The sequence below is a fragment of the Erythrolamprus reginae genome, chromosome 1 (genome assembly GCF_031021105.1).
Source record: "Erythrolamprus reginae isolate rEryReg1 chromosome 1, rEryReg1.hap1, whole genome shotgun sequence".
Lineage (NCBI taxonomy): Eukaryota > Metazoa > Chordata > Lepidosauria > Squamata > Dipsadidae > Erythrolamprus > Erythrolamprus reginae.
The window spans coordinates 331,495,086-331,747,125 of NC_091950.1; the positions used below are offsets into that span (position 1 = coordinate 331,495,086).

At 39.3% G+C, this 252,040-nt stretch overlaps 2 protein-coding genes across 23 annotated transcripts; both read left to right on the plus strand.

Moving 5' to 3' along the window:
- The first annotated feature begins 46,679 nt into the window (after positions 1-46,679).
- Positions 46,680-157,739, plus strand: AFDN (afadin, adherens junction formation factor). Of its 20 annotated transcripts, none has more exons than XM_070733860.1 (34): positions 46,680-47,433; positions 64,795-64,990; positions 80,930-81,042; positions 84,481-84,641; positions 85,514-85,674; positions 86,032-86,189; positions 87,019-87,130; positions 87,544-87,711; positions 93,862-93,906; positions 103,276-103,370; positions 105,659-105,918; positions 107,523-107,592; positions 108,041-108,153; positions 110,812-110,867; positions 111,617-111,822; positions 117,211-117,231; positions 117,945-118,090; positions 118,793-118,887; positions 119,752-120,017; positions 122,051-122,194; positions 123,632-123,830; positions 124,487-124,590; positions 125,357-125,443; positions 132,398-132,463; positions 132,594-132,667; positions 135,368-135,486; positions 136,450-136,644; positions 137,120-137,211; positions 137,311-137,499; positions 138,764-139,786; positions 144,106-144,240; positions 146,690-147,203; positions 150,498-150,579; positions 155,569-157,739. In XM_070733860.1, exons 1-34 carry the CDS (start codon positions 47,293-47,295, stop codon positions 155,711-155,713), a joined length of 5,751 nt encoding a protein of 1,916 aa, XP_070589961.1. In that variant the 5' UTR covers positions 46,680-47,292; the 3' UTR covers positions 155,714-157,739. The 20 variants fall into 20 exon arrangements, with proteins under 20 accessions (XP_070589961.1, XP_070589966.1, XP_070589968.1 ...); XM_070733859.1 differs by having other exon boundaries at positions 46,755-47,433; positions 80,927-81,042; XM_070733873.1 differs by having other exon boundaries at positions 46,755-47,433; positions 80,927-81,042; positions 146,690-146,786.
- A 5,241-nt stretch (positions 157,740-162,980) lies between these two features.
- KIF25 (kinesin family member 25) lies at positions 162,981-221,591 on the plus strand. 3 transcript variants are annotated; one of them, XM_070740299.1, is made up of 15 exons: positions 162,981-163,120; positions 166,712-166,777; positions 169,071-169,187; positions 170,863-171,001; positions 173,380-173,483; positions 175,476-175,564; positions 177,719-177,761; positions 190,696-190,763; positions 194,317-194,391; positions 196,343-196,492; positions 199,619-199,795; positions 208,284-208,438; positions 210,209-210,385; positions 217,888-218,043; positions 220,730-221,591. In XM_070740299.1, exons 1-15 carry the CDS (start codon positions 163,028-163,030, stop codon positions 220,885-220,887), a joined length of 1,767 nt encoding a protein of 588 aa, XP_070596400.1. In that variant the 5' UTR covers positions 162,981-163,027; the 3' UTR covers positions 220,888-221,591. The 3 variants fall into 3 exon arrangements, with proteins under 3 accessions (XP_070596400.1, XP_070596408.1, XP_070596418.1); XM_070740307.1 differs by having other exon boundaries at positions 170,863-170,932; XM_070740317.1 differs by lacking the exon at positions 199,619-199,795.
- Positions 221,592-252,040: the final 30,449 nt, after the last annotated feature.

A 252,040-nucleotide genomic window follows, 5' to 3' on the forward strand; every position in this document is an offset into this window, starting at 1 on the left:
AAACCCACCCCTGATATAGGGCTGTTAAACGCACAGAGATTTCATCTTGGGAGACATATGGTAATCCTTTGCTCTACCTGCCCAGGAATATCTTCATGCATTGTAAGAGTTAAGCAACTCACGACATATTTATTTCCTACATCTGTAATTCGTCCTTTCCCAAAATTGCTTAAAGCCAGATTTTATCTCACAACAAATCTTAAATCTCTAATTTGTGAGTTTTACTCAGGAGTACCTTTACCAATGTTGTGTCTAGTGTGAAGAAATTGTTAGTACTTTTCAATCTAGTACAAGTAATATGATTTGTGGCTTTGCAAACAGAAATTTCAGTAATCATAGTGCATAACCTCTGATGTTAACATAAGAAAATTCTTGTGAGAATAAGCAACAGCTGAAATAGTCCAGTATCTTGTTTTAACAACTCACAGGACAAAAGATGAATGGTTTTTTTCCTGTTTTCTCAGAAACTTCTCAGGAACTTGCTATGTCTGTCTGTCTGTTTGTCTGTCTGTCTGTCTTTCTCTCTCTCTCTGCCTCTGTCATCTCTGTCGCTATCTCTATCACTCCGTCTCTAGACTCCAGATTTCAGCAACAGATTCTTGCTCTTCTGTTTCTTGCCATATTTTGGTAGATGTTCCATAAATTCATATATCTTTCAAACATGGTAATGATATACAGGATTTTAGCAGATTCCTTCCATTTTTGTTTGATCTTATTTGGATCCATTCCATTGACATCCTTTTGCATATACCATAATTTCAAGATTGGAAATTTCTTGTGAATCAGGATATCTTGTTTAAAACTTGTATTTACATATGTCTTCTTCTCTTCTTGGTAATTTCCACTGTTTGCTCTGACTTCCAGTTTAGTTTATTCTGTTTCTTGATTTTGGTAGTCTGTTTTTCCATTCATCCTTAGCAACCTATTTGATTTCATTCCAGAGTTATTGCTTCTCTATTAACCACCCTCCCTGAAAATAGTGGGGAAAAATTATATCAGGTAAGCTGGTTTGCTTTATTCAATTTTAGTGTGACTTGAAACTTGCACATGAGCTGTCCATGTGTTGTTCCAGAGTTGGCTTCTGGTTGTGTCTTTACCATTATAACTGAGTTCTTCCCTCTCTTTGTACCAATAATTCTATTCCTGGGGGCTCTATGTCATGATCTCTATGTATGTAGACATTGTTTTGGTTGTTTGAAGCAAAGAAAAGAACTACGGGATTGGTAGAAATGGATAACTTGTTCTCCTACTTCATTTCTGTTTTCTAGGACACAATCCAGTTATCTTTTCCTTCGTGCTATTTACAAGCTTGGCATTCCAGTCTCAAATTATACACAGCATATGTTGCTTCCATATTCTGTCAATTTCAAACTGAACTTGATTATAAAACCCACGAGCCTTCTTTTCTTGTGGTTGGAGCATACATTTGGTTGGAGCATACATTTGGATAACCATTATGTTAAAACATTGCCTGCAAAGTCTAATCAATATTATTGGGTAACTGACTACACTGAACTCAAGTACAGTCTCTGTTGCATCTTTTCTGACTGCGACTCTTCCTTCTTTGTTTTTTATGTCCCGAGTAGCAAACAGTATATCTTCTGATTGGCAGTGTTCAGTTCCAGTCAGTTTCAATTTGCTGACCGCTAAGGTGTGAATGTCATTTAATCTTTCCTCGTGAGAAAACATGACTTTTCTTGTGTTTTTACAACATTCCAATTCTCACTGTAATTCTGTCTTGGATTTTCTTTTCTTAAATGGCAACATTAACAACTAGAGGTCCCAAAAGCTTTAATGTCACAAATCCCTTTAATAATCTGAAAACCCTCAATTCTTCCTCAGCACTATGTTGAGTGCCATCTGATCTGATATGCTGGGAACTGTCCATCATTTATAATCCATCATTTAATGTTCTCCATGTGATTTTTCTGGAAAAATACTCTACTCCCACATAGCAGGAAATTGTGCCTTTGACATTGCCCCTAAATTGATAATCTACCTCTAGCATCTTCCTACATTGCTGCTATTCAGTATAGGCATCCGATTACTTAGGTTGGTCAACCTGGAAGCTGTTCCTACCCCAGATGACCCTGTTGGGTGTATATACTGATAACATAAGCTTTAGAATTTAACTTATCTCTCTTATAAACACCTCTGCTTCCATCATGATAAGTCAGCATATCAGGAAATGTAGCAGATGTATGTACCACTAGTATCCAATAAATGTACCACTAGTATCCAAATAGTAATATTGGCTCCTTGCTTATACCGTTTAACAAGATGATCAATGTGATGTATGCAAGTACTAAGTAATTTGACCTTTCATACTTTACAGCTGAGTCTTTCTTTTTTGCCATGTATTATAAATATATAATTATTGATTCCAAATAGGGGATACACACCCATTCATGTTAATAGAGAGTTCACCGTAGTTCAGGAGAGTTTAGTTACACAGAATAAATACCTAGATTATAGTTTTGATTTACAACTTCAGTTTTGCATTTGTTTGATTGGCACAAAAATGACTTTTAGTTGCTTTGAATGACTATTACTATTCAGTTCTCTACTACCATTAAAACATGGCACAAAATGACAAATCCTGTTTATTGCATAACAAAGGCCACATTAGCTGTCTGGCTTCATAGATTGTAGGCTTTGCTTGACAAGAACTACCTATACAACATAATAAAAAATTGGTACTTGCAGCATGTTTAATATTACCCTAACCTGTCTCCTTATTTATATAGAAGAATACAAAGGATTGGCTCAAAATAGCAGGAAGCCAACAAGGAAGTTGAAAACCTGAAAACATCAACAGATGGGAATGAGATCATAGTTTCTAGGAAGACTGAACTGAACATTTTAAAAAAATGTTCTGAAAGCAAAATGAAAGCATTTAAAATATCCCGAGCTGCTGGGAAGCTAAATAATGCAATGCAATAAAATAATGTTTGATCTATTTGCAAAAGATTCTGCATTTAATCCCCTAACTGTAAATACCCCTCTACACCAGAGGTCTTGAAACTTGGCACCTTTAAGACTTGTGGAATTCACCTCCCAGAATTCTCCAGCCAGCTATGCTGGAGTATTCTGGGAGTCGAAGTTCACAAGTCTTAAAGATGCTAAGTTTGCTCTTCACTGAGTAGAGGGGAAAGAGCAAACTTCACCTCTAGGATGAATTTTAAAAGTTCTCTGTAGACATTTAATCAGCTCTTTGCCAAGCAACTGACTGTCCTTTTCCTAGAATCTCCCTGGGTAGGTAGGAAGGTGGAGGATGAAAGAGAAGAATATGAAAAAAGGAGAGAAAGAGAAAGAGGGTAGCCAAGCCAATCTTGCCATTCTAACCTCCGTCATATCCATTGCTATTATGAAGCTACCAATAGACACTTCCAAAGAAAGATAATTTACGACAGAGAAAAGTTTTCAGACAGCTCTGAAATGATTAATTGTAAAATGGGGCAAACTTTGCCATTTGCAATTTGAGTAGCACAAATGTTTCAGAAATATGGTTTAGTTATTAGTCCAAAGTGTCTGAATGTTTCAGAAAAAAACAGCAACCTTGGAATCATCACAATCCCATATATTGTTTTTTTCTAACATCTGAAAAATGTAATGAAGCTGGACCATCTACTTTAAGCAGAAGCGCTATACAGCTTATAGTCCCTCCTAGAGTCCAAATTATAAAATCAATTAAAAAGAGTTGAAGAGCTATGGTAATATAAAAGAACGACAATAAAATAGAACAATAATTTTTCTTAAGTAGATTTGCACTTGACTGGCCCAAAGCTAGAATTCATTTTCTAGAGCTACTTTTTACACGAAAAATGAAAATTCTAAATGTTTCTATCCTGAGGAACAGCTGGGCCTTGATTGATTAATGAAGGGAAATGTCCAACCAGTTTAGCCCATAGATAGGAGAAAGATTAAATTGTATGATTGGACTTTGCAATAAAGGAAGGAAGGAAAGATCTTTGGGCAGTTCTGGAAGTTCTTCAGAAGGTCTGCTTAATTCTGCAAATGGATTGGGATTTCTAGAACCTGCTAACATTGGACTTCATATTTTGTATGGGTTCTTTTACATACATTTCAATATGGCTTGGGTCATTAACCACCAATGGAAGTATCCAGCAAACCCTGGTATACGAGCAGTAATATCAAACGAACTGCAAATATTGCAATGCATTAATTCCTTGTAAAACCCGTTAACTCCTTCTCAAGGCATAGTATTTTGTTCAGTGACTGAAAAAATAATGTTTCACAGATGACTAATATGTTGTGGTTCATGAAATAGCATAACAAGGAAAATTGTAGGGATATCAGTAGGTATGGGAGAACCAGCTATAAAGATATGAATTGCAAACATAGTACACCTTAAAACATTCAAAATAAGACAATATTGAGACAAAATAAGACATGAATATCCATCCATGTACTTCCACTGTATTAGGAATGTTACTCCAATACAAGGTAGCTAGAAGCCATATGAATAAACTTATTATCCTAATTCATTTTCATGGGAGTCGACATTTTTACATATATTCATAATTGGATAATTTTATTGAAAACATCACTGTCAAAAATTCTTATAATTTCTCCTAATGATTCAAGAGATTGGAAATAGTAAGCAACAAATAATAATCAAATTGTTAATATATGAGGGTGAGTCAAAAAGTAATGTCATTTTCTTTATTTCAGCTGACATTTTTGATTTAAAAAAATACTTGAGATTTTTTCCCAGTTATAAATGGTTATATCATTTACATTCTGAAATATTTTTTTTCTTACTTTTCAGGTTTGCAAGGAAAATTCAAAATGTCTGCCCCCGTAGAGTTGTGTCAAAAACAAAGAGCAGTGATTGAATTCCTTGTTGCTGAGGGGAAACCCTTATGAACATTCACAGACAATTACAAAATGTGTTTGAGGACAATATTTTAGATTATAGCAATGGATTTAAATTATAGCAATTGGTTTGAGAGGCAAACATTATTCCAGTGATAAGGAAGTGAAAACTGCAGTGAAGAAGTGGCTCAAAGAAGAGTCAACAAAGTTTTACGAGGCAGGGATGCATGCTCTAATTTGAAGGGGGAACATTGCTATTGAGAGAAACGGTGATTATGTTGAGAAATAGGGATGTGATCCACAGAGGACCAGCGTCATTTTGATGTATGCTACATGTTCCGGTGTTGGTAATTATACCTATCCTAAATAAAATGGCATTACTTTTTGACTCAACCTACAACTGTTTAGTGACCATTCGAAATTACAGCAGCACTGAAAAAAGGGAATTGTGACCAATTTTCAAACTTACAACTGTTGCTGCATCCCCATGGTCATGTGATCAAAATTCAGATGCTTCATGTTTATGATGGTTGCAATGTCCCAGGGTCATGTGATCATCTTTTGTGATCCTCTGACAAACAAACTCAAAAGGGAAGCCAGATTCATTGAACAACCTTTCTGCTAACTTAAGTGGCAAGAGAGGTCATAAAATGGGACAAAACTCACTTAATAACTGTCTGACTTAATTACAGAAATGTTGGGTCACTAGTGGTCATAAGTCAAGGACCAGCTGAATATCATTTCCCATGAGTCTCACAGTCCGAAAGTACAATGGTACCTCTACTTACGAACTTAATTCATTCCATGATCAGGTTCTTAAGTAGAAAAATTTGTAAGAAGAAACAATTTTTCCCATAGGAATCAATGTAAAAGCAAATAATGTGTGTGATTGGGGAAACCACAGGGAGGGTTTCTTCCCAGGAGATTCCTAGAGAGGCCCCTTGGAGGCTTCTCCCTGCCTTTTCCGGTTACAGTTTTGGAGGCTCGGGTTTGTAAGTGGAAAATGGTTCTTGAGAAGAGGCAAAAAAATCTTGAACACCTGGTTCTTATCTAGGAAAGTTCATAAGTAGAGGCGTTTGTAGGTAGAGGTGCCACTGTATTACTAGAAATATTTCTCAATATTGTTTGGGCAAGGAATTTAATGAAAGAAAAATCCCCCAAAGTAAACTTCAGTTAAAATTCAGAAATTTCCCAATGTTTGTAACAACATATGCATACACATATAGAAGATTGAAAACCACGTAGATACCTTTAATAAAGAATTCATTTTAAAGTTAAAGTTAAAACCAAAAATATCTCAAAATGTTCTCCCTATCCACACACACACATACCAACTATTGGAAAGAAGAGCAAATAATTAATATAGACTTTAGTCTGCAGGAAATACAGTAATCTGGAAGAGAATACTGAAGCTTTAATGGTTTCTAAAATAACGTGAGACTAAAAACAACCAATAAACTTTCCTGTGGATAGAAAAAAAAGGTGGAATAGCCTTTAATAAAAATATTATTAGGGAGTGTTGTGATTTGCCTCAGGGTACTGACATATTGGGAAATATGCACTGAACAAATAAAGTATGAATTCCAAATATTAACAGTCCTTTTGTTTACATAACTACTGCTAAAATAGTCTTGGAAAGTTATCTAGAAAGTCCAGAAAAACACCTGTATTGGCATTGTACTGAAATGCTTCACTCAGTCTTCAGTAGCTTGAAAAGAGTCTGATAAGAACAAAGGTTAGCAATGAGACACGGATTAGTACAAAAGTTTCTACAACCCTGCTAAGCAATGTAATGTAAATTTATTTATTTATTTTATTTATTAATTGGAGTTATATGTTGTGAAATCCCTAAATCTGCAAAAAAATCTCAGGGAGAATATGAACGATTTCTGACAAGCAAGTGAAATTAAGGCATTTTAATGTGAAATAGCAATAGCATTTAGACTTATACGTACAGTATACAGCTTCAAAGTGCTTTTATTTATTTATTTATTTAATTTGTATGCCGCCCCTCTCCGCAGACTCGGGGTGGCTCACAACAGCAACAGAAAAACAGTGTAAAATACAAATTCAATAATTAGAAGGCTAAAAACCCATAATTTAAAAAACATTCACACAACATACCATACATAAACAGTATAGGCCTGGGGAAGATATTTCAGTTCCCCCATGCCTGACGACAGAGGTGGGTCTTAAGGAGTTTGCGAAAGGCAAGGAGGGTGGGGGCTGTTCTAATCTCAGAGGGGAGCTGGTTCCAGAGGGTTGGGGCCGCCACAGAGAAGGCTCTTCCCCTGGGACCTGCCAAACGACATTGTTTGGTCAACGGGACCTGGAGAAGGCCAACTCTGTGGGACCTAATCGGTCACTGGGATTCGTGCAGCAGAAGGCGGTCCCGGAGATATTCTGGTCCGATGCCATGAAGGGCTTTATAGGTCAAGACCAACACTTTGAATTGTGACTGGAAATTGATCAGCAACCAATGCAGACTGCGGAGTGTTGCCGTAACATGGGCATTCTTTGGGAATAGCCTTCTCTAAGTGATTTACAGAATCAGCATATTACCTCCCAACAATCTAGGTCCTCATTTTACCCACCTCGGAAAGATAGAAGGCTGAGTCAACCCTGAGCCGGTGGTGAGATTTGAACTGCTGAACTACAGTTAGCAGTGCAGAAATGATCTGATCTCCTGGAATATGATTGTTTAATCTTGAAAGAATATTTCTCTCTGTGTTTGTGTATTATACACACCCACACCACAACACACACAAACATTGTTCTTGCGGCTCAGGTATGAAAAGGTTACTGACCTCTGAACTAGAATAAGGATATGCATACAAAATATAAATTACTGCTTGCTAGGGTAATTCTTATTCTCAATCTGCCAAGCACAGGTGTTATACACAATTTTCTTCTTCTTTAGAAATGGTTAAAAATATCAGGGCGGTCAATGCTAGAGTGTGATATTGTTTGTTAGATTTCTTTATGAAATAGAATTTTGACCCCTTTTCTGCATTTTGAAAGCCTGAAACCCCTGTGCATTGGCCACTAACAATGCCTGGATTTGCTGTCATTATCCTGAGATAGGGCTTCTATTGTGTCAGTGAAAGATGTGCCTGTGCATTGTGAGATAGTTAGCTTACCATTATGAGTCACAACCTGTTGTCAAAAAACTATTCACATTTGGCAGGCAGTTCCTGAATTCTGATTAGTAGCTCTGTATACAGAGAGATATAAAAAGAGAACAGGTTCAACTTGATTTTTGTACAACCCCCACTTCTCTAAAATACAATTTGATATTTCCCTCCAGGAATAGACTGTGCATTTGAATAAATGTATTGGTACTACAGGATCTTTTCCCATAGCTATTTAGTTAGTTTCACACCTTGAAAGAATTTAGATTGCAGATTTACTTTCATGTTACAGCATGCATCCCTAACATATCTCCACACTCCCTAATCTATCAGACTTTAGTACATGTGGATCACTATTGAATGTGCTTAAAACAGCCGCCATGGAAGTAATTTGAATGTTTTCTGTTTTGTGGACATAAGATATATATAGGAAATTGGAGCATGGAGACCTTGGGGCTCTCTGAATTTGGTGGTTTGCTTGCAGACTTTTTTTTACCCAACTAGGTAACATCTATAGCAGTGACGCCAAAAGGTTGCGCAAGCGCGTCCACATCCATAATGCAATGCCCTTCTCCCCATGCATATGCGCATAACCCTGCCCTCCACGCATGTGCACAGGCACATCCGGACCTCTCGTTGGCCCGTTTTTTGCTGTCCCCAGGCTTCAGAAAAGCCTCTGGAGCCTGCAGATGATGAAAAATAGGCCTAATGGGCCTAACAGAACTTTGTTTCCAAGCTTCCAGTAGGCCTGTTGGGTCCGTTTTTCGCCATCCACAGGTATTTTTCACCATCCATTGACATAGGTCAATGCCCTCAGATATGGCTCCACGTGCAATAGGTTCGCCATCACGGATCTATAGTGTTGCTTGCTTGCTTGCTTGCTTGCTTGCTTGCTTGCTTGCTTGCTTGCTTGCTTGCTTGCTTGCTTGCTTGCTTGCTTGCTTGCTTGCTTGCTTGCTTGCTTGCTTGCTTGCTTGCTTGCTTGCTTGCTTGCTTACTTATTTGTATGCCACCCAATCCTGCAGGAAAAAGTCCCACTCATTCTTATGGAGGGGATCTAAAAAGCCAGTGACCCCTTGAAACAAATCTGAAGCCCAGAAGCTAGGAGGCAAAATGGAGAAATGGTTCATCCAGAACCTCCAGAAAACCGCATTGAAGAAAAAAGTGGGACTGACTTTAGACCAGTTTTTAATATAATACAGTGGGCTCAGAAATAAATTCATCCAGCTCTTAAGCAGAGCCAAAGATGCATGTTAGGAACAACAGTTGTGTGTTCTGCTTGGCGCAGTGTCTTTATGTGTAGTACAGTGTTATTATAGAAATATTTAGTTTATTCCAAAAAATTCTCAGCATACAGATTTCCCTATGAAGATAAATAACCATTTTCACTCAACTTGGAGCATCTGCCTACGCATTCATACTTTTCATTTAAAGTTATAATTCTTTGCTCATTACCAACACCTGTGTCGGTAATCACAAACACAAGAAACACAAACTTTGCTCGAGGAGGACATCACTGGTTGAACAACTTTAGAATCTAGTTATGGATGCCATTAAGCATTTATGTTGTATCCCTGAACATAAGGTAGGACTAGAATTAAAGACCTGACCACAAAGCAGGTTGAACAGTCCAAGCACCATCCTAATATCTTTCTTTGATTTACTATACCATGTGCATAACTTTCTGGGGAAAGAATGTTTCTATGTACTTAAAAAAAACCAGAGCACTCATAATTGGCGAATGGTACTTCTATTCTATTTGCAGTTTATTTTCCAGTAATTTCTAGTGAATCACTTTCCAGTGAATGGCTATGCCAGACTAAGATCCAGGAGGTGAATAAGTGCAGCTCTTGTTCGGGAGTCCAGTGGTGAAATACATAAACAGAGTCCAGTGGTGAAATACATTTTTATTTTACTACCGGTTCTGTGAGTGTGGCTTGTTGGCATAGTGTGGCTTGGTGGGCATGGCTTGGTAGGCATGGCATGGGAAGGTTACTGCAAAATCTCCATTCCCACCCCACTCCAGGGGAAGGATACTCCAAATTTCCCATTTCCTCCCTACTCCTGGGGGAAGGATATAGCAAAATCTCCATTCCCACCCCACTCTGGAGCCAGCCAGAGGTAATATTTGCCGATTCTCCGAACTACTCAAAAATTTCTAGTTCTCCAGAACCTGTCAAAACCTGCTGGATTTTACCCCTGAAACAGACATCAGCTATGCAGAAAACTGCACGTTTAGATTGATTGCAGTATTAATCAACCTTGAACCTATTTTCATTCAGTTCCATTCATAATCAGGAAAGCAAAGCTACCACAGCAGCTGCCTTTGGTGAAAGTACTATCAGTCTCATTTATTTGTGAAAAGCTTTGCTAGGGAAATTCTATTATAAGTAAATGAAAGTTGCTCAGAGCTATTGGCACTTTTTGTTTCCTTGTGCTCATTTTTAAAAATCGTGACTATTTTTGCTTAGAGTTTTACATGCAGCCCAAACCTTTTTCATAATTTTAATGTCACATGTGTGACTCAGTAGTGGGTTCTAAAACCCGTTACTACCTGTTTGCACATGCACTCACCTGGCTGGGTGGAGCCTCTTGCTGCTGGCGCTACCTGTTCGCAGAACCGGACCAAACCGGGAGCAACCCACTTCTGGTGTGACTCCTGACATTGGTGAAATGAAAGAGTTCTCATTCCAGAGAACTATTTGGAAAATACTGATCCTGAGAGCTCTTCTCCATTCTAAAGGAAAACCTTTTGAAAATGACACTACATTATTATTATTATTATTATTATTATTATTATTATTATTATTGTTATTATTATTATTATTGTCATCTTGCTTTAAAAAGTCTCTTATGCCATGGTCTCTTCAAGTTACTAGAAAAACTCATCAAGTTACTTGGACAATAGAAGGAGAAGCATTAGGCATGTTTGCCCTCTTGAGGTGTGTGTGTGTGTGCGTGTGTGTGCATGTGTGTGTGTGTGTGTAGAATATTTTTGCTGATAATGAAAATGAAGGGAGACTAGTATAGATCTATTTCAAGCTGTTTTGCTCTCATCAGCTAGCCATACCCTTCCCAGGATTTGAACCTGAGCAGTCTGCCCGATAGAGAGGGAGGGAGGGAGGGAGACAGGAAGAGAAAGAGAGAGAGGCGGAATAAAATAATAATAATAAAAATCACCACTTGAACACCATCAGCATTGAAAATTATCCTCATCAATCAATAGAAAAAGGTAGCTTTATTTGGAATAGTTTTCAATCTGTGATGATACATTTAACATCAAGAAACAACAAGAGCTATGGTGGCACAGCGGTTAGAATTTAGTATTGATGGCTAACTCTGCTCACATTGTCAGGAGTTTGATTCTCACTGGCTCATGGTTAACTCAGCCTTCCATCCTTCCGAGATCGATAAACTCAGGATCCAATAGGCTGACTCCGTAAATTGTAAAACACTATGAAACAGTAAGTCCAAGGGCTATTACTATTGCTATCTTGCTATCCCAGGTCCTTGAAAAGGATTCAATAGGTAGACAAAGTTTCCAAATCCAGTCTAAATATCTGGCGGACTGTGTGAATGTCAAATCTGGTCTGAACATCTAGCTGACAATCCAGTGAACTACTACTAATTATTAATCTAATCTTGTTAAATAAAATAAATTAGAAAGAAAAAAAGTCTGGATTGTACAGACATGGCAATATCTAGAGACAGCAGAATAGGTATCTATTGCTCAATCCTGTCCTTATGAGGGGAAGCAGGATATATCTTATTTCTAAGATGTCTGACATCAAATTAAGGAATTATGAAACTTAAGAAAACAATTTCCAAGGATTCATAGTATTACATACATAGTATTGCTAAATGTTCAATGTTCAGAACAGTAGAAGGGGAAAAAAAGAACAGATCTTTAGAAAAGCTACTAAACGACATGAAAACCCTCTCACCCGCCAAATATAACTGGACCTTTCGGATTGCTTGTAAAGTTTGGAAACAATTATCATTGTTTTCTGATTAACAAAACTACAAGTAAAAATAACCAACCTCAAGATTTCAGACATTTACTGTATATGCATTTGTATTGGCTGTATTATTCTTTGAATGTGCTTCTGCACTTCTTCATACATTTACAGTATTTATCTTCATTAACATTTTTTATTTTATATTTTTTCTGAATTTATTGGTATATAAACTATAGCCAGTATTTTTAAATGTATAATAGTATATCCACAATGAATTAGACATTTAAAAAACTAGCTACGACTCAAATTCAATAGCTATTACTATTCTCATAAGCAGCTATGGGAGAATAGTTGGGAAAGAACCGCTATACTAATTTATGTATTAGAATTAAATTCAATTGCCTTCCATTCAGAGACTAATTTTTTAGAAGCCCTGTTAAGGACGTGACACACTGTAGTTGCATGTTCATTATGCATTTGTTTTTCTTTCAAAAAGGCACTACAGAGATAAACACTTGGGCAATCAGGAAACCTTGCAAACTAGTGAACATGAAATGCTAATGTTCAATAAATTAAAAATGAAGAGCTAACTCGCAATCAGGATATGGAGCATGTAAACTCCACTGTTTAAAAAGAATAAATAAATCACAAAGTGTCCAGCGATCCCTTGAATTGTGCTCATTTGGCACTTTAAGCTTTATATCTCATACTGGGTTTGGCCTATAAAATTCTACACCATAATAAAATTTGCCATTGGCTTCTTTTTCTGCTGAAGCACTAATGTTGCTTCTAATCTCAGCTGTATTTGAGTAAAATTATTGCCACCATTTTTTAGAGTTAATCATCTTCAATCGGACATGGTTAAACTTAATAAAATGTATTTATTGCACTGAGTTGAAACACACCTATTTTAAAATGAAATTATGAAATTGTGGCTACAAGGCTACATGCATTTCTTGAACCCCATTTTTGGCCCCTGAAATATTCACTCATGGTATGATTTTCTGCCATTTTGAGGTGGGAATGTATTAAAACAGTAATGTAGGTCTCAATATAAACATAACATGAGAAGAGAGGGAGGGAGAAGAAGGGGAAGGACCCCCCAAAGCCTTTAACATCCTCTCCCCTCCCAATGTGGAATACAACTTACAACTCCGTCATCTCCGTTCCAACTTAATTATAGTTCATGAAATCATATACCAAAATGTCCTACCTGTTAACGACTACTTCACCTTCAACTGCAACAACACACGAGCACGAAATCAATGTAAACTAAATTTCAACCGCTCCAAACTTGACTGCAAAAAATACGACTTCAGCAACAGAGTAATCAACGCCTAGAATGCACTGCCCGAGTCTGTGGTTTCTACTCCTAACCCCAAAACCCTTAGATTATCTACAATTGATCTCTCCTCCTTTCTAAGAGGTCTGTAAGGGGCATGCATAAGCGCACCATTGTGCCTACTGTCCCTGTCCTATTGTCTACTTTTTATCATTAGTTATCTAATGTTTTATATGTACAAATTATCACCCTATAATTGTTTGACAAATAAAAAAATAAATAAATAAATGGTCCTGATTCCCAACCACTCAATTTCACATGAAAATGTTAATAGCAATAGCATTTAGATTATATAGCACTTATATACCACTTCATGGTGCTTTACAGCCCTCTCTAAGCGGTTTACAGAGTCAGCATCTCGCCCCCAACAATCTGGCTCCTCATTTTACCCACCTTGGAAAGATGGAAGGCTGAGTCAACCTTGAGCCCGGTGAGATCTGAACTGGTGAACAAGAGCCAGCAATCAGCAGAAGCAGCTTGCAGTACTGGACTCTAACCACTGTGCCACCAAGGCTCATATACCACTTCACAGTGCTTTACAGCTCTATCTAAGCGGTTTACAGAGCCAGCATATTGCCCCCAATAATCTGGCTCCCCCTTTTACCCACCTTGAAAGGATGGAAGCAGGGGTGGGTTCCACTTACCTTCCCTACCGGTTCGCATTGCAATGGAAGTGTGTGTTTTGTTGTCACGCCATTGCACATTATTCTTATTCTTATTCTTATTCTTATTCTTATTCTTATTCTTATTCTTATTCTTATTCTTATTCTTATTCTTATTCTTATTCTTATTCTTATTCTTATTCTTATTCTTATTCTTATTCTTATTCTTATTCTTATTCTTATAACAGCACCGAGAGTTCTTTGCCAGCCTCTTTCCAGAAGCAGTGACCGGAGGACCGGTTTGGAGGTATGGACTGCTGGCCATTGCTGTCGGTTTGGTGAACAGGGGCAAATTTCTGCCACCGGTTCAGGCAAACTGGTCCAAACTGGCAGCAACCCACCACTGAATGGAAGGCTGAGTCAACCTTGAACCTGGTGAGATTCGATCTGCCAAACTGCAGACAGCTGGCAGTTAGCAGAAATAGCCTACAGTACTGCACTCAAACCACTGTGCCACTATGGCTCCTGTTAAGTACAAGTCTTACACTTTAATGTAATAAACCATACCAAGATTCTAGCCTTAGTGTTTAAAGAGGGATATACTTATGCAAGCACAAATATTGCTGCTAGAGGCCTTTATTCAGTGAGTAACCATAGGGTGATTGAATCCTAAAAGACCAAGGAGAGAGTAGGCTAAAGTAGAGGCTGAGTTCTAGTTCTACCTTAGGCCTGAAAGCTGGCTGGATAATCCTGGGGCCATAACTCTCTTTCAGCCCATCTCACCTCGCAGGTTTCTTGTTGTAAGGAAAATAGGAAGAGTTAGCCACGACTGATAGATCTCAAGTTTTATTTATTATTTTTATTTAAAACGTCACTACAGAGTACTGCTCACCAAGACAACTAGACACAAGAATAGTTTTTTCCCAAACGCCATCACTCTACTAAACAAATAATTCCCTCAACACTGTCAGACTTTACTAAATCTGCACTACTATTCTACTAGTTTTTCTCATCATTCCTATCATCCTTTTCCTCCCACTTAGAACTGTATGACTGTAACTTGTTGCTTGTATCCTAAGATTTTTATTAATATTGATTGTTTCTTCATTGCGCATCAGTACCAGTAGCAGTGGTAAGTTGGAACCCCTGCCTGCCTATACTTACACTCAGTGATGGGCTCCTACAGGTATGGCCAGGTACGCAGTACTGGTAGCAAACTTTTGGTCAGGTACACAGTACCGGTAGCAAAATTTTAATTTTTTTCTTTTTTTCTCTTCTGGGCTCTGGGTATGTTTTTCCTATCATAGTAAATGAGGTTGAATGTGTATAATTCTAGAAGAGCTGTGCGTGTGTGTGTGTGTGTGTGTACATACAATTTTTGTAGTAGATAATCAGGGGTGGGCGACTGCCTGGACGGAAGGGGGGGCGCAGTGGGGTAGTGAAAATTGAGCTCCACCCCAAAGCACTCAATTTGCACTGAAAGATGTTGAAACAAAATGCACAAGCCACGCCCACAGTGTGGTAGTAAAAATGTTGGTAGCCCATCAATGGTTACACTTCTCTTTCAGATGCAAATTTTGGGACAGGAGTTTCCATTTCCAGCAGTCTAGTTGTTGCTGGCTTCTCATGTTTGAATTTAGTTCTGGTATTCTTTCTGTTACTTAAGGGATCCATGAACAAGTGGCAGTAAATGTTCTGGATGAAACACGCCATGCAAATGATGCTTAAAGTGCTGTCGTGCTGACAGCAATGCCATTGTTAAAAGTTTCTGGGATTTGCAACAGAAACAAACTGTGGTGTAAGCAGGAGTCACTGCATTCCAATCTCCTACTATGAAGAATCACATCACATGAAAAATACACAGTTTTGGGGAATCAGTGTTGTAGCTCTCAGATATCCAAAGCTGTATATTGGCTGGTACACATGCAACTCATATAGAAGAGAAAAGAACCAGTAGTATATCTTAGAGCAGGGGCATCCAATCTTGGCAGCTTTAAGACCTGTAGATGTCAACTCCCAGAATTCAGATCAATTAAATTCAGTTCACGTTCCAGCTTGGCTGGCTGCGGAATTCTGGGAGTTGAAGTCCACAGGTCTTAAAGTTGCCATGGTTGGACGCCCCTGTCTTAGAGGTTTCGCAGACAGAGAACAAAATCTGGAGTGTAAAATCTCTTGATTCCTTCCAACACAGGAATATATTTTCCAATATTACAAGGTCAACAGTCTTGGCAGCACTTTTTTTTTTTTAAAGAAATAGATGTGAATCTGCAAGGCTCAGAAAAAATCAGATAGGGGGTTCCCAATGATCAACCTACATGATATTTTGCAAGGATCATCTTCTTTTTTTTCACTCTGAAGTTTATTGTTTTGACAGAAAGGAAGGTAGTCACAGAAGTGTCTAAGTCATATTATTTAGAGAAATGTTGTTTGGGCAGCTTGATGACCAGGACAGTGAGAACAAACGCCTTTTATTTGAATTTACTATACATGATTCCTAGAGATGAACATATCCAGGTTTACCATAAGGAGCTAAGAACATGTTAATGTTTGTCAGTTGGAAGGTGTAAATCCCACCATATTTTAACAATAGTAAAATCCTGAATAAACCTTCATATGAACAAACAAAAATATATTTCCTCTAGATAATGATCATCCAATATATAATGTATCATTCTTCACCTGCTTCCTTGACTAAGTAATGAGTTCTCAACTCTTGATGACTTTTTGCGGAAAAAATGTTGAGTCTATTTCTCATTTGTCCTTTGGAAAAAAGACAGTCTTTGTAATCCTGGTGAATGGCTTGTTCAAAGGAATGGGGAAGCTGAATGAAACCTGTTAAAATCGCCAAGCCCTCGGTGAGTTTTATTTCACTTTCTTGCATGCCTTTCTCCTCTTGCAGAAATGCCTGTAATCTATATCCTAAAATATACACATGCAAACTTCCTTCCTGCCCATGAGTGTCAGCGGGATGATACAAATTGGGGCGAGTGACAATGCATCCCTGATGATGTAATTGTACAAATGCCTGATTTTTCATCAGATGTTCTGATGCGTGTATGTCATTGCAGAGTTTGTGTGATGGATATCAAATTAGACATGCCATCATTTGGCACCATCCTGCTTATGGATGTTGCTGTTTCTGCCCTCATTTACTTGTCCTGTGGATTTCATTGACCCTCCCTAATTCCTCTCTATTGCGTGGCATAAAGACAACAGGAAACATTCCTGACTTATCCATGGGAAATTCCAAATAGAATAAGTCACAAACAACAGTGGGGCACCTTGTAGGTGTTACAAAAAAAAATGTTCACAGGTACAAGTTATATTCCTGCTCTAGATGGTCCAGTGGAAAACTCACCCTAAATTTGGATTTTTATTGTCAACTATAAATTTACCCAGTGACCTAAGCAAATCATTAGTTACTCTTACACATACCTTAGAAACTAAATCTGTTCCCAGCATGAATCAGAGGACAGCCTGTATCCAATACAGACTTTAGAAAAGTACTTCAGCAGAATATACTATATCACACAAACGCCTCTACTTATGAACTTTTCTAGATAAGAACCAGGTGTTCAAACTTTTAGTTGCCTTTTCTCAAGAAACATTTTCCACTTACAAACCAGAGCCTCCGAAACTGTAACCGGAAAAGGTAGGGTGAAGCCTCCGTGGGGCCTCTCTAGGAATCTCCTGGGAGGAAACAGGGCCGGAAAAGGTGAGGAGAAGCCTCTGTGGGGCCTCTCTAGGAATCACCTGGGAGGAAACAGTGCCAGAAAAAGTGGGGAGAAGCCTCTGTGGGGCCTCTATAGGAATCTCCTGGGAGGAAACAGGGCCTCCGCCATCCCTGTGGTTTCCCCAATCGCACGCATTATCTGCTTTTACATTGATTCCTATGGGGAAAATTGCTTCTTCTTACAAACTTTTCTACTTAAGAACCTGGTCATGAAATGAATTAAGTTTGTAAGTAGAGGTACCACTGTACATGCTCCGAGTCTACGGAGAGGGGTGGCATACAAATCCAATTAATAATAATAATAATAATAATAATAATAATAATTATTATTATTATTATTATTATTATTATTATTATTATTATTATTATTATTATTGAAGTACATGTCTTTTTTTGGAAATGTATATACTCCAAACCTATAAATTATAAAGCATTCCCTTGTTCCTCCCCCCAAAGCCTGTGTCTCATTTAAACAATGAGTTTACCAACATCCATTGACTTGTTTCAAATAACTATTGTGAAGATAAATAAGATAAGGGGACAAGGTCACTGTACTCTGAACTTTAAGGACAAAATGCTTTTTACAGCATACACACACACACACACACACACACACATTGAACTGTAAACTTTATTTCATAAGCAGGGCCAAACAATGAAACGAGTCTGCGTCTAAGGAACACTGCCTTTCCACTTTGAAAGCTTACCTTTTCTTTGGCACAGGAAATCACGGGAGCTCTTTGTAAGCACTGCTTGAAAAGTTTCTTAGGTGTGTCCACTTCTCAACCTCTCTACATGGCCTGAACTATTTTACATGAGTTACACAGGAGAGGGTTTTTTAACTTCATCAGTGCTCACTTCTATATGTTTGGGAGCTGGGTGGGGATGCAGTTTTCTGCCCCCCCCCAGGAGGTTGCCAAATGTTTTGAACTGGCTTCTAAGAGTTCTCCTAGGCTGCTTTCAGATAAAAGGGAGCATTTCACACAGCTAGGGAAGTCATGTCAACTTTCTCTCTGCTTGTACTTCCCTACATAACTCTTGTATGGCTTAGCAGGGAACATTAAAAATAACACAGCAAAATTCCAGATCATCTGAGTCTGTGGAGAGGGACGGCATACAAATCCAATAAATAATAATAATAATAATAATAATAATAATAATAATAATAATAATCTCTTGAAAGTACAGAAAAAGCCAATCAAACTTTTGGATAGGAAATTGCAGGATTTGCAATCTTAGGAGATCTGAAGGTTACCAGGTTTAATAGATTAACAAAGTTGGAAGGGACCTTGTAGGTCATCTAGTCCACCCAAGCAGGAGACCCTACACCATTTCTGATAGATGGCAATCCAGTCTCTTCTTATAGGCCTCCCACAACTTCTGAAGGTGAGCTTGGTTGATTGCTCCCACAATCAGAAAATTCCTTCTTATTTCTTGGTTGAATCTCTCCTTGATCAGTTTTCATCCATTATTCCTTGTCTGGCCTTTAGGTGCTTTGGAAAACAGGATGAACCCTTCCTCTCTGTGACAGCCCCTCAAATATTGGAACATTGCTATCATTCCTCCCCTGGTCCTTCATTTCACTAGCCATGCCCAGTTCTTGCAATAATTCTTCATATTTTTTAATCTCCTGTTCCCTAATCGTCCTGGTTGCTCTTCCCTGCACTCTTTCTAACGTCTCAACATCTTTTTTTATAGTGTGGTGACCAAAACTGGATGCAGTATTCTAGGTGTGGTCTTACTAAGGCTGGATTTACATGCTGTTTTTATTATTGTTGTTAGCCGCCCCGAGTCTACAGAGAGGGGTGGCATACAAATAAATAAATAGATAGATAGATAGATAGATAAACAAACAAACAAACAAACAAACAAACAAACTTTGGAAATACAGATCTTCAAGTATAACATAAATTCTAAGGGTTTGGGTTTTTTTTAACCTCAGCAGTTCATTGATGTGATGGTTCCTTCCTCATATTTTCTTCAGAATATCTATGTAAAGTAGATTAGATTGATAAAGATTGGCTCAAACTCACCCACAACTGAGGGTCAGTTTGAACCTAGATCTCCCCTGCCTTATCCAACACCTTGATCATTACACTCCGCTGCTGTCTGGACAGAATTCAGCACATGCCAGCTTTCCCACAGCAACACAATACATTTTATTTAATAGACACTGGTTTTAATACAATACAGCTGCATTGATCCTGGACTTAATGAAGCACAGTGGATCAACACCAGCAGATGACACCGCTCCACAAATCAACACAGACTGTGGAAACTTTACACTGGACCTCAAGCATCTTGCAGCGTGTACCTCTCCATTTCCCCCCCATACTCTGGGTCCTTGGTTTCCAAATGAGATGCAAAAGTTTCCATAGTCTGTGTTGATTTGGGGAGCCATGTCATCTGCTGGTGTTGGTCCACTGTGCTTCATTAAGTCCAGGGTCAACACAGCCATCTACCAAGAGATTTTGGAATACCCCATGCTTCCAACCGCATACAAGCTTTATGGGGATGTGACTTAAATTTTCCAGAAGGACTTGGCACCTGCCCACATTGCCAAAAGCACCAAAAACTGCTTCAATGACTGTGGGATTATAGTCCTTGATTGGCCAGCAAACTCACCTGACCTGAACTCCATAGAGAATCTATGGAACATTTCAAAGAGAAAGATGAGAGACGTGAGACAGAACAATGCAGAAGAGCTGAAGGCCGCTATTGAAGCATCCTGGTCTTCCATAACAGGTCAGCAGTGCCACGGGCTGATAGCTTCCATGCCACACCGTATTCAGGCAGTAATTGCTGCAAAAGGGGCCCAAAGTACTGAGTATATATGCATGCTTATAATTTTCAGAGGTCTGAAATTGTTCTATGTACAATCCATGTTTTATTGATTGCACGTAATATTCTAATTTTCTGAGATGGTGGATTTGCGGTTTCATGAGCTGTACCCCATAATCATCACAATTATAACAAATCACGGCTTGAACTATCTTGCCTTGCATGTTATGAGTCTCTCTCATATATTAAGTTTCACCTTTTAAGTTACATTAGTGGAATAAATGAATGTTTGCACGGTATTCTAATTTTTTGAGTTTTACCTGTAAATAAATAAATATACAGAATATTTGTTCAGTTGAACTTCACACAGAGCTCTTCAAGTGACAGACCTTTGGACTTAGTCAAGAGAGAAAGATGATAAAAAAACCCTTGATGAAAATGTTACACTTGGCTTTTCTGTAATGTGTCTTTCACAGTCATGGAGTCTGAAAGCTCTAGCCCTACTGAGATAAAAATGAGACGCTGACAGACTAAAAAATAGTCAGTCTTTCTCTCTGCTTAACACAGTTCTGACAAAAGAAGAAAACAGAAGTGAATAATTTGATATAAATTGACTTTGCAGCTTATGCTGTATTCTACCAGGCTCTCTGATAGGAGCCTCCCCAAAATTCAAGGATACAAAATACACACACACACATGTTTGAAAATTCAAAACAATGTTCTTTATCACAAAAGTCAAAATAAACTAAGCACTCTTTTTGTATTGCAAAGAGCACTCTTCCCAAAACAACTCGGTAGTCTGTACAATGTCCCTTAAGCAGTCATTAAGTACTTAGCCAGCAGCTGTGGAGAAACTTCACACCCCTTCTTCTTCCAACGAAGGTAGACATACACACATGCTGCTCTGCTTTGGTTTCAAAGGCATGAAAAAGCAACAAAGTCCAGCACACAAGATTCCTGACAAAACTGCAACAGATATTCTTCCACAATGGCCAAACCCACATGCTGCTATTTATAGCAGCAGCCCTAATTACTGGAGCCCCACCCAAACACAGGTGGCCTCCCTTATTTCCTATAATATGTTCTTACTTGGTCTCTTCTACGCATAATTCTGCGCTTGCGTGGGTCCAAAATGTCATCATCTGAAGCTATAGAAGATAAGGAAGATTGACTGCCTTGGCTGTGTGCCAAGCCCTCCTCTGCTGAGTCACTCCCACCTTCTTCTTCGTCCGAGGAAACTAAATACTGCACTGATTCTGTCGGCAATAACACAGGCCTGTGACATGTTGAATTTTCCCCTGCATCCACCTCCCCATTCCCTGGGGCAGGAGCTGGGCCAGAGCCAACCACAAAAATGCTGGATGCAATTTTGTAACGTTTGTAACTTCTTTGCATTTTTCTCCTGTTTGCTTTGATAGTTATTTTGTTGCTGCAGTTTATACATTTAAGAAATAAGTTTCGGTGTGAAAATTAGTGGTGCCATTTTCTTTTCCAGGACTTAGGCTTGACTGTTGCAGATAATTCAGGGCTGACAGAATGAATTCTCACTAAAGGCGGGTGTTCATTCCTGCTTTTTCCTAATGGCCAACATGCTTAACTGATGCTGAATGCTTTTATGACTTCCACAAACATTATCCTGAGACATCCATGTAAATAAATGGGTGATATTTAGCCAAAGGCACACCTTCTCATTTCAAGGTTTGAAAGAGATGCTGAGTTAGCTTCTCAACTTTTTATGTTTGGTGCAAGATGCTAGCTATGTATTTCTAGATTATTACATGATGAGAAAGCTCGATAAAAGAATAATGAGCTGTTCCATCTCCAGCCAAACAAGGATGCCAAACATTTTTTTCTCTTCTCGCTATGGTCTGTTCAACCAATGTTATTATTACTTCCTACTGTTTACTTCAGTGGTTTAAGAAAAGAACCTGTTTGCAGATTGTTTTTAAAAGACAAGAGTTTTTTAGTATTATAAATGTAGAATTAATAACAATTGAACGAGAGGAACATTTGCTATTTTCCATGATAAAGAGAATCGGTTCTCTGCTCTGTATATTGCATAAGATGGGTGATCAGCATGTGGAATTAGAATTACTGTATATTGCAATTCCCAGCAGACCTAAGCTACTTGGTCAATGGTAGTTGACAGGATGCAGTCCACCAACACAATTTTTGCCTATTTCTGCACATATAATAGTGGTGATTAATGCTAATGTTTGCATATCACTCTTCATTCTAAGATGGCCCAGAAGGAACTCATTAAAATAAATGAAACCATTTAGCAAAATTAAAATGCATTAATTAACATGGAAAGTAATTTTGAAGTTTGATCATATGAAAATTGTTGCTGGGTGAGTGCATACATTGGTGCTTCTCAAATAGTGAAGTGTGTCCCCCGAGGGCCATGGAGCAATGCCAGGGGGGCATGTGTGACCCCAGGGAACATGTGAGATCCCTCTCGATCGATTCCTCCAGATGGGGAGTGTTTTCCCAGTTGCATGCTGCTCCAAGCTTGGAAAAGAAGGTGGCCAGGCGAGGCAGGGTGGCTGCATGGGTTCCTGTTGTTCTCGGCTAGCGCTGCAGTAGCCATGAACAGTGTGAAAAACTTGCTGCTGGACAAGGAGGAGACATCCTCTGCAGCTGGGTGAAAGCTTCAAACGGCACCCTAAAGTAAGGTGATCAGATGTCCCGATCTTGGCGGGATAGTCCCAATTTTAAGCTATTTGTACCATGTCCCGCAACATTCTAAAAAAATCCCAATTTTTCAAAGAAATACCAGTTGGCAGCTTGAACACTGGCTGGAGATTACGTTCATTTCATTTCATTTCATTTCATTTATTGGATTTATACGCCGCCCCTCTCCGAAAACTCGGAGCCAGAAGGATGCTTTGATGCCGGGTGATCATGTGGCTTGAATGAATCATCCGGCAGGCAGCTTAGTTTCCGCACTGCCCAAAATCGGCCGATGCGGAACTGAGCTTCTTTGTGGCTTCCAAGTTTTTTCTCTGGCAGATTGTACTCAATGGTGCTGGGAAAAAACATGGAAGCCGCAAAAAAGGGCAAACCAAGCTGCAGCGCATGGAGCGAGGTTTCCTTCAGCTCAAGCAGCAAAGTGGGGAGGGGGGAAGAAAAAAATGAGGGTTGCAAATAGTTGCAGACTGCAACGAGGTCTGATCTAAACGCTGAGGTAAAAGTCTGTAAAAGTCCGAAACGTGGCCTCCAGGAAGGACGTCTTCGTGACGTCAAAGCTCCGCCCATGGAATTCCCTATTGGGATTCCCCACCTCCGTTTCAACCTCCAGATCAGCCGAAAACGCCACTGCCGATCGCAAAAAAGGCACTCCACCCAGCGCTGCCGCCTGGCTGTAACCTTCTGAAACAGCCGGGGGCTTCTCGGTGACCTCCAGAACCCAAACCCGAAATTTTGCCGAACCTCTGGGTTTGGCGTTCGGGAGAACGCCGAGAAGCCCCCCGGCTGTTTCAGAAGGTGACAGCTGGGTGGCGGCACTTCTTGGCGGCCTCACGAACGCGAAAAGTTCAGGTTCGGGTTCGGGAGAACACTGAGAAGTGCCCTGGCTATTTTAAAAGGTGACAGCCAGGCGGTGGCGCCCAGCAAAGCGCCATTTTGTGATTTTTTTCTCCCCTTGCACACATTAATCGCTTTTACATTGTTTCCTATGGGAAACATTGTTTCGTCTTACGAACTTTTCGCCTTACGAACCATCTTCCGGAACCAATTAAGTTCGTAAGACGAAGTATTACTGTATATGGTCATATTGTAGGTTTTAAATTGTTTTTAAATGGTCTCACTTTTTAGATGTCCGACTATCTTAACACTGTATGTCTTGTTCTTCTTTGTTGTGAACCGCCCAGAGTCCTTAGGGAGTTGGACAGATACAAATCTAATAAATAAATAAATAAATGGAAATGAATGAATGAATGAACGAACAAATGAACAAACAAACAAACAAACAAACAAATGCCCTGGGGTGGGGCCTTTTTGAAGCAGCAGCAGAGGGAAAAAACTTTAAAACAGGGGAAATTTTTTTTAAAAAAGATGGTGGTGCCCACAGACCGGCACCAACTGAACCAGATCCATGACGCTATTGTGACATCAACAGCGGGTTGCTACCAGATTGGTTCAGACCATTATGAGGGCATCCTCAATATCATTGAAGTATGCAGTATTTTAAATAATTGGGCTCCAAGCAATTTAAGGTTGGAATTTCACCACTGAAGCTTACAGACTTCAATTATTGGCACCCATATTCTCATTGAATGCAGTCTAAAGGATCCATCATAAATATTATTGGATTCTTAGTGTAGCCCAAGCAGAGAGCATCTATAGCTTTCTAGATAGTGTTCCTGATTCCCGTTATTTCTCATCTTTGGCTGGGTGGCTGTGGCTTCTGGAAGTAGAAGCTCAGACTTGGCTAGAGGACAATAAGTTTTCTGTTCCCAAAGTAACTAAGATCTAGGAAACAGTGGAATGAGAGGAAACCACAACTGCTTTAAAACCTGATTAGCTCAATTGGATTTAAATAGCACTAAGAATTTGCTGGCCTGAATCCTAAATATATGCAAATACAAATATTATTTTTATGGTTATATAATCTTCCTGCCATGGCAAGTTTCTGTTTACATAATGGCTGAGCAAAACATCAACTTTTTGTAATATAAGGGCATGGTGGATCAATGTACAATCAGCTGGTGGTTTTTTTCCCTCTTGGTCCCAACAGGAATAGAGAATGTATTATCTATTATCTATTTTTTAAAAATAATTTTTTAATATTTTTTTTTATTTTCTCTTTCTTTCCTGAGTTTATATACCAGCCATCTTCCTGGTTTATTTGCATGTTCAAAATATTCTTGCTTTGCTCTTTTTATTTGTTCTACCGTTGATTCTTGTTCTATCAACCTTATTTTATGCTTTAATACTTCTCACCGATTTTTAACTTTATCATCATATTCATTTTGTTGCATTTCTAATTCTAATTTTTTAAATTCATCCTCTAACCCTTGGTATTGTAATAAGCGTAATAAGACATAGAATAGATGAAAAGAAGGAAATAACATTAGAATTTTATAGGAAATTATGAAAAAGAAATAAAAGAAGATTTAATTTTTGATTATTTGAGCTCTATGGATTTACCTGTATTAACTGAAGATCAACAGCAAAAATTAAATAAACCCTTTACAGAAATAGAATTATAGCAATCCATTAAAAACCAGAAAAACAACAAAGGCAGTGGTCCAGATGCGATACCAATAGAATTTTATAAGTTACATATTGAAATACTCTCTTCAAATATGTTAGAGATATTCAACCAAGGAACAGAGAATGTAAACTGAGATATACATAGCACCCAGTACAGCCTGTTAGTAGCACAACCCAAACACTAAAGCAGTGATTCTCAACCTTGACAACTTTAAGATGAGTGGACTTCAACTCCCAGAATTCCCCAGTCCACACACATCTTAAAGTTGCTTTAAAGTCTATAAAGTCTGCATTCATCTCTGGCCTGTTAAAGGTTCTATGAAAATTCTATGAAATTAGAGGGAGATTATGATCCCGCTGTATAGAGCGCTGGTAAAACCATATTTGAATACTGTGTTCAGTTCTGGAGACCTCACCTACAAAAAGATATTGATAAAATTGAACGGGTCCAAAGACAGGCTACAAAAATGGTGGAAGGTCTCAAGCATAAAACTTATCAGGAAAGACTTAATGAACTCAATCTGCATAGTCTAGAGGACAGAAGGGAAAATGGGGACATGATTAAAACATTTAAATATGTTAAAGGATTAAATAAGGTTCACAAGGAAAGTGTTTTTAATAGGAAAGTGAACACAAGAGCAAGGGGACACAATCTGAGGTTGGGGGAAAGATCAGAAGCAACGTGGGAAAATATTATTTTACTGAAAGAGTAGTAGATGCTTGGAACAAACTTCCAGCAGATGTGGTTGGCAAATCCACAGTAACTGAATTTAAACATGCCTGGGATAAACATAGATCCATCCTAAGATAAAATACAGGAAATAGTATAAGGGCAGACTAGATGGACCGTGAGGTCTGTGCCGTCAATCTTCTATGTTTCTATTCTATTACACTTTATTTGGCAGTAATGAACCCAAGTCAATATAGATTAATGATGTATGTGGAATGTAAAACCAGAAATTTAAGGGCGTATATAAGAACAGTTTTGATTTCATAAGCTACCACATAATGCCCTGGTTTTTAAAATGTAGGTGTAATTGATGTAGGTATAGTAGTTATAGCCTGCAAATCCAGGCCACAATATCATAGGTACTGGGAGGAAGGTGAGAATAATATTTTATTCAGAGTAGCTCCATATGGATGTGTAGCAATCTCAGGAAGCACTAGAACATAACTATTGCTCGGTGTCGCACCTGACACATACATGCATAATTAATATAATAGCCAACCGGATTGGAGGGTTTTGTGCACTGCCTACATCCTGCAAACCAGACTTTGCTTGTTTGCGTGGCCCAGATTCTGGCATGCTGTGGCCCCATGATGATCCATGGATGAGGGGCTGGGGACTCCTGTATTAAGCTATAGCTTTCCAACAAGGATACATCAGCATCAGGGATGAAATGCTCCCAGTTTATTTGTGCCTGTTGTTCATCATAAAACCAGTCATGAAGGCAGTGTGAGGCTCCGCCCACCCACCCAGATGCCGCCATTTGGGTTCTTTTACCCTCTGCACATGTGCAAAGCTGTCTGTGCATGTGCAAAGGATAAAAGAACTCAAATGGCAGCATCTGGGTGGGTGGGCGGAGCCTCACCCTGCCTTCACAACTGGTTTTCCGATGACTGACAGGCACGAATAAACCTGAAGCATTTCACCCCCCTTATCAGCATTGAAGTATATAATTCTGCCCTTTATACTTTAGGAATTTGCTGTAATAAACGCTAGTGGGGTGGTTTTATGGGTATACTTCCCACAGATATATTCTGTATGCAATTGGTGCAGTGAAGGGCTACCACATTTTTTACTACCACACTGTGGGCGTGGCTTATGCAGGACGCCCTGCATTTTCTTTCAGCATCTTTCAGTACAAATTGGGTGCTCTGGGGTGGAGCTCCATTTTCGGTACCCCACTGGGTTCCCCCCCATCCGGGCAGTAACCCACGCCAGAATTGGTATCAGATGAATATGGAAGAGGAGGAAGGATGTGTTTCCATTTGAAAGGAGTACAGCAACAGCTGATCAAACAAAGAAAATAAAATCAAATCCGTCTGATTCTATGAATTCCGATGAATATTTCAAGTTGTGGTATTTCTCATCTACAGCAAAATGGATCTTTTACACACAGCTGAGAATTCTTTCTCGGGCTATGAATTTCTCAAATAAACTCAAGTGAAATAATTTTTCGGTCATTCCAGAACTCATTGCTGAAGAGAAAGATTGTGTTTATATTTTAACGATGCTCAATAAAACAAAAACAACAATTAAGAATAACAGAGAAGGCTTTCTTCCAGAAACAATAAATGCAATGTAGATAAACAGTAGACTTTAAAATCAGTGTTTGCACTAGGTTGGTTTAAAAGCAGAAGAGAGGTGGCAAGACTAAGGGTTACATTTGGGAGTATTTCATGAATACCTTATCTCTTGTCTATCAGTGATAAGTGAATAGTTTCATACCATTCCTGTCATATCATTGCGGTCATAGAAACAATGAGATGACAAGTTGATTTGCAAGTTCTAATGTGAATGAGCTTCTGGGTTAATTGTAGGAAACTGATAAACTTGGTCTTGTCCTCTGTGCCAAGATGTTGCAACAGTTTTATGAATAAAGCTCATTTGGCCCAAGCGAGCTGTTTGCAGAAATAAAAACCAGATACCAATATCAGGAGGCTAATTTGCTTTGGGGAAAGGGAGGAGGATTGGCGCCTGGACAAGTTCTTGCAGTTTTCTTGGCAAGATTTTCAGAAGTCCTTCCTAGGACTGAGATAGTGTTAGGCCCAAGGTCATCCCGATGGCTTCATGCCTAAAATGGGAATGGAACTCAAGTTTCCTGTTTTCTAGCCTGGTGCCTCAACCACTTCACCAAACAGGAGGTTATATATCAATGTAATCTCTCAAGAGAAATCAGATTGTAGATTAGATGGGAAAAAAACAGGAGTTTTTCAACAATACAGTAGTCCCAAGTGTTGGCGCTCTCACAACCTCCGCAGGCAAGCTGTTCCACTGGTTGATTGCTCTCTCCATCAGAAAGTTCCTTCTTATTTCCAGGTTGAATCTCTCTTTGATCAGCTTCCATCCATTATTCCTTGGCTAGACTTCTGGTGCTTTGTGGGAAAAATGACCTTCTTCTCTCTGTAGCAGCTCCTCAATTATTGGAACACTGCTATCATATCACCCCTGGTTCTTCCCTTCGCCAGACTGGCTGTGCTCAGTTCCTGCAACCTCTCTTGGTATGTTTTAGTTTCCAGTCCCCTTATCATCCTGGTTGCGCTCTTCTGCACTCTTTCTAGGGCTTCAATGTCCTTTTTGTAGTGTGGTGACCAAAACTGGATGCAGTACCCTGGGTGTGGTCTAACTAAGGCTTTATTGTCTTATTAGTACCTCCCTAGTCCTAAATTTTATCCCTCTGTTAATGTAATTGAGGATTGTATTGGCTTTTTTGGCTGCCGCTGCACACTGCTGGCTCATATTTAATTGGCTGTCCACTGTTCAATCCCTGTTCAATGGCCATTCAATTCACCCTTTCATTTTAAATGGTTTTAAAGGTCGTTTTCTTTTTCAAGAAGCTTATATCTGATAAGGTTTTGTTGGAAGTATTGCTGGAAAATATTTTTAGTTCTATGAATTACATATGGAAATATGCATATTTTAAGCTGTATAGGTTTTAAAGTATAATTATCACTGTATTCCAGAAACATTTTAATTTTAAGAAGGCATTTAAAGCCCCATAGGGCAATTTTATACTAAATAAAGATGCTTTACCTTTAAAGCTGCAGAAGCAGCCAGAACAAAACCCAATATAATATTGCCGAAAGATGGCCATTTTTTATGGTATCATGTTATTAGAATGAACTTGGAAAAAATATATCATAATCTGAAGAAGTAATCAAATGGCATCAAGAAAAATGCAGTTTGGAAATGTTTCATACTATACTAACAATTTTATAAGATATAGGAAAGTTAGATCATACTGTATGTTAGCTGCCCCGAGTCTTCGGAGAGGGGCGGCATATAAATGTAATAAATAATAATAATAATAATAATTATTATTATTATTATTATTATTAAATTATTATTGAACAATATGTTGTTGTTTTAGTGACTGTGTTCACCTGATACTTTAAAACAACCCAGTTCAAAGTATAAATAATCTCATATTTATTCATTTCAGACTGCGAATGTAAGGACAATTTGGGAGAAACATTTACTGAAATCAGGTTGCTTCTCTGTTTGCTTAAGACATTTTTCTTTATGAGGGCTGTGCCTTTGCAAGAGTGTGAATATATGCACCTATATACTCACAGAACCCATAATTTTGTTGCATTACTGTCAGGAGTGGCCACACAGGTTAAACAGCTTCTATTTAACCAATACAGAATCCTACAAAACTTGTTTAAGCAGAAAAGATTAAATAGGTAGGCATTAAGGGAAGATCTCTCCTTCACTCACATATTTTGAAGGAATTGTAGTAATAAAGAGTCTAATCTAAGTCCCTTCGTCATATGGAAAAATTACACCAACGAATGTGTATTAAAAAAAAATTACTCCTTTGCTATATTTTAAAATGTGGCTATTTATGAATATTAATAAAACTCAAATTTCTTGAGTCTATGTTTATTAATTGAAAACAAAATATGTATGAAAATTAAATCAAAGGTGATATCAATGCATTTTAGTTCATCCCTGGGAAAATTAAAATTAAAAAGCTGATATTGACAATATTATCATCTGAGACGATCATACTCAGCAGATTCTAATTTTCAAAACTGCTTACAAAATTGTATTGATGTTTCATGAGTAAACCAAAGTATTACATCACCTGGCTTTGCTGGGCTCCTTTTTCAGCATATTGTTATTGTTATTGTTATTATTTAGACATGTATACCGCCCTTTGCCGAAGACTCGGGGCAGCTTACAGAATACAATAATATAGGTAATACATTACCTATATTATAGTAAAGGCAAGAGAGGCTCGGCAACTGGAACAACAAATTTCATTTTATATTTATTTTATGATTTGTTAAAATTATTTACCACCCACATGGGTATACTCTAGGTGGCTTAACAATAAGAAAAATGAAGAAAAATGAAATGAATTTAAATATAGGGAATAAAATAATAGAACAATAATGTAAACAATGATGAAGGAACACAATGAGAAAAATACATCAATAGGATAACCAAAAAGGTGGATGAATGGAGAACAGAAAGCAAAAGGTGGGAGGAGGCAGAATGTGCAATTCATACTGGAATTGTTTTCTACAGCTGAGGAGGCAACCATGGTAAAAGGAACAAGAGTGGAACTTATCAAATGGAAAAGGAACATATCGTATCTGGATTGTTATGAGACAAAATAAAGTAGTGCATGAAGCCAAAAAAGCAAAACAAAACACCCAAGCTGAGGACATATGAGGGCAGTTCTGGCCTCAACTCAAGGGAAAAGATACCACTAAATAGTTGGGCATGGCAAGTTGGCTGTAGTGAATTGGCTGCGACTTGTTGCCTTAAAATGACTTGTCATGAGAAATGGATTATGTCAATGGAACAGTTTCTTTATCATATACAGGTAGTCCTGTATATGACTTAAGGCCATAAACTGACCTCAGAATTATGTTTGTAAGTATTGTCAGTCATTAGGCGGCTCATTACATGACTGCAGTCAGCTTTGCAACCTTTTTTGCAGCAGTTGTTAAGCAAATGCCATGTTTATTACAGACGTTAAAAAAAACCCATTGCACACAATGGCTTTCTTTTTTTGGTGGAAGCTGAAAGTAAAAACATAGTAAATCACAGTCACAAAACTGGCAAAGAACCATAAATGTGGGAGAGTTACCAAGCTCCCAAAATGTCATCATGTGACTGGGACAGGGGGGCAACCATCGGAACTTCAAAACCAGGTTGGAAGAAGTTCTACGGAGCTACATTGTAATTCAAGTTCTGTCTGTTTTGATGTAAAACAAAGATGGTTTTTGATGCATTACCAAAGATGGGTTCTAACTTACCTCACTGCCAGTTTGCTTCATCCTGCACTGTGTGGCCGTGTACACCTCGCACACGCAAACATGCGCAGTTCTAAAAAAATATTCCCTTCAAAAAAACCAAAACCAAGATGGCGACGCATGCACAGTGCTGGAAACTTGGTTTCTGCACATGTGCAGAAGAAAAAAGAAGAAAAAAAATCCCCCCCATTTTAAAAAAAAGATAGTGGCGCCCACGGACCAGCAGAGACCAAACCAGTTCTGTGACATCATCGTGATGTCACCAGTGGTTTGCTACCAGTTTGGATGAACACCTGAACCAGGAGGAACCCATCTCTATGCATTACACAGAGGAAAACAAAATCTTACTCTCAATAACATTATTAAGTTGTTCTTCTCATTGCAAACCACAAATGAGTAAAGTTTCTAAATAACTTAATTAAATATAAAAATTATTTCATGAACACTGCTGGAAGCGTGTAAGCTTTTGTAGGGGTGGGGTAGATGGTCCAGTTAAAGAGGAAAGGACTTAATAAATAAATAGTTTGTCTGGAGCCAAACAGAACGGAGAAGGCAAGGCATGATTTTAGTAAAGGCTTCTCCTGCGTAGCTTTTACATAAGTGACGCAATGCTATTTGGATTTATAGAAGGTCATAATAAACTCTCTCCACAAATTACACCACCATTTTAAGAATGAAACGTTTAAACCACCCCTTTGACTTGTGTCTACACAAATAACAGAGTTTTACATTTGGTACCTTCTGAAGAGTGCATATAATCAAAACAATAGGCAGGTTTTCACTGGATGTATAAACAGCTGCTTCGAGGCAAACCTTGAATATTACAGAAAGCCTGCAAGATAATGGTTGGTTATGTAAACCCAGCAAGACTATGCAAATCAGGCAATGAAAAACTAAGAGAGAGCAGAGCCAATTTATCATGTCCTGCCACCATCACTTGCCCATCTAAAGTCTATTTAATCTTTGTAACCTTTCCTTCCACACTTCAGATTTCGTTTCACTCATATTTTCTAAGTAATACTAATGCTGATGTTTTAATCAGCATATACAGTAGGTACATGATATCAGAGAAGATTGGGGGCATTGATAAACAGTGGAAAAATAGAGAAAGAAATGGACTACATAGTAGGAAATGAATGGAGCTCTTAAGCATTCAACAGTAAGGAAAATATAATTTATCAAACAAATGTATTCATCAACTGACATACATTCCCAAAGAACCCAAAAAAGCTTTTTATTTTCACTCGGTGCCTCGAATTGAAAAGTATCAAGGAAGGTGTTAAGAAACTCATAAGCCACAATAATTGATCTAATGTATTATAGGTTAGTGCAAGGTTAATTACAAGATGCATCCATTACAGCAATTATGAAAACTTTGGTCAAAATATCCATTTGGGTGGTGGTGGTTCTGAACCCTGGGGAGTGGAAAAAAGGGTGTGCCATCGTGTGCTGGGAGGGGGGGCCGTCACAATGCATATGGGGGGGACACATGGAATTATGGGTGTGGGCATGCATGCATGTGACCGCCCTCCCCTTTTGGCACATGAACCGAAAAAGTTTTGCCATCATTGCCATAGCCTATATGAGTCCAATGACTTGATCTGATCATGAAAAGAAAATGTAATGATCACTTATGGTAATAATTAATACAATCTTCTATATTCATATTTTAGATGAATAAGGCCATCCAGATCAACAATACGTCTGGGCAACAAACAAATAAAAACAAATACATAAAAGAAATAACAAGGGAAAGAAAAATATACACCAGAGGTGAACTCCAGGTGGTTCTGACAGGTTTTGGAGAACCGGTAGGGGAAATTTTGAGTAGTTCAGAGAACCGGCAGATACCACCTCTGAGAGTGGGGTGGAAATGGAAATTTTGCATTATCCTTCTCATGCGATGCCCACCAAGCCACACCATGCCCACCAAGCCACGCCCACAGAACTGCTAGTAAAAAAATTTGGATTTCACCACTGATATTCATCACTGAAAATGGGCCGTACACTTCATTCCGTTTTTTCTCATAGCTGGGGGGGAAGGGGGGCAGGAAATCAAGGTTTGTTTAAAGCAGTAGACCCCAACTTTTGCCGCTTGGCAGCACAGCTTGGGTGGGGGGAAGGGGAACTGGGCCACACGAGCGGTGAACTATGTAGGTGAGCTGTGGGATAGTTCACATGTGCACACTAGTCGACTTGCGCAAGGGGGGGTGATCCCTGATTTAAAGTATGCAGTGTTAGGGCTATTTAGACTTCAGAGGAGATTGTATCAATTTTAATTCCTGTTTTATTGTAACAGCTATTTAATTTAATTTAAATTAAATTTATTAGATTTGTATGCCGCCCCTCTCCGCGGACTTGGGGTGGTTCACAGCAACAACTTATTTAACTTATTAAATATTTGTAGCAAGCCCCAGTACTAATCAAGGGCCAATGAAGTAAAACAAAATCATTCAAAATGATTGTAACTTGTATGTATGTTGCTTGTATCCTAAGATTTTTATTAATATTGATTGTTTCTTCATTGCATATTTGACCCCTAGGACAATTATTAAGTGTTATACCATATGATTCTTGACTAATGTATATATTTCTTTTATGTACACTGAGAGCATATGCACCGAGACAAATTCCTTGTGTGTCCAATCACACTTGGCCAATAAAGAATTCTATTCTATTCTATTCTAAAACATATATAAATCATACAAACCACCAGTAAAACCTGGTACATCGAAAACAATCATTTGACTTAAGTGCCAAACTACTATTTGATGAACTGTGTTGCTTTAGCTTATTTTTAAAGTATTTGTAGAGGAGGGGTGCACATTCATATCATCAAAATGAACTCAAATATTTGTTCAGAAATCTCTTAACACCTCCAACCTTGAATTTTGGAAAACTGCTCCTACCCTTAAGACTGACTTGAGTAGTGTTTCTTACTTGTTGCTGGGACTTTGGGGCTTTATCTTTGGCTTGGCTTTCAACAAAGATAAGGGTATAGTTGAATACAACTAGATTACAGCTTAACAAGTGACCTTGTGGCCTAATAGGCATGCTGTTGTGAACTCATAAAAATTGGCTCATTCAGTGACTCATGAGTAAGCATGTTGTACAATCAAAGCTCATATTTCTAAAAGCTATTGGCTGCTCCAGAAATGGGACAGTGTTACCTAGACTTGGGGTAAGTCCCCACAAAGGCTTTCTAATGTCTTCCTAGCATCACCTAGCATGAAATTATCATGGACAGCACAGGACGTCCTTGTTTAGTAACTGGCTTGTTTAACAACCATTTACTATTATGATGGTGATGGAAAAAATAACTTTGTGACCAAACGTCCATGACTGTTACAGGTCTGAAAGTGATGGAAAGCTGAAGTAAGGTCATAAAACACAGTAGCCAGTGCAATTAGTGACCGTTTCACTTAATGACCAACTTGCTGATGTCAGTTGCATTAAATAAGGACTATCTGAGCACAGAATTATGCTAACTTTGTTTATCTTCATTAATAGGACAGCCGTTATATCAATCAAATGATTTCCTTTTTAAAAGACTTTACCCTACAATACCAGTTTAAGTACCGTAAAAATGCCTTATTTTTGGTATACGCTGGGAATTTCAATCACAATATTTGCAGATATGGAAGACTACCTGTTTTGTGGTTTCACCTAGGTATGTCAATAGAGCCAATAGTGGTGAGCAAAAATGGAAAAATGTTTTTGGGTCCTGTGGTTATAGTTTATTTTTGGAACAAAAATCGCCAAAATCTCGTGTGTGTGCACGTCCCTTCACAAGATTTTGCTTCTACCCATGTACATAAAGCAAAAATACAAAAATATTGAAGAAAAAAGATGACAGGGCCCATAGGACTGGCACCAATAGCGGCTGCGCACAAATTATAGTTATTACTTATCTCCTTGCATCTACATTCAGCAACTGATTAGCACAAGAAAATAAAATTCTGCTCTGCCTCTTGCTTCCTTGCAGCTAAAGCTGCACTTTAGTTTCACTTTCATTTTAGCATTTGGTTTGCCTTGCAGCCTCAGTCAGCTGAGAGTAGGGGAAGCTGATATTGAGTTGCTTGGCTTAACAGGCTCTGTTCTGTTTGCTGCAAGGAGGTAAATTGATGGGAGGCAGGGACCAAAGACTGGGGGTAGCTGGGTGGGTGGGGCTACATTGCATGTATAAGACGCATGCAAGTTTTTACCCCATTTTGGGGGTGGTGGTAAAAAGGTGCATCTTATGCCCAGAAAAATATGGTATTATGGTATGTTGATAGAACAGAACTACTTCAAATTATATTGCCTTCTATGACCCTTCAATGAAGATCTGAAAACCTAGTTTTTAAGACTGATAGAGTTCTTAATTGAGAATATTTCCCAGCCCTGGTTTTTGAGCTTTACTCCATGTGCTTAATACCCGATTTCTAGGAATTGTTTGGCTATGATTGCACAAAACCAAGTGAAAAGTACTGTCTTCTTGTTGCTTCACATTCTATATATGTAATACCTTACACTGGCGTGAAAATCAGAGAGAAGTCTCAAGCCTGCTGAGACATGGTTTAGTTTAATTAAGCCCCAAATTATTTTCTTAATACAGTCCCACACATCTTTTCAAGAAAGGAAAGACTGTGAGAACACAAGCTGTGCATGGGCTATATTTCCTTGAGCAATACAGGGGATGTTGGGGGGAAAAGTTGCCCCCTCTGCATGGATGATGAGAATGATGATGATGATGATAATGATAATAATAATAATAATAACAGCAACAAGTTTATTGTCATTATATGTGTATATACAGTATACACATAGAACGAAAGTCACATGATGCTAGAGCAGTGGTTCTCAACCTTTCTAATGCCATGACCCCTTAATTTATTTATTTTTATTTATTTATTAGATTTGTATGCCGCCCCTCTCCGAAGGAACACAGTTCCTCGTGTTGTGATGACCCACAACCATAGGTCTAGTGCCAATTCTCCCAACAGAGCTTTAAGCTGATTGGCAGGAAGGTCAGAGCGACACCTCCACTATAAACGCCTGATTGGTCAGATTGTAAAAATATGTTTCAAGGCACCATAATAGAAGCTTTATTTCCTAATACCGTGAGAAATTTGTCTTTTTCCATGGTCTTAGGTGACCCCTGTGAACTGGTCGTTCGACCCCCAGGTTGAGAAACACTGCGCTAACACTCATAACAATCAAAAATAATAATTAAAAAATGCCTCACCCACCACAAATTCCCCACCCTGAACCACCCGACATCTACCCAACAGACCAAATAATACTGTACAACAGCTCACTGATGGTGACCCTTTAGTTCATTGTTAAGTGAGAGTATAGCTGTGGGATAAAAACTATAGTTGCCTCCTTGCCTTTTGTAAGCTCCTTAAAACCCACCTCTGCCGTCAGGCATGGGGGAACTGAGATATTCTTTCCCCCTAGGCTTCTACAATTTATGCATGGTATGTTTGTTTGTATGTATTATTGGTTTTATAACAAGAGTTTTTAGCTGTTTTTAGTATTGGATTGTCACATGTTGTTTTTACCACTGTTGTTAGCCGCCCCAAGTTCACGGAGAGGGGCGGCATACAAATCCAATAAACAAACAAACAAATAAATAAATAGTTGGCCTTGAAGACAATTCAGAAAAGTGGAGCTCACATAACATGACTGCTGTGTGAACTGCATTGACTTTCAGTTTCTTTCCAAATATGATTCAAGGTTCTGTTTATTACTTAAAAGCTTGAATGGCGTTGGGCAAACTGCCTCTCCATGGCGGTATCTGCCTGTTCCACTGTGTCAGATAGGATACGTCCTCTCCAGGTTCTTCCTCTTAAAAACTATCATTTAGTGACAGCTAGGCACCACAGCTTCTCTGCACTTTAAACAAAATCTAGTAGGCCCATATATTCCAGGCTTTCTGAAAATTCTTGATGATCTGGCTTTTCCCACAAGTTTTGGGTAGTGTGAAACTGAAGCCAAGCAAAGTTGTTGAGAGATATATGGGGATGTGTTGTATTTGGGGGCACTGGAAGATTCTATGTTGATTTTTCTTTTCTTTTTTCCTGTTTTATTATGAGCTGCTTATGATTATGTTGCACAAGATATCCAGAGTTATAAGTCTTAGGAAGGAAGGAAGGATATTGTTTTTGGGCCATGTAAATTACCACGTGGAATGAAATAATATCTTATTTTTGGTTAAGACAGACTTGGATTACCAGGTCATTTATTTTAGAAGACTGCTGTATCTCATCTTCCAAAATTACCACACCCTTTAATAACAATACATATTCCAAGCAAGTGTAGACTTTATTTAGCCAGAGAAAAGAACCCTGGGAATCTTTTCCTCCAAGAATGAAAAGATGTATTATGAGTCTGCCTCAGATATTTGTAAAGAGCACAAACGAATATATTTTATCAAATATTTAAATATGTCCCTACAATGGATTGTTAACAGTGAGAAGGTGATTTATAACCAGTGATGGGCTCCTACGGGTATGATCAGGTACACAGTACCGGTAGCAAATTTTTATTTTTATTTTTTTCCCTTCTAGGCTCTGGGTATGTTTTTCCTATCACAGTAAATGAGGTTGAATGTGCATAATTTTAGAAGAGCTGTGTGTGTGTGTGTGTATGTGCGTGTATACATATAGAGTTTATATAGTAGCAAGTTGGCCACCTTTAAGCCAGTTACATGACTTTTAAGCCACCCCCAGTCACATGATCATCAAGCCACTCCCACCCGGTCACATGGCTGGCAAAGCCACACCCCAAAAATAAGCCACATCCATAGTGTGGTAGTAAAACAAATTGTAGCCCTTCACTGTTTATAACGTACAAAAATGTGCTTCACCTAAGTGGATGTTAGAAAAATTCCACAATTTGGTACTTTCTTTAGATGTTGCATTAGAATTCCCATAATCTCCAATACATTACTAGTGATTCCAAGTGGATAAATGCTATACCTGTCCATTAATCCATTACAAGGTGAGTCACCAACTTTAGGCAGCTAATTTTTTGAAACTATAGAAAAGTAGCAATGTGTTAGTAATTTTATGAAATATTTATGATCTTCAGATATACAGTAATGGAAAAGAATGATATAATCTGAAAAAAGGCCACAAAATGTTTACTGTTAAGGAGAGATGGCTGAGGCATTTGTCTGCCTCAAACTCCAAATAATTTATCTTTTACTGTTTATAATTTGACTGTTTAGATTTCTTTAAATGAGAGACTAACATTTTTAAGTACTCACCTTCTTGATTGTGGTGCTTTGTTTTTGCAGACAAATCCCTTAGCCATCGCTTGCCCTCATGTATATATCAGATAGGAATGAGCTTTTAGATAGTCAGTTTGGAATCTGTAGGAACAGTGCTTACACATTTGTGAGGGTGGCTTTTTTTAAAGTTAATACTCACTCTCTATTCATGGCTTATTTTTAGAGTTTACTGATTTATCTGGTATCTCTTAGTCATAGTGTGCAATCTGAAAAGCATGAAAATATATATTTAACTTCTCACCACAAGTTGTTTAGAGCAATGATATTAATGCTACAGCTTGAGTACAATGAAGTTGTTATTTTGCTCAATAGATGTGAGCCTGGTTGCAAATTTGGTGGCGTTGATTTACAAACTCTGGGTAACATTTTGCAAATGAACATAGATTTTTCTTTTTTCAAAAATAAGGAAAATTAGTAAAATCTTGTGTATATTCAGAAGTAAATCTCACTGTTTTCACTTACATCTACAATAAGCAAGTATAAGCTTTTGGTAATTATGTAGGAAATAATTTAATTGTATTCAATTATTCTGCCCCAATAACATTTCTGAATCAATATAATCAAAATTTGGAGTCCTACTTAAATTAAATAAATATGCTTAAATTCCTTTCTTTTGAATGATTTATTTGCTTTCTGCTCAGCCTACTAATGCCTAATTTTTGAACCTAGATAGGTTGCTCAGCTTCCTTTACAAAGGAACTTACATTTATACCTATTGTAGCCTGTTCACATATTTAAATAGGAATGCAAATATTTAAACCAGCATTCTACTATTTCCATTGGCTTAAAGATTAGATCAGGCTTTGTGTAGTGCACTAAGTGCTGTACTCTGGTCATAGGGAAAATCAAGGCTTAAATAAAAAGGTATTAGTACTTGGGATGGGGTGGAAATTAATATGTACTGTCAGCAGCTACTAGGCATGAGGAGGATGAACATTAGAATAGAACAGAATAGAATGGAATGGAATGGAATAGAATTCTTTATTGGCCAAGTATGATTGGACACACAAGGAATTTGTCTTTGGTGCATATGCTCTCAGGTTACATAAAAAGACAAGTTGCATTCATCAAGAATCACAAGGTACAAAACCTAATGATGGTCATAGATTATAAATAAGAAATCAGGAAACAATATTAATATAAACCGTAAGGATACAAGCAAAAGTTACAGGCATACAGTCATCCCAATGACCGGTTATGTCCCACAGAGTTGGCCTTCTCGGGGTCCCGTCAATTAGAAATAAGAACATAAGAATGGTAAGTAAAGCCAGCAATATCAACAAATTGACATCCTATCACTATCCATATGATATACTAGGTGAAAGAACCACAGACCTAACTACACCAGCACTAAGCAAATGAATTAATTTGTAAACTATTTTAGGCATACTGCTAAATTTATTCCAGAAAAACTCGTTTCACAAGTAGTATGAGTTTCTGTTCTTTTCTGTTTTGTTTTGTAAAAGGTATTAAAGGCCTATAATTCAGTGATCCAGACACCTAAATTTTGATGTCAGCTAAAATTTTATTTATCAGTGTTCCTTATCAGCAACATTTGGTCTGATTGCACAATGCTGGATAATTTTCAGACCAAATAGCAAATACTTATGATGAACAATGTAAGTACTGGGTAAGCTGAATGTACATCAAAAAATATTTTGACAATGCCTAAGACTGAGAAAAATTTGCATCATGACATAAATGGCACAGAAAACATTAATAAGTACTACAGTTTAAAAACATCTACTTTTTGGACCAATTAGTGGTCCAGAAAGTAAGTTATTTTACCCACTATCAATCCATCACATTTTTCTCAACAAGGAGAAAATGGCACCTATTTCCTTTAAAAAAAATAATACATATTGTGTGTGTTCTAGAAATCCATTACATCTGGCTAAAGATAACAGTATTTTAAATATGATTCTACCTGGCTTTTGCAAAATAGTTTTTAAAATTAAAAACACACTGGAATAATTAAATTTAAAAAAAATACACGTAAATAATAAAAATGGCAGCTCCTTACAAGTGTGAAAATGCTACCAGTTTGGGGCGGTTTGCTTGAACCAGTAGTAAAAATGCTACTTGTTCGCACAACCAGTAGTAAAAAATACTAAAAAATTTTTTAAAAAAGAAAGAAATTTGGACGATAATGCATTGCACAGCTGTTCTTCAGACCTCCCCTCCCACCCAAGAAGCCTGCCTGGCCAAATACGGGGGCGTGCAAGCCAAAAACAGGGGATGGGTTGGAAAGAAAGAAAGAAAGAAAGAAAGAAAGAAAGAAAGAAAGAAAGAAAGCCTGCCTGGCCAAATACGGGGGCGTGCAAGCCAAAAACAGGGGATGGGTTGGAAAGAAAGAAAGAAAGAGAGAGAGAGAGAAAGAGAGAGACGGAAAAAGGAAAGGAAAGGAAGGACTATAAACCTGGCACTAGATGCAGCTTCAGAGGATAATACAGGGATGGAAGGGATCTGGAGGTCATCTAGTCCAGTGATTTTCAACCTTTTTTGAGCCTCGGCACATTTTTTTACATTTACAAAACCATGGGGCACATTGAGGGGGCGGGGCGGCTAAAAACAGTTTGGACAAAAAAATTCTCTCTCTTCCTCCCTTTCGCTCTATTTCTCTCTCCCTCTTTCTCTCCCTCTTTTTTCTCTCTCTCTCCATCCCTCTTTCTTTCTCTCTTCCTTCTTTCCTTTTTTGCTCTTTCTCTCTCCCTCGCTACTTCCCTCTATGTCTTTCTCTCTCTCTCTCTCTTTCTTTCTTTCTTTCTCTCTTGCTTTCTTTCTGTCTTGTTCTCTTTCTCTCTCTCTTGCTTTCTTTCTTTCTCTCTCTCTTGCTTTCTTTCTCTCTTGTTCTCTTTCTCTCTCTTTCTTTCTCTCTTGTTCTCTTTCTCTCTCTCTTTCTTTCTCTCTCTCTCTTGCTCTCAATGCTTTCTTTCTCTCTTGTTCTTTCTCTCTCTTTCTTTCTTTCTCTCTTGCTTTCTTTCTCGTTCTCTTTCTCTCTCTTGCTTTCTTTCTTTCTCTCTCTCTTGCTTGCTTTCTCTCTTGTTTTCTTTCTCTCTCTCTTGCTCTTTCTTTCTCTTTCTTTCTCTTGTTCTCTTTCTCTCTCGCTTGCTTGCTTTCTCTCTCTTGCTCTCTCTTTCTTTCTTTCTGTCTTGTTCTCTTTCTCCCTCTTGCTTTCTTTCTCTCTTGTTCTCTTTCTCTCTTTCTTTCTTTCTCTCTCTCTTGCTTTCTTTCTCGTTCTCTTTCTCTCTCTCTTGCTTTCTTTCTCTCTCTCTCTTGCTTGCTTTCTCTCTTGTTTTCTTTCTCTCTCTCTTGCTCTTTCTTTCTCTTTCTTTCTCTTGTTCTCTTTCTCTCTCTCTCGCTTGCTTTCTTTCTTTCTCTCTCCCTTGCTTGCTTTCTCTCTTGTTTTCTTTCTCTCTCTCTTTCTCTTTCTTTCTCTTGTTTTCTTTCTCTCTCTGAGCTTCGCGGCACACCTGACCATGTCTCACGGCACACTAGTGTGCCATGGCACACTGGTTGAAAAACACTGATCTAGTCTGACCCTGCTCCAGCAGCACATTGTTAAAGTGAGTTTCTGCCTTCTGATCCTCCAGTCACATGACTACAGTCATGGCCATCCAGTGACATGACCCCACCAAGCCACGCCCACAGAACCTGTAGGAAAAAAAATTAGATTTCACCAATTGGCTTATATTTGTTTTGGTTTTAATAATTACAGATACATCCATTATTTGAATTTAGCTTTCTAACAGAGAATTGTTAATGCCTTTTCTGAATCTTTCAACTATCATTCAAAGAAAACTCAACCACTTCTGTAAGATAGAGGGTTTCCCCCTTGTAATTCTTTCTAATAGAATCTTCCATATCATACCATTTTGTCTGAAAAAGCTGCTGACTTCCCCCTTCCTCACAGTCCCTGCCTACCAAAAAAACTTTAAAGGCAATGGTGGATTTAAGGGTGTGTGATTGATCAAAACTGGGATACTCTAATTTGCAAAGGCAATTTTCAGATAGAAACATCAATTGATACACCTTAGAGAGGCTGTCAAACATGGCCCGCATGTGTCACACACTGGCCAAGCCCACACCCTATTTTGCAAAGGGGAAAAAAGTCACGATACATCACATAACGCTGCCATGATGACACGGGTTTGACACCCCTGGCTTGACGCTTTTCAGTATGTTGAAGCATATTGATTTTAACAATAAAAATCATTACTTCATCATTTTGGGAGGAGGCAATCTAGACGCATTTTATGAAATTCTATCTTTGTTGTAGAAACCTTTCCTCAACCCTGAAACTTGTGCATGAAACAAATACAGGTATTTTTAAGATAGCATAGCTGTTAGATTGTTATCAAAAGGCAAAATTACTATAGGAGTCTATTAGATACTGGTAATGCCTATCAATATAATTTCCCATTACGTTCAATTCCTGTCAATGTATAAGCAGATGACTAGGGTTAAAAGATAAAGCACAACTATGCTCTTCCTTTGACAATGTCCTATTATCTGAACATTCATTTTAAGAAAAATAAGCGAGACAAGATGATTAACATCCCAGTTTCTAAGAGTGATATACTTGCAGAACTGTTACTAAAGGTTTAAATTATAATTATAATTTACCTTTGTTGGAAAAGGATTTCTGACCAATCTCATCCCAAATCAAATACAATTTTAACTACTCAGTAGTATTCAGCAAACGTTTACTTTTTCTGTACACAACAATTTAAAAGAGGAAATTAATTAGATTACAGGGAACTCTTATGGGATTTGAGTAAATCAATGTAGACTTTTTACTCTCAAGCAATAGTGAAGAGTTACTTTCCAGCAATAAGGATGTTTTTTCTGCTGCATTTAAAATGGAAAGTTCTTGCTTTTTTCTCATTGTCCTGATCTTAATCATCAGCAAAATTGTCATTTCTAGGCTTAGTTTTTCCTTATTTTCCAAGGATCTGAGAGAAAATATCATAACAAGGGTTAAGATAAGGGGCACACCACTAGCATTTAGCTGGAACTGGTAGCTTATGCTGATAACAATGTATGTATCTAGCTATTATATGAATGTGATGCACTTGAGCTCTTTCATCCTGGCTGCTGATGTGAAAATACATGGTAAATACCTTGTTATGGCCTCTTCAAAGGCGCATGACTGCATGCCAAGTTCTTAAGCATAGGCCTCAGGAAAAACTCTCCCCTGCCCTGGACTCATGTGGAGGGTTACAGTGGAACCAATTTATTCAGCTTTGAGTCAAAGGGAGTTTGATTTACCTGACATATGATTTAAAATACAGCAAAAACACTTAAATGTATCAAGCAGCAATGCAGTCAAAACAATACTGAATATTAACTGCTTTGATATCTCTACAATAAAATCCCAACATTTTCAAATATATTTGGCTGAAAAAGAAGGCACGCAATTCATTGGAGTTATCTTTGCCACTGTTATTATTTTAACCATGTAGTCAGGTGCGACTCTTAGTGACGTTATAGACAAGTGCTTGCCATGCTACCCTGTCAAGCATAGCTTCTTTCCATTGTTGGATGTTCATCTTTGTATCAAATCTTTGCCATTACTTTGCCCAATTTAAAAGAAAAAATTGCCTAGTTTTACACTCAAGTACAGGAGGGAATATATTAAGTCTTTTTAAAATGATGACTTAGCATTTATTTTATGGGAAAGAAATGGGTCAGTATCAGAAGCGCAACCTTATCAAAAGGACAATTATCAAGAAATTGGAATTAAACTCTGTGCATCCATAAATGAATTGTTTGCAATTTATTGAGTATGTAAAAAGCTCTCAGGATATAATTCTTTCCAAAATCAATGCAGGGGTCTCCACATCCTGGAACACATAACTTTAAAGTTTATAATTGCAACATAAATTTACAGGATAAAATGTAGAACACTGAAAAAAAAACATATAATTTCTCCAAGTCACAATAACATAGAACTAAATTCATTATCAATTGATGAACAATTGGCGCACAGATGGAACTCTTTGGAAACACAAGTATTCCTGGAATTTGGCCAGATTTTTTGCTTAGAGAAATCCATTCTTAACTTTTCTGTTTTTGTATAACCATTTTATTAATTTGATAACAATCAAATAATCAAATTAATGAGTTGGCATTTGTTTAACTTGACGTAATATCAATAGACTTTAATTACTCAGTACTTAAAAGATACAAACCCAGAACAATGACAGAAGTGACTAGAACCCAGAATTCCATACTTCTAAGAAAGGACCATAGTTAACTTAAGCATACCCAATTACTCTGTTAAGCCATTTAATCATTTGGACTTTCAATCTGCCCTCTCTAAACAAATGTAAATAATTAAATTGGCTACAAATGACTATAGGTTTCTCTACTGTCTCTCATTTACTGTTCAAGGTGATGACTCATTCTACAAACATGCCTAGAGGAAGGGCATGTATATCATCTTGCTTACATACATGCTCATCCATTAGGTAGCTAATGGATGAGCATGTGCACTTCAAACAAGTCAGTCCCTCAGCTGCTTTTTATATTATATTGCTTGTGCATCTGTGAACATAAAACTTTATTCAGTAGGTTTTTTTGGCCCAAGGCACCTGCTGCCTATCCAAATTTCCCACAGTAAGACTAAAATAAGCTTTCTGAAATTAATCAATATGAGGTATATAATCAGTTTATTATATATACATATACATACATACATACATACATACATACATACATACATACATACATACATATTCCAAATTTCCTATATATAAACACACAAACACACATATATATGGAAATTTGGAATATTTTCCACTTTGTAGACCACACTTATTTACTCATATAATAATGTTAAGATTGTTGAGCGCAATATGCTGACACTACAAACTTAGATAGGGTTATAAAACACTGTGAAGTGGTATATAAATCTGAGCGCTATGGCTATTTTACACTTTATAATAATCTCATTCCAACTACACTCCATAATCATCTCATTCCAAAATCGCATATTTTTCCCCACGTAGGATTTTCCTGCATTTTCTCTGAAATTCTTTCTGCTATTTTTAGGGAGAACAAGCTGGATGAAGAGAAAAAATTAACATCAATGACCGCCAGAACTTCCCCGACCTGTCTTTTGAGTTCAACGGAATTTTTTTTTAAAAAAAACTGGGACATTAAAACGCACGGATTCAGCAACAGACCTCAATTAAATTCAACCGGATTAACCGGGCAGGTGTAATAGTGAGAGGATCATTGCTTAAGAAACTTCATTCCACGCTCTATTGCAAATCAAACTTTTCTTGTGAGGGAGGGAAAAAAATGGAAATAGGCTATGGAGATTTGCGCGACTCTTGAGTAAAATTTAGTTTAAACTCAAGTCCAGCGTCGTCCGGTTCTCCACATTGTGGCTGTTTTTAATCCCTCAGCGGACTCGCGGCAGGTTGTTCTGCAAGCAGCCCTTCCGGGGTCTTTATTCGAACTTGAGCGACCGAAAACAAAAATAAACCTTAAAAGCGCTTCTTATTTATCCGCAACCTCGTCCTCCATGCAAGAAGACCCAGCCCCCTTTTCAGTCCGCCGCCACCCTTCATTGTTCCTCGCACAGCCTGGCCCGGCTAACCGAGCGACCCTCCCTCGTCCACGGCGCGGATTCAAACTCAATGCCCTCAAAGTGCTTAATTCCTCCTCTTCTTACAATTAGAGACACACGCACCACACACACAAAACACACAAAAAAAACCCCAGACGCGGTGGGAGGGAGGGAGGTGGGAGCGATTAGGACTTCAGCTGCTTTTCTCAGCGCGCCCTCGCCCGCTCTTGACCTGACATCGGCGCGCGGATGCTTTCCCCGGAGGTGCGCGCGCAAAGGACCAGGAGGGGGAGGGGGAGGGAGGGAGGAGGCGGAGAGGAGGTGAGCGGCGTCCGTGACGCGCTCGCGATAGAACGGCGGAGCGGCCGCGCGCACGGAACGGTGTCTGCGAGCGTCTCTCTCTCTCTCTCTCTCTCTGTGAGAAAAGGCGGGGAGGAAGGAAAGGAGACAGCCGGGGCGGGGAGTTGAGGCGGCGGCGTTGTTCCGTGAGGCGAAGGAGAGACGCTGCCGAACAGGAAGCCCTACCGACCGAAAACCTCCGGAGCGTCTCGGTTGTTCCTACGCCTTGAAAGCGAAGGGGGCAAAGTCTGGTGAAAAGGCGAGGAGGATTTGCTCGGCGAGGGGCGGGCACCAGAAAGGACCGGTTGCCCTGCTCGCCTTTCTTTTCACTCCCCCCTCACCACCACCCGCTTTTCTTTTTTCTGGGAGGGGGAGCGGTTTAAAAAAACAACAACAACCACCCGCAACATATTCCCCGGGAACTCCGTTGTCCGGGCCGTCACGGGCCCTCCCGTCGTGTCGGTGGCTGTGAGAGACCCGGAGGACGGCCGAGGAGGATGTCGGGCGGCGGTGGTGGCGTTGGCGGCGGCGGTGGAGGAGGAGGTAGTCGCGAGGAGGAACGGCGCAAGCTGGCCGATATCATCAACCACTGGAACGCGAACCGGCTGGACCTGTTTGAGATCAGTCCCCCCACTGAGGTGAGAGAGAGAGAAGACGGAGAAATACGAGAAAGGTTGTCCCCCCCCCCTCACGGCCTCCCTCCACCCCCGCCGCCGCTCTTTTCTGCCTGAGGGAGGTGGGGAGGTAAACCGTTGTTGTCGCTGGCCGCTTTCCCCCGCCAACCCCCGCCTCCACCTCAATCACCACACATGCCCCAACTAACTCTCCCCCCCCCCCAATCTTCCCGTCCTGCGGACGCCTCCATCCTCGCCGAGGGGAAACTCCGCCCCTTCCCGAGGTGAGAGACCCGGCGGCTTCCCGGGAAAAAGGAGGTCCCCTTTCCCTTCGCGTATATTGTGCCGGCGGCGTTGGGGGTGCCGGAGGGGTGTGTATGTGTGTGCGGAGAATCTGAAATTGGCGTTACCTTTTTTTTTATTATTAAAAAGTGACCGGCCCTGTTATGAGAGGGGGGGGGCTCGGTCGTTCTCGGCAGGGAATAATCCACTTGTACCTCCCCCCCCCCACGTCTTTAATGCTTGCAAAATGCTCGTCATTTCCACCCGGCGAGGAAGGGTTGTAAAGAGAAGGACGCCGTGCCCTGCCTTTGCCACTTCCCCCAAAGACCCCCGTGGTCGTGATTCTCCACAGGCACCCCTCCCACACGCATTTCCCAGGGTTTTTTTTGTCCCCCCCCCCTTCCTTCGCTTTGGAGGAACTGCCGTTCCTGTTTACAGGCCTTGTCCAGCCACTGCAATCCCCGGATCAACCTTGTGTTTCCTTTCAGTGATTCCCCAACTAGCATTTCCTGGACTCCCTTTCCCTTGCAACCCCCCCCCCCCAATACAGGTAGGGCTGGACTTATAATCACACTTGAGCCCAAAAATCACAATTGAGCCCAAAATTTCTGTTACTAAGTGAGACCTGTGTTGAATGACTTTTGCCCCATTTTACCACTTTTCTTGCCACAGTCGTTAAGTGAATTGCTGCAGTTGTTAAGTTAGTAAGGTGGTTGTTAGTTAAGTGAATATGGCTTCTCCGTTGATTTTGAAAAAGGGGATCACATGACCCCAGAATGCTGCAGTCGTCATAAATATGAGTCAGTTGCCAAATGTCTGAATTTTAATTGTGTGACCAAGGGGATGCTGCAGTGGTAAAAATGATCACATAAGTCACTTTTTTCAGTGCCATTGTAACTTTGAAATAATAATAGTTGCCCTGAGTCCCACGGGATTGGGTGGCATATAAATCAATTAAATTAAATTGATTACAACAACAAAGTCTGAAGGAACCTTGGAGGTCATCTAGTCCATTGTTTCCCAACCTTGGCAACTGGAAGATATTTGGACTTCAACTCCCAGAATTCTGGGAGTTGAAGTCCAAATGCTGGCTGAGGAATTCTGGGAGTTGAAGTCCAGATATCTTCCAGTTGCCAAGGTTGGGAAACACTGATCTAGACTAGCCCCCTGCTTAGGCAATAGACCCTACACTACTTCAGACAACGGTTATCCAACATCTTAAAAACTTCCAGTGTTGGAGCATTCACAACTTCTGGAGGCAAGCTGTTCCACTGATCAATTGTTCTCACTGTCAGGAGTTTTCTTCTTAGTTCTAAGTTGCTTCTCTCCTTGATTACTTTCCACCCATTGCGCCCATGTCACTAAACATACTGTTGTAATTTGAGGACTATTACCTGGCTGAGCTCCAATAAACATAGTTTCTAGGGATTGTGTTCTAATTTCCTGATCTAAGAAAGTGCACATAATAGGGTTATTACTCCTTTTTAGAAATCTCAGGTTAGAATCAGTAGAAAGTATAGCAGGATCTTTTAGACACTTACAAACAGTTTCATGCAATACATTTATTTTGCACTACATAATTTTGACAACCAATTGATTTCTACATATACTGATTATTTGTGTGTAGAGATAATCACTGAAAATATTTAATTTGTTCAAAGTATTATAGACTAATTTGTTTAAATGTACTGTATTTTTAAAGTTAATTTTAAGATTTTTTTTTTCAAAATACTGAAAAAATGTTTTATTGGAAAGCTCTGGGTAAATTTTTATTAAAATTTCAGTTTAAATAGAAAAACTAAAAATAATTTTAAAGCCACACCTAATTGCTGATGCTGTTATATTTTTGTGAGCGTGTACAAGGCTGATCTGAAAGATGATGTAGTCAAGAATTTTGAAAGCTGTTTTTTCCTTGGGCAAAACAGGGCTATGATGCCTACTTATTGAGTAGAGATTTGTCACATGCCTGTTCCCAAGATAACAAATGAAATTTGCATTGACCGTGGTTGGTCTTCAGTTGTTAATGGAAGCCTTCTGATAAATTATATTTAATATTTTAGATTTATTTTTTAATAAATAAGTCAGCTCAGAAAAGGAAATGTTCTTGTGTATACATTTATGTGATCTGTTTAGTTAGTATTTAAATTATATTTATCTCTCTGAAGATTTTTAAGTAAGCATATAGACAACTGAATCTGGTTGTTTTGGAGGAAAACACTTGCTAGTTTATTTTAAATACAGATCAGTTATATGTGCATTGTTTATTTTTTCCTCACTATTTGATAGATTTGCAAAACTTTTAGATTAGCATTTCAAATATTATTGTGATAATGCCAGCTTAAAATGTATTTTTCAAGGTAACACATTTGGCACAGGTTCATAAATTGTCACTGAGGAATGGCAAGGATGCAATCTTTGAAGAACTTATGTTCTTATTAAAAGTAACATTTTATGATGCACTTCAGTAAACAAAATAATTCTTTAGGTTTCTTGATTGTCTTTTACCTGAAACTCCAATATTTGTGCAATTTGATTTTGTATTGCTTTTGTAGAGCAGAACAATGTTTTTAATTCTTCTGTATAAGTCACCTTGTACATTTGTATTGCCAAATGCTTACCTAATGCAGCGGATATGTTAGATTAATATGTGTGATTACGTTTGTACACTGGCCACCATTCTTTTGACTGTAGTAGTTTTTGCATGCTTGTATTTTTAAAAGGATACACTTGGTAACATAACCATTTCAACATTTTATCTAATGGAATTTCTTTAAAGCCATGCTGAACTTGCTTTTTTTAACATGAAAGTGGAGAAACACCTGTACTGTCATGGTAACTAAGTTATTTCCTGTTCTCTGTCTTGCACAGACTTCATGATTTCATTTCTGTTTGTATCTCATTTAATTCATGCATGCATAAATTACGTTCCTAGACAATAATTTTTATTTAATTATTATAAATGCATGTAAGTAATATGCACTTATTGACAATAATATCTTGAACAATATACACACGTAATTGATAACAGCAGTACTGAACACACAAAAAAGCAACACCTATATATTCCAAGTACTGTACGTCTTAGTAACTTTTCTGAATATTAACAGCAAGAATGGGGATCTTATTTTTGAGGTAACTACAAGTCCTTGACCAACTACAATTACGCCAAAATTTCTCTTACTAAGACAATTGTTAAGTGAATTTTACCCTATTTTGTGACCTTTATTGCTGCAGTTTTTAACTGAATCACTTCAGTTATTAAGTGAATCTGGCTCCCTCATTGACTTTGCTTGTCAGGATGACTCAAAATGTGATCACCTGACCCTAGGATGCTGCAACTATCATAAATATGAGTCAGTTGCCAAGCGTCTGAATTTTGATCACCTGACCATTAGGGTGTTGCAATGGTTGTGTGAAAAATGGGCATAAGTCACTTTTTTCATTGCTACTGTAACCTTAAATGGTCACTAAATGAATGGTTGTAATTCAAAGACTACCTGTAGTCCCACAGGAGAGAAGCCCTGGCAAAGAAGGTATGCTTCTGAATCTCTTGCAATATGCCACACCTAATGAGGATTCTAAAGCATAGACTCTCTATGCCTTTACCTCTCTCCTCCCCCAGCATTTCTGTCCTATCTATTACAATTCACTTGATCTTCATCCACCAGCATTTTTATTTATTACAGACAGTGAATATATGTTGTAAAAAGCATAGTACAGTGTAGGCAATGTGTGGCATTCTGAATGTTGCTGCTCTTCTAGCATTTTAGTTACACTTATTGGATTGGTCACCATTGTAGGTCAACAATATGTGAGAGACTATTGACTGTTACCTATCCAGTGTTGTGCTATTAGTGATATAGCACAGTGCTTTCTTAAGGAACAAAATATATAAGCTACTTTCCAAAGGGCTTCACAAATTAAATAAAGTACTGTATTGAATTATTCATTTTACAAAAATCGAGCTTTTATATTTCACATGGAGATTTTCAGGTATTCCAAGTTTTGTTTTTTGTATAGATGTTTTTCTTGGTGATTGTTATTATGTTCTAGAAAGCATATTATATGCACAGGTACAGTATATGTGGTACCTAGCACAGGTACAAGTATATGCACAGGTACAGTATATGTGTACCTTGCTCAACAGTTGCAACTGTGGTAGTAACTAGTAGTAACAGTAGTAAATAGTAACTGTGAGAGGGATCTTGGAGTCCTAGTGGAAAACCATTTAAATATCAGCCAGCACTGTGTAGCAGTTGCCAAAAAAGTCAACACAGTTCTAGGCTGCATTAACAGGGATAGAATCAAGATCACGTGAAGTGTTAATACTACTATATAATGCCTTGGTAAGACCACACTTGGAATACTGCATTCAGTTTTGGTCACTACAATATTAAAAGGATGTTGAGACTCTAGAAAGAGTGCAGAGAAGAGCAGCTAAGATGATTAGGGGACTGGAGGCTAAAACATGAAGAACAGTTGCAGGAACTGGGTATGTCTAGTTTAATGAAAAGAAGGACTACGGGAGACATGATAGCAGTATTCCAATAAATATCTCAGGGGTTTCCACAAAGAAGAGGGAGCCAAGCTATTCTCCAAAGAACCTAAGAGTAGCACAAGAAGCAATGGGTGGAAGCTGAACAAGAAGAGAAGCAACTAAGGAGAAAATTCCTGACAGAACAATTGATCAGTGGAACGGCTTGCCTCCAGAAGTTGTGAATGTTCCACAACTGGAAGTTTTTAAGAAGGTGTTGGATAACCATTTGTCTGAAGTAGTGTAAGGTCTCCTGCCCAAGCATGGGATTAGACTAGAAGACCTCCAAAGTCCCTTCCAACACTGTTGTTATTATTATACACTGCTCAAAAAATAAAGGGAACACTCAAATAATGAAATATTCTCATTGAATACTTTGTTCTGTACAAAGTCGAACATGCTGACAACAAAATGAAATTGATTGTCAATCAGTGTTGCCTCCTAAGTGGACAGTTTGATTTCACAGAAGTTTGATTTATTTGGAGTTATATTCTGTTGTTTAGTGTTCCCTTTATTTTTTTGGAGCAGTATATATTCAACTTATCTAAGTTGAAATTAAACACTTTTACAAAGTATTTCTTAGGATGCTCATTGATAAATTGAATTAATTTATATTTTTGTAGGAAAGATAACTAACTCAGAACAAAAAAAATCTAATGGGTTTTTTAAAAAAAGAAGAAAGTATAACTTCCCATATGTTGTACAATTTTTATCTCATATTAGACATGCTGGATAAAGGTAGTAGTGTTGAATAATATTTGAATTGCTTTATATTTTTTATTGCTGAAACAGCATATGTATGTATGTATGTATGTATGTATGTATGTATGTATGTATGTGTGTATGTATGTGTGTATGTACATATGTATGTACAGTGGTACCTCTACTTAAGAACTTAATTCATTCCATGGCCAGGTCCTTAAGTAGAAAAGTTTGTAAGTAGAAGCAATTTTTCCCATAGGAATCAATGTAAAATCAAATAATGCATGCAAACCCATTAGGAAAGAAATAAAAGCTCAGAATTTGGGTGGGAGGAGAAAGAGGAAGAAGAGGAGGAGGACAGTCGCTGCCGAAGGAAGAAGGTGAGGTGAATAAAACAAATCCAAAACTTTAAGGCTTAAAAAAAGAAAAGAGGGACTCTGCGGCGACAAGGAGGAGCATGCGCCTCCCATACATCCAGCGTGAGGCTGCCACCCATACACTGTGCCAGAGAGAGAAACCCAGGCGGCTGAGAGGGGGAAACCTCCCGCTCCTTTGACCGAAAGGTTGCTGCTGCTACCTGGTTCCTCTTTCTTCCCATGCTGAAGGACTCCCCTCTCCTCTTGCTCACTCGCTTTGGAGCCGGCACCTTTCCTTCACTATGGCGACTCCTCAGTTTGGCTGAAGCTGAGTTGATACGGCTGGGGCGAAGCACCCTCTTTTGCCTTTCCACGCCCAGACACACCAGGAGGCAACCTTGCGCCGGGTGTCTGGGAGGCAGTGTGAGGGTGTCACCACAACAAAGTGGTTTATTCCCTTTCCAAGCGCCCAGAGAAAGGAAAACCCTCTGTTCGCTCTGGGCTGCCGGAGGTTTATTATTTCCTCTCTAAGCGCCCAGAGAAATGAAAATGCTTCACGCCACAACCAGCCAAGGAGTCATGAGAAGAGGTGGAGTGTTGCCTGAAGAGAAGCCATGCTCCTCAAGCAAACACTAACTGCAGCAAAGGCACACGCGGAGGGCGGGCAAGTGGCAGCTGCTTGCTTAAGGAGGATCTTTGGATGCAGCTTTCTCTCTGCCCTACAGATCTGCCCTTGCTGCCCCCCCCCCCAAGCTCTTCAGCTTAGCAGGGAGGACGTGAGCTCTAGCCCAAAGCAGCAGGAAGTAAAGGCTGCCTTACGCACACATGTGTGGAGGCAGCTGCAGGGCCACTTTTCTCCTGTCCTAAAAATCTGGTTATCGCTTTGCGGTGCCCCCTACAACCCGCATGAGAGAAGGAGGGGGAGAAGTATCGCCGGAGCGAGGGCAGCCTTCGCTTCCTGCTGTTTCGGGCTGGAGCTCATGTCCACCCCACTCGGCTGAAGAGCTGTTGGGGGGAGGGACAGGACAGGACACAGCAAGGCAATGGCCAGATCCTTAGGGTAGGAGAGAAGCCACATCCAAAGACCCTCAAGCGAGCATCTGTCTGCTCTCCGAGTGCATCTTTACTGCCCTTTGGTGCTCACTTGAGGGCCTCCCTGCACAGCCAGGGAGTTGTAGGAGGGGAGGAGGGTCACCCGAAGAGAAGCCTTGGCTGGGGGTGGTATCTACCTCAACCAGTGCCAGAGAATCTGCCCCTGCTGCTTCTCCATTCACGCTGTTGCCCTTACCTTTTCAGGCCAGGTGAGGGAGGGGAGGGCGAGGCCAGTCAGTAATGGGACAGGGAGCCACAGCAGGGGCCCCAAAGAGCTGCATGCAGCTCTGGAGCTGCGGGTTGCTGACCCCTGCCCTCACCCTAACCAGAGGAAAAGGTGGGAATCGCTGCACATGTGGTTAAATATTTTTGAGGAAGGCTTATTTTTCGCGAAGGGTTTATTTTGGGGGGATGTTTTATTTTCAGGGAAACGTGATAGATAACACATATAAGTATAAACATTATGAATATATGAAATGGATACAAATAAAGGGGAATATTAGGACAGGGTTGGTAGACACTCTGGTGTGCTTATGCACACCCCTTAAAGATCTCTTAGGAATGGGGTGAGGTCGACAGTCTAAAGTTAACATTTTAGGGGTTTGGAGAAGAAACCACAGTCAGGTAGTGCATTCCAGGCATTGACAACTCTGTTTGTATACTCTTTCCCAATATTTTCATTTTTATAAGCAAATGGTTTTTTATTTGTTGGCATATGATGATTATAATTACATTTGTATATGCCTTCTCATTCCTTCCATTGTAAAGGTCTTTTTTAAACAAAATTTTAACCAAAAGAAAAAGAAAGACACAATTAAATATTTAACTTTCATGCCATAATAATAATTCTTAGCATAAACTTGCCATATGTTCTTCAGTAAAAAATCTTGAGTCTCAAAAGAATAGAAGCCTAATGATATTCCATTTTAGCATATTTTAATTGTACTTTTCTTGTGCATATATGAGGTTCTAGTTAGAATAGAATAGAATTTTTATTGGCCAAGTGTGATTGGACACACAAGGAATTTGTCTTGGTGCATATTTATTTTATTTATTTTATTTATTACTTAGATTTGTATGCCGCCCCTCTCCGAAGACTCGGGGCGGCTCACAACATGTAAAAACAAATCATAAGCAATCAGACAAATTTAAAATATTTAAATATTTAAAAAAAACCCCATATGCTAACAGTCACACACACAGACATACCATGCATAAATTAAACGTGCCCAGGGGGAGATGTTTCAGTTCCCCCATGCCTGACGGCAAAGGTGGGTTTTAAGGAGTTTACGGAAGGCAGGAAGAGTAGGGGCAGTTCTAATCTCTGGGGGGAGTTGGTTCCAGAGGGCCGGGGCCGCCACAGAGAAGGCTCTTCCCCTGGGGCCCGCCAACTGACATTGTTTAGTTGACGGGACCCGGAGAAGGCCCACTCTGTGGGACCTAATCGGTCGCTGGGATTCGTGCGGCAGGAGGCGGTCTCGGAGATATTCTGGTCCGATGCCATGAAGGGCTTTAAAGGTCATAACCAACACTTTGAATTGTGACCGGAAATTGATCAGCAACCAATGCAACGTACATAAAATAAAATATACATTTGTCAAGAATCATGTGATACAACACTTAATGATTGTCATAGGGGTCAAATAAGCAATGAAGAAGCAATATTAATAAAAATCTTAGGATATACGCAACAAGTTACAGTCATACAGTCAACATGGGAGGAAATGGGTGATAGGAATGATGAGAAAAACTAGTAGAATAGAAGTGCAGATTTAGTAGAAAGTCTGACAGTTTTGAGGGAATTATTTGTTTAGTAGAGTGATGGCGTTCGGGAAAAAACTGTTCTTGTGTCTAGTTCCACTTAATATTGAAGCTCACGGTCTGTAAATATAGTTGAAGCCTATTTCCTTTTACTGTTTGTCCTATCAATTGTGCACTTTGGGGAACTGTCCTTGAATATAGCTTATCTGTCTGGAACCCACACCGCATTTCAGACATAAACACTCTAGAAAAAGTCCAGAGATACTTTACCAGAAGAGTCCTTTACTCCTCCACTCACAACAGAATACCCTACGCAACTAGACTTACAATCCTAGGTTTAGAAAGCTTAGAACTATGTCACCTTAAACACGACCTAAGAATAGCCCATAAAACCATCTGCTACAATGTCCTTCCTGTCAACGACAACAACACATGAGCACACTACAGATACAAACTTAGTTAACCATTCCAAACTCGACTGCAGGAAATACAACTTTAGTAACCGAGTAGTTAATACATGGAACTCACTACCTGACCTTGTAGTATTATCACCTAACCCCCAAAACTTTATCCTTAGAATTTCCACTGTTGATCTCACCCGATTCCTAAGAGGTCAGTAAAGGGCGTGCATTAGTGCAACAGCGTGCCTTCTGTCCCCTGTCCTAATGTTACTCTTACTAGTATCATGTATATAAACATTGTTATATCTTTGTATACTACCAATATGTACTTGACAAAATAAATAAATAAATAAAATAAAATAAACTACAGTACTTTTCAATCACTATTTCCTTCTCATGCGCCATCTACTGCTGCTGCATGCAGAAAGGTAGAACACTGACATGTAAGTGTCCCTCCCCCTAGCTAATTGTTGATATTTGAAAGAAAGTGTGACTTGGGCAGCAAGCATGTTTTGATCCATGAATGTTGAGAAACTGCAAAGAATCATGGTAGACCTTTGCTATTTACTCTGACAATAATTGTTCTAAATAAACATGTAGACGAGGCTAGCAGAAGGAGTTGGAATTTGGGATATTTTTATGCCATCAGTAGAATTTCATACATACTTCATTTTCAGTCAGCCTGTCCTCTCTGTCTGTCCTGTCTGTCTGTTTTTTGGTATCCTGCCCTTTAAAATTATTTTTACAAATACAGTGGAACCCCGACATAAGAGCTGCTCTACTTAAGAGCAACTCGAGATAAGAGCTGGGAGGGGAGAGATATTTTTGTTCTACTTACAAGCCCAAATTCGAGATACAAGCGCCAAGGAGCTGTCTCCTGAAGCCAAACGCTAACTTCCGCGTTCGGCTTCAGGAGACAGCTGCGAAGCGGCGCGCGTGTTTTAAAAGGTTGCAGCCGGCCTGGGGGGCTCGGGGGGGGGTGCTTGCAGCTTTCTTTCTTGCTCTTTTTCTTTCTCTCTTTTACCTTCCCTTCCTCTATTTCTTCTTTTCTTTCTCCTTCCCACCTTCTTCCCTCCCTCCCTCCTTTCACTCATTCCTCTCTTACTCTCCCCTTTCATAAGTTTCCTTGCTTCCTTCCCCTGTTCCTGTCCCTTCCCCCTTTCTTTCTTTCTTTCTTTCTTTCTTTCTTTCTTTCTTTCTTTCTTTCTTGCTCTTTTTCTTTCTCTTTTACCTTCCCTTCCTCTATTTCTTCTTTTCTTTCTCCTTCCCACCTTCTTCCCTCCCTCCCTCCCTTCACTCATTCCTCTCTTACTCTCCCCTTTCATAAGTTTCCTTGCTTCCTTCCTCTGTTCCTGTCCCTTCCCTCTTTCTTTCCTTCCTTCCTTCCTTCCCACCCTCCGTCCATTCATTCACCCATTCCTCTCTTGATCGCTTAAAGCCGGTCCCTGGTGCAAAAAGGGTTGGGGACCTCTGTCCTACAGGATTGGGTGGCAGAGAAGTTGAACATATGTAAATTTAAAAGTTTAAGAAAGTTTACAAGTTAAGTGAAAGAAACTTCATTATTCATTTATATGTACATGTACATTTCTTCATTAAAAACATGTCTTTCTGCATAATTTAGACTAACTTTGTGAGTTTTTTGAGGGCTGGAACCAATTAAAATTATTTACATTAATTCCTATGGGGAAAAGTCGTTCGAGATAAGAGCTGCTCGACTTAAGAGCCCAGGTCCGGAACGAATTAAACTCGTATCTCGAGGTACCACTGTAACTCAATATGGTGAACATATCCAACATACTGCACAAGAACCCTGTGAGGTGAGCTGGGCTGAGAGAGAGAGAGAGAGTGGCTGACTCAAGATCACCCAGTTGGTTTTCAAGACTGCAGTGGCATTTGAACTCCTACTTTCCTGCTTTCTAGCCTAGTGCCTAATCATTAGATCAAACTGACTAACTCAAAGTCACCCAGTTGGCCTTCATGGACAGTCTTAACTTCCCCAAACAGACTAAGGTTAGGAGATCAAAATGGAATGGAGTTCTCTTTCAGAACATTTTCAGCAAGAGAAGGATTGCTATCTTAACTGCAACCCTGTTAAACACGCTAGCTATTCAAATTAAGCAGCATTTCAGCATTAGATAACCCTTATAACTGACCTAACATTTTCTGTGATTTAGGTAGTCAAGGACAGAAACTCCATATCCATTTATGTACTGCATTCTCACCACTGTGTGGTGGCACAGTGGTTAGAATGTAGTATTGCAGGCAAACACTGCCCAGTGAAGGAGTGGGATCGTGACAGACTTCCATTCTTCCAAGGACATTAAATGAGGGCCCAGATTTTGCTGATGTTTTAAATCACTCAGAGAATACTGTAAAGGAGATATATAATGTGTGTATGTATGTATGTATGTATGTATGTATGTATGTATGTATGTATGTATGCATGCATGCATGTATGTAGATCTTGGCATATTCAGGCCTTTTCCTGTGTAAGGTTGATAGATTCCTGGCAACGTTTCGATGAGGTCCTACTTGTCATCTTCAGGCTGTTGTCTTCAGCTTTGTGCTCGGGTGAACAAAGCATGGTCTGATCTGCTGTCCGTCTATAAATACTGCTGGGTGGGTGTGGAGTGCTGGCCCAGCTGCTGCAAGCAGGTTGGTTGGCTGTATTGAAACATCCTGATTAGTTGGTGGGGTAACACCTTGAGTAATTGATGTAGTTGATGTTTGCAGGTTAGGGGTGATATCCTGAGTAATTGTGGCAGTTGATGCCTACAAACTAGTCAGCTGTTTTGTAATGTATGTCTGTGATATAATATCCCAGGTTTTGGTTTGGCTCCGAGTTTGTGGTCTGGATATGTTTTTATGACATGTGTCAGTTTGTGTGTTGGAGGGGAGGTGCAGCAGTTGGAGGTGCTGCTGTGGTTTGGCTTCAGGGTGGTGGTTGTATTTTGTCTGTGGGGCGGGTATGAGTTTGGGTCTGGTGAGGGTGATTGGTGGTGGCTTCCTGTGTTGTTCTGGGTCTGGTGTCAGTTTTCCTGGCTGGGATTCGTTTGTTGATTAGGGCTAGTTTCCAGATGTCTGGTAGGCGGGAGGTATCACATTTATTTATGCTGTGGGGGGTGTTTCTCTATTTCATTGGCTTCCATGATTATTCTTTTGTTTGGAGTGTTCAGTTTTGGAAATTAATTTAGTTGTTTCAAAATCAATTTCATTGTTGTTTTGAGGTGTTTGGAAAAAGGAGGTAGTTTTTTCTTCTTTTCTGGAAAACTTCCTCCTAATGCTAATGCTATTGCTAAATAGTATTACTACTGTAACAGGCACTGAGCAGTAGCATGAGAGATATATTGGCAGCTAGATTATATATTGGAAAAAAGTACTTTCAACATGCCATTGTGAGTTGGATCAAAAGCCAACATCCTTTTCAGTTTTCATCAGGCAACAACAAAACTGACCATGATGAAAAGTACCATAAAAAAGGGCAACATGATTGACTGAAAATAGGAAGAACTATAATTGTGTTTCTTACCCCCACTGTTATTTAGTAAAGCTCTTTGTATTTTAAACTATTTCCTTGTCTCCTGGCAAACTCAGACTATATCCAAGTAAAGCTTTCGGTGAGAAATGTATTTGGTTGATGTTGTTTTAGCACTGAGATATGTTTCCTTATTAAGGACAGGAAGACTGTAGACTGATGCACATAATTGTAGAGATAAAGATTCCTTAAAGACTCTCAATAGACCAATATATCCACTGTTACATAACTTTTTGTTAACCTTTCTACTATTTAAAATTATATGATTATGCAGGAATAAGTTGTAATTTTCTTGTATTAATACATTGTCAATCAAGGACATGTTGGCAGCATTTGTAATAACTGTAGGCACACTTCTGATGCTGTCACTTTCTTACTGATATTACTTGCAATTTATATAAAACATATTTGAAGTATATTTGTGGACTTATGCAGGCTGATAGTCTAGAGCTTTAATTGATAGTTTATGACACATTATATACAAGAGTTGATTGAAAGAAGTGATATGTAAAATAGCTGAGGGAGAGCAGAAATAACAGATATGTGGCATTGTTTTGTTCTGAAATTTCAGTATGTCCAAATCATTTGCTAAGAAATCTCCTTAAGATATTTATGGTAGTTTTCAAAAAGAATAAAACAAGGGAATTCTGAAGATGGTAAATATATTAACAGGGCTTCTGAAATATTATTTCGGGATATTATTTAATTGAACACAGTAATATTCTTTGCCATGTCAAGTTTTAGTTGAAATTGCAATTTTCAAAAAGACAAACGTCAGTTAATTGCATAAGGAAATTTACTATACATATTAAATGTGAATAAGCAAAATGAACAATGTGGTAACCTTTTCGACTTGAAATACATAAATATCATTTGTTCAATATGTGCATTAACTTCTCTTATAGTGTATCTGCTAGAATCTTCCGAGGAGTGGATTTGTAGAATTAAAACAGCTTTTTTTTTTAAAGCAGGGAAGCTATTTCCATATTTATACTATAAAATTACAGCTTTAGTAAACTGTTATTCAGAAAACTCTGTAAAATTACTTTTGAAGGTAAATAAACCAAACTTGCAATTTTATTATTTTAAAATAATAGGGAAACTTTGTATTTCTCTAAAATGGTAGGTTATATATTAATTTTACTGGTGCCACTGATAGTGGTGACATTAATTTATTGGCATAGTTAACTTCATCTTGTCTTTGAATTTTTTTTAAAGTTTGTACGTGTATCTGAAAATCTAGTTTTACTTTTGCTGCATTTCAGTATTTTTATTCTTCATGGAGTTTTGAGTGCTAAGGAATCTATGCTAAGTACATTCACCCAGATACTAATCCTAGCTAAACAAAACAAGCTCTCTCTCTTCCATCCCCATAATTACCTGTGAATTAGGCAGAGAGGGGGTTGTTTTATATTGGCGGAGGAGAAACTGATATAAAAACACATAATAGAAGGAAGTGAAAATGGCTGCAGACCATTGAAAATTAACTGTCAGTTGAGGAGAGTTGATGGCTTGTGGATTTTAAGCATCTCCTAATACCTAAATAGAAGTTGTCACTTTTTCTTTTATTGTTTCCCCTTTTTCTTCCCTTCCCAGTGTAGCTGACCCATCCATTTGCTTCATCTCTTTCAGTTTTTTTCTGCTTCTGCTAGAAAAGAAATAAGAAATATGTTTTTGTGTACTGGATATCTTTGAAGTGATTTTTGATAAATACCCTGTTTCCCCGATAGTAAGACACCCCCGATTGTAAGACGTATCGGGGGTTTCAGGGGGGTCGGCTAATATAAGCCGTACCCCGAAAGTAAGACATATGTCTTACTTTCGGGGAAACATGGGGGGAGGAGGAGCCCGATGACATCGCTTCCAAGCTCCCCGCGCGCCCTTCGCCTTGCCGCGGCGCCACCGCCTCTTCCCCGGCTTGGTAAAGCGAAGGACGGCGCTGGTCCGAAGCGAGCCGAGCGGGCGGCGGCTTGCAGCGAAGGCGCTCGTCCCAGCAACCGAGTCCTGCCGAGGCTCGGCTGCAAGCGGCCAGCGAGGCCGACCAGCTCCGAGGCGAGCGGCCGGAGCTGCGCCCTCCTTCGCCCGCCTCCTTTCCGGCAGGCAGGTGGGGCTGCCCAACTGCGCAGAGCGGCTCCTCCCCTCCAGACACACGCTTCCCCGACACGCATCTGTGACGCCGCTTGGAGCCCTGAGGTTGAACTTGGAAAAGGGCTCACGAGGCTCATGTCCCGCGGCTGCCCTTCTGGACTCTGGGGAGATGCCTTCGGGAACGCGACCCTTTCAATTTTTTTCCAATGTAAGACATACCCCGAAAGTAAGACGTAGTGGGGCTTTTGGGGGTAAAAAGAAAGTAAGACACTGTCTTACTTTCGGGGAAACACGGTAGTTGCATACATAAAGTACATAGAAATGGGCCATGTGGCTGTCTTTTGGGGGTGGGTTGAGTGGAAATCTTGCTTGTTTTGGGAGCAGGCTGGAGTGGGCAGTTCTGGGTGAGCGAGATGAGAGGAGAATGCAAATTGAATGTGCTTAGTAATAGATTATTAAGGAATGAGTTTGGATGATCAGTTAATGGATTTTTAAAAAACATATACTTGCTGTCTAGTCATTCTTTAGAGATTGCTTAATTCAAGAATCTCTATTATTGAATCTAAATATTCGAGAGGTACACATTTGTATCTTTGAAAGCTGTTGCTTGCTTTTCAGCAAGAAGTTTGGGCTGTCATTACTGAGGGTCCCCCCCCCCTTTATGGGCACATGCTCTTTAATAAATTGGATTGTACTGATCCATTTTACGTTTGAGCAGATTATTAACCCCAAACATTAGGATAAAAAGTACCAATGTAATGTACCTTCATGAGCATCTCAATATGATAGTGCTACTGGAAAGTATCAAATTGCTGCTGCATTTTTTCTAAGTTCTCTGTTTCCAAGCTACAGTGTTGCTTGTTGAGGGCTTGTTTGGATTAACCGTAACCTTTCGGCTTGTTGTCAGTCTAATTGTTGTAGTGTTTTTATTATAAAAGGACTGCTAACACTTCTGCTTTTTCCATGTAGAACATCTTCAAAGCTCTAGTAGCATTTCATTTGGTGAAGAAATTTTTTTAAAACTTCTATTTGTTGTTTCATTGTTTAGTAAAGCTATTCATAATGTTCCTAAAATATTGAATGTAGTGCAACTGCAGTTTATATTACACTTGTTGAAGGCTTGTTATGTTGCATTTGTTGCTGTAGCTTGTCAAATTTCTGCTGGGAGAAGTAGAGAATGAAATTATTTATGTGGCCATCAAATTGCAGTCAATAGATGTATTATTTTACATTGTTAGCCTAAATATTGCATTGAGTTAAAATTTTCTGATATAATAGGTTGGATATATATTATGAAGTTATTTTAAGGCTATTAAAGTGTTCCTGGTTCCAATCCTAAGGTTCTACATAATTGTTTTAAAAGCTGACTGCTCCTCATAGTAAAAACCACTTTGGTTATATTAACATGGAAAAGCCAAGAAATTATTAGATGAATACTGTTTACATAGTTGAATATTTGGTTAAGATTATTGATTAAAATAGTTTAATCTAGTAAGGGCTTGAGATTTGTTCATGGTTGTAATGCTTCTTAACTGCTTAGGCAAAATTAAATTATCAAGAATCTCTTAGTTACTAAGACATTATCACAACAAAAAGTACTTGGTCCACATACAGTATATGAATTATGTTTTGTTAGAATTTAAAGTGGCAATCAGTTTGACTGCCTAAATAAAGCAATTATAAAAACTGAAAACAATTTTATAAGGTTGTTAAAATAGTAAAGCTGTGATTTTCCTAGAATTAATACATTCTATGTATTAATTTTGAGAAAACTGAATTATATATGCTCAATTTTACAGAATAACACAGAGAATAGAACCTCTGGCACATTGAGCCTTAAGCAAAGCTTCAACTTTTCAAATTTTCCATAACCTCAACAGGAATTACGGTGTCATTCACAGACCAATTTTTCTTCATGAGAGTTAGAAACAAGGCAGGACTACTTTGTCATGTTCCTTACTTTTCCATATCTAAATAAGTTCATCAGGTTTCCACTAGCACCCATTTTGTTAAGTGGTTGTTGTGGCTCATGGGAATCATCTTTTATTATGATTAGTTAACTTGACTAAATGCACCAATTTTCTGTGATCAGTGCTAATTAAAACATCTCACTAGAAATGAAATGCAAAGAAATTTCTTGAAAAATATACAAGGCTAAAAACATTAACAACTTATTGTTCCTGTTTTTTTGATGTTAAGAGATTTCAAATTTAACTTTTCAATTTTTATTTTGAGCAAGGGTTTGGTTTTTTTATTATAATACCACTATAATTGGAAAGCATTAGGAAACATGGTAAAATGTGTGTAATTTAAGCATAGTCTGCCAAAGTAGTAATTTTTGCTAGTATTATATAATTTACATGTGTATTGGTTCTTCGAAGATCTAAATATACTTTCCATGAAAAGCACTGAAATTTAAAACATAATAATCCCCAAGAAATTTTAGTTTATCATCTGCCTATTATACTGATCTACCCCATTTCATGTGAAAATTTTCCAATGTAATATTCTTGTACATATTGTACAAGTAGAATATTAATATGTTTTTCTACTTATTGTAATGCAGTTAAACAATCATATTTAAGCTTATTTTAATCAAAATGAATGAAATTGACTTTGTTTATTTCATTGCAGGATCTGGAATTCCATGGAGTTATGAGGTTTTATTTTCAAGACAAAGCAGCTGGAAATTTTGCAACAAAGTGTATCCGTGTGTCTAGCACTGCCACAACTCAGGATGTGATAGAAACACTTGCAGAAAAATTCCGCCCAGATATGCGAATGTTATCATCCCCCAAATATTCACTTTATGAGGTGCACGTCAGTGGAGGTTAGTGTATTCTATTCAGGCTCTTTAAAAAGAAATAATAGCAGGAGTGAAAAAAAATAGGCTCCTTGTTTCACTCAATTTCAGCAGTTAATATTTGAGAAAAAGAAATTGCTAGTTGGCAATGACTTACTAAAACTTAAGAATGTCAAAATATCTTACCAGTAAAAATGTGTACAACCAGAACATTCAAATACCTTAATAAATTTGAGGGCTCAAAAAAAATCTCAGCATATTTCATTAATGTAAATGTTATATTAAGTTTTGAAGGATTGGAAGCTTGTTCAGAGTTGGGTCACATTGGGGATTTTTTTTTAAAAAAAAAATTGGTATCTTTATTCCTCTGAGATCAGGAATATTGGTGCAGTTTAATTAGCTTAAATAAGATATAACTTGAGATAACGGTATACCCTATTTTTCGGACTATAAGACGCACTGTTTTGTAAGAGGCACCAAGATTTCAAAGAGATAAGTAAGAAAAAAAGTTTTTGTCCTCCCTGGGATGCCCTGCAAGTCTCCCAAACCCTCTGTGTGCCCCATGTTTTGCAAAAAAGACCCTTTTTATGCAAAAATGGGTATTTTTGCCAGCCCCCAGGAGCATTCTGCAGACCTCCCAAAACCTCTGTGCATAGATTTTCGCAAAAACAGACCATTTTCTCCACCCGTTTTTGGAAAAAAGGGGTGGGCAAAGGATTTGGGTGGTCTGCAGAGAGCTCCTGAGGGCTGGGGGAATGCAAAAATACCCAATTTTTCACCCATTTTTTTTTTTTTTTTTGCAAAAATTGGGTGCACAAAGGGTTTGGGAGACCTGCAGAGAGAGCTCCTGGGGGCTGGGGGAAGGCAAAAATACCAGTTTTTGTAAAAAATGACCCATTTTCCACCTTTTTTTGGGGGGGGGGCAAAAATTAGGGTGTTTTTGCCTTCCCTCAGCCCCCAAAAGCACACTGCAGGCCTCCTAAATCCCCTGCGTGGCCCATTTTTCACAAAAATGGAAGCCGGGGTGAGGCTTTGGAAGGCAAAAAATTGTTCTATTCGGTGTATAAGGCATACTGACATTTCCACCCTATTTTTAAGGGGCTGGGGAAGGTGCATATTATACTCTGAAAAATGTGGTAGTTCTTGTAATCTATCTGATTTAATTTCATTATCTGTCTGGTTTAATTTCATTATCTAATTTTGCGGAGGATAATGATTAAATGAATGCTTCCAAGATTTCAGTTGGAAACTTTAGACTGCAATTTATGGGCACTAGGTTAAATTTGGTTGTGGAGATCTGCATAATATAGACTTTTATATAAATTTTATATGAGAGCTAGAATAATGAATATAATAGCAAGAATAATTATTTCGTTAAGAGAAAAATGGTTTTTCTATGCATTTGGTGAGAAAGATGTTTTGGCAAAATAATATATATATTTATGAATTGGCCCTTCCCCATATGTGAGACCCTGCTTATTAAGTTGGGTTCTAGGAATCAGTTGGGACTGTTGCTATTGTACCAAACTGTCTGCTTCTTAGGAATCTCCCTACCTGAGCTTCTTGACTCCATTTCTGGATTGACAAATTTATGCTTTTGTAGGATTTTAATATGCCTTCACTGGAATGGATTCTTATTTTATTTTATGTTATTTTGAGAGAGAGAGATGGCTTGTTTCTTTATCTCATAATGAGACCATGGTTTGCTTCTCTTTAAGAAGCAATTTCTGGAACCCACTTTATTGGATATTTTTCATCCAATATGTCATTCCCTTTTTTGGGAAAATGGTATAGAAGCTTGTCATACAACAGCTTCAGAGAGCTTTGGAGAAAATAGATTATATGGACCATTTTAATTAGGATTCAGACCCAACTATGGGATGGAAACAGCATTGGTTGCCCATCTGGATGAACTTTGGTGTGAGTGAATGGAGGAAAGTGCACCCATCTTTGCTTTATTTGACTTCTCATTTTTCAATACCAAAATCATGGCAGTCTTTTTGATCAGCTCAGAGGATTAACAGTGTGCAGCATGGTGTTATGCTGGTTTGCCTCCATTCTTCAGGGCCAATTTTAATTGGTGTTGATAGTGGAGGACAAGTCTTGCTCTCAGCTTCTACTATGTGAGATGCCATAGGGCTTGATGTTTTCTCTTCTCCTTTATAACATGAGGCTGCTGGAGAAGCTCATCTGCCACCATGGGATGAGGCATCGTCAGTATGCTGTGGATACCAAGTTATATATTTTAACACTGGCAGTGTAAGCAATGTTATGAATGTCTCATCCTGGTTCCTGGAGGCTTTGTTTGAATCTAGATGGGGAATAACCAACTCTGGCAATACCAAATGGTTTTGGTTTTTGGCTCCAGAATTTTGCCATCTGAGTGGGATCCCATACTGAATGGGATTTCAGTATGCAATGACATCCAATGTGCACTCAGAGTCCTTGTAAATGCATGACTCCTGCTCAAGGAGTAGGTTACAATTGAGTAGAAAACTCTTTGCACAGCTTTGTCTTGTGTGCCAGTTGTGCAAGTGGGAGGGGAAGAAACTCTTATGGGTTGCCTGAGGCAAAGCACCTGCCTTTCCTCCTTCCTTCCCTCCCCCCTTTCTCCCTTGACAGGAGTCTTTGAGCTGCACTAAAGAAATCTTTCCAAACTCCACCTGAAATGAGTCTTCATGAGACTCATTGCATTGCCAAAGCCTCTTGGAATGAAAGGGGAGAAAGATTCCTTGCGTTCAGCATGCAGCCATAAGGTTCCTTCTCCTGGTGCTATGTCTTAAGTGCACACTTCTCCCCCTCCACCCTGCTGAGAGAGAGAGAGGGATGCATTTGGAAGAGACAGGGAAGTGCATGCCCGGCTGCTTCTGCCACTGAGCCCAGCTAGAAGTATGGCTGTCAGCTCGACTTCCTCAGGCAGCCTGCAAGAATTTATCTCCCCTCCTCCCCTGCTTTGCTCGAGAACCGGAGGCAGGGAGGGTCAGTAGACACAACACTGAGGAACACGATGGAGCTACAAGTCCCAGGTAAGATGCACGTCTCGCATCCCACCCCACCTGACCTGTCACCTCTCAATTACACCCCACTGAGAGACGCGCATCCTACCTGATACTTGTAGCTCCATCGTGTTTCTTGGTGTTGTGTCCAGAGAAGCCCATTGTAAAAGAAAACTTCTCTGGACAGTACGCCAAGGGATTTGGCGGAGATACAAGTGTCAAGTAGGATGTGTGTCTTGCGGTTCAACACATCCCACTTGCCAGAAATGAGTGTCTGTTAGACTCATCACGCCACCGCTGCTGCTTTGTGGAGCAGGATTCTGCAAGGCTTGTTGTGCTGTTGTATGCATGAACGGCAGGAAGATGCCAGCTGTGCCGGTATGAGGAAGCTCCTGGCAGTCTTGCAATTTGTGCATGCAATGGCACAAGAAACCTTGCAGAGTCCTGCTCCACAGCGGCAGGCCCAGCCATTGGCGGTGCCAAGAACCAGGAGGGGAGGCGGTGGCGATGGGACATCCGGTCCCATGCTCGCAGCCTACTGCACCCCAAAAATAATGAGCCCCCCTACGATAATAAGGCCAAGGCCATATTTTGGGGTTCAGAAAATATAAGGCCTTGTGTTATTTTCGGGGAAACACGTTATGTAGGCTTCAATATTATCATATGAAAAGAGAAACTTTCTACAGACCTTTCAGAAAGATGCAATAACATTTGGTACTGAAAGTAGTTAACCTTAAACCAGACTCTTTTTCATTTTTTTTCCTTTCCCCCTTTTCTTCAGGTGTAACAACATGCAGATTATAAATACATTGATAGCATGCAGACAGTAATTTCTAAAATGTTTAACTCACAATGCTTTTCTCTTTCAGAATGTTTACATTTATTTTACATAAAATAACTTTTTAACAGATTAATGGAGAAATTCAGTATACCCAGAAATGTATTCTATCTATCTATCTATCTATCTATCTATCTATCTATCTATCTATCTATCTATCTATCTATCTATCTATCTAATCTACATACATACATACATACATACATACATACATACATACATACATACACACACTCAAAAGTAACTCAACTGAAATAAATTACATTGTGTAATTATGTAGCATGATGATGTCACTTCAAAAAATCAAATTGAAGCACATAATGAGCACTGTGCCACATTTGATACTGAATTTATACTCCAAGGCCATCAATATAGTTAACATTTGGAGGAAAGACAAGGATGTTGTGTTTTGAATTTTGGGGTGTGTGGAGGGGAGGACATCCCAGTGAAAATGATTATGGGCTTCTTCAGCATAGATTATATTTCTCTGATTTTTTAAAAAAACCAATTTTAACCATTTTAGTCTTCATATTTTTTATTTAGCCATGTTTTCCATATTCTTTCCACATCTTTTTGCTTTATCTCACCATATTTATTAATTCATTTTTAAACCTGTTTTATTGCCGCGGTTTTCATTTCTCCCTCCTAATGTTAGAACTACATATCAAGAAACTTATGAAGATAAATGACTACAAAGAATTACTTTACTTTCTTCATTGTATTGTGGAGACTGATCAGCAGACAAGGGTTCCCCATCACCAGCGCTACCAGTGCGCTCCTGGTGACCGGCGTAGGCACATGTGCGTTTGGTGGGCGGTTGATACATCAGTGTGAGATTTGGCTTCGGTGCATGCACAGGAAGCCAAATCTCATGCGAGGACACTCACGTGCATGAGATTTCAGCGATTTTCTGTGATTTCTTTGCTTCCATGCATGTGCTGAAGCAATAACTGCCAAAAATCAGCAAAATCTTACATGTGCGAGCGTCCTCATGTGAGATTTGGCTTCCTGCACATGAACAGAAGCCAAATCTCGCATGGCTGTGCGTGCACACACATCAGAGATGCGTTGTTCAGCTCCATTTTCCCTACCAGAACGCCCTCCTCCCAGGATCCCAGTACTGCTGATCAGCTAATTAATAAGTAAAAAAGAGCATTAGGTGAAACTTAGGTTTGATGTTTCTGAAGCTATGTTGAGTGCAACTAATAGGACAGTCTGGGGAATCCTCTCTAAAAGCAGTTCCAGTGTGCATAAACTTTTTCCCCTTTACCTGCTTTAGTCAGCACAGAAACTCAGAGGCTACACCTATAATTAGGAATGCAGGTGTTACTTTTCTATGTCATCAACTAATGCACAGAATATAACTAGTTTCCAAAACAAGTTAATATGTCAAAGATTCAAATATCTAATGATGGACTAAATGCAATATTAAGTTGGGAATTTTCTTTTGCTGTTCTGCTGCATGCTCTCTGGAAGATTAACATTTGGGGAACAGGCCACATCTTCTGCTAGACTTTTAAAAAAGACCAGAAGTTAGTAGCCTCCTCTCTAACAGTTGTTGAAAGACAAATATTGTAAAACTTATTTCTTCTATAATAAAACAGTCAAATTGCACTCCTGTTATCATGTTGCTTTTTGTTATTTTATTATAGAGATGCTCTTGCTGTAACAGAAGGTTTGTTCTTGATATAGGGAAGCTTTTTATTAATCTTACATTTTTTCCATGGTTTTCTTACTACTATCTGATCTCATGCATATTTTTTGTAGTATAATAAAATGATACAATTCCAAATGATTTTTAAAATATCTATAAAATGAGTTTCTAACTTAATTCCTTATTGACATATATTTGGCAGTATTTCTGAAGTCAAATATGGTATTTTTACAGAGGCAAAAAGCCAAGTTTCACTATTTTCTCTCTCTTGGTTTAATAGAAAAAGTTCAGGTTGGTGTGTACTTAGGTAACAACCATCAAGAAGAAATACTTGTTTTACTTGTCAATTATTTAGCAGAGTGATCTTTTATGCTTTAAAGAGATTACAGTGATTTATAGTGATACCCTATATTTGACACTGGTTGACTAATTTTGTGTCATTGTCAACTTTTACTGACCATATAGATTTTCTTCATGATAATCTGTTCCTAACCTCATCTACAGTACCCATTGCTACTGTACCTGAGTCTATCCACCTTGTTCTCGGTTGTTCTTTTCCTTTTCAGCATTAGCACCTTTGGTAGGGATCTATGTCTTTGCAAAGTGAGATAATCTGGGTCTGGTCATTTGTACTTTAAGTAAAACTTCTGGATGGACTAGTTTGAAGATTTGTAATATTTTCAGGAATCTTCTCCACCAGTAAAATTCAAAAGAATCAATATTCTATCTTGTTTTTTCAAAGTCCAATTTCACTGCCATAGAGTATCACAGAGAAAAGTGCTTGCAGATTCTGATCATTGTAGGTATAGATACATCACGACATGAATATCTTTTCATGACTGTTTTGCTAAATGCTAATCTAATCGAGTCTGTGGAGAGGGGCGGCATACAAATTTGATTAAATAAATAAATAAATAAATACATAAATAAATAAATAAATAAATAAATAAACAAACACTGCATGTTTTTTACTGTTGATCCTAAAAGGCAGAAGCTATCTATCATTTCAGTATCTCCCTTATCATTTCTAAGGCTAATTGTTGTACTTGATGTTATACAGTACATTGGTTGTTTTAATACTTGATTTTAGTCCATTTCGGGGGGGGGGGGGGTTGTCGTGAAATACAGTCACATGCTCGTGGGATGCTACAAATGGTCATAAATATGGCTGTGGTGCCAAACATTCATAATTCAGTTATGTGACCAGTGGGAGAAGCAACTGTTAGAACATTATATTCAATTTATAAGTCCCCTTTTTCAGGTGAGTCATTACTTTGAACAATCACTAGGTCATTTTTATTTGTTTTGTTTTGAATGTAACTGATCATAGACCAAATATTCACTGAATTGATTGATTGATAACTTAGTAGTAAGTTGAATACCTCTAGTGTCATAAGCATAACACAGGTTATTGATTTTTTTTGGTCCAAATTTTTAAAAAGATAAAACACTTACATTCTTCCAGTGGTGAAATCTAAAAAATTTCCCTGCCGGTTCTGTGAGCTTGGCTTATTTTGGGGCATGGCTTAGAGGTCAGGTGGGTGTGGCTTCAGGTGGCCATGGCTTGGTGGTCAGGTGACTCATTGGGCATGCTTGGTGGTCAAGTGGTAACATGGGTGTTGTCAATTTGTAAAATATGGTGAAACTTGCCTAACAACCAAAATTTTGGACTCAATTGAGGTCATAAGTTTCCTCTCCTCCCCCTCTTTCCCTTCCTTCCTTTTTTTTCTCTTCCTCTTTTTTTCTCCTTCCCCTGCCTCTCTTTCTCACACATACACACACGTGGTCTGGCACAAAGATGGAGCCCTTCCTGGGCAGTTCTCCACAGATGTGCCCAGTGGTGGCAGTGGGGTGGGCAGAGCTTGCCTGGGCTCTCCGCCATCCCAGAAATGCACCCCGCTGGGGAGTTCCTATAATGGGCTGGTATGTGCAGCAGCCTGGGGACACCATTCCATTTATGGTCCTAGGCTTCTAGCAAGAAGGACTGATTCCCCAACCAAGCCTCAAAACAATAATGCGGAGAGAGGTGTGGCTTCGGAAGGCTGCTGCAAGCGGTACCTCAGGTGCTTTCTCAACAAGACGCTGTCGCCACGCCACTCATAGGCAGTTGGCACAGCAGAGCTCTCCACCCACTCGGCCAGCTGTCAGTCATTCTCCCCTCCCAGCCACTCACCCACCCACTCATCTACCTTGCAGCAGGGCAGATGGGCAGGCCTGAACTCCCACGTGTTTGTGGAAGAGAAGAATGAGGGAAAAAGGAAAAGAAAGGAGATGGGAGAGAGACAGAGGAATGATGTAGCTATTTAGCTGCATTACATGATCCATTTGAGCAAGCTGGATGCAAAAGTAAAAATATATAAAAGCCTGAACTGAACAATTAGACGTGGCACTCAGAAAGGAAAAGAAAGCGACCACCAAATGGCCCCTTTACCCATCTGGAATCAGAGTTGAACACTGGAATGGATCAACAAGGAAAAAAGCGAGGTTGGAAATTGTGAGGTTTTTAGACACACACAGACACACACACACACACACACACACACACACTTCCACTCCACAATAGGTGCAAAATCTAAGCACAGAATCCAGATGTCCCCATGCCTCATCTCTGAAATCTACTTTAAGGAGTTGAAAGTTGATAGGAAAGAAGGTCCTTTAGGGGCAGGGGGTGCTTCCAATGCAACCCCCCACCTCCACTCTCAGGCATCGTCTGGCAGATGAGAGAACTGAACACAAAGAGATTCCCTGCAGCCATCCATGCGTGGCTCGCTTGACCAAGTGAGAATGGGACACACAAGCGTGCATGCCCCACACTCAAACAAAGCCCCTTCCATCTCCTCCAAGGCCGCCTGTTTCCAAAGTCTCCCCCTTACCTCGCCAGGAGAGAAAGTGCTTGGCAGTGATCCCTCTCCCTAAAGTGTCCGCAGCTTTTTGACCTGAAAAGAGGGCAAAGAATGTGGTGACTGGCTAGCCTGTCAGCCACCCCTCTTAGACCCAGAGCAGCAGCTGCGCTTCAACCAAGGGCCGGCCGCCCACCCACTGGCTGGGCTGGGTTGGACACTGACCTTGGAAGGCAAGCAGACATGGTGGACTGCTGTGAAGGCTGCTAGCTCCCTTCCTTGCAGCTGGCCTGCCTTGACATGCTTTTCTGTCTTCCACGTGGCCTTCTACACCTGGAAGTCTGTGTAGAAGGCAGGAAAGCATGTTTGGGCTGTGGGAAATAGAGTAGGCTGCTATCTCCCTTCCCTGCTGCCCTGACATATTTCCATATGGCCCGTGGGGAATGGAGTAGGGAAGGCAGGCTGGTACAATGGTGGGGGGGGGGCAAAGCGTCAGTTAGATAGACTAGGCGTTGATTGCTTACCTGAACGCCTCTTCTCGTACGGTGAGCGGGTACAGCAGTCACATGGGGTTGCTCATGTCCAATCCGGTGGAACTGAGCCTAGTATTAAAAAAGCTTGCCGGATCCGCCCCTTCCCCAGAATTCGCGAATCCATAGACTAGGCTCAGTTGTGAAGCTCTGTAGTGTTCAACTCTTATTGTTAGAGGAAAAAGGATTATAGAAAGGTGAAGAAGACACATACAAGGGCGGGAAGTGACTGCTGTACCCGCTCACCGTACGAGAAGAGGCGTTCAGGTAAGCAATCAACGCCTATTCTCCGTACTGAAGGAGCGGGTCCAGCAGTCACATGGGACATACCCAATAGATGGTCCCTAGGGTGGGATTAGATTGCTATCGTGTGAGATAACGGATTGGAGTACCCTTCTGCCGAAGGCAGCGTCCGCTGAAGCGTAAGAATCAATCTTGTAGTGCCTGATGAAGGAATTTGGCGAGGCCCAAGTGGCTGCTTTGCAGACCTCCTCCAACGGGGCTTGAGTCGCCCAAGCGGCCGAGGTGGCTGCGCTCCTGGTGGAATGCGCTGTGATGTTCCTTGGAACTGAGAGGGAGGCCGACTCATAGGCCTTAGATATAGTCCCTCTGATCCAACGGCCTATTACTGTTGAAGACACTTTGGCCCCCATGACTCTGGGATGATAGGCTATGAAAAGTGCTTCTGACCTCCGAAAGGGTCCTGTGCGTTGGATATAGATTCTCAGCGCTCTGATGAGATCCAGGGTGTGCCATCTAATTGCCAAGGGATGGTCTCGTTGGAGGCAGAAAGAAGGTAGGACAATATCCTGAGATCTGTGGAACATGGAACTGACCTTGGGTAAGAAGGTGGGGTCCAGTCGCAAGACTACCTTGTCCTGATGGAATTGACAAAGGTCCTGCCTGATTGAGAGGGCAGCCAGCTCCGAAATGCGTCGGGCAGAGGTAATAGCCACCAGGAATGCTACCTTAAAGGATAGGTACCTGAGGGACGCCGATTTTAGGGGTTCGTATGGTGCCTGCGTGAGGGAATGGAGAACCCGTGGCAAATCCCAGGATGGATACCTGTGGACCTTGGAAGGTCTGAGGTTGGCTATGCCCTTGAGGAATTCCTGAACTTCAGGGAAGGATCGGAGAGGCTGTCTGCGGGGACCCCCTAGGACAGATGAAATGGCTGCCAGATGACGCCGGAGGGTGCTGGTGGAAAGTCCTTTATGGAAGCCTTGCATAAGGAAGGAAATAATTCTGTGTATGGGGATGCACAGAGGGGAGAGACCTTCCTGTAGACACCACTGGTGAAACTTGGACCACGTGTGGTCGTAGATTCGATTGGTCGAACCCCTTCTGGCCTTTAAAATGACCTCCACTGACTCGGGGTCATGACCACGCAGTTCTAAGTCTCTCCTGATAACAGCCAGGCGGTGAGGTGGAACCACTCCGGGTCTGGATGGAATGAGGCCCCCTGCCGCAGCATATCCCCCGAAACGGGGAGTCGCCAAGGGTCCTGGACGGACAGCTGTTGGAGATCCGCGAACCAGGGCCGGCGGGGCCAATGAGGGGCGATTAAGATTACTCGGGCCCTCTCGGTGAGAACCTTGTGAATCACGTCCGGGAGAATTGGAATTGGAGGAAATGCGTAGAGTAGGCCTGGAGGCCATGGACTCCGGAGGGCATTGATTGCTTCCGCTCCCGGGGATGGAAATCTGGAAAAGAAGCGAGGGAGTTGGGCGTTCGCATTGGTCGCGAAGAGATCCAGGACTGGTAGGCCGAATCTGAGGCTGATTTGATGGAACAGGTCCTGATGGAGGTTCCACTCTCCTGGGTCTATCGTTGCTCGAGATAGCCAGTCCGCCTGGACGTTGAGGCTCCCCGAGATGTGGTCGGCTAGGAGCGACCGAAGATGTTTTTCCGCCCAAAGGCCTAACTTGAGGGCCTCCCTCATGAGAGCTTTGGATCTCGTGCCCCCCTGTCTGCAGATATGGCTTTTTGTGGCAATGTTGTCGGTGAGAACGAGAACGTGCCGGTTGGGAATGCGAGGAGAGAAATGCTTCAGAGCCAGGGAAACGGCTCTTAACTCTAGCCAATTGATTGGCCTGGAAGCTTCCTCCGGGGACCACGTGCCCTGGGCTATCATCCCCTGGGCGTGGGCGCCCCATCCCGATAGACTGGCATCTGTGGTGATGACAAATTGATCCGGGCATCTGAACGGGGATCCTTTGTCCATGGCCGGAGACTTCCACCACTTGAAGGATCTGCGAACACTTGGTGGGATGACAATGCGCCGATTTGAGTTGCTGTGCCCCGATCTCTGAAAGGGTAATAGGAGCCACTGGAGTTCCCTAGCATGAAGGCGAGCCCAGGGAATGATGCCTATGCATGACACCATCTTCCCCAAAAGGGAAGACAGAGTTACTATGGATACTGAAGAATTAGATAAAATGTTAGAAATTAACTCCCCTATACTGAGTTTTCTCTCGGGAGAGAGAAAAACCTGGGAAGATTCTGAATTGATAATGGAACCCAGGTGAGAAATGGATGTGGAAGGTTGGAGGTGACTTTTTTCAAAGTTGATGGAAAAACCATGGTCCTGAAGGACTGACATGGTGACAGAAAGGTCTGTTTTCACTTTCTCTAGGGAGTTCCCATGAATCAAAATATCATCAAGATAACATAAAATGTGAATGGGAGACGCCCGGATATAGGCCGCCAGGGACCCCAAGAGTTTTGTAAAGACCCGAGGGGCCGAGGAAAGGCCAAATGGCATCGCCCTATACTGGAAATGCCTGCCTTGAAAGGAAAAACGTAAAAACTTCCTGTGGCATTTGGCTATAGGAATGTGAAGGTAGGCCTCAGTGAGGTCTAAGGAGACCATGAAATCTCCGGAGTGAATGGCGGCCAAAATAGAAGATAAGGAGTGCATTTTAAACTTCCTATATTTGATGAATAGGTTTAGTTTCTTTAAATCCAAAATAGCTCTCCAACCTCCGGAGGATTTTGGAACCATAAATAAAATGGAGTAAAAACCTAGGCCCTTCTGACCGGAAGGAACCGGTTGAATGGCTCTTATGGACAATAGATGAGAAATGGCCTCCTCCATACGGTTACAATCTGAGGATGACCTGGGAGAAGGGCAGGAAATAAAACGTTTGGGGGGAGGAGAAATAAATTCTAAAAGAAGGCCAGTTTGAACAGTGTCAATGACCCAGGGGTCCTTGGAGGTGAGACGCCAATTTGAGGCGAAATGAGCTAGGCGACCCCCTATGGGAATAGAGGAAGGATTACCATCTAGGTTTTTTTGAGGCCCTGTTAGAAGAAGCTCCCCTTTGGAAGCGAAAACCTCTACCCCTGGAGTTCCTACTTTGGGAACGAAAGCGGGGGGAATACTGACCTGGAGATCTCTGATAGGAAGCCGCTTGATCTTGCTGGCGCCCCGGGCGACGAAAGGACTGCGTTTTGGTAGCCTTTTTTGTGGTTGGACCCAAAACTTTCTTCTTATCCGTGGTTTCCGTGAGGAGTGGATCCAGAAGATCACCGAAAAGAAGGTCGCGCTTTAAGGGTCCCTGGGATAACTGCCACTTCTGGCGTACTCCCGCTTGCCAAGGGCGAATCCATAGGAGTCTCCTTGCCGTTGTAGAAGCTGCAATAGACTTAGCAGAAAATCTGGTAGATTGCAAGGTGGCATCAGCCACGTACTGGGCAGCTGCAAAAACTTTGTTGAAGTCTTGTTGACCTCTCAAGTCATCGGGAGGAATATGCTGTTGAAGTTGGCGAAGCCACAGCAGCATGGCTCTGGAGAAAAAGGAGGCTGCTGCAGAACTTTTAATGGCCCAGGAATCTGCCGTGAATCCTCTTTTGAGCATTTGTTCAATGCGCTTGTCCTCTGGGCGGAGGACTTCCTCCGCCTCTCCCGGCACAGCCGCTGCCGAATGAAGGATCTTGACAGGTTCATCCGGTTTGGGAAAGGATAGAAGCTCTTCATAGGAAGAGGAAAGTTTGTACAACTTCCTGTCTTTAGTGGAGGGATTAAGACTAGAGGCTGGGAAATCCCACTGTTTGAGTAAGGCATCTTTAAACAATTTAGGCATAGGAATTACCTCGTTATCCTCCTGTTCCTCAGTGAAATAAGGTAAATTCTCCTCCGGGGGATCAGTGGAAGTGGAGGCTTGTTTCTCCTGGGCCGCTAATCCCGTAGAAATCCTAGCTTTGAGGAGGAGAGATTTGAATAATTGAGAAGGGAAAATGGTAATTGGAGAAGGAACCTTTATTTGGGATTCCTCATCATCTGATAGCCCTTGGAAAGGGTCCTCATCATCCTCCATATCCTCATATTCGTCCTGAGAGGAATCTGAATCATCCTGAATAGGAGCCCTAACCGCTGGGGAAGAACCCAAGGGGCGGGAGGGACGAGAAGGAGGAGGAGGTAAGGGAAGCTCATTGATGGAAGAGAGTTTGGCATCAATGGCCTTAGACAACACAGCAAAAATAGATTGGAACTCAGGAGGTAAATTAGAAATATCAGCAGGAATGGCAGAAGAATCCCTAAAGGCCTGGGAGGATCCTGGCTGGGGGGAATCTTCAATAATATCTGGTTCCTCTGGCCCTATGCCCCATAGGTTAGGTTGGGGTCTGTCTAGGTTAGGCTCATCCAGAGATAACACAGGGACCCCAGAAGGAGGTAGACTAGAAGCCTCTGGGGGGTCTTGACTACTGAGTACTTGGGCCTGCACTTTTAAACGTTTTGCTGATTTGTCATGGATTCTTTGTAGGGCTAGGTCCCTTCTCTTCTCGGCCCTGGTGACCTTAGTCGAGGGGCGGGCCCCAGGAGAAGAGGAGGAAGAGGCCTGGGGGATACTAGTAATCTCATCGCCTGTAGGCCTGGCCTCTCTGGGACCTTTAGTTGTGCCTCTCTTGGGAAAGGAAGCCATAGTCTGATAATTAACAGAAGACAAGGCTGAGCCAATAACTGAATAGAAAAGGAGAAGAATTTTAAGGACTTCCCAAGAGGAATGGATCCTGCTTCGAGGCCTCGAAGCTGCTGAGACGTGAGGACAATCTGGGCAAACCCAGAGTTCGTGCCCCCAAATCCAGCGGGGCCAGCCTCCCTAAACTTTTCAATTAAGTAAACCAAGGCACTCTGGTTGGAGGCTTAGCCGGTGGAGAATTTAGCCTGGGACCCCCAAGGCCCGCTCCGGGATCCACGCGGTGGACTGAGGCCTACGCGGCTGGCAGGAGGCCAACACGAGAGGCCTAGATTTAAAAAGGGCGCGAAGGCCTTCGCGCCGAAAAATCGCTCCGAATATGCCTTAAAGGGGAAGCGATCGACTAAGTCCAGGAGACTAGAAAGCCGTCTCACTCCGCAGGAGGTATTTTTTTAAGCCCTTTAATATATATGCAATAAAGAATCAATAAGGCAATCAATTAATACTTGCACTAGAACCTCCAGGCCAAAGGATTAAAAGAATCCACAAGCGGCCGCGGGGATCGTACACGGCAAAACCGCCGGGGGAAAACGAAACCGCAACTTCTCCAAGGGAAAAAAACCGAGCCGCAAACGGCTGGCGCTATTAGTGCAAGTAAAACAAATAAGGATAAACAGTCTTACTATTTTTGAAGGAAAAGATCGAAGGGAAGGTGTTAGAATGTTGAACGAATGTTGAACGAGCTATCACAATACAACCGCAGGATATGCGAACTGAGCGAATTCTGGGGAAGGGGCGGATCCGGCAAGCTTTTTTAATACTAGGCTCAGTTCCACCGGATTGGACATGAGCAACCCCATGTGACTGCTGGACCCGCTCCTTCAGTACGGAGAACATGACTTTGCAGGCTTACTTGGCAGGCAGATCTGGGTGCAGTTCTTTAGGGCAGGCAAGCTGCAGAATAGAGACTGAGCAGGGCAGGGTGAGCGACTGGAGGACCGGTTTGGGGGAAAGGCCAGCCAACCATCAGTATCCATTCAGTGAACCATCGGCGGCTACCACTGGCATGCCGGAACCAGCCGGAACCAGTAGCATTTCACACCTCCCTTTTTCCAATCAAGCTTTATTTAATATATATTCATGATATGGGTTGAATAAATAAGAGGAGAATATAAGCCTTGTTTTTTTACTTTGCCATTCATAGACTGTCCATACTGTAACCTCCTGACTCATACATATACTGTATATATTTTTCCTGAGGACAGTGAGATATTATGTGATCTCTGACACTATTAAATACTGATAATGAAGCTGATGATTTAATTCATGATTGGTTTAGGAAGATCTTTCAAATATTAATCAATAAATGTTTTACTGCAGTAGTTACTTGAGTAATAATTAGTAAATTGAAGTTTACATAGTTGTATCAGCTAGGTTTAGAACAAGCCCATTTTATAGCCCATTTTATAGCTTAAAAACCTTTTAGAAACTTCAATTTGTATTCTTAATTTTAAATCTTGTCCTTATTAAATCTGATCTGTTTATATTTCATTACTTACTTTTTAATAGATGAATGACTAAAAACAAAATGATCCACTTAATAGTATTAACATGTTGTCAAAGAGAGAGATTTTTCTTAAGGTTATACTAAAAAAAAGCTAGTAAGTTAAAAAGGAGTGATGCCTCCCCCCCAATTTATTGAAGAAACTTTAAATTGTATATGTAGAGGCTGATATATTTCATTACATGTTTGGTTTTTGGACAACTACAATTTTACTTTTGAAGCCCATGGACAGACTTTTAATGTTCAAAGCAACATTTTTTTAAATGAGAAATTTATATTGTACTAAGAGTACACTCCTGGAATTGTAATCCAAAAATTGTGCTGCATGGAAGTTTTGGAAATTGTAGTCCTAAAACACCTGATAAATGTGTTAGGTGAGAAATGGTTGGTTCAAATTTCAATTACTGGCAGTTTATTCATTTTGATAAACTGAAAAACTTGATAGTCTTCCATTATGATATAAGAGCAATCTATTAACTAAATGTGTTTGCTTTGTCATTTCTTGGCTGCTATGTTATTATTATTTATTATTTATTAAATTTGTATGCCGCCCCTCTCCATAGACTTAATTGTCAACGTTCTGCAGTGTTTGATCTTGGTCTTTTTTTCTCTTATTTTGAAGAAGAAAGAAGATTGGATATAGATGAGAAGCCTCTAGTTGTACAATTAAATTGGAACAAAGATGATCGTGAAGGAAGATTTGTGCTTAAGAATGAAAATGATGCACTCCATTCAAAGGTAGAAAGAAGCAATATTTTCCATATACATATATGTTTGAGCTATATATCTGAGTTTTCTGAGTTTATAAAAATACAGGTAGTTTTATGCATATTGGCACAGTTGTACTAGGCAGAATGTGTGATTTCCATTTCATTTAGTTTACATTAGCTTAACTTTTCAAATTAGGCAGTTAATGCTGATTCAAATACTGGTAATTTTTTTTTAAATGAAAATGTTAAATAGTTCTGTGGATAGGTGAAAGTGGTCAATGATTACAAATCTTACATTTATGTGTGTGACAAAATACTAAATGTCCATGTAAGTCCAATTCATTTCTTGCTTAAAAATCAACATCCTTCGAATGCTGCTTTCAGCGCTTCAGAGGATCATTATATTTCAGCCAGTGGTGGGATTCAAATTATTTCACTAGCGGTTCTCTGGGAGTGGTTTGGTGGGGGGTCATGAGACTGAGGGGCAGCACCTTGCTGTGAGTGACACCTAATTGGCCACATCCATTCAGTCACATTAGTACCCTCCCAAGACATGCCCACAACCCAGTAGGAAAACATTTTGAATTAATACCATATTTTTCCTTAACATCACCCATTACCCTGAGCCTCTGCCCGCTCACCACCCGCTCTCCCTTAAATGTGATGCATTGCCATGATTCATGGCATTCATGGTGCATTCCCTGACCTGGTTGAAGTGGATAGTAAGTGGGTGGCCAGAGCCGAGAAATGACACATTCTCCAGCTGAGGCGGGTTGCTGCTCTGGGTCCTTGGAATAGTACATCCCTGAGCCCTGCCCCCCCCCCCCCGAGCCAAGGTAAAGGGGCAAGCGGCCAGCACACATTGCTTATCTTTGGTTAGCTGAGCAGGCAAGGTGACTCTCAAAGTGATAAGATAGTCCGTGTGACGAAGCAATGGCAACATATATATAGCGAGTATTGAGCGGCTGGGTGGCGCAAGCAAGCGGTAACTGGGTTGGCTGGGTGACTGAGCGGCAACTGGGCCATGGCCAGGCAGAGGCTGCTACTCGATGACTCGCACCAAATTTTTTCTGCCAGTTAGCCAGAACAGGTGCAAAACGGCTAAATACCACTTCTGATTTCAGCTCAAGAAAGGAATTCTAGGACTAGTGATAATGCTTAAAACTCAGTTAAGGAAATAATTTTCATCGTTGCAATGCTAGCCATTGAAGGTTGACCATAATAGGAAGCCACATTTATAAATGCTAAAACTGTTTTTATTATAAGGCTATAGTAACATCTTGAAAACATGGATATGCTTCCTTGATCCATCCTTTTATCTTAATGAGAACTATAGAGGATTTAGAGTTCTTTTATCTGACATTTTAGTTGTGTTTCTTCCTTCTATTCCTCAATCTTATATCTTCTGTCCATTACATAGGTAGATGTATGTATATTACTTTGTATTATTTGCAATAAGAAATAAATTATAACCAAAAACAGCTAATGGATTCATGTAATAAAAATTAAAAATAGTTTTAATACATTATAAACAAAATACATTTATTTATTAGTAAACTTTTAAATTTTCAGATATGTTTGGCTGGATTATGATTATCATGGAGTAATTATATCTATTGTGATATGTCTTATTTTTATATACCTAACTAGTCTAATGTTTATCAATTTGGCACATTCACATTACTATAGGAACAGTTATTTTTCTGTTTGTTGAATATGGGGAAACTACATTTTTAATGGACAATAAGCTAACTAATTCCTATATTCTGCTAATTACCTTGATAAACAATGTACTTCTGAATTATATCTTATGAATTGGAATTTTGTAATAAAATTCTATTTTAAAAATCCAGTTTCTTCCCCTACAGGTATCAGCTAGTTAAAATGTATGTGTCATAAAACAACTTCTTTGGCTATAACATACTCAGTTTGGATCTGTGAATGTTGTCATCTACATTTTGCATGTAATACTGAACTATGTTTTACTAATAGGCTGGCAAATCAGAATAAACTGAACCAAAATAAAGGTAGTTTTCAACTTACAACAGTTGTTTAGTTACCGCTCAAAGTGAAAGTGGCACTGAAAAAAAGTGAGTTGTGACCATTTTTCATATTTATGTCCATTGCAGCATCCCCATGGTCAGTGAACAAAATTCAGATGCTTGGCAACTGGTTCATATTTATGATGGTTGCAATGTCCTGGGGTCATGTGATCCTCTTTTGTGACCTTCTGACCTGCAAAGTCAATGGAGAAGCTAGATTCACTTAACAACTGTGTTACTAGCTTAATAAATGCAGTCACTCACTTAACAACTCTGGCAAAAAAACCCTTCATAAAATGGAGAAAAAAATTACTAAACAAATGTCTTGCTTAGCAACAGACATTTTGGGCTCAATTGTGGTTGTAAGTTGAGGACTTCCTTTATTAGGCTTATGTACATTCTCTGAGGGGCACAATAGCTCAATGGTTAAAGATACTAAGTTTGTTAGTTGGAAAACTGACAATCCAGGTTTGAGACGTGATCATGACAGGGTGAGCTCCCATTCTTGCCCCACCTCCTGCCAACCTAGCAGTTTGAAAGCATGCAAATGCAAGTAGATAAATAGTTGCCACTTTGGTGGGAAGGTGACAGTGTTCTGTGTGCTTCAGGCTAGCTCCCTTGGCTTAAAAACAGAGATAAGCATTCCCCTCTAGAGTTGGACATTACAAGACAATGGAAACCTTTACTTTATACCCCGTTGATAATTTAACTTTGACAGAAACTCCACTCAGATCAAGAATTCTGGTTTGAAATCAATTCTAGGTGAAGAATAATGAAATTGGTTTGTTAAAATCATCAGAACTTCTTTTAAATGAGAATTTAAAGAGGACACTGAAGTGAATTCCGTCAAAGTAAAAATAGCCACTCTCTAGACCAGACCTGGGCCAGATGCAGCCCGAGGGCCAGATGTGGCCCGCCTGCTGTCTGTGACCGGCCTGCGGAGGTCGGTCCAACTTTTCTAGATAAGAACCAGGTTTTCAAGATATAATATATAATTAGATACATAATACATAATATAATTATAATTTATAATAATAATATAATTAACTCATTTCTACCCAATAATATACAGTATTGGGTAGAACTGAGTTAATTATATTAGTCCGGCCCTCTAAAACCATCCCAATTTCTCATGCGACCCTATTGCAAAATTAATTGCCCACCCCTGCTCTAGACAGTGTAAAAGTTGTCATTTTGAAGACACACTGAACTGTATCCACATAGGAATAAACTTTGGTTCAGCATTGTAAATGAATTGTGATCATTCTGTGTTAATCGTCTTGGTCAAATATTGAGATAATTTTGCTTATTTTTTGCCAAATGCATAAATTACAATTATCACCATTGATACTTAAAATTGAATGGTGTTGCTTTAGAAAATAATGTAAATGTATCAAATTACTAATAAAATTGACATGTTTCAGAAGGCTCAGAGCAATGGCCCTGAAAAACAAGAAAAAGAAGGAGTGATCCAAAACTTTAAGCGGACCTTGTCAAAGAAAGAAAAAAAAGAAAAAAAGAGGCGAGAAAAAGAAGCACAGCAACAAACTTTAGACAATCATGGGCCATTTCATGGAGATGATATGTGAGTCTCGAATCATAAAATTACAGGGATTGTTAAAATATGTTTTTAAAAATTGCTTTACTTATTGGTTCTTACTACGTAACTTATCAATAAAAGGTTTTTTATGTGCAGAACAACACTTCCATTCATAAATACACTTGCCAAGCATTAGAATTTTGATCACATGATCATGGGGATGCTACAACAGTTGTAAAGTGTAAAGAAGAACTGTCATAAGTTATTTTTGTCACTTCAAATGATGTTGTAACTTCAAATGATCACTAAACAAATGATTGTAAGTTGAGGACTACCCTTACTTCTAATTCTTTTAATATGTAACCAGAAACTAAGAATTATAAGTGCATATACAAAATATGCAAAACAACAACATCACATGCTTCCTCATCCCTCAATATTCTTTGAATTACTTTAAGCAGAATTTTTGGGGGAAATGGAAAGCAAACAGGTTTCCTCTGAACTCATAATGACCTATTTTATATTGCTAGGATCCTATAATTATTTGTCACCAAAAATTATAATGTTGTAGAAACTGGTTGATGAGATGATAAGATGGTTTGGGGTGCAGATAACTGATTTTGTCCATTAATAACTACAATAAATCACTGTTTATCTGGCCAGTGGATAAGTACTTTAAGTAAGAGGTACATACACAGCCCTTGAGCTGTTGGCTTCACATTAATGTTTATATTAATGTGAATATTACATGTATGTATGTATGTATGTATGTATGTATGTGTATGTATGTATGTATGTATGTAATATAACACACACAGACATTTCAGTATACAAAGTGTATGTTTTATATTACTTTTTAAAGGAAAACTAATATGTACTTGCATGTTTTGAATAATTCTTGAATTTTTTTTTGCCAGTGAAAATTCTCGTCTTGCAGCAGAAGTCTACAAAGATATGCCTGAGACCAGTTTCACTCGAACAATATCCAATCCAGAAGTTGTAATGAAACGGCGGAGACAACAGAAGCTAGAAAAAAGAATGCAAGAATTTCGGAGTTCTGATGGCAGGCCAGATTCAGGTGGAAGTTTAGATTAAGAACAAGTAATTTATTTGATGTTTGAAGGTTGTATATCTAGAAAGAGTGTACAAAACCAGACATTTTCCTTGACAAATGAAGCTTTTTTTCAATCAGAGAACAACAGTGTGCAATATTGCTAAAAAGCTATCTTTTGAAAATACTAAGTTTGCCCTTGGAAAATGAGAGGTTTATAATTATGTTTGTTATAATTATTAATGAAAGCATGGTGTTTTGTAAAATAGTCATTGTATTTTGAGAAAGATCTTTCATTTTGAAATTATTATTGGGAATTCCATGAAATTTATGAAATAAATTGTATATTGGTACATATAACTTTAATTAATAATTTATTTTTAGGTGGAACACTAAGAATTTATGCAGATAGTTTGAAACCAAATATACCATACAAGACAATCCTACTGTCTACTACAGATACTGCAGATTTTGCAGTTATTGAGGCCCTGGAGAAGTACAGCCTAGAAAAGGAAAATCCCAAGGATTATTGTATTGCTCGTGTGAGTAAATTAATGAAAGAAAATAGTGTCAAACTGATTAACTTTCTCTGAACATTTGCAGTCTTTCAATGCTATCTCATTTGAGTTTTATATCTGCTATTTTACATTATTACTGACAAGAGAACACTTTTATTTCTTAGCCAATGCACAGTGTTAACACAGTAAATGTTTTATCTCTCTGATTTGATTTGGCTATTAGTAGTCAAGTAGTAATTTAAAATAAGAGTTACTCTGGACTAGTTAAATTACTTAAATTATTTGTTTTTCTTTGCTTTAATTTATCTGACTCCCAGAGCAAGTTTAATAAAGCAATACAATGGAATAAACATAAAAATAAATAAGACATTAAGGATTTGTACAAACACATTTATACTTAACAAAAAAGTAATTCCTTTGCTTTCTCCATCTTTGTGCCTCTTTCACCCTCTCACAATGTTATATCTTTCTCAGATGATCCTAAATCAATGAATTTTGCTTTAAGCATCAGATATATAGGTAGGAAGAAGCATCTTATCATTCTGTTTTATTTAGTAAAAAGATGCATAGTGCCCTGACCTTGGATTATTAGAAAGAGCTAATTTTCAACTGTCTACTGATTGGGGAGGCAAAGCTAAAACAATCAAAGACACAATGTTCATACTTCAGCCATATTATATCTGTTCTCCCTATTCTACTTTGTAATACTGAAACTGGAAAATAAGAGTTATGCTTAAAATGTTGTCCTTGAGTAGCAAATTAAACTGAAGAATAAGGTTGAAGATTGAAGCATGATAGTATTATAAATAATATGGAAATTTTCTATGTTACTTATACTCTGTTTTTTCTTTAGGTCATGCTTCCTCCTGGTGCTCAACATTCTGATGATAGTGGTGCTAAAGAATCTATCCTTGATGATGACGAGTGTCCACTTCAAATATTCAGGGAATGGCCAAGTGATAAAGGTAACTTTAGTTTTTTAAAGTAAATAAGGTAACTTAGTGACACAGTAACATTAGTGAGTTGTAAACAAATTTGTGCCCAGATTTTTGAATAAATAACAAAAGACTTTCTTGAAGCACCTGAATCTGAATTGAAATGTTTGAACAGTCAAACAATCCCTAAGTGGCTTAAAAATGAGAAGGACTGTATAATGAAGTTTGTGTAGGTCCATTATGTACCACTTAATAAAAATTGGTAGTACATCTGAATGGAATTGGATTTTGTAATGAAACTGCATGTGATAGAGAATTAATTTTAATTTTGTAACTTTGTAATGAGATAATATGACTGCCGTTGGCCATTTAGTGTAATTAATGTATGCTTCAGGTTTTTTTAGATCACATTCAAATTATCTGTTTGTGATTCTGTATTTTAGGAATATTAGTCTTTCAGTTAAAAAGACGGCCACCTGATTATGTCCCAAAGAAGCTGAAGAAGCAAATTGATGTAAAACTATTAAAAGGAAAGGAAAGAATGGATAGGTCTGGTTATGGCTCTTCTCTTCCACCTGAGAAACTACCTTACCTGGTTGAACTAAGTCCAGGTAAGAATTATGTTATTAAAATGTTATTTGTGTTTTGAGTGATAGACTTTCAGAATTACTCTTGACAATTTCTGGCAGTTCCAGTCTGGGGTGTATATATGTGATTTGCATACCCTTATAGAAATGAAAAAGGATATTATTTGTGTTTTGGGGGGTTAGCCATAGAAAGCCATTGGAGCTTTTTTGTATAATGTTAAATATTTTAGATAAACTATATCTACACAGAACCAGAATAAAAATTGTTATACATATTCAGTCTATAATCTTTGTGTTTCTGAAGTATAGCAATAGTAAAATAATGTCATTAATTTTAGTGGCCAGTCCACTGCTCTTACTGGAGATCATCCCATGATCCAGCATGTCCATGCCTTGGTAGGAAGCATCTTTAGTGCCTACAAAATGAGCTTGCGGTCCAAAAATGATTTGAAGGACAGAAGGCATGCTTTGGAGAGCTATATGTATGCATTTATTTTACAGTTTTATGCTCTAGCTCAGTGTTTCCCAACCTTGTCCACTTGAAGGTATCTGGACTTCAACTCCCAGAATTCCCCAGCCAGCATTCGCATGGAGTCCAGATACCTTCAAGTGGCCAAGGTTGGGAAACACTGCTCTAGCTGTCTAGTCAAATATTTTGTGCCTAATCTAAATACTTTCAAAGATTATCATCAGATTGAAAAATAGCTATTTCTAAGATTGGTTGTACAAGAATTCTCCTTTGTAAAAGTAACCAGTTTTATACCCCTCCCCCCCATTATTTTATGTTTATGTTTCACATGGATCATTGTGGAATAGAACATTGCTTTCAGATGCAGTCACCCATCTTTATATTTTAGTCATTGTTTCATAAGGTGCTACTTGAAATATTATTTCCTTTGCAACATTAGAGCCGCATGTCACTTCTATACTTCTAAATTCCTGCTTTTATAGTGTGCTAATTAATAATCAATTGTACTCGCTTATTTGTGCATGATCACTATAAGAACATGACTTCTAAATAAAGTGGAGCAAGTACAGTGTCTTGATTTATTGAAATACTTGTTTTGATGAAAGATGATTTTAAAGAACAATTCTCCTTTGAGTGTCCAGGCATATTTGACATGGTTACAGCAGAAATGTGGCAGAACCTATTAAAAATAAGGATATTAATTTTAAGAGGATAAGGGCAGGGGCTAAAAAGGGAAAGCGCCTGAGAGATTCTATATGAATGATGTGGTCTTTGGAACCCTAAATTTTAATAACAAAAGTACAGAATGATTGTTTTATAAAGTATTAAATTTATAATGGTGCATAGTTTTAAAGATTATTGATGCTATAGCAATGACATTTAAACTTATGTACTGCTTCATGGTGCTTTACAGCCCTTTCTAAGTGGTTTACAGAGTCAGCGTATTGCCCCCAAAAATCTCATTTTATCCATCTCGGAAGAATGGAAGGCTGAGTCAACCTTAAGCCTGGTGAGATTGGACTTGCCAAATTCAGGCAGCTGGCAGTCAGCAGAAGTAATCTGCAGTACTGCATTCAGGGGTCCCCAACCCCTGATCCACAGACCAGTCTACTGCCTATTGGGAACCAGGCTGCACAAGCAAAGGGCAATGGCAAGCTTCATTTGCACATGTGTAAGAGCTATAGGTTGCGTGTGCAAAACCATCCCATCCCTTCCCTCAGCTACCACTGCCAGTCCATGTGGCAAGAAAGATTGGGGATTGCTGTGCATATGGGAATGATCAGTATTATTTTAAAAACTTTGTGACATCATGAATGGTAATGGGATTGGATGTTTTTCATCAGTAAATTCACCTGGGGCTAGCTACAAATTTGCCAGTCACAAATTGTCAGCTTACATCAAGAGACTTTTATCACTAGGTGACATTTAAAATGCTCAGTATGTTATACAATTCCCACTAAACAGCTGGCAGTGATAACTATGGTCAGTTATAAACCATCCTTTTACCAGAAGACAATGTGATGATGCTACTCCTGATCACTACTCTACTTTTCAATCAGGCTCTCTAGTTTTACTTTCTTCTTTTTTCTCTCCCGACTTATTGTACTTCCAAATAATTTGGGTATGGTATATGTTATATGAAAAAATTCATTTGAAATAAAGATTATTCAGGAGGCTTTAATAATTTATTTCTGCAGTATGCTCCTTTTTAAATTAAAATAATGTAATCAAACCAAATAAAATATATTGTTTCTCTGTATGTCAGGGAAGGTGTCTACAGTACCTACAGACCATACTGTAGTTTTCATCGTTTTAATCTGATTAAAATCATGAATTTTGGTAGACAAATGAGACCAAAAGTGAAGGAAAACTTATTGAAAGTAAAAAAGCAGCATTGTGCAATGTTAACATGTGTCTAGGTTTTTCAGTTCAAGAGTAAAAAAATCTGAATCCTTTTCTATCCATTTTTATATACAGTGATACCTCGTCTTACAAACGCCTCGTCATACAAACTTTTTGAGATACAAACCCAGGGTTTAAGATTTTTTTGCCTCTTCTTACAAACTATTTTCACCTTACAAACCCACTGCCGCTGATGGGATGCCCCATCTCCGGACTTCCATTGCCAGTGAAGCGCCCGTTTTTGCGCTCCTGGGGTTCCCCTGAGGCTCCTGTCCATGGAAAACACAGAGGTCCGGAGGTGAGATTTCGAGGACTTCGGTGTTTTTGTGATGCTGCGGTTTCACTGATGCTCCCTTCACTGGGAAACCCCACCTCCGGACTTCCATTGCCAGCGAAGCGCTTGTTTTTGCAATGCTGGGATTCCCCTGCAGCATTGCAAAAACACAGAAGTCCGGAGGTGGGGTTTCCCATGGAGGGGAGCCTCAGGGGAATCCCAGCAGTGCAAAAACGGGCGCTTCGGCTGGCAAAAGGGGTGAATTTTTGGCTTGCACGCATTAATCACTTTTCCATTGATTCCTATGGGAATCATTGTTTCGTCTTACAAACTTTTCACCTTAAGAACCTCATCCTGGAACCAATTAAGTTTGTAAGACAAGGTATCACTGTACATACTGTAGAGATGTGCATGCATATATTAACATGTACATGTATTATATACACAGTATGATCTATATCATCCAACTTTTCTTGACCTCCACATTTTAGTAAGAGTATATTGATACCAGGATTTTAATAGAATCCTTTTTTCTACAATATGCTTAAAATTTACCTCATGTATGAAATGTATAGCACAGATTCCCAAGCTCCAGTCTGTGTACTGACACTAGTCTGAGGCATTCCAGAAACGGGGCTGAACAAATAAGCAAAGTCCCATCTGTGGGATGTGGGCAGCACATGTAACCACACCCCCTCTGGGTTGGGGGCGGCTGCTGTATAACATCTTCTTTGATTAAGAAAGTGACCTTTTAAAGTTTCTGATTAGGAAATGTAGACAAATGGCAAAAATAAAACTAATTATTTGAATTTTTAGGTTTCCTTGACAATTTCCTTAAATCTGCAGTTAACTGTATTTGCTAAGTTGCGTAAACCATATAATTGGAACTTTGTTTTTTCCAGAACTGAATTTATAACTGCATTAGTTTCTGGTTTGTTCCAAAATACTATCTAAAGTGTTTGACTGTCCTTTCAGTCCCTATATATCTTGGGGACCAAATACTTGAAGTCTCTCGCAATATCCTTGTAATATGAAATTGAGAGTGACAAAGCGATGTACTGTTTTGATGATGCCATCCTGCAAGTTAGAATATTTTCCTCACATGTAGTTGTAAAACACATGTACAATGATACCTCATCTTACGAACTTAATTGGTTCCAGGAGGAAGTTCATAAGGTGAAAAGTTCATAAGACGAAACAATGTTTCCCATAGGAAACAATGTAAAATTGATTAATGCGTGCAAGAAAAAAAAATCGCAAAAACGGCACTCCGCTGGGCGGCGCCGCCTGGCTGTCACCTTTTGAAACAGCTGGGCGCTTCTCGGCGTTCTCCGGACCTTTTGAAACAGCCAAGGGGCTTCTCGGTGTTCCCCAGAACGCCAAACCTGGAAATTCGGCAAATGTTCGGGTTCGGTGTTTGGGTTCGGGAGGCCGCCGAGAAGCACCGCCGCCTGGTTGTCACCTTGCCAGAAGAGCTGCAGATCTGTCGGCCAGTCGGGAGGCTCAAACAAAGGTGGGTAATCCCAATAGGGAATTCTATGGGCAGAGCTTTGACGTCACAAAGATGTCCTTCCTGGAGTCCACATTTCGGCCGGCCAGGAAGGACCTCTCTGGGTTCGGCGTTCGCGGTGGTGGGTTCGTAAGGCGAAAAAAGTTCATAAGAAAAGGCACAAAAATCAAAAGTTCGTAAGACGAGGGGTTCGTATCACGAGGTACTACTGTAGTTGTTTTACATTCCTCAAGATCTGTCTGTCTGTCTGTCTGTCTGTCTGTCTGTCTGTCTGTCTGTCTGTCTGTCTGTCTGTCTATCTATCTATCTATCTATCTATCTATCTATCTATCTATCTATCTATCTATCTATCTGATATTTTTTTATCCCACCATTCTCCTTAGACTCAGAGCGGCTTACAATATGTTAGCAATAGCACTTTTTTTAAACAGAACCAGCATACTGCCCCCACAATCCGGGTCCTCATTACTATTACGTTTGTAGGTTCTGAATTTTTTTGAAATTTTTTAATTGAAAAGAGAAAGAAAAATAGTTTTAGTCTTTTAGTAGGAGCAATTATGTATTTATTTTGATAGCTTTCATTATGGATTGGATTATACTATAGATTAAAAATGTTTACTTAGTAAACATTTTTTAAAATAGATTATGTTCTGTGACTAAATTAATAGTAGTTTTTAGTAGAAATTTGTCCAAACAGTATACTAATTGTAAGATTTTTAGAATAGAAAAATATAGCGTTAGATGCCAGTTTTAATTCTACTGCAATTTTTCTGTCACTTAAGAGCTATGTAGGGCATAATTTATTGATTATTGATTGACAATTTATGTAGGTTAATTTATTGAAAAGGAATTTTATCCAAGCAGATACATCTTTTTATAGAAAATGTTAAATTAAAAATAACACTTTGTTTAAAAATTTGTCTATTTCATTTTTAATGGTTCATTGCACAATCAACCAGATATTCAGATTGAATTTGGCATTTTTATTCTATTGAGCATTATTGATTTTATTATTTTAATGGAATTATTAATAGAATTAATTAATAAATCTATAATTGTATTAAATTGAACTTAGTTTGAGTTGCCCTCTATAATTGAGAGCTGGGGAATTGAGGATTATGTCAATTATGCCAGCAAAGCTACTTTTAAATTTTCAATATTTGTAATCCATGGAATTATTGTTGAACTGGAAGAAAGGAAATGGGATATGAATTTTATGTTGCAATTAGTACTCTAGCTGTTAGTTGCCATGTTCCATGTCCTATTTATTTATTTATTGCATTTATATGTTACCTTTCTCCTGGAAGCTTAAAATATAATGGATGCAGATATTTCTTCATTTCATTCTCATAGAAATAAATGATTTAGGCTGTCATGTGAAATTAACTAGGCTAAAATTGCTCAGTGAGTTCCATAGTTTATATCTTTGTCTGTATACTACTTAAAGCAAAATAAATGTATACTTCTGTCAAATATGATAGAATATGTGCAGGTTTTCTCTGCCTAAGACACAATTTTCAATATAAAGTACATCACATATGATAACATTCTGATATTTTATTATATCTGGAAAAAATAAATCTTTGGTGAATATATAGTTTCAGGACTCTAACGCTCTATTATATTATCCTGGTATAGTTGTAAAAAATAAATGAAAGACAGAATAGTGAGTATAATAAAACAACTATAACAAATTATTTTCTTGTCTGTATACAATCAATTTATGACCTTTTTACTTCATTTGGTGATTTTTTTCTGTGCTTTCTTCTAGCAGCTTGTTGCCAACTACTTAATCATATTAATCCTTCCACAACACCAATATCTATATATTCTGGGCAGTTTTTAAAGTTGAAAGTATTAAACGCACTGCATCCTTTTAAATTGAGTAAGTGTTGGTGGCCTACGGTTTCACTCTTTCCTATCTTTTCTTTTCGCTGCCCTCCTCCGCATGTTCTGCATGGTATCTGTCCTGCTGATGCTGCCTTCACCTGGGTCCTGTGCATGTGTTTCTAATCCCAGGGAGAAGGAATCACTTTGCCTACTACAACTATCCCAATTATGAAGGTAATTCTATAATTTAATACTGCTGTTTCTCACTAATCACTAAAATTTTGTTCGCAAAAAAAGCTTCTGTCCATTTTGATAACAGATCTTTCGTTTTCCTTCTTTTATTGATAATAAAATAAAATTGTTCTCTTTCTCATACACACCAAACACGGTCAGGAAATATGACTTTTGAAAGTATGGTTTTCCTATTTGTCATTGATAATTTTAATGTATTGGGGACTTGGGTTACTAACTTTAAAAAAAACCCCAATAAATATGTCCGCAATCAGTGATTTCAGTCTTTTGTATCATAAATTTCACTAATAATGAATTCTTTACAAATACAGTGATACCTTGTCTTACGAACTTAATTGGTTCCGGGATGAGGTTCATAAGGTGAAATGTCCGTAAGACGAAACATTGTTTCCCATAGGAATCAATGTAAAAGCAAATAATGCATGCAAACCCATTAGGAAAATCCAAACTTTAAGGCTTAAAGAAAAAGTGGCAGGCGGACAAAGTGAAGGCTAATGGAGTGGAGACAGACAGCGAGGAGAAGTGAGGAATGGAGATCCTAATGAAGGCTAATGCCGCCCCAAATTCTCCCAAAACTTGCCACTCCAAAAGCTTCCTATCTTGCCCTAAATTCCCCCCAAAATTGCCCCTCCAGCCACTTCCTATGCCACCCAAATCAAGATCCTAACGAAGGCAAATGGAGTAAAGAAAGGCAGCAAGGAGAAATGAGCCATTTTGAAAGGAGAGATGAGTTTGGAAGATTTTGGAAGTGACTTGGGGTGGCTTAGAAAGCTTTTGGAGGGGTGATTTTTGGGGGAATTTAGCGCAAGATAGGAAGTTTTTGAAGTGGTGATTTTGGGGGAAATTTAGGGCAAGATAGGAAGCTTTTGAAGTGGCAATTTTGGGGGGAATTTAGGGGAAGATAGGAAGCTTTTGGAATGGCGAGTTTTGGGGGAATCCAGGGCAAGATAGGAAGCTTTGGGAGGGGTGATTTTAGCAGCGAGATGGGGAGAAGGAAGCGGTAGGCTGGGGGATTTTGGCAGCAGGATGGGGCGGCTGCGGGGAACAGAGAAAGCAGAGGGCTAATGGGGAAATGGGGCAGCTCCAGCGTTCCCCGCCTCAGGTGCAAGCGAAAGGGGGCGGGGAATTCCGGCGGGGAATTCCCATGCAAGCAAATGGGAAATCCCGGCAATGACAGTCACAAGGCAGGGGAATCCCTTCGGCAGTCAGAGAGCGCAGGCGCAGTAAGAGAGCCCACAGACCCGGGCTCAGGTTTGTAAGACGGAAAGGGTTATTAAGACGAGGCAAAGAAATCTTAAACCCCGGGTTTGTATCTTGAAAGGTTCGTATGACGAGGGGTTCGTAAGACGAGGTATCACTGTATAGGGGGGAAAACACATTTTGGGGAGGTTTCTGTTTGTGTATATATGTCTTTGTGCATGTGTATACATAAACAAAACATGCGCTTACATACATACTTCCCCCCCCAAACCCCTTTTTTAAAATATATTTTTATCACTAATAACTAAAATAAAACTGAGAGCTGATTGGGTCTGAAGAAGGAACTGCTACTGCGGGAGCAGACTATCTGAGTTCAACCCAAAAATATGTCTAAATAATGAGAGCTGACTCAGTGCAAAATAGATTTTTATTTTTCGTTCCTAATCCCAAACTGTAAGTCTGTTCTCAGACTTGTAACAAACTGCTGAGCTGTTCAGTTTTATATGTGTATAACATGCATTCCAAGAATGGAACATTCCAGAGAACAACTGAAGAATAGCAGTTTTCCGGAAGTTAGATTCCTAAAGCCCGGAGGGAAACTGGAATGTTTTTGTGTTTTCTAGCCTTGCACTCTGTTTCATTTGCATTAGCATTTTTAACAGAGTATTTGCCTTTTTAGTCTTCTCTTTGTCCCCTATGGCTCTTTGCTGATTTATAGAGGCAGTTTGCATCCCAGGTAAACTTTGTCTGCGTACTACCTTGGCATACAATGCCCTTCCTATACTATGGATCTAATTATCAATCTGCTTATTTACTTGGAGCTCAAAGTGATATTTAGTAGTACCATAAGATTTAGTCTTTGGCTTTGGTAGCATAACATTGATGAGAGAACCTGTCAGAACAGTACTACATTTGGCTGCTTTGTGATTATATTCCAGCTTCTGGGAGAATTTGCTGTCATGATGATTAACTGAGAAGGACCAGCTTATATTGGAACTACAAAAGATAGATTGGCTTTATCATTGACCATTGTTAATCAAAAGTATTTAGTTTGGGCCCAATGAATCTACAGTAGTCCCTCACCTATCGCGGGAGTTACGTTCCAGACCTTGCCGCGACAGGTGAAATCCGCGATGGGGAATTTATCCTCCTTCCCACCAGCTCCGGATGCCTGGAGGCGAGCAACGGCCGGCTAACCTTCCCCCCCCCACTACTACTTACTCTGTTCTTTGCAGCAGTTCGGCCAAATGTTGTGTTTTTTGCCTTGCCCCGGCTGTAAAGTCCCTGGTGAGCTGCCCCGGCTGTTTCTTTTTTTCTCTCTCTCTCTTCCGCCCTCGAGCACTTCCTCTTCCGCCCTCGAGCCCAGTCTGGAAATCCCCGCCGCGTCGCGTTCCTTTCTTTTTTTTCCTTTCGGCACTGGTGAGGGGGATTGAACGAGGGGACGGGCCTCCGCCGGAGCTCAGTCCCCGCCCCGCTCATCATTTGGGAGTCCCGCTGGGGGATTCTAGCGCTGGCGAGGGGGATTGAACGAGGGGACGGGCCTCCGCCGGAGCTCAGTCCCTGCCCCGCTCATCATTTGGGAGTCCCGCTGGGGGATTCTAGCGCTTGTTTGTATGGCAAAATCATTCAAATGAAGCTGACTTCAAAACCCGCGATGAAGTGAAGCCGCGGCAGGTGAAGCGCGATAGAGCGAGGGACTACTGTATATATTATTATTTTCTACTATAATTACTATTATGGCTTTATTTTGAGTAAAGAATCAAAAACCCTACCTGAAACTACTGATGGGACAAAATTTCAAAAACTTTAGAATGCTATAGTCATAAAAGATAATATGAGTGACAAAAATGTATTTTATTTATGCTTTTTATGCTAGGCCTACAACACTGTTGTCAAATTCACCGCATTACATTGGCTGTCACATGATGTATCAGGATGTTTTTCCCTTTGCAGAGCTGAAGTGGGTATGGCCTGTGCGTGACAGATTCAGTCAGTGGGCTGCCAGTTTGACGTCCCTGGGCTATAAGATTAAATGGGGTTGTAGTTCAAGTTGATTTATCTACAGTATTCCCTAATTTGCAATAAATCTAGGCTGGTAGTATAATTTGTCTTGATTGTTTATGGGAACAACATTGTCTATAATCATTTGTCTGCTTTTTTAAAAAATGAATAATTCCAAAATAGCACTAACTTAGAAATGCTGGGGAGTTATTGCTTATTCATAAAGATACAGAAGTGATAATTTGTGAAACCAGAATTTAGGTGGCTTAGTACAGGGGTCACCAACATTTCAGACCTCAGGAAACTCTAAACTCATAATTTTAAATCCTGCAGACCACTAATATGACCTGCCAAATGACCATCTGGGTGGGTGTGGCTAGGTAGTCATGTGACTGGGTAGGCATGGCCAAATCCTCGCCTCCCCGCCTGGCTCCTTAGAGCCCCAAAGGGAAGCAGTTGTTGGAGCTAAGCTGACACTACAAGAAGGAATTGGCAAAATAGCTCAGTTCCCATTGGATTTGACCGGGAAGGAGGCTCAGCAGAAGCACCTTACCGAGGACTATGAACATAGGCTTTCCAAGCAGAGGAGACCTGCAGGAGTGCAAGGCCAAGTACCTGTGCCTGAGGCATAGTGGACTAAGGCATAGTGCACCAGATCTGAGTTTGCATGCCCACTGATATGGCTCCGTGTGCCACAAGTTCTCATCATGGCTCTAGTCTAGAATGTAATTACTATTGAGAGGATTTTAGTATCACCAATCAAGATATTGTTCAGGACTGGCTCAGAAAGTTGGAAGTGGGAACACAGCAATGTAGTGATTTGCTTCCTTCTCTCAGGAAGGTCCAGCTGTGGCCCATGCCTTCTGATTGCCTTAAATCGATTCTCTTCCTGCTCACTTTTAATAGCTACATGAGGTTGAACTTGGGTTAGATATCATCAATACGTTGATATTACACAGTTCATTTCAGTCCCTAGTTTTCCATCTAGATTCCATTTGTAGATGTGAGGGGATGAGGGTGAGAGGAATGTAAGTCTCAGTTCTAGTAAGTGGACTACAAGTTACAAGTTTTGAAGCTGCTTGAAGACTTTTGTTTTTTGTTCTGAGGTCCCACTGTGTCAGATAGTAAAAAACTCTGTTTGCTGTTTAGGTTCCTCTTACATTCATGACTTCTCTTTCAAGGGCAAGTGGCTTTTGCAGGAATGTATGCATAAATTATGCCCATTCCTAGTTCAAGAGCCCATACTTTTGTCAGCCATGCTTTGGTCAATTCCCATATAGATTATTGCAATTTGCTTTATATGGGACTGACTTTGAAAACTATTTGGAAATCATAGCAGGGGTCCAAATCCTTTGTTTGTCATTGTAATGTTGGTTTCTGACAGCTATTCAAGATTCTAGTTATCACCTTTAAAGCCTCCAGTGCATCAGTGCCTGGTTATTTGTAGCTTTGCTTATCTCTAATTCTCGCTGTCTACCTAGAAAGATCACTTTAACTGATATACCGTGGGACCCATTGCTTAAGGGATCTGGAAATATGCCTTCTTTTGTTACCATGCCTGCCCTTTGAAACAATATAGGTATTCTCTCTGGGATTTGGATGGTTTCAATCTTGCTTGCTTTCCCAAAGACAATAGAACTCTCCCCCCCCCAGTCAGGTCTTGTGAGCCCATCTTGAGAGATTATTTTTGATTGTTTAAAACAATTTATTTTTATTGTATTATCCTTTATTTTTGCAGCTTTTTTGCTAGTTTTCTTTTTTAATGGCATACACAGCCTTTTGTTGCATGTTGAATGAATGCCTATATAAAAAAACATTGTCAAATAAATTAAGCTAATATTTTTTTATTAATTTCAGTTTCTGTCTACCCTATTGCTCTTTCTCTCTATTAAAGAGAAAGGCCCGCCCTTTTGTATCATGTTCTCTTTTTTCCATCAGCACTCAGAAGAGAGACTGGCTTAATAAAGCAGCCATCGGATCTGTTGAGTAGCAAAATTCTTTCAACTCTACCTTTAATTAGTATGTTAGAGAAGGAACAAATACAGGATCAATTAGAATTGTCACCTTACCTTTGATAAGGCATTTGTCTTTATTTCTGTTTAATATTTAGTACAAGAAACAGTTCAGGAAAAAATGGTGTAACGTGCAAGAATGGATCCCCTAATCCATTGACAATGGGGATTGCTTTCAGCTATTGGAGATTATTGGAAATGACAGTAGAAAGTAATGATAGGCACATGATCATGGGGAGTGAATAGAGAGTCTAAAAATAAGGGATATGTCTTACACCTAATTCCACCATCTGTCTCTCTTCCTATAGGATTAAAAATAACCTCTACAGATTGGTGTGGAAAGATATAGATCTTCCTTCTTGTTTCAAATTTTCACTTTGATGGTTCTGCTTGGGGGAATGAATCAGCAGGTAGCTTATTTATAGTTCAGCCTGGCCCTTGCTGTTACCACAGATAGTTGGGGTGTGTTATGGCAATTTTGAATTTGATAGTAATCCCCAAATCTAAATTTTCAGAACTACCCTCCTAAGAACATTTAAGATTCTGCAGGACTGGAAGTTGACTAAGCAATTTACCAAAAGGTAGTATCTTCTAAGATACGCTCCTGGTATTCCCATTGTAGAGAAAAAGATCAACAAATTAGTTAAAGCAGCAATACAGTATATCTGTAGGTTTTGCATAATGCTCTTGTAGGGCTATATATACAATATATATATATATATATATATATATATATATATATATATATATATATGTATATGTCACATGTTTAAGCTGAATTTGAAAATTAAGGGAGACTAGGATAGATCTATTTCGGCCTTATTTTGGCCTCATCAGCTAGCCATACCCACTGGGACTTGAACCTGCAACCTTTGCCTTGTAAGGCAGAGAATTATCCTCTAGGCTACAGTATCCAATCCCTTCAGCTCTGTACCAGGGAAGGGTTACATTTTGTGTCGAATCACCCTGGTATATTGAAGGAACATCACAGCTCCTGTTTTGCCTCTCGGCCCAACCCAGATATATATATATTTGTTTAGTTACAAACAATTTTAAGAGAAAGTACTCTATTTTTTGCTCCAAAAGACACTCCTGACAATAAGATGCACCTAGGTTTAGAGGAGGAAAACAAGCAAAAAAAAGTCTGCCTCTGCCTCCTAGCATCCATTCATCTGGTTAGTGTCCTTATAGCAAGCAGCCTGCCTCCGCTGGGGAGCTTTCTCCTCTGAACAGCGGTTGAATCGGCTTCCGAGAATACAGCCAATCAGCTGTTCCATGTGCTACTGTTCGCCGCTGCTGCCTGTTGCCCATATTCATTCCATAATATGCTCAATAATAGGCTCAAGGTTGACTCAGCCTTCCATCCTTCCGAGGTGGGTAAAATGAGGACCCGGATTGTGGGGTCAATATGCTGGCTCTGTTAAAAAGTGCTATTGCTAACATGTTGTAAGCCACCCTGAGTCCAAGGATAAGGGTGGCATAAAAAATAAAACAAATAAATAAAATAAATAAGACAAACAGGCATTTCCACCCACTTTTGGGAGGGAAGAAAGTGTGTCTTATGGAGTGAAAAATATGTTGAACGAATGCTTCAGTTTTATAACCACAATTTCACAACACATTGTACCATAATGGTTTTTTTTCTTCATAAATTCTTTGGGTATCTCAAGATGGAGATTCTGTTAATTCCTAACGGTTCTTAAGGAGACAGTTCAACCAAATAAAATAATGCTTAACATTTCTCTTGTACTTGGAGCATTTCATAAGGGTCTGTTTGCATATCAGCATTATTCCGTATGTAGTGAGAGGGAACTTGGAGGCTAAAAGAAATATAGAATGCTTATCTAAACTCCCCATGTTAATTTATTCTAGAAATGGGGTTTCAAATAAAGGTTTAAAGGCTTATTAAACTTCCATCTCTTGGGTAACGTACTACATTAACTCTTGCTATCTTAAGGTTACTATTAAAAAGTCAAACTGTAGCAATTGAGCAACATTATCTGGAAGAACGTTCAACATAGTTTAGGGGAAACACACTATTTTGCAGTCCCCTTCCTAGATCAATTAATGTCATACATTTCTAATTATTTAGCTAATCTTAAATATAAATTACAGCTTGGGAGATAATTTATATTAGAATACCTGTAACCATTTAAAAACAGATTTTAATAACAGTTCTGTCTCTGCTGTATATCTGCCATCCATCCACCCATTACATTGGTTTTAGATTTTTCTTGACATTAAATATATTCTCATGGTCCAATTTAACTGTATTTGTTATGTTAGCAATGATCAGAAACACAAAACATACAAACCTTCTCCTTCACTCCTGTGCTTGCACTTTCCCTGATCTCCCCAGTGCTTTCCTTTCCTCCTCCTCTCTTTGGTGACTTTGACTTCTTCCCTTACCAACACTTTTGCTTTGCACATCAGTGTTTCAATCATAATACAGAACAAAACAGCCCTGTTTCATTCCATATTCAGACCAACATTTCAGTTGAGTCATGAATTAATTTCTGCATGCAACAATCTGTGCATAAAGTGGCTTGTACACTCTTCGCAATAGTGTATTAATAGCTCCTCCTGCAAATCAATGGAATCAATAATAATAATAATAATAATAATAACAACAACAACACCAACAACACAGACAAACAGGCATAGAGAGGCATAAACCTGGTTAGAGGCACTTCTGCTTAGCATTCAGTTACTTTTAACAGAATTGGACATAATTGGTTAGTTCATCTAGGCATTCAGAATATGCCCTACTTTTTTTTTTTCAATGCAAATTAGAATTCTTCTTAGGATTATTACTTTGATTTGTTGTTAGACTGAGATAACAATTTAAGATTGAATAGAAGTTATAATACTGGAGAAAGTATTACAGTGAGTGATTCAAAAAAATTTACTACTTGTTCTGTGGGCGTGACGTGGCTTGCTGGGCATGGCAGAAGAAGGATAGTGTAAAATCCCCATTCCCACTTCACTCCAGGGAAAGGATACTGTAAAATCTCCATTCTCTCCCTACTTCAGAGGAAGATTACTACAAAATCCCCATTTCCTCTTGATCAGCTGGGACTCAAGAGGCAGAGAATAGATGGGGGCGGGGCCAGTCAGTGGTAATATTTACTGGTTATCCAAACTATTCAAATTTCCACTACGGGTTCTCCAGAACTGGTCAGAACCTGCTGAATCCCACCTCTCATTATAGTTTTGTTTTGTAAAATCATTTTATCAAAATTATTGACATGAATATTGCCATTCCTATGCCATGCAAATGTTCAAATTCAAATAATTTGTGAAATACAATAATTGAACATCCAGAATAAATATTTGGGATTTTGAGAGATATTTTGCATATTTGGAATCACAATGCTTCTGTTCTTGAGTGGGGGATTGGACTAGATGACCTATAAAGTCCCTTCCAATTCAGTCAAACAGTAGACTTTATTAATATGAGGCATCTTTACACAGTTCAGGATAAATAAATGTAACCAGTTCTCATCTTATAAATAATAATTTGAGAATTCATATGCAATATTGTTACATTAAAAACTAAAAACGTACTTTAGCAAACTTTTCCTTCAGAGGAAGAAAATGAGAGCTATCAGAAGGAAGGGATGATCCTCTAGAGCAGCCTTTTGGTGGCAGAAAGAATAATTGATTTTTAAACATAGTTAAAATTAGTTTTGAGGTGACATTTGACACAATATGGAGAGTCTTGACTTATACCCAGAATTAAGATCATATATTGTACTGGTCATTAAGTATATCAACATGTGACTGCACTTAATTTTACAATGGTTTTTTTGAGGTAATTGTTAAGCGAATCCATGGGCATTTTTTGCCTGAAGAAGTAGACACCGATTTCCAACAACAAATGTTATAAATTGTGTTATAAATTGTCTGGGTCATTGCAAATGACTAATTTCTGATGTCCAAAATGCAATCATGTGATTCAGCGGGTGAGGGAGGAAAGAGCATCAGAACTTTGAAGCCGGTTCATAAGCAATCCTGGAAGAGACTATGCTAACAGCTAAGCTATGGGTCATTGAGTCAAGGACTACTGTACATGATTATATCTTTAAAAATCAGTGTCTCTTTCTTAGTTTCATGATAAAATTATCTGTTGCTACAGATGGTTCTGACTCCAGAGATAAACCAAAGCTCTATCGATTGCAACTAAGTGTGACAGAAGTTGGCACAGAAAAATTTGATGACAACTCCATTCAGGTGAGCAATACTATTTTGGGACAAATAATTCCAAAAGAATTGTGTTCAAGTTTCAGAGTATTAAAGAATTATGTTTCTAAGCCACGTTTAGCATATTTGAACAAAAATGTAATTGGTTGCAAAATGCAGTTTTGGAGGCTGAAATATCTTTGTGACATGTGTAATGCAAAATTTCCAAGTGAGACAGGGCATTCAACGTGAACAATACAATGCACAAACATTGGAACATTTGAAGAAGATGGAAGAGTGATGCTGGAGAAAGGCACTGACATGCTAATTCTTAAATTAATGACACAAACTTGAGCAGTATTTTAAAATGGTTCTCTGAAGTCATGGTCAAATCTTTCTCATAGCCACACACTATACTGATTTGTAGTTTTAGTAAAAGTAGGTACCTGAAAAAAAGGTCAAATTTTAATAGTCAGTAGGTGGGAAAAGAGAAGACTATCTTGGAGACTGTTCAAGGGTAATACAGGTGTGTACTCTGTCTTTTTGATGGCTTTATGTTTTAAGTTTCCTTGTGTGAGAAGTTCTGATCACTCACTGGCTCAACCTTCCAAGGTTGGTAAAATGAAGACTCAGTTTATTAGAGCAATATGCAGATTCTGTAAACTGCTTATTGAAGGCTATAAAGCACTGTGAAGCAGTATATAAATCTGAATTCTATTACTATTTCTAAAAAGTCCACCAAATAATGGTCTGCAAAAAATGCGGATTTGCAAATTACCATTTACATCTTTTGATCCATGTTCTTGGTATTCTGATCTGATGATGGCATTTGTGATATATTTTAAATTATATTCAGAAGTGTTGTATTCCTAATGTGGCAAATGAATTTTGAGAGGGTAAAGGTCCTCACAAACCTAAAGCACTGTCTTGTATTAGTTAAACATGGCTTAGATTATATTTGAATAAATGCATAATATAATTTTCTGTTTCATCAATGATTTTTAAAATACTATAATTTTGTTCTGTGTCCATAGATTTTTGTCAATTGTAGCTTCTGTCTTGATTAAAATATTTTATTATAATTACTTCGGAAAATAATTCACAACCACCAAAATAATAAAGGATACATTTAGTCAGGAATTATTGAGTGAGAAAATAGTCAGTTCAACACATCTTAGTATAAATAAATAAAAGCATAAAATTGGTTGGAAACATACTATGTGTTGTGGTTGGCTCATGACCAGCTCCTTTGGTCTTGGACTTTGATGAGGGTGAACCGGGGTCTGTCTGGGGGTCATAGGCCAGTGTATCTTTCAGAGGAGATGGACAGTGAAAGCGAGGGAGAGTTGGGGCCTGGGGATACTCAGGAGGCTGCAAACCCCCCAGATGTGATGCTGTCAGAGGAGGAAGGGGATGTGATGGATCCTATTTTAGATGCCAGAGTCAGAAGAATATGAGGGAGATAGGAGTATTTCCGGCAGTGGAGAGCACGTCATCACAGGTAGTATAAAAGGGGAGGAAAAATGGAAGTTCATTTGCAGAATTGCAACGTTCCTTTCTGAATAGAGAGAGAGAGCTAATAGCTAAAATGTGTTTCTGTCTGCAATCTTGTAAAATCTAATCTTGGGAAATATTGTGAGTATCTGTTCACTGTCAAAAATTAATTGGCTTTAGTTTATGACTTTCTGTTGGACATTTATTATCATTTGAACTGATAACGCAGAGGTCTTGGCAGGCAAAGTGCCATTCCTTTGAGTTCTTTACTGTTTCCAGCACACTGCTTTGTAAATAGACTTTTGTATACACTGTATATCAATTTAGAGTTCTAGTTTTCATTGGGGCTTAATTGCTGCTAATTGATAGAGCCGGTCAGAACACTATGGAACTGGTCTCGTTTCAACTTGCAATCATTTAGTAACAAATGTTTTCAGTTTGCTTCAACAAGATAAAATATAGTAAAAATAAATAATTATTTGATTTTTTTTTGAAAAAAAATGAATTTTATTTCTAAATTTTAGTAGTTAAAATGTGCAAATTGTGGTATATTGAAATAGGCTACATATTAATAAAACATAACTTTCTACAATAAGATCATTATTATTTGAAAGGAATTGATTACTAATTAATTAATTGTTGATCTCATTACAGCCTAACAACCCTGTTCTGTTTATATAATATTTGATTGATGATTGATTAGGTGCCATCAATTTACAACAATTTGTGATTTTAAAAGAGAAAATGGATGTCTCTTTGAGTTAGGTAGATAATTGCAGATTTATATTTATTGTTAAATCCTATTTTCTTTTCTTTTCTTTTTATTTGATTATTTCTATCTTCAGTTATTTGGTCCAGGAATTCAGTCCCATCACTGTGACCTTACTAATATGGATGGAGTTGTTACAGTGACTCCAAGAAGCATTGATGCTGAAACATATGTAGAAGGTCAACGGATCTCTGAGACCACTATGCTGCAAAGTGGTATGAAAGTTCAGTTTGGGACCTCTCATGTATTTAAATTTGTGGACCCCATTCAAGATCATATTCCTAAAGGACGTCTAGATGCAGGTCACATGGTCAAAAGTTCACGTCTCAAATCTGGGTAAATTCACAGTTTTTAAGAAGTAATCCCAAATTTACAAAATTATTTAAGATGGTGAAGGTATATCAATGTTTTATGTAATATGGCTACTAATAGTAATGTTAATCTGCTCACCAGTATTGTTCTCCATCGTATGAACACTTTTACATGTCTTCATCACACATCTTCATAATTAGAATAAATGTTTGGATTTTAATAATACTGTACATTAGCATAAATCAATTTATACATTTATATTTTACCCTTCGTATGGACCATTTAGGCAACTAAAAACAATATAAGGTGATACTATTAAAAGTTACAAAGAAAAATTATAGAAGAGGGCAACTGTGGAATGGAATTTATTTTGATAACAGCAACTAATACCATCATAAAGATGGTCTTAAGTAACTGATGGCAAAAGGTCATCTCAGTGGTAGGAAGTCTCTATTTTCCAAGGTAGGGAGCTGTACATTATAAGTGTACTCCCAAAAAAGGCTTTTTTCCATCAACAAAAGACCTATCCTGTTTATCTTTTGAGACTGATTGGCACTTTGCCTATGTCTGGTATGTCTGAAGTTCATCCTTATTTGAGAAGAATATTTTTTGCTGTAAAATCTAGTCATTCAATTAGAACTGTACTCCTTCTGTTTAGATTCTAATGCAGATCATATTCTAGGACATTAAAAGCTGTTTTACTCCTGAACCTGGACCTAAAGTCTACTGGGTTTGCTAATTCATTTTTAGAAGAAATACTAACATAAACAAAAAGTATCAGTACCCTATAATGTGATGAAATAAGCAAATATATATTTAATGTATTTAAATACTTTAACTGGAATTCTTGCAGGATCTTTTTACATTATAAAAATGTGCAGTATTAAAATTCTGTTTATATCAATGGAAGAAAAGAATCATCTATTATAATTGCTAATTAAGTATTTTAAATCTTTAAAAATCTAAATATAGCATTTCTGTCTTGAAATCAATAAATAATTGTTAGAAAATTCACTGGAAGTATGACTATTATTTTTATTTGATGTATTTGAAAAAAAATCTGAAATAAATTCAAAGGTAAAGTATTTCATGATATTTTACATTATCTAAAATCAGATTTCAGAATGAGAGATGTCACAATATTGTACTTAAAACATTTTATATAGCATTTCGACACTGTATCCAAGATTGACAGAATAATTGATAAATAAAATGTTCAGGCTTGGAAAAAAATAAAAGGGTGCCTATATTTAAATAGGTAGGAAGTACTTAACATATTTACTTTGAATCATATCATTGAGCATGTTGTAGAGGATTGCACTTCAAATGTGAATCTGTTATTTTGAGCTAGAGTCACCTCTGTTTGATCCAAATATACTTTCAAAATGCCCAGGACATTTCACAACCCTGAAATGTAAAATTACATGCTCAAAATAATTTGAACCGAAATGTGCACACTTTCTTAACACTTTCAGATACTGTACTTTATACTTTTATGTGAATCAAGTAAAACAGTGAATTTGCTAACAATGATAATTATTGAACAATTATGTAAGAATTGCTTTTATTATATATGTTTACTGAATGTTCCTAATCATCTAGTTCTTGAATGTATATTGCCTTTTCAGAGGTGTACAAGAAACAACTTTTGATTTGGAAGGAGACATCCAAAGTGTAACAGGATTATCTACAAGCAAGGTAACAGATTATTAGTCTGAATTGAATGAGTACTATCAGACTTAACAGTTTGTACTTTAAATATATTTAAGAACATAGGAACATTTCAGTATAGCCATTCAGTTTTCTGTTTAGGGCTTTGGATGATTTGACGACTTATTTTTAAAGTTCAGGCTTTTCACATTGATTTATCAAATAATATTTTCAAGGAATTTATGCAAAATATTGAGAAGAGATTTGTAGCAACTGTACTATTGGAATGCTTATATGGGAATGGATGGGCACCTTCAGAGGAAACATTTCCTTATTTGGTTTTAGAAAGACATTAATAGATTTTCAGAAAACATGTTCATTATTACTAGATTTAATAAGATAAGTCATTAAGAAACTTTTGAGGATTCACACATGTTATATGAAAGTAAATTTAAATCCATTAAAACAACTTTTGGATATGTGTTGTATGGAGCAGAGCATCAATAGATTGGACTGTGACAGAATGTCAACTTCTAGTACAGCTGAACGAAGCATGGTGAAACCAATGATCAGAATAGAACAGCAAGATTATCACAAGCAGGATGGCAGGTACCAAAAATACTTTTTAAAATTTTGTGATTAAAATTGATAGAATGTTATTTTTTAATTGAAAAAAAAAACAGTAGGCAGGTTTGAGAAGGAATTTGTATGTATTTTTATAGAGAAAACTAATGATTTGAAAGGTCTTTCCAAATAATAGGTTATATCTTTTATTAAGATACTAGTGTTGCTATTTTTCTATTTTATAGCCATTGCAAACCATAGTGTGAGACAGGTTCAGTAGAGTACTTTTTCTTTTTGCTTGTTACAATTTGTTCGTGCTTATCTAACATCCTGTCTATAGAGTTTCTGGACAGTTCCTAATTTTTCTTGCATTTGAGGTGATATGGCGAAAGAGGAGCCAATGGCTTGTATTCAGTTCTTAGTAGTTTGTCTTGGAGTAGTCAAGGTTTTACTTCTTTGGATCCCAACTAATTTGAAATCACAAAGTGGTTTTCAAAAGGCAACTGGATTTCCTTGCTTATTTCTTTTAAAATGTTTGACTTCTCATCCAAGAAGCTGCTTCTTCTATTATGGCTTTCCAAACTAAAGAAGCTTCTTGGATGAGAAATGTTTTTAGGAGAAAAAAAAGAAAATCCAGTTGTCTTTTGAAAAGCATCTTTGAGACAACCATGACTTAGGTCAGAGGTCACCGACCAGTGGTCCTTGAGAAAATTTTGGTGGTCCTCAGCGGACCCAGGTGGAGTAGCTGCTCTGTGATGACCAATTGGCCAATCTTGTGACTAAAACTCTGGAATATGGGACTGGCCAGGCTGCTTGTGGTGAGGCTAGAAATCTTTGCTGTAGATGCAGGTATGTGCAACTTGCAACTTTGCAGGTGTAACATGCAAGGGGTAGTGGAGCCCTCACTGGCTGGAACCAGATAATGGTGCTGTTGTGGCAAGTGGTGGCGCAGATAGGGCGAAGCAACAGGTATTGGCAACTAATGGCTCTTTCATCCCTCTGCTGTGGCTCCCTGTCAACTGAATCCACCAGTGGCTGGCCCCTACCCCTCACTCTCCCAGCAACTCCTCTCGTGGCCTGAGAATGTAAGGGCGGGGGATAGAGACTCGCTCCATATTCCAGAGCGGGAATGAAATGCTTCATCTCTTGCTGGGTCTCACGGGTGTTTCTTCTGGTCTTTGTCACTTGGGAAGATGCATGACTTCCTCTCCGCCCCTAGAACCTGCCCTGGCCCAGCCGTTTCTCTCCGCTGCTGTTGTTGATGCCTCCATGATCGGCCCACTGTGCAGCAATTAAATTTAGCTCACTTTACAATGGGGGAGACAGTGTGCCATCCTCCTCCTGGACCCCATTACAACATGAAACATCCGCCGTAGCCAGGTGGAGCAAGTCCAGCACCAACAAAGGCCGAAGAAACACCCGCAAGACCCAAAGAGCTCCGGAGAATCAGAATGAGGGAGAGAAATTAAAAAGAGACAGTGACAGAGACAGCATATGAGAGAGAGAGAAGGAGAGAGAGAGATGATAGACAGATAGACAGACATAGGAAACACCAGGAGCCACAAAACCTGGGTAGTCATGGTTGGGTGCATGTGTCATGTAACTGGGTGAGTGATGTTGAGTTGGCCACTTCCACCCAATATTTGTGGCTCCAAGTGTTTTGTTTTCTGTGGGGAACTGGTTTAATGTTTAAGGTTGCAGAAACAGGCAGTCATGCTAAGTGCCTGAAGGATCCTATCCCATTACTGGGAGTCCAGGTGCTTCAGCAAGCGGCATACTTAGGGGTCCGTGGGATTTAAAATTATGAATTTAATGGTCCCTGAGGTCCAAGAGCTTGGTGACCCTCCACCCCACCTAGATGATTGATTATCTCCATAAACAACTAATTTGGAACATTCCAGATATATTTGTTTTGCCACATGCTTGAAGCAACCTTTGAGGGGGGTGGGGGAGCCTCTTTTTAAGCCAGGCTAAATCTAGTATTCTGTGAGAAATTAACTAAAGTTGGCAAACACTGTTCTGCATTTAATATTTCTGTTAGTACTGTAATCTATTCACCTACAGATTGTATTTTTGAAATCAGTCAAGGCAATAAATTTAAAAATAGACAATCATATAATGCCAGTACTTTCAATGGTTCATAACGTATTGTTCAGTCAAATTAACAGTGCTGGCTTAACTTCCAAACCTTCATATTTTGAAATTCTTTCTCTTGTTTTCTACCCATACTATCTGAACGTTTTCTTCTGGGTACTGTGGCATAATGAAATCTATCAGATGACTATTCTTGAATGAGCTATCTCATCAACAACTCTCCTTTATGTAACACTTTTATAATATAGTTTATAAATTAACCTCTCATTCACTTTTATTTTCCCTGGTTATAAGTTTAACATGATCTAATTACAGTAGAAGACTGACTGTCTTGAACAATACATTGTGTGCTGCAAATGCATTAATAATGCAGACCTTCAAGTAAGCTTGCTGTCTTTTCAGCAAATGTAACTTCAGTGAATCTAATAGTAAGAGCAGGGAAACTAACAAGATATATTTTCCACACACCAGTGTTTTTTTAATTTCATATCTTCAAAAAATGTATGCAACCATAAAACAAAAACCTTTGGAAGAATCTTTATCTCTTGAAAATGAAATTAATTTGTTCTCTTTGAACTCGATTTCTGAAGATCTGCTTTTTGCTTCTAGACTTCAGGATGGTCCGGAATTGATACTACCTGCAAGCGTTGAATTCAGAGAAAATTGTAAGTAGGCATTTATGTTTCAAAAAATAAGAGTAACAACTTTTATTACAAAATGTGTTATTTTGATAATATTGAAAATAGAAATTGAATCTCTACAATAATGGATATAAATATAATCATTGTTTAAATTCATGTCTGTAAGAAAATTTGATGTGAGATATAAAATCCAGTTTAAAAGTAGTAGTTTTGTCCTGAATTTTGTCAGAGACCTCAGTTATTCAAATCTGCTTAAGTTAACAAAAATGAGCTTTCTAATTTAAGTTAGGTCTACTGTGTTAAATATTTTAGAAAGCAACAGCCCAAGAAAGATGAAATGGATGTATCTGCACCATTCTGCCAATGTTGCTGACAGTGATCATTGACATCAAATACTTGAAGCAAAATGCATGTGTTGTCTCTCATTAAGACAAGAATAATTCAAAATCTATGTATAAAATTAATCAGAAATGTTACTAAATTACTTGCCATGTTTCAGGTTAATGATGACAAAATTCATTTAAATTATTGGTATAGACATTATGTGGAGTTGATGAAGGTTTATTAAACTCCTTTTTGCATTTTGCTTTACTTGCCTGTTATTGCTCTCTACTAGTTCATTTTCAATTATTTAATCTTGCAAAAAGATTTTAGTTTAATGTTTGAATCATGAAAGTGATCCCAATAATTTAATTTGGGTTAAGTGGTGTTTTACCTTTTAGATTTTTCAGTTAAGAGTTAGCTTATCCCTTTTTTTTGCTTTTGTTCTTCAGCTGAGGATGCTTTTCTGTCTGCCATCATCAATTACACCAATAGCTCAACAGTTCATTTTAAGTTATCACCTACTTATGTTCTGTACATGACATGTCGGTATGTATTATCAAGCCAGTACAGACCTGACATCAGTCCTGCTGAACGAACTCACAAAGTCATTGCCATAGTCAACAAGATGGTGAAAATGATGGAAGGAGTTATACAAGTGAGTTTCAGTCTAAGAACCTACTAAATTTTTTACATCCACAAAAAAGACTGCTTTTTCAGGATTTTTACCAAGTTGCATTTATATTAGAGATCATAAGCACAGTTCGTTTTGGATCTCATAATGCCATTTGTAATTGTGTATGAAATAACTCTTGTTGCGACCAAACTGCAGTCATACATTTGTAATGATCGTACAAAAATCCTGAAAATGTTATTTAAAACAGTTACTTTTTATATGGAATGGTGAACAAGACGTACAAACGGTCTGTTATAGCATTAATATTCATATGTTTTAGATATTTAAAATCTATTTCAAATTATCTTCAAATCTTGTTTGAATTATCAGTATTGGTTTATTTTTATGAAATATGATGGCAGTCATGTTACAATCCTGTCATGTTGTATTCTGTCTTTTTAATGGAAGTTGCTGTGAATAAAACTCTGTTCGCAAATGTTTCTGCTGATAGCTGTGGGTGGATAATTCCCCCAAAACGTTGGCTGGTGAGCCATTCCTCTAGTGCAGTGGTTCCCACGCCCCACAGGGGGGTGGGGGGATTTGATTTTTACTGGAGGCAATTGGAAACTTGTTTAAACCAAGTTAATGGCCTTTTAGGCTTTCTTTGCATGTGTAGAGTTCACTTTTTGAATAGTAAGAATTATATATCATGCGGGGAAGTATCAGGATTTTAGAGATACTTGGATGGGGCATGGCCAAAAAAAGGTTGGGAACCACTGCTCTGGTGGTAAGAAGATGAAAAGATGTGGGTGGGGAGGAGATGAATTGTGAACGGTGTCATTCAGCAAGATTTCAATCATGGGAAGATGACTTCTGTTTATGGAACGAACACTCTGGATCCAAACTATTATCCATGTATGAAGGGACAATAAACTATTATTGATAATAATTATAATTAAATATGACAAGCTTTTAACTATAAAGTAGTACTATAACCTGAGTACTATAAAGTAGTACTATAATTTGTCCAAATAATTCCATTTATATGAACAACATATTCCTAGTTATGCAGCCAATTGATTAAGTGTTTCAATTTTCATTTTCTTTTAAATTGTCCTGTTTCTGTCTTCACATGTCTCCTGTTACTTTAATGACGACGTACATTTGAAGTATGATTCTGCAAGGACTAATGTGCAAAAACTGTTTAATAGAAGCCAGTAGAACATTCTCACAGCGGGCTGTCATCTTATGTAGCAGGCTTAGTTGCACTGCCTCATACTCTTTAAGACAAGCATGTGTGTATATGTGTGACTTTGAGTCAGTCTTGACTTCTTGTGATTGTCTGAACTGGTTCCTGTTCCTCCTTTATTCTTAGTTTTAAAACATAGGTAACATCATTTTTGCATAATAATGATCTATAATTATTATTTCAATAATTTTATTAATAATTATATGTATAAAAGTAATATAAGAAACTAATATAGAAACTCCCTCTTTTATCCCCAGTAAGTGTATTCAAATTAATAACATATCATTATTTAATGACATACAACCAAGCACATTACTATTTTCTCCTGAAAAATTTAGATTGCATGAATACCACAGGAAAACAAGTTTGTTAGCTCGGGGGCTATAACACTAAAGATCTTTTATTTAAAAAACCCTGCAGTGGTCAAAACTGGGGGGGGGGGGGGGAATCATGAAAATTACAAATATTTTTTAAACAAAAATATATTAAAACAGAAGAGTTTTACTCAGAAGCAGTAATCTGCCCAAAAGATCTGAATGATTTCCCTCCTGCCAATGGGTTTTAAACTACTTTATACTGTACTTGTATACTGTACTGATGCTGTACACAGCCCAGAGTCCAAAAGGAGTTGGGCGGCCTATAAATTAGACAAATAAACAAATAAATAAAGCAGAACCACTTGCAAAAGTAAGCTATAAATGGGGCCTATTTAGTTTGGTCACTTAATTAGCATCATTAACCAAAAGACTAATCTTTTATTTTATGATTGGCTTGGTATGTAATTTTGTTCTTTAAAATATATCTGAAATATATAAAATATATCTTAAAATATATATGTTCTTTATATCTACAATGATGGATTATGGGGGACCCATTACAATATGAGTGCAACAATCCTGCAAATTTCCTCTCATTTGTTGCTGAGAAAAAATATTGTTCCTTTCTTGCTTGCCATTCTCTTCTTTTTTCTTGCCTGATTGAGACTTTTTTGTCTAGGAGGAAAATGTTTGTTGTCTAAGTTCTTACCAGCAGACAGTGTTGTAGAGTGGATCAATCAATCCCCTCCTTAGTCACCTCTTTCCTTTTCTTATGCAATTTCAGTTTCATTCTCCCCCCCCCCCCCCCCAGTGATTTGTATTGCTTAATAGGCTATTCTTTTGAACAGCAACAATGTGTGTGTAGCCTTGGCTGACTAGACCCCTCTTGGCCAGAAAGCCTGTCAGCTGAGGCTGCTAAGCTACTGTCCCTCCTCTTCCTGCAGCACTTCCCATGGCTTACCCTGAATATTTGTGCTGTCTTAAGTGTTCTGCCTGCGTGTTTCAACCGCCCATAATTACAGGGTAATTAGTCCAGGAAGACACACACCACACGATAAAAGGAAAACCCAAAAGTTTTTATAAACAGAAAAACAGAAACAACTCCCTTTTTAAATGTCAAAGGGATTTTCTGGTATACACAAGGCACAGGTTAAATGCAATCCAATTGCTCACCCAATTCTAAAGTCCAGAGAGTGCACACACAATCTTGAACAGCACAAAAACCATGATCTTGACGAAACAATGAATCAGATAAACTGCCGTGAGGCTAAAACACCAGGTTGCACTTTTATCTGTAGCACTAATTACAGCAGCCCCACCCAACCACAGGTGGCCTCATTTTCTCTTGTAATAATCCTTCAGTTGTTGTCTCCTATGCATCACTCTATGCACACGTGGATGTGTCATTAATTCTTGTTCAGAATCCAAGGATGATACAGATGATTGATCTCCTGGGCTGTCTGCCAAACTCCCCTCTTCCCTGTCACTCACACTTCCTTGGTCAGAAGAGGCTTCGTCGGCAGATTCCATCGGGAGCAAAACAGGCCTGTGGCATGTGGATGTTTCCCCCACATCCACCTGCACATTCCTTGGGGCAGGAGCTGGGCCAAAGCTAACCACAACACTTAAGTTTCTGATCTTGCTGTGAAGCATTGATTCAGTGGCTTGGAAGTGTTATTTGGAGGCATAGAAAATGACTTTCATTGAGAAAAAATAACTAAGACAATAGAGAAATAATACAAGAGTGACTTAGGAACTCCTGGATTCAAAGGCTAGAGAAACAAAAGGTTTAAAGTTTTGAACAAATGCATTACAGTGTTCCCTTGATTTTCACGGGGGATGCGTTCCGAGACCGCCTGCTAAAGTCAAATTTCCGCGAAGTAGAGATGGGGAAGTAAATACACCATTTTTGGCTATGAATAGTATCACAAGCCTTCCCTTAACACTTTAAATCCCTAAATTACCATTTCCAATTCCCTTAACAACCATTTACTCACCATTATTACTAGTACTCACCATTGAATAAGACACTTAGTGATCCTGATATTTATAAACATAATTATATATTAACAATAATTATTTTTTAAATTATTTATTTCCAAAAATTATTAACATAACTAAGGATCTTCTTCAATCACCACTTCATCGGGCACTTCTGCAATGGACGCTGAAGGCGATGGCGTGACAGACCTCTTGGTTTTTGTGATGAACATAGTTATGGTTAGTTGTTGGCACAGTTTCTTTTTCTGGGCTAACATGGCTCTGTACGGTGCAACGATGTTGTCAAGGGAGGCCTTAAATTGTATAGAGCGAGTCATGTTGGAGATGTGCAGCGCTTCTGTGCACTTCTGCAAGCTGTTCAAGCGTTAGGCCAACCTCTTCTTCTTCCTCAGTTCATTCAGCTTCCTCTTCTTCCTCTTCTTCACTCGCTGACCTGGTCAGTTCCTCCAGATCTTTGTCTGTCAGTGGTAGGCCATGCTCATCAAGCAAACCATTGACTTCATCAGGCATCATGTCACTGAAGCCTTCTCCACCCAGTAACTGTGCCAGCTTCACAGATTTCTGGACCGTAGTATGTTTAATTTCTTTGGGAGTGAATCCCTTGTAATTGTGCCCCACTTCTGGCCACAATTTCTTCCAGCAGGCATTCATTGTCTGTGTCTTCATATCCGTTAAGGCAGTGTTTCCCAACTTTGGCAACTTGAAGATATTTGGAATTCTGGGAGTTGAAGTCCAAATATCTTCAAGTTGCCAAGGTTGGGAAACATTGCGTTAAGGCATTCTGAATGTTCTTTAAGAAACAATTCAGTGCAATGCAATGCAATGGTGTCCAATGCAATGCTCTTCTTACAGTAGTCTTGTACCCACACGGACAAAGCAGCTTCCATTTTCATAAGCTGTTTATTTCTAGGCATCATCATCCTTTTTGCTTCCTTGTTGAATGTGATCACAGCTGTTTGTCTTATTTTCTTTTCATCCTTTCGAATGTATCTCACACTCGATTCATTTATTCCATAATGCCGCCCAACTTCTACATATGAGTGACCCCCTTTTAGCTTATCTAACAGTTCAATCTTCTGTTTAATCGTCAGCATCTTCCCACTCGTTTTACTGTCGCTGCCTCCACTCCGCGTAGAACGTTTAGGAGGCATCTTGGGCATGTCTTCTAATACGTTTTAATAGTTGTAAAAGTACTAATGCCTGCTGGGATAACACCGCTGATTGGCTGAGATTTCGGGCCATCAGCAATGACGGGCGAAATTTTTGCGATAACAACGCTGAGATTTCGGCCAATCATCAATGGCAGACGAAAGTTTGGCGATGACGTATGACGTCATCTGGTGGGGAAAACCATGGTATAGAAAAAAACCCGCGAAGTATTTTTTAATTAATATTTTTTTTAAAACCGTGGTATAGGTTATTCGCGAAGTTTGGACCCGTGAAAATCGAGGGAACACTTTATTTTCTTTTGCAGAGGTTTTCTTTTCTTTTCTCTAACAATATTGTTACTAACTGTTATGGCTAGTATGGTGAAGAATTGCCAAGATAGAAGACTTTACTGGCTTCCATGGACAGATTTAATCATTATTCCATACAGGATTGTACCATTGGTATTAATGCATATATATAGATTGGCTGGAGGAAAAACTTGGACTTCCTCTAAAAATGTTTCCCGTTTGTATGTGTATATACAGTATATATATATCTTTTAATTTTTCAGTTATATCATGTTCCTCCAGTGAAATGTTTTAATGTGACTCAGCATAAGTCTTGTGCTTTCATATTTTAGTGTTTCATTTCTAAAATTGTCATGATTGTTCACAAGTTTTTTTCTTCTGTTTGATTTCCTTCGTTTTTCTCCAGGAGGTAGACCAGGGTGATCAGGTAGGATATATTGCTGGGAACTGATCCTAGCTATGTTGGCTTAGCTCAGTTTCTCATGCTGCTTCCATGTAAAATACAATATGCCTACAGCTGGATTGAACATAACACTCATTCAGCAACTGGAACATGCAGTACTAAAATCCTTTTTTGACTGCGCAGCCTATCAGCATTTCATAATTTCTGCTTAACGCACTTCAGTACAGAGATGCAATGACAAAAGTTCTTTTCCTTCCTTTTTTTTGTTTATTTTGTCTGTGGTTCTGTTCTTTGGATCTCATCTGAGGTTGCCTGGCCTAGCATTTGTGGTCGGGAAAGGGTGAGATAGATCAGTACTTGATACTGCTTGGTGTCAAATCCAGTGACTAGGCAGTATTTGGGTGACTGTGTATTAATGAATGTGTGCTCACACACATACAGATTACCAGATAATGCATACATCTAAGCTTTCAACATTTCATGACAACATGCCAAGTCCATTTCATTAACAGCGTTTGGAAAACTTAATATTTTATCATTCAATTTGCAATTTAAAGCAGTTGTAACACGCACTTTATATTATTTGCAGATTCATATAAATTCTTTGCAAGTATCTGGTAACTGAGATATGTTTGGTTATTAGTACTGGTCTATCTAACAGAGCCTTTGACAGAATGAAAGCTGAAATGCCGGATGAATTTATGTTGATGTTTACAACCCTTTTTCAATATTTGCAGAAACAGAAGAATATTGCTGGGGCACTTGCTTTTTGGATGGCAAATGCATCTGAGTTGCTAAACTTTATTAAGCAGGATCGAGACTTAAGTCGAATCACATTAGATGCACAAGATGTTTTGGCACACCTAGTTCAGATGGCATTTAAGTAAGGAAAACTAATTTATCCTTGGGGATCCATTTTAGTTTTTCTTAATAAGTAGTGTTTATTCCGATTGAATTCTAAATCTGTTTAGAAACAAAGTAATGTGTGTTTCTAAAAGTGTAAATGTTCTGATGTATATTCTTTTTATTTTAAAAAATATTGTTTAATATATATGTGTGTGTGTGTGTGTGTGTGTCATAGTTACTATATTCTGAAAAACTAAATTGTTCTATGGTTATAAAAGAAACATTCAGTTTGGAATTCTAAGGAGTATTCAGGAATATTGGATTAGCATTGTATTTTAAAACTGTTGGTTCCCCCCAACAATTATATATTATATTATTGGGGGGGGGGGGGGTTGTAAGCTACACACACAATCGATATAGGTGTATGTACCATGTTTCACCAAAAATTAAACCCTGTCTTATTTTTTTTTTGAACCCTGAAATAAGCTTGGCCTTGTTACCATGCACTCAAAAACCCAATTGGGCTTATTATCAAGGGATGTCTTATTTTGGGGAAAACAGAATATATGTAGGCTACTAGTATGCTTGTTTAAAAATAAACACCATAGAAAAATGGGATTTGTTTTTAAGTTGTTACCTATAGGGAATCTGGGAGATTTAGCTTTTCTGTGTTTGTAATGAAATTATTTTTCATAGCACTACAAACTTGAAGTTATTTGCCTATTGTTTTACTTTTCAGATACTTGGTCCACTGTCTTCAGTCAGAGCTTAATAACTATATGCCTGCATTCCTTGATGATCCAGAAGAGAACAATCCTCAAAGACCTAAAATAGGTTAATAATATTTTGTTATATTAATTATAATGTATGTTATCTTAACAAGACTGTGATAACATAATGAGCATATGTAGGAAACCCTGCTAAGTATATTCATGCACAGTAAGAAATATTTTATTTACCTATACATAAAAACATTTATTTATTTAGGGAACCTGGTCACCTACTGAAAACCATGACATCCATTGCATTATTATTTGTGTGATATTAGAATGTACTTGTTAATGTAAGTACATACACAATTAACTGTGGAGATGTAAATGAATATAATTATGCTCTAATAGGGTCTTAGAGTAAAGATATATGTGACTTCATTGTGGAGAAAAGTTACTTTACATAAACCTCAGCAGTTTATATTATTTTACTGAAACTAATAGTGGAATACTAAAATACTATTGAGTAGGATTTAGATGGTAGCATTACTAAAATAATATGTAAAGTTTAGAAAAATCTCAGCTAAAGTTTGATGGGATGGAATGCCCAAGTGTACAGTTTTGGAATACCCAACAATAAAACTATATTGGGAAGTAATAACTATAAATTCCCCAGTGAATTCCTTAATTATCTTGTTTGTGGCTTAGATTATGAAACATTTACCCTTTAATTTATTATAAATTGTAACTGCAAATAAGAATAAGACTGCTGGTTCCATGTTTCCATACTATTTATGTTACAACTAAGGTAACAAATTTGATCAATATGTTTGTGTTAATTATATATTACATTAATATTAAAAGTTTATAATATGTGATATATTATAAAGTAATGTAAGGTGTTCAGTATTCTCTTTCTGTAAATGATATGCATAGTTCCATTTAAAAATTATTGCTGAGTAAATGTTGTGCAACTTTTTTCTTATAGATGATGTCTTGCATACATTAACTGGAGCCATGTCTCTGTTGCGTCGATGCAGAGTGAATGCAGCACTGACAATACAACTCTTCTCCCAGCTATTTCATTTTATCAACATGTGGCTTTTTAACAGATTGGTTACTGATCCTGATTCAGGACTATGTTCACATTATTGGGGAGCTATTATTCGTCAACAGTTGGGTCATATAGAAGCCTGGGCAGAAAAACAGGGTTTGGAGCTGGCTGCTGATTGTCATCTCAGTCGGATAGTACAAGTAGGTATTTCAGTGTATTAGAAAAAAATTCACAGTCTTTTGAGGTACATACATTGAGTTGTATAAAACAGTATTTAATAATTTTTAATAAACAGCTTTAGAAATTCCCATATTTTTTAATCAGTTCTGTTGAGCCTGGAAAGCCTCCTGCACCAAACTTTGCCAGTGTGAATGGCCTGCCACCGCAGCTCCTCCTCTTGCCAGTCTCGTGCTCCGGGCAGGGAAAGTTCAGCCTGCTGTTTCTGCCAGACCCACCCCCTTGCGTTTGGCGGTGGCTGTTCTCACACTGCTGTTTCCATGGCGGCTGCAAGAACAGCAGGCTGGGTTTTCCCTCTCTCCCTGCCAAAGGTTTGGGGCCACAGCAGAAGCCTGCTTGGGCAAGTAGATAGAGAAGCCCCGGCCTGACAGTCCTTGCAGCTTCCTCCTCGCCCCTGGCTGTGGCGTTTCCCTGACTGTGGCAGGAGCGGTTGGCAGGGCAGAGAGGGTGGCGAGTTGGCGGGGGGCTTGTGGGGCAGGTGGGGAAATGCCTGTCTCGCCTCCCACTCCACCACCGCAGGATCTGGAGGAACCAGATTCTCATTCTGGCTCTTCCAAGGTTCAAAAGCTCTCTCCCCTGGAGGAAGCCACCTTCCCAATCCTGTCCCTCAGAAGCCCTCTGATTTCATTTTGCTTCCTTCCTTTCCATTCCCCTCACTTTGTGTATGTTGTCTGTTTCCACAAGGATCCAGGTGCTTTGCTGCAGTCATGTGAGGGTGGAGGGTAGCCTGGGGCAGGGTGCAGTGGGGCTCTGGGCTGACACAGAGGTAGAAGCCATTATAACCTAGACAGGAAAATTTCTTCTGTTTCTTGACAGTCAGAACTCGCATTCCTTGTCATTGCTAAACTGAATGTTTTGACATTCGCTTCATATTTCTGTAAAGAATGTGGGAACTTTTGATAAAGGAAACTAAAGAGATCTTGCTATTTAGCAAAGGGAAATCATGCAGCACAATTTTCAATGTAAAAGCATCTGAATACAATATTAATGCACAGTCACTTAAAAAACCCTTTCCTGTTGAGTCCGTCTTCTGGCAACCAGAAAAACATATGGTAATCTCAAGTTCTATTTATTGTTCCATATATCTTTAATAAATGGTAAGCTGGGATGCTGTACAACCAAATGCCAGCCTCAAACATACTTAATTTTTTTAAAAAATGTCTCTTGATCACTCATGGCCCTCAGAAATGATTAGATCTATCGCTTTTGGGTGTTTTATTTTATTGGGTAATTATTTAAATAATTATTTATTTATTATTTATGATTGATTGATTGGATTTCTATTCTGCTCCTCTCCGAGGACTTGGGGCGGCTCACAACATATAAAATATACAATACACAATCCAATTAACTCATTAAAATCTAGAAAAACCCCAGAAACCATAAAAAACTATCATTACATTACAATTTGATGTATATGTTGTTTATTATATTCATATATACATTCATATTTTGTGAACCACTTTCATATAGCTAGCCTTTGGATGAAAAGAGAATATTTTAAAATAATAAATGTGAACTATGTCCAAAGTTGGAGTTACTTGGTTTATAAGAATTTCCTTAAAACAGTTTTCAGTATAAATCTGTCTGAAAACCTTCCATAGAAATGTGATGATACATTATTTTAATTTAGCTTTCAATCAATATATACTGTATGTTTTGCAGTTCATTCCTAAACAAACCCAAAGGGTGGAGAACAAATAAAACTTCAGCATTTTTGTTGATTAAGCTTATAATGTGTAATGTTAAACCAATCCATGACAAGACAAAATCAAGCTATATTTTAAGTTTGTCCAATGATTATGGTATGTTGACTGATTGAAGAAAAAAAATGAGGAGACAAAGCATAATCCAAATGGAAAATTGCACTGTTTCAATATTTTCTTGATGAACTTAAGTACTGAACTAAATCAGAAGCATTTATCTATGTTATACTGTTCACTGCTATGTATGTTAGTATCAAAGTGGATTTACTTATAATCATCTTTTTTCCCAGGCAACTACATTACTAACTATGGATAAGTATTCTCCTGAAGACATTCCTAATATTAATAGTACCTGTTTTAAACTCAATTCTTTACAACTGCATGCATTGCTACAAAACTATCACTGTGCCCCAGATGAGCCATTTATCCCACCAGTAAGTTAATCTTATTTTTAAATTTGGGGTGGGTAGTGATTGAAGGGCATTCAATATAGGTTTATGTAATACAGGGGAGATTATATGGCAGTGAATGAAAACTTTTACTTAAGGAAGCTAATACCAATGTTGAAAATACAGTTTTCAATTAGTGGGGGAGTGGGAGATTTATTGTGTGCATGGTACCTTTTTTTTTCTACAAAGAATATATAGGTAGGTCTCACCTACTGCAATTGGGGTTGACAATTTTGTCACTAAGTGGTGTGGATGTTAAATGAAATATCATGAGATGTTACTGACTTAAGACATCAATGCCAGCTGCTGTCATTAAGCCAGTCACCAGGGGTCATTAAGTGCACTGTCATCTGCTCACAAGTTGTGACTTTCTGCCTGCTTCCCCATTGACTTTGCTTGTTGGGAGCAGGCTGTGAAGGTCATAAATGGTAATCATGTGATTGAAGGGTGCTGCAAAAATTGAAAATGTGGATTGTTTGCCAGTTGTCCAAATAGAAATTGTGTGACCTCAGGGATGGTGCATTGGCCACAACATTTAAAGGCAAGTCATAAGTCTACCTTTTTATTGGCACTGAACAGGTGGTCAGTAAGTGAAGAGTACCCGTAAAATAAATCTAAATGCTTGTCTCTGAATTATGTATTCACCATGATACGTGTAACAAGGTCAGAAACCTTTTAATTATCTACAGAGTTAGAACTATTTGGGAAGATGTTCCAGAGCAACTGTTACACCCAACCTGAATTTATATTCTGTGCTAAGTAAAAACTTCTCCATAGTCATGTTATTTATTATTCTAGTTCTGCTGGCTTTTGTAGTTTAGATGGCTATTCTCTGTTCAGATCTTATGATTCTCATATTTAGGAATTTATCTTTTACATAATGAGTCAATGCATATTTTTTGGCTTGTATTTCCTAACAATGATATCCTCACTTAACAGCCATCTGTTCAGCTGTTGTTTAAAGTTGCAATGGCATCAAACAAATTAAAAATTATGAACAGTCCTCAAAGTTAAAGCCATTGCCACACCCCCTGTGGTCAAAGGATTATTGCCAGGAGATGTATGGGTTCCTCACCAGGCAACAGTGCAGTTCTGGCATAACAATTACAGCCAAGACTACTGGAATTGCCATCACTAAGTTATAGAGTTACCTGATATTTTGCCTGACAACTGCTTCAATAACAATAAAAATTCTGATCCCAAGGGTGGAACGGTGATAGTAGTCTAAATGTTTTCTTCCTGATATTTAATATTCTTGAAATATGTCTTACCAAATGAAGTATTCTTCTTAACCAAACAATGAATATCTGCATTGGTCTCTGAATCAATTAATAACATGACTAACTCCAGACAGCAAAAATGTAGAATTCCCTTGCCTTGATTTCCATGTGTAATGCTGCATATTTTTCCTCTTTCCATTAGGAATTAATAGAAAATGTGGTAGCTGTTGCAGAAAATACTGCTGATGAACTAGCTCGTAGTGATGGTAGAGAAGTACAGTTAGAAGAAGACCCTGATCTTCAGCTTCCTTTTCTTCTCCCAGAAGATGGTTACTCTTGTGATGTTGTCCGAAACATTCCAAATGGATTACAGGAATTTTTAGATCCACTCTGCCAAAGAGGTTAGCTTTTTTATTTTTTAGCTAGCATTTATGTAGAAATTACATGTCAGCCCTCCCAGACAGGAAACATGACTAGATGAGAGGTAAATCTACTTTATTTAAAGGCTACACTAACAGAACCTTGCAAGTCTGAAGGTACAAACTTTCCACCATCACTTTTAACAGTCTGGTCAATTAGGGCAGGTTCTTCCTAAGTTTCTCTCCCTGACCATTAAGCAATTGCAGGTTCCTTCCCTTCTTGTCTGAATGTTTCCTAGGCAGCATCTCTTTATCTCGTCCCCATCAGTCCCCATCTCGTCACACATTGCATTATCCAATCTGTTTTAGCGCAATGATTGTTTTATATCATCTTGAGGCCCATCTTTATACAGCTTTAGTTTCTTGTGCAATTTAATGGCCATAATAAAATAATTTGTACTTTTCGTTTCTGTTTTGTCCAGTATTCTTATTACTCTGTTCTACACCACCCAGAATCTATGGTTTGATGTAGGTTATAATAACTGCAATTGAATAAATGTATTTACCAAATTGATGCCCAATATTTTTTTAGTAATGAAATCCTTTATGGAGTAAGTTTTTGGAGATCTCTCTAGTGTTGTAATTAACTTATTTGCTCATAAAGAAAAGTCTTGTTATCCATTAACATTTTCATTTAGCTTTTTGCAGGTTAATACCTCATCCACGCTCACCAGGAACTTGGACAATATATTTTGAAGGTGCAGATTATGAGAGCCATCTGTTACAAGACAATGCAGATTTGGCAAGTATTCATATTACAGAAAAGATAACAGAAATAAATACATTAAACTATGCAATGAAATACAGTGGTACCTCTACTTACGAACTTAATTCATTCCGTGACCAGCTTCTTAAGTAGAAAAGTTTGTTAGAAGAAGCAATTTTTCCCACAGGAATCAATGTAAAAGCAAATAATGTGTGCGATTGGGAAACCACAGGGAGGGTGGAGGCCCTGTTTCCTCCCAGGAGATTCCTAGAGAGGCCCCATGGAAGTTTCTTCCTGCCTTTTCCGTCCCTGTTTCCTCCCAGGAGATTCCTAGAGAGGCCCCACAGAGGCTTTTCCCTGCCTTTTCCAGCCCTGTTTCCTCCCAGGAGATTCCTAGAGTGGGCCCCCCCAGAGGCTTCTCCCTGCCTTTTCCGGTTACATTTTCGGACGCTCGGTTTTGTAAGTGGAAAATGGTTCTTGAGAAGAGGCAAAAAAATCTTGAACACCCAGTTCTTATCTAGAAAAGTTTGTAAGTAGAGACATTTTTAGGTAGAGTTACCACTGTATAAGATTTTGTACTAATGTGAAAATATTTTAAAAATAGAATGTAGGATTCCCCAACTTTTTCTTACAGTGGAAATAAAAGCATTCCTCTAATAATGCTTTTTTTAATTACACCTTAGCATTGGAATAATTAAGATAGCAGGATACGGTCAATGTTTAAAATAAAGTCAACATTATTTCTCAGGAAGTGCTCTAGCCAGTACGTACTCAATATTTTCTCTATATTTTGTTTCATCAGGCTCAGCCACTGAGGAAAGAACCTGAAATAATTACTGTAACACTAAAGAAACAAAATGGAATGGGACTAAGCATAGTTGCTGCTAAGGTACTAAAAGATTTATTGATATGAAACTTGTTATTTGAAGTGATAACAATAGATTGTGTGTAGTTTAATATGAATAAATATTGGGAGCCCTCATAGAGTAACAAAGTTTTAAAAACTTGTTTGATTAGGATTTTTCTTTTTTAAGTTTTCACTACGACCACATTTTTGGGGCAGCTGTTCTTTCTCTACAGATGAGACACAAGAGAGTATCTCTACTTTATCTTAATAGGGAGGCTAGCTGGTATGGGAGCAGGTTGTGATGTCCATCATGATATTTCTTGCTTTTCAAAATTAAAAGTCAATGCAATCTTACAAGATTTTTCTGTTAGACATACCTGAAATCTCTTAGTGTGAGCAAAACAGGGCATTTCCCATGTGACAAAATATTAAATGCTATATATTGTAGGCATATTTTCCCCCACATGAGAATAACCTTTCTTAATCCTGAGACACTTGCAGACCAACTTGTTGTTTACCTCACAGATGACTAAAGGGAGAATCCCAGAAGCTGAAAAGTTAGAGTTAAAAGTTCATGACAGTTAGAACAATTAATCAATGGAACAGCTTGCCTCCAGAAGTTGTGATGCTCCAACACTGGATGTTTTTAAGATATTGGACAACCATTTGTCTGAAATAGTGTAGGGTTTCCTGCCTAAGCAGGGGGTTGGACTGGAAGACCTCCAAGGTTCCTCCCAATTCTGTTGTTGTTGTTGTTGTTGTTGTTATTGTTATTATTATCAGTTAAAGATGCAAAATGGCGGTTCAGGTGAATGGGCACATACTTGGGCTTCCCAAGATTCCATGTCTGTAAACTCAACATAACAGGATTGTTTGGACACTTGGTTAATATCAACATTTTTTTCTTAGAAACAAATATCTATTTTGTCTTTTTTCTTTCCCACTGCCCCAGCTTTTGAATTAGAGACAGTTTTTGTTGATGTTGCAGCTAGAAGTTGAAATCCTGATCAATTTAGCTAAAACATGAATGGATGGTTATAGATTAAAAACTCTCCCCCACCTCAAATAAATAAAATCAGGAAGACTACAATAACTAACTAGTTACATATTGTTGTCAAGAAAACCACATAAATGTGTTCATTAAATTATCAGGTTGTATTCAATTTTCTAGAGGCTTTACTTTTAATGTATCTCATTAGCTATACAGTACATCTATATTGTCCAAGCAAGAAAGACTTGTTTGTTGATTTCCAAGTTTGTAGCAGCAATCTGAGTGTAATCTAAAGTAAATTCTTGACTCAACAGTTTACCCAGCAGATGGTGCACTGCTCCAGTATTGAAAAATACTAAATTCATGTAACTAAAAATAAAGCTCCCCCCATGCTCTGTGTTGTTTGAAACATTTTTTAAGATTATTCTGTAAATGTATTTTTATTTATGGGATCATATCCTAAGTTGTACAGTATGTATACAATGTTTAGCTCCCAGAGAAAAGATGGGATATAAATATAATAAGGAATGAAGTAAATAGCAAATGAACAAATGAAATTTCTTCCTATTGATTTTTAAGGAAGAATTCACATGGATGTTAGTCTGATATACATTTATCTTAAACAGTATGTAAATAATTTCTAAATGTTATTGCACCACTGAAATGAATTTGCTATTTTTGTCTCAAAAGCTATTGATTCATTGAGCATTTTGCATTAAGATTCAAACAGAACACATTGTAAGGTTATATCTGACTTCTTCTAGGAGAGTTTGGTTTTGAAGAATACCTAGTGTAATTTATTAACACGTAAACAATTTCACCTGCCTTTTTGAAGCAAGGGAAAAATTAGCTTGTAGAATGAGACAATGGAATAATTTATATGTTTGATATATTATTCTGTTCTAGGCTGTCTAAAATTTCTATTAATCTAATCACATTGATTTATTTCTGTTTATTTATGAAGAAGCAGGTTTAGGGAAAGAATCAATGGGGAGCTAGGACTGTTTTTTTCCTGAAGCCAAAATTAATCTAGTAGAGAATTAAGACTTCTTTAAAATAACCTTATTAGACAAGTACATTTTTCTTTTATAATTTTAATAGGATTAATGTATAATCATCTTAAGTATTTTAATCTGCCTCTTAAATGTTTTGTAATAAAGAGTTGATAAATATCAAATTTTCTGCTAAATAGATGGTACTTTTAGGTGCTATTATCTAAAATTAAAGAAGAAGAAAATTGCAAATGGATGTCATTGGTCTTAATATATTCTGTAATGGCATTTTAGCAATTGAGAAATATCTGGCAATTTGAAATTGTTGACTTTGTGCTTTCTCATTGACTAACCGAATACAAATTGTTACCGACTAACCAAATGCAAATTGCTGGCTGCTCTTTAAAACAAATCTCTAAGCTAACCAAATTTGTAATCAATTCAATCATTACATTACTTTCATGTTTGGAATAGTGAGGTTTCACTGACTTCACTGCTAGACTGTACTTCTAATTCATAATATTCCTGAAATAATAACTACAATACCCAATCACTTTTTAGTTAATAGGGGACTAATTAAAGCTGTCATTAATGCTGAATGACAAGGATGTGGTATTGGATCAAATGTCTATAAGGCCAGCTATATTTGTTAGCATATTGTTTACAACATTGGCATTCTATATGAACGTAGCTATTCTTAACTGAAGGGCAATAGTTTCCAGTCTGTTCTGAGTGATTTCCTACTATTGCTGTGATTATTTCCAGCAGCAAACTGGTTGCTTATACTTAGATGGTTGCTTACCCATAATAGTACCAAGAAGCACACTTTGGGTGGCAGAAATTGGCTTATTTGGGGTTCAGGGATAATAATGCTCTGAGAATGGGGGCAAAATTTAGTAGTATTATGTCTAAAATATGTTTTGATGTTAAATGCTGCTTAACTTCCAACCACACTATGGTTACATTTTATGAAATCCAGATGAGTTGGAAGCAGTGTGTGCTTGCAGTTTACTTTAGAAATATATCACTTGGGGGAGGAGGGAGGGAGGGAGGGGAGGAGCTAGCATTTGATTTCTTCAAATCTGAGAGCCAGCACATTACTTCCTGTTTAATTTGGATTTTCTATATCTTGTACAATAGAGTGATTGATATTTTTTTCCTAGGCAGTATCTTTTTAATAAAGCTTTTAAATGAAAATCAGAGTAGCAAAGCTGTGCATGAGTTGGACTGTTATATCGATCGTAGCTAGTGTTGATAGATATTATGCAGCATCAGTTCCTGGCCAAATTATTCTGCTGGGTGTTTTGGAAAATCTAGCAGACTGAAAGTTGTGGTTAAAGTCTAAGAAACAAGTGAGGAGTTATATTTTCTTGAGCTACAATGTGGTTTTCAGTTGTTGGAAGAACAGAATCCTTGGTAAGTCTCTACAGGAAAGTTTCCCTATAAACTATAGTTTTAATATTCTTCCTAATCTTCCATTTAATCCAAAATTGTTTGGCAAATAAATTTGGAGCACTGCTTTTATAACATTACCATCTATTTGCAGCTATGACATTAAAAAAGCAAATGAATTGTACATAAAGCTTGTTCCTATTATCTGATATTAAACGAAAAGTACAGTGACTGGCTTTAATTTCTATTTTAAATATCAGTTTAAAATGATTGAAATTGTAAAGAAAAGCAGGGGAGAAATTCAATGAGAAACTTGAAAATTATTTTATATCAAATAATCTTAAAAAGCCAAACAAAAAGGCTTAACTTTATCTGTGCTCTCTCTGTGTGTGTGTGGGTGCATGCAAGCTCAGATATGTATTTGTATGTATAGAAAAGTATAACTAGGAAACAGCATAAGCATAACACCATGCTTATTTGTAGGCATGTGTATGCATACCCTCAATAATTGTGTTAAATATTCACATCTGAATATTAATTGGAATATTTTTGTTACAATTTATAAAAAAGATACAGTTGCATTTGACTTCTAAACCTTCCCTCTTTTTAAAGTGTTTGATTATATTTGATTTTTTAAAATCCTTAGATTTGTCTTATTTTTCCTTTCAATTTGTCTTACTTAAAATTTTCAATTAATATTATGTTTTGTCTAGTAGCCTCTCTCAAATAATATATAGAAGCTGGAAATCCAGTATTAAATCACTTAGTTTTTTTTTAATCTCAGATATAAATGATCATTGCACTCACAGTTGGAGAAAGCAGATAAATTCATTAAATAGAAATAAGGTTTCCTCAAAATTTGCAAAACAACCACTCAAAGGAGGAGGCAGGCCATTTTCATTGGAATTGTGTTTTCTATATTCACTTGCATCGTCTAAAAATTACTACTATTGTACAGATCTTAGTAAGAAATAGGAAATTAATAAAATGACATCTAATAGAATAATCTTATCATTCATTAGGAGATATTATGAATCTATATTTTATTATGTTTTGGGATATATCAGGACTTTATAAAAGTACTGGAGTTATCTTTTTCTAGTTTAGTTAAAAACCCTTTGAACCAATTTCTTTGTCATTTGAATTGCTGATATTCATGACAGTATTTTTTTCATTGCAACATTAAAACATTAAGCTAGCTATTAGCTTACAAGCTACTTTGGAATCCATCTCAAATGTTACACATGAGATTTCTACTTATGAATATTAACCTTGTTCTATTCTGACCACTGCACTACAACTGAGTTAATCAAAGTTTACTCTGCAATATTTCCATTGAAAGCGATAAGATTACATGCTAAGTTTGTTGTACTTCGAATTTGATGACAAAAATCATTTTGTAGCATGCAGAGGTACTTGCCTTATCAGCAACTCTTCAAAGTACTGTGAGCTTTACCAGGATTGTTGTGATGCACCACTCTTCCAATACAAAATGCTATCTATTTCTAATAAAGTACTGCAAAGATATTATTCACTGATCTTCAAAGATTTCAATGCTGGAGGGAACTCTTTCCTCCTTATATGCTTACTAAATACAGAGTTTTGTGTAATTTTGCAGAATCATCTTTTTATTGTATTCACTTGAAATGTCAAAATGTTTAAGAAAAGCAGAATCATATTCTTATTGAACGTTATTCAAATGTGAATCTACAAATCATGATGGGAGTTGATATATTCCAGTGGTAACAGCTATTAGGAAGCCTTTAATGGATAGATTTAATCTAGTGGTTGTGAGTAATTTCTCTGTGAAAATGGTCAATCCATTCATCACCAGAGTTAGTTCAGGTGATTTACCTTCTCCCTTTCTTCTCTACCTTTGCACATGTGCCTTTTGCTAACCTATATTCTTGGTAGAAAAAGACAATCATCACAGACAACATATACCATTTTTAGACTAAATGCATTTTTTACTTTGGAACGTTGTTGGAAACATATACAGTGATCCCCCGCGTTTCGCGATCCCGATCATTGCGAAAGGCTATATGGCGATTTTTCAACCCGGAAGTAAAAACACCATCTGCGCATGCGCGCCCTTTTTTCTATGGCCACGCATGCGTAGATGGCGCCGGGCAGATCAGCTGCTGGGCGGCTTCCCTGGGTCTTCCCCCTCTTGCTGGCGGGAGGGCGAGCGGCGGGCATCAGCGAGGAGTTTGCATGGGCGGCAGGGAAACCCCAGCGCCGCTTCCCAGCTGAGTCCTGAAGCCAAACGCGGAAGTTCGCTTCAGGACTCAGCTGGGAAGCGGCGCGAGCGAACGGCGTGGGCGGGCGAAGGGCGGGCGGGCAGGCAGGCGGCGGACAAGCGGCGGGCGGACAAGTGGTGGGCGCGGCAGCAGCGAGGAGTTTGCGTGGGCGGCGGGGAAACCCCAGCGCCGCTTCCCAGCTGAGTCCTGACGCCAAACGCGGAAGTTCGCTTCAGGACTCAGCTGGGAAGCGGCGCGAGCGAACGGCGTGGGCGGGCGAAGGGCGGGCACGCGGGCAGGCAGGCAGGTGGCGGACAAGCGGCGGGCGGACAAGCGGCGGGCGCGGCAGCAGCGAGGAGTTTGCGTGGGCGGCGGGGAAACCCCAATCTTCGGCTCCTCGCTGCTGCGGCGGAAGTAAAAACACCATCTGCGCATGCACAGATGGTGTTTTTACTTCCGCACCGCTACTTTGCGAAAAACCGATCATTGCGAGGGGTCCTGGAACGGAACCCTCGCAATAATCGGGGGACCACTGTACATAGTTTGTCAAAAAGCTCCTTAGACTGTCCAGGAAATAAGTGTTTACATCGGTCTCTACTGGAGCAAGGAGCAACTCTGTTGCAAATGTTACTATTTGCACCCCAGCTTCTGTATAGGAAATTTCTCATACTTGATATTCATAACCAAAAGAATTAAAAAAAATACAGTACAGTTAGTTGCCAAAGGTCTGAATTAAATGAGATACAGTAGTCCTGTTGGTTACTTGATCATGGGCATGTCTTGGACATTGTTGGCTCTCTCAGTTAAGAAATAGAGATGAACACTGCCTCCTAGAGTTGGAGCTGACTGGACAGGAGAAACCTTTATCTTTGTTTTAGGAATAATTTACCTCCAACTTTATAAACTGATTTCAAGATATGCATTTCTTCCATTCCAGTCTGAAATACAAAAAGCAATAGTGGCTACCCTTGTTAGAATTCTTAAAAGTCTATAAAATGCCCTTACACATGGTAGCTAAGATAGCTTTATTGCTGACACTGAGGTGATACATAAGATGATGATAAATTCCATAGTGTATAAAATATTGTTGGAAGGAATATAACTCTCCAGAGGTTGCTAACTTGAATTTCCACAATCACTTTTGTTAAGTAATGCTACTTATTTTACTTTGTTGCTAAAATGTGTTATCTTCTGTAGTAAATACATTTATAGTTAAATATATTTCCTAAGGTTGCTACAACTCTTTAAAAATATATATTGTGACCAATTGTATGAATATTTCTGAATAAGGAAATCTAAATCAGTTAGACCACTCTTTTATAAAATGTCCTCATAATTATAGCATTAGCATTTTTAAAAAAAATGTTTTATATCTTTTTAGGGTGCTGGTCAAGATAAACTGGGCATCTATGTCAAATCTGTGGTAAAAGGTGGTGCTGCAGATGTGGTTAGTATTATTTGTAATTATTGTAAAAAAATATTTAGGGTTTTAATTTAAAATATTTCTAAACTGTATGAAATCTGTTTGCATGTTATGTGAAATAATATAACTCTTACTTTGTCAAATATGTAACCAGGATGGTCGATTGGCTGCAGGGGATCAGTTGCTTAGTGTGGATGGGCGCAGTTTGGTTGGACTTTCTCAAGAAAGGTATATCATATTCTCTGGAAACTGTAAATATAGCAGATATTATGTAAAACAGGTGTGAATTTGTTTGTTTTTTATATTTTTTCTTATTACCTATTTTATGTTTCTCAATCATAGTTCATTCAATTTTCATGGAAATCATGTCAAAGAAACAGTGGAGGATAACATTTATGGTATTGAGTTATCGGAACCCCGAACCCGGAAGTTCGGCAAAAGTTCGGCGTTCGGGGGTGTGCTGGGAAGCCCCCCAGGCCGGCTGCGACCTTTTAAAATAGCCGCGCGGCTTCCCAGCTGTCTCCCGAAGCCGAACGCCAAACCCTAACTTCCGCGTTCGGCGTCAGCTGGGAAGCCGCGCGGCTGTTTTAAAAGGTGACAGCTGGGCTGGGGGGCTTCCCAGCAACCTCCCGAACCGAACCCGGGGTTCAGAAAAATTTTGCCTCTTCTTACGAACTTTTTTCGAGTTTCGAACCGGCATTCGGGACGGTGCTGGGAAGCCCCGTCGCCCGGCTGTCACCTTTTAAAACAGCCGCGCGGCTTCCCAGCAGTCTCCGAACGCCGATTCGTAACTCGAAAAAAGTTCGTAAGAAGAGGCAAAATTTTTCTGAACCCCGGGTTCGTATCACGAGTTGTTCGTAAGACGAGGGGTTCGTATCTTGAGGTACCACTGTATAATGCTTTTTACTTAAGCCCAAAGTTCTATTTTGGTCTTATCCATCCATAGAGCATACTTCCAATAGCTTGTTTTGGCTTTCATAAATTCTAGGCAAGTAGCAGTGGGTTGTTGTTGGTTTTTTGAGAATATTAATACCCTTGCAACACTGTCATACACATCATTGTTGTCCAGTGTTCTCCTGATGGTGATTCCTGGGACTTTAGTAAGAACACAAGGTCATAAGTCATATTTATGAAGAAATAATAGAATACAATTCTTTATTGGCCAAGTTAGTCAATATTCAAGATCTTTTCTTGAATGAGATCTTTTCTCATTCACTTTGGTATATATATATTTTTTTTCTTCTAGAATAGAATAGATAGAATTCTTTATTGGCCGAGTGTGATTGGACACACAAGGAATTTGTCTTGATGCATATGCTCTCAGTGTACATAAAAGAAAAAGATACATTTGTCAAGAATCATGTGGTACAACACTTAATGATTGTCATATGGGTCAAATAAGCAATGAAGAAATAATCAATATTAATAAAAATCTTAGGATACAAGCAACAAGTTACAGTCATACAGTCCTAAGTGGGAGGAAAAGATTGATAGGAATGATGAGAAAAAACTAGTAGAAATAGAAGTGCAGACTTAGTGAAAAGTTGACAGTGCTGAGGGAGTTATTTGTTTAGCAGAGTGATGGCGTTCGGGGAAAAACTGTTCTTGTGTCTAGTTGTCTTGGTGTGCAGTGCTCTGTAGCGACGTTTTGAGGGTAGGAATTGAAACAATTTGTGTCCAGGATGTGATGGGTCAGTAAGCAGCAAAAGGCTTCACAAAGTTTTAAGCACCATTGCAGCTTGCAGTATTTCTGGAAGTTATAAAATGTTTGACGCATAGCCATAACTACTTTTCATAATCTATCCATCTCTGAGTATCTGAGTATCATCTGCTGATGATGTAATTGAGTAATATACTTGAGCATTGTATTGCAGATTGTAGTACCACTATTAGAATTTTAAGCAGAATTAAACAACTGGTGACTTACTGGAACATTGTTTCATTTTCTTACCTAACAAAGAGAACAAAATGACATGTTGGCAAAAATACAGTGGAAATGGGATCAACTTCTGACTTCCTGTCAACTTCCCCATTGATATTCCTTATGGGAAGCTAGCAATGAGCACCAGAAATTTCCCTTCCCCTCTGAAGCAGCATTTAGCCCAGTTCAAGGTTATAAAACAGACACAAACATTTTAGTAGTATATAAATAAGTTCTCTTTCTTGGGTTCTCAAAAGATAGGCCATAATCCACTTGTTTTTACTGTAATATTCCTTATAGAATCCAAAGAGCCAACTAGAACTCACTCATAGTGCCAAAAACAGCTCTTGTTCCTAATATGCAAATATCATTGTTAATAAATGAAACTTAGACACATAATTATGGGAAATAAACAAAAAAATAACATTTGATTTCAGGTGGTTTGTACCCAAATCAAATATTAGAATATTTTATTTAGACATGGAATAGAACAGGGCTTTTCTGATTCAATTGTAGACCAAACTGCAGTTATTTCAGGCAGAATTGTTGGAGCCAAAGGGAAGAGAACAGAAAAATGTCAAAGGCATCAGTAACTATAGCTGAAGGCAGACCGGAAAGAGAGGGAAGATCAAGAGATGCACAGGCTAATGAAATATTCTAAGCAACAAAAGGGAGAGAAAGTATGCTTTTCTAAAATTATTCCAGGATCCTTGGAAGTTTTACTTTGGCCAAAACCCAAAGCAACAAGAACATTCTGATTTCCCCCCCCCTCCTAAACTTAGCCAGGTAGAAATTATTTGCTAAAATGACAAAATTATTTGCTAGGATTTAATGTTTTTTCTGTTTATTTTCTATTTTGTAAACAGTTCTATTGGATTCCCATAAATAGTTTATTTATATTCATTGTATATATTTTTCTAATGACTAAATGCATTGAATTTAGTCTATAATAGTTTCTTACTACAGGTGCTTGCAAATTCACTATTATATTTCCAAATCTTATTCAGAGCCGCAGAACTGATGACAAGAACAGGAACAGTAGTCACACTAGAAGTGGCAAAACAAGGAGCAATTTACCATGGTTTAGCAACATTGTTAAATCAACCATCTCCAATGATGCAAAGAGGTAAACAACTAAAATATATTTGTCCACATATAAAATCTACATTTAAATTTGTATAAAAATAAGGCATATTCAAGTACCTAGTATGTGATCTGATATGCTCATTGCTCTCTCCCTCAAGAAGGCTTAAAGGCCCAGTTAAATTCTGCTCTAACCAATAACATGGAATTGGCTTCCCACTTCCTTTTTCTAAGATGTTTTTTCAACATTTCAGATTAGTATACTCCTGTAGAATTTTCCAGTGGTCTCCATTTGGTACAAACAAGTTTTAATCCTGGAAGGCTTTTTCAGGATTAACCTGCTACTACCTTTTGAGCATCCATAGCAAATATTACTTTGCAAGCACCTTATTTTTTACTCTTAAAATCTTATTGAATTCAATGAGATGCTTAGTCTTAGTTGCCCTTTTAACTGAGTGGGATTTATATCTTCAGAATAATATCAACACTCCTTTCTCAACTTGTTGTTCTAAAAGGGAATTATAATGACTACGAAAAAGCAGAGATTTGTGTTGTAAAGCAATTTGAATGTTAAGAGGTTTTATATAAAGTTTTTTCTAATGATATTTGGCATGTGTAAAATTAGTCTGAAGATAGTTTTGTCTAATCTGCTTCTGTTGGGGGTTTTTTTTGTTCTTGAAACTCTCAAGTAATGATGTTTTCCAACTATAGAACATGGTTATAATTTTAGTAGAGAAACTAGGAATATAACCTGGAGCATTATGTAGGTAGTGTAGAATGAAGAAAGTCAAGAGCATTCCATTTGAATTCTAAAGGACCAGGAAATGCAAGCAAATGAGCAGGGGTTTTTGTTTTTTGTTTTTTGCTTTTTGAAATTGCACATACCAAGAAGATTAAGGGACAATTTAAAAATGGAATATCTTCTGTCTTCATTGTAGACCAGAATAATTATGTCTGTCTGTCTGTCTTTCTATCAATCTCTCTCAATCTCTCTCTCATTGTTCAGTTTCAGATCGTCGTGGCTCAGGTAAACCCCGACCAAAGAGTGAAGGTTTTGAGCTATATAACAATTCTGCTCAGAATGGATCACCTGAAAACCCTCAGATGCCTTGGACAGAATATAATGAACCAAAGAAATTACCAGGGGATGATAGACTGTTGAAGAATCGAACTGATCACCGATCTAGTCCCAATGTAGCAAGTAAGCAAGCACCAGCTTACAACTGTGTCTGTGAATTAACACCTGAAATGAGTCAAACATTGGAGTTTATATAACTAATTATATGAATTAAATTATTAAAAATGAAAATTATATTATTATTAATTGTTTAAATAATCTATATGGCTGCACCACTCAAAAACTGACTGGATGGTGCAATGGTATTCCCAGTATGCTGAATTTAGATGAATAATTATATTCATTCCCCCTCCCCCAACATACACACAAACACAGAAGAACTCAAAGCACAAGGGGAAAAATATCCAAATTTCATTGCCCCTTGTGAAGACTGACAGGATGGGGGCCAGCACATCTTATGGGGAGACTGTTTCAAAGGGTTGGCATCACAGTGGAGAACATTGCTAAAGAACAGCTAATAAGTCCTGTAGGCCTTGTTTTCCTTCTTTGAATGTTGATTTTGCATTTGTTAACATTTAAATCCCCTTGCTCTCAATAGATCAGCCTCCAAGTCCTGGGACCAAAAAGGCTTATACTGGAGGAACTACAAATAAGATAACTTCAGTGTCTACTGGAAATCTTTGCACAGAGGTTAGAAGTAGTAAAAAAAACTTTGCCTGTGAAGATTTATAAAAATGCTTGATACTATTTTTGACATTTGTAAATGATGTTTCCATATTTACTACACAGGAACAGGTACTACCAGCTAGACCTGAAGCATATCCCATTCCAACACAAACCTACACCAGAGAGTATTTCACATTCCCAGCCTCCAGATCTCAGGATCGAATGGGACCCGTTCAGAATCAATGGGCAGGTTATGAAGAAAAGCCCCAAATTCCCACTGAAAATAATCACTACATCAATAATGCAAATCAGGTTAGAAATAATTTGCTTCACCATATTAGTAGTTTGGAAATTGTAGATAGCATAAGAATTATAATAACTAGGGCTGGTCCAGTATTAAGTTGCTGTAAAAATACCTTCATATTTTATTATATTTTGCTATCCCTAAAATCTAGTATTTGGCTAGTTTCTAGACTAGAATCCTGCACTAATTTATATTGTGTTTGAAATCTGCTGCTTGCTTGTGTTTGAAAAGCTGTCAATTTATATTTTTAAAAATTATATTTTAAAAAATTACATTTAGAGCTTTTGAGGAAAAAACTGCTGTATAGGAAGAGTATATTAATTTTTACAAAGTATAGAATGCTTGGTTTATATATTTTTTTCTTTTAAATGTCCAAGACATTACTATGTCAATGAATTTTAATATGTGCATTGTATTCAGTGCTTTTGGACTAATAAGGGCATAAAAATGCATTCATTGAAAACAAAGCATTTTTAGGCCGTAATTAAGATCTTTGAAAGAGAAGTACAGAAATGTTGCTTTTATTCATAGCTGCCAGTTCTTCTATCTGGTCTGTTTTTATTTAAAATAAATTGTAGAAGTACACAGCAAAGTTCGTGAAGCTTATAAACAGATTAGAAGTTTTCAGGTATGTTCTATATTATTACATTTCTATACAGCAGTTGTATTTTGTATTTATACTACAGAATCTTCGCAGTTAGCAGCACAGTATCTTTTGACATTGGAGCATTTAATAAGGAATTTATACTTCATTTAAGTAATTTTCAGCATTGCAGAAGGTTTTAAAAAAACAAATAGGGGATTACCAATAAGGCAGGATGAACAAATAGTTCCTTTTCCTTTGCAATATTGGTGGGTGTCTATGTGTGTATGTAATTTTAATAAAAGTTGCCAAAGTAGTGGGAGAAATGAAAGGTTAGTTATTCATGTAAGCTTTTAGACATAAATATTTCTGGGAGCACAAGCTGTAAAAGTGATAATAGTTTGGTATTTTTCTGAAAAGAAGTATACAGCATGGATTCTGATGATGTTGAATATATGCCAAGATAGTTTCAAAATCGGGCCGTGTTAGAGTTTAACTTGATTGGAATGAAAAGCTAAATGGAGGGCTTCAAACTTGTCATTTATTACCACTTGTTAAAATGCTGGTTTTAGGAACAAGTGAGTAAGCATTTCATAATCATTGTACAAAGGTAATAAGCTGCCATTTAGTTCTTGCTGTATGGCCTATTAATATGTGCAAACTAATATTATATTATTATTTTTTTGAAGCGTGTAACACGTTCTCAAGAGGAACTACGTGATGATAACATTTATCAGACAGAAAGGAATCAATTAGAAGTTGCCATGCAAAAAGATATGGAATATATTGATAGAAAATCAGATAGCGATCCATGGATGAATTCTTCTGTGGATTCTAGCACATCAAGCCAGGAGCATCTAAACAATTCCTCTAAATGTATGTCCTCTGGATCTTCTTTAACCAAAAGTGGGCCTGGTCGTTGGAAAACACCTATAATTACTCAACCAATGTTGCTGGCAGTTTCTCAGTCCACAAGGACAGACCTACCTCCCCCTCCCCCTCCCCCACCAATGCACTATGCAGCTGACTTTGACGGACTGCAGATGGATTTACCTCTCCCGCCCCCACCTCCACCTGCAAATCAGCTGGGGTCACAGTCTTCTCAGGTTGCTGCTGCTGCAGAGCGCAAAAAGAGAGAGGAACATCAGAGATGGTATGAAAAGGAGAAAGCACGCTTGGAGGAAGAACGAGATAGAAAACGTCGAGAGCAGGAAAGAAAACTGGGGCAAATGCGTACTCAACCACTAATGCCAGCTCAACCATTGCTTCCACCTCTTCAGCAGGTGAAACCGGAGAAGCCTTCAACACTTCAGAGGTCTCATGAGACGGTCATTAGAGAATTGCAGCCCCAACAACAACCCCGAACCATTGAACGAAGAGATCTCCAATATATCACCATAAGCAAAGAAGAGCTATCCTCTAGTGATAGTTTGTCTCCTGATCCCTGGAAGAGAGATGCTAAGGAGAAACTGGAGAAGCAGCAGCAGATGCATATTGTGGATATGCTAAGCAAAGAGATTCAGGAACTTCAAAATAAGCCAGATCGGACAGGTGAAGAAAACGACCGACTGCGCAAGCTTATGCTGGAATGGCAGTTTCAGAAACGACTTCAAGAGTCAAAGCAAAAAGATGAGGATGAAGATGAGGAAGAAGATGATGATATTGATACTATGCTGATTATGCAACGACTAGAAGCCGAGAGAAGAGCAAGGGTAAAATGAGAGAAATCCATTTAAAAATTCATTTCATGGGTTCAAATTCCTTCATATTGCTAGCATAAATATAAATTAGTTATCACTATAGGATAAAGGAGGACTGGACTCTCATAATGTCCCTGTCTTTTATTGCATATAATGAAGTTGACTACTCTTGATTTGTCAAATAAGTGGTGTTGCAAGCTATTGCCTAGACATTGCTAGGGGGAGGTAACCTTCTTTTGAGTTCCCTTTTTTTCAAAAACAAAATCCCTATTCTTATTTTTTTTATAATTTTAATTTGTATGATACATATGTAATATTCCAGAACATTAGTGTAGCTTTTTTAATCTTTCACCACTAAAAGCTGTTTTAAATTTAGGTTTCATCTGTTAGTCCATAGCATAACAGGATTTGGAATTTTCATTCCAAGAATAATTTTGTCTTTATCAGGAAAAAGAATACAACTTCAAAAACAATCCCATACTCTTCAAAAATGTAGAATCTGTATTAGGAGCTATATAAATAACATTGATAAATGAGAAAATTATAACAGCAACTTGTTTTCAGCAACTTGGGAGTTATTTTTTACAGCAATTGCTTTCTAAGTTATGCTTCTTTTTCTGCTTTTAAAAGCTTTACTTTCCATTGCTGCTTTTAACACATTTCTTGCTAAATTCATAGCTTTGTTTTTATTTTTTCTTCTCTATACTGAAAATTAGGTCGATAAAATGAATGTAACAACTATCCATAAAATTGTTGCTAGTTTTAATGTTGCCATTCAGTTTTTTAACCTAACTGTGGATAAAAATCTACATATTTTATAATTATAAAACATTTCATCTTCATTATTGAGCAGCTTGACATTATTATTATCAAATTTGCACTGTTAAATTATTTTTCTAAATAGTTGCAAAATATATCTTGTATTTGTTTTTCTGAGTTTTAGAACTCCCATTAGACCTGCTCCTTGTTAATTGTAAATTTAAAATAATACAACCAGTTGGCAATTTTTCCACAATACTCTATTCTGTAACAGTGTGTACAGAAAATATTTTTCAATCTCCTTTTCTGATTTATTTTAAGAGATTTGCTAACAAAATATTAGATTGTCACACTGATTTTTATTTTTATTCAGCTGTAGTAACAAATCAAAAGAAAATGATTTTGGCATAGTGCAATCTAAATTTATCCTTATTTTCACTGTGCATCTTTCTTTTTTCCTTCTCTTATTACCTGCAGCAGACTGCTTTGCCAGCAATCTCTGTTCTAGATTTGGTATGTTCTTATTTCTTTCTCTTCGATGCCTTTCCTTAATACTTTTTTCTTTTTCTTTTTAATTAATTATAATCCAATGTGCATTGGATATTTGCTTATATTTAGAGTGCTTCAGGGCAAGGACTAATACATTAAAAGCAAGAGACACTCATGGAATGCTTGAGGAATGCTCCTAATTTTTTTTTCTCCTGCTTTTCTTTTAAAGTTGTATTCTGTTTGCATATTTTACTTGTGAACTACTACAGTTAAATGAACCATACATTAATAATTTAACATATATCCATAGTTTGAAACTATTTTGTACAGGTGAGTTTCCATTGTTCATTTCCCCATGCTTTAAAAAAAAGAGTTCTTCCTTAAATCATATATTTCAATGTATATTAACATTTATTGCCTTCTTATTCAAGCTTTTAATAATTTGGCATTTACAGTTACCTTGTTTCCCTGAAAACAAGACTGGGCCTTATATTTTCTTGAACCCTGAAATATGACCTTGGCCTTGTTATCCTGGGGGGAGGGGGTATTTGGGAGTACAGTAGGCAGCGAGTGTGGGACTGGATGTCCCATCACCATCATCTTCCCTCCCTGTTCTTGGTGTCGTCCGAGTGGCTGACCCATCACTTTGTGTAGCAGGACTCTGCAAAGCTTGTTGTGCCGTTGCATGCATGACCTGCCGGACTGCCACGAGCTTCATCACACAGCACATCTGGGGTCCCACTGCTGTTTGTGCCTGCAATGGCACAAGCCTTGCAGAGTCCTGCTCCACAAGGCAGTGGCGGTTGCATGACGAGGCTCACAGAGACTCATTTCTGGCAGGTGGGATGTTTTGGACCACAATTCCTGACACCTGTAGCTCCATCATGTTCCTCAGTGTTGTGTCCAGAGAAGCCCATTGTAAAAGAAAACTTCTGTCTAGTTCAAACTTCTTTTGGCTGCACACTGAATGCAAGAAATCTTTCTCCCTTTTGCTCCAAGAGTCTGCGCAGGCATGATGAGTCTCATAAAGACTCATTTCTGGTAGAGTTGGAAGAGAGAAAGATTTCTTGCATGCAGCTTGCAACCAAAAGGTTCCTGCCTCAGGCAGCCTGTGAGAATTTCTTTCCCCTCCTGCTTTGCTCGAGAGCCAGAGGCTGGGGAGAGTCAGTGGACACAACACTGAGGAATGGGTGGCTGTTCCTGCATGGGATTCCCACACACTGCCCTCGCCTGCATCCCCATCTGAAGGACCCAGGGAGGGCAGATGGAGAATGAGCTGCCCTAGCTGGTGAGCAAAGGAGGTGGTGATGGGAGGCAGAGCCAAAGGGGCGGCAACAGGGATGGGCTTGTTGCGCCCTTTTCCTGCTCAAGCCCTGTAATTGTGGGCTCACTGTACCCAACTGGCCTCACCGCCTCCTCATAAGTAGCACATTTCAAAACGCTGTTAGGGGCAACCCAGAGAAGCTGAGCCAGTCCCACAGGATGTGTGCGCACCCACCTCTCGCTTGTTCTCGCTCTCCTGGCCAAGAGCCGCAATTTCTGCAACAGGTACTTGTTTCACTGGGAGGGAGAGAGAAAGCAAGCGAGAAGCGGGTATGTGTACACCCCATAGGACTGGCTTGGTGCCTCTGGGGTGCCTCTGGCACCATTTGGAAACACCCTTCTGTGGTGAGGCAGGGATCAATGCTTGCCTCCTCTTCCTCACAGGCAGGAGAGCATTTCAAATTGCCATAGGCAGGTAGTTTTAATGATTTGGTTTTTGGAATAGAACTTTAGGGTTAAACTTTGAACTTAGATGATTTAAAATATTTTTTTTAAAAAAATTATTTCAGACTCATTATTGTTACCCATTTTGATGGAAGAGTAGAAAATGTTACACAAAAAGCATTACAATATATATGAATAGTTTTATAATTTCATGATATCTTTTAACTATTTTGTTAACTATGAAATCAGAATAAGATGCATTGTACTGATCGGTTTTATTAAATATATTAAAAATCCAGTTGGATCATGACACAAGAAACCTATCAAATGGAATTATAATTAAGGATTTTACCTCCTTCCCTTTAATAAAAAAGTGCTAATTTAGATTCTTCCTCCCCTTAAAAATAACACCACTTGGTGCAATGCTTGGAATTACAATATAATTTTAGCTGTTTTAAAAAGTGTGGGACAGAGTCCAGTAGTTCTCCTTTATTCTTTTGTAACACTTCTTCTCACAGGTGTTTAAAGGAGATGATAGTCATTTTTCTGAGGAATACTTTTCTGAAACTGTTTAAGATGTTTGATAATTTAAGATTATTTGAACTAGAGATCCTCCTTTAATGTGATTAAATATTTGCACTTTGATTAAATATTTGCACTTTGAAGCATGGATTTTCATTACTTTTCCTATTTTACAGAGATTCCAAATGCTCCTTTGCAGTAAAAAAACCCCCATTAATATATGAAAAAAAGAAATCATAGGCAGCTTAAATAGCTGATATGTTGGCTTTGCTGTCAAGATCAGAGGAATGTTATCTTATGGGAAAAGAATAGAAGCTTATAATTGACCATAGTTTGTGCATCTTCCCAATGGTAAAACAATGGTACAATGGTAAATGGTACAATGGTAAAACATGGCGTGTGAACTATAAAAACTGTCTCAGAACAGAAATGCCTACAAAATCTATAGCATGGGTTTCCAACTTTTTAGCTTGCCATCATTAAATGGAGAGAAACTGCCTTGGCTGCATATAAAATATACAAAATAGTTAATGTATGTAAATCACATAACGTTAACATTTATGAGGCCACATTACTAGCTGTTCAAGCCGCATGCAGCCCATGGGCAACAGATTGGACACTCCTGATGAATAGCATTTCTCCGGTGGAAAATACATTTCCTTTTTGAATTTCCTTTGTAAGTTATTTTTTTCTAAATTCCAAAAAAAAAAAAAAATTCCCAAGAGAAAATAATTATTAATTAGCTTTTTTTTAAAAAAATATTATTTTGAACATTAATGGGTATTTTTCTTCACGAAATATTATTTCTGTCTTTGAAAGTATCTGAGGTAAAACACAAAATAAATCTTCATTAGTTACAGGATGAGGAGCGTAGACGGCAGCAGCAACTAGAGGAAATGCGCAAACGGGAAGCAGAAGATAGGGCCAGGCAAGAAGAAGAGCGTCGTCGCCAAGAGGAGGAGCGGACAAAGCGAGAGGCTGAGCAAAAGGTTTCACTCAGTCTTCTATAATTTTGTATAACTTCACTTAAATTGGTTTGACTCGTTCATACTACTAAGTCTTCAACACAGATAGAATTGTCTGCAGAAGGTTTTATGGCTCTTAACATGTACTGTATTGAATTCTGTATACTACTTTAAAAAAAAAGCCAAGCCGACCCTGTTTCTAGATTTGCAATTTAAGGAAAAGAAAAATATATTTCATTATTCTTCAAGAGTCTTTAACAAGTAGGCAATATATAAACTAGTAAATGAAGTCCAAATAAAATGAAAGATATACGAAGCTGGGAAAGTACAAGAAAAATGTAAAGATCTCAGATATTAAGCATAATGAAAGAAATTCAAAATGAAATCCCCTCCAGGAAGTAAGTCTAAAAGGATAAGGTTATTTTTAAACCAGTAAGAATAAAGTTATAATTTTGAAATCCTATTTTTAAAAAGGTAGAAAAACTCAGATTTAGAACTATGAATAATTTAATTCAGAAGAAATGATATACAATTAAATAATGTAAACCCAGTTAAATGGTTTTAAGTGGGATTCATTAATCACACGGGGGAATGGATAGACAGTGAGATGCTTTGGTTGCTAGGAAAAATTTTAAACATGAAGGAATCCCAAGAAAATTATTAGCGTATAATATTAATTATAGTTCATCTTCCTACCGCCACCATTGTTAATTTTCCATATCCCTTCTACTTCAAAAATATATGATGTTTATGTTTATGTAGATTTGTATGCCACCCCTCTCCGCAGACTCGGGGCGGCTCACAACAAAGTGAAAAAAATTTACAACAAATCTAAATTTCTACTAAAAACATTTAAAAAACCCCATTTTCTAAACATACATACATACACACATACCATTCATAAATTGTATATGCCCGGGGGAGATGTCTCAGTTCCCCCATGCCTGAAGACACAGGTGGGTCTTAAGGAGCTTACGAAAGGCAAGGAGAGTAGGGGCAGTTCTAATCTCCGGGGGGAGTTGGTTCCAGAGGGCCGGGGCCGCCACAGAGAAGGCTCTTCCCCTGGGGCCCGCCAACCGACATTGTTTAGTTGACGGGACCCGGAGAAGGCCCACTCTGTGGGACCTAATCGGTCGCTGGGATTCGTGCGGCAGGAGGCGGTCTCGGAGATATTCTGGTCCAGTGCCATGAAGGGCTTTAAAGGTCATAACCAACACTTTGAATTGTGACCGGAAGTTGATTGGCAACCAATGCAGACTGCGGAGTGATGGTGAAACATGGACATACCTAGGTAGGCCCATGACTGCTCTCGCAGCTGCATTCTGCACGATCTGAAGTTTCCGAACACTTTTCAAAGGTAGCCCCATGTAGAGAGCATTACAGTAGTCGAACCTCGAGGTGATGAGGGCATGAGTGACTGTGAGCAGTGAGTCCCGGTCCAGATAGGGTCATGATACTGTATGATACCATTCTAATGATTGAAATCTCATCCATTTGTTCCAAATGATAAATATTTGAAAAAAATTGAAAGCTTCATATTAATGAATGAAATTATGGTTAGGCAATATACTGAACTTCACTATCCTTCAGACTCCCTACCAGTATTCTTTTAATTTAAAGAAAAATGAGGAAGTGACATTGTTTGAAAATAAATAATGGAATTGCTTTTGTTTGGTATGGAAGTAGACTACTGGCTATCAAGAAACGCAAAGGTAAGCAAGGCTGGGAAATATACACCCGCCCACCCACCCACGTCCAAGGTAGTGATGGAGAACAACTTCGTCATTCTGGTAAATGGACATCCTATGTCTAGTTTTTTACAGGGTGGTCGCTATCTTAAATATGCTTTATGGCTTAAAAAAATGCCTAGCCCTCTTTTAAGGGGGAAAAATGGATATAAGTCAAGCCATGGTTAGGAACCAGTCTATAGGAGTGCTCCTTCAGTGGGGTCTGTTTTTGTGCATAAGCTCCTATGTCCCTTTTAAGGAAAGCAAAACAACAAGAACAACAAAAAACCTGTCATTATCTCTGCTCTTCATATTTGGTAAAGTTACATGGAAAGCTGACCTAAGCCTGACTTTCACTGTAAATATATACTTTACCACTGATTCTATAATTTCCTTGATGCTGTCTTTCAACCCTGAACCCTCAATGCAACCTGAGACAGAAATATTCTCTTCTAAAGATGGCTCTTCTGACATCAAAACCAGGATGGGTTTGGCTTGATTCCTTCTATACTGTCCCACTCCTGCTCTCCTGTCTACTTCATAGGATATCCTGCCTCTCGAGGCAATTGGAGGGAATAGATTCCACCCAAAGTCCAGAAGTAAACTAGTGTTTTAGAGCAGGTAGTGTGACTTTCTTCCTTGATAAAAGAAAAAGTTACCCAAATCTTTTCTAGCATGAGAATTTCCACTTGTGCATTTGGTATTTGACAATTGGTGACATCCTTTTATTCCCTTTGGCTCAACAGAGGCGGCAGGAAGAAGAATATTATAATCGCTTGGAAGCAGAGAGGCGCCGCCAGCATGATGAAGCAGAACGGCGATTGCTGGAGCCCGATGAGCCTGGTCTGTACAGACCTCCGCTTCCACGGGAATATGAATTTCCCTCCCCACCCCTTTCATCTAATGCTCCTCCTCCCCCACCTCAACGAAACACTTCTTACCTCAAAACTCAGGTCCTCTCTCCCGACACGATTTATACTGCCAAGTTTGTTGCATACAATGATGATGAGGAGGAGGACTCCTGTCTAGCAACAGGTCAGGATAAGTACACCAGTACAAGAAAGTCTTGCGGTGACCTTCCTCCTGTCCCCCCTAAGCCACAGCAGCCCTCCCGCCAGCCACGCCCAGTCTCAGATGGCCTATGTCTGTCCAACTCATGCCAGCCCTCTGCTGTCAATGCCAACAGTACTGCTAACAAAATGAGCCAACCCCCTCCCCCACCATACAAGCCAAGTTTCATCAATCCCAGCAACACAAAAGGTAGACGAAATATTTTAATTTACAATCTCTCTGAAAACTCTACAAATTTCCCACTTAAATACTCTTCTGAACAAAATCAACTCTCATGATTCTTTCTTACTTGATCACAATCTTGGGCGTGGTGATCCAACTCTCAATCTGATATGTTGCTATAAATTTTATATTAAACCTGTGGTCTTTCCAGTTCTTTATTAAATTCTATAATTCTTAGTTTCATATACTGAAAGCAAATTATTCTCAAAATTCCACTAAAAGTACTGTTGGGTTTGGCTTTTGATCTACACCTCTTTCATTCACCATTTTTATTACTATTATTCATTGGTCCATGGTGCTTTCACTTTTGAGGTACATGTTTCTTGCAAAAAGGATATTTATTTACTGTGGGAAGCAGCGGGCTTTCTGCTTATTACTTGCTATGTAAACAGTGTGCAAAAGGCTTTGAAAGGGTATAAACCAACAATTACATTTGAAGTGATTTGCTACCTGGGTGCATGTTTTAGAAAAAGCAAACAAAGCAGATAGATATAGTATACTTTTTAATGATGTTTCTTTCTACTACACATTGCTCAATACTGAAGTAACTTTCTCTCCATTATTCATGTTGTTGTTTTTATCCTATTTACATTCCTCACTTTTTTCTTCCCCCTTCATTATAAAATATGTAATATTAGTGTCAAAGAATTACAAAGCTTTAGGTCATAGCTGGTTTATGCTTTGACAAGATACAAGTAAAACTCCTGTTTTTAGAAGAAGGTAGAACATTAGTGTGTTTTGGGAAACTTGCAAACTATTTTTCAGCTACTTGTCTTATTTTCCTGTATAGAAGAAGACAAAAGAAAAAAAAAACTAATAATAATAAAAAATTCTCAAAATGGACCTAAACTGGTAGTTTGTTCCTAGCTTAAAGGAAGTTCCACAGACAGTTGTAGGATTTCCCTATTTGATCAGTTCCTTCTAGAGATAGTCAAGGAATCTTGGAAAAAGCCTGTAATCTAAATGGGTCATTGCAGACTATTGCTCTTTCTATAATAAAACAAAGCAGATAATGATGCAGTTGTTTATAGTTAAGATGAGAAACTTCAGAATTAACATTCACTTCCTAAATATAAATGTTTCCCCAGGCAGCCAATAGATAAATTTTGCCAATCCTTATTTCATATTTTGGAAATGCTATATAATAAATATGTTTGTAAAACAGTGTAATATGATATGACTGTTAAATAAATCCACAGCTGAATGAATGCACTCAGAAGTGCTTATTAGTTGCTCCACTTCAGCGTGGAAGTATTTGAACGGTGGATTCTATCTTGGGTCCCATCATGATCAACACTTTCAATAGTGGCTTGGATGAGGATGTTGAGGGGACTCTTAAGAAAATATGATGATGACACAAAGCAATGAGAAGCATTTACTATTTAAAAATTCCCTACCAATATACCTGGCATTAAAAATGCCAGGTATATTTGTACAAACAGTCAGTTAGTGTAACAGGCTATTGCATGAAGACCTTCGCCAGAGGTCTTCAACTAGAAAGTAAATGGCTATCTGTCACATCTTGCACCTGGCAGAGGGTTGTACTAGATTATCCCCAAAGCCCCTTCCAAGTATAATTCTGTGCTTCTGTACCTAATAATTCTTATTAAGATATATAAACAAGCTATGGTTGTTACTCAATCATGCCATATAATTTGATGTTTCATCTGACCTCAATATGCAGCCCATAACATCCCGTTATAACTTTTTTTTAAAAAAATTAAGTTTATAAACAGGTCATATATTCCATTTGAACTTTCAATCTTCTATGAAGGATATCTGCCTAAAGTAAAAAGCTCTTTGCACATAATGCAAAATCACTATGCAGCTTCTCTCTCCATCTCATTAACACTCATATTGCTGTCCTTAAATGTATGGCAAACTCTGCTTCTGCAAAAGTAAACTTTCCCAGCTCCTTCCATTAGATTGTTGGGATCACTTTAGAAGATTGGCATTCCTCATTCTAGGAATAAAATGTGAACAACTATAACGAATACTAATGTGGACGAGTTTTTATATTTAAATAAATGTATCTTTTTTAATATTGAAAAGTTAAAAATTGGACATAAAGCAAAATTAATTTCTAACCAACTTATTATTAATATTCCAAGTAAATTCCTAGTGTTTCCCTAGAAGTTTAACTCATTAAATTCAGTTTCACACTTAATTGATTAAGTTCATAATCTCACTAAATTCAGTTGGGATTTCTTAGAGGTACCCATGCATTAAGTTCTCTTTAATTGTTGGGCACCAGTCTGATATTAAATAGAGCTTTATACTGCTAAAATATAAATATAAAATATTTAAGTTAAATAACTGAATAAAGACTACTAATGGAAGGAGTATATATCTGCTTTTGTGAATAAGGCTTACAAGAAAAACACATGCAGTGTTTAAAAACTAAAAATATTACCATACTTGAAAACTCAAATGTTTTGTGGCCAGAAGAGATGGTTTTACTTAACCAGTACAAATAGCAGAAGTGAGAATCTATGAAATGGGGGGGATGAGTTGATATTTCAAATGCAAATGATGTGTTTAATCTTGTGGCCTTTGGGGAAGATTCATTGGTAGTGTAAAGGGATTGCTGTTTTTGCTGTTGTATTTGTTCATACGAGAGCAAAGTATAAAGGTGCAGTGCTGCAAATGTATACAAAATAGACATTTTAAAAATAGCATTTATAAATGGGCATTGTAGAGTTAGATTCATCATGGACTCTGCAGTTAAAAGAATATATTGGAAAGTTGTCATAAGACTATATTCTCAAATTCTGCACATTCTTAATATTTTATAATCTATTCTTTGGGAAATGTAAAGGCAATAGTGCCTGATGCTACTGGATATGTTTTCATCTAGTCATAAACAGACTAAAAGCTAAAGCTTATTTTGCAATTATTCATGCAAACTACATGAAGGCTAAAGCTTATTGTGCTAAAGGCTAAAACTTATTTTGCAATTATTCATGCAAACTACTTAAATTTCATTTAAATCACTGGAATTTTGGTAGTCTGTATATGCAAGATTTGGCAAGTTTGGATATTTACTTCATATATATTTGATTTCATTTATATTGTCCATGATGAAAAGTTGTCATTTGATAGAAATATTTGCATTATATTCAGTTTTCAATAATTTTTCCCTTTCTTATAAGGGAGTTGATAGTGTTAAGAGACCAGACCTGAAAGTACAGTGTCAGATCCATTTAAAGCACTGCACCTTTTGAGAAAAAAAATAGTTATTTTATTTTCTTTTACACAAAGGTTCAAACTACACTGGATCTACTGGAGCACTTGCAGGTTCACAGGAACCTTATTCAGACTCAAGAGAGAAGAAATTGAAAAGGTAAAATGTAAATAAGTTTGCTTTTGAATACAGCTTTATTGGTATGGGATATTAGCATATACTCATGGTTGATGTTTATGTAATTAAAGATTTTTAACAAGCTAAAATATTTTCAAACATATCAATGCATCCAGTAAGAATATTTAGAAAAGATTGAAAGGTTTTATAGTAATGATAGTAGTCATAAGTGTCAGTATGGTGTACTGGGTAAAGTGTTAAGAGTGGGACACCAACTTTTAATTCATCTTTAACTTTAGAAGCTTTCTGGATTATTATTATTATTATTACAGTAGTCCCTCGATTATCGCGAGGGTTCCGTTCCAGGACCCCTTGCGATAATCGAAATTTCGCGATATAGCGGTGCGGAAGTAAAAACACCATCTGCGCATGCGTGCCACTTTTCCATGGTGTTTTTACTTCCGCACCGCCAGCCCGCTGCCCGCCACTTGTCCGCTGCCCGCCCGCTCACCTCGCCAGCAAGAGGGGAAGACCCATGAAAGGTTCCTTGGGCCGCCTAGCAGCTGATCTGCTCGGCAGCGCAGCAGCAGCCTGCGCTGCCGAGCAGATCAGCTGCTAGGCGGCCCAAGGAACCTTCCATGGGTCTTCCCCCTCTTGCTTGTGAGGGCGCTTCAACGTTTCCGGACGGCAAGCTCGGACTCTTTCTTTTTCCCTCAGAGGACGCTTATGACAGGCGGCTGAGGCTTCGAGTGTGTCCCCTTCCACCGCCCGGAGGAAAGCGGGGGGAAGGGAGGAGAGAGAAGGAAGCCAGGCACGAAGAGTGTCCATGAGGGGGAAGAGACCCCCGCGCCGGGCAGGCCCACCGAAGCGGGAAGAGGGGGCGTGCGCCCGGGCCTGGCTAGAGCGCTTGATCTGCGGGCGCCTTAAAAGGGGGTGTGGACTCCTGGGAGGCCTTGGCGGTGGAAGGGGACACACTCGAAGCCTCAGCCGCCTGTCATAAGCGTCCTCTGAGGGAAAAAGAAAGAGTCCGAGCTTGCCGTCCGGAAACGTTGAAGCGCCCTCACAAGCAAGAGGGGGAAGACCCATGGAAGGTTGGAACTGCAGAGCCGAAGGGCGGCCTTTTTGTCTGGGAGGGAAGATGACGCGCGGGCGGCACAGGGACGGGGGGGGGGGGGGAGGCAAAGCTCTGCAGCTCCAGCCACTTTCAGCCGAGCCTCCCCGGCCACGCAGCCAGGGAAGCCGAGCCGGGCGTGGCGGCGGCGGCGCTGCCGGGCGCACGCCCCCTCTTCCCGCTTCGGTGGGCCTGCCCGGCGCGGGGGTCTCTTCCCCCTCATGGACACTCTTCGTGCCTGGCTTCCTTCTCTCTCCTCCCTTCCCCCCGCTTTCCTCCGGGCGTGTTGGAGAAGAGGGTCTTCTTCCGCTCTTATTGTCTTGGGTGGGCGGGAGGCAGGAGCTGCAGAAAGGGAAACTTTTTGTTTTCCTTCGCTCCGCCACCCAAGAGAGCGGAGAGGCAGCGGGGGCGCAAGGAAGAAGAAGCGGTGGTGGCGGCGGCTTCCTTCGGGGGCAACGCCAGCAAGAGGGTCTTCCCCCTCTTGCTGGCGTGCGTGGGCGGTGGGGAAGACCCATGGGAGATTCCTTGGGCCGCCTAGCAGCTGAGGGTCTTCCCCACCGCCCACGCACGCCAGCAAGAGGGCGAAGACCCTCTTGCTGGCGTTGCCCCCGAAGGAAGCCGCCGCCGCCACGCCCGGCTCGGCTTCCCTGGCTCCTTGGCCGGGTGGGCTCGGCCGAAAGGGGCTGGAACTGCAGAGCCGAAGGGTGGCCTTTTTGTCTGGGAGGGAAGATGACGCGCGGGCGGCACAGGGGGGGGGGGGGAGGCAAAGCTCTGCGGCTCCAGCCACTTTCAGCCAAGCCTCCCCGGCCACGCAGCCAGGGAAGCCGAGCCGGGCGTGGCGGCGGCGGCGCTGCTGCTCCGGTCGCCCGATCGTGTCCTGCCTCCTGCGCCGATGTTCCACGCCCGGCTCGGCTTCCCTGGCTCCGTGGCCGGGGAGGCTTGGCTGAAAGTGGCTGGAGCTCCACGCCACTACCTGCCGCTTCCAGCAATTCCAGAGCTCGGCCGTAAAGCCCGGCCGCTTGGCCGTATTGCCCATTGCGGAACTGTTCGTTGCCCGCTTGCTTAAGGCCGGCGATCAGCGACGCAGGAGCCATGAACTCGGGGCGAGGGAGGTCTGAAAATAAAAAGCCGGCACCGGCTGGCGGCGTAGAAACCAGGAGAGACGCTTTACTTCCTCCGTGCTCGATTTAATTAGGGGCGGTGCAAGAGGCCTACTACGCCACGCCTCCTTCCTTTAGGAGACGGCCGGGCTCCGGAGATCCGGCGCTGCAATCCGTGCGTGGTTGGTTAGGAAGTCGGTTATGAGAGGAGGGAGAAGCCCTCCCCCCCTCTAGAAATGATGCTTCCCGGGCGCTGTACTCACCGGGAGGTGAACCCAATGGAGTATGGGGCGTGCATAAGGGCACCAGCGTGCCTTCCGTCCCCTTCTCCTAATGTTTCTTTTTTTACTAGTATGACAGGCGGATGAGGCTTCGAGTGTGTCCCCTTCCACCGCCAAGGCCTCCCAGGAGTCCACACCCCCTTTTAAGGCGCCCGCAGATCAAGCGCTCTAGCCAGGCCCGGGCGCACGCCCCCTCTTCCCGCTTCGGTGGGCCTGCCCGGCGCGGGGGTCTCTTCCCCCTCATGGACACTCTTCGTGCCTGGCTTCCTTCTCTCTCCTCCCTTCCCCCCGCTTTCCTCCGGGCGTGTTGGAGAAGAGGGTCTTCTTCCGCTCTTATTGTCTTGGGTGGGCGGGAGGCAGGAGCTGCAGAAAGGGAAACTTTTTGTTTTCCTTCGCTCCGCCACCCAAGAGAGCGGAGAGGCAGCGGGGGGCGCAAGGAAGAAGAAGCGGTGGTGGCGGCGGCTTCCTTCGGGGGCAACGCCAGCAAGAGGGTCTTCCCCCTCTTGCTGGCGTGCGTGGGCGGTGGGGAAGACCCATGGGAGATTCCTTGGGCCGCCTAGCAGCTGAGGGTCTTCCCCACCGCCCACGCACGCCAGCAAGAGGGCGAAGACCCTCTTGCTGGCGTTGCCCCCGAAGGAAGCCGCCGCCGCCACGCCCGGCTCGGCTTCCCTGGCTCCTTGGCCGGGTGGGCTCGGCCGAAAGGGGCTGGAACTGCAGAGCCGAAGGGTGGCCTTTTTGTCTGGGAGGGAAGATGACGCGCGGGCGGCACAGGGGGGGGGGGGGAGGCAAAGCTCTGCGGCTCCAGCCACTTTCAGCCAAGCCTCCCCGGCCACGCAGCCAGGGAAGCCGAGCCGGGCGTGGCGGCGGCGGCGCTGCTGCTCCGGTCGCCCGATCGTGTCCTGCCTCCTGCGCCGATGTTCCACGCCCGGCTCGGCTTCCCTGGCTGCTTGGCGGGGGGGGGGGGAGGCTTGGCCGAAAGGGGCTGTACCCGCAGAGCTTTGCCTCCCACCCCTCGCCCCTGTGCTGCCGGCGCGTCATCTTCCCTCCCAGACTCCCCCGGCAAAGTGACGTGGAGGAATGGAAAGCTGAAACCGGGCGGTTTGAGTTTCCCATTCCTTCAAGTCACTTCGCCGCTGCTCTCCTGGCTAAACTGTGTGGCAGGAGACAGGCTTTGAGTTTTTGGCTGGGGGGGAGAAGTAGAACCTTCCTAACTCCCCCCCCCCACCACCAGCCAGAAGGAGCGGCGAAGTGACGTGGAGGAATGGAAAGCTGAAACTGGGCGGTTTGAGTTTCCCATTCCTCCAAGTCACTTTGCCGCTCCTCTCCTGGCTAAACCGGCGGCAGGAGACAGGGTTGGGGGGGGGGTTACTGGGAAGCCCCCCAGGCCGACTGCCACCTTTTCAAACAGCCGCGCCCTTCCCAGCTGAGTCCTGAAGCCAAGCGCCAAAGGCGAACTTCTGCGCTTGGCTTCAGGACTCAGCTGGGAAGCGGCACGGGTGTTTTAAAAGGTCTCCCCCGGCATGGGGGGCTTCCTAGCACCCCCCCAAACCCGGGTTGGGGGTTCGGGGGGTGCTAGGAAGCCCCCCATGCCGGCGGGAAGACCCAGGGAAGGTTCCTTTGGCCGCCTAGCAGCTGATCTGCCCGGCGGTAATGCAAACTCCACCATCTACGCATGCGTGCAGATGGTGGTGTTACTTCCGGGTAGAAAACTCGCGATATAGCGTTTCGCGAAGCTCGAGATCGCGAAACTCGAGGGATCACTGTATTATTATTATTATTATTATTATTATTATTATTATTACTACTACTACTACTACTACTACTACTACGAGTCTTTGAAGAGGGGCGGCATACAAATCTAATAAATTATTATTATTATTATTATTATTATTATTAATTATTATTATTACTACTACTACTACTACTAGTAGTAGTAGTAGTAGTAGTATTTATTAGATTTGTGTGCCGCCCCTCTCCGAAGAGTCGGAGCAGCTCACAACAGCAAAGCACAGTAAAAATCCAATGATTAAAACTGTTAAAACCCTTAATATAAAACAGTCATACTGGATCACTTTATGTAAGTCATTCTCTCAGTCCAGCCTAAATCATAAAAGAAAAATGCTGAGAGGAAAAATTGGTATTGTACTGTGCTTGCAGACCACATCAAACAAGAAGCTAAATGTTATATTAAAGTCAGTACAGTATATGTAATCTTGACATGATGTAGTTTATATGTAGAAATCCAAAAGCAGGGCATTAGAGTCATCTCTATTGTGAACCCACCCTATATAAAATATTTTAGATTTCTTAATAGCTACACTAATGTTTAACAAATGCTCTAATAGTATGAACTATTTAATGATGAAAATGGTTATTTAATTATGTGTCCATCTTTAAACCTTATTTACTAATTAATCAATCCGATTTTAAATAAAAAAGATGTGAATGTTGTAGATCAAGGCTAATTAAAAAACAGAATAGGTGCACTTAAAATATAACATATTTTTATAACATTGAATGTTGTTTATATTTCCTTCAGTCAAGATACAGATGTACCTGGTGCACCAGAGAACTTGACTTTCCGGGAGCGACAAAGACTCTTTTCCCAGGGTCAAGATGTGTCTAACAAAGTAAAGGCATCTAGGAAATTAACAGAATTGGAAAATGAATTAAATACCAAGTAGGATAACTGTCATCTTATCAAATAACCAGAAAATCTCTATGGAACTAGAGTTGGGCAGTTCAAGGAGGAGAAGAATCTCATACCAAATGAGATATTTTTCCCCATCTGGACTATTTCTTTCTAAACTATATGTTGCAAGAAAATCAATTATTTGCCAAGTGCTTGTGGTTTATACAATTGAGGCACTGTAAAATATATTTTAATTAAATAAATCAAATGTCATGTCCTTTTCCACATCATTGTCCTTTAGCTGCTTTTGGAACCGTCTGGAATTGTTGCTTCCTAGTCTTTTACAAAACACGTAAACATCTGTTAAGCAGAAAGAGTGGCTGTAGCTTGAACTGCCTAACTACCACTGCTTGTTGCACTGTAGGTTTGATACAAGTGTAAGGTAATATAAACTTTTAAGAGATCTTGGGAGCTAGTCTTTCAGATTAGTATTAGAACACTAGTATTAGGATTCCTATTTCTATAGATAAATCCTTGCTATAAACACACTTGATTACTAGAAGCAAAAGGGCTCCATTATCATGTCCATACTAAGTCACATAGAGTATTCTATGTACATTTAGATTTTGGACATTAAATACTTGACTTATTTTGATGGCAGTCTAGCGATGTAACAAGATACACATCCTATTTTTCCCACTGTCTTATCTCTTCTTACACTGAAGTATTAATCACTTCTAAAACTTGAGTTTTGAAACATTGATAAGAATTTTAAAAATAAGTAATATTGGACACTGGGTATGGTGATGTGTGCGTGTGTGCGTATGTATTGTTATAAAGCTATTCTGAAATTTCACACTTTAGCAATATGGAATAAACTTCAAACAGTAGCTCCATTGTAGCCAAGATAAAACCAAAGTTAAATATTCACAAATGGACTAAAGACATCAGCTATCAGAAGCAGGCAATTAAGCACTACATGCAGGGGAAATGTGATTACTTGTGGCTTGAAAAAGAAAGAAAAATTGCTTTTCAGTAAGAATTTCCTTTGAGGGAACCTGGCAATATTCTGATGGCATGTCATCAGACATTCGTATAGAAAAGTGCTGGTCAAGGTACCTATAGTTTGCTATTATTCTTTTTCTTTATATTGTAGAAGATGTTGGCAGTTCAAGCTATTTTACACACTATGGTGCAGGATTATTTAATTTTTAAATGGTTGAAATGTTTCACCCACTGATCTTTCAGCTATATGTATAGCTGATGTTAAGAATAAAGACCTCATCTTAGTTTGTTTTCTCATTGTGTGATGCTTAAAACTATATTGTGATTCTAAACAAATTTTCTATTTGATAAAGTCCTTAATTGAGTTTTAGATGATTTTTCTGTATAATATGTTCTCTTATAAATATATATTTAGGGAATTATGCACACTTCCAAATGCAGAGGGTAGACTTTACTGCCTTAGAAATCACTTTTAATAAGAGTTGTATGATAAAAAATAAATGCAAGTTAATGATAAAATTGGAGTGTAAATATTTTTTTTACATAGTTCAGGTTTCTTATTTGAAAGTGTTCTTTTAATGTTCACCTGTTAAATATGAAGTAGATTAAATTGGTTGAAAGTGATAATGAAGGATTGCATGCTTATTATGTCTGTTATTCAGGGAAAAAAGGAGGTGTCCCCCAATTTATCTTGAGAACACTAGATATTCTGTGGCTGGAATACTGTTGCTGCTAGAATTTAAGGAAAGAAATATTACTGTGGAGTGGATTTGAGCACTATTGGGCAGGGTTGGGCAGCTATGACAACTTTATGACCTGTAAATTTCAACTCCCAGAATTCCTGAGCCAGGAATTCTGGGAGTCAAAGCCCATAGGTTGTAAAGTTGCCATAGTTGTCCATCGCTGCTTATTGGGCATTCAAGCCACGTGAATATGAATAAAATTGTTTTTCATAACTATTGGTGCATTATGGAGAAAACAACATAAGAACTGCTGTGCTTTCCCATTTCTACTGTATTTCACTTGCAACCTATTTTTAATAAACTTTGTATTGTATTTAACTTTGCACTGTATAATGTCTGATCAGGAGTATTTGTTCATATTATTCAGACATATTTTCTGTTGCAATATTAACACTTGCTAGGAATTATAATCTGGGAGAATTAAACCCCAATGTTTAATTCAAGCTATTGATGATTCTATGGATAATTAAAATGACATTTTTTTTGTAGCGAAAGATTTTATGAAATATTTGATTTTCAGTTCACACAGTCTTTATTACAACTTCAGAGTTTCCTTATCTATATCTTCTTCTATCTAGACAAAAATATGGCCAAATATAAAAAAAGTAAATCACAATAAAGCCTTGTTAAATTACAACTAACAATTAATTTTAAAACCTGTTCAAAAGCACATAAAAATGCAAATAGAAAAATAGGGACCACCTTTGGTAGGAAAGTAACAGCATTCTGTATGCCTTCGGCGTTTAATCATGCCAGCCACTTGACCACGGAAATGTCTTCGGACAGCGCTGGCTCTTCAGCTTTGAAATGAAATTACCACTACTCCCTAGAGTCAGGAACGACTAGCACGCATGTGCGAGAGGAACCTTTACCTTTTTAAGGAAATTCAAAGTACGTACTTCACATGTAGTATTGTATATAATGTATTGAACTTGAATAACTAATAATGTTTCAATAGTTTCAAATGTAGCTGTTTCATAACATTTCATAGCTACTGGCAATAAATTAAAATTAAGGACAAAAACACTAATACCTATTACAATCATTACTGATTACAATCAGTAATCTAATGTATGACCACATATTTTAAACCATGCTTAATTTCTGGGAAGGTGGGAAAAAGCTGCTTTATTCCCAGAATTTGTCTCAAATTCGTGTGTCTCATCTGCAGGATGGCTCTCCTTATAGTAATTAATATCTGACACATAATTTACTACTCTTATCAAATTGAAAGTTATCAGCTCTGGCATTCATGCACAGTGCATTTCTTCAGCATAGGAAAATAATCTATCGCTGCTTCTTAAATGGGATTTTCAGTTTTCATGCATCTGACTCTAATCAATTGTGGTAGGACAGAAAAGTAAGATAAAATTATGTAAAAAAAAGAACAGTTGGAAGCAGAAAAGAAATGGAGTTGTTTCTAATATACTTTATTTAGTACACTTAGTTTATTGCGATTAATGAATATCAACTTTTCTTAATTTCTTAAATTAGTAAACCCTGCTATTATAGAGTACATAACTTCCTACATACTGTAAAATGTTCATAATTTTATTCCTATTTTAAAAAGTTCAGAACTTTGTTTAACCATTGTTTCTATCTTAAAATGTAATGTTTGTTTTAGAGTTACATTTCTGATAGAGATTACTACTTACTTCTTTACCACAACGAGTAGTTTATATACACAATAACCTTACTAAAGTCGTTACAAACAGCAGGTGCCAAAGAATGTATTCTCATAAAATTTCCCAACTTGATGAATTTGTTTGGCCAATCTGTGTTTAGTCATGGAGAAAAATCTGCTTCTACTGTAAACGTAAAGTTGCCTGACGTTTTAGTGATTTGCTTATGGGAAATAACAAATTACATACAGTATTTTGTATTGCTATAAAGTCCTTTCTGATATTACAGAAATTATGCAGAGGTATTTCCCAAGTCAGCCCAAGTCAGTGATCATGGGGGGGGGGGGGGGTGTTTGTAACAAAATGCTTGAAATAATCAGCTTCTTCAGGCATGTGAAAGTCTTTTAAGAGCAGCTCTGGCCTTCAAACAAATTGGCAGGTAATTTTTATGTATCAAAGCATACAATTATCAAATATATAGGACTACAGTGTCCGTGCATGTGGGTGTGTGTATGAGTATGCATGGCATTATTAGATGATAAATATGGAGGTGTTTCTGGCCTCATCTGTTTATCCTCAAAGTGCAGCTCTTAATGCAAAAACATTTGTGCATCCCACCTGTAGAGTTTGTTTGTTTATTCATGTCAGAAGCATCACAATTAAAATAAGACATACTATATGACAGTGATGGTGAACCTATGGAGCCATATCTCAGGGCACGCGAGGCATTGTCTTATGTCAGCTCAAGCATTTATATGTGGGTTAGCCATTTGATTTTCTGCTGTTTTTGCTCTCCCCGGGCTTCAGGAAAGCTGCCTGAAACCTGGGGATGGCAAAAAATGGGCCAACCGGAAGTCTGAACTTCCTGTTGAGCCATTTTTCATTCTCTCCCAAGTTTCAGAAGGCTTTTTGAACCCTGGGGATGGTGAAAAATGGTCCAGCGGGCCTACCAGAAGTCTGGATGTTTCAGTGAGACCTGAGTGCATGTACGGGGCAGTGCGGTGGTTGTGTGCATGCATGGGGAGGGAGGTAGTGCATTATGGGTGTGGGCACACGCACTCATGCCATTGCTCACATGCACACCCTTTTTGGACCCGAGCCAAAAACAGTTCGCCATCACTGCTATATGACATAGAATTTAAAATAACTTCCACCTGTAGTGTATTAATACATTTAATTGCAATTTAATGGCTGTTTTCCACTTGCTGTAGAAAATTGTGGAATTTAACAGCATTTATGGACACAAATTCATGTTTTAAGCATGGTTTTTCAAATCTAACCAAATGACTTATCAAGAGCCTGTCACCGTAATTGTGAGTTCTGTGTTAATAAGTGCAGCACAATCTCTTTACCAGTGACAACAGCAGATCCATGACCTACAGCCCTAACCATTATACCCTTAGTTTACACAGAAGGAGACCGTGTTTCATGGTAGGAAATTTCCAAACTTTTTCAGCTAGTGGGCATACTTAGAATTTTAAGACGGTTTAACGATATTGGGAAACAGGGCACATATAAATGATCACTTCTGTACAGATAATTTCAATGAGTTAGCATCTCTAAATATTACAAATTTCAATGATATCAAGATTGTATTCTTGCCTTGTACCATATGGTTGAGTTTGACAAAATACCTACTTATGCTGCAAATCAGAAATACAGCAGTGGCTGTTGAATGTGTTCATTGTGTTGCAAGACAAAATAACCACCACTATGGATATGTGTATGATTTCTTGTGAACCTACCTCAATCTTGTGGCTTCCAGAATCTTGAGAGGGGTCACTATGAAAATTTGGGGGAAATGCCAAGATGGAGAAATGAGATGGCTCCAATCAAAACAAGACCTATTGTGTATTTAGAAATAGACCTTAAACATCATTTGACATTTTAGAATAGAATTCTTTATTGTCCAAGTGTGACTGGACACACATGGAATTTTTCATTGGTACATATGCTCTCAGTATACATAAAATATACATTTGTCAAGAATCATGAGGTAACAACAATTGTCATAGGGTACGTATAAGCAATTGGGAAACTAAATCGTAAGGATACAAGCAACAAGTTTCAGTCACAAGTGGGAGGAGTTTGGTTATAGGAACGATGAGAAGACATAGTAATGCAGCCTTAGTGAATAGTTTGACAGTGGTGAGGGAATTATTTGTTTAGCAGAGTGATGGCGTTCAGGAAAAAAACTTCTTGTGTCTAGTCTTAGGGTGCAGTGCTCTAGTCTAAAGCATCATTTTGAGGGTAGGAGTTGAAACAATTCCTACTCATTTATAATTTTGCTCTGCTGTGCCAACTTGAAGGGGGGGTTAAGCTCAAAACTAAGCATTTTTTTTTTTACCTTATTCTCCAAAGCCCTAGTGCTGGAGACATAATACTTAGACATATAGTTTAAGCCGCCCTGAGTCTTTGGAAAGGGGCGGCATATAAACATAATAAATAATAATATATACTGTTTCACAGTGCTATACATCCCTCTCTAACAGTTTACAGAGTCAGCATATTACCCCCAACAATCTGGGTCCTCATTTTACCCACCTTGGAAGGATGGAAAGCTGAGTCAACCTTGAGCTTGGTGAGATTTGAACTGGTGAACTACAGCCAGCAGAAGCAGCTTGCAGCTTGCAATACTGCACTCTAATCACTGCATCACCACCATGGCTCAGGATGGACACAGTTGATTCTTAGATTAAAAACAATTGTGTCCCTCGTGGGCGGGGAGGGGGGAAAGTCTTTGTAGAGGGGCTGCATACAGATGGATGGATAGACAGACAACACAACAACTTCAACCACAACAACACAAGAGCACACAACAGATTTAAACTTAATATTAACTGCTCCAAACTTGACTGTAAAAAATATGACTTCAATAACTGAGTTGTCGAAGCGTGGAACTCATTACCGGACTCCATAGTGTCATCTATTTATTTATTTATTTGTTTATTGGATTTGTATGCCATCCCCAAACCCCCAACACTTTACCCTTAGATTATCTATGGTTGACCTATCCAGATTCCTAAGAGGTCAGTAAGGGGCGAGTACAAGTGCCCTAGAGTGCCTTCCGTCCCCTGTCCTATTGCTCTCCTATATCTCCTATACCTTTCTTCTATTCCTATATCTCTTCTTCTATTCTTTCATTGATATGTTTTATTCCTATATCTTCTATTCTTTCTTATATATATTTTACTATTATATCCTCTATAACCTTCATTATGTATTTTACCATGTGTATACCCACTAAAACCCTCATTGTGTATTGGTCAAAATAAATCAAATAAATATGGATGGATAGACAGACAGATATGGATGGATGGTTAGACAGACAGATATGGATGGATGGATAGATGGATGGACGGACAGACAGACAGATAGATTAGATAGACAGACAAACAAACAATCAAGCAAGCTTAGAGCTGCAGATTTCTTCCATCGAATAAAAACAAGTGTTGCTGACAGCGTGGGAATGCTGGTTTTGTGTCTCTCTCCCAACCCCCCTTTAGCTCTGCATGCAACATCAGTGAGACTCCTCTGTTTCCGATAGCCGGAGAAACAAAACCGGCAAAAAAAGACCCGGGACTATTGGGATACACCCGTCCTTATTGTTTCTCGTCTCTGACCTATTTTCTCCCATTATTCGGCAACTTCTCTTTTAAGCACGGGGAAAACACCTCCTATTTTCCACTTGAAAGCGAATACTGCATCGTTTGGTCAGGGCATTTGGAGGGGCTTCTTCAAAGCCGGTGATGATGCCCCGCCGATTCTTCCTAGCAATAAAAAAGCCACCCGATCGTCGGCGCTCCCAAAAAGACGCGCCGCCGGCCTTTGCAAAAGCGACCGCTTCCCGGCGCTCTCATGTGCGGAAAGCCCGGCGGGTAGCTATAGCAACCCTCAAGAAGCTTAATCTTGGCTTGGGATTGGATGGTTCAAACGGCTTGCCTGGAAAGCGGAAGGAGGAAGAGGGAAGGGCTCCCTCGGCTTTGACTAGCTGGGATGCTCCATCTCCAGACGAGGAAACCCGGCAGCGCAATTAGCCCCACTTTTCTGTCGCAGCAAATAATTCGGCAGCTGGAACGGAAGCTGCGAGTAAGTGTTGAGATGGGGTAAATCGATGTCACCAATGAACAGTTTTTCCCCGAACGCCATCAATCTACTAAACAAATAATTCTTTCAACATTGTCAACCTTTTACTAAGTCTGCACTATTTCTATTAGTTTTTTCTCATCATTCCTATCATCCTTTTCCTCCCACTTAGGACTGTATGACTGTAACTTGTTGCTTGTATCCTAAGTTTTTTATTAATATTGATTGCTTCTTCATTGCTTATTTGACTCCTATGACAATCATTAAGTGTTGTACCTCATGATTCTTGACTACTGTATCTTTTTCTTTTACATACACTGAGAGCACATGCACCAAGACAAAATCCTTGTGTATCCAATCATACTTGGCCAATAAAGTATTCTATTCTATTCTATTCTATGCAGCAAATCGACCCATTTAGGTAGTTGCTAACAATCTACGATTATCTAGGTCCTCAGCAGTCAGGATTCAGGCCCGGCTACAGCACGGAAACTGCTTTGGTTGCGCTGATGGATGATCTCTGGCGGGCCCGGGACAGGGGTTTATCCTCTGTCCTGGTGCTTCTTGACCTCTCAGCGGCTTTCGATACCATCGACCATGGAATCTTTCTGCGCCGGCTGGAGGGGTTGGGAGTGGGAGGCACTGTCCTTCAGTGGTTCTCTTCCTACCTCTCTGGTCAGTCGCAGTCGGTGTTAGTGGGGGGTCAGAGGTCGACCTCTAGGTTACTCCCTTGTGGGGTGCCTCAGGGGTCGGTCCTCTCCCCCCTACTATTTAATATCTACATGAAACCGCTGGGTGAGATCATCCAAGGGCATGGGGTGAGATATCATCAGTATGCAGATGATACCCAGCTTTACATCTCCACCCCTTGTCCAGTCGGCGAAGCAATGGAAGTGATGTGCCGGTGCCTGGAGGCTGTTGGGGTCTGGATGGGTGTCAACAGACTCCAGCTCAACCCGGATAAGACGGAGTGGCTGTGGGTTTTGCCTCCCAAGGACAATTCCATCTGTCCGTCCATCACCCTGGGGGGGGAGTCACTAACCCCCTCAGAGAGGGTTTGCAACTTGGGCGTCCTCCTCGATCCACAGCTCACATTAGAGAAACATCTTTCAGCTGTGGCGAGGGGGGCGTTTGCCCAGGTTCGCCTGGTGCACCAGTTGCGGCCCTATTTGGACTGGGAGTCACTGCTCACAGTCACTCATGCCCTCATCACCTCGAGGCTCGACTACTGTAATGCTCTCTACATGGGGCTACCTTTGAAAAGTGTTCGGAAACTTCAGATCGTGCAGAATGCAGCTGCAAGAGCTATCATGGGCTTTCCTAAATTTGCCCATGTCACACCAACACTCCGCAGTCTGCATTGGTTGCCGATCAGTTTCCGGTCACAATTCAAAGTGTTGGTTATGACCTATAAAGCCCTTCATGGCACTGGACCAGAATATCTCCGGGACCGCCTTCTGCCGCACGAATCCCAGTGACCAGTTAGGTCCCACAGAGTTGGCCTTCTCCGGGTCCCATCAACTAAACAATGTTGTTTGGCATTGGGGAAGAGCCTTCTCTGTGGCGGCCCCGACCCTTTGGAACCAACTCCCCCCAGATATCAGAGTTGCCCCCACCCTCCTAGCCTTTCGTAAGCTCCTTAAAACCCACCTCTGTCGTCAGGCATGGGGGAATTGACATGTTCCCTCCTCCTAGGCTTATAAAATTTATGCATGGTACGCTAGTGTGTATGATTGGTTTTAATTTGTGGTGTTTTTTAAATTAATTTAAATATTGGATTTGTCTTACATTGTATTGCTATTGCTGTGAGCCGCCCCGAGTCTGTGGAGAGGGGTGGCATACAAATCTGATTAAACTTAAACTTAAACTTAAACTACACCAAGAGTAGGCAAAGTTGGCTCTTCTATGACATGTGACTTCAACTCCCAGAATTCCTGAGCTACCATGATTGGCTCAGGAATTCTGGGAGTTGAAGTCCACAAGTCATAGAAGAGCCAACTTTGCCTACCCTTGATCTACACCAATTTGATGGTGACATCATCCATCCATCAATGGTTAGCTACCCAAGCGGATCCTCTAAAACAGGAGTAGGCAAAGTTGGCTCTTCTATGACTGGTGGACTTCAACTCCCAGAATTCCTGAGCCAATTGTGTTAGCTCAGGAATTCTGGGAGTTGAAGTCCACATGTCAGGAGAGCCTGCTTACACCTGCTCTAAAGAGTCTCAGCCTTGAGAGGAGGAAGTGTGACCTAAAGTGTCTTTAGATATTTATTTGTGACCAGGAGTTAAAGCTAGGAAAGCTGTGATCTTCGGATGACCTCACCTCAGTTTCCAGACTCCCTCCCTTCAGTTGCATTACTTTACATTGAATTATTAACATCTCTTCACACAATATTTCTTCTTTTAATTTTTTAATTTTTATTTATTAAATAACAATTTGTATTTATTAATTACCTGTTTTTAGCTTTGTTGCACACTGCCGGAAATCATCTAGCATGAGATGGCAGTTACATAAATTTGAAACATAAATGAAACCATATCATTCATGGATAAATACTAATGGAGACTGTAGACTCAAAACACTTAAAATGCATTGAAATCAAAAATAGATGGTGGATGATGCTACTAGTCTACTGAGTGGCAAACACCAGATCTCCATTTGAGAACTTCAGATTTACAAACTGTGATATTTTTATTTATTTATTTATTCATTTGTCCAATGCACAATACATATGGAAGAGAATAGACATGAAGTAATATATATAAAGATAATATATTAAAATAGAGGAGAAGATATATGAAAGGAAGAAAATATACATGATATATGAGGTAAAGGAAAGACAATTGGACAGGGGATGAAAGGCACACTAGTGCACTTATGTACGCCCCTTACTGACCTCTTAGGAACCTGGAGAGGTCAATCGTGGATAGTCTAAGGGAGAAATGTTGGGGATTAGGGGTTGACACTATTGAGTCTGGTAATGAGTTCCACGCTTCAACAACTCGATTGTTAAAGTCATATTTTTTACAGTCAAGTTTGGAGCGGTTAATATTAAGTTTGAATCTGTTGCGTGCTCTTGTGTTGTTACGGTTGAAGCTGAAGTAGTCATTGAAGTATGCCCAATGAAGGGCTACCAAATTTTTTATTACCACACTATGGGCATGGCTTATGTAGGATGCCCTGCATTTTCTTTCAACTTCTTTCAGTGCAAATTGAGTGCTCTGGGGTGCAGCTCCATTTTAGCTACCTTATTGTGTGTCCTCCCCCAACTGGGCAGTAGCCCACCCCTGGATATGCCTAAGGGACTCTAAAGGCAGGTGGGTGGGACAAGTCATTTGAAATTTTGAATAAGTATTTCAAAGATCCAGTGAGAGATGAGCACAATAATAGAATATATGTAAACATATCACCATCCCTAGAAAACCTAGGCTTTAAGGTTTCTGCAATGATGGGACCCGGGTTCTTGATGGCGTGATTGGTGAGATTTAAAATACGAAAGACTGATACAATGGTTGAAGAAGGATTAATATAAGCTACTTTGGCCTGTTGCCTCACTCATGCTTGTTTAAGTTCATATGAACTGTGTTTTGTCAGACAAAAGAAGAAAGAATAATTGTGCTGGAAACAGAAAATGCTCTTCTGCACCTTAAGCTTGCAAAGGTAACAACATTTTCATCTCTTCAACCTATTATTCTGTACATATCTTTTCTAGACTTTCCAATTTAAACCCTGAGCTGAAGTCCAAAATAGCCTGTCCATTTTTTAGGTTACTTTTCTTCATTCAGAGTGGCGATAGTTATTTTAATTTTTTTTAAAAAAAAATCAAATCTACAAAATCCCTGCTTTTGGTTATGGACTTACCTGAAAACTATCAAAACTGATTGTGGTTTGTGTGGTGATCTAACAGCGGACACCTTGGTCAGCAAAGCAGTGAATAAAGAGAGATTAGCATCCATTTTGTGTTGGCAGTTTGAACACATACGTTTATCTGTGCAGGTGCTTACTGTGAGTTTCAGTAATCCTCTGAAAATGCAGTTAAGCTTAAGCAGATTTGGAAAACATCTGTCAATCTCCCCTTCCTGACTGAAGCACTAATAATTGTATTTAATGACTAATCCAGTTCTTGGGTTTTTTAAAAACAAAATAGCTAAAATAGGTATGGATGTAGATAAAAGTAAACTTACTGAAAATAAACAAGACCAAAGAGTCTTCCCAATATTTAAAGTTATTTTTTTCATGCATGGTTACTAGTTAGTTTACCCCCATTGTCTGATTTGAAAATTCTCAAATCTATTCTAATCCTATCCATTCTATACTATTTGGGTTGTTTTGCATGCTAGACAACCACTTCATTATTCTCATTAATTAAATATTTATATCAAATAAATTTGGGGAAAGTTTGGCCATGAGAAAGCAGAGAAATTTAGTTCGGTGCTATTGAAGTTGAGTCAGATATATGGTCTGAGTCTGAATTAGGCCAAAGGTTCCATCTGATTCATCATCCTGTTTCCATATAAATCCATCAGGATTTAGCTCTTCTGTTATTTGTTCCTAAACAATCTGTTCAGAATTTTACTACCTCTGTGACTGGTATACATGCAATATGCATATGATCTGGCAGAGATCTTATAGGACAATAGATTGCTAGAAACATTTAATTACCAATACTTCATTTATTTGATTCCTATAGCTCTTATAGGACAAGAGGATCAGGCTGAGAATCTCCTATTTTCATGCATAATTGCTATCCACAAAGAATTGGCTTGAAATGTGTTTATATAGCATCCTTTACCCCAGTGATTTTCAACCTTTTTTGAGCCGCGGCACATTTTTTACATTTACGAAACCCTGGGGCACATGGAGCGGTGTGTGTGTGTGTGTGTAAAAATGTTTGGACAAAAAAATTCTCTCTCTCTTCCTCCCTTTTGCTCTATTTCTCTCTCCCACTTTCTCTCCCTTCCTCTTTCTTTCTCTCTCTCTCCATCCCTCTTTCTTTCTCTTCCTTCCTCTCTTTTTTGTTCTCTTTCTCTCTCCCTCCCTACATCCCTCTATGTCTTTCTCTCTCTCTCCTTCCCTCCCTCTCTTTCTCTCTCTCTCTCTTGCTTTCTTTCTCCCTCTCTTTCTCTCTCTCTCTTGCTTTCTTTCTCTCTTGTTCTCTTTCTCTCTCGCTCGCTCTTTCTCTCTCTTGCTTTCTTTCTCTCTCTCTTGATTTCTTTCTCTCTTGCTTTCTCTTTCTCTTGCTTTCTTTCTCTCTGAGCTTCGCGGCACACCTGACCATGTCTCGCGGCACACTGGTTGAAAAACACTGCTTTACCCAACCTCCTTTTTTTCTTTTTAAGTATGACCTTAAAGAGTCAATTGCTTTTTTGTCCTCTGTGCAAACCATAATGGGTGAATGGGCCCAATCAAGTGTGGCAGTACATTCCAAGACAATGTGGTTATAGTAAAAATACTCATACAAGGATGAGAATTAATTGAAAATGAAATGTTCTTGATTGGAAAGAAAGAATGACTAGCCATTGGTTACTCCAATTTAATTGGTTCCATTCATGGTTACTCCCTGGCTCTACCTAGGCTGTTATTCCAGTCTGATACTTCTATTTTTTAACGGTTTAAGATTTACAGAATACATAATAACGGAGTTGGAAGAGACCTTGGAGATTTAGTCCTCTGGGGGTTGTGAATTCTGGGAGTTGAAGTTACACAAACCTTAAAACTGCCAAGATCGGACACCTCTGCTATAGAGGCATAGAAGACATTGTGGATTCTAGAGAAAATGCTTTCAATCTTCAATCAAGTTCAGTATGATACAATACATTGTCAGAAAGCTTAACAGTTAATTTTATAGTGAGGATGATTATTACCGCTTTTTATACTGTTGGATTTTCGTAAATTTCTAATTCTGAAATTTCTAATCTTCAGAATGACAAGTGTTTGTTTTTCTTAAATGCAGAATCAAGGAATCATTAGGAACAGCTCAGCAGAACATAATTTTGCTTATTATAATAATATGAAGAAATTTCATGGTACTACAAAATCCATTGTAGTCCAGCTTCACAGAGCCATACAGGTAAAGAGGTTTATTAGAACTGGAAAGGTCCAGCATGTTTCAAATTGTCAGGCATTTCAGATAGTCTGGACAAGAGCCCAAAACCATGGGTACTAACATTACCTTTATCAACACTGTAATAGATTTTTGCATGTCAAAAAGCAGATATCTCCCCATCTTTGCCTTCACTTTCTAACAAAGTAAAAAAAAGTTCCCTTCTTTGCCTGTCCTCAGTCCTTATACAGACTGAAATATCTCTTATCTATTTTTATTATTATTTATTATTATATATTTACATATATTATTATCTTATTTATTATTATATATTTACTATTATTTTATTATTTGATTGCTTATTTGTAGCCGAGCTATCATTAAGTGTTGTACATTGATGAAAGTATCTTGTCTTTTATGTATACTGAGAGTATATGCACCAAAGCAAATTTCTTATGTGTCCAATCACAATTGGCCAATAAAAAATTCTATTCTATTTAATTCTATTATCTGACCAGTGCACTGGCTGTGCCTCTTTTACCTTCTTCCTCTCAAGGTTATGCTCGCAAACCATTACATAAACTGTGTACATATATTTATTTATTTATTTATTTATTTATTTATTTATTTATTTATTTATTTATTTATATTTTATTTTATTTTATTTTATTTTATTTTATTTTATTTTATTTTATTTTATTTTATTTTATTTTATTTTATTTTATTTTATTTTATTTTATTTTATTTTATTTTATTTTATTTTATTTATTATTAGAGTTGAAAGGGACCTTGCAGGTCATCAAGTCCAATCCCCTGCTCAAGCAAGAAACCCTACACCACCCCAGCCAGATGGCAGTCCAATTTCCTTTTAAAATTATATGTCAGAGCTGTGGTGGTGCAATGGTTAGAATGAGATACTGCAGGCTACTTCTGCTGACTACCAGCCGTCTGCAGTTTGGCAGTTCGATTTTCACTGGTTCAAAGTTGACTCATCCTTCCGTCCTTCTGAAATTGGTAAAATGAGGACCCAGATTGTTGGGGGCAATAGGCTTACTCTCTGTAGTGGCTTAGAGAGGGCTATAAAGCACTGTGAAGCAGTATACAAGGGGTGGACAAAAGAATGGAAACACCTTGAAAAACCATCAAAATATCTTCTAATATGGGTTGGTCCACCACAACAATTTGCTTTATTATTTATTTATTTATCCGATGGTCTCTCTCAGACAACTTTGACTTTCGACCAGACCTGTGCTTGGCTGAGGACGTTTTCCCTTCTCTTTCAAAAGCAGTCATTACTTTTGAGACATGACCTCTTGAAACACCAAACATTCAGGTACTTTCTGTTACACTAGTGCTTGCCATTCGAGCACCAACAATTTGGCCTCTTTGAAAGTCTGAAAGGTCTGCCATTTCTAGAAGGTTATAACCAATTTCCTTAAATTTCTGTAAAAAAAAAAAAGGTAGTTTAAAAAGCATATCAAATAACAGAATTAAAAAAAATATAAAAGTATGTCAAGTTTTGATTGATTTGAACATGTTCAAACATTATGATGCCAAAAAGTCAAGTGTTTCCATTTTTTGGTCCATATTCTGTATAAGTCTAAGTGTTATTGCTATTGCTAAGGGGAAGGGAGGAAAGAATAAATAGACCTTGAACTTCTATGACCTCATATAACACCAGCTCTTTATATTTGTGATCCAGAGACTAAAACAAGACATGCAGAATCTCCGTTTGTCTGCCCTTCAATTTGCAAGGGAGATCCACCATCAGGGTGAGAGCTTTCTCCATCAGGTTCTGCTCACTGTCCAAAAGCTACATTTACAGAAGGAGACTGTGGAAAGTAAGAGACATAAGAGTCATATAAAGTTGATCAAGCAGACATTTAAAGAACTCAGACACTGACTGGTTACAACAAGCTTTTTAAACTGTTGGTTGGGAATTATGGAAGCTGTTTCAATCAATGTGGAAGGTATTTGGTTTAGGAGGTTGTACTCAGGGGTGGACTATTGCCCAGATGGGGGTGAATGCAGTGGGATGTTGCAGTATAGCATAAATGTTAGAAATAGGATTGTATCAAAAATCTGGACCTCTAGCATAAAAAAAATACTCTGCTTGACCCTGATTCTATAAAACCAGGACAGGAGGGCACTAATCTGCCTAATCTGCATTCCTGGCAATCACTACAGGGAAACAAAAGGGGCTCAAATAAAACATCTCACAATAAACAAAGTTTTCACCACTCAGGACAGGACGTTATAGGATCAAAGGGGGGAATTTACATTGGCTAAGGCATACATCAGCAGGGTGACAGGGTGATTAAGGAAGATTAGCAAGATAAGGAAGAAGACTTCAGAGAAATTAGGTGTGAATAAACATCTGCTCTTAGGAAGTTTCTAGGAAATTGTTTTTTGATATCTATGGGATAGGAAGAATTTAAAAGATACGTTTGAAGTTGTGTAAAGGAGCTCCACCCCAGAGCACCCAGCCTACACTGAAAGATGTTGAAAGGAAATGCAGGCTGTCCTGCATAAGCCACGGCCACAGTGTTGTAGTAAAAATTTTGGTAGACCTTCACTGGTCTTATCTGAATGTTTCCTAGGTAGTATCTCTTCCCATTCTTCCTCAAGATCATCCACACTCATTCCATTAAAGCCACAGTGTGGTAGTAAAAATTTTGGTAGCCCTTCACGGGTTGTACCATAGAAGCTCTATTGATGCTGGGACCTTACCTAATACAGAATTTGTGGAGCAGATCCTCATTTCTCATCAGAAGAGCAAAGAAAAATGAGAAGCAGATAGTTTCCCTTTTATTTGGGTTTCTCCTGGCGTGCTTTGTCAATGATAAAGCTAAAGAGCTAATGCAAAAATAAATGACGAGGGAAAGAAATTCCACAGGGCACAAGGATGGCGGTGGACGATTCTACAATTTGACCTGCCTTACAAGAACATTAAGGTTGCGACCTCAGATAAGGATCCATTTTACTTTCCATTCTATTCCTATCAATAGGGACCAGTTTTTCTGGAAGTTCTGGAAGTCCAACATACATGGTGTACCAATGTGATGTGCTTGTTCCATGTAAATTTACTCTGTCATGAATCCACATTGGAGCCTAGCATTATAGTTTAAACCAAATCACTATGGCCTGCTCAAGAAATCTTGATTCAAAATTCTAATTTAGTGTCATGTGTAAACTCAGCCAGAGGTATAATTAAGTCTTTTACATGTTTTATGAAATTTATTTATTTATATTTATTTCTTCAATTTCTATGCCACCCAACTCCATATGGACTCTAGGTGGCTCACAGCAAAAATATAAAACATCAATAATAGCACAAAACCCTCTAAAAACAAACAGTTAAACCCCTGCATACCATTAATGGCTGGATCTCGCTGGTTACTACCATAAGATCAACGGCCCCAAGCCTCTTGGAAAAGCCAGGTCTTTACTGCTTTCCAAAAGGCCAAGAGGGTAGCTGGTTCCAGAGAACCGGGGCAACCACAGAGAAGGCCTTCCCTTACAGACCCGCCAGCCAATATTGTTTAACTGATGAACCCAGAGAAGACCAACTGAATCCCATGGGATTGGGCAGAATATAAATCAATGCTGCCCACTGGGAGCTATGTGGTAGAAGGTGGTCTCAAAGATAGTATGGCCCTAAGCCATGTAGGGCTTTAAAGGTAATGACCAACAACTTGAATTGCGTCTGGCGATCAATCGGAAACCAGTGCAGTTTGCAGAGGATTGGTGTAATGTAATGTATATAGAGCCGAGGTGGCGCAGTAGGTAGAGTGCGGTACTGCAAGCCACTAAAGCTGACTGCTAGATCTGCAGGTCAGCAGTTCAAATCTCATCACCAGCTCAAGATTGACTCAGCCTTGCATTCTTCCGAGGTGGGTAAAATGAGGACCCGGATAGTGGGGGCAATATGCTGACTCAGCTAAAAAGTGCTATTGCTAACATGTTATAAGCCCCCCTTAGTCTAAGGAAAATGGCGGCATTAAAAAAAATGGAATAAATAAATAAATAAGTGTACCTAGGTGCACCCACAACAACTCGCGCAGCTGCATTCTGGACTATATATTGTTTGTCTTTGTTTATCGCTTGTAGAACTTTGCATATAATCATTCCAGCTCTCCCCCCCCCCCCCCCACTTTATCTATTTCACTAAGGAAGACATGTAAATACCTGTAGTTCATTTGTGAAAACTTCTTTCCAGCATTTCAGATTAAAACCCTGGAACTTGAACAATCCTTGCATGAGATTAATGAGAGATATATGAAAGAAAAACAAAGAAGAAAATTATTGCATAATAGCCTACTTGTAAGTACAGTATCTTGGTAATTAAGTTAACAATGTCTGAACAGACCTGTATAATTATTTTGGAATTCACTTTTACTTTATTAATAGTTACTTCCCATTGCCCATTAATCTTCATAAGCATCTGGAGTGGAAGGAGGCAAATTACAAAATACACCTTCCAAGGCAGATTTTCCCTCTTTCGTATGTATGTATGTGTGTATGTATGTATGTATGTATGTATGTATGTATGTATGTATGTGTAGGTAGGTATACCTACCTACCTACCTATAAACCCACCCACCCACCCACCTATCTAATCTATCTATCTAATCTATCTATCTATCTATCTATCTATCTATCTATCTATCTATCTATCTATCTATCTATCTATCTAATCTATCTATCTAATCTATCTATCTATCTATCTATCTATCTATCTATCTATCTATCTATCTATCTATCTATCTATCTAATTTATAAGCTTCCCCTCTCCTGATGGACTCAGGGATGAGTACAACAGTAAAATGAATACAAAAATTAAAAACACACACCAAGTACATACAGTAAAAACAGATACAAAATTTAAAACCCAGTATAAAGCAAGCATCACTCATTCATCCTGCTGGCCGGAGCAGAATGCTATGGCTCAATGGCCCCAGGCCTGCCAGCACAAGCGTGTTTTCAAAGCCTTTCGGAAGGCCAAGAGGATGGGGGCAGTGCAAATCTTTTGGGGAGTTCGTTACAGAGGACCGGAGCTGCAACAGAGAAGATCCTACCAGTCAGCATTGCTTGGCCAACAGGGCCCGGAGAAGGCCAACTCTGGCAACCTCCTGACAAGCAAAGTCAATGGGAAAGCCAGATTCATTTAACAACCGTATTACTAACTTAAACAACTGCAGTGATTCACTTAACTCTGGAAAGAAAAGTCGTAAAGTGGGGCAAAACTCACTTAACAAATATTTCATTTAGCAACTGAAATTTTGGGCTCAGTTGGGTTCAGTTGCTTCTTCAATAGTAAATTGAGGACTACCTGTATTAGCATCCTATACAATCTGTAAACAAACTAACTCTGTATCTTAGGAGAGCCTATAAATGAGTTTGGGCTTTCTCAAGATCTTTGTTTATTTAAATAATCCAAAGGCTAGGATTTGGATTAAAACAAAAGAACAAAATTGAGATTCTCGAGAGAGTAAATTTTGTGGTTTGTAATGATTTGTTTATTTGTGTAAAAGCACTTGTGAACTTCATACTATCTATCTATCTATCTATCTATCTATCTATCTATCTATCTATCTATCTATCTATCTATCTATCTATCTATCTATCTCAGTGTTTCCCAACCTTGGCAACTTGAAGATATTTGGACTTCAACTCCCAGAATTCCCAAGCCAGCGAATGCTGGCTGGGGAATTCTGGGAGTTGAAGTCCAGATATCTTCAAGTTGCCAAGGTTGGGGAACACTGATCTATCTATCTATCTGATTGATTGATTGATTGACTGGCTGATTGATTGATTGATATGCTGCCCCTCACCGAAGACTTGGGTCAGCTTACAACATATAATAATTAAACTAGATAACTAACCTAAAATCCCCAATATTTTAAAAATCAATCGTACACATTCAGATCTCAGCCATACACAACATTCATCAGCCAGGTTGAAGTGAAGGCATATTTTGCTTTCTGCAAACCATAATCTGTAAAAGCTACTCACTTTATAAGGACATCATTTAACTGGAAAACATTTTCTTCTGCTCCACGATTGCAATTCTCTTATTTTCTGTTTGTAGTAACAGACTGGATCGAGGATCCTCATAAGCAGTCTGCTCTTCTACTCACATTCCTGAGGTTTACTGCCAAAATAAATGTGTTTAGTGTCAGATCATGAGTTCTTATACATTCTGTCATTTTAGATATCATCTATGCAGCAATGTGTTTCTGGAAGACATGTGGGATTTGCAAGCTATCAATCAACAATAATAGTATTTATTAGATTTCTGTGTTGTAACCCTAGGAGTTAAGAGGCAATATCAGAGTGCATTGCAGAATCCGTCCATTCCTACAATTTGATGCAGCTCCTGAAGAATCAGCCATGGAAGACAGGTAATTAAATAAATTAGTCAACTGTGGAAAAGATAGCTTTCCTGACAAAGAAATGTAAAAAGGTCTTTATCCTTCATTGAAACTTTTATTAAGCTAGACACTAATACTATAAAGCTACAATTTGAGATTTACCTTCAGGCATTTAAGATCTGCAATAAACCATGTAGACCATAAATCTAAGCAACCAAAGCAGGTAGGGTACACAAGCATGAAAATATTATTTCGTTTCCAAGGTTTTGCATCTTGTAGAAGACTTTTTAATTTCCAGTTAACATCAAGTCTCTTTTCAGTTGAGCTGAGCTCCTGGTGTTTGTATGAACATGTCACCTTTCAAGGTGGAGCATACCTGCCTTCTAGTTTTACAGGAGTCTAGACATAAATTTCTTGTTTTCTTTTAATAAGCTTTTCAGGGTTCCTTAATGAATTCTGTCTTGCCTGTTTACCTGCAAATGCACAGATAGGCAGCAAGTTGAGTGCAAACAGAGGAGGGGAGATCAGCCAAACTGGTAAACTGTCTTGCTCTCTAGTAGAAATATATGATCCTCTATCGTTTTGATATTCCTCTCTTTTATTTTATATTGCAAAATGGTCTGGATGTTTTTCCTGTGTTTTGGCCATCATAAAGAATTTATTCATTTCTATATGAATATCTATCTCTGTGAAATTTTCTTGGCAACAACTCTGAAATACTTTGCCACTGCCTTTCCCCAGGATGCTTGTCAACTTCCAAGTCTAGCCTATAGTCCTGAGATTTTCTGGGAATTTCCCTTCCAAGTTTTTCCCAGGGCTGATCTATTTACTTTTTTGGGGTGAGCCAGGGATGTCCAGCTTTTCCTAGCTGCTTGCTTGCCTTTCTTTCTTTCTTTCTTTCTTTCTTTCTTTCTTTCTTTCTTTCTTTCTTTCTTTCTTTCTTTCTTCCTTCCTTCCTTTCTCTCTCTCTTTCTTTCTTTCTTTCTCTCTTTCCTTCCTTCCTTCCTTTCATCATCACAGTTACCTTCTCTTATTTCCTCTGTTTTTCCTCTGTTTGTCCTGTTTTGGTTTTAATTCTGTCCACATTCAACAGCTGAAAGTGGAAGTAGTAAGCCTGACAAAAGTCATTACTGCTTCCCACTCATTCTAGGGAATTAGTCCGGAGGCGGGGCATCCCAGCAGTGCAAGGCAAAAGGGGTGACTGTTGGGATGGGGTTGCACACATTATTTGCTTTTACATTGATTCCTATGGGGAAAATTGCTTCGTTTTATGAACTTTTCATCTTACGAACCTGGTCACAGAACGAATTAAGTTCGTAAGACAAGGTATCACTGTACTTGGCTTTGACATTATCTGAAGGCAGAGGAACAACCATAGCAGAAGAGCAGCAAGTACTCCGCAAAGCCAGAGGTGCAAATGCTGCAACAATGGTGCCCACATATGTCTGCCCAACATGTAGCAGAACATTTTGTGCCCGTATAGGCCTTATCAGCCAGCTGCGGACACTTCGTGGACATCCCACAGCCTGCTAGATGTCAAGGTCCTCTTTGAATACGATGGACGAACATCATAGGTAGTCTTTGATTTACAACCACAACTGGAAACAGAGCTTACATTGCTAAGTAATGCAGTCATTAAGTGAGTTGTGCCCAATTTTTTGCTCTTTTTGCTGCAGTATGCTATGTGACCATAGCATGCTGCAAATGGTATAAAGATGTGCCAGTTGCCAAAGTGCCCAAAATGCAATAATGTAACTGTGTGTATGTATGTGTGTGTGTTTGCAGTTGTCGTAACATCAAAAGTAGGTCATAAAAAAGTCTAAAGATATCTGTCGTAACTTCAAACAGTCATTAAATGACCAGTGTAAATCAAAGACTACTATACATAGGTTGGATCTCCTCATTTTAAAGTTATAAATAGTAGGAGGGACTAGAATAGAATTCCGTATTGGATGGTGCACGCACACATGTTGCTTGTGCTGTGTGTATGCACACATGTTTGCCGACCGTTCGCATGGAACTATCCTCTCTTCCCCTTTACTCTCTGGTCTGCAAACCTGGAAACTCTGGTATAAATATTGTGGAACATGACTTCCTTGTGACGCTCCTATGATTTGCTCTTCATCTTCACTATTTTCAGTGTTAGTTTTCTAATTTAAAAATAAATACATTTTCTTTTAAAAGGCAGAGAAGCGTTTCCGAAAATGTGATCTGTGTGGCAGATGAGGTGAGTATTCTCAACTTTTCTTACATTCTCAATCCTCCACAGCTAAGCAAAAAAAATGTTTAAAGGTCAGATGTATTAATTGGGCCACTCGATCATTTCTCTGAATCCTATCACTAACAGATAATCTCATGATCAAGACATCTCTTTAGCCTTCCCATTAAATAACTCCCCTATGCCTCTCTGATGCTGTGCCATGGCAAATTTACTATCACAAAAATGAAACATGGCTGCCTACCAAGCCTTGCTTTCAAGAGCATCAAAGCAATCTGGTTTAAATCCCAGAGGCATTACATCCCAGATGGGAGCCGAACTGCAAATCCATATGGCCTTCCAATATTAATTAATCCTGTTACCAAGAAAATAGCATTCGAAAGGCTCGATGGGGTTTGCTAAGAGGGCAGTTTTAATTTTGGTTTTACTGGAGCTTTCAGACAGATGCTCCAGCATATCTATTTCATGTTGAGCATAGCCAGCTTTTCCTTGTCGAAGAGTATTGAAAAGCATGCAGGAAGATGTTCTTTATAAATAGAAGATTTATGCACATCTATTGAGACTGACCATTAGGGCAGTGATCGCAATTTGCTCCGAGTCTGTTGGCATGTCTTGGTTTAGCTAAGCTATGAGACCTTCGACATACACTGACCAGAGAATTTTAACAGAGCATTGATGTGGGATAAAGCCAAGACACAGACTTAGTTAAATGAGTATTATTTACATATAAACAAAATATAAACAATCCAGAATAAGAACAAAGCAAATACAGGATAATAAGCACTGAGCAATTACAAGATTAGAAGCACAAAGCAAAATACAATATAGATAAGCACGAAGCTTATACAAGAAGATAGGCACGAAGCATAAACACAACTCCCCCTCTCTCAGGCAAAGTGAAAAGGAAATGACTGAGCAGAATAATAAGCTTTTATAGCTTCAATGAGGAAGTGACGAAACAGCCTTGAATATTAACTCTTCAAGTAGAAGTTAACTCTTTGAGTGCACATTAACCCTTTAAGTACAAGTTTGGTACAAGTGTACAATATGCAGTTTACAATGGCAATCCCTAACAACCATGTACCCTGTACTAACAGAGTCCTCGGAGAGGGGCGGCATACAAATCTAATATATTATTATTATTATTATTATTATTATTATTATTATTATTATTTCTCATGGAATTACTTTAGCCTAATAAGTTTCTTCTTCTTCTTCTTCTTCTTCTTCTTCTTCTTCTTCTTCTTCTTCTTCTTCTTCTTCTTCTTCTTCTTCCTCTCCTTCTCCTACTCCTACTCCTACTCCTACTCCTTCAAGAGGATATGCTGGGGACTGAACCAGGACCTTTCATTAAACAAAGCATGCAGTCTGATAGTGCATTAACATCTCCCATGTGTATTCTCAAACATATCCAGGGGAACCATCTTGGGATATGCTTGGCCCTATTTGTTTTGGCCTACTAGACCAAAAAACTAAAAGGGAAGAATGGCTTGTGTTTACCCCTCTGTCTAATTCTAGGATGTACAAAAGAGGAATTTGCACATCTTTCCCTCAAAAGAAGTGATATAGGTACATTCAGAAACAATCTCTACATATTGTCGGAAGGGGGACAGGAATGCACGTCTCACTGATGCTTTCCCTCAGATCCCTTGAAATAAGTATTTTGTTTAAAATATGATAACAGTGCCCTTCATTTAAAAAAAAAGTATCCAAAAGCATGCCTCCATTTAAAATAACCCAAAGTACAGAAATATGATTCAGTAACACAAGCCAGTTGTTTTATCGCAGGCTTTGAAGTGATTTGTTCTTATCATTGCATAGAAATGGTCCAAGTGTCTTTGGAAGATGGTACATAATCAATCTATCCACATGTGGACAATTTTAGAATGTTGTTATCCAATGGGTGGAAATGTATTGAAAAGATTAGAATTTGTCAAAATATGGAGAATGTGAAAAGAAAAAGAAAATAAAGTTGGAAAGAAGATATAAAAAGGGGAAAGATATTAGAAATCTAGGCCACTTGGGAATGGCAGAATAAAAACAAAAAAAAACACTAATTAAGATATAAATTGAGGAAAGACCTAAAATTAAGAGGTAGAAGAGAATGAAGAAATTTGGAAGATAAGCAATGGTGAATAATTTGAAAGAAATGGTCAGAATTTCTTTGGAAGATGCTACATAATCAACCTATCCACATTATATGAATATGTGGACAATTTTAGGTCCTATAGTGATCTATGGATTTCCCCAGTAGAATGCAAATAATCAAGTTGACTACAGATCGGCCTTTAAAAACCATTGTGCTGATTGAAAAACTGACTGACTTGAATTTTCCCTCTTTCATCTGTGACTGGATTAAAGGCTTTATTTCTAAAGGACCGGTCACAAACAATGAATGCTGAGACTTTCATATCCTCCTTCCCCCTCCCAGCTAGTCCAAAATGCAGCTGCACGAACTGTCCTTTTTATTTTTTAATCTAAGTGTTAGTCTATTCATTTCTGTGCAGTCTAAAATTTTCTTTATTATCTGTCCTCCTTCAGGTATATTATCTGCTTTCCAGTTTTGTGCAAATACTATTCTCATTGCTGTAACTATATGCACTATCAAATAGGTATCTTCTTTACTATGTTTGTCTGGTAAGAAACCCAATAGGAAAGTTTCGGGTCTTAATTCTATCATATATTATTTCTACATTTTTTCTAACCACATTTGTATTTTAGTCCAAACATTTCTTGCCTCTGTGCATGTCCACCACATATTATAATAAGATCCTGAAATTTGATTCTTTCCAACATTTCCAACGTTTTACTGACTTATCTTTAAACATTTTTGCTATTTTCTCTGGTGACATGTGCCATCTATAAAACATTTTATACAAATTTTCTCTATATGCTGTTGCCATTGTTAATTTATAATTTCTTTCCATAGCTGTTGCCATTTTTCTAATTCAATTGTATTACCAAAATTTCTTGCCCAAGCTATCATTCTTTCTTTTACCATTACTTCTTCTAAGTTTACCTGTAAGAAATAATCATAGTTTTTAAATCATTTTTGCATCTGTTGTTATAAGTATCTCATCCGGTTCCAACTTTCCAAAATTAACACCATATTCTTTAGTATCTTTTTTGTATCTAGATTGTATTTGCAAATGTGTATAGTAATCTAACTCAATTCCTTGCTTTCCTAAATCTTTTTTATTGGGTTATGGGTTTTTTTCTATCACTGTGAGTTACTGATATAGATTTATGTTGGGGTGTGTGTGTGTGTGTGCACTAAGGGAGGTTCATCCAATCTTATTGTACACATATTGTGCATTGACAATAAAGGATGAATTGAATTGAATTGAATTGATGTTCTCATGTTGGTTAATAAGACTTGCAACAACATTTTGTCCTATATTCTTTCCTCATACTGTCCAATCAAAACCATTAGCATGTGTATTCCTTTTCCTCTTCCTCTTCCCCCTTCCCCTTCCTCATCTTCCTCCTCTTCTTCCTTCTCCTCCTCCTCCTCCTCCTCCTCCTCCTCCTCCTCCTTCCTAGTTGTTTCTCTCTTCTGTGTTTCTAATTGACTTCCATTCAGAATTCAGAGCATGCTCAGCCCTCCATAGGCTCAGAAGATCAGTTGCTATCTCAAGTTTGTTACTGTTAATAATATTATTATTGCTTTTACAATTGTGCACCCTTGAGGCTCCTTCAGTGGGCTGATATTATTTTATTATTGGTCATCCAAATTTGGCTTCAGGCTTATTTGCATCTGCTGCTAATTTGGCCCAAGAGTAGACAAAAATTGTCTGTGGGCCTTTCTCCTTATTTTGATTATTCTGCATGAATAGAAAATTATGTGGTTTGATTTAGGTTGCTCATAGAGCTCAGCTCCTAAATGCATTTAGATTAGAGTCTTCAGAGAGGGTTGGCATACAAATTTAATATGCTGTTGTTGTTATTGTTGTTGTTGTTGTGTGTCTCACCAACCTTTCTTTAAAATTGTGAGTTTCTCCAAGAAGGGTCAGAAACTACTAAAATGCTAAATCAAATCTGATATTTTGATATTGTTTTACGTCTGAATTAGCAGAGTATAAATCATTTGACTCTTGATTGGGGGAAAAAACACTAATTCCAAAAAGTATTGTCGGGTTTCATCTTAAAAAACAAGAACTTCCATCAAACCCTCCTTCTGCCAACTGATATTGTCTCCGCTCAAATATCACAAAACTATATACAGTAATCCCTCGCTACTTCACAGTTCATCTTTCACGGATTCGCTATTTCACGGGTTTTCAAAGGGGGCTTAAATCCATTAAATCCATTAAATATTTTAAATCCATTAAAAATTCATAAAATTCTTCTACAGTACTACTGTACTCTATTAAAGAAACTGGTAGGATATCACATGTAGTTCTAGCTGAGAAACATTATAGAATGACTGTTTAATGCAAAGGGTGGGTTTTAAAAGTGCAAATACTCATTAAATACATAAAACAAATCTTTCCTCTACTTCACGGAAATTCATTTTTCATGGGTGGTCTTGGAACGCATCCCCCACGAAAAACGAGGGATCACTGTACATTGCTCAAAAAAATAAAGGGAACACTTAAACAACACAATATAACTACAAATAAATCAAACTTCTGTGAAATCAAACTGTCCACTTCAGAAGCAGCACTGATTGACAATCAATTTCACATGCTGCTGTGCACATTCAACTTTGAACAGAACAAAGTATTCAATGAGAATATTTCATTCATTCAGATCTAGGATGTGTTATTTGAGTGTTCTCTTTATTTTTTTGAGCAGTATAGTTTTATTGAGGATTAATTTGCTGTTGAAAACAGGCAGGGTTTATTTTAGTAAATTGGCCAGCTCTTCTGCTTTCAGTTGCTCCAAAATTGCAAGCAGGGACTGATTTGAAATAATACAGTTGGCCAAAATTACTTTGAATCTGGGGAGGCCCAAAGATTTTTGAAAGCCTGTGATAAATAAAATTAAAAGTCATTTCCACTTTGTTTATTTGCTAGAAGACCAAGCGATTTCCTCTCTTCGAGGGTCTTGTGTATTTTGGCTCGATAAGCAAGGCTTTGGTTCCAGAGGTTTAAAATATGGTTTACGTTTTTATTGAAAAGTAAAGCATAAGGGCTTCACTGGAGCTCATTCATCCTTGTAAAGCCTTAGAAATCTTATTTTCCTGAGGATGATTTTGGCTACTGCACTTAAAAGGAATGAGAGCGCTATTGCTGTGGCAATGTCTTACCTTACTAATTCAAAATGAAATATTGATTTAATCAATTTAAAAGAGCAGAGGCTTGGCTTTGCGTTCCATTCCTTTCTCTTGTTTTCGTTTGCTTTGCAATGCGGCTTCCTGCTTTGTTAGCAAAAGCTAAAGTAAGTAATTTAATCAACAGTCTTCCCCCAGGTTTGAAAGCATGTGGTGTTGCCGTCTAATTCACTGTAACAAAACTTGAGCTCAGTTCAAAGAGAAACTGTTGGCAATATACCTGCTTGATCCAGAATATGGAATTATTTTGGGTGTGCTTTCTGAAGATACAGTACAGGCAGTCCTCAGCTTATGATCACAATTGAGCCCAAAAGTTCTGCTGTGAAGCAAGACAGCTAAGTGAAATGTGCCCAGTTTTACAATTCTTTTTTCCACCGTTGTTAAACAAATATTGTGGTTATTAAATGAATCTGACTTCCTCCATTGGCTCCACTTGTTGGAAGCCATCTGGGAAGATTACAAATGGAGATCATGTGACCCCAGGACAGTGCAACTGTTATGTTAGAGTGGTTAGAGTGCAGTATTGCAGGCTAACTCTGCCAATTGTCAGCAGTTTGATCCTCACTAGCTCAAGATCAACTCAGCCTTCCATCCTTCTGAGGTCGGTAAAATGAGGGTCCAGATTGTTGGCAGCAATATGCTGACTCTGTAAACCAGGCCTGTCAATCTGGCGGCCTGTGAGCCAGATGTGTCACGCACAGGCTATTAGTACCATGTACATAACTGGTTGGGTTTGGCAATATATAAACAAGCTAACAATGAATGCTTGTATCTATTGAAGCATTATAGCTTTAAGAGTTAGTAGTGGAGATTGCCATAAGAGTGAGCCAGAAGCGTGATTCTCTCTCTTTCTCTCTCTGTTATTTTTTCTGTTTGGTATTGCTGATTGCTATAGTAGGAACTGTGTGTTCAATGCTGGTTTATGTATTTGTAAGCTGTGCAAGTAAGGTTTGTAGTATTGTTAATGTATTGAGAGTGATTGACTGATTCGACTATGTATGACTAGACTGTTTAAATTGACTAAGACCTTTGCTAAAGTAAATACTATTTTATACACTTTAATGTATCTGGTTTGTATGACTGAACCATTACTCATATCTTCTATCTACTGGATATCTGCTAGATTTCCACGTTTCCTTTGCGGCCCTATTTGGACCGGGACTCACTGCTCACAGTCACTCATGCCCTCATCACCTCGAGGTTCGACTACTGTAACGCTCTCTACATGGGGCTACCTTTGAAAAGTGTTCGGAAACTTCAGATTGTGCAGAATGCAACTGCGAGAGCAGTCATGGGCTTCCCCAGCTATGCCCATGTTACACCAACACTCCGCAGTCTGCATTGGTTGCAGATCAGTTTCCGGTCACAATTCAAAGTGTTGGTTATGACCTATAAAGCCCTTCATGGCATTGGACCAGAATATCTCCGAGACCGCCTTCTGCTGCACGAATCCCAGCGACCAATTAGGTCCCACAGAGTGGGCCTTCTCCGGGTCCCGTCAACTAAACAATGTCGATTGGCGGGCCCCAGGGGAAGAGCCTTCTCTGTGGCAGCCCCGACTCTCTGGAATCAGCTCCCCCCAGAGATTAGAACTGCCCCCACCCTCCTTGCCTTTCGTAAACCTCTCAAAACCCACCTTTGTCGTCAGGCATGGGGGAACTGAGATATTTCCCCCGGGCCTATATAATTTATGTATGGTATGTTTGTATGTATGTCTTTTTAATAATGGGGTTTTTTAAATATTTTAAATTGTAAATTATTAGATTTGTCATGAACTGTTTTATTGTGTTGTGAGCCGCCCCGAGTCTACGGAGAGGGGCGGCATACAAATCTAATAAATAAATAAATAAATAAATAAATAAATAAAATGTGCAACCTTGATAACTCAGGGATTACTCTGCATACTCCTTAACACAGGCCACACCCATCCCAGCTTTGCAAAGGCAAAAAAGTTACGATATGTCACAATACGTGACGTGAACAAGTTTGACGCCTGTGCTATAAATCGCTTAGAGAGGTCTGTAAAGCACTGTGAAGCAGTAAAAAAAAAATCTAAGTGCTATTGCTATTGCTATCAAAACATACCAGTTGTACGGTATTCATATATTGATCATGTGGCCATGGGGATGCTTCAATGGTCATAAGTGTGAAAAATGGTCATAAGCAGTAATGGGCAGCCAAAAATTTTACTGCCACACTGCGAGTGTGGCTTATTTTGGGGTGTGGCTTGATGGTCATGTTGACTGGGTAGGAGTGGCTTGCTGGCCACGTGACCAGGTGGGAGTGGCTTGAACAATCATCATAGTTCAAGTGAACTGTTAAGTCCTCGACTTACAACCTCACCAGTGTCTCTCTCTGGGATGACAATTTGCTTCACGTTTCCCGCGCTCTCCTTCCTGGGTCGCCCCCTGCCTCAGGCTGGGTAGCTAGGCGAACAGGTGCCAATCAGCTGTTGAGAAAAGAGGGGGGAGGAAATGGGCCCCCTGCAACTCCTGCCGGTGCTGGTCTCCCTCCCACTTTCTGAGGAGGAGGAGGAGGTTGGGAGGGGGGATGGTCAGCTGGAGCTGGGCACACATCTTCATTTATGTTGTGAGCTGCCCTGAGTCCTCAGAGAAGGGCGGCATACAAATCCAATAAATGAATAAATAAATAAAATTTCTGCTAGTGGAACTGTGTTCCACCCCATCCTGCCTGCTGCCCTCCCCTGGACCTTATTTAACCCTTTAACCTATTTAAATATTTAAACAGTGACAATAAGTCACTGTTTTTTTCAGCCCTGTAAGTTTGAACGGCCACTAAGTGAATGGTGGTAAGCCAAGGAATACCTTTATCCTGCTCCATAGTAACATAGAAGTCTGACGGCAGAAAAAGACCTCATGGTCCATCTAGTCTGCCCTTATACTATTTTCTGTATTTTATCTTAGGATGGATCTATGTTTATCCCAGGCATGTTTAAATTCAGTTACTGTGGATTTATCTACCACGTCTGCTGGAAGTTTTGTTCCAAGGATCCACTACTCTTTCAGTAAAATAATATTTTCTCATGTTGCTTTTGATCTTTCCCCCAACTAACTTCAGATTGTGTCCCCTTGTTCTTGTGTTCACTTTCCTATTAAAAACACTTCCCTCCTGAACCTTATTTAACCCTTTGACATATTTAAATGTTTCGATCATGTCCCCCCTTTTCCTTCTGTCCTCCAGACTATACAGATGGAGTTCATGAAGTCTTTCCTGATACGTTTTATGCTTAAGACCTTCCTCCATTCTTGTGGCCCGTCTTTGGACCCGTTCAATTTTGTCAATATCTTTTTGTAGGTGAGGTCTCCTTCCTCTGGAATATCCTCACTCCCAGGTCTCTTTGGTCCTGATCTTGCTGTACAATCAGGAAAGTGTTAAAAATGACTTTCTGAGCAGCCCCTGAAGCAAGGCAGCTTGGTGGCTGGCATTTTAATTTTCTGCTGTTGCTATATTGGGTTCTTTAGTTTTTGTTTTGGTGAAATTTTTCTTCCATTGTGTACAACTTTGAGTCATTTTTCAATGTGGCTGCATAAATTGACTCTGTAAATCCCTCGATTCGGAATGAGGTTTATTTCATGGTAAGTATGTTTACAATCGAAACCTGCAGCAAATCTTTATATGGAGAAATTGATGCCTACTCCTTGGATCAGTGTTTCTTAAAGGGCAATTCTGAAAAAACCCTCAGGACTTCCCCAAGACCCTTTCAGGAATCCCTGAAATCAAAATTATTTACCGCCCTGTTTTGAAAAATAATACAACATTAAAATACCATCAAACAATTGTGAACAAACAGTAGCAAATGTTTGTTTATTTATTTATTTATGTTGTCCAATACAAATGAAAGTTAAAGAGAAGAAAAGATATGAGAATAGAATACGTCAATGAAGAATAGAGGAAAAGATATATGAATGGAAGAAAAGATATACAAAATATAGGCGGGGCAATTGGACAGGAGACGGAAGGCACACTAGTGCACTTATGCACGCCCCTTACTGACCTCTAAGGAACCTGGTGTGGTCAATCATGGATAGTCTAAGGGAAAAATGTTGGGGGTTGACACCACGGAGTCCGGTAATGAGTTCCACGCTTCGACAACTCTATTGCTAAAGTCATATTTTTTACAGTCAAGTTTGGAGCGGTTGATATTAAGTTTGAACCTGTTACGTGCTCTTGTGTTATTGCGGTTGAAGCTGAAGTAGTCGTTGACAGGCAGGATGTTGCAGCATATGATCTTGTGAGCAATACTTAGATCATGTTTTTAAGGCATCGTAGTTCTAGGCTTTCTAGACCCAGGATTGTAAGTCTAGTTTTGTAGGGTATTCTGTTTCAAGTGGAGGAGTGAAGGGCTCTTCTGGTGAAGTATCGTTGGACATTTTTGAGGGTGTTGATGTCAGAGATGTGATATGGGTTCCAGACAGATGAGCTGTATTCGAGGATGGGTCAGTTTTAATTTTTAATGCAATAAATACCAACCCATACAATGCAATAAAAGCTCTTTTGGGGGTCCTCAAAAATGAGAAAGGGCCCTGAGAGAAAAGTAAAGTAAAGGGGTGCTTGGAGGAAAAAAAAGTTTTAAAAAATCAGATGGATTTACAGACTGTTTCTGTTTTTGAGGGAAAGGTGTGCAAATTCCTCTTTTTTTTCTAGGCAGCAGAGCTTCTATCCACTTTATGCTCCACATGAAATATTCTCTAAATGTTTTCCACGGAGTTTGAGAAAAACGCTTTGAAGCAGTTTATATATCCAACCCTCTTGTCTTTTTGCAAAGTCTTAAAAGACATATTTCTGTCACTGGGTTTGGGATCCATATATGTGGTAGATCCCAGTGGTGGGATTTAATTTTTTTTTACTACTGGTTCTGTGGACATGGTTTGGGAGTGGTGTGGCTTGGTAGATAGAAACATAGAAACATAGAAGTCTGACGGCAGAAAAAGACCTCATGGTCCATCTAGTCTGCCCTTATACTATTTTCTGTATTTTATCTTAGGATGGATATATGTTTATCCCAGGCATGTTTAAATTCAGTTACTGTGGATTTATCTACTACGTCTGCTGGAAGTTTGTTCCAAGGATCTACTACTCTTTCAGTAAAATAATATTTTCTCATGTTGCTTTTGATCTTACCCCCAACTAACTTCAGATTGTGTCCCCTTGTTCTTGTGTTCACTTTCCTATTAAAAACACTTCCCTCCTGGACCTTATTTAACCCTTTAATATATTTAAATGTTTCGATCATGTCCCCCTTTTCCTTCTGTCCTCCAAACTATACAGATGGAGTTCATTAAGTCTTTCCTGATACGTTTTATGCTTAAGACCTTCCACTATTCTTGTAGCCCGTCTTTGGACCCGTTCAATTTTGTCAATATCTTTTTGTAGGTGAGGTCTCCAGAACTGAACACAGTATTCCAAATGTGGTCTCACCAGCATTCTATATAGCGGGATCATAATCTCCCTCTTCCTGCTTGTTATACCTCTAGCTATGCAGCCAAGCATCCTACTTGCTTTCCCTACTGCCTGACTGCACTGTTCACCCATTTTGAGACTGTCAGAAATCACTACCCCTAAATCCTTTTCTTTTGAAGTATTTGCTAACACAGAACTGCCAATACAATACTCAGATTGAGGATTCCTTTCCCCCAAGTGCATTATTTTACATTTGGAAACATTAAACTGCAGTTTCCATTGCTTTGACCATTTATCTAGTAAAGCTAAATCATTTACCATATTACAGACGCCTCCAGGAATATCAACCCTATTGCAAACTTTAGAGTCATCGGCAAATAGGCAAACCTTCCCTACCAAACCTTCCCCTATGTCACTCACAAACATATTAAAAAGAATAGGACCCAGAACAGACCCTTGTGGCACACCGCTTGTAACCTGACTCTGCTCAGAATACTCGCCATTAACAATAACTTTCTGATGTGGCTTGATGGCAGGGGAAAGATACTGTAAAATCTCCATTCCCACCGCACTCTAGGAAAAGGTTAATGCAAAATCCCCATTTCCTCCCAATCAGCTGGGATTTAGGAGGCAGAAAATAAATGGGGGCAGGGCATTTACCTATTCTCAGAACTACTCAAACTTTCCTCTACCGGTTCTCAAAACTACTCAAAATGTCTGCTAGCAATTCTCCAGAACTCATCAGAACCTGCTGAAACCCACCTCTGAACATATTGGGAAGCCAAGTTCACGTATTCTGTCTTTATCTATTATGGGCGCTTGGTGGACGTTGCAGGGGAAGGATATTGTAAAATCTCCAATCCCACTGCACTGACTTCTTGGGTGGTATTTACTGGTTCTCTGAGCTATTCAAAATTCCTGCTACCGGTTCTCCAGAACTGGTCAGAACCTGCTAAAACCCACCTCTGGAAGAACCCATGCAATGGCTTATTAATTGCTATTGATGGATTTTGTAACCCCAGCTTCTGATTCTAATGGTATGATTTTAAAAAAAATATTGTTTCTTGTTTTTGCATACTTTTCACTTGTAAGTTGACCGAGTCATGAAATTGAGATGGATGGCCATATGGATTGTATTAATAAATACATATTTGTATTAATTGTATTAATAATAAATATTTTTATTATTTATTATTATCTTGCCCTTCAAAACCTAAATCTTTTCCATCCTCTGTGTCAGGTCGAAGCCATCGTTTGATTTGGAGACTTTGGCCTGACACATATTAGAATGTAGAATGTATTAGTGCTATGGGAATTTGGGAGGGGTGGTTGCATGAGGGATGTAGAGTTGTACCCATAACAAATTCCTTCTAGATTCTCAAGGTCATCCTTTGTTCAGCACCTGCCTGGAAGTTGATGAGAGGACCGGACACATTGGCAGAATCAGACTGAACCATGTGATGAACTTGTGGGTGTGGAAACAAAGGAATGAACTTTAAACTGAATTGTTTAAACTTCAGATTCGGGTTTCTCTCTGCCAACATGGCTCTGCTAATAAATTGGAACTTTGAGGAAGGATATGCGTCAGACTCTGATTTAGTTTCGGATGCTATTTGGAACCCTGACACTAACCCGAATCTGAGGTCCTGTGGGTTTCTCGACCCAACACTCTGGTCTGGCTCATTCAGAAATCTGGCAAAAGTTTTTTTTTTCAGGTTGTTAACTATTTATTAATATTTTTTGTTGTTCTTGAAAAAAATCTTCAACACGATAGTTTTGGAGACCTAACTAAATGCACTTCTCTGCTGCGGTCTCTTCAAAAATGAGATACATTCCTGGTCTTCAAAGAGCTGAGAGCCGAATAAAGAGGCTGGAGATAGCATGGAGCTTATCTTGCCAGGCCTGAGTCCTAGCCTTAGACACATTTTATGGTCTTCCTTCTAACTTAAATGTGCAAAAATGTACAGAAGTACAGAGAAGGATGGAGGTCACCCTCACACAACTGTGTGTGTGGGCAGCTCAAACTGCAGCAACCAGTACCCACCTCCTCATCTCTCCCTGCTGCGACCCTACCAATCTATGATTCGGAGACAGGAAATGGCTATGTGGCTTCCACCATTTGGAAGTTCTTAAAATTCTGACTTTGTGGCAAACCGTTAAACATAATTCTCTCCCCCCTCCCCCCCAATTTAGATCTTAATGATACACATTCTAATTGTTTCCACCCTTCCTTCCTTTTTTGGCTAGGAAACCATCTTAGTGAAGTGCAGCCGTCCTGGTCATGCTTTGATAAACAAGACATACCAGTTTGAAAGGTGGGTGGTCTCAAGAGCGGATTTTGGTGTGTGCTGTTTCTTTTAAAGAAAATAGGATTTGCAGTGAGAACTGATAACAGTCTGTTAGCATCCCAAGATTCCTTTAGGGACTTTCCCTTTAATCATCCAGGCTTAAAATTTGGAACAAATAAGAATTCCAAGCTCCCTCTAAATGGAAAAAAAAAACAGATGGCTTTATTCCCATTTCTTTGAATGCTGTAGAATAAGGGTCCCCAAACCTGGCAACTTTAAGACTTGTGGACTTCAACTCCCAGAATTCTCCAGCCAGCTTTGCTAGCTGGAGAATTCTGAGAGTTGAAGTCCATAAGTCCTAAAGTTGCCAAGTTTGGAGAGCCTTGCTGTAGAATGTCAGATTAATCTTTTTTTTAAAAAAAAATACATTGTTGTGTTACCTCTAAATTAAGCTTCTGATCGAATAACAACCCCATTCACAAACAATCTGCAACAGGTGAACTGTACACCAGGGAAGTCAAACTCAATTTCATTCAGGGTTGTATTTGACCTCAGAGGACGGGGCAGGGGGATGTGACCAGTTCAATGTCCAGATTACCTATGGGACCTTCTCCTGCCTCATTATATCCCAGCGATCGGTCAGGTCCCACAGAGTCGGCCTTCTCCAGGTCCCATCAGCCAGGCAATGTTGTCTGGCGGGGCCTAGGGGAAGAGACTTCTCTGGGGCGGCCCCGGCCCTTTGGAACCAACTCCGTCTGGAGATTCATACTGCCCCCACCCTCCTGGCCTTTTGCAAGGCTTTGAAAATGTACGTCTGCCGGCAGGCCTGAGGCCTTTGAACATCTAGCCTGGGTTTTAGTATGACTGTGATGTGAGTGAGTAGGGCTGTTTGGTTTTAAATTTGGGGTTTTAGATTGTTTTAAATATTGGACTTTTGAACTGTTTTTTCTATTTTTTTATGTGTTGTGTACCACTCAGAGTCCTTGGAGAAGGGCAGCATATACGTCCAATAAACAAACAAGCAAATAAATAAATAAATAAATAAATGTCACTCACGTCGAGGGTGCCTGTGGGGCCTGAGCATTCTGCCACTGAAAACAGACTCCCAAACTCCGTTTTTTCTGGCAGAGGCACCATGGCCTCGTCTTTTGCGGTGTCCCCCAGGCCAGATCTAAGTACCCCCATGGGCTCCCAGATCTTGCCCCCAGGCCTTGAGTCTGATACTCCTGTTCTACATAGTGGAGTGTCCACATGATGGATGTTACAACAAATACAACTATATAGGTAGCAGTATTCACCTGAAGAGATTCCTAAAGCCACACAGAAAGCAAAAAGGTCCAGATAGTCTTCTGCGTACAACAGTTCATTTAGTGACACTTTATAGTTGCAGCAGCATTAAAAATATTGACTTATATCCATTTTTCAGACATGTCCATTGCAACCGTACCTCTACAGTCCAAGGGTGGGTTCCAACTAACCTCGTGGCCGGTTCACTTCCTCCCGCGACACATGGGCACGCATATGCACAGTTCAAAAAACCCTGATTTTTTTAAAATAAAAAACTTCCCAAAACAAAATGGTGATACACATGCAGTGCCAGAAACTCATGTTTTTTAAAAAAAGATCATTTTTAAAAAAAATAATAAAAAATTTAAAAAATGGCAGTACCTACAGATCGGCACTGACTGATCTAGTTTGGTGATAACATTCTGACTGATTCAGGTCGCTACTGATTTGGGCGAACCAGTCCGAACCGGGAGGAACCCACCCCTGCAAGTCACATGATCAAAATTCAGATGCTTGTGTCTAGGGTCATGTGATCTCCTTTTGAGATCTTCTGATAAGTGAAGTCAATGGGGAAGCCAGATTCACTTGACAGTCTAATTGCTACCTTATCAACTGCAGTGATTCACTTAATTGCTGTGGCAAGAAAGGTCCTAAAATGGGGCAAAACTCATTTAACAAATGTCTCACTTAAGAACAGAAATTTTGGACTCAATTAGAGGTGTAAGTTGAGAACTATCTTTACTACATTTGGGGGGGGAATGTAATCAAGGAAAAAAATAAAAATTCTTATTTGGTGTTTGTGTGTGACCATCAATATATGATGCAAACTTTGGGGTAATATAAATTACTTTCCTTCTCCTAAAAGAATAGGTTTTCAATCTGATTAAAGTTCATTCATCCAATACATTCTTTAGAGGTTAAAATGACCTTCTTGCTCAAAACATTTTAGCAGCTTCAGCTGATACACCACCTTTAGGCCTATTTGACGGTGAAAGCTTGGTCAGACATACTGTATCTAGCCCTGGTAACTATCCTTACAATGTGTGATGTTATAGTTGATATAAAATCATGCCAGTATATCTCATTATTGGACTAGGGGCTTTGATTACACAGGTCTACAAAAAATATTTTTTGTAATCATCACAGTTGACCTTGTATTTTTCTGGGGGTTTTTTGTTCTGATTTCAAAAATGTATATAGTTTTTCTGTAGCAGGATAGTTTTCACCGAGCAGCATCATTATTATAAGGAATAGTAAATATATTGGCAACATTAAGAAAACAGTAATACAGGTCTACAAAAAATATTTTTGTAATCATTACCTTGTAGTTTTCTAAATAATTTTTTTGTACTGATTTCAAAAATGTATATAGTTTTTCTGTAGCAGGTATAGTTTCCATGGAGCAGCATCATTATTATAAGGTATAGAAAATATACTGATGACATTAAGAAAACAGTAATTACCGCAACCATTGAAAATGTAGAAATAACATAATAACAAAAATGCTTTATGTGATAGAGCCGAACTAAGCATATTTTTGGAATCAGAACATCAAACTCCATAAAACGTACATATTAACTTTGCTGATGATATTTTTTGTGTGTTGACCAATGTTGTATTATCCCCACTGCCCATTACATTGGCTTCTTATATGTGTTCTTGGGCCCTGTCAAAAATACTTGTTTTAATTCGCGATGCCAAATTACTTGACAGACCATCTCTATGTCTATTTTTTAATCTTTTTATGAGCATGGTCACAATGTTCCCACCTAAGGCCATATTTATCTCTTCAGTTACACACTGTTCGTATTCGCTCTTTTTTTCTCCCCCACCTCTCTTTTTACAGTTAGAGCTAACTTGACCTTTTTAATTCATTATTATTTTTTCTTTTTTTATACTTTGATCCTTTTTAGTCTTGAAGGAAATCTCCATGGAACTTAAAGGCTCCAGTTTCCTCCTTTTCTTTTGGCATTTCTATGAACACAAAACATAGACTGTCTCTCTGGAAATAGGTTGTAGTTGTCAAGGGCCTATGGACTTGGCTCTCCTCGGAACATTTTAAATGACTACCATCTGATTGTTGCAATATAATTGGGGCTCTACTGTTCTTCTATTTTAATTTCCTGATGTCTAACATAGCTTCGGAGTGGCCGTAATTCTTCCTTACTCAGGGGCTTCTAAGGAAAATTGGCATTGTTAAACTAATCTAAAGATTGCATTGAGTAATTTTATTCTTGTTCTTATTCCTTACTGAGATCATGGGTTGAATGAACCTTGTTTTATTTTTTTTCAGGGTTTATAGCACATCTGATTCACAAGTGACGGTATTTGCAGATATTTCCCCTTTGCTAAATTCTTTGCTGGATGGGTAAGTAAAACTGAAAGCCAAAAAAAAACCCAAGTTCAGAACTGCTTCAAGGAAAGAAAGACATGATAACATGCCTGCCACGGAAGTATGGCAACAATCTTTTATCCCAGATGGTAGAACAGCTAATTAAGAATGCTGTAAATTAAATACCTCGGGAAGGATTGGTTCCAGTGAAATTCTAGTGAATCTCTAGTGTGGCTCAAAATGGTAAGGTTGTTGAGTTGTTATTGTGGATTTTTTACCTTTTAAGTGACTCTAGGTCACAGAGGAAGAATTCCTTCCCCAAAGGTTGTTTGTCTGCACAAATAAACACATTCTCTACTAATTGCAATTACTGTAATATACTGATTGAAGAAACTTAGTCCTAAATTGTAAAATACCTACTGTACTTTGAAACATCTCCCCCCCACACACACACATTGATTACCATTTGAAATCTGTTGGCATTGGATTGGGATTGCTCATTCCATATTTTTGATTAAAGATTGTATTCTACTCTGAGTACCTCATAAATAAGTACAGAAAAAAAGTTACTGGTCCAAATAGAACAATTAGACATCTTCTAATTGAATACGTAAGGACTTTTCTTGCATCTCATACCCTGAGATCACAGAAGATCCTATGCTATAACCTATCCCATTTTCTAATTCTGATGCCTTTTTATATAAACAGCCATATTTTTCATTTTCATTTTTCTCTGCACTATATCCTGTTTTACCTATTGATTCATCGTAAAATTCTCGAGGGTTTACTCTAAGGAGAGATCTGGTGGGAAAGCCAGAGCAACATGTTAGAGTATTCACTGCTCCAACAGAGCATGAATTAATATGATTTATAAGTATGAAACTCTTACTGGTAGGTATCTGGCTTCATTATATAGCCTGTCTATCTGGGACACTATTTGGGGAATATTGGGTTCCTAGAAATAGTGGCTCTGTCTTAGCTGAAGCTTGCAGGTAAAGTCCATGGTATTAAAGTAAGAAATTAAAGCAGGCTACTTCAGCTAACTGCTAGCTGTAGTTCAGCAGTTCAAATCTCACCACTGGCTCAAGTTGAGGTGGGTAAAATGAGGACACAGATTGTTGGGGGCAATAGGCTGATTCTGTAAACCGCTTAGAGAAGGCTGTAAAATCACTATGAAGCGGTATATACGTTTAAATGCTATTGCTATTGCTAAATGTACATTCAGTTTTGAGTTTTTAAAAAAGTTTCTAAGGCAGGCATCACAGTCAGATTTGAGTACATGCTCTCTGCTGCACAATGTATTAGGAAACAGGATCTTGTGAATGAATCATGCTGGCATTACTATAGTTCTTTCTTATTAAGTCTGTGAAATAATGTTCTCAGTGACACGGAGCCTTTTTTGAGAGAGGGAGTGGGCTCCTGGCACCTCAATCCTATTTTATTAAAAAAAATGTCCACCATAAGACATAAACGATGTGGCCATTTGTCACCAAAATGAACAGGGCTTAGACTTTTAGGCTTTGGAGGAAGAAATTAATGGATGGAAAGAATGCGTCCATTGTGCTCCTTATTTTAGTGCACACACCCAAAAACTTGTTTGTTGACAATTGGAAGAATTGCGGTCAGCTTGCCAATGGAATCCAGTCTCTTGCCTCTGTTCCAGCTGTTGGATCCAGGACATAAGCTCCAAGGAAGAAATGGAAAAACATTATATCCTAAAAGCAGTGATTTGATTTTGCCCTTCTATCTTTTTTACTCTATAACATTCCTTGTGTCCTGCTAGGAAGGAAGACACCTCTTTCCTCATTCATAGAAATTTTCAACTGGGAATAGGTAAAAGAGACAGGCAGGCAGGGTATTCTTACATTGATTTTTCCAGTACTAGAACGAAGGACCCAGTCTGTGCAAAATAGTAAGCTTATTTCCAAGATTTACTTTTCACCACTTAATTTTCTCTTTAAGAATCACTTCTCTCTCTACTTTTCAGGTTCAATGTATGTATTATGGCTTATGGGCAGACTGGCAGTGGTAAAACATACACAATGTTGGGCCCACAGCTTGAAAACAATTTCCCTTTCTCAGTGGAAGATGAGACAGAATTGGGAATCATTCCTAGAGCCAGCAAAGAAGTATTCAGGTATTGACTACCATATATTGAACATTCGTGGTTATGCATGTATATGTTTTAGGGGGTTTTGTTTCAGGAAAAAAAAAATCTGCTTATTCCCATAAGAGTCTCAAAGTTGTAGTTCCAATCAGGGAGACAAGAAAGTGAGGGGGGAAAAACCCCAACAATGCATTCCTTAAAAAGCTTAACAAAATCCATGTCTCAAAAGGATACTGTAATAGATTTTTTACAATTGGTCTAAGAGTGGAAAGTTACAGAACATAAAGGCTTTTCTGAAGAAGTTGCTGTGATGTAATCATCATTCCAATGACAGATGGACATCATTAATACATTTACTGTACTGGATCTTATTTTTCCTCAATCAATCATGAAAAGAGAAAATTATCTGAGTGGAACTTGAATAGTTCATGTGGCAATTATTTAAATAATTGTGAACACCCATTCAGAAAATACAAAAGTGGACATTTAACACTTACCAGTACACTTGGATAAAATAATTCAGCTGACAGCAAATGGATGCAGTTTCAGTGCAGAATTATTTACACTTTTCATTCATAGTGTTTCTGTGCAAGTCTGTCTCTGTGGCAGTGATTGATGGCTTTTCTCTATTATTCTTTGTGATTTTCAATCAGGGCTTTGTATATTTACTATACAAATTGGCTTCCTCTTTTTACAATCATCAGATTGTTCTTTGAAATTTGGGGGTAGCCTTTTAATAAAGGATAATGGCAGATGTTCACAAGCAGCTGGGTGCCCCATCCACTTCTGAATCAGGCACTGTATGTTCTACAAAATACCCTCGAGCATTTGAATTATTGAGAGATCAAATGAAAACTTCTATCTGTCAAGGAAACTAGTGAACTTGCTTAAAATATGAGGAACTGGATGTAGAAATATGTCAGTGGAAGAAACTTTGCTGGCTATGTTTACTGCAAGTTGTCCTATTGAAGACAGAGCAATCAATAATTTAAACATCAGTCTTCAAACTCTGCAATTCTTTATGCAAGCTGTTATAGCGTATGACTTGAGAGTTTGTACATAAACTCTGAGATATTATATGCCAGAGGTTGAATATAATTGCTAGATATATGCTGTTATGTTTCAATTCTATTTTCCTACAAAGAGACCTTCTACTAGTCCTGGGCAGAAAAATGATTTGCTCAAGTAGCCTTCTAGACAAGGAAGACCTTGTTTTGATTTCATATGAAATAATAATTCTACACAAGACTTTGAATTACTGTATTTTTTGGACTATAAAACACACTTCTCTCCCCCCCCCCCCCAAAAAAAAAAGTTGGTGGAAATGTCTGTGCATCTTATAGACCAGTGGTTCTCAACCTGGGGGTCGGGACCCCTTTGGGGGTCGAATGACTGTTTCACAGGGGTCACCTAAGACCATGGGAAAAGACAAATTTCTCATGGTGTTAGGAACTAAAGCTATATTCTGGCACCTTGAAACATATTTTTACAATCCGACCAATCAGGCGTTTGCAGTGAGAATGTCCCTGTGACCTTCCTGCCAATCAGCTTAAAGCTCTGTTGGGAGAATTGGCGCTGGACTTGTGATTGGGGGTCGCGGCACAACATGAGGAACTGTATTAAGGGGTTGCGGCATTAGAAAGGTTGAGAACCACTGTTATAGACTGAATACAGGCCTGTTTTTGGTGTCCCAAACCCTCCGTGCCTTCTGTTTTTGCCCTCAGCAACACTGCAGGCCAAAAATGGGCACATTTTTGGCCTGCAAAGTGCTTCTGGGGACCAGAGAGGGCAAAAACAGAATGCATGGAGGCCCAAACATTTTTTTTCTTGTTTTACTCCTCTAAATCTAGGTGCGTCTTATAGTCTGAAAAATATGCTATCACTGCATCTTCTCGGGTCAAAAATAGAATGTCTAGGTAAAATACCTATGAAATACCTCTATCTATAGTACCCTGTGATCTTCCAACAACTTAATATAGAAGATTGGTAATGTATTTGTTAATAAATACATTAATAATTATTATTACCAGAAATTTTGCAATATTTTGTTAATGTAACCCAGTGCTTTTGAAATAGTGGGGTGGGCTGCCTTGGAGGAGGGCATGGATTGATGCCGGGGGGGGGGATATGTTTTTTTTTGCCACAGAGAGTAGGACGTGCATCCTACCTGATACTTGTAGCGGTAGCTCCATTGCGTTCCTTGCCGTTATGTCCAGGGCAGCCTGTTCTAAAAGAAAACATGTCACAAGTTCAATCAAATTTCTCAAACTTGTGAGACGTTTTCTTTTAGAACGGGCTACCTGTCTGGACACAACCGTGAGGAATGCTATGGAGGTACTGGTACAAATATCAAGTAGGACGTGTGTCTCGCAGTAAGGCACAATTTGGGGACGGCAGGTTGGGCGGGCCAAACCACGATACTATTTACAGTCAAGGAGGAGACTTGGGGGAGGGCGCAAAATGTGTATTTCTTCCTTGGAGGGGGGGGGGTAACAGAAAATAATTGAGAAACACTGATATAACCTTACAATAAAATAAAATGTGTTTATCTAGTCATATCTCCAGTCTACCTGGGAGGACTAATATGTGCAATAATAATAGTGCAATAATATTAATATTGGAGATCTGAAGGCACAGACCTCCTACCTCCACTTTTAACTGCTTGATCCATTAGGGTTTTTCCCAAGTTTCTATCTCTGACCGTTAAGTATTGCCCGGATGGGAGGGGCATAGTGGGGTAGCAAAAATGGAGCTCCACCCCAGAGCACCCAATTTGCACTGAACGATGTTGAAAGAAAATGCAGGGTGCCCTGCATAAGCTACGGCCACAGTGTGGTAGTAAAAATTTTGGTAGACCTTCACTGGTCTTATTCCTAGGTAGTATCTCTTCCCCTTCTTCCTCAAGATCACCCACACTCATTCCATTAAAGCCATAGAGCTCTATAGCATATTACAGAATAAGCAGTGAATAAATAGTTTGACTCACGTTTTAGAAAAGCTCAGGTATCTAAGAAAAAAAAACACACGAATACCAAAGATTATAGACTTTTAGTATCTATTCAAGTCATAATAATCTGCTGGATCACCAATATATCTTATTTAGGATAGTTGTTTTTTAATTTCAGTCTTTTAAATCCTTCCCCCCCCCCCTTTCAGTCTTCTTTCAGAAAAGTCACCAGGAAGCCATTGGGTTGAGGTTTCTGTTGTAGAAGTGTATAATAATGAAGTATTTGATCTCCTGGCCAAAGATAACTCTGGAAGGCTGAATAGTATCAAAAGGGGTATAATGACAAATAAAGAAGGAAAGAATGATATTCCACTTCTTACCAATGAGTGAGTACTTCAGGGAGTGTCTTTGAATAATAACTTGTTGTACAACATGTGTCATTGAGCATTTGTCAAAAAAATTGAGCTTTAACATCTCTCATAGTGTCTTTCATTCCATATCTGTTTGTGGCCTATTAGCATTGTAACAGTGTGTTATTTTTTTAACCTCTTGATTGCATGGAAACATTTATTCCATTTTCTCTCTGAAAGTTTATGTAATTTAAGAATATCCAAATGGGGAAGGATTATAGGGCACATGCAAATCCCACTCCGATATTTGTATGCGTACAGGTCCTCCTACATTTAGCGCAAAGATACAAGAAAGAGTAATAAGTAAATATGACCCATGTGTTTGGAAATCTTTATAGTATTAAGTCTAAGTGCTATTGCTATCAGATTAGGGCCCATATAATTGAGATGCATTTGACTACAATATTAAAAGCAGTAGAATACTATAGTGTGAAATAATAAAGTGCAAAATTGTAGTCCAAGAAAATTGCTGACAGGGAGAACTTTTCTGTTCTCAAAATGGTTGCTTCAGCTTCGTTAAATTCCAATTTAGTGGAAAACAAATTGGTAAAATTGTTATCTGTTATCCTTTCTTTTTCCTCAATAATAATAATAATAATAATAATAATAATAATAATTTATTAGATTTGTATGCCGCCCCTCTCCGAAGAGGTATTTATAATTGTTGAATATGTATTAAGTTAATGTAAATGTTTGAATCAGAAATGTGAATTGTGATTGGTTTAGAAATTGACCGGGAAATTCAAGAAAGTGACAGTTGTGTTTAAGCGGGAAAGTGAGAGTATAAAAGAGGCAAGCTGACAATGTTTCAGTCAGTCGCACCAAGAGCTGAACTCACAAGTTCAATTGTATCTCTGCTACCGCGAATAAAGCACTTTTAAAGAAGAGTCTCAGTATTCTTCAATAATCAGTCTCAGTTTACCTTTGGCTTTTCTTCTGGGCAGGTAGGCACCGTTTCAAACAAAGGTCTGAGTCTCCTCACACCTTGTCCAAAGCTTAACAGTAATATGTATGTAAAGCTGACAGACACATACATTTATTGTGGAAACTCTCTCCTTAACTTCACACAGGTTGTAGGCAAATACCTCTGTGGATTTCAAATTATCCCTAAAGTTTTTCAGGCTTCAGCTGATGGTGAGGTACATTGTACAATTCACTTGTCGCAAAGGTGCTTTCTCAAGAAGGCAACTGGACTTTCTGCTTTAAAAAAAAACAAATGTGTTTCGCTTCTCATCTAAGAAGCTTCTTCAGCTGAAGAAGCTGATTATTTTATTTATTTATTTTATTTTAATTTTTTTCGAATTTATAAGCCACCCCTCTCCTGACGGACTCAGATCGGCGCACAACAATAAGATAAATACAAAAATTAAAAACCCTAGAATAGCATACAACAATCAAATGATACAGAGTTAAAACCCAATGTTAAACAAAACATACAACCATCAATCATTCATAATACTGGCTGAAGCAGAATGTTATCAGTCAATGGCCCCCGGCATGCCGGCACAGGCATGTTTTTAAAGCCTTTTGGAAGGCCAGGAGGGTGGGAGTTCTGCGAATCTCTGGGGTGGGAGTTGGTTCCAGAGGACTGGAGCCACAACAGAGAAGGCCCTTCCCCGTAGTCCCGCCAGCCAGCACTGCTTGGCTGATGGGACCCAGAGAAGGCCCACTCTGTGCAATCTAATTCGTCACGGGGATGTGTGAGGTAGAAGACGGTCCTGTAAATAATCTGGTCCTAAGCCATGTAGGACTTTACAGGTGATAACCAACACCTTACATTGCGTTCAGAGACCAATTGGAAGCCAGTGCAGTGATGGACTTCTTGGATGAGAAGCAAAACATCTTCAAAGAAAAACAAGACTGTCCAGTTACCTTCTTGAAAAAGCACCTTTGGGACAACCATGACCTGGATGACTGGGAATCTACATAGACTGATCACTTAGCAACTGTTTGAAGTTATGACGGGTTCCCCCCCACCCCCAAAATATATATGACCAGTTTCAAACTTCCAACATCAGGGGGTAGGGAGAAGTCATGTGATCACATTTTGAGTCGCCAGCAAGTGACCCACATTTTACAGTACAGGAGAACTACATATTATTTATTGCTTGCTTGCTTGCTTGCTTGCTTGCTTGCTTGCTTGCTTGCTTGCTTGCTTGCTTGCTTGCTTGCTTGCTTGCTTGCTTGCTTGCTTGCTTGCTTGCTTGCTTGCTTGCTTGCTTGCTTGCTTGCTTGCTTGCTTGCTTGCTTGATTGATTGATTGATTGATTGATTGATTGATTGATTGATTTTGTCCATTACACAATGAAGATTATAGAGGATATACTCGTAGTAAAATATATCTAAGAAAGAATAAAATATATAAGAATAAAATATATCAATGAAAGAATAGAAGAAAAGATATAGGAATAGAAGAAAGATATAGGAGAGCAATAGGACAGGGGATGGGAAGCACGCTAGTGCACTTATGCACCCCTCTTACTCACCTCTTAGGAATCTGGAGAGGTCAACCGTGCATAGTCTAAGGGTAAAGTGTCGGGGGTTTGGGGATGACACTACGGAGTCCAGTAAGTCTACGGAGAGGGGCGCCATACAAGTCTAATAAATAATAATAATAATAATAATGATGATGATGATGATGATGATGATGATGATGATGATGAGTTCCACTCGGTTATTGAAGTTGTATTTTTTACAGTCAAGTTTGGTTGATATTAAGTTTAAATCTGTTGTGTGCTCTTGTGTTGTTGTGGTTGAAGCTGAAGTAGTCGCCGACAGGCAAGACATTGCAGTATATAATCTTGTGGGCAATACTTAGATCATGTTTATGGCGTTTTAGTTCTAAGCGTTCTAGACCCAGGATTGTAGGGTATTCTGTTTAAGAAGAATTTTTGCTTATTAAATTCCAAACTAAACTCTGTTTCTGACCTCAGTGGAATTGAGATTTTTTTTTTCACTGCTCCTTCAGCTTGCAAAGTTGCTTTGCACAGTGCAAGCATTTCGTGTACCATTTGGCAGAGGAAGGGAGAGAGGGAAATGGACCTCAGACACAACAGTCCTTTTATTTCCTTTATAAACTATAATATACTGCACCCACAAAGGAGATAATTTAAGGCAGTATTTTTGTCTGTGGGTTTTACTAACATAAGCAAACCACTGGAGCTTTGTTTATGTGTTTCTCTGTCATTGCCAAAAAAGCCTTGATTTAAAAATATGCACAAACGCACTGGGGGCAGGGGAGTCTGAGCAGACATAATTCTCTCCATCTGGTTTTATAATCTGCAAACCCTGATCACAGAACAGGGTGAAAAAAACCCTGATTTTTTTTTTCACAATCATGGTTGGAACATTTCCTTAAGGCTGATATTTTAGGGGCAGTAAATGTTCTTTTTATATTTAATGGCCAGTGGGAAGGGAGCTGGATTCTGTGTCATTAAAAAACATTTTTAATTTCTTTAAAATAATAAGTGCATGATTAATTTGAAATGGGAATAATATTTCGAGACTTCAAAGATTTTTTTTTTAAAAAAATCAACATCTAAGCTCTTAAATTTTAATAAGAATTTAAATAAAACCAGATAACTGTTGGAATTTTGTCATCTTCTAAGTAATTTTTTTTAAAGTGTAGTTTCTCTTTGTTCACAGTTCTGTCAGTTTTGGCCCATTTCTCTAGTTTTACGGGAATGGGTGGGAAGGGTTTTAAAGAACAAAGCGAGTACCGCGTCAACCAGCATTTCTCAACCTTAGCAACTTTAAGATGTGTTTACTTGAATTCCCAGAATTTCCCCACCATTGCAAAGAACTAGGGATAACGTTCCATCTCTTAAAATCCTCCACTATCTTTACCTCAATTTTGGTGGACAAAGTTTACAATTTTGGAAAGTGGCCATCAATACATCAGGCCCAATATAAACATCAAGTTGTTAAAGTTTCTGATTTCTGCTCATAAACTAGGGGGTCCCGAACATTTGGGCTACATGCACACACACACATTACTTGCGCTAGCATCGCTGTGAGTGTCACACGGGTGCTTATGCCTCCATTTGCATTGCATGTGCTTGCCCGCATCCACACAAGCGTGTATCCACCTCCAGGCTGCCAACCCAGAAAGGTTGGGGAGCTCTGTTCTAAACCATTTCATTATTCTATGCTGGTTGTTTAGAGCCATGGTGGTGCAGTGGTTAGAATGCCGCATTGCAGGCTAATTCTGCCGACTGCCAGCAGTTCAGCAGTTTGATTCTCACCAGCTCAAGGTTGACTCAATCTTCCGTCCTTCTGAGGTTGGTAAAATGAGGAGCCAAATTGCGGGCAATAGGATGGCAATAGGCTGACTCTGTGAACAACTTAGAGAGGGCTGTAAAGTACGATGAAACGGTATATGAGTCTAAATGCTATTTCTAGTGCTATTAGCTCAAAGTGAATGCAGTGGTACCTCTACGAGTCTGCAGAGAGGGGCGGCATACAAATCTAAATAAACACAAACAAACATAAACAAACATACTTAAGAACTTAATTTGTTCTGTGACCAGGTTCTTAAGTAGAAAATTTTGTAAGCAGAAGCAATTTTCCCCATAGGAATCAATGTAAAAGCAAATAATGCATGCAAACCCATTAGGAAAGAAATAAAAGCTCGGAGTTTGGGTGGGAGGAGGAGGAGGAAGAAGAGGAGGAAGATAGTCACTTCCGAAGGAAGAAGGTGAGGTGAGGGGAATAAAAAAAATCCAAAACTTTAAGACTTAAAAAAAGAAGAGAGTCTCTGAGGCGGCGAGGAGGAACATACAGCCGGTGCGAGGCTACCTCCCATATGCCAGTGAGAGAAACCCAGGAGGAATGGCAGGAAACTGGCCGGGCCTTCATGCTGCTCTCAAATTTCCTGGGAAATTTTTCCAGGCTAGGGTTCTTAAGTAGAAAATGGTTCTTAAGAAAAGGCAAAAAAATCTTGAACACTGGTTTTTATCTAGAAAAGTTCTTTAGTAGAGCCGTTGTTAGGTAGAGGTACCACTGTATCTGTTTTCTCTGATAGTTTGCATTGACTAAGCCCATCTGCACAATGAATTAATTAAAAGTGTGAGGAGAATCTGCAGAGTTAAATAGGTTCCGTTCTTCTGCATAACTATAAGAAAGATGACAAAAGGAATGGATCACAGAGAGATTGAATTAAAGCAGTCCTTTACATTACTCATCCTCTTTCTCAACAGTACAGCTGGCTTCCCTCCTTGCCTAGGCAACTGATGGCTAGTATTTAAAAGACCAGATAATTTATAATTTGTGTTGGTGCTACAAAGTTCAAATGAAAGAGAACTGGTTGCAAAAGCTAGAATTTATGTCTTGTAAGAAAGAGATCTCATCTGCAGTTGTTCCAACTTGTAGCAGATTCTTTTAAGCATAACTTTGGGGGAAATCCATTAAGAAAAATGTAGTTTTTTTCAAAACATTTTTTCAGCTGAAACACATATGGTACGTGTTAAATTCCACATACTTAAGGGAAACAATGTACCAATAAATGCATAAATTTATACAGAAAAAATTAACTGTGAAAACCAACTGTAAAAAAAGTAAAACATTCTTGGTTCTTGACTGCCTTGACTCTCTGGAGTCTAAAATATGCTATTGGGAGGTTAAATAATAATAATAATAATAAATAATAATAATTATTATTATTATTATTATTATTATTATTATTATTATTTATTGGACTTGTATGCCGCTGTTCTCCGAAGACTCGGGGCAGCTCACAGGGTACAATATAAAACAATGTGTATACAAATTTAATTAGTTAAAACTATAGGCTAAGATCCCACTATATTAAAAACAATCATAATATTTCATCTGTATTGAATTTTTGTAGATAATTACAAAGCATGGGCAACCCTCAGTGCTCCCCCCCAAGCATCATTCAAAGCAATATAAACAACTGTTAATTTTACTTCATTGGGTTAATCAAGAGAGCAAAACTGGGTTGTTTTCTCCTTGGAAGGGATGTTTACAGGAACTACATTTTCCTTCACTTCAGCCACCATGTCAGTAGCATTTTGACCTGCATAGGAGGCAATGATACCATCCATAACAAATAATCTTCCAACCTCAATTTGTTTATGGTCAGGCGAGGGTTCCAACTTACCGCTGCTACCAGTGGCTGATGTGCATGCAGCTCTAGGTTACTGGCATACGGGTGCATGGATCGGAGCGAGATTTGGCTTCTGTACACACGCAGAAAGCAAATCCAGATTCCTAAGAGGCCAGTAAGGGGCGTGCATAAGTGCCCCAGCATGCCTTCCGTCCCCTGTCCCATTGTCTCTCCTATATTTCTTTATATTCTCTCTTCTATCCTATATCTTTTCTTCTATTCTTTCATGGATATATTTTATTCCTGTATCTTTTCTTCTATTCTTTCATTGATATATTTTATTCCTGTATCTTTTCTTCTATTCTTTCATTGATATATTTTATTCCTGTTATCTTTCTTCTATTCTTTCATTGATATATTTTATTCCTATATCTTTCTTCTATTCTTTCATTGATATATTTTATTCCTGTATCTTTTCTTCTATTCTTTCATTGATATATTTTATTCCTGTTATCTTTCTTCTATTCTTTCATTGATATATTTTATTCCTGTATCTTTTCTTCTGTTCTTTCATTGATATACAGTACTTTATTCCTATCTTTTCTTCTATTCTTTCACTGATATATTTTATTCCTGTATCTTTCTTCTATTCTTTCATTGCTATATGTTATTCCTATATCTTTTCTTCTATTCTTTCATTGCTATATTTTATTCCTATATCTATTCTTCTATTCTTTCATTGATATATTTTATTCCTGTACCTTTCTTCTATTCTTTCATTGATATATTTTATTCCTATATCTTTTCTTCTATTCTTTCATTGATATATTTTATGATGAGTACATCCTCTGTAACCTTCATTATGTTTTGGACAAAATAAATAAAATAAAAATAAACAAGATGTGCAAACGTGTGAGATTTCATGATTTTTTTTGCTTCTGCACCTGCGCGGAAGCAAAAAAACCACAGAAAATCACTGAAATCTCATGCGCGCCTCTTCTTATGAGACTTTGCTTCCTGCACATGTGCAGAAGCCAAATCTCACTCCAATGAGATGCATGCATGCGCTGGCCGGTCACCCAGAGCTGCATGTGCACCTCTGCTGGTGTGGCGTGCTCCCCATTCCGCTAGGAACCTGATACTAGTTTTTATCAAGGAAGGAAGAATCCTGACTTTCTGAAACAGTCTTTCCACTGTTAAACATCTATTCTATTCTGTTAAGAAACATGTTTTTATGCTTAGCCAAAATCTGCTTCCTTTGCAAAATCCACACAGTAGTCCTACTTTAACTTTGGGATACATTCCAAAAGATACGTCTACTGTTTGTGACCTCTAACAAACAACAGGGAGCGGTTAATACATAGGAATGGAGAAGAGAGACATTCTGAACAGATGATTCCTAACCAAATCTCTTCAATTTGAAATGGTTCCTGACATGGGTATCTATGAATGAACTGATAATTTCTTTTAAAAACACAGTTACAATTAAGCAATCTATTCACTGTACTAATTTCTGTGAGCATTGGCTCATGTCATCCTTTAATTACTGAATTTTCTTGCAATTTTATTTATTTATTGTTTATTTATTTATTTATTGGATTTATATGCTGCCCCCTCCGAGGAATTTTATGCTGTTTCGATTAAAAAAGATGTTGGATGCTGGCAGGAATTTATGTTTTCTTTTCTTTGTGCCAAATAATAGCAAGTAAGATTCCATTTTCCCCAATCCATGATCTAGAGCAAGATGCGTAGTCCTTTACTGTACCAGTAGCAACCCATTACTGCAGCCAAAAATGGATCTTGGGAGGCTGTTTTCACCAGCAGAGTGCTCAGGCCCCCAAAGGTGCCCTCAACGCAAGTGATGTTGAGCTGGCCATGCCCACCCTGCCATGCCTACCCCAGCCCCCTTAGGCCAAACACAACCCTGATGCGGCCCTCAATGAAATTGAGTTTGACACTCCTGATCTAGAATCAGATGTGAACAAGATGCTTTAGACCAGTTTGGACTATGATAGGTTCTTTCCTCAGCAATTGGCTAACTCTGGGTCAAGCAGAATTTTGTCTTCATAGCCTTTGTTTCATTTCTTGAAAAATACATTGATTTCCCCAAGACTGCAGTGTTCTAGCTTTGTTAAGCATTCTGAAACTGAAAGGACTACAGAAGCTTTTCTGATCCAAGTAACAGTAAATGGCTTGTTAGACAACCGTATAATATAATCAACAATGATTTGTTTGTTTGTTTAATTTGACTTATATACCACCCATTGTGAATGCATTATTCTATTTGCAAGCTCTATCATTTCGCTATTCCCATTGAATATTTTCCTGTGAAATAACTTTAGATGCTCTGAATTTTATAAAAAATATCATTTTATATACATACATATATTTTCTAAGACGTGTTGAAGACGTTGTGGGATTCTTGGAGCTTGTTAACCAAGGTCTACAGCTGAGGGCCAAACACTCAACCCTTGTACATACGGATTCATCTCGTTCTCACCTTGTGATAACGTTGACAATAACCATCAAGTCTACTTCAGAGGATGATTTTGGTAAGAAACTTGTTTATGGTATACATCTAATATATATAAGAAATGGAACCATAATAAGATTTCAAAAGTTCATGTGATTGCAGGAAGTCCTTGTTCATTAAGTGGGATTGAAAACTCTCAAAGGTGCTTTTTCAAGAGGTGACTGGCCTTTCTGATTTTTCTTTGAAGACGTTTCGCTTCTAATCCAAGAAACTTCTTCAGCTCTGAAGAAACAGCTTTGTGAAAGACATGATATGGATGATTAAGAATCTCCATAGACCAGTGTTTCCCAACCTTGTCAACTTGAAGAAATTTGGACTTCAATGCCCAGAATTCCCCAGGCCAAATTTCTTCAAGTTGCCAAGGTCGGGAAACACTGCCATAGACAATTGGAAACTCTGTTGCTAAGCAGAAATCGTTAAGCATGATGTCATGTGACTGCACCACTTAGCGACAGCAGATCCAGACATATCGGTTGCTGTCATTCAACAAAGACTAAACAGGTTGTTAAGGGAGGGTATCATGCAACTACCACTTTAATTTTCCTGCTGGCTTCACCATTGACTCAGGCAAATTGCAATCACAATGTTGGACTGTGGACGTTGACTTGTAATTGCAAAGCAGTCACCAAATGCCTGAATTATGATCATGTGACTGTGGGGTCTTTGCAACAGTTGCAACTATGAGGACTGGTCATAAGTACCACTTATTCAGCAGCACCATGACTTTGAATGGTTGCTGAACAAGCTTAAATGAACACTTCCTTCACTCTGCCCCTTTTCTGCATATTGTATTGTGACATCCCTACAAAGGGGAAGGGCCTTGCCCTATGATGGTATAATGCCACTAAAAGCATTTGATCCTGTAGATACCTCTGAGATTTCTTAAACACTGAAACCGTAGGGGCAATATATAATTCCTAAGGAGCATTTTCCATACTTCAACAACGGTGTAACAAAAAGGTCTTTAAATTCTGTTAGTGGAGATATCTTCAAGAGGACTTCTGCTACTAACAACTGGACAGATCCATAATGAGACAGCAGATTCCTTAAATAGTCAGACTCTAAGCCATTTAGGGTTTTCAAGTTCAATTGTGCCCAGTAAAACGATTGGCAAGCATCCATACCTTTTGGGCAGGCATCATATTATCCCTATGTCTAGTTTTTCGTTATTATTATTATTTTTCTCCTGAGTTTTTATTTTTTATTGTATTTTTATTACCATACAGACATTTTAGGTATTTATTATCTCATTTCTCATTTCATTCTTTTACAAGATCTTTATAAATATATTCTATATTTATCTTATTTATTAGTTCAAGGTTGCTTTTTTTACCATCCTCCCTTTCTATCTTATACAGCCCTTCCTGCTTTCTTCTTTCTTCCCTTCCCCATTCTCTTTCTTAACCTACTTCTCCTCTCTTCGTTTCCTCTTCCCTACTTCCCCTCCTGCCATCTCTCCTTACTCTCTTCTCTCCTCTTCTCTTCTTTCCTCCTCCTCTCTCTTTCTTCTAACTCCTCTCTTCCCTTTCTCTTTGCTGTACTTTCTCCATTTTTCTGGGATGGTATTTGTTTATTTAATTTTGTGTGCTGTCCGCTCCCTGAATTCTTTAACACAATCTTACATTTTTTCATATTTTATTCCATATAAATTCTTTTAATCTTTTATTCGTTATTAGACTAGCTGTAACATTTTTAGCCTTGGGTCAGCATGTCCTTTGAAATTATCCAAATCTATTGTATGCTTAATTTTGCAGGTTCAAAATAAATTGTTTTTGTTGTTGTTATTCAGCTCCTCCCTGGACAAGTGACCATTCTAGTCCAAAACTGGATAAAGAACATTTCTTCACCTCGGCTCGCTCTTCTAGACCTTGCTCACCAGCACAGCTCTCCATGGAATCTGTAAAGAGACGGAAGCCAATGAGAACAAAACTTCAACTGGTTGATTTAGCTGGTAGTGAAAGTGTTGGTATGTTAGACTTTGGAGCAAATCATTCCTATGTGGATAATGGTCACAATTCAAAGTGTTGGTTATGACCTATAAAGCCCTTCATGGCATCGGACCAGAATATCTCCAGGACCGCCTTCTGCCGCACGAATCCCAGCAAACGGTTAGGTCCCACAGAGTTGGCCTTCTCCGGGTCCCATCGACTAAACAATGTCGTTTGGCGGGACCCAGGAGAAGAGCCTTCTCTGTGGCGGCCCCGACCCTCTGGAACCAGCTCCCCCTGGAGATCAGAACTGCCTCCACCCTCCTTGCCTTTCGTAAAGTTCTTAAGACTCAGGCATGGGGGAACTGAGACATCTCCCCCGGGCCTATGTAGTTTATACATGGTATGTTTGTGTGTATGCTTGCTTTTAATAATGGGGTTTTTAGTGTTTTTTAAATTATTAGATTTGTTCTTACATTGTCTTTGTTATTGTTGTGAGCCGCCCCGAGTCTACGGAGAGGGGCGGCATACAAATCTAATTAATAATAATAATAATAATAATAATAATAATAATAATAATAATAATAATAATGTTTGCGACGATATCGGACTAGTTTGCATTTAGCTTCCGAAGATACAAGCCACATGTAGAGACCCCAAAGTTGGTATCAGAAATCCATCAAATGAGATTTTTGATGTCAAGCTGGTGAAGAGGGACAGGCAATTCTTGAGCAGTCTACCCTCAAACCACATTTCTTTTTATATCAGTAGGTAGGAAAAAGGCTCCCCTCCCTCCATTTGTTCTGAAGTTAGACTTAACATTAAATTGCTTTGTTAAATTTCCCGGAAGTTTGACATTTTTCTTCTGTAAGAAGAAACCCACTGAAAATGTCACCACCTTTATTTAATAGTTTGAAGCCAATTTTAGCACCATGCTCATGAGGAAGCCAGGAGGCAGATAAAGGGCTATTGCAGGCTACCACTGTACAATATCTTCACTTTGCTTGCTTAATATTTATGGAATACTTATTCTCCTGAAAAAAGCTGGACTTCCAAACTATCCTTCAATTTCTTTTCTTTCTTTCTTTTTTTTTGGGGGGGGGGCGGAGACAAAGCTTCAAAGTGAATGTACTGATTTTTCTTGCTGTTGTTGCCTTATTAAAAATTAAGTTATGCTGGTGGTATGCAAAAGTTAGAGCCCTGCTAACAATTTGCCTGACCTATCTTCCCTGTCCTCTACGAGCATCCGTGTACAGTGGTCCCCCGATTATCGCGAGGGTTCCGTTCCAGGACCCCTCGCAATGATCGGTTTTTCACGAAGTAGCGCTGCGGAAGTAAAAACACCATCTGCGCATGCGCAGATGGTGTTTTTACTTCCGCCGCAGCAGCGAGGAGCCAAAGATTGGGGTTTCCCCGCCGCCCACGCAAACTCCTCGCTGCTGCCGCGCCCGCCGCTTGTTTTAAAACGTCGCCGCCGGCATGGGGGACTTCCTAGCAGCACCCCAAACCCGGGTTGGGGGTCCGGGGGGTGCTTGCAAGCCCCCCATGCCGGCGGCGACGTTTTAAAACAGCCGCGCGGCTTCCCAACTGAGTCCCAAAACCAAACGCGGAAGTTCGCCTTTGGCATTTGGCTTCGGGACTCAGTTGGGAAGCCGCGCGGCTGTTTTAAAACGTCGCCGCCGGCATGGGGGGCTTGCCAGCACCCCCCGGACCCCCAACCCGGGTTTGGGGGGCTGCTAGGAAGCCCCCCATGCTGGCGGCGACGTTTTAAAACAGCCGCGCGGCTTCCCAACTGAGTCCCGAAGCCAAACGCGGAAGTTCGCCTTTCACGTTTGGCTTCGGGACTCAGTTGGGAAGCCGCGCGGCTGTTTTAAAACGTCGCCGCCGGCATGGGGGGCTTGCCAGCACCCCCCGGACCCCCAACCCGGGTTTGGGAAGCTGCTAGGAAGCCCCCCATGCCGGCGGCGATGTTTTAAAACAGCCGCGCGGCTTCCCAACTGAGTCCCGAAGTCAAACGTCAAAGGCGAACTTCCGCGTTTGGCTTCGGGACTCAGTTGGGAAGCCGCGCGGCTGTTTTAAAACGTCGCCGCCATCATGGGGGGCTTCCTAGCAGCCCCCCAAACCCGGGTTGGGGGTCCGGGGGGTGCTGGCAAGCCCCCCATGCCGGCGGCGACGTTTTAAAACAGCCGTGCGGCTTCCCAACTGAGTCCCGAAGCCAAACATCAAAGGCGAACTTCCGCGTTTGGCTTCGGGACTCAGTTGGGAAGCCGCGTGGCTGTTTTAAAACGTCGCCGAGGCATGGGGGGGGATTGCCAGCACCCCCCGGACCCCCAACCCGGGTTTGGGGGGCTGCTAGGAAGCCCCCCATGCCGGTGGCAACGTTTTAAAACAGCCGCGCGGCTTCCCAACTGAGTCCCGAAGCCAAACGCGGAAGTTCGCCTTTGACGTTTGGCTTTGGGACTCAGTTGGGAAGCCGCGCGGCTGTTTTAAAACGTCGCCGCCGGCATGGGGGGCTTGCCAGCACCCCCCCGAACCCGGGTGGCCGGGCGAGCAGCGAGCGAACGGCGGGTGGCCGGGCGAAGGGCGGGCGAGCGGCGAACGGCGGGCGAGCGGGTGCTGGGGGGGCTTCTCGCCCTCCCGCCAGCAAGAGGGGGAAGACCCAGGGAAGCCGCCCAGCAGCTGATCTGCCCGGCGCCATCTACGCATGCGTGGCCATAAAAAAAAGGGCGCGCATGCGCAGATGGTGTTTTTACTTCCGGGTTGAAAAATCGCGATTTAGCCCGTTCGCAATGATCGGGATCGCGATACCCGGGGGATCACTGTACTGCTTTACCCTAAAAAATAAAGCAAAGGAGTTGGCCGAGAACATTACATTTCGCGACCTTTGAATTCCTAGTATTCAATCAGCTATAGCACTGTTGGTGAACCTTTTTGGCATGAGCGTGCATGTGCGCAGGTCCCTGGTGTGCATGCTTGGGAGCAATGGAACCTGGGCAATGGCTGGTGTTCCCGGAAAGGTGGCTTTGCGTGCCACTTTCAACACGCATGCCATAGGTTCACCATCACGGAGCTATAGTGTGCTGGTGCCCCACTGCATGACGGTTGGTATAAGTTGGTGTAAAAAATTTCCATAGCATATATGTTGCAGCCTGTTGCAGCCTGTTGCGGCCTACTCAAGACTCACTTATACTAGCAGGCGTGGGGGAGTTGAGACACCTTTCTCCCAGGCTTTTTTATACTTTGTTTTATGTTTGGTATGAATGTGCTGTTTGGTTTTTTAAATAATGATAGGGTTTTATATGTTTTTTAATATTAGATTTGTTCCACTGCTATATTGTTTTTATTGCTGTTGTGAGCCGCCCCGAGTCTTCGGAGAGGGGCGGCATACAAATCTAATAAATAAAATAAATAAATAAATCGGGGTCAGCATCAAGGCAATGTGAGAGCTCTGAGGGAGAAGAGGGAATGGAGCTGTCAGAGAGAGAGACAGACAGACAGAGATGGAGCCTGGGCTGTCTGTCAGCCATCTGATGGAGAGTCAACAGTTCCCAGGTCTGGAAGTGGCTGATGAGGAAGAGGAGGAACAGTTCTAGGGGTGGGTTCTGACTTACCTCACTGCTAGTTTGCTTCCTCATGTACCGCGTGGGCATGTGTGTGTTGCTTTCCTCATGCGTGCATGCAGAGTGCTAAAAAATGAGCTTCTCTGCATGTGCAGAAGTAAAAAACGAAATCTCAGCACTTATGGCGCTGCTGAGAGAGCCAGTTTGAGGGCGTGTCCAGCCGGCCATTGCTGCCGGTTCGACAAGCAGGGTGGGAATTCCCGCTACCAGTTTTATAGAATCAGTACGAACTGGCAGGAACTCACCTCAGAAAAGCTGGGTCCAGTGCCTGACATGAGGATGTGCAGAAGGCGGAAGAGAAGAGAGCAGTGGAAATCTGTAGGCCGATCCTTGGGAAAGAAGAGCCACCGCTGATAGCAAAGTCCAACCCTAATTCTGGGGATAAAAGGCATGGGGCGGAATTGAATTGGTATAAATGAGAAGTATGTGTGTTCAGTAATGGGCAGCCAAATTTTTTACTGCCACACTGTGGGCGTGGTTTATTTTGTGTGTGTGGCTTGATAGTCATGTGACTGGGTAGGAGTGGCTTGAATGATCATCATTGTTTAAGTGAACTGTTATTGCCGCACAATGCCTTTTCATCTCAGCTGTGGGCATAGTGAGGGCTTCGCCAGGGGAAAAAGACCACAGCCCAGGCTGCTTCAGCATGGCGCAGCTCTCATGGCCTTGGGAGGTGGCCACGTGAGGCTGGAGGGGAGCCGGGCAGGAGAGAGGGAAGCTCATCTGAGGCCAGGAAGGAGGAAAGAGGAAAAAAGCGAGGAGCACACAGCAGCAGCAGCAGGGGAAAAAAGGAGAGCTGAGCTGAGACCAGTAATCCAGGAAGTTACTGCCACCGGTCAGCTAGAGCTGTGCATGCAGTTTTATTTTTGCCGGTGGAACTGCGTTCCACTCCGTCCTGCCTGCTGCCCACCCCTGTGTGTGTTGTTTAAACTGCTTTTAAGTTTTAATTTGGATTTTAGAAATTGCTTGGTTTTTTCCCCCTTGACTTCTTTTTATTATTTTTGTTATTGTAATTTTATACTGTTGTGAGCCGCCTTGAGTCCTTTGGGATTGGGCAGCATAGAAGACAAATTAATTAATTAATTAAACAAGCAAACAAACAAACAAACAACTATTCAAACTCAACCCGGATAAGACGGAGTGGCTGTGGGTTTTGCCTCCCAAGGACAATTCCATCTGTCCATCCATCACCCTGGGGGGGGAGTCACTAACCCCCTCAGAGAGGGTCCGCAACTTGGGCGTCCTCCTCGATCCACAGCTCACATTAGAGAAACATCTTTCAGCTGTGGCGAGGGGGGCGTTTGCCCAGGTTCGTCTGGTGCACCAGTTGCGGCCCTATTTGGACCGGGAGTCACTGCTCACAGTCACTCATGCCCTCATCACCTCGAGGCTCGACTACTGTAACCCTACTGTAACGCTCTCTACATGGGGCTACCTTTGAAAAGTGTTCGGAAACTTCAGATCGTGCAGAATGCAGCTGCGAGAGCTATCATGGGCTTTCCTAAATTTGCCCATGTCACACCAACACTCCGCAGTCTGCATTGGTTGCCGATCAGTTTCCGGTCACAATTCAAAGTGTTGGTTATGACCTATAAAGCCCTTCATGGCACCGGACCAGAATATCTCCGGGAATCCCAGTGACCAGTTAGGTCCCACAGAGTTGGCCTTCTCCGGGTCCCGTCAACTAAACAATGTCGTTTGGCGGGACCCAGGGGAAGAGCCTTCTCTGTGGCGGCCCCGACCCTTTGGAATCAACTCCCCCCAGATATCAGAGTTGCCCCCACCCTCCTAGCCTTTCGTAAGCTCCTTAAAACCCACCTCTGTCGTCAGGCATGGGGGAATTGACATGTTCCTTCCCCCTAGGCTTATAAAATTTGTGTATGGTATGCTAGTGTGTATGATTGGTTTTTAACTTGTGGTGTTCTTAAAATTAATTTAATATTGGATTTGTCTTGTATTGCTGTTGCTGTGAGCCGCCCCGAGTCTGCGGAGAGGGACGGCATACAAATCTGATTAAACTAAACTAAACTAAACTATTCAACTCCCTGCCACACAGATTTGTTAGCCTGATGTGTGGGAGAAACTTTTTGACGAGGCTGCTGGCATTCCTAATAAAGGAATCATTGCTTCAACTACAGAGGGTTTGTTGTGTTTGGGGAGCCGGGTCAGAACAGAAGCTTTCTTAATGCCAGTCCACAGAATCTCAGACTATCTTCCTATACTTCTTTTCCTACCCCGCAAATAGTCAGCATTTTGAATTTGTTGAATGGTCAACCTCCAATCCCATTTTTGAGTGGTTTCCTTGGCTCAAAAACGTAGCATCCTTCTATCCCTGCTAATACTTTTTCTTAAAGCTATAGTTAGCTATAAAAGGACAAACACCTAGGAAATCAGTTCATTTTTCATATATGCACATAAACACGTTAAGCATATTCATTCCAAAAATAGGCAATCTCTTCATTTGGAAATGCAAAGGAGTCCCTTGGATGAACAAATCACCCCAATAAGGTAGCTTTCTAATTCTTCAGCCATAATGCCCATCCATTATGTTTATAATATATTCTAATATATTATAATACTAATATATCCACTGTATTAACCTCAGTTAGAGTGCTTGCATGTTAAGATGATGCTGTTTAAGCAAAAATATTTGATGTTAGGAACTCCTGCTTTGGACAGGGGATTGGACAAGAATAATTCCAGGGTCATTTCCCACCCTATTATTTTATGTTCTATGTAAATATGCCATATATTTGTTAAAACATACACTTAATTTGCAAAGACTTAGCTCTCTGGAGAAGATTCAAAAGCTGGGCAAGATAGAGGGAAAGAGAAAGAGGACAACCAACAGCAAAGTAGATGGATTCAGTTCCAATGTCAATTAATTTTGGGAAACCTCAAGGACCAGATTAGGGACAAGTTGCCATGGAGAAATCTGTTTGATCACTAGGAGTTGAAAATGACATGATAGCACATAATTATTTAGCAGATTTTTTTTAAAAAAAATTGAGTCTCCTCGTGGGAAAATAATAGTAAGAAGAATATTAATGGTTTTTATAAACAATTTTCTGTTTTCTTTGGCGTTTACCTTTCCCAAATATTTTCTTCCTTTTTTAAAAGCACACGGCTTTTTTCCTCCCCACAAATTCTGATCGTTTCCTAAAGTACAAGCTTTCTTACCAATAAAAGCCACTTAGTTAAACGTAACCTTCCAGAAATAATGTTTTGAAAACTGAGCCTAGGTTATAAAAGCACACTTTTTGTGGCTGCCAATTACTCTTTTTTTTTTTCCCTGGTGGCTGTTTTAAGAGTAAATAGTGAACTTTTAAAAAAACTTTATAAAGTTTGCTTTTTATACCAAAAATGCAGTTGAACCACATTATAATTTCTACCATTCATTGATGAGAACCATTTGATGATCTTGTCCTATGAAAATCCAGATCTTGGTGGGAAGTATCATATGGCATCATTAACTGCAGGGATTAATACCAATTTAGCTATATTAACATTTACGTAATACATAGATTAAAATAGTAACCTAAACAACATTTATTCAGAATTAAATCCAGCTGTATATTCAGGTGATTTTTGTCCTAACTTTCTTGGATGTCCACAGTACGGGTAAAATGAGGACCCAGATTGTGGGGGCAATAGGCTGGCTCTGTTAAAAAGTGCTATTGCTAACATGCTGTAAGCCGCCCTGAGTCTAAGGAGAAGGGCGGCATAAAAATTGAATGAATGAATAAATGAATGAATGAATGAATGAATGAATGAATCCTCAAGAGTCTTCTATAACCTTTTGTCCGACAAAACTCAAATGCGGCGTATGCAGGAATTAAAAGTATGCAATTATGCAAAATGTTTACTTTTGTTTTTCAGATGTGGATTTTTTGTTTTGTTTTTTATGATTATTGTATCAGGTATGTCTGGTGTAACTGGATCACTGTTGAGAGAGACCTCCTTCATTAATCGCAGTTTGTCTGCTCTAGCAGATGTACTTGGAGCCCTATCAGAGCAGAAATCTCACATTCCATATCGAAATAGCAAACTTACACATTTGCTACAGGATGCCATAGGTGAGTATAGCTTGATACAATATAATATTTATACTTATTTGCATACCTCTTATTATTACAGTGGTTAGAGTGCAGTTCAGATCTCACCGGCTCAAAGTTGACACAGCCTTCCATCCTTCCGAGGTTGGTAAAATGAGGATCCAGATTGTTGGGGGCAATATGCTGACTCTGTAAAGTGCTTTGAGAGAGAACTGTGAAAGCACTATGAAATGGTATATAAGTCTAAGTGTTAATTGCCATTACTATTGCTAGTACAATGAAGTTGAATTTCTATACCAATTTTCAAATGTATAGTTGATATAGAAGTGTAGTTTCAAGAAGCAAAGGTGACTAATGATAAGATTCTTATTTTAACCAAGGAGAGATACTAGATTTTCTAGTTCATTTAAAAAAAAAATTCTAGCAAGATTCTTACTATTTCACTATGTCACATGTATATTGTAAAATGAGGTGGTTACCAGAATGAAAGAATAGCCCTTCTGGATCAGATCAGATTCTAGGCGCCCCGAGTCTTCGGAGAGGGGCAGCATATAAATCCAATAAATGAATAGATAGATAGATAGATAGATAGATAGATAGATAGATAGATAGATAGATAGATAGATAGATAGATAGATGATAGATAGATAGATAGATAGATAGATAGATAGATAGATGATAGATAGATAGATAGATAGATAGATAGATAGATAGATAGATAGATAGATAGATAGATAGATAGATAGATAGATCAAGGCTCATCTGAATCCATTATTGTGTTTCCCACAATGGCCATAAGAGGTGTTTCTGGATGCTCACAAGCAAATGTACATAAGAGCCAGTTTGGTCTATGGCAGGGACAGGCAAAGTTGGCTCTTCTATGACATGTGGACTTCAACTCCCAGAATTCCTGAGATAGCATGATTGGCTCAGGAATTCTGAGAGTTGAAGTCCACAAGTCATAGAAGAGCCAACTTTGCCTATCCTTGGTCTATGGAACCAGGCTCGAAAGCAGGAGACCATGAGTTCTAGAAGCCACTTTGGCCAGTCACTCATTCTCAGCCCAACTCACCTCACTGGTTGTTACTGTGGGAAAAGCAGGAGGAAGAATATGTGTTTCTGTCATATTTATTCTATTTTTATTTTATTTATTTATTTGTCAAAACATGTACAAGATAATAGGTATGGTATAAACATAAACAAGGTAAATTTGGACAATAGAACAGTAGGACAGAGACAGTAGGCACGATGGTGCCCTTATGTTGGATATGTTTGTCACCTTGAGTTCTTTGTAAAAAAAATACGGAAGCTGGAATACAAATATTCTCCCCTACAACTGGTATATACTGCCATCAATCAGGAGGAATATTGAATTCTTTAGACCAGTGGCCTTTGACAGACCTGTCCATAAATTTATCCAGCCTGCCAAGTTAGTGGTCACAGCAATGTATGTAATGTGTGTTTTAATTATCCATGGTGTAAAGAGGTACTGTCCTAAATCTTATTACTTTGGATCATTCCCGGTTGTAGAATTTTTCAGAAAAAGGGGGGTGGGAAGTCACTCTGGCCATCTTCTTGTCTATGATTTTATATACCTCAGTCATTCCAACTCCCCATTTCCTTTTTTACATAAAGAGTTCCAAAGGTTCGATTTGTTTTTCATACTGAGAGTATTTGAATGCCTTCGTTATTTTGGTTGCCCTCTTTGAATATGGCCCAGCTAACATTAACCTTTGCTTGATGCTTTAGCCACTTGAAGAGCTCTTCACAAACATTTCTGGTTCTCCCCCACCATTTGTTATTATTTCCACACTTGAGATGCTTGGTGCTCACCTGGGGTCAAGATCATTTATGAACAAGTTAAAAACCACTTGTTACAACATAGGCACTTCAGGGACTCCACTTCTTACTCCCTCCATTGAAAAAAAAATGGTCCCTTTATTCCTAGACTTTGCTTTGCTTTCTAATCAATTCATCATCCACAGAGACACAAATTATCCTATCTCATAGCAACTAAAATTTATTTAAGAGAAAATTCAGTTGTAAAGTTTCCTTTACAACACTGGGTCCTAAGAACTTAATCTTTGAATTCCTTAGTTAGACATGAATGATTCAAAACGTGCTTCACTACAGGTTTCTGTTATACAGTTATTTATCCACCAAGCTTTCTGGAGCCAAGGTTTGGCATTGGGGCAATTGAATCAGTTAACATGTATATCTTCAGTTAACATGTATATGGACCAGAATATCTCCGGGACCGCCTTCTGCCGCACGAATCCCAGTGACCAGTTAGGTCCCACAGAGTGGTCCTTCTCCGGGTCCCGTCAACTAAACAATGTCATTTGGCGGGGCCCATGGGAAGAGCCTTCTCTGTGGCGGCCCCGGCCCTCTGGAACCAACTGCCCCCAGAGATCAGAATTGCCCCCACCCACCTTGCCTTTCGTAAGCTCCTTAAAACCCACCTCTGTTGTCAGGCATGGGGGGATTGAGATATACCTTCCCCCTAGGCCTATACAATTTATGCATGGTATGTTTGTGTGTATGTTTGGTTTTTAATAAGGGTTTTTAGTAATTTAAATATTAGATTTGTTATATGCTGTTTTTATTATTGTTGTTAGCCGTCCCTAGTCTACAGAGAGGGGCGGCATACAAATCTAATAAACAAACAAACAAACAAACAAACAAACATCTTCCTGATTCTTTTTAGGTGGTGATGCAAAGTTGCTGGTGGTATTGTGTGTCTCTCCAAGCCAGAAGTATATAACAGAGTCACTTCAAACCCTGGGATTTGGGTCTCGTGCTCGGCAAGTTCAGAGAGGGCATGCCAAGAAAAGAAATGAGCTGGCGCTGAACAAATCCAAATAAGTCATAAGACCTCTGTGGATTAAAAATTTATTAATGAGTTCCTCAGACTGAAAAATAATCTTGTTACGAAAAAAAAGTATAAATTGCCTTTTAAAATAAGTATGCTTTGATGCAGTATTGGCAAGACATAAACATGCTAAGCAATATTCGTTCCAAAAATAATTAGTGATATTAACTCCCACCCCCACCTCATAGAATAATGTTTTTAGGAAGAGCAACAAGACACTAATGTTTATAAGAAAGTCATTTGACACAGAACTTCTACAATCTAAGTGGGCAACTTTGGTATTTACAACCTATGGACTTTAACTTCCAGAATCTTTAAGCCAAGCAGAATTCTGGGAATTGAAGTCCACAGGTTATAAAGATACCATAATTGCCAATCCCTGGTCTAAGTGGTAGCTATGCAGTTAGTTCCATGAGAGTTGGCTCAATTCTCTGATGAATACATGGAAAAATGGTCACTCTCCCAACCTTTTTCTGATATCTCCCCATAATTTTCTAATTTGTCATCTTTTAGAACATTTTCCCAAAGTCTTACAATGGAACTATAATTGAGTAACCGGAATATTGGCATTGCAATGGTTTGTTGGAAAAAAGTATACTGCCTCTGAGGAAGTTTATTTATTTTTTCTTATATATGTAAAGTAGGCATTCTCAAAGTTTATGATACCCTGATTTCCAAATAAATAAATTTGTGTGGCTTTCTCTTTCTCCTTATTTCCATGTATCACAATGCCATTGTTTATCCACCCAGGGATGGTCCTGATCTAGCAGTCATCCAACAAGATGACTCCAACAAGATGTACCCCAAAGCTGAATTGTCAGAGCAGCAAAAACTCTTGCAACAGCTCCAACTCAACCAATAGCCATTGGAGGAAATTTGGCTAGGATCAAGGCATTATTGGGTGGGGTCGCCTTTCCCCTCTTCTAAGGGCTTGCATTGTTGCAAGACAACAATAATACAACAAACACCGATGTTACCTAGATTGGTAATGGAATATCTGCCAGAAAACCACCATGCTAAGAGAGCACAAAGGAGACTGTTGAAGAACAGTCCTGCTCCTGTATCTCAGGCAGGGTCTACTCCAGCATCAATTTCTGCACTCCACCAGAGCTAGTAGAGAAGATATAGTCTTTCTATTAAATAATCTTATCTTGCTGCACCCGGAGTAGTGTCTTCTTAGCACTTGTCTTCTAGAACAGTGGTGGATTGCTACCGGTTTGGACCGGTTCACCCGAACCGGTGGTGGAAATTTGCCTCCCCTTGCCGAACTGTTGAGATAATCATGAACTGGGAGAGCTAATGTTAACAAGGTCAGCCAATGAATAGGCATAGCAACTAAGTCAGCCAATGGCAGCTAACCACTTCTGAGTCTGTGCAGAGAATCAAAACTGGAACTTAAGCATAAGGCTAGACATGGCTCCAGGTCCACTCTGCTCTCTTGTTTCTCTCTGAACTAGAAGCTACTTGTGTTGCTATATGGAAGAAGAAGTCTGCTAATAGTATTGTAAATTCATCTGTTACTATGTTTATAAAGTTAATGAATCCAGCTGAATCAGTCATCTGTATGTGCTTCTGGTTTTGAGTTTTGCAATGAACTTTAATAATAGCCAGCTGGCCACGCCCCTGAACTAGTCCTCTGGTTGCCACTCCTTGAAAGTGGCTGGCAAAGAACCCTCTGCGCATGTGCACAGGGTAATTTCCCTGATGTGATGTAGGTACATGCTTCCGACATGATGCAAACTGGTAGGGAAGGTAAATGGAACCCACTCTGGTTCTGGAGCAACATGACATGGGAGATTCAGATGATCCTCTTAGATCTGGCTTTTTCTCTTGGGATTTGGGTCAAGTGGACAATGTTATTGATGTGGGTCGCCCCCTCAGGGAGTGGTGTTATTGTATATCCTGGGGTACCAAGGGTTAAAAAGGGTCCTTGCAATTAGACAGAGTGGGTCTCTCCTCAGCTTTACAATCCTACAGATATCATTACCCAAGGTTTGAGAACTTCTCATGAAGAGCATAAACATTGTGCTGGTAGACTAAAGGGATATTTATTAAGAGCTGTTTTTTTTTAAAGAGGGGAATGTAGCAACAGATTTTCTGCTACATACGAGTCTTCAGAGAGGGGCGGCATACAAATCTAATAAATTATTATTATTATTATTATTATTATTATTATTATTATTATTATTATTATTACTACACTCTGGGTAATGTAGTCCATGATATGTGACCTCATCTGTGTGTTCTTATTGGCCATTGAGCTATACCTAGGCTGCTAGGTAATTGTGCCATGCTCGCCAAGAGCTATTTTTAAGTCTTAACAAAGGACCATGCGATAGCCTGCAGATAGAAGAAATGAATCTCTTTTCACCTACTGTAATGGGACAGATTATGGTCATATATTCTGAGGAATTTCATCTCATTAGTAAGTCTATGCTATGAAGTTACCAGACAATGAATGTAATCTGTATGACTTATCCATTTGCGTGGAGTTTTATCTGTCTAAGAAAGGATTCCTGAGTTTGTACCAGTAAAATGGGCTTTATTTTAGCATTTAGAAGAATTACTTAATTGTTCAGCTCTTGGAATTGCAATTCTGGACGGTATAACTCAAGCAAAAACAAAACAGAATAAAAGGATCACAATTTTTTTTAAAAAAAACATTCAAATATAAAAGAAACAAATTCCATAGCTAACATATCAGACAATATACAGCTGGGGTCCATCAAATTTATACTCCACCTGTCAGATGAGCTTATCTATCTTCATGGCCCAATGCCTAGAGGGAAAACTTAAGCTTCCAGAATGCTAAATATTTACATACTACCAGTAACTGTCCTCCCTACTACCCCACACGACTCAGAAAATCAAGACTTAGACATACCAATGTGAAGGAAGAAAACTGATAATTAAAAACTAGTAATAGTTTAAAACATTTAAGTTGCAACATTCAAATAACGTGCTTGGGACAACAAGAGTTTTGCTTGATAACCCCCCAAAAATGTGCATTAAGTACTGGACAAGCAGCTTAAGTAGGTCTAAGAACTGGACGTAACACAGAGGCACAACATGCATTTGAGAACAAAATAATTAGAACGAAATACAGATAGTTAAATATGTAATGTTATTTATTTGACTCATAACGTCTTTTGCAAACATAAGTAAAGTTAGAAAATTTGTCATAATCAGAAGCCATGTTTTTCCCCCTTTAGGCGCAAAGAAACAATATTTTCCATGGGAAAAACTAGCATAACACAAGTTTAGAATGACAAGGAAGAATCATTTTTCGCAAGTTTATGATAATCAGAGTTCAATATTTTTCTTTCCTTCCTAAAATTACCTTATTCTAATTTTGTTTCAATCAAGTTATATAATATAGTCAACGCATTTTATAGTACCTTGGTTTTTAAGAAATTAAATGCAAGTTGCCTCTAGGAACAAATTAGGACAAGTTAAATACATAGTCACTTGCCATGGAATATGATCCTGTTCAATATACTGTATAGTGATACCTTGTCTTACAAACTTAATTGGTTCCAGGACGTGGTTCTTAAGGTGAAAAGTTTGTAAGATGAAACAATGTTTCCCATAGGAATCAATGGAAAAGCGATTAATGCGTGCAAGCCCAAAACTCACCCCTTTTGCCAGCCGAAGCACCTGTTTTTGCGCTGCTGGGATTCCCCTGAGGCTCCCCTCCATGGGAAACCCCACCTCTGGGCCTCTGTGTTTTTGCGCTGCTGCGATTTCACTGAGGCTCCCCGTGCTGGGAAACCCCACCTCTGAACTTCCCTTGCCAGCAAAGCGCCCGTTTTTGCGCTGCTGGGATTCCCCTGCAGCATCACAAAAACACGGAAGTCCGGAGACGGGGTTCCCCATGGAGGGGAGCCTCAGGGGAATCCCAGCAGTGCAAAAATGGGTGCTTCACTGGCAACGGAAGTCTGGAGGTGGGGCATCCCAGCGGCAGTGGTGGGTTTGTAAGGTTTGAAAATAGTTTGTAAGAAGAGGCAAAAAAATCTTAAACCCCGGGTTTGTATCTCAAAAAGTTTGTATGATGAGGTGTTTGTAAGATGAGGTATCACTGTATGTGATCATTGGTTTTAAGTTCCATTGGTCAATATGATAGTCAAGAAACATGGGAACAATTAGCAAATTACTCCATAGGTTTGCTTTTATAAAAAAAATCAAAGCAAAAATGTATTCATCTGTTATAAAACTGGTGGTAAATCTTAAATTAGCAAGAAATTTCCCTGCAATGGGCAAGTTTAAAAAAAATAATGATGGGACACTCAAATCCCTTCATGCTCTTGTTAATATCTACAATAAGTAATATCTCAGCAATACATGATTTCATTGCAAAATGTCCATGATTAATAAAGACAGAACAGATGAAATTGGCTTCCCAATATGTACAGAGGTGGGTTTCAGCATGTTCTGACTAGTTCTGGAAATCCAGTACTGGAAATTTTGAGTAGTTTGGAGAACTGCTAGGAAAAATTTTTAATAGGTCAGAGAACCAGTAAATACCACCTCTGACTAGCCCTCCCCCCCCATCTATTCTCTGCCTCCTGAGTCCCATCTGATTGGTAGGTGTTGTGGTTGGCTCTGCCCCAGCTCCTGCCCCAGGGAATGGGGAGGTCGGTGCAGGGGAAACTTCAACTTGTCACAGGCCTGTGTTATTGCCAACAGAATCAGTTCAGAGTTTAGTTTCTTCGGACGAAGAAGAAGGTGGGAGTGACTCAGCAGAGGAGGGCTTGGCACACAGCCAAGGCAGACCATCTTCCTTATCTTCTATCTATAGCTTCAGATGATGACATTTTGGATCCACACAAGTGCAGAATTATGCGTAGAAGAGACCAAGTAAGAACATATTACAGGAAATAAGGGAGGCCACCTGTGTTTGGGTGGGGCTCCAGTAATTACGGCTGCTGCTATAAATAGCAGCATGTGGGTTTGGCCATTGTGGAAGAATATCTGTTGCAGTTTCATCAGGAATCTTGTGTGCTGGACTTTGTTGCTTTTTCACACCTTTGAAACCAAAGCAGAGCAATGTGTGTGTGTGTGTGTGTGTGTGTGTGTCACTTAGTTGGAAGAAGAAGGGGTGTGAAGTTTCTCCACAGCTGCTGGCTAAGTACTTAATGACTGATTAAGGGAATTGTACAGACTACCTGGTTATTTTGGGAAGAGTGCTCTTTGCAATACAAAAAGAGTGCTTAGTTTATTTTGACTTTTGTGATAAAGAACATTGTGTTGAATTTTCAAATGTGTGTGTGTCTGAAATTTGTATCCTTGAATTTTTGGGAGGCTCCTATCAGAGAGCCCGACAGAACACCACTGAATATGTTCCATTTCTACAACTCCTTTTAAGCAAATTAAACTTCAAACCCTCATTTCAAAAACTGCCATTCTGCAAAAAGGAACTGAAAACAAAGGCTGTTGCAATTGATATGAACAAAAAAAATACACACTTTCTTAAAGAATTTCTACCATCTTTCAAAATTGTGGACAGAGTGATGGCAGGAAAGAGGATCCAACAATCTCTTAAAGATCAAGAAGGATCTTTAAGAGATGATTAAGCTTTAAAAAACCTCATTTGTTTGAAGTACTACTCTAATATCCTACTCTGGCCCATGATTCACTCTAATTGTCTCTTCTGAACACAACTGTCTCCAGACTTGAAAATGGAGGTCAATGGCAGGTCACAGTAAGGAGACTTCAGTGGCAGCTTGCCTATGAATAAGATCAGAAATCCTAATAACCCAAGCTTTTTAACCTTCCTGAGCATAAATATTTACTCAGAAATGTTATAGCATGTTCCAATTGGAATTTCACCCTTGAACATGTACCAGCTGCTGCATTTTGCAGGGAGCAGTATGTGGTTTGGCTTTTGACCTTCTTGAATGTTTGAATTGCAGTGACTCAACTTGCAAGCTACAATCAACTAGGAATGACTGCATATATCCCTTGTTTAATTTTCCCCAAGACCCTGGAAACCTCCCAGTTCCCTCCTACCCTGAAATACTGGCCAGCATAGTTCCCTCTAAGCTGAGCAGGGAGCAATCGCTCACTTAAAAATCATCATCAACTCAGAGTTTTTCAAACCTGCCCAGAAGCCGAGAGGGAAAGAGTGAGAGGGAAGGAGAGAGAGAGGAAGAAGAGAGGAAGAGAGAAAAACAGATAGAAAAAAGAGAGGAAGGAAAAGAGAAAGAAAAAGAATGGGAGTAAGGAAGAGAGAAAGAAAATCAAAATCTAGTTTGAAACTAGCTCAACTATTTAAGTGGCATTTTGATATTGATAGAGTTGCCCTATTATGAGCTCACTGTTATAGACACACAGTACAGTATTTTATTTTGAAATTCTCTGAGGGAAAACAGGGTGGGTTTTTTATTTAATTATTTATTTGTTTGTTTGTTTGTTTGTTTATTTATTATTTCTGTGCCGCCCAGTCCCGAAGAGACTGCCGCTCAGACACTATACTTTTCCGCCCCCCCCAAAAAATTAGAGGGAACACTGCTGGCCAGTATAAATGTTCATTCATTTGTCATATAAAGGTGTGGAGAGTGTGGAGTTGTGTGTGAAGATAATGTCTTCAGGTAGAATAGGCACATGATTGAAGTCAACAGCTCTGTCAATTTTCTGAGCAGAAGAGAAACTACTAAGCTTTCTGAGACCAAGCTTTCTGAGACAACCCAAGAAAGGGATCTTGGGGTTTTGGTGGACAGACCAATGAAGATGTCAACCCAGTGTGCAACAGCAGTAAAAAAAAAAAAAAGCAAATTCCATGCTTGGCACGATTAAGAAGGGAATCGAAAATAGGTTGGCAAGTGTTGTATTGCCTCTGTACAAATTGATGGTGAGACCACACTTGGAGTACTGTGTACAGTTCAGTTCTCATCACTGCACCTCAAGAAGGATATAATGGAACTGGAAAGGTGCAAAAATGGGCAACAAGAATGATCAAGGAAATGGAGCACCTCCCTTATGAAACCAGGTTGCAACGCCTTGGTCTCTTCAGCCTTGAAAGACGGCGTTTAAGAGGCGACTTGATCGAAGTGTAAAAAATCATGCATGGGATAGAAAAGGTGGATAGAGAAAAATTCTTTTCTCTATCACACAATACTAGGACGAGGGGGCACTTCCTAAAGCTCATAGGTAAGAAAGTGAGGACAAATAAAGGGAAATATTTCTTCACCCAGAGGGTCGTTGGTTTATGGAATTCACTTTCAGAAGAGCTCATGACAGCTGTCAGCCTGGATAGCTTCAAGGCAGGATTAGACAGATTCATGGATGCCAAGTGTATCGGTGGTTATTGAAAGGGATGTCCATGTGCCGCCTCTATGTTGATTGAGGCAGGCAGGATTCCCTTGGGTACCATTTTTTGGGGGTTGAAGGAAAGGGAGGGCTTTGCCTTCTCTTTCTGCTCAAGTTCCCCATGGACAATTGGCAGGCCATTGTGTGACCCAGAATGCTGGACTCGATGGGCTTTGGCCTGATTCAGCATGGCTTTTCTTATGTTCTTATGTTCTTACTACAGGTAGTCTTCACTTACTGACTGTAATTGAGACCAGCAACTCTGTCACTAACCAGTATGATCCTACAGTGAAATGTCGCATGACTGTGCTACCTAACAATGACTTCTGGTTGTCATGTGATCACAACTTGTAACTTCCTGTGAGCTTTCTCATTGAGTCCATTTGTGGGAAGCCGGCTGCGAAGGTAACAAATAACAATCTCATGAGCAAGACACACTGCAACCATTGTAAATATGTGTCATTTGCCAACACCCCACCAATTGTGACTATGTGATCATTTTATTTATTTATTTATTTATTTATTAAACTTGTATGACTCCCTTCTCAGCCGACTCAGGGCGGAGTACAATATAATCAATACAAGTGTGTAGAAATTTAATATTAAAAATATTAAAAACTAAAAAATCCTAAAACCCCGTTAATCCTAACACAATCGTCCACATTCATCCCAACATGCCATGGGATGCCATGACAGCTGCAACTTTGAGGACCAGTCATAAGTCTCAATTTTCAGTGTTGTCCTAGCTTTGAATGGTCCCTGAATGAATGGTTGGTAAATTGGGAGATTATTTGTATTTACGATTATAGAATCATAGAGTAGGAAGAGATGGACCACTTAAGCCACCAGTTCAACTCCTGATATGTGCAGTAATCTAATTACGTACTGGTACAGCCATACTGGTACTGTAGCCATGTAGTCCCTGCCTGAACTAATCTTTACTCATTAGGAACAATTTCATCCTCTTATGTTAGAAGTTCTTTCCTCTTAATATTTAATCAGAATCTCTCTCTCTGCAATTTAAATCTATATGTCCTGCATTTTGGAATAAGAGAGAGAAGAGGCCTTGATCTTCTATGTGATATTCTTTCCCATTTTTCAAAATGTTATATCTCCTCTTAGCCTTTTTTCAAGGGAAAACATACCTTTGTCTGTCTTCGTAGGACTTAATTTCTAGCCACCTAACTGTCTTTATCTGAAATAGGTTTTTTCCCCCTGAAATCATCTAAGTGTGGTCCCAGAATTGGATACAATGCACAAAGCAAAATAAAAGGTAATGTATGCTTCCCGTGATTAATTTTTTTAAATTTCTGTTGATCTAATCTAAAACTCTAGGTCTCACTTTTACAGATGCATCACCTCTAATACAGTAAATCAACTATTATTCCAAAATCATTTCCAACTTTGTGTCACTTGCAAATCTGATAAGAGTTCTCCTCGCTTTTTTTTATCCAAGTCACCAGTGAAAATACAGTAAGCCTTGAAGTCTGGCAGTCTTGTGTTGAGTGGGTGGTTATATAAATAGACTAAACAAACAGTGGCCCGAAGTCTATCTATAAAATCTGAAAGCGGAAAATTAGGAGAAGGAGAGAAGGAGATGAAAAGAAACAAAATAGTTATTATTTTCTTTCTTGTGTGAGGCAAGCCTCAAAGGGGAAAAATGTTCCCTCACACTGATCATCACCTCCAGCATCTGCTCTGCTTTACTGGCTTCTGAGTATACGGAGTCTTTGATAGTATTATCATCTACAATCACACTATCACGTGTTGTAATTGAATCAATCAAGTTTGAAGTGAGCATTGCAATTCATACATTAATTTCCTTAGCCCAAGGAATTTGGGACAGAAACCAGAATATGCAATAGACAGATATACTCACTAATGAGCCACAGCTGCTACGACTGGGATCACCGATTAATGAGTAAAAATGGTGATGTGGGCACAGCTGCGTGCCCCCGACACATCCCTGCACAATATTTGGGTGCTGTGCGTGCGCAGAAAGCAAAATCTCACGCGAGGACACTCACACACGAGAGATTTGGGGAATTTTTGAGCTTCTTTTGCTTCTGCGCATGCGAGGAAGCAAAGAAATCAGCAAAAATTGCCAAATTCTCATGAGCATCCTTGTGCGAGATTTTGCTTCTGCGCACATGTGCAAAAACAGAATCTCACGCGGGGGGCATGCACCCATGCCAGATGCCTGCACATGCCTGCGCACACCGCTGGGATCATGCTGGTAGCGCTGGTGGGGGGCGGCCCTCAGTGGATGTACTCATATAATAAAGACAGGAATATCAGGGACACCTTATGCTTGAACCAAGAAGGTGATACCTCCGAGACCACCTTCTGCCGCACGAATCCCAGTGGCCGATTAGGTCCCACAGAGTTGGCCTTCGACTAAACAATGTTGTCTGGTGGGACCCAGGGGAAGAGCCTTCTCTGTGGTGGCCCCAGCCCTCTGGAACCAACTCCCCCCAGAGATTAGGACTACCCCCACCCTCCTTGCTTTTTGTAAGTTATTAAAAACTCATCTTTGCCGCCAGGCATGGGGAAATTAACACACACACCCCAATTGTCAAGGTTGGTGTATGGTTTGATTGGATTGTGTGATTATTTTATTATAAGGGTTTTAAATTGTATTTTTTTAAAAATTGGATTTGTACACTGTTTATGTTGTTGTGAGCCGCCCCGAGTCCTCAGAGAGAGGCGGCATACAAATCTAATAAATTATTATTATTATTGTTGTTGTTGTTGTTGTTGTTGTTTTGTTATTGTTGCTTTGTTGTTATTGTTATTGTTGTTATTATTATTATTATTATTATTATTGACTTCAAACATCAACTAAGGCAGTAATCTTATGATCTTAGAAATAAAGCACATTGATCTCATGAAGAGTTATTTCTCATTAGACATGCATAGCATTGCGCTGTATATATGGTGATCAGTAAAAGAATCTGTATTAGGAACAAAGGAAATTGTGACTCAGCAGTTAATTTAGGGTGGCTCAGCAAAGAACATTTTGCCACAACTAGACAGTCTGTTATGGAATTCACTATCATAAAACTTTGGGATAACCATAAGCATAGATCACTTTAAAATGAGAGGGAGCCAAATTCCAAGAGTTTTTTCCCCCCTCAAAGCCTAAATGCTTTGATGTTTCTTAAAGTTCAACTTACCCACAGCATTTTTTGCCATACAGCTATGCTCTTATTTAGCTATTTCTTTTCTTTTCTTTTTTTTTGGTAACCACTTTCAGAGCAAGGCAAAATTTCCAAAAGCAGTGAGGCTGATGGAATCATTCTGTTTCCCTCCCCACCCCCAATGCCTGTCCTTTTTGCCCTTTCCTATTTGATGGTTCCCTTGGGTACAAAAGATAGCTTGCACATTCATATTCCAGGAATGAATGGTAACCACTTTATGCATCAAAATAAAGATCACAGTGGCATCTTAAGCACAGCAGTGTAACGAGTCACATTTTCAGAAAACAACAATATGCATGGCAAAAATAGGCAATCTCCAAGTCCAATGTGAAAATAGCAGTGATATCTATGAGGGTTATCCAGAAAGTAAGGCTACAAGCAGGGGTGAGCTACCGCCCAGCAGTAGGGTAGTAAAAATGGAGCTCCACCCCAGAGCACCCAATTTGCATTGAAAGATGTTAAAAGAAAATGCATAAGCCACGGCCACAGTGTCATAGTAAACATTTTGGTAGCCCTTCACTGAAAGGCACATAGCTCTTGCAGGGAATGTTCACGGGGGAAGTTGGTATTACTATCATGTAGTAGGAAGCCAGCGGAAGAGAACGAGCACTGCCAGTGGTCAGCAGACCATCGACGGGCATTGTGGTGAAGGTTAGAGATGAGTGTCCTCATTCCGTTTCCTTCTAAGTGTGAAGTGTGCACTGTCATATGCTACCTGAATGCTAAGGGCACAAACAATGCTACGATGGGTGCCCAATACTGATATTTTTCTTCCCCACTTTTAATCTAACAGTGCCCTTCCTAAAATTATTATTATTGATTTATATCATTCTATGTTTATTATTCTCTAATCTAGATACACCAAACTAATACAATATTATAGTATTTTATTTATTTGTTTGTTTGTTTATTTATTTGTTTATTTGTTTGTTTGTTTGTTTGTTTATTGATTTGATTTGATTTGTATGCCGCCTCTCTCCGTAGACTCGGGGCGGCTAACAACAATAATAAAACAGCATACGACAAATCTAATATTTAAAATAACTAAAAACCCTTATTAAAAAATCAAACATGCCATGCATCAATTGTATAGGCCTGGGGGGAAAGGAATATTTCAATTCCCCCATGCCTGACAACAGAGGTGGGTTTTAAGGAGCTTACGAAAGGCGAGGAGGGTGGGGGCAATTCTGATCTCTGTGGGGAGCTGGTTCCAGAGGGTCGGGGCCACCACAGAGAAGGCTCTTCCCCTGGGTCCTGCCAAATGACATTGTTTAGTCGATGGGACCTGGAGAAGGCCAACTCTGTGGGACCTAACTGGTCGCTGGTTCATTTTTTTTTCGGGGGGGGGGGTTGTTGTTTGCCAAAACTGATATGGGAGGTGGTATGCTATTCCCTTACTCAGTGGCTGAGTTTTTTGTTTTTGTTTTGTTTTGTATGTCTAGTCTATAGCTCTGCCTTTCCTGGAGGCTTCCCATCACAGCCCTAACCAGACATGACCCCACTTAGCACTTCAACTCAGAGAAGATCAGCTAACTGGTAGCAGCTGTTAAGGATGTTAAAAATAAACACCATTCAATGAAACTGCATATACCACCAATCAAATTTTCAGTGAATGACTTGTAGAATTATGTTTATAACACCATGTAGCTTATGTCCAGATATGCCAACTGTTCAATTATATCTGGAGGATTCCAAATTGGGTAACACCATCATAATTGTATAATAAACACATAAGGAGAAAGCACTGGATTTTTTCCAGGATTGTTTGCAGTTGTAGGGATAACAATTCCAATGAATGGTGCCTCTGTGCATAAGCTTTGGCCAGCCTTATTGTCTGGAATGACATTTGTGATTTTAACTTTATTTTGGAAAAAAAACACCTTGTCTACCCTTAAGAAAATGTTTCGGGGGGGGGGGATACTCTCTGCATTAGTTTTCTAAATCTCAGCAACTTTAATATTTATGGGCTTTAATTCCCAGAATTCTCCAACCAGCATGACAGGCTGAGGAATTCTGGGAATTGAAGTCCATATATGAGGGTCGCCCAGAAAGCAATGCACCACATTTTTCTTCTCAGCCTACAGCAATGGTACAAATGCGAAATTTTAGCTATACATTATTTGAATTGTCAGAATTGCGTGCATAAAATTTGTGTTTCTTCAGGTAGCGTAGCTGCAGCAGTGTTTTGAAATGGTGTCTGTAAGTGATGTACATTACAAGCAGTGTGTTGACATTGAATTTATCACTGCCGAGAAAGAAACTGTTGGGAGCATTCACAAACATTTGTGTACAGTTTACGGAGAATCTGCAGTCAACAGAAGTACGGTTAGTCGTGGAAGACATTTTGAGCATGACGAAGAAGTCATTTGCAGTGCAAAATGCTTCATAACCAGAACAAGGAATAGTACTGACAGGGCATACATGCTCTTGTGTCTCGCTGGAGGAAGGCCATAGAATGGGATGGAGATTACGTGGAAAAATAGGGAGTGTAGAAGAAACATCTTTCTTGTGTGTAAGTTTCATTGTGTTCAATAAATAATCGTGGAAGAAAAAAATGTGGTGCATTACTTTCTGGGCGACCCTCACACCTTAAAGTAGCTGAGATTGAGAAATCATGGTCTAAATCAGAGGTGTCAAACTGGCAAACCATAGGCCAGATGTGTCACATGCAGGCCACATCCACCCCAGCTCCATGAATGGAAAAAACACCATGGAACATCACATGATGGCAACGTGACACTGTGATTTTGACATATGTGGTCCACATGAAGAGGCTTAGTATACACATATGAGGGCTCTGATTCAATGCATTATACAGTAGGTCTTCCTTTTGTCAAAGGACCCAGTAGTCAAATGATTTTTGTTTTGACATGCATAAAGAATGCAATTAATTGGGATGCTAATTAGAGGCATCGCCAATTATCAACATATTAGTTTTGGATTTAAAAAAAGATCTTATTCCATTTCTATGCCTTGCAGAGTATTTGCACTGACATTTTATTCTGGATCATGAAGGGGAGGGAGTGGGTTGCGATTCTAGTTGTCGCCTGTTCAGTTCAAACAGCAGTCTTGTGACCACCTCCATTGAAAGGATCACAGTCCCATTTGAAGGGCTTCAATTAAGATCAAGACCCGGAAAACAAAGTGATTAGTGTCTAATAAACATGCAGCTCTTTTCTTCATGGGCCAATAATAATACTTTATTTTTCAGCACTAATTTAGCTTGGTCTGTGGAAATGGTTTGCTTTGAAGTAAATTAGAAAGAGCTGTTTTATGTACTGGGATTATTTGTAGTACAAATACTTTAGGACGGTACAATTAGATCCAGCTGCTGAAGCCACAGTAGATTCTGCTGTTAATCATTGATGGAGACAGATCTGACTCAACCTGAGGCCATTGCTGCAAACAGACTCATATATAGGTTTCCAGAAGCTTTAAATGCTATTATTCCATGGGAAGAAAAAAAGATAATAAGTTTAACACCCAAAAGTCCCAGAGAATTACCTATTTCTTCCACCTGCAGAAATATGACTGGCAAAGTTTTCCTTCACCAACTTTCTTCATATCAGGAAAAGTTTCATCTGCATATTTTTGCATACAAAGATACTTCTAATGACATGAAAGTCAATAATCAGCAGTCATCAGAACCATAATTGGTTTGATTTTGGTTTCACATGCTGGGGGAGCCAGCCCTTCTGGTTTGTAAGTTGTATTTTGATTCATTCAGCCAATTCATTCTTTGAGACCGTTTCCTGCTGCAAAGCTCCCAAAGACCAATTAGATCACACAGAGTTGGCCTTCTCCTGGTCCCGCCAACTAAGCAATGCAGTTTGGCGGGCTGTGCGGAAGGGCCTTCTCGGTGGTTGCCCCGGCTCTTTGGAACCAACTACCTCCCGATGTCCGTACTGCTCCCACCCTACTGGCCTTCTGAAAGGCTTTGAAGACCTGGCTTTGCTGATAGGCCTGGGCGCCGTGAACGTTAACCTCTAGGCATGGCCAAACGGTGATTGACTGGTATGTATGTGTGTTTGATTGGATGAGTATCAGGGTTTTTATAATGGGCTTTTTATTGTTTTTATTACCTATATTTGGCTTTTGCATCTTTGTATGGTATTATTCATTGTTGTGAGACATCCTGAATCCCATGGGATTGGGCAGCATAGAATTAAATTAAATTAAATTAAATTAAATTAAATTAAATTAAATTAAATTAAATTAAATTAAATTAAATTAAATTAAATTAAATTAAATTAAATTAAATTAAATTAAATTAAATTAAATTAAATTAAATTAAATTAAATTAAATTAAATTAAATTAAATTAAATTAAATTAAATTAAATTAAATTAAATTAAATTAAATTAAATTAAATTAAATTAAATTAAATTAAATTAAATTAAATTAAATTAAATTAAATTAAATTAAATTAAATTAAATTATTAAATTAAATTAAATTAAATTAAATTAAATTAAATTAAATTAAATTAAATTAAATTAAATTAAATTAAATTAAATTAAATTAAATTAAATTAAATTAAATTAAATTAAATTAAATTAAATTAAATTAAATTAAATTAAATTAAATTAAATTAAATTAAATTAAATTAAATTAAATTACATTAAATTAAATTAAATTAAATTAAATTAAATTAAATCCTGATTTATTCCAAAATCATGATTAACTATAGTTCAGCAGGATGGACAAACAAGTTAATTTTCCATTCACATTTTCGTTTAATAGACCTCTTCTTAGAATTCTATCCAGTAACTGTATTTATTGTTGCATGTAATTGTACAAAACAGTTTAATTGTACAAATCAAGATTTTAATTGATTTTGGGGAGAATGAAAAAGTTTGCCTTTTAACTACAGTAAAATAATTCTGAACTTCAATGAGAAAAACAGAATTCTGAACTTCAGCAAGACAAAAAAAGAAGCATCTACTGATGCATAATTCAACTATGCAATGTTGTAATGCTAACCTGGATTCCTCTCATACTGAATGGAGAACTCCAGCAAATACAGTTTCTCCATCAGACTCTAAAAATAAGAATGACACACTGAGGTTCTTTTAAGCAGCTTCTTTTATTGTTCTTCACCAATTGACAGAAATCTTGCCAAACTAAAGGAAGCTACTTGTGCCATTAGATTCCAACAGAGGAGCAATCTTAACTATCTCAACTTTGCTGTCTTTTGCTAATCTGGAATGAACTTACTCCCTCCTGGGAATCTGGAGTACATTCCACCTACTCGTAATAAAACTCATAATAAAACTCCATAGATTGCTTTAATTTTGGAAAAAAAGAGAGTACTTTATGACCAGTGGTGGAATTCCAAATCTTTTCCTACCGGTTCTATGACAATGCCTTTTGCCCGTGCAGCCTTAAAAGACCGCCCTTGGTGTCTGTACTGGTGAGCTGAGCTATTGTTTAGCTCAGCGGAGGCGCAGAAATCCACTCTGCCTCACGAATCAACTGAACTAAAAGACAAGGGAATATGGGAGAGAGAACAGCTGGGGTAGGAAGGCGGGGCTAGCCAGAGGTGGTATTCACCGGTTCTCCAAACTACTCAAAAGTTTCACTACCGGTTCACCCGAATTCAGTCCGAATCAACTGAATAGCACCTCTGTTTATGACCATTACTGAAAAACCTCACAGGATTTGGTACAGTTACACTCCAATTTCAAAAGAAATTATGCTTTCTTAGGTGTTGATATATGCAGTAGCTTTCTAGATTCCATCTCATTTTCAATCCCTGTTTATAATTACCTTTTATGATCCAGGTTTAGGAAAGTACGGAGTTGTGACTAGCTTAAATCGAAAATTATTAAGGGGTGTGCATAAGTGCACCTTTGTGCCTACCGTTCCTGTCCAAATGTCTTTTTTGTCTTTTCTATCTCTACTTTATACTTATGTTAAACATACTACAATGCAATCCTATATTTGTATGACAAATACACAAATAAATAAATAAATTTAGGACAATATAAAAGAGAAGTATTCAAGTACAAAGAGGTGTATCCTATCAGGTGTTAATCCTAACTTCAAAGTCAGAGGAAAAAGTCGAGGAGCACACAGCAGTAGCAACAGGGAAAAAAAGGAGAGCCAAGCTAAGCCACCCCAAAGCAGTCTGGGCTGCGGGTTTTTTCCCCTTGCGAAGCCCTCACTCCACCCACAGTTGAGATGACAAGGCGTCCTGTGGCAATAATAACCTTGTGAGTCTCCCTCGGCTTTCCAAATTTTTTTAATCCCCCCTCCTTCCTCCTTCTTCTCCTCAGAAAGTGGCAGGGAGACCAGCACCAGCAGGAGTTGCAGGGTGTGTGTGTGTCCTTTTCCTCCCCCATCTTTTCTCAACAGCTGAACGGCACCTAGCTATGCAGCCTGATGTGGGGGGGCGACCAAGGAAATAGAGCACAGAAAATGCAAAGCAAATTGTCACCCCAGCAAGCGACACTGGTGAGGTTGTAAGTTGAGGACTTAACAGTTCATTTGAACTATGATGATTGTTCAAGCCACTTCCACCTGGTCACATGGCTGGCAAGCCACTCCTACCCAGGCACATGATCATCAAGCCACACCCACAAAATAAGCCACACCCACAGTGTGGCAGTAAAAATTTTGGCTGCCCATTACTGATTGTAGTGACTCTTGGTTGGGCTTTCAACTGGAATTCAAGGTGCTGTTTACCACCTATAAAGCCCTGCATGGCACAGAGCCGGGTTATTTATTAGATCATCTGTCTCTGGTTATTTCTTTCTGTCCCATTAAGTCACACAGGATGGGCAAGTTTGAGATCTCTTCCTTGAGGCAGTGCTATCTTATGGTAGTGTTTCCCAACCTTTTTTGAGCTGTGGCACATTATTCACATTTACAAAATCCTGGGGAACATTGAGGGGGGGGCACTAAAAAAAAGTTTGGACAAAAAAAATCTCTCTCTCCCTCCCTTTCGCTCTATTTCTCTCTCTCCCTCTTTCTCTCTCTCTCTCCCTTCCTTCCTCTTTCTTTCCCCCTCTCTCTCCATCTCTCTTTGTTTCTCCCTTCCTTCCTCTCTTTTTTGCCCTCCTTCTCTCTCCATCCTTCCCTCCCTCTATGTCTTTCCCTCACTCTCCTTCCCCCCCTTTTTCTTTTGCAAATCCTGGAAGTCTTTCTTCTGCAAATGGGGAGCAGACTGAGGATCAGGCAGCAGCTACAAAACGTAAAAGCTATCGAAAACGGTTCCGAATAGCTGAGTTCAGTCCTTTTTTTAGGACGGCTCCGTCGAACCACGACAGAACAAAAGGCTCTTCCCGCGCCGAGGCTTAAAGCGGGAAGAAATTGGGGTGGGAAGACACCCAAAAGTGTTAACTCCCGAACTATTCGCACCCAGGGCAAATGTGGGAAGGAGGTGCTCGCTCCAAAGGGGCCCAAATACCAGCTCGCAAAAAGGGCCGCAGAGTTTTGCTTCCCCTGCACATCTCTATTTGAAGCTGCGGGTGGGGAGAAATGGGGTCTCGCATCCCGACCCCATCGCTGAGCTACTTTTCTGAGGCAGTGGGACCTGCCTCCCTCCCCCGGCTCTTTTCCTTGGGTGAGATGGAAAGGGGGCGGCCGCCCGCGCACTCGAACGCTTCGGCGCTTCACTCATCTCACCCATTTCAAAGTATAACCAACCACCCTGCGAACAGGGCTTGAAGGGAGTAGGTTCTCAGGCCAGTGGGCTCCAGCAGCTGCAGCGCCCCTCCCGGCTGGAGTTTCCCTGGCGGCGGCAGCAGGTGAGCTTTGGGGCATGGTGGGAGGGTGGTGGCAGTGGCTGCGGGCAGTAGCCGTGGGGTGGCGGCAGGGTGGTCAGCTGTGAGGCGGAGCTCCGGAATGGAGGCACCGACGGCGGTGGCTAGCGTTGCACTGGGCATGGACGTGGGGCTGGAGTCTCCGTCCTGGCCCAGCCAGCAGGCAAGTGCCAGCCACGCAATTCCAGCATGTCCAGCCGCCGCCGTCAGTTTTGGAGCTCCGCCTGACAGCTGACCGCCCTCCCACCAAGCCCCAAAGCTCACCTGCTGCTGCCACCACCAGGGAAGCTCCAGCCAGGCGGGGTGCTGCAGCTGCCGGAAAACTTGGAAGGCTCAAAGAAGGAAGCTCAACTTCCGGTCTCACAACTTTTTGCTCTTCACAAAATGTTGCGAGACCAGAAGCTGGGCTTATTTCTTCGCAGCACACCTGACCATGTCTCGCGGCACACGAGTGTGCCGCGGTACACCGGTTGGGAAACACTGTCTTATGGGACCTAAAAATGTGCCTCCTCTATTGCTGTGCCTGCTTGCAGATTTGGAACAACAAAATCAAACAAACAAGAATGTATTTTTGAATGCTAGATCACAGGTCTGGACTTGGTGAATAAATAATGTCTTGCATACGTTTCCTTCCCCAGAGACATCTACATCAGCCAAAAAAAACCTAATCTAAACAAAAACACAAGCCCTACATTCACTGGACAATTGTGATATGTGGACGATTTTGAGAAAGAATCCATTTTTTTCTAGTTGGCTGCTATTAGGCCTGTCGCTTTTTCTGTTCAGAAAATGTAACATTTTCTGTTTCTTAAAACTTTTTTTAAAAAAAGAAGTAATGTAGAAGACAGGGGAGAAGGAAAAATAAAGCCAGAGGAAGGGAAGTAGCCAACACTAAAAAATCACAATGAGTCACATTCTCTTGGAAAACAGTCTTTTATTGTTCCGAATATGGAAAGATAATAGAATACTGTACTTGGCTCTGGATTCAAAAAGGAACTCAGAAACTTGCCTTAGTAAAGTAATTTATCCAACATGCATCTTCTTTTCACAAATTCCACTCAGTTCACTTAAACATTACGAGAGATGAGGAAAATTAACAAAAATGGTATGTAATACAGATTACTGACCCCTCCAATGCAACCATTTCTAAAGAATAGGCCACACCACTAATAAGTTAGGGCTGAAGGATAAAGTGCTGAAATTTTTAAGCTAATTGAGTAATGTTTCATGAATGAAGGTGAATGTATGTGTTATGTATTGTATATAGTGTATAGTTGTCAGTTGAAGCTCCCATTCTGGTCCTCTGTTGGAGTGGGAAAATACTCTCTCCTGATTGGGTGTTTGGCTGAACAGTTTCATATAAACGGAGCTGTGTCAGCCAGGGAGTTCAGTTGCCTCACAGGCTGTATTGAATAAAAAACTGTTAGAGATCACTCTGGTCTTGCCTCCATTCTTTGCTCAGAATTTAACAATATGTGTCCCAGGATAATGTTGCAGGATCCAATCTGGGTCGGTCACCAGGATCAAAGGTTTTGTCTTCTGAGCTTTCAGACTCATGCTGGAATGCATCCTCAGGGGACTTCTCTGTATGTTCTAGGCCAGGGGTAGGCAAAGTTGGCTCTTCTATGACATATGGACTTCAACTCCAAGAATTCCTGAGCTAGCATGATTGTTTCAGGAATTCTGGGAGTTGAAGTCCACAAATCATAGAAGAGCCAACTTTGCCTACCCCTGGCCTAGGCTGTTCTCTGTGTGGTATTTATATTGTAACTGGTTATATGTGTGGTATTTATATGGTGGTCTCAATTTAGATCTAAAAACCTACACCCAATGTTCTGCTGGCATGTCCCAACCACTTGTAATTACAGGGTAATTGGTCAAAAAAGACATACACCACACGATAGAAGGAAAACCAAAAGTCTTTATCAACAGAAAAGCAGAAAAAACTCCCTTTTTAAATGTCAAAGGGAATGTCAAAGTAACTGGGAAATTGATTCCAATTCCAAAGTCCAGAAAGTCCACGCACAATCTTGAACAGGGAAACAGCAAAACCACGATCTTGACGAAACTATGAATCAGATAAACTTCCACGAGGCTAAATCAGCACGCTGCTCTTTTTATCTGTAGCACTAATTACAGCAGCCCCACCCAACCACAGGTGGCCTCACTTATCTCCTGTAATAATCCTTCAGTTGTTCTCTCCTATGCATCACTCTATGCATGCGTGGGTCGGTCATACGTTCTTATTCAGAATCCAGGGATGATAAGGATGATTGATCTCCTCCTGGACTGTCTGCCAAACTCCCCTCTTCCCTGCCACTCATGCTTCCTTCATCAGAGGAGATTTCATCGGGAGATTCTATCGGGAGCAAAACAGGCCTGTGGCCTGTGGGTGTTTTCCCCACAACCACCTCCACATTCCTTGGGGCAGGAGCTGGGCCAGAGCCAACCACAACACCCAACAGCCACCATATAAATATCACACACAGAACAGCCCAGAACACACAAAGAAGTTCCCCTGCCGTGGGACATTATGCCTGTTGTATGTTTCGTTAGCGTGCTGCTAACTTCGTCAGAGTATTAAAATGCCATGGGAGACAATCACCTTTATAAAGCATTATTCAGTCTGCTCATTGCCCGCGTCATAGGGCCACACCCTTCCCTCCCCTCTGCGGCAAGCCTAATTGTGGGCTTGCTCATGCTGGTTAAAGGGGGACCTACTGCTTTTACTCGTGTCTGTTGCCTCTTTCCCTCCCCAAGGGAGGAGGTGGAGTTATGAGGCAATACTTCGGAGGTGTTCGGTATTACTTTTTCCCCCCTATTATCGTTGTTACTTTCTATAGTGGTACATGTCTGCTCTTGCAATTTTTTTGCCCATGCCCTCGTCTTAGGTCTGCACTGTTCTAATCCCCCCTTGTCCCCTGTGTTGGAACTGCATTGTGCCCCTCCCCCTCTATCTCCATGTTGCTCCAGTATGTTCCCTTGCTTCCCGTTGGGGGTTGCTCTACCCTCATTTAGCTGGTTTCTATGCCCGGCCTGGGGAATTCTGTTAGGGGCTTTATCCAATCCTAATGACCTATCCCCTTTAAGTCGTTGCTGGTGCCTTAAAGCCTGGTATGCCGATGGCATATCAATATGTCTATTTAAAGAATTTTCATTAGAGAACCAGGCTTCTTTTAGGAGGCGACCTCCCTTGGTTTCATCTCGCGCCAGAATCTCAGTTCCCTGGAAATCGAAGCCATGATCCTGCTCCTCCATGTGTATCCAAATCTGGGAACGCTGTTCATGACGTCGGACCGCCAATTTGTGTTCGTGTATACGAGTTCTCAATCTTTTTGCCGTTTCCCCCACATAGTGGTGTGCACAATTATTGCAGTTTATACGGTAAATTACCGAGGAGGACTCCTCCTTCACTAAGGTTTCCTTCGGGCGCATTACTGATTTTCTCAAAGTTTGATCTGGCTTATGCGCTACTTTGACCCCGTGGGGTGCCAGTATGCGTGCGGCTGTTTCGGATACCCCTTGTATGTATGGGAGTACCCTCCACACTGATGTTTCATTTGCGCTTTCAGTAGGTTGCCGGAGTCTGGGTGTGACGCACCGTTGGATAAAATCTCTCGAGTAGCCATGACGTATACAAGTTTGATAAAGATACGCTCGTTCTTTTTGTTTGGCTGCCCGTGTGCTACAGTGAGTATTTATCCTGTTAAATAATGTCCGTATACAACTGACTTTATGTGCGTTGGGGTGATTGCTTTCGTTGTGTAACATGCGGTCCGTGTTGGTGGTCTTCCGGTATACCTCCGTGTCGATGCTTCCATCTGGGTTCCGGTTAATCTGTACATCTAGAAAGGCCAGTTTACTGTTGGCCTCCTCCTCCATCGTAAACTGAATGTCCGGATATATGGAATTAAGAATTCCCATAAACCTGATTTTATCCCGTTGTTTAATAATGGTAAACGTGTCGTCGACGTAGCGTGTCCAGAACTTGGGCTTATATATTTCCATGGCTTCTCTTTCCAATTGCTGGAGAACCGCTTCTGCAATCACGCCTGAAATTGGGGATCCCATCGGCGTGCCCTTTATTTGTTCGTATATCTGGCCGTTGAATGTAAAGTATGTTTTTAGGCAGAATTTTAATAGTTGGATGAGGTCATCCGTGCCGAGGGCCTTACAGTGTTTTGGTTCTGTTGTTGCCAACAAATTGTTAATGGTTTGGATTGCTAGATCCTGGGGGATAGATGTAAATAGTGAAATCACGTCAAATGATACCATTACCTCATCTTCCTCCACCACCACCCCTTTAAGCTGTTCTAAAAAGTCTGTAGCCGAACGTACGGTGGTGGTGGTCCCTTCAACCCGCCATTGTAATTGGCCATGTAGCCATTTGGCCAAACCAAATGTAGGGGTGCCACGGAGAGAAACAATGGGGCGTAAGGGTACCTCCGCCTTATGAATTTTAGGCAAGCCATAGAATCGTGCCATGGCTGAATCTTTCGGACGGATCCTTCTTAACGCTTCCTCATCCAATTTGCCTTGTCTCTTAAGTTTATCCACCATTTTGTTAATTTGGTTTTTGAATGATACCATGGGGTCTTTATCAAGAAGTTGGTAAGCACTCCTGTCATTAAGAAGGTTGTGGGCTTTACTGTTATAATCTACCCTATCCATAATTACAGTTGCCCTACCTTTATCTGCTGGTAGAACCACGATCGAATTGTCCTTCCTTAATTCTTGGAGGGCTGATGTTTGTGATGTTGACAAAGTCTTACATGGTTTATGGTTAGCGAGGAGTCCTGTTAGACGTTGCCTAATGGAGTTCTTTGTTTCCTCCGTGGTTTCGATCTGATGGATGGTTGATTCCAAAGCTGCCGCAAAGTCAACCACCCTAGCATCAGTCAAGTTGAAGCCAGCATCCCGTTGTAAGATCCAGGTCTGAGTGTCTGTAAGAGCTTTTGAAGACAGATTATGCACCAACGTTTTCTCTGTCTGGTGGATCCTGCGTGCACATAGTAGCTCTGCCTTTTTCTTGAGCGTGTTGAATTTGTGCCTGCGTGCTTCCCATGATAGTTGGAGTATCCTGTGGTTTAGGGTGCTGAAGCAAGTGTTTGTCAATATCTTGTAACACTGTATGCGGCACCGTTCAATGGTTGTCGTTTGTGCATTGATCTGCCTATGACAGTTGTTAATCATGGCATATAGCATTCTGGTCTGGAACTGGCGAACCGCTGCGCGTCCCTCCGGTGTATTAACTGCGGGTCTTTTTTGTAGCGATCTAGGTGGTAAGCCGTTCCGGATACAGCTGTGAAGGAAGGCCAGTTTTTCATAGTTGGTTGCCTTCCGTTTGGCATGTGTCTCCCACTGGCGTGCATGATATAGCGTTCCATGCCCGTATTCATCAAGAATAGTCCCAAAAATGCGAGTTCCAGGTATGTGTGTGAATGATGAGGCAGCAGCCATCTCGATCACCGGAACATAGAAACTTTAATAAAACCACTTAGCTTTCGTTAGCGTGCTGCTAACTTCGTCAGAGTATTAAAATGCCATGGGAGACAATCACCTTTATAAACCACTTAGCTTTCGTTAGTGTGCTGCTAACTTCGTCAGAGTATTAAAATGCCATGGGAGACAATCACCTTTATAAAGCATTATTCAAACTGCAATAATTGTGCACACCACTATGTGGGGGAAACGGCAAAAAGATTGAGAACTCGTATACACGAACACAAATTGGCGGTCCGACGTCATGAACAGCGTTCCCAGATTTGGATACACATGGAGGAGCAGGATCATGGCTTCGATTTCCAGGGAACTGAGATTCTGGCGCGAGATGAAACCAAGGGAGGTCGCCTCCTAAAAGAAGCCTGGTTCTCTAATGAAAATTCTTTAAATAGACATATTGATATGCCATCGGCATACCAGGCTTTAAGGCACCAGCAACGACTTAAAGGGGATAGGTCATTAGGATTGGATAAAGCCCCTAACAGAATTCCCCAGGCCGGGCATAGAAACCAGCTAAATGAGGGTAGAGCAACCCCCAACGGGAAGCAAGGGAACATACTGGAGCAACATGGAGATAGAGGGGGAGGGGCACAATGCAGTTCCAACACAGGGGACAAGGGGGGATTAGAACAGTGCAGACCTAAGACGAGGGCATGGGCAAAAAAATTGCAAGAGCAGACATGTACCACTATAGAAAGTAACAATGATAATAGGGGGGAAAAAGTAATACCGAACACCTCCGAAGTATTGCCTCATAACTCCACCTCCTCCCTTGGGGAGGGAAAGAGGCAACAGACACGAGTAAAAGCGGTAGGTCCCCCTTTAACCAGCATGAGCAAGCCCACAATTAGGCTTGCCGCAGAGGGGAGGGAAGGGTGTGGCCCTATGACGCGGGCAATGAGCAGACTGAATAATGCTTTATAAAGGTGATTGTCTCCCATGGCATTTTAATACTCTGACGAAGTTAGCAGCACGCTAACGAAAGCTAAGTGGTTTTATTAAAGTTTCTATGTTCCGGTGATCGAGATGGCTGCTGCCTCATCATTCACACACATACCTGGAACTCGCATTTTTAGGACTATTCTTGATATATATATATATATATATATATATATATATATATATATATATATATATATATATGTTTTCGTAGATTTTCACGGGTACAGGTATGACGGTCTTGGTATATTCGGGTTTCTTCCCGTGTAGGATTTGGAAATTTCTGGCGACGTTTCGATGAGGTCCCACTCATCATCTTCAGGCTGGTGTTTCTGTCCTTGTTCTCAGGCGAACATGTGTTCGCCTGAGAACAAGGACAGAAACACCAGCCTGAAGATGATGAGTGGGACCTCATCGAAACGTCGCCAGAAATTTCCAAATCCTACATGGGAAGAAACCCGAATATACCAAGACCGTCATATATATATATATATATATATATATATATATATATATATATATATATATATATATATATATATATATATTATACATGTATAATAAGTATGTACACATATAGCATATACAGTAATCCTTTGTTTTTCGCGGGGGATGGGTTCCAAGACCACCCATGAAAAATGAATTTCCGTGAAGTATAGGAAAGATTTTTTTTATGTATTTAACGAGTATTTGGACTTTTAAAACCCACCCTTTGCATTAAACAGTCATTCTATAATGTTTCTCAGCTGGAACTACATGTGATATCCTACCAGTTTCTTTAGTAGAGTACAGTAGTACTGTAGAATAATTTTATGAATTTATAATGGGTTTAAAATTTTCAATGGATTTAATGGATTTAAGCCCCCTTTGAAAACCCGTGAAGTAGCGAATCCACAAAAGATGAACCATGAAGTAACGAGATATTACTGTATACATATAGGATTAAATAGTACATTTTGGATGATCAGTCAACGAAGCAGTGGAAGTGATGTGCCAGTGCCTGGAGGCTGTTGGGGCCTGGATGAGTGTCAACAAACTCAAACTCAACCCAGACAAGACGGAGTGGCTGTGGGTTTTGCCTCCCAAGGACAATTCTATCTGTCCGTCCATTACCCTGGGGAGGGAATTATTGACCCCCTCAGAGAGGGTCCGCAACTTGGGCATCCTCCTCGATCCACAGCTCACATTAGAGAAACATCTTTCAGCTGTGGCGAGGGGGGCGTTTGCCCAGGTTCGCCTGGTGCACCAGTTGCGGCCCTATCTGGACCGGGACTCATTGCTCACAGTCACTCATGCCCTCATCACCTGGTTGACAAGCCACTCCCACCGGGTCACATGACCATCAAGGCATACCCACAAAATAAGCCACGCTCACAGTGTGGTAGTAGAAATTTTGGTGGCCCTTCACTGCTTATTGGTGTCATTACATGATATTAATGATCAGCCAGGCATCCAGAAGTGAATTATGTGTTCGATTTCAATGCAGCTCCTGGAAAATTTATAATGAGAAGCAATGATCGAAGAAGAACAGTATATAAATAGAATACCAGCATTAATAATATTGGGGGAAAGGACTTGACCTGCTTCATGGTGGGCTTTGTTTTGGCCTGGGGTTAAATGACTGCTGGGTCAAGTTGGAGCTGACTTAGCATTTGGCAGCAGTTGAAAGCCTGGATAGAGGGAAACGAAAGCTGCACAAGCTTTGCATATCAACATTGGTGTGTGTTGGCGGCACAGAACAGACAAGTCCAAAGTAAGCTATCAAAGAGCACCCATGAGTGTTTGCTACAGCTTAGTCTGCTCTGCGGTCTTGGGACCTTTCCAAAGTTGGTGGTTTGCTGGCTTGTGTCTGTCTCTGTGTGGCTGTCACTAAGCTCTCCTTCTTGTATGTAGAGACATCAAAGGCCATTTGACAAGCCTGGCTGTTCTTGACATGAGTCGTTTTTCTCTACGTTCAACTAATCAAACAATCTGGGAAAGAACTTCTGCCTTTGAGACTGATTTTCATGTTTCGCTCACATTTCACTTCCAGCCACATCAGATTCTACCTTTCTGCCCAATATAGAAACATAGAAGTCTGACGGCAGAAAAAGACCTCATGGTCCATCTAGTCTGCCCTTATACTATTTTCTGTATTTTATCTTAGGATGGATATATGTTTATCCCAGGCATCTTTAAATTCAGTTACTGTGGATTTATCTACCATGTCTGCTGGAAGTTTGTTCCAAGGATCTACTACTCTTTCAGTAAAATAATATTTTCTCATGTTGCTTTTGATCTTTCCCCCAACTAACTTCAGATTGTGTCCCCTTGTTCTTGTGTTCACTTTCCTATTAAAAACACTTCCCTCCTGGACCTTATTTAACCCTTTAACATATTTAAATGTTTCGATCATGTCCCCCCTTTTCCTTCTGTCCTCCAGACTATACAGATTGACTATATACATGGAGGAAGTATGCACCCCTCCACCACAGGTGTGGTGGCCACCCCACACATCCTATCATGGACAGAACATCTGAATGTTGCCTATACACATTTTGTTTCACGTGCAAAACTAGAATAAGGAAAAGAGGTATCTAAAAGGATGACATGTTATCTCATCTTCATTTTTCAATGAACTTAAACACGTTTATTCTTGACAAAGGATTTTTCACTTCTGAAATGCTCAGCTCGGTAATTGTACACAAGGATGTATTTATCGTGAGAAAATTGCACAGATGAAAAATATATATCTTATACATCAGATTTAGAGGGCACCCATCTCACTTGCAAAGCGACTCTGAATATCAGACAAATTTGTGTCTAGAAGTAGATATACACTGTTCAAAAAAATAAAGGGAACACTTAAACAACACAATATAACTCCAAGTAAATCAAACATCTGGGAAATCACACTGTCCACTTAGGAAGCAACACTGATTGACAATCAATTTCACATGCTGTTGTGCACATTCAACTTTGTACATAACAAAGTATTGATGAGAATATTTCATTCATTCAGATCTAGGATGTGTTATTTGAGTGTAAATTTACAGATCTGTTCAGAAACCGAAAGAAATAAACTGATGATACCTTATTCAGGGATCCCAAGGCTGTGTGAGTGGTGGGTGAGCGTCGGCATAGGTGGGATTTAGCAGGTTCTGATCAGTTCTGGAGAACCGGTAAATACCACATCAGACTGGGCCATCTATTCTGTGCCTCCCGAGTCCCAGTTGATTGGGAGGAAATGGGGATTTTGCAGTAACTTTCCCCTGGACTAGTGTGGGAATGGAGATTTTGCAGTAGCCTTTCTCTCGAGTTGGGAGGAATTGGGGATTTTGCAGTATCCTTCCCCTGGCGTGGGGAGGGAATGGAGATTTTACAGTATCCTTTCCCTATGATGCTCATCAGGCCATGCCCACAGAAATGGCAGTAAAAAAAATTTTTTTTAAACCCACCACTGAACATTTACATGAGCGGCAGGCACTTGTACTCATGCAAAAAGCCTCCATTTGTGTGATTGGTTGGCATGCATGTCTTCTGCATAAGCAAAGGTAGCTGAGAACACATGTACTACCACTCATACAGAATTATCCCCTCTCGCGCCCCTCACCACCACCACCAGGCCAACAACCCTTCTGGGTACTGCTGACATAATTCACCCATGTCTTCTTGTCAATATTCTTGTAGCACCGAATTAGGTCTATGAAATGCTTTGAAGTGAATGGGAGCACAAAGTTAGCAACTCTCTGCAGCAATTTAAAATAACTTCATCGATTCCCTGGATCACATGAAAGCTGCACAGAACAACTATGCAATCCTAGAAAAAGATGTGGTTGCTCTGAGCTAAGTCTGGGTCTCATTCACTTCAAAGCAGCATTTTTGGACGTGAACTTAAAGCATTGCAGGAGCTATTTTGAGTACCACATAGAAAAGTCTACTGTAAGTTGCTAGTTAAGGTTATTATCATCAGAAATAGTTGGATAAAGGTGAGACGAATGCTTAATACCAATATATATTAAGGTTTCGATTTTCTTCTGTTTACTTCTGTAGTTGCATCAGCAGAAATGACAGCTTGGCTATTCTTGGTGCTGTGTTTGAAATAATTACTGAAAAAAAGTTGGACTGAATGAAATTAGCCAATGTCCAATGTGCGCACAATGTATGTTTTATTACAAATGGAGCGAACCCATGAGTCACTTTCATAGTTATCTTTTGGTCTTGGTACAGGCTTCTGAATTGAGAAGGGAAAAAAAGGAAAGAAAAGGGAAATAAAAAAGAGAGAAGAGAAAAGAAGAGAAGGAGGGAGGGAGGAGGGAACGAAGGAAAGAAGGAAGGAAGGAAGGAAGAACGAAAGGAAGGAAGGAAGGAAGAAAAAAAGAAAGAAAGAAAGAAGGAGAAAGAGACAGAGACTCTTGGGGAACTTATTTTTGCTAATTTAAGCTACCAAATGTATGCAAACTGACTCAATTGACATACTGTGAGAAATTTAATATTGTTGCAAATTGATGAACGTGCTGTAATATTCTAGTCATGCCCTCTTGTGTTACATAAGGGTAATACAATAACATTTAAGCAGTGCAAGGCAAATTAATTTAGAATTTTTTTTTTTTAAAAAAATACTTTTTGTAAGCCAATAAGCCATCCCAGGCACAGAGTTGATGTTTGAAAGTTGTAATTGTTTTCTGAATGAAAAGATATGGGAGAAAATGATTCTCTTTTTTTGTGTGCAAATCACTCAAAAGAACATTCTCTCTGTTGAAACCATATTCCTAAACCGATAGAAACTACAAGTTTAGTAATCAAAGCTATAACGACTCATTCTAACAATTCTAGAGGATTTCTATTAAGAGTAATTCTGACAAATAATGTAGGTCAACAAAAACATCCCAACTAGTCCTTGAACAGGACTGCAATGAATTCTATTCACAACTGCAGTAATGTGAGGATATTCACTTCAAAGGTTTGGATGCTAAAATATGCTACTATATTACTATATATAGTGCCACGCACAAACATACATACAGTATTTAACATATATGGTATGGTATATCATGCTGTACTGTGCTTTCAACTTGGTTTTTGATTTCTGTCAGCTGCTTGAACAAGTCCTTGCCATTTTCTTGGCAAAGGATTTAGGAAGATTGCTATTGTCTCCTTACGGCTGAGAGCAAGTGACTGGCCCAAGGTCATCAACTAGCTGTATGCCTTTGGTACATATGCTCTCAGTGTACGTAAAAGAAAATATATGTTCTTTAAGAATCATAAGATACAACACCTAATGATTGTCACAGGGTACAAAAAAGCAACCAGGAAACAATCAATATCAATATAAATTGTAAGGATACAAGCAACAAGTTATAATCCTACAGTCGTAAGTGGGAGATGGGTGACAGGAACGATGAGAAGATTAACAGTAATATTAATATTAATAGGATATATTAATAATGTATTAATAGTAATAGGAGCCGGGGTGGCGCAGCAGGTAGAGTGCTGTACTGCAGGCCACTGAAGCTGACCTGTAGATCTGAAGGTCAGCAGTTCAAATCTCATCACTGGCTCAAGGTTGACTCAGCCTTCCATCCTTACGAGGTGGGTAAAATGAGGACCCGGATTGTGGGGGCAATAGCACTTTAAAAAGTGCTATTGCTCACATGTTGTAAGCCGCCCTGAGTCTAAGGAGAAGGGCGGCATAAAAATCAAATAAATAAATAAATAAATAATGCAACCTTAGTGAATAGTTTGACAATGGGGAGGGAATTATTTTTTAAGAGAGTGATGGCGTTCAGGAAAACATTGTTCTTTTGTCTAGTTGTCTTGGTGTGCAGTGCTCTGTAGCGACGTTTTAAGGGTAGGAGTTGAAACAGTTTAGGTCCAGGATGCGAGGGATCAGTAAATATTTTCACGGCCCTCTTTTTGACTCGTGCAATATACAGGTCTTCAATCAGAAATACAGTTGGCTGCTTGATACTATATACATGCTCTTGTTACTTGATACATGCTCTTGTTAAAATATATCTTGCAACAATGCATAACTTCTCGATTCCCCCCCACTACATCTTACAAAATTGATCATGCATCTTCATATTATGTGTACCATATCACGATGTGTTCTTTGCATATATTTTTATTGCCGCTATCCATATAAATAAAGAGAACAGTTAAACAACACAATATAACTCCAAGTCAATCAAATTTCTGTGAAATCAAACTGTCCGCTTAGGAAGCAACACTGATTGACAATCAATTTCACATTTTGTACAGAACAAATTATTGATGAGAATATTTCATTCATTCTGATCTAGGGTGTGTTATTTGAGTGTTCCCTTTATTTTTTTTTTGAGCAGTATATTTCATGCCATAGGCTAAATAAACAAAAAAAATGTTCTTACTTATGCTATGAATCTAAACTAGGGTTTCTCAATCTCAGCAATTTTGAGATGTGTGCACTTATG

Bases quoted from the DNA above. Each gene is read 5' to 3' on its own strand.
- AFDN (XM_070733859.1), top strand. From the start codon at position 47,293: ATGTCGGGCGGCGGTGGTGGCGTTGGCGGCGGCGGTGGAGGAGGAGGT. The intron at 122,195-123,631 runs GTAAGTTAATCT...TCTTTCCATTAG, and splicing joins ATGAGCCATTTATCCCACCA to GAATTAATAGAAAATGTGGT. The intron at 150,580-155,568 runs GTAAAATGTAAA...TATTTCCTTCAG, and splicing joins AGAGAGAAGAAATTGAAAAG to TCAAGATACAGATGTACCTG.
- KIF25 (XM_070740299.1), top strand. From the start codon at position 163,028: ATGCTCCATCTCCAGACGAGGAAACCCGGCAGCGCAATTAGCCCCACT. The intron at 163,121-166,711 runs GTAAGTGTTGAG...GTGTTTTGTCAG, and splicing joins AGCTGGAACGGAAGCTGCGA to ACAAAAGAAGAAAGAATAAT. The intron at 196,493-199,618 runs GTATTGACTACC...CCCCCCTTTCAG, and splicing joins GCCAGCAAAGAAGTATTCAG to TCTTCTTTCAGAAAAGTCAC.